The sequence below is a fragment of the Rhopilema esculentum genome, chromosome 6 (genome assembly GCF_057945365.1).
Source record: "Rhopilema esculentum isolate cy_ngs chromosome 6, ASM5794536v1, whole genome shotgun sequence".
NCBI classification, from domain to species: domain Eukaryota; kingdom Metazoa; phylum Cnidaria; class Scyphozoa; order Rhizostomeae; family Rhizostomatidae; genus Rhopilema; species Rhopilema esculentum.
In genome coordinates this window covers 10,966,020-11,189,564 of record NC_142820.1, presented here as the reverse complement: position 1 = coordinate 11,189,564, position 223,545 = coordinate 10,966,020, and the positions used below count along the sequence as shown (strand labels likewise).

Genomic DNA, 223,545 nt, shown 5'->3' with positions numbered 1-223,545 from the left:
AGTTCCACAATGCTGGAAGGAATCAGCTGTACCATTATCTTTCATATAAAACTGCTATAAAAAGAAAGCGTCTTTTTGTAATTTTTATAAATATTGCGCCACAAAGTGTGAAATAAAAATTCAATAAATTTGATATGGCTGAAGGCACTAACAATTTATTTGAAAGGTAAAAGTCACGTTGACTTCAAATAAGATGAATCCCTTTTGAAATTTTCATGTTCTGACCCTGCAATGAAAGGGAAGGAATTTTGTACTGTTACGGGTCCGTTTTTGAACGGGACAGTGAAAACGGGGACAGTGAAAACGGGGACAGTGAAAACGGGGACAGTGAAAACGGGGACAGTGAAAACGGGGACAGTGAAAACGGGGACAGTGAAAACGGGGACAGTGAAAACGGGGACAGTGAAAACGGGGACAGTGAAAACGGGGACAGTGAAAACGGGGACAGTGAAAACGGGGACAGTGAAAACGGGGACAGTGAAAACGGGGACAGTGAAAACGGGGACAGTGAAAACGGGGACAGTGAAAACGGGGACAGTGAAAACGGGGACAGTGAAAACGGGGACAGTGAAAACGGGGACAGTGAAAACGGGGACAGTGAAAACGGAACAGTGAAAACGGGGACAGTGAAAAAGGGGACAGTGAAAACGGGGACAGTGAAAACGGGGACAGTGAAAACGGGGACAGTGAAAACGGGGACAGTGAAAACGGGGACAGTGTAAACGGGGACAGTGAAAACGGGGACAGTGAAAACGGGGACAGTGAAAACGGGGACAGTGAAAACGGGGACAGTGAAAACGGGGACAGTGAAAACGGGGACAGTGAAAACGGGGACAGTGAAAACGGGGACAGTGAAAACGGGGACAGTGAAAACGGGGACAGTGAAAACGGGGACAGTGAAAACGGGGACAGTGAAAACGGGGACAGTGAAAACGGGGACAGTGAAAACGGGGACAGTGAAAACGGGGACAGTGAAAACGGGGACAGTAAAAACGGGGACAGTGAAAACGGGGACAGTGAAAACGGAACAGTGAAAACGGGGACAGTGAAAAAGGGGACAGTGAAAACGGGGACAGTGAAAACGGGGACAGTGAAAACGGGGACAGTGAAAACGGGGACAGTGAAAACGGGGACAGTGAAAACGGGGACAGTGAAAACGGGGACAGTGTAAACGGGGACAGTGAAAACGGGGACAGTGAAAACGGGGACAGTGAAAACGGGGACAGTGAAAACGGGGACAGTGAAAACGGGGACAGTGAAAACGGGGACAGTGTAAACGGGGACAGTGAAAACGGGGACAGTGAAAACGGGGACAGTGAAAACGGGGACAGTGAAAACGGGGACAGTGAAAACGGGGACATTGAAAACGGGGACAGTGAAAACGGGGACAGTGAAAACGGGACAGTAAAAAAGGGGTCTAAAAGGCCATAAGATGATCGTTTATTTCATCAGCAGCCTAATTTGAAAAATTTACCACGGAAAAATTTTACTGAAAGTAGCCAAAAAGGGTGAGGTTAAATACGTTACATGCTTTGAATTCATATATTACCAGTACCCTGTCATTGAAAAGAACCAAAAAAATAATTGGTAGGAAATTGAAGGAATAGTTCCTTTTTTTTGAAAAGTTGGTTTAATGGCAAGGAAATAATCATAGATGCTATGTAATCGAAAATGCATAAAGGAGTGTAAAGTATGCATAAAACTATTCACTACTCAACGAGACTTCAACAAGAGCATACGAAAACAACATGTCATTTACATTTCTTTTGTAACTGTCATAGAATATACCTAATGTCGACTTCAATACGTCTTTTGCAGGAACCATTGCAGAAGGCAATTAAAGTTTTAATGTAAAAAGAAGTAATGTCGAGACTTGTGAGAGCTTTAATTTTTTGAAAGCCACAATACAGTTATAAATTCAAAACTTGAAGAAAGCCTAACAGGAAAAACGCAAATTTCTTGCATCAATGTTAATGTTCTTTCTGTTAGCAATGACTTATCAAATATTTATTTGTTTGAAAGATCTGCCCAGAGAAGGAATGAATCCTAGATGTAAATCAAGAAGTTAGAGCCAGATTTAGCAAGCAGACAAGACGCTTGCTTGCACCCAGACCTCTTCCTTTTGGTTACTCTGTTGATCAATCCGTCTTGCATCTGTCATGCAATAATAACATCTTAAATAGGATAGCCTCTTTTGATCAAGGAAAATTACAGATACGCCGTACATGTCAATGCAAAAAAAATATTTATGCAAGAAGTGAACTTTGCATGAAAACAACTGTGTTCTTCGAGTGTCTAAATGGTGAATATTCTTTGTGTCTAACATTGCTTCTATGCTCAAGCAAATCATGAATCGAATCATATTACGTTAAAAATAATTTCAAGATGATGCTATAATGAACTTGAGCTGCAAGCTTAAGCTTTGCTGATGAATACAGCTCCTCTGAGAAAATCTCTCTTTTGCTTTTTTTCAAAAGATTTATTAGTAGGTAAATGAGAAGAGCTTTTGCAAAATCCTTCTCGAAGTAGATAAGGGTGTATTAAGAAGATTTCTTAGTAATATGTTTTTGCATCGCTCACAAAGACATCTTAAAATTACTTTACCATATGTATAAATCAATTGAATTGCGCCACAAGCATAGTTCTTGTAAATCTTCAATATTAAGGTATTTAAAAAAATCTTAAGTTCAATTAAACAAATAGTGTGTATAGCGCAATAATGGATGGCTCTATCACAGCTGAGTGCAGCAACGAAAATTTGTTAAGGATGACCCCGGAATAACTTTGATCAGAAGGAGCTCAGTGAGAGCTTTGCCACGTTTGCTTGCAAGTAATGGTTACTTTTGATGGACACTCTTTCAGTTTATAATAATGGGTCTAGAAAAGCCAAATTTTCTGTAAACATTAGGCACAAAGTTATTGGTGTCACATATATTAAAGTTACAACAGTCTCATAGAATCCTTGTTGGCTGATTTCAATGGTGTTTGATCTCAAATCCACTCTTTCTACGTTACCAACCCATTCTGTTGTACCTCTGCAAGCCTCAAGTACAATCTCTTTCAAAACTTTCAATTTCCTGTTGACACGCATGTGGTTGCCACCATCACAATGTGCACAACGCATCTTGAAAAAATGCGACTCATTTGGGATGGTATTTGTGCCTATATTGTCTAGTGTATTAAAATATTTTTAGAACGTGGCAAATTGATTCTTTTTCATTTTCCCTCAGTGTTATCGAAGGTCTATTCTTCTAAGCTAGCGCGTCTATAATGAGTCTATAAGGAGTCGAGAAGGAGTCTATTAGGAGTCTATAAGGTCCTAGAAAACATGGAAAACATTTAACACCTTATAGACTCCGTAGTTTTTCAATGTTTCCTTGTACAGCATGTTTATACTGAAAGATAAGCTAAAAATTCCGAAAAAGTAGTGATGAAAACATTTTTGTAAAAATATCGAAACTAAAATTCACTATTTTTGCAATGCAAGTTTACTTACTGTAAAATGGTTTATTGTTGATTTTTTTGACAATGACGCATGGCAAGGAACAGCAGAACGAATGTTGATTGAAAGAGCTGACGATGAAGCATGGCAGGAGGAAACGGGTGTCTCTGTGCAATCAAATGTTCCTAAATCCGTTTTTTATAAAAAAAAGTAGGGACAAGGCTCGAGGAATAGATGGAAAGACCAAAAGCTACGGTAGACTAAACAACTGTGGCGTCATAAGTTACTCTCAAATATCAGAGGAGTTGATTTTTCTAACGCATTTTACTAATTTTTGCAGTCAAGCTAATTGTTTCTCCTCGTCTTTAAATTTGTATCAATAATTCCCTACCCGTAGTAAATCTGACTCAACATGCCAATTAAGTAAATTCATTGTTCCTTCCCAATCGATCGATTTTGATATTCCGATTCAATTATCATAAAGGCAAATGCAATGTGTCTGTACAGTCGTGAATCGAACTAAATCTAACGATCACTGATGCATTTGCCTTGTTTCTGAATATGGAGCCTGCATATATCCATATGTAAGCCATCTTCAATCTTGCAATGAAACCTGGACAATAGGTTTTAGCAAGACGATAGTACGAATGGGGACGGAGAGAGTGTAATTTGCGTCAATAATGGGAACGTTTAAAACAGCCACCTGTGCGCACTCTGCAAAAACATTGCATTCAAGCACAAGTGATGCACACGCGAGGCACAAATGTCTCAGCTGTGAACAAAACTTTTTACATTTTTGCTTATACTTCCTAGAGCCACAGAGATTCTCTGGAGACCTTGGGGCAAAAACAAAAGATGGGGCCCCCCTGCAAGCACAGCGAGCAGAAAATTTTGCGACAACGCCCATTAGATTAGCTTTAAGTCGATCATTCGTTTAAAGTGTTTTACTTTTTTGGAATAATTTAGTAGTAATAATTTTAGGAATCATGATTTACACTATATTTCTGCTTGCAAAGCTTCCCTTTGTAAAGATCTGAGGCAAAGATGTTGACTTGAAATTATCTTTATCTCTCTCTTTCAACATATTAAAATTTACTGAAGAAAGTGGGATGTTTTGAGATTATTGAATTGGAAACGGACTTTGAAAAGTTTTTTCTCGAAAGCCATAGAGCAAGAAGGCTGATAGACCAAGTACTGATCTCCTTGCCAAAAACACCCAAACGTTCGCAACGAGGTCATCCACCTAATAAAAATGTTATTATGTGACTTGATCTCAAAAGTTTCGATTAAAACGTTTGTTTCCTGCCTTCAAAATCAAAGTTTGATTTTCACATCAGCAGTCATAAGCATGTTGAAAAATTATTCAATCTTGTGAAAGTAAATCTGCAAAAAATGAAGGAACAATTTGCATAACTTGTTTCTATAAGATTCTATAAGAAAGATATTTATTCTAAAGAGCTAAAGATATTAGCTGTGAGTTTTAAATACGTGTTAAAATAACTCAAACAGAATTAACAGTCGTCTTAGTTAGTTGAAAACTTTTTGTTTTTTCATTCCCAATTTTCATTATTGTCGAATCTTTTAGCCCTTTCAATGGTGTCTTTCCAAATTCATCATTACGAAAGCAGTCCACTTTCATGACATCAGTGACTTAAGTGCAGAAAAGAAACAGCTCCATACATGAAAACAAACACAAAATACAACAGTGGAAACAGGTATCTGCAAACTTTGTCAAGCAGGTGCACTTCATATTCCATGGTTCGATGCTTTGCGACGAGGAAATCTCTTGTCTTGTCAAGAATGCCAAAAATCCCTTTCTTACGCGAGGCCGGCTGTCCATCATCCTCGACGCCAATGTTATTTGCAGCAATTCTTCTTCTTTGCTTTTTCTGTTCAACAAAATCATATAAAAATTGATTTGGAAAGTTTATGATCAGTTTGCCAATGAAAAAGTCTAGCCATAAATGGTATTTTTTGGCTAAACATTTTTCAGCTGAAATTGAAAAAACTGTTCCAAATCAATTTGAAACATATTTTGCTCTATTTTAGATCACTTTCAAGACATTTAAGAACATCGAATAAATACAGACTAAAGTTGTTAGAATACAACAACTAAACTACTATTGATAGCATCATTTAATACTTTTAGACCTTGTGTGAAGAAATTGTACTTAAATGTCATACTTGTTGGGTTCTAGATTCAACAGTCCAAAGAAGATTGGAAGAAATATGTACATGTGATAACAATTCGTTTTTTCTATTTTTAAGGCCTTTTAATGGCCATTCTTGGGTAGAATAAATTGGAAGAGCATGCAAAAATACCCTCACCTTTGACCAGCTAATTGCGGTAACTCCAACGATGGCAAACTGAAAAATTACACCAAAGACGAAAAGCACAGAGATGTTCAGAAATGTCTCCAGGGCATGCGCTGTTCCATAGATATCCATATTTACTCTAACGTGAGCCACCATTTTAGTCAAGGTTAAGAAGGTAGTCACTGGCAGTGCGACTCTTGCAGGAGTAGCTTTGAAATGTATCCAAAACGATACGAAGCTTAAGAACACCAAGCAAATGATTGGAAAGTAATACTCCATTAAGTAAAACCGAATGTCTCTCTTCAAGTAGAAAACCACTTTAAGTTGGTCGAATATTCCTACAATATAAAATTATTAAATCAATATTGATAGTTGCTTGTCTTCATTTTTAACAAAATATCATTGTTCTTTTGCTTTACAAATCTTAAGGAATTTTAAAGCAAATCATTTCTGAAAATATAAGTTCATTAAAGAGTGTGAATCAGTAATTTTCAACTGATTTTTTCTACAGTCTTGAATATTCGTCCACCCTTTAGAGGAGTCGAGCCACTGATAGGGGCACCATTATTGTACTTCCTGCATTATTGTAATTCCACCTTGGTTAGCTTTTTACTTGATTATTGATCTGTTGTGGTACAGGATAGAAACATTGGGCTACTGATACAGATAAATCGTATTTATCGAATTTAGTTAAAACAACTTGCTAAAACGTGGCTGAAAGTCACTAAACCAAAACATTTATTGATTTCTCCTAATCAATTCAAAGAAATTTTAATCATAAGCTGGTATTTTGTTGCCTACCACTGATTCCATAGTCCATGCTAAACTTTAGAGCTTCGATTCTTTCTAGCAGAAATTTTGCCAAGCGGAAAGAATCACTGAGTGAAACACCTGAATTGTCTGTCGAGTTGAAGTATTCAAGTGTGACGCTATCCATGTTAAAAGACCCTGTGAATGCAAACAAGCGATAATTCAAGGCCTTGACTTAGTAAAATAGGACAAGAAATTCACAGAATTTGCTGTTCAATAAACTGGCTACTCGGATATAGTACCATTTACTCACAAGACTCAATTCGCAGGGAGCAGATTTGCTTGTCGAATGGGAACATTTTGAAATCCATTGGACAATAGACTGTAATGCTGACCCTAAAAAGAAAAGACAGATTTGAAGCAACAGTCGTTTTACCAATGCATTTGTACTGAGTAGAAAATTTTGTTAACGTTAGTTTTGCGGCAGACGATGACCCTACCTCGATAATGTCACCATACAGAAAAAACGGAGGAGGGAGGGGGGATATTCCAGGATTTAAAGAAACATTGATAAAGCGGGAGGGGGGGGTCTGGTAATTAACGAGGAGTTAGAAAGTCTTCAATAATACCGAAACTCTATATGGATAAAGATACAAAGTACAACGGAGGACATTCGTAAAAATCAAACAAAAAAAATGAAGTTATAACAAAAATAGTTTCTTCGATCAAAGCAAGGCCAATGACAACAAATATAGAGAGGGATTCTTAATAAAAGAGAAGTGGTCAGAAGTATAGACATGTTTTTAGGGATCTAAGAGTATTGGTAAAACCCCCTCTTATTCACTTTCAAAAATGTTACAGATGAAATAGCACACGCGAAAGAATAAAAATCTAACCTAGTTGTGTAGATGATATGGCCATCAGGATAAATCCAGGCTGATGTCTGCTGCCCTGGAAATGTATCTTGTTTAACTCCCTTTTCTCCGTCAAAAAATATGTCTGGTCTCCAAAAGAATTTGGTAGCGTCTCCTTGTAATGCTATAACATCATCGTCTGTTGTGTTACTAAACATTAGCCTTCTATCCAGCCATTTCATAATGACGTCCACCTCTATATATATATGCTAAAATAATTGAATTAGACACTGAAATAAATAAAAATCACAGAATCACGTAGAAAGGAAAATCAAATATTTTAAAAAATAATCAACTTCAACTAGCATCAACCCAAAATAGAAAAATTGCGATACATGATTGCACTGTCTCTCCACTCGTTTTACGAAGTCTTTGGCCCTATTTTGATGTTGGCATTGGTTAAGGGACAATAACGGCAGTATTCCAAGTTGGTTGTGTCTAACAAAGTGCTTCTGTTGCAAAGCATTATGAGCAAATACACAGCCATCGCTGAAATGTTTTTGAAGCTTCTCAAAATAGGTAGATGAATGGTTCATTAAAATTTCTACCGAAAGCACTAGGTTTAAACACAAGCTCGCCGATGGGAGGTCATTTGAAAATTTTTATGGGTCTTGTAAAGAACAGATAAAGATAAAGAGTTCACTCAAGAATTTATATCAGTTTTTTAAAATAGTCATGATTTTTTGAATGCTTAGAAAAAATTGGCCTATACCAATTAAGGCCATAACTGTAAAAAAGAGTATAACAGGCAAAAATATCAATTAATCTTTTTTTGGCTAAAAACGACAATTTCAGAAACTTATAAAAATGACATAATTGCAATGAAAGGAACCATGGCTAAAAAATACCCACTTCATTGATAAAGTTTAGAGGAACCATGTTCAAAATGTGAGTTGCCACTTTGACATTAACAGCTTCTCCTAGAAAGCAATTGTTATTATTGTTCAAATAGCGTTGAATAAAATTGTTTCCGGTAGTATGATTTTAGTTTAGATATCTTTAACGAAGGAAATTATATTACACATACTGTAGATTTTGATGAGGATAAACCAAATATTACTTTCACCGAACATCACTCTTTAGTCTTCCTTTGCATTTAGTGGAAGAAACTCGTAGGCGTTTCATAGGCTTGCAAACAGTGGAAGAAAATGGCCTTCTTAGGGCGGTGGGTTTCTCCAATTGGTCTTTCCTTTGATATTTTCAGTGGCAAAGTATCCCCAATCCACAAACCCCTCCTCCCATAACTGCTTGCATTTACTAACAACGTTAAATGTAACTTAACACATTTGCTGCTGCAGGTAGCCAGCGGAATGTAATACTTGTCTGTACAGGTCACAAGAAAAATGTAAAAATTCTCATGCCAGTTTTACTAACAACAAGCTGAGCTGGAGCACTGAGATTTCTCGTTATGATGAGAGTCGGGACAGGTAGGAAGCCTAAGCGAGAAATCCTTTGAAATTCCCATTTTATCAATCATTGGTTTTGACAATAACTTTCCAATCCACTATTATAAAATATTCGTTTGCTCACAATTTGTGCTCTGCAGGTACTATCAAAGCTTTGTAACACAACCATTCACAGATTTAGGTGTTTCACAAAAACTGTTGCAATCCACATCTTTAATCACAACTCTTTTACCTCATTTTCTAATAAAAAGCATTTTTTGCGAGACAGAGCTTAAAAATTGCTTTGAAAAAGCAAACCATTTGAAACATGCTGAAACCTTTCGTCTGACATTGTTTAGAGTATAAGACATCAAAAAACGTATATCGAAAACTCTCTTCTAGGAAAAAATAAACCAAACTTTGGAAAGGCCAATTTCGTTTCTGATTTAGCAAGTTTAAAAATGCTTAATGTTTTTAGAGTCATGTTTAAAATTCAGTCAAGCGTATTGTTCATTGTGCGAGGAAAGTTGAAATAAAAAAAACTTAAAAGTGACTTTGCATATATGATAACTAGGCGCTGCGATGTTGCAAATGAACTTTTCTTCTCTTCAATGTTCCTTTTGGATAAAGAGTCAAACCATGAAAGGTATGCATCTGATTATTCCATAAACAAAGTCACTTTTGTTAGTTATTTTTATTTCATTTCTCCTTTACCTCTGTTTCTTGGAGCCAAATTAAGTTTCTGTTTCTTGTAAGACTGCAATATTTCGGATATCCTTGTTGAATTTAATGCAGGTGATACGCCACTAAAACACAGAATATAAGATTAATAAAAATCTTATCTTCTTTTGATTTGATATTTACTATACTTTTGGGCATCATAAATGTCATTGTGACGGCTCAAAACATGGCACGACAAAATTTACAAGCCACAATACTGAACACTCCAGTGCTAAAAACCTTTTAAAAAATCCTATTTTTAAAGATTTGATGGAAATGATTATTTTCGACGACTAGGTACCTATATCTAGGCACCTATATCTGACATAGCTAGATAGATTGAGCAGACTAGGTGTTAGAATTCCTGTTATGTTTTTGTGTTTCTAAAAAGCACCTCTTTATGTTTTGGCATATGCGGGGGAAAAATAAAAAAGCTGGTACTTACAAGAGGTTGGTAACAGAATTAGTTTAAAAAACAAATTACCGGTTGGAAGTCAACGATGCTTATCTCGAGCTTATTTTCTTATAAAAAATGACTGCCTCTATTTTTTAGTAATCCTGTTGTGTTATGGCTACTTACTATACTTAATACTTAAACAATACTTAATAGTAACTATACTTAAACGAGAAACTTTAAACATCAAAAGAGCTGAATCCAAGAACCTGATAGATTGTGGAAGTAAAGTAGAGGAAAACATCAAGATATAAATGCACCATAAATGTTTCGTACATAAACTTCCTAAAAAAGTCCTTCTCTTGTCTATTATTGCTTCAACAATCATATTGTTTCATTATCAATGTATGTGCATCATTAAATAATACTCTTTTTTAATAGGAATTCTACCAAATTTTCCAGCCTTTATCTCCTTAAGGAATGTTCATTTTAACCCTGAGTATATTCTTATTTTTTTTTTTTCAATTCTGATATGGTTTCAGGGGAACATCACCATCTTTTGAATGAAAACCATGCTTTTTTAAAAATGAAATATGTCAGTTCTGCGATTCCTTATTTTGAACATCGCAAAACAGGCACCTGCTGAAAAATGAGACACCAATATACGAGCTGGAGCTGTTTAATATGCTTATAATATTCTTAAAAATTTGATGATTCTGAGCCTGAATATCTATAAAACAATATTATTACAAATGAAGAAGATTTTAATGTATCATACCAATTGTTGTCTACAATTTTGATTTTGAGAGAAATGATTTTAAACCCAAAACAGATTGTCTAGGCTGCGGTTTGTGAACAGGTAAAAATTACTCGAAGTTCGTGGCTTTTGCTTCTTAAATAATAATCGTATTTAAGGCTGTTCTTGAGCAAAATGTAGTAGAAAAAGTGCAAGAAAAGGCTCAATCAAGTAATTACAAAACAAATATGTTACTCACCTGATTATAAAGAGAGCCACCAGAGTTTGCACGATTCTTCCACCCATTACCGTCAATAAAACAGATTCTATATTGATTTTCAGCATGTATTCTTAATTAACTTTTCTTAACTTCATCACATGCAATTAACTTTCGTGGCATAAGTAATGTTCTTTTTTCGTGAATATTCTTCAAAAGCGTTTAGCCAGACTCTGCAGCAATGTAGTTCAGGTCAAAGCACCCTTTGTTGAGATTTGATTATAAAATCTTTAATAAGCCATGAGAATGACTTCCAGCATCCCATTGTTAACATTGAATTAAACACGAAGAGCTATTAACAGCAACTGGTGACCTAGAATTCACAGCTTCTGCATGACACTCGATGTGATTAAAATTCATCAACTTCTCAAACATACCAATGAAGCCCCAACCAGATAAATTTGATAAATATCATCAGGTGTTTGCATACTGCTTAAAGTGAAACAAGAAAAACATCTTCAGGTGAATGAGAACACGCAATTTACAGCCATGCTTTTACCTTTAACGAAATCAGTCGCAACAGGTTATTTGCTAAATAATGACTAACAACATTTCGCAATCTACACAACCGTTTATATTCGTTATACACAAAGCAATCACTTGTCGTATAAAGAGCTAAATAGCCAAATTAGGCACATGACAAAATTTAATTGCTTTTTAAGCTATAAATACTTTCAAGCTAAACTCACTGGTTTGCCTTGAAGAGAATCGCAAATTACGTCACAGCTCAAATATTCTTTGAATTCAAGTAAAGAAGGTTTTTGACCAATGTTATTATTTATGTTTGAAGAATATTATAAAAACAACTGTTAACAAGAATAATTCAGATTTATCGCAGGTGAAATCTAAACTGTTATGAAAACAAAAACATCACAAATCGCAAACTTCTAATTGGAGAGTATATAATAACAGAAGGTGCTTTAAAAGTTGAGTTTGAAGAATACAGAAGAAATGTAGATTGCATTTTTTTATAAGAAAATATGCTAGGGACTAGAACACAGCTTCTTAATTATTGACTTCCATGTTTAAAGTTTCTTGAAGGGCTTTTACAAAACTTAGCGTGATATAACATCAAACAGAACACCCTATAAGTTACAAAGCGTTCATCTATCTATCTATCCATTTCACTTAAATGGGAAATAGGTGCCTAATGGCAAAAATAATCACCTCCAACAGGCAAAAAATGATTCTTAACAAACTCTGCTAGAGCTTGTACATGACATTGGTTTTAGATTTTAGGCAGGTGAAGACTTTACTAAGTCTTGGTGGTGTTGCTTAAAAAATATACCTGCTTGTAAAAACACAATTGTTCACTTCTTATTGCAACGAAAAAAGGATTAGCTTATACCACAACCATAGAAAAAGAAATAGAAAATTACCATCCAATAGAATCATCTAACTAAAAAAATTACCTGTCCGTGAAAAGGCACTGCTTAACCCAATTTACGCTTTACTTACACTAATGAAATTTTCTACGTTCTGTCATAGAGTGATCAATGACCTAAAGGAAACGTTGTTCTATACACGCCGTCCTGTTCTATACAAACCAAACTGTTGATTTACAACAGGACAATTTTGTGTTTTTAAACTACACTTGTTACCAATCACTTGTAAATAGGAACAGAAGACAGAGGACAGTCCTCTTTCTCTTGTCCTAGACTTGTTTCTTTTCTAGATTTCTACTCCCTGATATCGTTGCCTGAAATCTAATGTGAGACAGAAATTTGACTTTCCGTTGTAGATTCTTTTTAAATGGAATATTGTAAATTTTTGAACTGAAAGTGTCCTTCATGTAAATTTAAAAGTATCAGAAAGAAGATTCAAATGAAAAGTTACTGAACACTATACTTGCACAAATAAAATACGATCACAATAACTTGCTATTTTCAAACTGATATCAGTATTATTGCTAGATCTATCAGCTGTTGCTGTTTCTAAACTTATGTTAGAATCATATCTAGTTCTTTGAGTTGTTTTAAGCAAATCATTTGCAAACATGTGTAGAAAAAAAGAAAATGTGTGCGTACGCAAGCAAATAGCCTAAATTAGCTCACTAGATTTGACAAATTAGATCTTAGTAACTGAATGCAGTACTTGGAAACGCATATCTTTTGTGACGTCAACTCAACAGTTAAACACATCAAAACAGCATACATTGATAAAAAATTTTGATTAACTACTCAAGTTTTGTTATATTTGTACAGAATTTGAAGATGTATGCATATTCTTATTTCTAAAATCTACATGTAATAGAGGCACTACATCTTTACATTCTTACTGCTTTTTTCTTATTGAATATGCAAGTTTGTTTAGCGATTTTATCAATCAACCTGGCATTTAAATTTATTTCTCTAATGTTTGTATCATAAAAAGATCTATCAGTTCATGGTAAATGTTTATTTATCATAAAATTGTTTTTTGATGTAAAGGTGTTTTTATACGCCTTTTTCTCTCCATTTGCAAACCTGCTAATATTTGAATTGTCAATGAATTGAGTTTGACTTGAGAAAGGGAGACTATCGGGAAGGTAAAAGGGATAAAATTCAAATAACAGAAAGTCGGCTCCTTGGCGTGAATCGAATAAATCGTATGATTACTTCGGTTATTCTTTGAACGCCTATTTCGCAACCCGCACTGCCTCTTTTTGATAAATTATGCATAGGCTACTGTTTTTCTACAACGAGTTGACAATGTCTAGTACACTGTGGCCCAATGTCTACAACGAGCTTGCTGTGGCCCTATTATTCCAAGGTGTCATGAAAAGATTGACCAATGTTCGATGTGGCGCCTTAGTGTGGTACCACGAATAATTTTTTGTTTCCTTTGATGATAATGATGATAAATTAATAGAAATTCTATCCGCTAGTTTTTTGGTGATAACTTATAAACTAAATCTGTTGAGAGAATAGCGGGGGAGGGGGGTTGATCTTTTGGCACTATTTGGTGATGTGATTCTGTACTTTTGCAAAAATTGGTCATTGGCGTTTACTAGTGATAAGAGGGCCGTACCAAATAAGGGGCATGACTTAGACAGGCATTATTTTGCTCCCCTCCCACAACTAAGTAGCGACTACCATCACCGTCTAGCTTGGCAACACCAAAATATACTAACGCCGTAGTGTTGTAATTTCATCATAAATCCAAAAGAGATGGATTTAGTTCCTTTTGAAAAATAACATTGAATTGCTTTCATTATAAGAAACTAGTACTAGAATGCAAAAAAATTAACAAACTTTAGAACTAAAGCTCAAGAAAAATGAAAATCTATAAAATTTCTATTTTGGAAAAAAGTCTCAGAAAGTTATTATTTTGTTGATTTTTCTAAAGATAGCAGTTTTGGATTTTGATCTGCATGGAATTTTTCGTGACAATCTGCGAACAAAAATTTCCAGCTGCTAAATCTAGTATGTTTTAGAACAAATTTTATGCTCTAGTAACCCATAATTTACCTTGTTATACTGTCCAGAGGCGGATTTACGGGGGGGGGGCAACTAGGGGCAGTTGCCCCTCCCTCAACGAGTTGAAACAAGTCTGGCGCCCCTTTTTGGAAATGGTGCGCCCCTTTTGAAGAATAAGAATCAGATGAAAAAATTTATTGGAGCGATAGGTTAATTTGTTTCAAGGATTACCTCAAAGTTATGTTGTTTATTCTGAAAAGGTATCTGAAATTGTTGTATACAGCGTACTCTCGTAACCAATATTTGAAAGTTTTTCAGCGCCCCCACTACCAACTGCCCCTCCTTCAAATTTGCTCTGGATCCACCCCTGTTGTTGTCATTTCAGATATTGCTGAAAATCTTTAAATAAAACTTGGGATCTGAGGGGCAATCATGTATATTTATTTGGTCTGGATTAGCTAACAAATCAGTTTTCACAAATTATCTAAAACATGTTGCTTTGATTTTTTTGCCAAACTCAGATCCACTTCTGTTTGCTCTATTAAGCCTGAAATACACAATCAGATTTTATCAGTTTTTTGACTGACAGTTTTCAGTTTTTCAAAATCCTCCGTAGCAGATGTCCTCTATACATGATCAGTTTAATTCATTCGTTGACAGCTCACTCTGTTTTGATATGGAGCTTGATCGTGAACGAACTGCAGTTCTTTTCGCTACAGCTTTGCTCGTCAAGAAAAGGCGCAAATACCAAAAAATAAAAAAAGATATCGTTTTCAAACTATTCGTATTTCGAATCGAAACTACTTTTGAGTCTGATGTCACATTGCATAACGTTTTCCCGTACTTCCACGCATATATAAATTCATCTGTGTTAGTAACTTTTCCACATTTTGAAATCAAGGCTGCTCTGAAAAAATTAGCATCTTGCGCTAGGGTATTAGAGTGGCGCCGGATTAAAACAATATAGTCTGCACCAATGAATAGAAATCCCAATCAGTTTTTAACTGAAAACTGTCAGTTAGAAACTGATAAAAACTGGTCGTATATTTCAGGCTTTAGAGATCTTCGTACACTTAACCTTTCTGCGTGTGCGATTTTGAGGAACATTGTACATCATAGATAAGAACAGGGTTTTAGTGTCTTTGCAGCGTTTCATCCGGCAAATTTAACTACTGTTTAATTTGTGAATCGAAATAAAACATTGATCACAGACAAAGTAGCCTGTGGGCAGACTCAGAAGACAAAGCGCCTCCTAAGCATTCTGATTGAGACTAATAGCTTGGGCGCCCTGTGATCCAGTCTTTGAAGGCCTGGGCTCTAATAAATATCGTCCTCTATCCCGAACGCTTCCATCATGGCGAACCCAATCAGCAAGAAAAGAAAGGTAAGACCCGTAGTTTCACCCTACTGAATGCTCTCATGCAATTAATACAAAGCTCGACAGATAATTTAAAGCTTTTTGATGCGAAATTTATCACGCTTTAAAGAAAATTAGAAGCAAGCTTAAAGATTATTGTGGATTGAAATCTGGTGTCCAAATCAGAGAAGCAGTGAATAGTTAAAGTTAAATGTTTTATTGGAAAAAGCCCCAATTTTTGTTCGATTTGAATTAGTATTTTTAATTCTCTTCAATAGCACAGTCTCTTTATTCCCTTAAAGAATGTCGAGAGTATAGGGCTAACTCTAAACCACTTTTCTAGTGTTAAATACTATTACAAATTCATGTTGGATATTCGAAAAAAATTATATGTATGCTATGTAAAACTCATTCGAAAACCTTTTTATCTTGTTTGTTTCAAAGTTGACACGCAAAGAGTTTAATGGCTTTTTCTAACTTAGTTTGTAGCTGATGGCGTTTTCAAAGCAGAATTGAATGAGTTCCTCAAAAGAGAGTTGGCAGAAGATGGATACAGTGGAGTTGAAGTTCGAGTCACTCCAATTAGAACAGAAATTATCATTCTAGCAACAAGGACACAAAGTGTGCTTGGAGAAAAAGGTCGAAGAATCAGAGAACTCACTTCGGTTGTCCAGAAAAGATTCAACTTTCAAGAGGGGACTGTTGAGGTATGTGTGAATACAGCTTAAGTGTATTTAGAATTTCCCTGTGCCAATCCACATCAATTTTCATGCCCACATAAAACTGCTTGCATTTCAATTATTAATTTTTAGTAAAACAGTTTTTAATATTAATAAGGTGACATATGTTCCAGAAACTTAATATTTTCAATTTGCAAAAATGCCATCATGTTCATAAGCCTCAACTTCTTCAACCAACTTGAATGTTTAAAAGTGAAATAAATTCAGGAATTTCGAGCTTTTCAAAACTTGAGTGAAATTGTATATATATATTTACAATGTTTTTGTACTTACTGCACTGGCATAGAATGCCTGTAAACCATATGCAAAATTCTATGCCAAATCATACTGCTATTTATTTTTTGCTATTGTTTGCAAGAAGTGTGTTCACCATATAAATATGGCAAATGCACCTCTTGAAACCATTGATGTAAATTATCTTCTCCTTGAGCAACTTGTGGCAAAACTGCACCTATGTAATTAAAAAGTATATATATATATATATATATATATATATGTATATAATACAATAATTGAATCCGACACTCAAAACCTTGGATTCAATTTGTCCTCATTGGTCAGACATTTTGCAAATTAAAAAAAATTGCTCTGTTTGTTGGCACATCACAGATTTGAAGGTGAAATGCAGAATATTTCAAGCCAAACTAGACACTTTGTCTGAAATTTTGCATTATTATCACCAATGTGGAAAACAAGATAGTTAGTCAACTATATACTGTATACTTGATTCCACTACCTTAATGTCAGTTTTAATCATTTTTTAAAATCATTTTCTGCTGAACTAGCATTCCAAGTTTAGATCTTTCTACAGAGCTGGTTTGGAGCCCCAAAAACTATTTCTATCTCTTGTACAGCTTATTTAAACTTCTCAAATTTCATTTAATGACAGTCTGTCCCCTATTCTGCTCAACCCTTTCTTCACAGGAGTGAAATTCATCCACTGTTGAGCTTTTTTGATGATTAAACTATTTAAACCAACCAGAGACAACTTTGATTCCAGAGCTTTTGAATCAAATGGCTGTGTTCCCATTGTAGTGAAGCTGTGACTAGAAAAATATGGCTCCCTATTTGGTCTCTGCGACAGATATGTCAACAGCAAAAGGAAATGCTTCCATTATGATCATTCAATTCCAGGAATTAAATCTTTTTGCCATTCCCGAATGCTTTTTGCACGCAGTTTCAAATTTTGTCCACTACCGCACCTAAGGCAGCCAAAGCAAGCATCGTAATCAGTTATCCGTTAAGGCGGGAAGACCTATTGTTCATCTTAGCCAATCATTGAGGGGACAGACTGCCTTTAAAGCTCACAGCAAAATAGACAGCAAAATTTATATTATGTACAATGTATGTTTGCTTGAGAATGAATCTTTTTCTTTGTTTTGTTGTAGCTTTATGCAGAGAAAGTTGCCACGCGTGGACTCTGTGCAATTGCCCAATGTGAATCTCTTCGATACAAGCTACTTGGTGGTCTTGCAGTTAGAAAGTAAGTTCTTTACCTTGAGAACATTTAAAAAGCATTATAATGCATGAAATATGAATTTGTAGGGATGGGGTAGTTTGAAGGCCAAAACAGGTTTTTTAGCAAATAATGCAAAGGTGAAAGTCATTGAAGATGTGATCAAGCTCCTCAAAGACAGATTGAAAGAGTTTCAAGAAGCAGTCTACAACCAGATGAGAGTATTCAATCCAAAAATTAGACAAATGAAGGCTTGCTTCAATGAGGACAAAGTTGTTCTCTAATGAAAAAGGTAAATTACATCAAAATAGGGATAAAAATGTCGATTTTGAAGAGCTTTAGAAAAAGATCTGAACATTCAAGTGGCCAGAATTTCCCAATGTTTTTTCTCTTGTTGAGGTCTTCATTGGATCCAGTTCAGCTGCTGAGACTGCGTTTAGCTAATTAGCTAAAATTTCGACCAACAAATGCTTTTCGATGAAACATAAAAAGAAGGAAAAAATATTGATTTTAAGTGAGAATGACAAGAACAGGACAACATATATAAATGTATTTTCTATATTTTTCTGAAGCAAACATTTTATTAAGGGCTTATTTTCCTCCCATTTCACTATATATATATATATATATACCGTAAAAGCTCTATTAACAGGCCTTGCCGTTTGTATTTTTATAGGCGAGCTGTGAATCGTTCCCCTCATTTGCTGAGGCGAGCTAAATCAGTAACACATAGAATGTACTTTAAAAAACAATCGACAATTGACTTAATAAGCCCCTTTAGTATCTGTCGGTTGCCTTAATGTAATTGCCTCAGTCAGGAGTGTGCTGTTTTACTTCTTTCAATTTGTATTTGCTTTAACCGTGACTTAGGCACCCCCTTTACTTTAAGTATTAAAAGAACAGACTTTTTCAGTTTCATGTAAAGCTGGCACAACACAAAAACAACCATTCTCTTGCAAAACAATCTTTTTGTTGTACAGAATTTGAAAAAAAATTTTAAAACAAGCTGAAGTTATACGTCTAGCACTCTTCAGAGAATAAAACGTCAGAACAAAGATGGAAAACTTTACGCAAAAATACCCAGTTTTGGATCGAAATAGGCCAATCAGAAAGCGCGAGCACATGACTGTTGAGGTTGTCCAATCAGTGCCGCTTTCCTATTGAAAATGTTACCAACGGAGTCCTAAGGTGAAAACGAACTCACTTATGTCTACACAAAAGCGGTTGGTCATGTTTATATAGTAGATAGATTCACAAACTGCTAGATGGAACGTTGATCAGGCTTTGCCAATAATGCCAAACATGTTGCCGTTATAGTTTTCACCCAATCTGGGTTTTTCAGTAAATGCCGCTGGATAGTGGAATTCCATGTTTTGGTTGTCGTTTTTGATCTGCAAGACAGAGTACCTTGTTCTCTTTGAGGCATGGTTTTGTTTCTATTGCTACAAATGTACCTTTCTGTTAACTATCGTTTTCCAAATAGATCGAAGTTTATGCCTATCATAACAAAAACCGCCCAACAAGCAAAAAGTTAATTGCAAAAAATGCAATGACGGGAGAAATTGCTGTTACAAAAATAAACCAATTAACCCTTGTGCGTTTTCATAATTCTCTGAATAGGAAATTTTAGGGGAGCGATTCTTCCTTCATGTTCTGTTTAGGAGAGCAATTCATAGCTCGCCTCAGGTTGCGAGGGGAGCGTGGAGGCGAGCGCGAGCTGTATTAAGCCAGGCCTGTATTAAGCCCCCATGGGGCTTTTTTATTTTTTTCAGTCCTAGAAGGGGGTCTAATTAGAGAGAGGGGGCTTATTAGAAAAAGGGGGCTTATTAAAAATTTGAAGTAAAAAAATGTTTTAAAAATGCCCTTGTCTATTTCTTTGTTATATATAAAAATGTCATACAAATTTTGTCAGAAAACTTCCCTAGCAGCTTCTAAATTCTAATTAATCTCTCACAAGGTCCTCATCTTCATCAGAATCACCAGGGTCAATTGATAACCCTGGGACATCTTCTAAACAAATTTCTACTGACCTCTAAGGCAACACAAGTTAATATTTACCTGGGCTGTACTAAATGCACACAGTTTTATTATCATGGCACTTGTCATGAGACCCACTAAATGGGCATGTTTTCCTCATTTGAGAACAAAGGCCTTTATTTTTTTCTGTCCAAGAAGAGGGGCTTAAAAGAGAGTGGATGCTTATTTTAAGGTTTTGCTAAATAAGGAGGGGCTTAATAGAGAGGGGGCTGAATAGAGCTTTTACAGTATATATATATATATGTGTACTTTGAGATAGGCACTTGACATATAAGTTGTATATTTATATATATACTTCTACTTATTTTGCATTTTTAGATATGTATATTTAAAAGCATTCTTTGTCTTCTAGAGCCTGCTATGGTGTTGTTAGGTTTATCATGGAGAGTGGGGCAAAAGGCTGTGAAGTAGTGGTTTCAGGCAAACTTAGAGGCCAAAGAGCCAAGTCAATGAAGTTCACAGATGGCTTCATGATCCACAGTGGTCACCCAATTGAAGAATACATTGATATGGCTGTGAGACACGTATATCTTCGCCAAGGTAGGAGGAAATCTCAATTTATGGCAGTCAGTCTGATTTTCTTCATTTTTATAATATATAATTTGCATGTGCTGAGCAAGCCTTTTTGTTTGAGGAAAGTGATCACTCGCGATCACATCAGCACTTATGCAAACCCAACCACCCGAGCATTTAATTGCTTGCCCAAAACAGCAAATTGTGAGGAATGAATGTCTCATCAATGCAGATTGCTAGTCATCTTTATTTAGTCAGCTTTTCAGCATGGGCCTTTGGCAAAGGCTTTCACATAAATACTGCAGCTCCTTAGAATGACGGATGCCTGACGAACTGATATTTCGCATACAACTTGCACCAAATCCTTGTTACATATTGCTTATGGGCGTGGACTTAAATAGTATAGCGTAAAATGTTATTGTTGCCCCATTTCAGGAATAAGGCCAGCTTCTTTGTGACCCCTTTACTTTTCTTGCTGAAGGTGCCAAATCTCAGAGTGTAGATTAGAAGAAATACAGCACAAATCTTGTTTAAACTGCAAGCCTTTTGTTTAAAAATTCAACTTGATTAGCCATTTGAAAATGGTATTTTAGAAACATGTGCATGCTAACACAGCTCTTCAAAATTATAATGTTGACCCAGTACCTGTGGACAAAAACTGTGAAACACATAGAAATAAAAAACATAAAACAAATTTTTGTTTTTTTGTCACCTTATTAGTTTCCAGTGCTTTGGTTAACAAACAAACGAATGATTACAAAAATAGGTTTTTTGGTTAAACACACTCCTCGGTGTGGGGAAGCGTGTACCACACATGTAAGTGCAATTGCACGCCTTTCCCAGGAATGCTTGGTGTAACTGAACTAGAACTGCTGTCAGTGTCTCGAGTTTGTGAATCTCAAACATAGAAATTTGTAGCTTCAAATGAAAAGCGAGGTCATTTAATGTACTTTATGAAAGTGAAGGAAAAAGTCATATATTTATTCTCTTTTTCCTAAAGAGAGACGGGTAGGGGATAAAAGTTGACAATGCTTGACACAAGAAATATTAATTTATGAAAGTATGTTGTTATTATATGTATAGTCAATCCGGGTAAAAAATACGCACATGTCTCTGCGGGGAAAAATTACGCACCACCTTTTCAGCCACGCCCAATCACTTATACCGTTTTGCTTGTGGTTCCCGTATAGCCTAGAGAAGGCCTGTCAATTTGACCTGCTTTTCCCTTTTGTAAGGATTCTTGATTTAGAATAAAGCGGAATTGAATGTTTACCTTGTAAATTGGCCCAATATAATGTTTTGTCGGAAATCATCGAACTTTCTTATTGTTGCCTCAGTAACTGTCAAGCCCACAAAGTCAAGTGTTCTCAGTTGTTCTAAGGGATTAACCTTTTGACCTATGATAATTACATTTGCTTGCTATCTTTTGTTTTGTCTACATGGCATGCGTATTTTTTGGACACACAATTTTTGAGCACATGGGGAAAAATTACGCACTCCTGATTTTGATTGATGTTGGTATGGGACCTATAGAGATATGTAAATATGAGTCACAGAGGCACAAATTATCATGAGATATTACATAAGCTTATATTAATCGGAGTTTACAATGTATTTTTGGCACTTAAGTCATAGCCTCGCTTTCATATGCCAAAGTTTTTAATAGCAGACATCCTCATGCTTTTCAACTTTAAAATCACTTAGAAGCTGTTCAAAACTATTGCTTAACATCGTTACATGGAAAATCAAGTATTATATGAATGTTCTTCATAAACAAGCCTCTAGGATTCATTCTTTTATGTGTGCGTATTTTTTCCCCACCTATCCGCATTTTTTACCCCATTTGATGGGGGAAAAATTTCGCATTAGTTTTCTTTAATTATAAGAAGGTTAATTGGATTAGCAAGACAACAAAGGTTTGGTTAACAAGGTATTACCATTCAAGTTCGAAAAATAAAAGAGTATTGACAAGATATCTTTTGAATATTTTTCTGGAGCAAACTTTGTGCAAAATGCGTATTTTTTCCCCCAACTGACTATACCTTATTATAGTTGGCTTTGGTGCGACAAGACTGTTCTAAGATGCAACATGGAATTTAATGCTTAATGCGATCATCAATCAACTGTTGCAGACATTTGTAAACGTGCATGTATAGTATATATACATAATTGATTGTCCATATATATTGATATTTATTGTCTTCAGCAGTTGGATTGCTATTCTTTTTCAAGGGGTACTTGGTATAAAAGTGAAGATCATGCTTCCATGGGATCCTCAAGGAAAGACAGGACCAAAGAAATCTCTGCCAGACCATGTTAGCATTGTAGAGCCCAAAGATGACTTCTTACCTACACAACCAACATCTGAGCAAAAGGGTGGAAAGCCAGAGGCTGAACAACAGCAAGTGAACCCAGTAATGTAAGTATTGTGGTTGATTTAGCTAACTGTAAGAAGTGGTAAAGAAATGCATTAGATTTCCTATCAAGGGTTTGACACCATCATGATTTGACTAAGCTATAGGGTACTTATTCAGAACTTGATAATAAAAATGCAAACTTGGTAAAGGCTTTTCAAGTTATTGCAATATGTTTTATAAAAGATTATTGTGCTGCATGCTGGCCGTAAGGGTGAAGATCAGTGAATAATTCTTCTATTATTTTGAAGTGAATGCATTTGGCCAAAAGGCCGCTGATAAAAAAACAAGTAATTGATTGTACAAAATGGATGTGTACATGAGCTGCAATGATAGAGATTGCATGCTTGGATCATGCAGATTTATTTGGTTGTGGTTGAATTTTTTTAGTATATTTATTATCCGGTACATCCCTAGTTTATATAATAGGAACAGTTTAAAATCCACACTTAACTTAGGCCATAAACTTATAGAGTTGCATTCATTATTTTTGTCAATTTTTCTTTTGGAAGCCAATGTATTTTCTTGGACCATTGATTTTTGAAAAAGTAGGACCTATCCTGATATTCTCCACCACATCTTGACTAGTAACATTGTGACCTTCTCGATTATTTTGCCTTTTAAAAAACCAGTTAATGTTGGTTAAATGGGTTTTTCATTCATTTCCAGGTAAAAAGACACACTGAATTGAAAAGACCATTATAATGAAATGAAAAGTATTTTGTGTTTTTTTTGTATTCTTTCTGACATTTTCTTGAACTGTAATGCAATCTTTGTAAAACGTTTTCTGTTTCTAGCTAAAGATGATGTAAGTTTTAAAGCTGGCTAAAGGAGCACTTTTTAATCTTAGACCCCATTAACACTAGTCCTGGGCAAATACTATCCAAGTGTAGTTTGTATTTATTGGCTGTATTTACATTGGACCTAGTCTTTTCGAACAAATTTTATCACTTTCAACTCAAGGGGGCTCCCAGCAGAATGAAGAGAGAAATAGCGTGACCTGGTTTCTGTTACTGTCTTATGTAATCATTTGCACATGCTGAACTGTTCCAGTCTGGACTAAAGCCAGAATTGGATAAAAATGGTTGGATCTAGAATTCAGTACAGTACAAAAATGATCTGGATAAATGAACTTCTTTGTGGAAATGTGTTAAGCAGAGCCAAAGCTTTTGGTAATGCAAAAAGGAAAATAATAGTTGTCTTGATCAGGGAATTTTGCTCGATTTTTTCTTGGCACCCTTATCCAGTTACGTAATTTTATAGGGAATAACTGAAGCAAATTTCTTCCTCAAGAATTAGGAGCAACTTAATAACCTCTTGATTGTACTGATTCCAGACAATGGTCAATTGACATTTCATGTGTTGAGAATCCTGTTGAACTCTGGGATGTTTCAATGGTGTTATCAGGAAAAAAGGCTCTAGTTTTATATCTAAAAGAGCTTTGTTGGTAAAAAATTCTGGCTAGTTGTTTATACCAAGTTATTTACTGGGTTTCTTGAACTTTCTGCCAAGACATCTTTCATCCCAAGAGGAGGAGAACCAAGAAACAAATACTAACAGGTTGAATAAAAATTGCTAGTCACTGCTTGATGATTTGAGAAAAGAAATGTAGAAACTTGTTGGTACTTTTTCTAGATAAAGTGAAGTTCAAAGAAGCACTTCAGACTAATTTGATAAGTTTTTGCAGAAAATACTGTAAGGTGGAAGACAAACTGTAGGCTAAAGCTGCCAGCATTCTTATCCATGAAAAAGAACTTACATGTAGAATGGGAAAAATATATATACGTATAATTGTATTGAGTTTAGCCTAGGGAACCTGTCCCATGGTCCAGAAAACCAACCTGTTATTGTTACTCTTCACAAACAATTGGAGCAAACACTGGGAATATAAGATATTTTGGGAAGCAGTAGAATTAGGTCATTTAAACAACAATTGTAGGAGTAGGAAGAAAGTCTTTCTATTATTTTGAAAGAAAACATCTTAAAACATTGTTTTATCATAGTTTATACAAAATATGGAAAGAAAGGGGAAATTAATTTTGGAAAAAATTTGACTTTCTTTACCAAAGAAGTCTATGTAGCAATGTACATACCAAATTAATTCAGTTCAGTTAAAGGCAGCCTAGGAGGACATCCTCATCCATCTCTTGGGTTCAATTTTGTCATTTATTTAGAAAAGTGAAGTGAGTTTGGAGAGGGTTTAAATGAGTCTGGGTGGATGTGTTTCTCTATTGTTAGTACAGGGAGCTCATATCGGTAAAATGGTGATTTCTGATAGTAAAAGAGTTTGGCCTCAAATTTCTATCTTCCCTAAACTCCCCTTGGACGCTGGCTTGCCACTGAGTTCAGTGTACATGCTGACTATACACATGCATCTCGTGTCTGAAAAAAGATTCCCTAACATCCAAAAATGCCCCAAACATGGAAACATCATCAATATATTACAAGTTTTAATTAAACAACTGCAAATAATTATCTAACAAAAACTTTTTATCCCCCCTGTCTTCATTTACTTTATTTATTTCAGCACAGCTACATTCATTTTACAATGAGGTATATGATTATTATGTGAATTTGGCTAAGCATTCTGATAGTCCAGCTACAAATGGTGTTCTCTGGCAAATTCCAATTCTTTCCAAATCTGAGCAATCAAATTCACAATCAAAAGGTCGTTTTGCACCTGGGCTTGGATTATTATCAGCAGTAATATGTTGAGTTGATAGTCCAAAAATTTCACCCATTATTTTTACCATCTGGTATTTTGTTAGCTTATCATCACTTCTCCAGTGCCAGATACCACTGAAAGTATCATCCTCCAGACGTCTCTCAGCAATTTGTCTACACACAGTGGCAATGTCCTTTACTGATGTAGGATACCGCCATTCATAGTTTGACACATTGGCTTCCTTTTTATTCTTAATCAGTTCAAAAAGACCTATGAAAAGAAAAATTAAATTTTTTACGTATGTTACTAAAATAATATCAGTTGTCTTATCTTGTTGGCAAATGTTTTTTAAAATAACTGGGTATATATTCAAAACTCTGAATTTAATGTGTGCTTCTTATTTTCCAGCAAGGTTTGCTTTGTAGGGACCATTCTCAATAGTTGTAGGCCATTTCAAAGTCATAACACTTTGTAATGGCCATTTACATAATCAAATCCTCCATTGTGCTATCAATTACATCAAGCATTGTCTTCCTTTTCACATAAATATAACCAATTTTAATTCCTATAGAGTTGCCATCTTTTTACCAACTCTCTGACATATAATAGGTGTGCATTATCTCAGAAGTGTGATGCCTGATGGGTCTTACTTAGAATATACTCTCAGCAGTTACAATAGACATGAAGTACTATAATACTAGCAGCAAATAAAAATTTGAACATTAAACTAGTTACAAAACTGATAAAGTACCTGTTACAGCACTTTCCTGAAGATATTCAATAGGACCATACAAAATGGGGACTCGTAAAACGCCACAGTTGGGTAGGTACTTCAGGGTTGCATTTTCACCTTCAAGTTTACTTTGGCCATACTTATTCAACGGATTGGGCTTGTCAGTGGGTTTATAAGGTGGACTTGTACCGTCGAAAACATAGTCAGTGCTTATATACAATGTGAAAGCACCTTCCTTGGTAGCGCACTCAGCAATGACTTGCGATGCTGTAACATTCAAAGAAGCAGTATCTTCCTCGTGTTTTTCAACAAAATCTGGTCTTCTTTCGGCTGCTGAATGAATAACAATGTTTGGCTTGAATTCATGAATAACAGATTCTACTTCACGATTACTTCTCAAGTCAACCCTGCGCAAGTCATTCCCGGTACGGGTAAAAGCTAGACCAAGCACTTCCCAAGAATCTTTCTTGGACTTGAACTCGTCAAATATCGCTCTACCGAGCAGGCCTGATGCACCAGTAATCAATACTCTTTTATTCATTTTTACTCACAATCACATCTGCAAGTAAAAACAACTCATCTCGACAAGGATATAGCCTCGTTTTGATTAACTCGTCCTTGAAAGAGTCGTTTTCCACTCCAGAATGGCGAATGAACTTGTCACGAAGGATAAAATAGACGTACTAACAGATCATGGCTCGTGCGAGATACACTTGTCGTATGGCAGTGTTACAAAGCTTTCAAAGAAAGAGGAAGTGGATGTTTTAGTTGTTTCAGCCTTTCCAAGTGAGTTTTCGTGGAAAACATACCTGTCATTTGTCAAGGCTTTGACAGTCAAGCTACTGTAAAGTATGTCCTGTCCTGCCGTAAAATTTTGTATCAATCCATAGGTTTGTATATAAAGTGGTAATTAAACCATAATCAAAAAATGCTTTTTGCCAATACTTTTTGTCACTTAATTCGTTTCAAAGCAAATGCAGAATCAAAACACAATGATCACAATAAACACACAATGAAGTGCAAAACAGCAGCATTACAACAACATCCTACTGTTTACAAAGGTTCACTGAAAAAATCAACTATCAAAACTTCAATCTATTGACAGTCAGATTACAACAACGAACATCTTTCAGTTTCAGATTTCAATATTTTGTAAATATTATGCCAGAATTGTGGCTAGAGCCTAGAGGGATAAGAGGGAACCTTTCTTTAAATTGCTGGCCCCTCTAGTTTAGGATCACTGGTGCAGACCTTGTGATAGAAAAAATTTTCTTGATTGTTTTCTAACGAAGGTGACAGGGAAAGATTTTCAGCCTATGTGTTGTCAGTATAGCTTTCGAAGTCAGAACAATTTTCTGCTCGCAAGGAGCCTTATTTTTCAGTTTTGCCACAGATACCCCATTTACACTGTTCCTTCCAAGTTTGGAACAGTGATAAAACTGTTGTGGTTCCCCCTTCCCTTTTCACTAGCACTGTGGAACCGAGATGATTTTGCTCTGCCATCCAGCACAGTTTTGACCCTGCTATGAAAGCAAACAAATTTTGTACCGTTGCGGTTCCGTTTTTAAACAGGACAGTGTAAACAGGGTCTGAAACTTTTTTGGCAGCCCTGATCTCAAGGGGATCACTCAGGAAATCCTCTTTGAATGAAAAGTTTGCACAGAAATCATGATATTTGGATGCAGCCTTAATTTTTCTGCACCAAATCAAATTAAGAATGTCTCAGTTCCATCTCACTTTAATTGAACAATTTTGAGAATGAATGTGCAATGGCCAGATATTGAATGATTAATATACTTTTCCTTATGAGATGGAATATAATGATTAATATACTTTTCCTTAATTGCAGTCACAAAGCCACGTGTGTGGTTTCTGCTTCTGTTTCTCTGTAAATTAGGATCACTGCAAATTAGCTTCTGTTGCTGGAAAAGCAACAGTGTTGTGCCAAAATCAACGATAGCATTGCTCTGTGTCAAAACTTTGTGCCAAAAAATTATCTTTGCCAGACTCTATGACAAAGATCTTAGCATAAATGACACTGGCATTTTTCACAAATAGACACAACCAGCAATTTTTGTCATTGCTAACAAACTATTAAAGCTCATACATGATATTTGAAGGGTGTAACTGATGAGACTTACCAGCAATAAATTTAAATTTGTAAATTTTTAAAAATAAGCTTTTCCAAATTTGGTTCCAATACTTTTGATGTTTTAAAATTGCTTTTATGGGTTCACAAAACTGGTTCAAATTGGCATATGATATTTTACTTTCACAGGGGGCCTTTTATGGTGAGGGGGGCCAAAAGCCATAATCTAAAGGCCATAGACTATTGCCAATTTATAGTTGCATTATATGTAATAAAATACACAAGAGGCATCTTATGCTGAAGTCACAATCTGCAGAAAGCCTATTGCAAAATCTGTAGGTCTTAAAGCTGCAAACCTATAAGTAGCCTTTTTCATGATGTTACAGGCTTTCATGGGAAAAATGTAACAAGATTGCTAACCATCACATGGCAGAAAATCTCCAGGCATGTGGTGGCCATAGGCATTTTTCATCAGCTTCAATAATGAATCCCCTTAGTAGTGTCATTGAGGGCTGAATTCAAATAGTATTAATGGTTTGTGGTTGGAAATGTCAACAGAAATCTTCTTCACAGCACTTTATGTTCTTCTTAAAATTCAGGGCAAAAAGTTGTTGTAGTCTTCTGTGTTTTTGATTTGTTTCCTGAAATTTCATAAAGCCATGAACAGGAAAATGTTACTATAACTACTAGTTACTAGAAACTAGTTACTAAAGTTACAGTGTCCCTCTTAGCCCACTTGACACACCACCAATGGCAGTATGCATAAAATTTTTGAATTAAAATTTGAGTTTTTTTCAGATTTGTTATTTATCTTATGATAAAAAGCAAACAACTACAACGCTAGGTAATACTTGTATCTTTTTTGCAGATAATTATGTTGAAACACCTTGGTCAGTTATTGGTGCTCTGAGAAGAGACCTTGGCATTTCAGTCCAAGATTTGGCAAATGACAAGGAAGAGGATCTGCGTACTATTTTTTCTTGCTGGTGGTCAAAAGAACTACCTGAGGATAAAAGCATTAGAAGAATACTGTGCTTTGAAGGATCCTATAAGCCTGGTGCAAGGTCTACAACTGTCATTGGTGAAATTTTTAGGTGCCTAGTTTCTTTATCAAAAGGAACTGAAATCAAAGTCATGATGCCTCTGATAAGTACAGGCCACCAAGTAAGATTTTATTCTCAGAATTTTCTTATCCTTTAAGATTTTATCCTTTTCTATTCCTTTAATATTTGATGTCCTCTGCTTTTTCAGTTGCATGCTAGACAAGCCCCTCAAAATCCAAATATCTATATTTCTCTTTGTTTTTTTCATATTTCTGCTGTTGAGATCTAACAATGATAGTGCAAATAATGAGATATCCAAAATTTGAAACAAGCTTAACTTCATCACACTATCCTTAACTTAACTCAACTTCCTAACCAGGAAGTTGGGAAATGATATGAGTCTCTAAAATGTGAAGAGGAGTGCAGAGCATCAAAAAAAAAATTTTTTGGGGCCCTGAAATGCTGTTAGCCTAAAGACCCTAGAGAAAAGCCTTTTTTATAAGCTTTGCTTTTAAGAGTACCCAAAGTATATTTCTTTATATCAATGATAGATGTTTTTGGACATGATATTTCTTATAGATGGACTAAGGTCAATTTAAGTGAAGGATATTAATATAGTGGTCTCTTAACATTTTCATAGTCACTATCCATGAGCTCTTGTGTAACGAATTATAAACATTATATCACAAGGCGTAGAAATCACGAGGTGTTGTCGTATTGAGTGGGAGGACCAGTACACTGCTTGATAAGCATAGCTTTTCAGTGTCCTAACACTACCTTTGGAAGTTAGGGAGTAAACAATACCATACATAATAAAATGTTTAAAGGCTGGGGTAAGATAATATTTTTAAAATTTTCTTGCAAGAGACTTGTAATTAGTAATTTTGTAATCAAACCGCAATCAATAGAGGTTTTTATACTTACAAAGATATGCACCTCTATTATACTGATACCAAGGGTCTTTTTACAGGGGTGTGAATATGAAACTATACTTTCTCTTATTGTGGAAGCTGCAATTCACTGGATGGAAATTGGTTTGCTTCTTCGTGTTTTGAAAATTGTTGTCTATGTTAAAGATATGAAGCAAATACAGAGCGACTTCCTTTTGAAAAAATTTAGATTACTTAAAGAACAATGGCTAAAAGAAAAAGAGAACAGAAATAAACTGAAAAAAGTAAGTACTGTTAGGTTTCTCCTATTTGTCACTTTTTCTCTGTAGCGTTTCTCTCCCTCTTTAAGATTCATTGACAAAAAGCAAATTCAAAGATATCTTATCAGGTTACCTAAGCAGGTATTCAATTTTTGTTAGCATTAATTTACATTCAAACAAATATCAAAATTATATTGTTTTGAAAGTTCCAAAACTTATCAAAGAGCATCCCTGCCATTCCATATCAAATTTTCCCAAAACAAACTATATTTTGGGAAGCATAGTCAATTTGGGGAGCGTAAAAGTGACCATAATAAATTTTCTTTTAATATTTCCAAGGAAGGAAAGTTTGGTAAGAAATTCTTACACATAAAATTTCAGTGGTGTATGTCATTTGGTTTCTTAGGTATCATCATCATCAGATACCATCTTCTATCAGAAGGTTGGCTACCATATGACCCTCCAACTATCCCAAAATCTGAGTTTTGGTTTGTTGTCATGGTCTTAGATAAAACTAAGGGGCTAATAGTTGAGATAGGCCCCCAGAACCACCTCTACAGTGGATCAGTGTGTATTTCAAGCAGTTCTGCTTAACTTGTAGGCCTTCCTATTGCCATAACTTTTCTTGCCATCTCCCTCCTGTCATCTTTCTTGACATCATCCTCAATATCATTGGGGTGTAATTTGCAAGAACTGATAAAATGTTAAACCTTTACTTTAAAGGCTCATCCTGTCAAATACGATGTTTATTTGTCATATTGCCCAAGTGATCAACAACTAGCTGCAGGTATAATTGGAAAACTAGAATCTTTATATGAAGATATATCAATTTATGCAGAAAGGCAGGAAATTAACCAAGACAAAACTTGGCAGGATCACATTTATGAGGTAAAGTTTTCTCTTAGCGATCATTGTGGTAACCAAAGTCATAAGCGAAAGAGTGTGCTATTTTACAAGAATGAACAGCTTTTAAGAATAGATAGCAGCTAGAGTTGTGTAGTTGGAAGAATTTATACTTAGATAATATATACTTCTCTCCATAATATAAAGAGGCTTCTCTCCATGAAAGACTGTTGTGGTCCCATTTGTGATGGAGTTGAAAGACTTAGAGGAGTTTTTTAGGTGCTGAAAGACTGTTGTGGTCCCATTTGTGATGGAGTTGAAAGACTTAGAGGAGCTTTTTGGTGCTGAAAGACTGTTGTGGTCCGTGTCTGATGTAATTGAAAGAATTTATACTTAGAAAAGCTTTTCAGATGCTGAAAACCACTGTGGTCCCATTCTGATGCATTTTGATATCAAGAAAGTTTTTTAAATATGATTGATAATTGTACCTAGCTCTAAAGCTGTTAAATGCTGCCACAAAATCCCATTTTAAACTGATTCATTAGATTCATTAGGTTACTGAATATAAATAATAATCATTTTTAGAAATATTATGGCTGTTCAATAAAATTAGTAGCTTAAAGTTTTCTGAAATGACGCTATTCATAATGCAACTTGATCGTGTCTTTACATATTTATTGTCTGCCATTTTTATTTTGTTTTTCTATATGACTACCTTTTCTTGCTTGACAGGTCATGGTTTCGTGTGCCCGAATAATCACAGTCTTGAATCCAAATTTTCTGACAGACGAAGCATGTTTGGAGCAATACAACATTGCACTTTGCTGTTCGAGGAACATGAAAAGAGACTATCTTGCTCCTTTATATGTTGAAACGGTCGACAAAATGCCAACTTACATGTCACTTATTCAGTATATAGATTGCAGGTAGATAACGACTTTTCAATATTTATTATAGCTTTTCCTTGTGCTACTTTCAAGCTCTTATTATATTTTATTAATCTTTAGAGAGGACAAATTTTAAATAAGTATTTATATTTTCAAATTTAAGTCGATATTTTTTATCTCATTGGTTAACAGTAAGGAACCTATTGGGGAGATTTTTCGATTGGCGAGATATGGTTGTGTATTTTCAAGCAGTTCTGCTTAACTTGTAGGCCTTTCTCAGATGACCTTTTGCGTAATGCCTGCTCGGTTGTCACTGATTGGTTGAAGCTGAATATCACAGCGCTGAGGCATTCGCACCCAGACAACAGTTACCAAAAGCCACAGCCCGTTTCACTAACCGGTGATCGTTATGACGTATTTATTTCGTATTCGCACAAAAACAGCGAGGCTGCTGCTCAGATTAAAAAGCACTTGTCTGTCCTGTATCCTGATTGGAAAATATTCATTGATGTATCCGATCTCAAGACGGGGGTAGTTTGGCAAACTAAGCTATACAACAGTATTGGTACGTATTTAAGAATCTGTGTTGCAGCATTGATTGCAGAGCAGAAACTTTTTCGTGCATACTTATCCTGCTTTGAAATCTGACTGAGATGGATCAACATACTATTGATATAAATTTGAGTTACATGAGATAGATTTGAGTAACACGAAATAAATTTGAGTAAAACATGAATTAAATTTTTAGCCACCCTTTACTTTGTACCTCTATTTTAAAAGCCTCTTATGAAATTCCACAATCAAGGAAACGTATTGGGAGTTTTTTATCTTTCTCATAATTAGTTTCAGCTTATTTTTGCATTCTTGAGGTTGGAATGGCTGCTCACTGGCCTATTATTTGTCGTATAGAAAGAGCTGTTAACGCTTTGGTTTCTAGAACAGGACCATTTTAAGTTTCTGGGCATATGCTGAATGCGATCATCAAGCAAATTTTCTGGCCCATATGACTCTGTAAATGTGCATCTGATTAATTTCATTTTTAGAGCGCTCAAAAGTCGTCGTTTGCTTGATCTCACCTTCATATGTTACATCGAAAGTGTGCCAAGAAGAGTACAACCTGGCAATGGCATTACACTGTGACCCTGCATATTCAACAACGCTCTTCCCTATCCTTGTCGAGCCTGTTCCAACTCTCCCAAGCTGGTGCTCTGATTATTCACCTCTAGACTTGACTCGAGACGACATATCAGAGTTCTTAGGTCGGGTCCAGCTGCTAAAAAGTGTGTGATATCTTTGGTTATACAGTTTTGCATTTCCTTTTTTTAGCTTTCTCAAGCGTATTCAAAAGGTCATCAAACATGTAATTATTGCCCATCTGACCCACATATATATTCAGTAGACGCAAATGCTATTATCTTTAAGGCCAGGTCCGCCGAGAAGGGGAGCAGGAGACAGATTGCCCCAGGCCCTGTGCTGAAAGAAGCCGCAAAAAATTATAACAAAGTTCCTTACGATAACAACAGTATCGATGACGTCATTACGGGCCCAATCTTTCTTTTGCCCTAGGCCCAAACAACTGTTAATTTAACGTATTTCTCTGAATTCCTTTGTTGTTTCTACAATATTACAAAATTTTATATCTTAGAGTACATATTGATCCTTTTTATTTCATGTTTTTATTTCCATTGCCTTCCGGATTGAGTTATCTTTGTACTATCGTTCTCTTACTCTTTCTATCTTTCTTTTTTGTGCTAAGACAATATCATACATATAACAAATAGAGTGAGCGGAGAAACCTGTGAAAATGCCTTGTAAACGCAGCCCCTCTTAGAATTAGGCCAACTCTGTAGTATTACTGGTAGTTTTTATCAATGTACAAACATTTGAAAAAATTTGTTCATAGGTTTTTATATAATTTTCTGCACTTTTATAGAACTGGACGGCCTAAGGAAGCCCAATCCTTTGCTTCTCTCCAAATTAACTGAAGACTGGAGGACTAAATTTGTTTTAAACGGATATCCCTACCTACCTAAATTGGCCAGCGGAGCAAAGAACGAAATTTGTCTGTCACCAGATTACGACAACACTACACCCTATATTGTTCTGTGCCATCATCATTCGGATAAATCAGCAGCAGATTTTCTAGCAAAAAGGCTGACAGTTTACCTCAAGAAACCAATTATCCAGAGACCTAAACAGTCAGAAGCATGCAATGCGCTCATTGACAAAGCTGATCTTGTTATTGTGATGTTATCAGCTGCTTTTGTCAGCAACCCAAAGCTGATTGAAGAGGCAAACATTGCTCTTTGCAGACAGCGTTGGTCTGACAGGCTTATTTTATTGCCAGTTCTGTTGGAACCTCTACCAGACTTTCCTGCTTATTCTAAATTGTTTCTTTGCTTTTTTTCTTTAACGGATTACATATGGCAAAACAATAAACTTTCCCTCAAAGATCGCTTGTCCTGGATGTGTACGCTAAATTCAGTGAAGGCAGTTTTTCTTGACAAGGTCGCTTTCTTTGCCAGTTCAATTGCATCAAATCATTCTGTAGCTGAAGGTCAATTTAAGACATTAATCAGTGTCCAAGAGCTTGGAAAGTCAATCAAACAAATGTCAGAAAGCAGTTCTTGTGATGAGTGGTCGTGTAACCCTTTGGTCTTTCAAGATGCCCAGTTACCGTCTACAACGGCGCATTCTGCGGAGAAGTTACCGACGGCATCGCATTCCTCTTGAAGGGTTCCAGATATTGGCATGAAGAGGCGACCAACTGAAAGCAACACGTTACTCAAGCAGTAGTTATACCCTTCCTTGTTTACAAATTCGGTGTGAACGGTTTATCGCAAATGTAAAGTCTTTTATCTTATTTATACTCGTTGCTGGGATTCTACGAATTAGGCCCTGTTTACACTACAACTTTTAATCTGGGTTAACGCTAACCTGGGTCGAAGCCAGGTTGAACCCACTTTCGTTTACACTACATTTACAACAAAGTATAGTGTAAACGCAAAGTTGGGTTGAACACAGGTTAGATTCGCCACGCATGCGCTTCGTTATGAAGGAAGCTTTCTGGTACATGAATTTAGCTGTCGCTGGATGGCTTCGTCCGCCCATATTTCGATTCACGACATGACTTCATCGTCGCCCCATAGTTTACCCCATTCAGCCCTTGTTTCATTCATTTTCAAGATATGCTGCTTTAAATTGAAGGACCTTTTTGCACGAGCGTTCCAAGGCGAATTTTGTTTTGACTTTGTCTTTGGCGCCTTTCATGGCTCAAAAGGCGCATGCGCTAATTAGATCGTTAACCTGGGTTCAACCCAGGTTTGCGTTTACACTGCATTTTGAAGTTCTTAACCTGGGGTTAACCTAGGCTCAACCCACCTCCAGAGTAGAATTGGCTTAACCCAGGTTCAACCCAGGTTAGCTGCGTTTACACTAAAAAATTTCTAACCCATATTAACGTTAACCCAGGTTCAACCCAGGTTAAAAGTTGTAGTGTAAACAGGGCTTTACTGAAAGGTTTGCTGTTCCAAATGAAGGACCGCAGCTTGAATATATTCGCAATCCTAAAGTGAATGGATTGGAAGCGATTCGAGGAGCAGAAATTTACTTGAGGCTTTAGGCTAATGGACATCCTTGTCGTTACATAACGGATCGATTACGCACAGTATAGTGACGTATTTGCAGGAGGTTTCGTGTTCACTTGATACCAGGGTCCTGACCCCTTGTTCTAACACACAAACGTATTGGGTCAGTCTCCTTCGCCGTGAAAATATCAACAGTGCAGACTAGGACCTTCTCTGCGTATTTTCAGAAGCTAGTAATTTTACTTACCAATTTTTTAATCATGATTCTCGTGCCTTACCATTCTTCGCGTATCTATTTTCAATTTCATACACTATAACTTTATCATGCAGATATGCAACGATTCATACTAAAATCTAAATGATCTTAATATTGATATTTGATATCACGTGCATTTTATTATGCTATTTTACTATTATGCTGTAATATACTAGAAAATCAATTCCCATTTTATCTTTTTAAGCTATGTTGAATCTAAGCTATATTTTGTCTTTTAAGTTTTTATAGATATGATAGAAATGATCTTAGAAATTCGATATAGAAATGATTTTTCAATTAGATCTTCTGTAATTTGAAATTGGGTTTTATATTACCTAAAATTTGAAATTGGGTACTAAGTCAGTAACTTACCTCAACTTACCTCAATGGTTTGATTTTAGCTAAATTTAATTAAATACTTGACTACTGTAACGTTATATATATTTATATATGGATCTGTTATTCTAAAATGGATCAATTCACTATTCTTTTTTACTGATCTATCCATGCTGTTTCTTTTACAATTCACAGCTTTTATTGAATACTAACCTTAAGATTTTGTATTTGTATTTGCTTCTACTTAGCATCCTAAGGTTCTTTCTAGGACAATGAGAAGCTTATGCTTATCGAGCAGTGTCCTGGTCCTTCCTCTTGATGTTACCACACCTCGTGATTTCTTTGCCTGGAATTACAGAGAGCTGGCGACTCTCCTCACTCTGGGTGAAAGTTTGATTATGCCAGGGACTCGAACCACGGATCCTTGGGATCGTAGTCAGCGCCTCTAGTAACTGAGCCATCCTCACACCTTAAGATTCAACCATTAGTCGGCAACAGTCAAAGAATGTACTCAAAACAGTGTTTTAAACGACACTAGAAATTAAGAAGATGCTTTGTTGGCTCAAAAGAACGCAAATTTTGCTTTTTAATTAGATAATGTATTTGAGAAATCTGGCAAAATATCAACAGTCTCAGATAATGTACCTGATTAAATGGAATTTATGCCTGCTGAATGAACAAATAAAAACAGCATTTGCAAAGGTCAACACGAATTGTTTTTGTAGTTACAGGTTTACTTTCTTGTGATTTTTATTTGACTGAATTTGTAGAGAGAGAAAGCATAATTTGTAACTAGAATAACGACTCTTAGCATGTTATCAACATCTTGGAATGAATCAGTGCATTTGAGGTTGATGACTGGAACTTAGAGAATAGTAGTGAATAGTGCGGCCTGTTGATACGAATGGAACAATTGTGTATATAATGAGTGGTTGATATATTCTGCCATCAGCAACCAAGTGCAAAAGTACCTGATAATACGGCCACATGTTATAAACATGAAATAACATCGTAAACATCAGAAGCCCCAGTCTGCTGCCAAATCGACGTTTGTGATTAACAGTTAAAGAATATGAAAAGTTATTTAGCAGCTGCAAAACTACTTTTGCTAGTTTTACTGAGGTAGGTGTGAAAAGCATTCTCAGTTGTTTCATTTATAGCTATATATTTCCATGGCAGACGTAATGTTGCTCTTGGCTGCAGCAAACGTTGTGTAACACTGAAACGTCAATCGGGCCATGCTTGAAGTGACTGTGGTATTTATGGCTAGATTGAATTACTCTTTCAGTAACATCCTTTCTTTGAGAAAAAAAAACGATATTTGTAGTTGTTAGCGTTCACCATTTTGTGAGAAAAGAGCTACTGTTGACAATTCATTCAACAATAAGCAAAGGTTTACTTTTACGGTTAAGCTAAACGCTTACTGTCTTTCGTCGTAGATTCATTGATCAGTCTGTTCAAACAAGATGCAAAAACACATTTGATAAACTCAAAAAAAAAAGATTTCTTGAGATTACAGGCTTATCAAATTAAAGAAAGAATGCAGTTTGCAAAATACGAATAACAATCATTAACATCAATCGTTAGCAAATGCAGATGTTTGAATGTGAACAAATGGAATTAAAGTGATGTAGAGATGAAAACTGATGAAATATGTAATTTTAAGTTGCTTCTTGTTTTCTGTCGTTTATCGTTAGGGAAAATATATCTTTCTAGAAACGACGGAGAATGTGCTTTGAACTCTACTCAAATGAAGAACATCTTGGATATCTACGATACAAAGAAAGGAGATTTGATACCACGGTCGACAAGTACGTGAAAAATTCTCAAAGCTGTAAATATGCAGCATCAAAATTATTCGTAGACAACTGTTTAACATTCTTTTTAAAATCAGCTATAAGATCGGCAGGTGGTACTATGTTTTCAAATTAATCGAATATGATAAAATTGCTGGTTTCTCGGTAGACATTCTGAAATTTACATTCTATTTGGGTACCATTTGGTCTCTCGCCATCAGCTTAAAATTAGTGTTGTTGAATTTCACATTACCCTTTCTTGGTATATTTATGCAATTTCCACAAGGGTGTGAAAAAAGACGAAAACGTTACAATTTTGAAAATGACAAAATATAAAATCATTGCTAATGACGATTGTATTTCCTATGGAATGATAGATCTGTTAAGATCCTCTTTATTTCCTCATCACTGTTATTTGATCATAAAATTTTACAGCAGTTCCTTTGTTAAGCTACAGCTATGTTATCAATTTGTAGATGGAACCTTCACCACCAGACTTGGATTTGAAATATTGAATATGGTGCCTCTGACTTTTATAAACGATGTAAGTTTAAACGGTCTCCTTTTTCTTTAAGACTTCTACTGTTATATTGATATAACGCACTGTTTACGCCTTATCAACTTGCATACATTCGTTGCGTTCATGTTCTGACAAATTGCTTAACGCATTCTTAGAGAGGCTTCTCCAGCATCTATCCTTTTTGTGTTGCCTACAGGGCAAAAAAGACACTTTAGCTATCTTATTATAAGAAATTCATTGACATAAAGAACATGTTTACTTCATGTCGTCTTGACCCACTAGGTTGCTACTGACGTCCCGGATTTGTGTGTTTTTATCGATTAAAAAAATTTCTGATTCTTGCTTAACGTGAAGCCTGTATAAGCACTTCAGCTGCAGGTATCTATTGCTAAAGATTTCTTTTAATTTTTTAACCAACCTGAATTCGATGCCCGAAGCAAATCATATTGCAATCCCATCCTAGCAGTAACCTTTCACTTTTGGTTTTTTTGGACTGTCTGAAAATATAATGCATTAGGCACACGCATAAAAATTTGTAAAAGATATAATTTCTACGATATATCTTTTCAATACTTGCGTTAGGTGCTATAAGCATGGGCTCACCCTAGAATTTATTTACATGAGATAATTCATTTTTCCTACCAGTGTTGGTTCGGCCCAGTTTAAAAGGTGCAGTGTAAAGAGGGCTAATGTTGTCAATTTTATAGCATACGATTGTGGTGTATTGTTTTAGGGGCTAATGAGTATCGGATTATAAAAATTGCATGCTGGGATATTATGTAACTGCAAAAGGTTTACGAAAAATCTTTAACGTAATCTGGAAGAATATTGACTTCGAAGTAAGAACAATGATCAACTATTTCTCTATGGCTATGCTGTTTTCTACGAGCCTATCCCTAAAGCTATCTATAGAGCTGAACAGATATTGAAAAGTAAGGAAGATAAAACGACGTCACGCAGAAAAATCTTCGTTGAACATCGTCTGACGGAATTTAGTACAACCATAGGATGTACTACCATACCTTGGATACCAGAGCCATATAAATTCGAGCGCAGAAATGGAATATGGGGGCAGAGAAGCTAGATGCTCCTCCGCTTGGCCTTCCATTTCTGCGCTCGAAATTCTGTGGCTCTTGAACCCAGGGTAGTGCTTCCAATATAACATTAATCTCGTCCAACATTCATTTTACCTAGAGCATTGAAAAACCGTGCTAAGCCTTCTTTTTTCAGCATCTCTATGTTGAGTTTGGTTTGATAGAAACTTGGATGGACAACAGACTTAAACTAACTAACGAAGATTCTGATGAGGTATTAATATTGCAAGGTGATGCGGTATCGGCAATATGGAAACCAGATATCTCCATTCTGAACGAGAAAGGAGTCAAGCATGATACATTCCCTGCGATACAGGAATCAGTGTCAATCTCTTTGCAAGGAATTGTTAATTATCATATCAGGTTATTTCTATGCACATTTTGAATATTTTACCCAAATATGGATTGGTTGTGTCAAATGAAAGTCCGAAAGGAAACTCTGAATTTTTCTTGACGTTGCCTGCCCTTTGAGTGATAGTATTTCATGGACCTCCCAGTGTTTTTTTGCTGATTTACGGACTTTTAGTTTCTAACATATGCCTAGCTCTCTTCTTTCTTATAAATCATATCAATATGTTACAAAATACAATATGTTTCATTTTATTAAGGAACTTTTCCTGTGCATGAAATAGCATCAGAAATAGCATCATGAAATAGCATGAAATAGCATCAGATACAATTTAAGATCCTTTAGAACATTTTTATTTTAATTTTAATATTTTATTTTTATTAAAATAGAGATCAATTTTAATTGATAACTTTAGGTTGCTTGCAAACGTTTATTTGAAAATCCCAGTAGTTTTTAGCTTTCTAAACATTTGTTTCTTTTTCTAAACAGCTTGAGAGTGACTCTATCCTGCAAAATGTCGATGGAAAGGTTTCCTTTTGATAAACAAGAGTGCCCATTGAACATTGAATCGTGTAAGTACACAGCAATGTACGAGAACGCCAAACATACACCTATCATTTCTATAAGAAACCTTCTATTAGAAGCTCATAATTTCAAATCTTTTCATCAACTTTTTCCCAATATCCTTTCTGGATCAAAAATAAGAAACGTTTGACGTTGTGTTATCAAACTTTCACATCGCCAGAAATTTTTTGCCAGAAATACACTCATTTTTGATAAGAAACAAAGGTCGATGTTGAGTACTCCAGTTTCTTAATGTTCCGAAAATGTCAATACTCACTGTTTTTTAAGAGTTTCTTAATTATGATGTCATGAATGATGTTATGAAAATGTTCGTGGCCTTTTTTTCACGTCGAGAGATTCGCTTCCGTTCTGACGTTTACTTATACGTGGGAAGTATATTTTTATCCCTTGTGACTTAATTTCTAGGCCATCAGGGCAATCGTGTTCTTTGATTTTACAAAATTTCGTTGTTCTCAGTTTTATCACGATTTAATAGTTTCTTAATTTTTTTGCTTCGAGGACTGAAGTTTTGTTAATTTTTTCTGACTGTCCAGTACTCGTTTCTTATAGCCAGTTTCTTATAAATAAAATGTGTAGTGAAGTCTCTCTACTCCCATTGCGCCAAAACTATTTTGACACAAACACAGAACGGATAATATCCTTTTGATAGTTAGGTTTTGTTAATACAGGTGCTATTTTGGGTTCCTTCAACAGATACTATGGTTTTCTTTACGTGTTGACTCAAAAATTGCTAAATGAAGCTTTATAGAGCGACTGGGGTTGAAAAATTAGGTAAATAAAGTTGTACGTAAGTTGTATGGCTAGCGAAGACCTTGTGCCTGTATTTATGTCACTAGTCAGGACCATAACTATGCTTCAAATTATGAATAATATACGGTATAATCATTGTTCAAATCAAATTCATTTTAATCTTTGTTACGATGATACGATAACACACGTCGGCAAATTTTCTTGAGTATATTGTGAATGCAGTTTTTCTCGTGACTTCTGCTCTTACTTTTTTTAAAATGATTGCAATCAAATTTGACCTTATATTTTTGCTCTAGATGGGTACACTATTAGCAGCTTGCGACTCGGCCTTATAAACACTACTAAAGACGCCTCTGTTACCATAAGCGACTCGTTCAAAATCTCAAAATTTATTCTGGATCGATATAAGGTGGAAGTAAAACAAATTGATTATGGAGTCAGTGGTTTGTATATCTTTATTTACAAATAAATTAGATTATCAAGAATCATAAATTTCACATTTTATAAACTTTCGAATTTATCAACTCCTCCCAAATGAAATGGACGCCCTTCTCCAAACTTTGAGGCAGGGCCCACGCCAGAGATTCTAAACTTGGTGGGAAGAAATGTAAAAAATATTTCTCTTACCCCCGTCGCAAGAAATTCTTCTGCTTACGCTCTTTTACTTGAGACTTTATGATTAGTTTAGTGTATTTGTTGTAGCCTGCAGGTTTATCTCATGAAAATCCGGGCTTATCTGAATCTTTGAGTATGCAAAAGTGGCCCGAGCCCACTGATCTTTATTGAGACTATCACTAACCCCTTTCCACAATAGACTCAAAAGCTAACTAGCGGTAACATAATTTTAGTTACTTCTACAACATATGCGTTTCTACATCAATATTTTTATTTTTGTTACATTTGATTTCTTTTGGTGCCCAAAAATTAAGAGAGCATACTGTCACTCTTTACGGGGAAGGATAGTGTTTTGACGGTGGGGGCACATTCGTAGAATACATGACTTCACGTATAACAATTTTACATTTTATAGAGCTCTAACTAGTGGTTGATTGCATTCAGGGTATTATTTTGAGCAAACATGAAAGCACGATAACCTTAAACATCAGTTTGACATCTTTTCTTAATAGTTTTCCTTCCGTTGAATTCAGCATGAAAGAATCATTTTAACACCTTTTTTATCTACCCTCTAGGCATATTCGACAAAGTGGTACTAACATTTTTTCTCAAGAGGGATACACGATACTACATCATGGAGTATTACTTTCCAATCATTTGCACTGTCTTTCTCAGTGGCGTTTCATTTTGGATTAACCACCGAGTGACACCTGCAAGAGTTGCCCTTCCTGTAACTACATTTCTCACGCTGACAAGCATGTTGCAACATGTCCGTTCGTCTGCCGAGCTTTATGGCACAGCCAACTGTCTCGAGATTTTCTTGAATGTTTCAAATATTTTTGTGATTGCAGTCATGATTCAGTTTATCTTTGTTGGATCAACCAGTCGAGGCAAAAGAGAGGTAATCCAGCAAATATCAACTTTTAGCATTCATACTTAAACAATTGTTGAAAGTTCTAAGCTACCTCACTGGTGCCAGCATGAGTTTATTTTGCCTTAAAATTTCTCTCTAGTTTACATGAAGCCGAGATTAAATCCTTTGTTATACAATTCCATAAAGAGACACAATAACAAAATGCTAAATACACTGCTGTATTTCAGTGGCGTACCCGAGGGGGGGGGGGGTAATAGGCCGGACCCCCCCCCCACTTTTCTAAAATATGGTCCTCGAGATTTGTCCAAAAACGATGTGAAACTCAATTGGGGGGGGGGGGGGTTTTGTATACTGTATGCTTGTATCAATAACAATTGTAAAATGCTTTGCTATTTACCGTAGCTAACATGAATAAAATAATGGGGGAAAATTTTGCAAAAATGGCGTTTCCCCGCATTTGCGAGTGTTTGAAGGGTGTGGTCCAAAAACAATTCTGGGGACTGCGACCCAGACCCCCCCCACTCATGCAGCCCTGGGTACGCCACTGCTGTATTTACAAAACAAGGGAGCAAAAGACCCGCATGCCTGTGAAGTCTTACGTTTTTGCGTAAGTCTTACGTAATTTCGTTGGTTTTTTCAAGTTTTACGGCGTTAGCTGAAAATCTCACGTTTTTTCTTCGTTTTCAAAATGCCTTTTAAACCTAAATTACAATTCAATATGCTTATTTTGAAAAATATGAAATACTTCGAACGTGTTACAGTCAAATTCACGAGAACGTTCTGGCTAACGAGTTAGTTAATTTTGTATATTCTGTCAAAGTTATGAAATTTGAAGCTGAAAGATCATTGTAATTTTGTAGACTGAAGTTTGGATTGGTAGTTCCTTCAATAAATCTTTGTAAACTTTACTGTTTTTCATTATGTAGTGTTCATAATTAGTCATTTGTTTTTGTTATTTACATTAAATTTTCATTCACAATTTGTTTTGAAACAAATGGAAAACGTATGAAAGGAAATACGGGTTCCTTATGATTTAATTACCATTTTATACGCAAAAAAGGTTCTGAACGCAAAATATTACGACAGGACACCACAGTAGATTGACAGGACTGTGAATAACCAGCGGTCCTGACATAAAATCAAAATCTACAACATTACATGCAACTGCCAAAAAAATAAACATGAGATAAAAACAAGATTTATTCGGGGGTAACTGCAATAGGCAGAGGCTGAGGGTGTGCCATCATGAAATTTTAAAACATACCCTAAAATTTATAAATATTCCAAAAACCCTACCCCAAAATTGAGATATAATATTAAATACATACCCTTAACTTTAATTCAAATTTGCAAAAATCCAACATTTCCTCAAGTAAATAAAAATATAATACATTTCTTATAAAAATGATACCCCAAAAATCAAGGTCTTCCAAAAATTCAACCCCAAAATTTGTGAGCGTGTTTCATTTTGCGAATTTTATTCTCTTCTTGAAAAATGGCACATCCTGTACCAGTGTTTGTGGCTTGTAATCGAGTGAGAAATAATTTTTGATCGAAATGAAAAGGACAGCCCCGAAATTATAGGTTTATATGTTTTTCAATGCCATAGTTGAGAGCTTCCCGTCACTAAAATTTTAAAATAGCAATAAATGTTTGGAAAGATAACAAAAGTGAAGGCAAAAAAGCTTATTTCTAATGAAGAAAAGTATTCAGGTTAGAAAGCTTCCACACAGTTTTCAGTTTCAAACCTTCATATGGATATGAACACAAGATTACATTCAAGGCACGTAAAAAAATTAGAAAACAAAAACTTTTTAACATCTACAGCATAGTAGCAATATTTGCGAATAATGTCAAGAGCCATGATTTCAAAATGTAAAACCACATCTTCTTTTCAGGTAGACAAAGGAGAAGGCTGTCCGGCAAGAAAAGAGACTTGCAATCATGCTTCAAAATGTTGCTCAGTTTTAGTCAGCACCTTTAGCAGAAAAAGACGTTTTTCAGTAAGCCAAAAGAAAACGATGCATAGCCAACCCAGAATACATCCCTTGGACAAAATTTTCAGATACCTTTTCCCGTTATCATATGTAACATTTATAATTATTTATTTCATTGTTTTCAATTTGCTATTGTAGATTGGAATGATTTGGCCTTGATGCTCCATAAAACAGCTTATTAAGAAGAAAATGATAATAAATTTTTTTCCTAGGGTACTTAAGGTCTCAAATTTTCTAGCCAGCAAATGAGTTTTGCAGTCAGCTGATTATGTGTTCTTGACAGTTTAGAAGGTCAACTTGCTTTAAAAGTAATAAAAATGTCTCAACTTTACACTTGAGGAAAGTTTTTATGAACTAGTAACAAAACGTTCCTTCAAAGCCACTAGACAGGCTACCCCCTGATAATTGTTGTACAGCTTCCAAAACTTGATTTAAGTAATTTTGGGGCCCTATATCTAATTTGGAGTGTATGGGTATCGTTCTCCGCACAATGTATTAAATATACAAATTATCGGCTTAATAAATTTGTATTTATTCTTAAACTGAATAATTTAATAAGGAGAATAACTGTTCAGGTATGTTGTCTTCAAGAGTCAGGAAAATATCACGGCCCCACGGCCTCTGGCAGGAGGAAGGCTGTAGAAACAAAAATAAATCGAGGAAAGTAACAAAATTTTTTTGGAAACTTGAGGAAATTGAAGAAATCGAATTTCCTTTTGTTTTTCAAAATACAGTCTGACTAACATAGAAACAATCGGATAATATTTATAAACCTCCTATTTTTTTCAATATGAGTGTGTTTGCAGACCTGTTTTACACTGCAAAACTAAGGCATTAACATTTAATAATTGATAAAGTTAAATTGTACTGTTAATTGATAAAAGCATGTAACTTTACATGTCTCAAGAAACAGGCAACAATTTCTTAAAACGTTTTGGAAAAGCAGAGTTGCAAGGAGAGAAGATCAAGACTAGTTGAATACTCCCAATCTACCGACCACGCCCTTTTTAAAAACTCATTAAAAACGAAGAAAGTTTTAAAGTTGACAACTTTTTTGGACTCCTGTTATATTTAGTTGATGTAGATCTAAAAATAAAATGGATTGTTGCCGGATGTAGGGTCAATTTTTGTTTTTGCACGCAGCTGCAGTGTACATTCAGAAATCTCTTCCGTGCTGAGAAGCGTCTTGAATGAACCGATAAAATTTGACCCGTTTACTAGAACATAAGAAATAAGGCGTGCGGCAGCATCTAGGCATTTCTGTTTCGTAGACCAGCCTGCATCAGATGCATTGCTTTCCCATAATTCGTCAGTGCATGAAAACAGAGACAAAAGTAACCGAAAGTAAGCTGGCTTCGATGGAAGTTTCTCTGTGTAGATAGGAAAGAAAAGCCAGGAGCTACACGAGCGTTGTCGGCACAGGGCGATGTTAAGTTCCTCTGAAAGCTCGGCTGATTTTGTATAAGCACGGGATAACAGGGGTACAATGATAGATGCTTCGTCTAGCACAGAGCTGCGAACCTTTGCTGGCTCAGGATGCGATATCTTCACATTTGGTAGATAATATCGGAGTCGATCGGACAGAAATTGAGCAAGGTCATTTTCAGCAGAATGGTAGGATAATGCAATGCTATTTGATCCACTCCCAGGAAGTATCTGTGTTGTTTTGAAATCAATCATATCCTGAAATTCCAGTCCTTTAAGATATTTCAAGCCAGATTGGTAATGATAGGTTCTCCAATTAGAAGTAACATCTTCTATAGAAGTTACTTTTGGCTTGTCAAGTTGGCCGTATTCTGAAAAAAAATGGTAGGTTTTGTAGAAAAAGAAAACGAATATTAAAGACTGTTTGGTGCTAAACTTGAATGAAATTTTCCAATCATTGAAATCTGTAAGGATAACAAATCACAAATCAAAGGCGCTTTTCAAGTGGCTGAAATTCTAAAGATTTGATTCAATTCGATTGCCAATGGTCTTCAAATCGCTTCTAAAACTATTGCCGATAGAAAATCTTCAAATTTTGAAATTTTCATCCTTTAATATTTTCGCTAACAGGCACACTAAATTCATGAAGCGTATAAGTTTCCAGAAAATGAAAAAGAAACCCCTGGAAAAATACAAAGAAATTCTAACATTTTTAGTCACATTGATTTTTACTGGCATGTCATGTTTAAACTATAAATAAAAAGTAATTTGGAGACACTTTGCACATGTGGGCGCTACTTGCCCCAGTTGGAACACTGAAAACATACCTGAAAACATTTAATAAATAGAGGTTGAAGGCTACTTGAATGCAACAAGCAACGGTTGGCCAATTTGTAATGCGAGAGCAATTTAACTAGTTGCGTAAAGCAAAACTGTTTACCGGTTAGCACTCAGTGCCGTAAAGGCAGAGCTGCACTCGTTCTGGCGTTTTGACGATTCTAAGATGCACCCCTAAATTTCAGACTTAATGCGATCGTCGGGCAACTTGTACACCCATATAAATCATTAATTTTTTTATCCTGTGAATAGAAATGTAAACTATCATTTTGTATGAAGGGTTCTTTCAAAAACTTACGTCGAAAAGCGTCCACTCGCTTAATCAACTGTGCAAGTGATCGATCAGAAATATCCCGGCAGTCAATAGGTGTATGTTCTCTGCACCACGAGGGCAAATCAGCAACCGTTTCAACGAGCAAAGGAAGAAGTTTAGTGTTATAGGAGAAATCGGAATGCATCGCAGATGCAAGGTTATACTCCTCTTGGCACACTTTTGACTTGACATATGTTTGCGAAATTAGAACGATGACGGTACGAGAAGACTCTATGGAGGTAACAAAGAAAAACATTTATGATAAACAATTAAAAGCTATTCTGAAAATAAGTAATAGATTAAGCAAAATAGATGAAATAAAACACATTGAAGATATATTCAAATTTTAAAACTTACAGACTTGTGCATCACTAATAATCCGTTTACAAATGAGGTGAAATCGTCATTAGATCTCTGAATTTTGTAATGCGATTGAAAAACACTAATAAACATCAGTTTTGTATCATAATCTTTGAAAAAAAGTTCTCAATCAGACACTTTTTAGTATGATAGGACTCAAAAGGACTTGGAATGAATAGACAATGCTTTCTAAAAAAATCAGAACAGGGTTCCATATCACATTTCTCTACTAATCCATTGAGGCCAAATAGTTCCCTTTTCTGCAAAAATTTACTTTTTCAGCTAATCATAAACACTATCACACTATCGTAATATATATTAACTTTCATTCATGCTAAATGCGTAATTCCCTTGCCATTATACTTTCCATTTCTAAATAGAGGAGTGCCCCATTCTCTTTGCACCCCATACTGTTGATTTATCTCTGCGCCTTTAGTTGAGGCAAAAATGCGCCGTCGGAACTGTGACTTGCCTCAAGGGACAAAGGCAAAAAAATGAAAGTTAGCAGACATTACAATTCAATACAATTGGCAGAACAGATAAATAATGGGATGATGGGAACCTACCAATGCTTTTATAAAGTTTCGCTTGCCAAGCTGTACCACTTTTGAGCTCTGCGACGTCGATAAATATATTCCAAGTTGGGTGAAGAGACAAAAGCTGGTCCTTTATTCTTTGAGCAGCATCGGTGTTCGCGTGAGAATATGATATGAAGATATCATAATTGGGGCAATCATTTGTCGACCCTATCGTCAAAGCTGATTGTGTCTCTGATACTAAGTGTTGGATTTCAGATTTATGAGTCTGTAGCCAGTTGATTACCGCCATGCATGCCTTGGAAATTTTTGCATCGTCTGATGGGCTATAAAGGCAACGATAACTATAAAGATTTGGAACGCAAATAAAGCCAAGATGTTATAACAGGCTTTCTCGAATTATCACAATGTAGCTTGACAATCAAATTCTAATCCTTCATATGAACTTAGAGAGACTAAAGAGATTTGTTTTGAAATCAGCAAATTCCAAGATTAGAAAAAGGTAAGTAAATTTTCTTAATGTTATAAACTTTAAATGAAATAAATGTTTGTACGCCAAACCAAGTTAGAAAAGTGTGTATAAAGAATGAAAGTGGTAAAAAGACTTGAAATTCCTTTTCGAATAGTAGAGTGTGAGATATTCATCATCTTAATTATATTAATCAGCTTAATCTGAACGTAAACAACATTCTATCATAGTACCTGCAGTCAATATATTGAATGAGACTCATATACGTCGGCAAATTATCGATTGTGTCAACGTAAAAAGGAGCGAGGTAATCCCTTTCCATGCTTCTGGTGCAGCAGAGAGCTATGTTGTATTGTTCCAAGCAATTTGAATCAGTGACGTAATTTTGGGTTAATACTGCGATAACTCGAGCACAAGCAGCCATTACCTACATGGATTAAGCAAAATATTCAATGTTTTACTTGGGTAAACAAGGTTAGGTTTATCCAGTTATAAGGAACAGTTATTTTCCTTCTCTTATCTTGGCATATCGAACTGAATAAAATCTGATCAGATAGAAGCAGATTAATGATGGCTGATTGATAAGCAAGGTAAATGCCCATCCTTTTGCCACAAACTAGAAAGATACATTATAAACTGGACCGAAAATGCCTGCCAAAAATAATTAGAGCACCCTGCAATTTGTGTTGTTCTATTTTTCACTTCCTTTTCCGAATACTACTTCCCCAACCTCTTCTCTCCAGAAAAATGCTGATAGAGAAAGACGTACGGCCTAATCTTCTTCTTTATCTAAACGCACACCAACATTGTTCCAAGGAGGAGAGGGGATGCTTGAGTTTTCCCTTGAAAACTGACATTAAACTTCCATGACTGATGGTAGGCATTGTAATTAATTCTCTTCTCAAGCATCAGAGAACCTCACGCCAAGTGCACAACAATGATCCCACTACAACCCTGGCTGATATTATGGTCAAATTAACGAATTTGGTTTTAAAAATCATGTGTGTTAACCACCTTCTATCAAAAGAAGAATGTTTGTAATTTTTCTGTGACAATTTTATAGCTTTCAATGCAATAAGGCCATTCTTTGTGTTCTGATTCGAGAAAATGCAAACGTATAGAAGGGTCATTCCATGTCAAAACACCCAGAATTTCTTAAAAGCTTTCCAACCATTTTGATAAACTTGGTGTTAATTGAATTTGACATAGCTTTATGGTCAGATGCAATAGAGTAAATATGAAAGGATAATTAGGGTGAAAAACTCACAGTTTTTCGGAAATTTCAGAAGGAGGAGGAGTTAGGGATGAATAGGATAGGGTTGCAAATATTCTTAAAATGGGTCTTACAAGCACAAAGGGGTAACAGGAATGGAATGACTGGATTTTGAGAGAATCAAGATGAGCAAAACAGGCTTAGACAGTTGGTGGACAGAGGTTTAGACAGAAAATAATGTACATTTGTGAACTTACATCATAAACTTCATCTTGCCAGGAAACATCTTCATTCACATGTTGTTGTTGGGAGAATATCTTTATGCTTGAGTGATTTTGCAAAAGTTTTTGTTGAACAAGATCAGCAACATCTTGATCTTTGGGACTATATGATAGATACACATCATAGTTGATAGGATGCTCCTGTTGAAGAACTTAGATTTCAGCAATTGATTAAAACTGATCATTTCTCAACAATTGCTGAATTATGCAATAACTTGTTAAATTTGAAAAAAATAGTCAATTACTTTTTTTACTAACATTGATACTAACTAATTTCACTAATTGTTAATTTTACTAACATTGAAAATTTGTTTTCAATTCCTCATCTTAAAACATAAAAGAGCTATAGATGCACTGGAAAAAAATTAAAATACCCCTTGTGTGCTACTACAAAATGGTGAGGTCATTTACATTGGCAAGCAAAAATGATTGCTTTGTCATTAAAAATGCAGACATATGAAAATAAGGAACTGGCTAGTCAAATTAGGAAACAGACATTATGTGCATATTTTGATATTTTTAATAAGGATTAAGAGAATGTTTCAGCACCTACAGGAACATCAAATAATCACATTGAGCCTCTTAACACGCTAATACAATTGAAATATAACAATCCATTGACACATGAATGAAATGAAGGACAATGCCATAAAATCACAACCTTTGGCTCTGCTTTCTCTTGCATAAATATCCTACTCCACTGCATTTTTAAATCTCTGAAATAACTAAGAAGAGGGTGCTGAGAAATTTCACTTTCATATCGAGCCAAAATAACAATCTTTAGTATCTTGAGGGGCAAACCGACTTGCATCCAGTGTATTGCAGCTTCCACCATCAGACGTAACATAGTCTCATGTGAATAATCCTTCAAATGATGAATAAATAAATATCAAGCTTGATTCCAGCAAAAGCTAGGAAACAATACATTTTATCAAAAAAAACTCTCCAAATTATCAGCTACTGTATAGTTTAATGAGTAAAACTTTAGTATGGATTTTTTTCAGTTTTGCCTTACCACATTTCTTTCTTAAACTCTACAGGTGAGGGTATCCTTAGTTTGTAACCAAAGTGTTTGCAATGAGGGGAAATGCTGGTACTGATGGAATTATAAGCACTTATTGATAGATATGAAAGCATAATCAAGATAGTGTACCTTATTTGATGAAGTGAGTAGTGGCGTCATGACTTTGATGTCATTATTCTTGCAAATAGATACCAAGGCTTTAAAGGCATCCTTTACAATTACAGGAGACCGCACTTGTCTTTTGAAACAACCTTCAAAGCATAGGATTCTTCCAAAACTGCAATCATCTGGCAAAGGCTTGGACCACCAACAAGAAAGCAAGCGTCTTAAGTCCTCTTCTTTATCCTTTGCAAGGTCCTCAACACTTATACCCAAATCAGTGTAGAGTGCACCAATTACGGAAGCAGGATTTGGTGCATAGATATCTGTATTTAGAGTGATAAGGGAAATTAAAATTTATTTCATAAAATCCTGATGACGAAGAAAGCAAAATTGCTGATGTAAATCTCACAAAGAAAATCTATATATCTGTGTATCAATTTATCTATATATCAGGCTGCATATGAAACCTGTAATTCAAACTCTAGTTACCTGCCGAATATTGTACAGAGATACTAGACCAGGCAGAGAATAGGGGAATGGTCAACCGAGAGCAAAATTTATGGGACCAAGTGCTTTTGGTCAATTGGAGGGTGCTGATTTCAAAATTGGATGTTATATTTGAACCCAATTATGAACATTATCATTAAACATATATTACCACCATGCATCTCACTATTGTGTTTTTCGTATGACCAATTAACATATCTTATTATACTAACCCTATATTATCTTGATATTCCTCCTTTTTATTTTATTTTTCATTCAAATTCTTCTTTTGAAATCGATCACCTACACCTATACACATCAAATCGGGCATATGACCTAGATAGCTCCTTGTGAGTTCTTTTCATATGTCCGACAGCAAATATACCAAACTTTGAACTATCTACTGTATGTAGTTTTTCTTTTTTGTAAAAAAAATTGTTATTTGTGGTTCAAGTATTAATAGAAATGTAGTAGTTAATTATTGCTGTGAATGAAATGTTTTGAGTTTATTGTGATTTTCGGGGCCCATCAGCCTCTTTCCATGTTTGAAGTATTGTTTTTGTGCATAATGAGGTAATTAATGAGAAAACCGTTTAAATGGAAATGAGTTATGAGCCATGATCTTAAAAGATATCTTAAAAAATGTGGCCAATGTCTTAAAAAATGTCATGTATGTCAATGTCTATGATATTATTATCCTGAATGATCAAAACATTCATAGCTCAACCATGGATAACAACGGTTTTACCATGGTTGGCAATGGTACTTCATGCATCTTTGACCATGGTCAACAACCATGGTTGAGCAATGGTTGCACTGGTAACAATATTTGAAAATTTTAAGACTGCTTTTAAAGCTCTAATTGTAAAATTCTACAAGCTTAAGACACTCTATCATTGTGCTGCTTAAAGGCAAAAAGAAATCAATTTATACACCTTTTCTGTCTTTATTGATAACCATGGTTTAAAAATGGTTAACCATTGTTCTTTGTAGCAAGATGAATTTCAAAATTATATGTTTTCTTGGTAAACAAAACTGGCTCTTCGCATTATAGAGTGTCTTGGAAATTAATATTTATGGAAATAATATTTGAAAACTGAATATTCAGTAGAAAAGGGTTTGGCGCTTTGCTATTGCAGTTTCGCACCTCTCAGTAACCATACATCATATCAATACTTTATACCAATCGATAGCTCTTAATAAGGCCATTAATATGGTATACAGTTTGATATAATTTGCCAAAGAGGAAGAGGAACGACATGCCTGGAAATGCAGAAACCATCAAAACATCGACCTTCTCTTTCTTCTCAAGCTTTGTAACACTCCCAAAACAAAGCTGTATTTCACATTCTCCATGACTCGTGTCAACTTCAAGTCTATCTACCACAGCTAATGACTTCAGCTGGCTCATTTTGGAGTTTGCAATGAAAAAACCCGTGGACAAACTGTTATTTTCATGACATACTGTAAGCGTTGGACCATAAAACAAGGGGTAACAACAGCAACAATGCTTCTCTCGAGGAGGATGATGATTGCTGTTTCGATGTTTACCAATGTTGGAGAGGAATGGGAAAGGAACGTCACTTCCGGCCACCAAGAGCCACAGATTATTGTGCCCCAGCTTACCGAAAGCAATAACCCGAAAAATGCATCTTTAATTTTCTTACTCGGGAATAAAATACAAATAAAAAATGAAGGGCAAAAGCTCCCTCAGAAAAACATGTCATAGACATCAGAAGGTCAGTCATGAGGCTACGTTCCCACATCATCAAGAGCGAGTTAGGTCGTTGGTACATCAGCGCAAATCGCGCAACCTACCATAAACCTCCAACAGAAAAGGGGTCACTAAGGGAAGTTACACAATAACCCTGACATTTGATTGATGATTGGGAAAGAATGGACAAGGAAAGCCTCTTTTCTTCACTAATAGCCTATGCGCCAGTTCTACCTAGTAGCATCAAAAAGTGCTAAACAGCATAAAAGATGCCTAAAGGTGTGAGAGCTTTTAACGATGCCGTAAAAGAAACTAAAATCTCAAAGCTATACCGGAATGAAATTTCCCTATAAAAATGAAATGAGGGAGGGAGGGCTGGGAAAATTCAACCAGCATGCTTGTATTGAGGCTTCACCAAGCAATGTAAGACCTTAAATACCCCTAAATTAACCAAGGGAATGAAAACGCTACGAGCCACACATCTTACCCTAGAATTACAAATCAAATCCTCGGGAGGAGGCCGAAAGACTCCTCGCATTGACCATAAACTAGTAGAGCGGATACAAAACTAACGTGAGAAATCATGCCACAAAACACCGTAAGAAATAGGAAACAAAAACAATCTCAAGCAAATTAGTTAAAGGTCAAAAGCCCCTCGTGAAACTAACTCTGATTAAATTTCATGTAACCATCATAAAATGAAGTACGGTGAAGCAATTTACAACACTGATAAGGAGTACAGGCTAGGGAAAAGGCTAGGGATACAGGGAAGCTTATCTTTCGTACTTCCGAAAAGCTTTTGACAGGGTTTGGCATACGGTACTTTGGGACATCATGGGAAAGTGAAGGAATAACATCGGTGAAGGGATAACATCCTTGATCCAGAAATTGTATGAAGGTTCAAGATCCAAGGTATTAGTGGGTGATAACTACAGTGAATGGTTTAAAACCAATCTTGGTGTAAGACAAGGTTATTTGCTATCACCAGCCTTGTTTAATCTGTTCTTGGAAAGAATTGTGACAGATGCACTGGATGATAATGAAGGAGGTGTCAAATGTGCCAGAGAATGGATATTAGACCTGCGGTTTGCAGATGGCAGTGATCTGATGGTGGAGAGTGGAAATGGTCTTAGAGAAATCACAGGCCAGAAGTTGCTGCAAAGAGACTTAGTATGGAGATCAGCACAGAGAAGAGCAAAGTGATGGTTTTTGGAAAAGAAGAAAACATTGATGGACAAGTTATGGATGTGAGAGTGGATGGAGTAAAGCTGGGCCAAGGAAGTTCGTAGGAAAATGGATGTACGTAATGCATTGTTTAGCTTTCGCAGTAGGGATATGATTGGTATTTCACATGTTAGTAAGAGATAACTTCAAATAAAGATAGTTTAATTACCAGCGGGTACCTATTTGCTTATGAGCACAGGGTAATTGCCTCCTTGCCCCCTTTCGGTGGGCCTGTGTACCCCTTTATAGGGTTTCTTTTTGTAACATCAAGGAAAGCTTTCAAAAGTATATTGAGGCAAAAATTCTGTTGAATGGATTTACATTAAGATAACAGAGGCAGGAAACAAAACATAGATCGTAGAAAAATAAAAAACACCAAACCAAGATAAATTATTTTATCTTGATCAAACTAACTGCTGTTTTTGAATCTATACAATGAAAGAAAAATCAGTTTCTTTTAAATAAATTTCCTTCGTAGCTCCATTTTGTTTTACATCAGTAACTGTGAATCCATCATTGGGGGAAACTAAGAATTCACCTTCGGATGGGTAGGCAGATAAACTTTCCACAGCCAGGGCAACGGTCACCTCTAGAATAAACATAGTCCCAGGCTTCTTCTTCAAAAAGCTCTCGGCCACCTTCTTATTCTTGGTAGTAGAAGTAAACTGCTGGAACATTATTTTTGAACCAATTTCTACTGCGAACTCCGCCGTGCATGCTCGATAAACTAGAAAAGGTGCATCATAAATGGCTGCTTTTGATGCCACAGCTTTATGCAAAAGTAACCATAAACCTTTGTATTGAAAGTTTTCCCAAACAAAAAAATTAGTAACTCCGCGACTGTCAATATTGAAATACCGATACAGGTCAGGCTTTTCCAAGGTATATGCGAATACAGCAATTTGACAATGAGCGGAAAGAAAGGCAGTTTTATCACCAGGCTTGATATGGCGTTTCTCCAGCTCATTTTTTGCCTTCTCCCAAGCTTCGTTTAATAGGTCGTTTTCGCGTCTATCACATTTTAACATCTGTACAGCCTCTTCCTCGGTCTTTTGTAAGACATTTCCAAAGCCTATTGCTTTGGAGAAAGCTTTCTTCTGCACTGTTGCAGCATCTTCAATTCTGATCGCATCTTTGCTGAATTCAACAAATCTGTCCTGTCGAATAGCCATCTAGCAAAAAGTTTCAGATTTATGGATTTGCAGTTGCTATAGAAAAATCTTACAAACAGGCATTTAGGACAATATTAAATAAAACAATTATATGAATGAACAAGAAGGCATGCTGGATATCTTTTTTCTGATGCTAAATGATTTTGATATGTTAAAGACATTGAGTCATGAAAAAGGCATTGTGCCTAGCACTGGCAACATCATTTTTTAATTACTTCATAACTATAAGCGAAATTTGTTGTCTGGAAGAAGTTACATCTTTCCGTATATTTTTTGTACAGAGACCCCCGTTTGCATATAAAGACCCCATCTAATGTTTTCAAATGTTCCTCCGGAATTTTATGGATAGTTAGTTTTGTACAATACAGCAAACTCCAAGGCAGAGAATATAAATTTCCTGTTCTGTTTCCCAGGTTTTTCTGCCAGAAGAACCTCAAAAGGGCCTAGACTGAATTTCCTTCTGGGAGCCTGACAAAGAAGACACAGCGATATACAGGATAAAAAAGCATTTAAATTCACCTTGAAACAGGTTTATGCAATATCATACAACTAATAAGAATATTTGTTTACCTTGTGGTTAAACTTTCTTGCTTGCTGAGAGCGGAAAATCGTTCTTTCACTCAAAAACAATGCTCGAAAGGCTTTCAACAAAACAACAACCAAATTGCGCTAATGAAAAACGGCAAAGTAATCAGAAGGGTTAATAAGAATGCAGGATTGTGAGTCTTGTCCTTTTTCCTAGATCTATTTTGAGTCAGATTTCCCCCTTTCGTAATGTGTTTTCGTCAACTCTTTTAGACGTTTATATTACTTTCAGACCTTGAAGTGTTTTAATAACAATAATAATCTACATTTATACAGGATAATATGCTTGGTCAGCTTGCTCAGAAGCTGCTATCAGTCAAGGTCCTGTTAAAATTAATGTTAAAAAGAAAATTATAATTACAAATTACAATATCAAAATTAAAAATATCTAAAAATTAGAAGTTAAAATTCACTGTCAAGCTGATCGTATTGGTAAAGCCTAAGATACCAATAATTTGTTAAATTTTTAATTTCGTAAAGCCTTAGACAGTGCTATCACTTCAGCGAGGAATGATTTGATTTTATTTGATTTAATTCAAATTCTGCTACAATACAACAACTTGTTATATACGTTATAATTAAATCAATTGTAGAACACAACAACAACAATAACGTTGTTCAAAACACAAGTCAAAGCAAAGTTCTTCAAGGAGGAGCCAAGACTTCAATTATCGAGTTTTGTAATACTACCAAAATTTAAGTGAATTTCACATGGCCCATGGTTCGTCTCGACTTGAATTTTCTCTTTGAGCAGCAAGGCAGCCATATTGCGCGCCTAGCTCGATAGCATTTAATGTGATCCCCTTCGACAGAAATCTCTAATAAAAAATATTTGTTTATCTTGTTCTGAAACTTTCTTGCTAACCGAAAGCGGAAAATCGTTCTTTCATTCAAAAACAATGCTCGAAAGACTTTCAGCAATGCAGGATTGCGAGTCTTGTCCTTTTTCCTAGATCAATTTCGAGTCAAATTTTCCCCTTTCATAACGTGTTTTCGCCAACTCTTTCAAAGTTTATATTACTTTTAGATTTTGAAATGTTTTAGTTTTGAAAAGCCTTAGAAAGTGCTATCACTTCAGCGAGGAATGATTTGATTTCATTTGATTTAATTCAAATTCTGCCACAATACAGCAACTTGTTACATAAGTTATAATAAATCAATTACAGAAAACAACAACAACAATAACGTTATTAAAAACACAAATCGAAGCAAAATTCTTCAAGGAGGAGGCAAAACTCTATAACTAAGGAGTGAAGGCATCCTTTTTGTTGCAGCGATCTATATATTCATCAATAAAATTGTGTCTCGTTGAATGGAAATGCTCTATGGACCAAACAACCAATTTTGCAAAGTTCAGTGATTTTCAAACAGTTTCTAGATTGTAAATTTTCAAACATTTTTTTAATTAAAAATTTATATGTAGATCTTATTTCAACTGGTAGATTGTTCATTCTAATTAATTTTTAAGTTTTTAAAGATAGGAAGAGTAGAATGTAAAATATAAGGTGTCTGTTTGAAATCGCTCTCTGTTAACCATTTGTAACACAGTTTCAAACATAAAATAGAGTTCAAAGTGATGACTTAACAAGGATCTATAATTTTTCAGAATTTACAGTATAGCCAGTGAAAAATCAATCGAATGTGCTACAAATTGGCTGAGATATGGCCAAGGGAGAACTTTAAGTTTAGAGTAATTTAATGGGGAAAGAATCCGTGCTCATTTGTCACATATCACCCAGTTTCGATCCTTCTAAACCCAACGTAAAAATCTATAAATAATTCTTCTTGGCCATTGTACACACTTAAAACGTACATGTAGAACGGTTGATGGCCTGGGCACGGTGGCCACTGGAATTTTTTGCTTGGAATTGCAGAAAAGATGGCTTATTTAAAAAGAATTTGGTTTTCTAGGCATAAATGAGAGAGAATTTTTGTTGCTAACAAATCTGATTTAATAGCTCAACATTAAAGTCTATTTTATCTGTAAACCCCGTTTTTGAAATGAAATGACAGAGACCTACATCGTTTTGGGAACGAGGCAGGCATTACCACAGATAAGTTGCGGGATGCCAGTGCAATTGGTTCCGTTGATGCAATTCGCCGAATGGTGTACCGAGTCAAGTAACTCGAAATATAAATCCATTCATTCTTTCTTTTCTATACAGTGGAGTCCAGCTGCGCAGATTCTTAAAAGAAAGGAAGAAGAACGAGGGAAAAGTTCGAAATAGCAAGAGTTCGATATACTGTAAGTTCGTTTATTTTGTAAAAGCGAGAAGTTCGACATAAGCGGGGTTCGTAGTAGCGGATTTAAACATCTGTTGCTTTCAGAATTTTTTCCATGAATAGGCATTATTCAAATAACGATAACTATTTTCAGAAATGTGTTTCATATCTAGAAGAATAAATACTGTAAATATTGAGAGAGAAATCTCTCATATCTGTTCTCTTATCGATAAATAGTTAAGAGCAAATGAATAATAATTTCATTAGAATAATAAACCAAGTTGAATATTTTTGAAATCGTTTTCAAATCACAGGTAGAACTCAATCCTCATTCTACACAAATATCTAGACAACAAGTACAACAACTAAAAAATAAGAGCAAAAGCTGGATGGTTTAAGGAATGTCAATGAAGCTTAAAATTTGTCCACCAGCCACAGTGCAAAATAAACCAGTTCTAGTTTAAAGGAGTATACGCAATAGAAATTAGATTACAAATAAACATTTCTATTCAGGGGAAGGAGCAGTCTACACTCTATTTTTATATAAGAATCAAATGATTTGTTGACAAAGATCAGTCTTGTTTTTCATGAATAATTCGAGGCTCCGGTGTTGTTCATGTTGCTTTTATTTTGCATCAATACTTCCACAACTACATTTCAAAAATTGTTTCTAAGAAAACCTAATAACAGTTTTACATGGTATTTTTAGTAGCACGGGTGATCAGCTGACCAAATATATCCTGTATTGTTAACAGTAGAGTAAATTTTCAAAAACACATCGTTTTTTCTTCTAATTTTTCATCTAAGGCTGGGTTTGTTCTCATGTTGGTCTAATTTTTGGCAAGTCGAGCCTCGGTGTTCATAAAAAGTATATTCTTATATAAAAATTTCTATATGAACATCTTTCTTCCAGTTTTACCACCGGTCTCGTGACTATGTCATGCTGGAAGGCAAAGAACGAACTTTGATCAAGCATGAAGTGCTAATCCTAATAACAATATATAGCTTCTATCTCAAAGGCAGAGTGACACACATCTACTGACAACTTGAGCCAAACGTAAGATACACGATCTTCTACGGATTAAGAAATATGATTCAATACTGTATCTGTTTCCAGCGATAGTTAGAATATAATGATTTAACAATGCACTCTAATATTGATATTGGCCATATAAATTCGCAAACGGGCGATTTACTGGTAAAATGGGCTCTACCATGTCTAGGTACAAAGCATTCTAACGTTTTTCTTACATCTAGTGACGAAATTCATCATGCTTCTTCTGAGGTCAATCCACAGCTACCACTTCTTGTCTTTCTCCGTTGCAAACATTCATTGAACTACACTGTTTACAACGAATAATACACACGTCGGTTATCTTCTAAATCGTTTATTCGTGAAAAATCGAGAATAAACTTTATTACGTTAAATTTGAGCGGGTATAGATTTCATGAGATTGGACATTTCAGGGAACATAAATTTATGCAAATTGGAAAACTACTATCTTTTGTGTGCGTTAATTAGCGCAGTGTGAAACACGTGATCTCACATTAATACTTACTCTCTTATCCTACCTTGAGATTCTCCAAGTATTACGGGATAATGCAGTATTAGTATTGTTAGTATAATGCAAAACTGTATTAGTATTTCAATAGATATTCAACTGGTAGGTTGAAACTTGCACTTCTTTCGCTGTCAAATTTCTTGTTATTTACATCGTCAGGAAAAAATGTGATAAAGCACACAACTTAACACGTTACTTAAATCACTACAATAGACTGCTGGCGATAAATACTTGTACCAAAAAGCAAAAAAAAACTAATAAACTAAAATGACAGTTCGGTTAATAAAATGGCCATAAACTTTCAAATTATCTGCCCAGTCTCCCTTAGGAGTGTCCTAGAAACTCCTTTGTCAACAAAAGGTGTTCCTCAATGGGAGCGTATCTTTTCTAATATAGGATCAAAGTCAGAGTCTTGCTTTAACTTTCAAAGAGTTAAAATGTGTATGCGTATTGAATAAAGCAACAAGACAAATATTCGTAGAATATTGATTATCACAATAAACAATTTAAAGCAAAATTACTCAAATCGACAAACCCTGTACTTTGAGAAGTCAGTTTAAACAATTTAGTAATATCCTTTTCTGTAGTTTACTTTGTAAGTTTGAAATCTCTGTGGTAAGTACTTTATAGGATTTGTTACAATTAGTTTGTTTATCTTTAGTAACATTACCTTGATCGAGCTTGATTTAAATAGAGTTGAACGCATAAGTCGGATATTTCATAACTCGGAAAAAATTTGGTATAGATGCTTTCAGTTTTAATACCAAAAGTCGGATTTAACAAGTCCAATGATTTACCGCATGGTAAAATTAGACTAGCATTGCAATCTGCAAACATTTTGGTATCCAACCCTGGACATAGGGGTCTCATAGAACAAAGAGCTCCCCATCATAAAAAATCGTTCAGGATCATGGACATGTTTGCTTGAATATCAAACTGAACTGAAATCAAGGCCCTTAAGTGGCATTTATCCACTACGAAATAGAGGTTACGCTTTGATATGCCAAGCATATTAAATACAAATGCCACTCATATTCTCTGAGCATTTTCAACATTCAACATTTCAGCATTTTCAAACCCATATGATTCTTTTTCGACATTCAGCGTGGAAAATTATCCTCAGACAAAATGTTGAATGGAGAAAAATCAAAATTTATTTACATCTTCTTTCTTTAATACGAGCTTTGCTCAATGCTACTTTGATATGCAAGATGTTCATCATCAAATGTTAGTGCATATTTTTAGCTCTGGCTAATTTTTTTACATTTTAATCAGCTGAAAACACTGATTAAAATTTTCAACAGAATTGATTAGCTATTATGCTACCGTATTTTATGCAACACCTTTAAAAGAAAACAACTAATGTTAAATATTTAACGTTATCAACGATTTATATGAGCCATATCTTATGTTTAAACAGATGTCTAGCTACAACTGTCATGTAAGATTAAACGCCATGCTCAGTAACAAATTTAACTGCCTCATTTCTGAAAACTAAAATCCTATTTAACATTTTTAATTCAACAGCTTTAAGATTGCAAAATGTTTTTAACAAAAGAATGATGGTCAAAATATGTATTAATGTAGCATTTACATGTTTGTGATGAATGTGCAAGCAAATAAATGGTTTTGTCATTAAACGAAAAAAAATTCTGCGCTATATATCAAACAGACTTTGGAAAAGTCAATTATCCTTTCTTTGTGGGGCTTATATAAAAGGCGGACCAAATTGAAAGAAAAGGAAGGAGGCATTAAAAAAGAGACATCAAGAAGGCAAATGTGCGCCGCAGTAGTAACTAAGTGTAACATGTACAAAAATCATTTTCACTAGGAAAAGGGAAGTGGAAATAGTGTGAAGCTGATAACTGATCCTGTAGATTCTTCAATCTTCTCTAATCCAATTCTTCACCATTTTCAAAGAGAAATACATAGATTTCCTGTGAGGAATTTTAGATGCATACTCTTTCGGTTCGTAAGACATTTGTACGGCTTCACGATACCTGGCTCAATGCTTATGACATAGAGCACAACTTGCTTTTCAGATGCTTGTCGCGTTGTTGTTTTAATAAACCTATATCTTTCTTACCTCTTTCATCTCCTTTGGGCTCATCTGGTTTCAATTCGCTTTCCGGCAAAGGTGCTCTGCAATCTAATGGGGCTGGGACCTCTTTTCGTACCTTTTGTACGTCTTCATTGGTGCTACCACTTTCGTCAGTAGAGAGGTCAGGAGCGTCTTCATTTTCAGAGGCTTGTTTCGGAAGTTTTGTTGGACTCTTTGGTGGGTCAGCAGCTGGTGAAATGCAGCTTATACCAGAGTTTGCAAGAGATGGTTTTATAGAGCTTGAATCTTGTTGCGGGAAATTCGGAAGCGTTTTCTCCTTTTGTGTATCATCGTCCTTGAGGGTGCTTGAAAACTCTTCTACGCTGTTTACATGACAGAGTTTTTTTGGCGTCAAAATTTCCTCTGAAACCATATGTCCAGCTCTTGCTTTATCGAAATAGAGAGGATTGTTACTCGCTGGATCAACCTGTCGGTTTGCTCTGAAAGTCAAAGTTGAGTCAAGAAGCTCCTCAGTGCTAAGAAGTGTTTTAAAAGAGCCTTGAAAAAGTACTGGGTGTGTAAGGATGAAGGCGATAAAACGAGCTGAAAAGTCTAAACAGAACTTATTTCCCGCATAGGCCACTTTAAAATCTTTTTCCGGGCGAAAAAGTCCAGGATTCTTCCATATTCTGTCATTACAAGAAACAACTGACCATATCAATCGAGAGTAGGCCGGAGTCAACGGAAGTGGTTCCAAACCTATAGGAAAGAGAACCAGTCTGTTGGAAAAACGTTGCCTGCAAAGAGCAGTGTTGAGTTCTTCTGAGAGTTCTGCAGATTTAACAAAGCATCCTGACATCAGTGGGACGATGATAGTTGCATCGTCAAGCAAGTTGTGTCGAACCTTAGATTTCTCTGGTATCGAGAGATTGACCCCAGGAAGGTAATGCTGCAAACGCTCTGCTAAAAACTCGCCATGTGACGCATCCAAATCGTGGTAGCACAACATAATATCAGTGCTATTTGACTGTCCAGTTCTCCACAACTCGCTTCCGGTAAAGTCGAATACATCTCGAGTATCTAGACCGTCAAAGAACTGCAATCCACGTAATGTATGCTCTATCCGCCAGTCTGATGTTATTTGCTCAACTGATGACATCCTGCGATCTTCTAAAAGATCAAGCTCTAAGAAAAATTTAAAAAAATATGTTTAAAGTCAGGAAATATATAATCTATTCATGTAGATATTTCAATGCAAAAGGGAGAACATCTAGAGGCTTTTTTGACACAAACCTTGACACGATTCGATAACTATATTGAATAGAAAACACAATACATATATATTCAGGTTTTTGTAACTTAGTTAGAACAAAAGAGATCGTTTGAATACATCTAATACCACATTTACTGTTCTAAAATAGATAATAACGCACAAAAAGTGGAATTGTGATGATACTCTTTCCATCAGGTACTCCACCGAACAGAATCTTACATGCAAAATAAAAATAGCAATAGTGCAGGGTGAGACTTCTTCATCTTAAAATGTGAAGCACAGTACGCTAAGTCTCTATGAATATAATGCTCCAAAGTAACCAGAGAGCAACAGTCCACATCATACAAACCAGACAACTAGTCTCTACCAAATGGCAAAATTTAAGAAAGGTTGAGCAGATAAAAAAGGGTGGCTCTGCCTACTTTCAAACAAGTGGAGCTTTTGGATTATCTCCATAAGTGCTCTGTCAGACATGTCTCTGCAGTCAATAGGGGTATAGTTGCTACACCATACTGGAAGTCGTTCAACTGGCTCCACTAGAATGGGAATCAATTTAGTGCTGTATGCCGGGTCTGAGTGCAATGCTGACGCAAGGTTGTATTCTTCTTGACAAACTTTTGACTGCAAGTATGGAGGAGCCAACAGCGTAATCACATAACGAGATGCCTCTAGAATCAAAAGAAAACATCCAAAGTAAGACAATACTGAGGCTAAAAAACATTTAATTGCCGAAAACCATTTCAAGATGTAATGTCAAACTAAAATAATGATAAAATACTAATGCATAACAAAAAACTGCAAAGAAGCGTTAGTTAAAACTCTATAGCCAATAAAATGATTTTGGAATGTACTTATTCAGCTATATTCAAAATAAAAATTGGTTACAATAAGGACGCCACCATTCATTGCCCTGAATATATGTTATTTGTGTGTGTATGGTATTATTTTTTCAGCATAACTCTCAGTGTAAATAAAGATTGTGATGTGAGAGGCGACTCAACAATCAAGGTTCTTTTGCCCCCCCCCCCAACCAAACAGTTCAAGTTAATTGTGTATTGTAAGTAATCTATGTATCTCAAATTTCATCGTCATAAATAAAACAGCGTTATTTCTAGCTTCCTCTAGTTTGAATATAGTCTTTGTCACAGATTGTATACTGCGAGAAAATAAGGTTTGTAGACAATTTGAGAAATTCGTATTAGCATGGACAATTTCTGTATTTGTTATATTCTGGGTTGCTTGCGACGCAGAGTGTAAACTGAAACAATACAAGAACGAAGAACAAACAAGGATATCAAGAATAATTTACTTTAGCAATATATACATCTTCTTCCATTTTCATATACCTACCAATACTTTTGAACAGTTTCACTTGCCAAGCAACGCCCGTTTGCAATTCTGCTATGTCAATGAATATGTTCCAGTCTGGATAAAACAGGGACAGATGCCGCTGAATTACATGGGCTACGTCTGAGTTTTGGTGGGAATAGGAGATAAAGACATCATATTCATTTCTTACAGAAGGTTTCGCCACTTTTAGAGTTTGGGTTTCTGATTCCAAATGTTTTATCTCTGCCAAATGCATTTGCAGCCAATCTGTGACGGACTTGCAAGCTTGCGAAATTTTATCGTAATCCGCAGGTCTGTGAAAGATAACAAGTATGCGATTTGAATATGCACTCATAAAGGAGTAGTTGAAGAGTTCACAGTTTACTAATGGCATATCACGTCATAAACTTGAGCACTGAAGACTTTATTAAAATGGCAACTGCGGAAACAAAGTAAATTTTGCAAATTGCAGCTAAACGTTCAAAAAATTGCATCAAAGTATAGAAAATATGTTCATGGCACACAACTGTTCCAAAATTTGCCTGCCGACAAATGTGCCTAATCTTAAAGATGTCCATTCTAAGCAACTCATGACCGGTCTTTCCCATTTAAATGTTTAATTTGATTTGCAGTCTAGTCGTGGCTTAGCCTTGACAGGATCTTTTCCCAAAAATGGCATAACATTGCAGCCATAACCTCACCTGCAGTCTACATATTGTATAAGACACATGTATGTTGGCATGTCATCAATTGAATCAGTGTAGAAGGGTGCTAAGTAATCTCTCTTCATATTTCTGGTGCAGCAAAGAGCAATGTTATATTGTTCTAGGCAGGCTTCATCATCTAAGAATCTTGGACTCAGTATTGTTATCACACGTGCACTTGCCACCATGACCTAAAATTGAAAATGATTTCTTCTTTTTTTTGGAAAAATAAATTTCATGGACATTGATAGCAATAGGTTTCTTGAAAATTCATTTAGGGTAAACAAATTTTTTCAAAACTCTTAACTCTTAAAAGCCTCTTATAACAGAAAAGTTATCTTCTCACAAAAATTATGTTCAAAATGTATTAATGAATCAAAATGTAGTAGCCTTCGAAATTTCAAAGGATTTTTATTCAATTCAGAGACTCTTATTTTTCACTCCTTTCTTAACAACTAAAAAAGCAAGAAATTTCTAAATACTTTCACAGATATTTTCATACTTCAAAGATTGTCAAGTATGCCAAACAATTTAAAAAGATCATCAATAAAATTTTGTAGGCTTTAAAACGCAAAAATTGCAGATCTCACAAGAAGTTTACAAAATGCTCTTTGAGCATTTTGTTATCTGGAAAAACATTAAAATAATCAAGAGATTGCAGCAATGTTTTGCCCCTCAAAGAGTGCAGCTTTCATCAAGTGTTAAACATTTTCCACATAAATAACAGTGAAAATTCTACCAATTTTGCAGGAAGACAAATTTTGTTTGCTAAGACAAAAGGTCTATTCTAAGGGAAATATGAAGCAATAAGTTGCAAAAATACACATGCAAAAAATTAGCAAAAACAAAGCAAAAATAAACACGGAAAGTTCAAATTTGCAAAGAGAACATTCTTCATTGATGACAAAAAATAACAATTGTTTTGACTTCTTACAATTTATTTTAGTTTAAAATCTGTAGAACAGAAACCGAAACCAAACCACACTGACCACTAACCCCAGATCCATCCACAGTATATGCAATATAATAGCAAGATACTTGCAAGGGGTTGATAGGGCCACGGCAAGGACACATTCTTTTCAAGGAGGCAAGGGGTCACAGCAACTCCAACAATGTAGAGAGTTAATGTATAATTTCTGTGGATACTATGAAATAATATTGGATTTAACTGTGATATCTATGTAAAGTAAAGCATTCTTACAAAAAAAGTGGATACTAGTCTGAAAAAGGCTTCTGGATGATTTACCCCTGGCCAAACATGTGGAAAAGTCAAAAATTTAATGGTGCAGTGTGTGGGTTTAGGTCAGTGTGTATGGACTTGGGAAGGTGAGTTTTGGTGTCTAAATATTGACAGTGTCAGTCTGACAGTTCAAGATCTTTGCTACCTAGCAAACTGGATTGCAAACTGGTATTTATAAAAAATTGGGTGTTGCAAAGCTAACTCTTACAATTTTCATTTGCTTCTGCCCCTACTATATACTTTGCTCATATATGCAACAAATATGTAAAAACAAATATGTAAGTTTCATGGTTGTTATAAAAATTTTTTTCACAATATTTATATTTAGATTACTTAAGAAAAATACTGTTCATATCTGGGAAACCTTTTTGTGTGAAATCTAACCAAATGCAATGCCAATATTCTTTTTTTAAACTTTTATTGACCTTTTTGAATAAAAGTATAGTTTTCACACAGCAATCACATAGTTTTCGATTGTACTTTTTGATTATACAAAGTATAACTTCCTTTGCATTGTATGGTGACATACAAGTGTCTCTGTCAAAAGTATTTTGATTATGTACCTTGTAAATTTCTTCTTGCCATGAAACATTTTGATTGAGAGTCTGATGCTTGGTAAAAATTCTAATGGAGTTGTTGGTTTCTTTAAGGCTTTCAGTAACTACATTTGCCAGTTGCTGGTCTGCATTGTTGTATGAAAGATAGACATCATACTCAATTGGGTGAACCTGTGTTGTAATAATGCAAAATAAATCCCTGCAACATTCTCTGAAACTTAATTGACAAATAGACTTTACATCACATGTAGGCTGTTTTCAAATAAAGTTACAAAAATTTTCAGCAATAAAAAAAGCCATTAGAATACTTGGAAAGATACACTCTATTTCTTAAGTTTGTAGACTTATTAAATGTTTTTGGATTGATATTGTCATTTAAAATAACAGTTGGATGAAATTAATAAAAAATACATCATAAATTAGCAAATTGCTAAACAACTTGGGTGGAACCTCTTTGCAGGCACTACCAAATTTATTACCAAGAGAAGCATCTGGTATCCAGAAAAGTTATCTTGATGATAGACTTTTCAATAAATTTTCTTTGTCATTCATATTTGAGATTTACATATTATTAAAATTTTCTGATATAAATCAATGTTATCTCAAAGCAACCAGGATTTCTTCATTCAAAATTATCATCATTGCATGGCTTAAGAGTGTATGGACAAATCAGATTCAGTTCAATGAAACAGCATATTGTAACATCAATACCTCTGGTTCTTCATTTTCTTTGGCCATAATTTCATCCCATTTAACTTTTAGTTCTCTGAAGTATGACAACAAGGGATGCTTGTCAACACCACCTAAATTTCTATCGTAGACAACAATTTTCAGAACTTTTAATGGCAAACCAATTTTCATCCAATGGACAGCAGCTTCAACAATTAGACGAAGCATCATTTGTTGGCTGTAACCCTTGAAAAGATAAATTTATGTAACATGCAGAGTTTGATAGAGTTTGATGCACAAACTGAATACTCTATCTGGATTTCGCCAGAAAGGCATGCGGTTGCTCACACCCAGCAGTTTCCTCGATAGGACAAACTTTTCTAAAAATTTTTCACCATATTATTTTGGTCTACTTACTCCCTGTGTTTTTATCGCTGTTTCTTGGGGAAAACATCATTGTCATCAGCAAAATATACATGCACTTTTTATAATGCTGAAAATGGAGACGACCTTTGTACACCTTTTCAAGGCTTTATGGTATTTCAGTGAAGAAATCCAATTGACAAGACTATAACATACATTTTTAAACAAAAAGACTATAACATACATATTTGTCCCTGAAAATTCAGGAGGACATTACGTGTGGTGAACAAGATTTTCATGTTTGATTGCCAGTTAAGCAAAAGTAGCAGATTTGCTGATTATGTGATAGAAAGTAGCAAGTTTGCTGATGTTGCTACCCCTACCCCCCAAACCCTCTAAAGACTTCGCTATGCTCTAAGTCTAGATTTTGGCAACAATAAATTTGATGAAAAATGACCCATAATTATCTCTCATGTATATACTTAATTGATTAGCAACATCTGGCCAGTGAAGTACATAAAATAGCTGTCATGCTTGATAACAGAGGGCCCTCAGGGGCATGGATTTACACACAAAAATGGGCATTACCACCAGATGAAATTGAGGCCTCAATATCTCTGCTAAGCATTCATCATTGAAGCTGATGAAAACTGCTTATGGAAAATGATCTTCTGTACTTGCAGTGCTGTGTTTTTGCTGATATATTAGATAAGCTCAGCTTATACCTGTTACGTCACATGCCACCACACAGCTTGATGTTATCAGATGTGCAGTGGTTAGCATGCTCGCTTTATTTTTCACACAAAAGCTTGTGTATAAACCATATTATCAAAGCTTTGATAATCCCATGTGAGAATTTATTTCCATAGATAATGTGTATGCTATGTTTCAAGCAGGGGAGCAGTAAACAGCTCTCCTAGTAACTTCCAGGGGACCTATTTGAAGATAAATAAGAATAGAAACAAGGGGAAAATTGACAAAGGGAGCTAATTATTTTCTTTTTAGAGCAATTTAGGAGAGCAATCTGTAGCTGACTTCCAGCATTAGAGAAGAGTCTTGGGGGGAGCAAGAGCTATGGCTCTCCTCAAATGGCCAGATTTGGCCTTCATGGAACTTATCAATTTTACATATTTTGTAAGGATATAGATGTTGATTATATTATTTTGTTCCTAATTTCGTTTAAGCACCCAAAAAAAACATAAGTCATAACCTAGCTAGTAGATAGTCAGCAAGACATTAATACTAGGGACATATAAAAAGGGTGTCAGCCTAAAACTGGCAAGAAGAGGGATATCATGGCTGCTTTTTCAGCACAGTAGTAGCCATGATCTTCCTCTTTTCAGCACAATGTATCAATTTCATACTACAAAATTCTAAGAGGATCCAATTTTTTATATCTTATGATAAATATTATACCTTTTTGCACACAATTGTAACATTAATTTGTGTAAAATGCAGAAAGCTCTGTTTACCTGATCTCCAGAAGCTAAAAGTGGCATGATGACTTTAATGTCCTTCTCCTTACACATTGAGATTAGACATCTGAAAACTTCACCTACAACCATTGGAGGTCTTGAGTTTTTCTTGAAACTACCCTCAAAGCAAAGTATCCTGCCATAGCTGTACTCCTTTGCCAGAGGTTTAGACCACCAGCATGAAAATAAGCATCTATGATCCTCTTCTTTGTCCTTAGATAGATTCCTCACACTTATCTTCAAGTCTCTTTGCAAAGCACCAATGACAGATGTTGGTGTGGGGGAATAGTCACCTACATTAGAATATCTTGTTTGAAAATTTAAGAAAAATAAAAAATATATTTTCAAATAAGCTCGTACATTTACCATAAAAAGGCTACAAGATAAATGAAACAGTTAGCTTGTTACATGCATTTGGAATTTTTAAGAAATTGGTGATTGCTGAGACATTGTGAATTATATGAAGGCACTTTGTGTTAAAATCTCCTTTTGCCAATGATGTTGCATGCAAATACAAGCTTTCTAAAAATAGGTGCAGTTTTAAAATTTTTTCATGAAGCATCATCTACCCTGAATTTGAGTAACTACCAAAAGTTGACTAACATTGCAGTCAGAAAAAAGGAGTTTGACAATTTGTAGATTTTAGAAAACATATTTAGTTTGTTTTGATATTACCACTAGATGGACAATTGGGCTGTTAGCAGTTGGCCAGAAGAAAGGTGAAAATTGTTTCTGGTAAATTTTTTTATAAAATTTGATGGGGGTCGGCATTCAATCAACAGTATATTACTACCTGTTCTGAACTCTATTTAAAAGCATTTCACAGTCCTAAACTTTTCTGTGAAATTCAGGGCAAATAATGCAATAGCTCATCTGAGCTCCTTTTATTTTTATTGAAAAGCTTTATATTTATAATTAATTTAATTATTATGTAGCCCATAATTCAAAGGTTGAATTTAATGAATTGAATTGGCTAGCCAGTATTTGCACATGCCATGCATTTCGTTGGCTTTGATTACTTAAAATCATATCACATTACAAAAACAAATCAAAGCTCTTTTTTATGCTGTCATCAATTATAAGATAATAACCAAAATTCTTTGAAATATTTGCCTAAGAAATTTTATGGATATCCTATCATCAGATAGCATTCAAAAAGTTTTTATCCCTTTTACTATGATTAAGAAGTCAAGTCACGTCAAGAAGTTAAGAGTATTTCACTCTGAGCTCTCAATTTTAAGCAATAACGAACAAAGTTACCTGGGAATGCAGAGACAACCAGTACGTCAACTTTATCTTTTTTATCGAGTTTTGTAATACTGCCAAAATTCAAGTGAATTTCACATGGTCCGTGGTTCGTCTCGACTTGAATTTTCTCTTTGAGCAGCAAGGCAGCCATATTGTACGCCTAGCTGGATAGTATTTAAAGTGCCTCCTTTGACTGATATTTCCAAACATTCGCATCTACCTCAAACAAGAAAAGCTCATACAACTCATGCCATCCGTACTTCCCCGCCACATGTAAACAGGGAACTTTATGTCGAAACCTTCGAGTCTAAACCTGACCGGGGGTTACACTCAAACCACGCTCAAACCATAGCTACAGACACAAAGGTGTTCTTGGCTTCTTGCAGATTTTTATCAAATTTCTGTTGTACCTGATAATTTTTGTAGATGAAAATACCATGAAATGTTACTACACTCTTTCTTTTTATAAGAACCAGGACAATTTTTGCAGGGCCTCGATGTTCTTAACTTTTGGATAATTTTAGGCTCAAATGTTCTTAAAATTGTTCTTATTTTAACAGTGATTTTTTTGCAAATATTTGAGAAGTTTCATACTGTACATAGTTTCTAAGACGTTTTACTGGGTAAAGTTTGAAAATAAATTGTTTTTATGTTTATAAATTGCATAGTTTTGTTCTGTTGACGTGACATAAATTTCAAAATGCGAATTGTTTTTTTGAAGTTTCTCATCTGAAGCTGAACATGTTCTAGCCTTGTTCTTAGAAAGTGTGTTCTTATAAAAAAGAGTGTATTGCACTTTTCTCAGAAAAGATTTCAGAACATAGAGTTGAGGGTCTAGAGGTTGATGTGTTGCTTCATCAAAAATTATTTTGTTGAGCCTCTTTCCTTAAAAACTCCCCCCCCCCTGAGCTTATACTGGATTATTTTATAATGCGAAGTTTTTCTCTTTGTACTTCGTAGACGAAAGTTTCCAAACTTACCAAAATAAGAATATTGCATGATGCAATTCTCGATAAATGATGTCACTCTTGACACTCTTGATTTGAGACCCCCGTAAATCTCAAGCAGCTCGTGATGAGGTCATTTGTTCGAAGAAATGTTTACTTAACATGAAGTACTTCACACATTTGCTGTCTCATCTTGGCAACGAGCCGACAAGTGTGTAATGTATTTTCGGTTATTGTTGATCAATCTAGTCTTTTCCTTTATTTGGTAAGTATAGAAAGTTATAAAGCTATTTATTTGCATGTGTTTAAAAGTTGTAACTAATTATCATGGTTAAATAGTGACAGAAAACATTTTTTTCATCCAAAGAACTAAACTAACAGGTTAAATGTCAATGTGAACTTTGTGCCCCGATTTTGGTAGTCACGATTTTACACAGAAGAGAAAGGCCTGTCAAATTTCTAAACGAAGAAGATATGTATATGCCCGTTTGTACAATCTTTTTTGTTTGCAACTTTATTGAATGGCAAGCTTTTATTGCTCGATATTTTACAACAGGGGTGGATAGGAGTTAGCTCACACTTGACAGGGTGCTATTTTTCCTCAAAGGCGCACAAACTTGGGGAGGGGTAGGGAGGGGGGCTTGACATTTTGAGGTCACTTTTTTACAGTTTTTGACGTGTGCTGTGTGGTGTATGCTGAAAAAATGACAGGAACCTGCTGTGCATTTGTGTGTTTTATTTGTAATTAATTCGATTGCATTATGATCATTGATCAGGGGTTATGATAAGGACAATAGCAGTATTCACGGATAAGCGCACATCTTTAGAAAGTGTGCACGCTGTTGATTTTTATTTAAAGTATTGACAGTCACTAGTTGCTTTTAGAAATGCGAGTAGTATTAACGTTGATTAAGTTTCGAAGAGCCTTTCAATTCATTTCATTTCATTTTTCATTCTTTATTCACGGTAACCCCGTCGGCAAAGTCCGCTTTTCAGGGGGCCGTGAAAAAAATTAACATCTTCAATCTACAAGTAAAACAATCTACAATCGAAAATAAATAATTTAATCACAATGCTTCAGTAAAGTTAAAATCAAAACATAATTATCAAACAAGCTTTAAAGTCGACGTCTAAAAGCATTTAAAAAGGACGCTTGCTTAACCTCAGAATCAAGGCAATTCCACACATGTACACCACGATATGAGAATGATTTTTGCCCATTACTAGTTTTAAAAAGAGGGATGCGTAAGTCAGTCTCAGAGTTTCTCAACTCGACAGTGCCCCGTGATGAGTTCTTTAAAGAAATATTTGAGAGATATGTTGGTGCAAGACTATTGAAGGATTTGTAAACGATCGTCGCTGTCTCTCGTTTTATGATTTCAGCGATATTAGGCCACCTTAATCTTTATGTAAAGGCATCAGCAGGTGCTTCATAGCTACTGTTTGTTACAACTCTGGCAGCGCGATTCTGTAACTTCTGCAGTGTAAGGCTTCTGGATTCCCCACAGCTCCCCCACACAGAGCAACAGTAGCGGAAATGCGGTTCAACGATACCATTATATATTTGGCTAAGAATTTCTTGGGGTAGTATTTTCTTAGCATACTTTAAAAACCCTATGGCACGAGAGACCTTAGCACGCAAGAATCTAGTGTGCTCATCCCAAACAAGATCTTGATCAAGCTGAATTCCCAAGTATTTAGGTTTCTCAACAATCTCAATCTGTGAGTCACCTATAGCAAAAGAGGTAAATTAGGTTATCTGTATAAGATGCTCTATAATACTACTGAATTAATTGCTCTTATAATACTACACTTGTATTGTATGTTACCAACTTAAAAGAAAGCTTGGTAAGACATCGCTGATTATTCCCTTCAGAACATGACCGAACATGTTTAAAGTTCAGGTGAAGTGAAGCCAAAAACTATGTATGGTAAGATTAGTGGCAGTAGTGGCTAACCTGGAAGGGTTTTGTGTCTGCAGTCCACTTATTGCTTTAGGCGAAAAGGAACTAGATGACACTTTCTGAAAAAGGAAACTTTTTCGTTTACTGTAAACAGGCCCACCGCTATATGGGCTGTGTCGTCGGGACTAAAGTCATATTTGGGGGGGGGGGGTTGCTTATTGTGGTGCTCCTTTATTCAGTACACTATCTAAATGAAATATAGTACAGTTTGACAATTATTTTGGGCTCCAGCCCCCAAGTCTCTAGTTTTTGACGGCCTTGATAGGGGGACATCTGGGATGTGAGACCCCCGTGAAGAAAGATTCTATTGTGAAAACGAGTCAAAAATTTCATCGTGACAAATTTTCGTCTCATTTGAAGTTTAGTGGAAGAAAATTTCATCAAAATGTTAGTCTGAATTTTGCCCTTGCAAAATTTTTTGTGGTTAACGTTAATGCCAAAAATTAACTCATTTCTACTTTTGCTATTGTTTTCGCAACATTTTGTGCAACAGCCTTGTTGTTTTGATAATATTCCTTTACGGTTTTACGGTTTGTGGCCCTCAGATCAACACACACAAGGAAAAAATAGGTGAGACATAGGATCTCCCCTAAAATCAGGAAACTACTATCGAATTTCGAATATTGGCATGGTTCTGTTCCATCCATGCAACTCGAATTTTTGCCAGAGTTGTAACCAGAGTGAATATTTAAGGGCACTGCCTGCCCCTCCTGGAAGAAGGCAGGAGGGGCAGCTGCCCCTGGTTACAACGGCATTTAGGTCATCTAAGTTTAACAAAATATATTATTTTATGGTTGTGTCGCCAGCTAATATTATAGCGTGGGTTATAGCTTTAACATTATAGCAATGCAAAGGGCAAATCGCGAATGTATATTAAAAACAGGAGAGATTCCAGGCATGAGTCTTGTGGAACTCCATTTTATCCGTTACGGAAACAATAATTCTTGAGGCAATTGACCACACTGTTGAATCTTTCCTAGGACTATTCGATTTTGACAGCGTCAAAAGGCTTGTTTCTAGGTCGGTTCACAAAGAAAATCCAACTTGTGAGATTATGTAATTTTTCATGTAAGTGTATGTGCGTATGCTACCACACCACTAAGCAACCCCAGCAAGCAATTACAATTACCCCGAAGTTATATGCCAAAGCGATTTATCGAAAGGCCTGTCGACGCATTGGTCGACGGGAGAGAGAACTGGACACCACTCTATTCCCAGGACTCGATCGTCTCAGCATAACGTACCAGTCTTCGCGGATTTAAGGAAATAGGTCACTTCAGTGTGCTTGAAATTTTCATGATAACTCCATAGATAGAATGACATGATTAAGTCTGTCATACTGTTTAATTAGTCAAACGGCACACATGAGCGTAGGGGCAAAGAGAAACAGGGCCCAATATTTGTGCCCCATTTCTTGAAACCCATTTTCAGTAAATGCAAAGGTCTGAACGAGTAGCAATTTGACTTTATTGTTAATCGGGCAAAAAGAAAAGTAACTTTTCGACAAGAAAATCCGAGTCTTGTAGATAATAAATTAAATTTTAAAAATCCACGTTGAGATCGGCATGGGTATCTCAAAACGACGAGACTTGGTCACGTGCTGTTTCCCTAAAGTATTATTCAGCCAATGATGTTTAATCAGTCGTCTTGTGCCTGATTTGCTTAGCCTCGAGGCAGTTGTTTTGCAAAGTGCAGCCAAACGGTCTCTGCACATTGTAAATAATTGATAGCGCTCGATCGTTTGAAAGGGAGGCCTGAAACCTGTTTTGTTTATGGCATTTATTCTTCATATTTCGTGCCTGATTGGTAAGAGTGTGTCGCTTTGCTTAGTAGTCTACAGTTGCGGCTTTTTCATTCAGTATTTCTCTACTTAGTCTACACTCCAAATATGTTAATGTTTAACTTAAACAAAGCTCAATAAATATTTCTTGAAAAAGTTCTAAAATATCAAAATATACACCCTTTTAGGAACTGAGAAGGAAGTTCAATCAACCTTTGGTTCAACGAAGATGAGTCAAGTGAGTAATTTCTAAATTCCTAGAAAGGCCAGTTCCTTATTAGATTTCGCATCTCGGAAAGATAAGAAAGGAAATCATACTTTATTTCTCTATGAATGAACATCATTTATTCCGCTTCTAAAGTTTGGTATCTTTGACGTTAAATTGCTAAAAAATTGGACAATACAACATGCAAATTCACAGTTTCATTGGGTATAAACATAACCGGAAAAATTTAATATAAATGAAAGCAGAAGCAGTCTAAAATACGACATGGAAGCCAGGATAGAAACTTGACGCTCTCCGTTTGAAAAGAAAGATAGTTTCGTACAGACTGGACTTGGCCTACAAAAAGTTGAGATCACGAGTGTACCCGGACGATTGATAATACTCGCTTGGCGTTGAGTTGTTTACATTTACATTCCACATTGTTAACCTTGTTTGGAAGGCCTATGGAAGAAACAAAAATATATCCTTATCTACTGTCGAATCAGGGACGTCACTAAGTTTTATGCTCTAGGGGGTGCTCATGTCCCATTTCTCGGCGAAGTGGGTGAGCCATTTTTTATTTGCTGACAAATCTGAAATTAGTCGAAGAAGCAATCCTACATGCCAAAAAATGATCGGTTTTTGCAATACAACTTTTTTCAAAGGTGTGTCACACCCCTACGCCACATCGTAGCGACGGCCTGCCTAGGAAATTTTGTACCATTAAATCTTTTGAAAAGAAATGGTGTCCTTAACTCAAAAGTTTGTAAGGTGCAGGTGAATGTCATACCACAAATATTTGAAGACTAGTAGGATTACATAATACTCAGGCAAATTGTATTCTTTTAAGACATCTGTAAAAGTGAGGTTTTCGACAAATTTTCTTTTCGCTCCCTGATAACGTGGTAGAAATGCCTTTGGGTGGATATGGCTACTAATGGGTCCTTTGAACATGTGAAGTTTTATTTGAAATATTTCGATAGGCTTGTTCAACGTTGTCAGTGCGCGGTTAAAATGTAGAAATAAGGAAAAATTGACCGAGTTTTGATCCGGGAACAAGAAGACAAATTCGGCAACATGCAAGCAACAACGAAGTATGGTATCAAATGGTCGTAATGCATAGTCTCTTTATTGCCTAAAGAAAAATGGGTTTAGGGGGTTGAGGCTATCTTTGAAATATTGTTAATGAAGAAATCATTGACTTTGTAGATACCTTACAGATCAGCAAACGACCTGTTTGCCAAAGTTGTGGAAAGAAACCCGGGTCAGCCAGAATTTCATCAAGCAGTCAAAGAAGTACTCGACTCAATATGGGATTTTTTGGTGGAAAATCCGAAGTATTTTGCGTATGGTCTCATAGAAAGATTTCTGGAGCCAGAGCGAGTAATTATCTTCCGTGTTCCGTGGGTAGATGACCAAGGAACTGTGCATTTGAATCGAGGATATCGGGTCCAGTTCAACTCCTCAATTGGACCATACAAGGGTGGTTTGAGATTTCACCCTACTGTCAACCTTAGCATCTTGAAGTTCCTTGGCTTCGAGCAGGTCCTGAAAAACAGTCTGACTCAATTACCATTGGGTGGAGGGAAAGGAGGTTCGGATTTTGATCCAAGGGGAAAGTCCGATGCAGAGGTGATGCGGTTTTGTCAGTCGTTCATGACAGAGCTAGTCAAGTACATCGGACCCGACACTGATGTCCCTGCTGGAGATATCAACGTCGGAGGGCGAGAAATAGGCTATTTGTTTGGACAGTACAAACGAATGAAAAATGAGTTTACTGGTGTGTTAACTGGCAAAGGTTTAGAGTGGGGAGGCAGCCTGTTGCGACCAGAGGCAACAGGATACGGGTGTGTTTACATGTTAGCAGAAATGCTGAAATACAGCGGCAAAAGCATCAATGAGAAGTCTGTCGCCATTTCAGGGTCAGGCAATGTGGCCGTTTTTGCAGCTGAAAAGGTTATCCAGTTGGGTGGAAAAGTCCTTACCCTTTCAGATTCTGGCGGCTCTGTACATGCTGCTGAAGGAATAAGTGCAGAATGCCTTGAAGAAATCAAAGACTTGAAGTTTACAAGGCGCGGGAGAATCGAGGAAATAGCGCGGCAGAAAGGCTGGGAATTCTACAAAGGCGAAAGACCGTGGAAGGTCAAGTGCGACATTGCGATGCCCTGTGCTACACAGAACGAATTGAGTAAACAGGATGCAGAGCAGTTGGTTAAGAACGGGTGCATTGCGGTTGTAGAAGGAGCCAATATGCCAACTGAAGCTGATGCTGTGCATCACCTTCAACAAAACAACGTGCTGTTTTCACCCGGCAAAGCGTCTAATGCCGGCGGAGTAGCGGTCAGCGGTCTCGAAATGAGTCAGAATAGCATGCGCCAATCCTGGTCAAAGGAAGAGGTTGATGAAAAGTTACATCGCATTATGGAAAAAATTCATGCCACTTGCATGGAATACGGCAAAATTGGGGACCGGGTTGATTATGTTAGGGGTGCCAATATTGGGGGATTTATCAAGGTTGCTAATGCAATGCTGAGTGAAGGGGTTGTGTAAGCTTAAGGTTCGACAGAGGGGGCTTGCTAATAATACCAAATAATAATGCCAAAGAATCAATCATCAATTTGTTAGTTCTATACTCTAGCTTAATGTTTGAAATTTTAGCCAATTGTATAAAGAAATTGAGTATTACATTACTTCTTCTGGCTGGTTACAGAAGTAAATTCATACAAGTAATTTCATTAATCGTATCCTGTATTTTTTCATTTATGAGATAAGAACTTGAAATTATATCATGTTATCCGAAATATTGACTCTTTTGTTCGCAGAATCTTTGTCGAGCAAGGGATACTATTAAGAAACAATTAGGACGCAATCAAAGCATTTTATAATTAAGTTCATTATTCCACCCCACTTTTTAAAAGCAAAACGATCGAACAAGTTGTGCAGTTTACCCTAGATTTTCTAAAAACAGCATTTACTTCAAGAAATGCTCAATAGTGACAGTATGTAAAAAAAATTCCATGTAAGAGTTCAAGCAGAATACTGCGAAGGAACATTTCAATACTGCGAAAGAAATTCTTGCTGAATCCCATATCTAGAGTTATCATCAAACTACTTGCTCTACTCAATTTGCTCTACTCTCTCACTTATAATAGACAATACTAAAATATCAGGCTGTTTATATTCTATTGGTCTAATCATATTTAAGAGATGTTCCAAACAGAACCAGTTGTAGTCCCTTCTTAGTAGTTTTTAAACGACGCTAAAAGTCCTGGACATCCAGAAAGGCCAACTAGATTCCGGATGATACTTTCTAATGCAGGCTGAAGCTACCAGCTGCCCGGTATGTATATTCACTTATAAACTGGAGCGTCCACATGGAACTCCCTGGCCCTTCTCAATTTTCCAAAAGTCTTGCTTTGAATCAAGATGGGCGATGTTATAGAAATACCTTCACACTTGTAATAAACTCGACAACAAGGCATCTCGTATCTTAATTCTTAATTCATCGCTTCCATGGTTTATTATGTGAGTGGTTCCGTGATGTATCTGAATAACTGCATCTGCATCAGGCTGCAAGGAAATAATCACAAGCTTTTGGTACCGCGAAAATTGAAGAAATAACGGAAAAGCGGAAACTAAGAATTCTAAAATTCTTTCCTTCCAAGAATTTAAAGGTCGGGTAAGAGGTAAACAGAAATCTATATCCAGATGCGGGTCAAAGAGGAAGAATGGTGTGTTTTATTGGTTTCTTATTCAAACATGCTTCCATGCTATGTTTCGGCTTATCCGTATTTTCTAGAAATTATCAACATCTATTTAAAGTGGTATAGCTGCTTACACGGGCAGTTGAAAATACAACGAGCTATATACGTGCAGTCTCACAATAACTTGAATTATACGGGCAGAAAGTTGTTTTGTGCAAGGAAAACTCTATAACACAAGGGAACAGTTTTATTTTCATTAGGTGTTCTTACTGTGTAACCCTTTCCTGTAAAAAACACAGCAAAACATTCTTCTTTTGAGACATTACACGAGAAAAAGGTACTGATGATATCAAATGTCACAAATGACTCAACAGATGACTACATCTTCCAAAAAGGTGTAAGCTTGCTAGACTTCCTTGTTGTAATGACGTTTACTTGGACAGACAGGAATGAAAATGTAAACAAAATTCTTACTAAATGTATGATATATCCACCATTCTCTTGTGTATCCCACTGGGCTCCAACAATGCCATTCTAGACGATGAACGCAAAATACTTGAGAAGGGATACTAGCTAACCTTTTCATACCTGGAAGGGCCATATGCATAAATAACAAGAAAAAGTTTGCACTGCAGGGATACCAACTATACGCGATGAAACAAGGCAGTGCCGCATGAACCGGAATTTCTTAGTTATTTTATGCAAAATTGTTCCAACACCTCTTCCCCGAAAAAGGAGCGCACTGACTCTTCAGTTGATGGGCGATTCGTTTGAAATACGTAATTCATTCAAATATCTGGCTTACATTAAAAACAAAGGTGAGCTCTGTCGCTAGCTTTTATCCAAATCGATCCCATTGTTTATAACAACAATATCTCTGGGTAAAAATACTTTCACTGATAATTCACCAAGTACTGCACAGAAGACTATGCTGATAAACGTTACCTCTTCCAATGCCGCGATTAACTGATCCACTGAAACATCACCAAACAGTCTGTTACCAGTGCTTGATCCATATCTACGGAATGATGACAATTTTTTAGCAACAAGATCGCACTTGCCATTGTTGGTTTTAAATCTAGTTATCTGTCATAATTGGCTTTCTAGTCAACTTAAAAATCAATTTGATTCGTAAAAGAAGTTCCAAGTCAAAAGAAAAATTTCCAAAGACACAAAATGGAAAGTTGCCAAACAAAAAAATGGAGCAAGTGAAGATACCTTGAAAGCTTAAACTAGAAGCAACAGAAAACATATATTTGCGTTACATACGATTTCTTGCTTGTATATGAATTCAGAGTCATCTTGTTATCACGTGTGACAAGAACTCCAGACAAAGAGGAAATGGCAACACCAGGCTCGACTTCTTTCGGAGACAGTTCAGAGCACAGCTGAAAAAGAGCAGTAACCCTTGAACAATTAATAACAAAACAATTCTCTAAAAAGTAAAGAAAAAAGACCTTTTCAAGAAAATATTATGAGGAACATCAAAAGTAGAAAAAATTCCATCCTCAAGCAGGCTGACTTGCAAGAAAAACACTCAAACGTTTGGTAGAGCAAATGCTACACAGAAAAAGGGAGCTCATCAAACATGAAAAACTGCAACGTATCTATAAAACAATTATTTTATACTATTCGAAAATACAATAATACTCTTGCTTTAAAATTGTATAATAGAATTTACAATAAGCGTGAATGACATACCTCACTAGACAATGCCACTGTTTCAAATTTTTTCGGCACTGCAAGACTGATTGTATCATATCTATCGTACGGAGTTAGTTTGCACTCCTTCAAGAAAAATAGTTTGCACACAGAACAAAGAGAATAGCAATGTTACCTCCAGTGAAATATAATACTTGCTATAGCATTTTATTAGCATAAAGTAATAAAACCACTCAAAGAAAACCTTCTCGAGAGTCAGTCAAACATTTTTCATTCACCAGACTCCACTGATGACAAAAAAAATTGTGTATTTGATTTCATCAAGTCAATACGAGCTAACGGAAATCCTAGCAAGAGTTACCATGACAGTTTGTATAGGCAGGCTTCTCTGTCAGTAGTTCTTATAAATTCAACTTACCATTTTGGAAGACAAATTTTAAGCTTTACATTATCGATACATTAAAAGATAAACTACAGCGAATTCACACGTGATTCCAAAAATTTATCAAGACGTAATCTCTTTTTGAAATATTTCTTGATATATAAGTTTTTTTAATACATAAAAGCGCCTGAAAAATTAACTTACCACGTTGATCGACAAATCAGTGCGGTGTGGTTGCAACGGAGGAGGTTTCAAATATTTTGCAGGAGCAATCATTTCCTTGGGCTTGAAAACAGAATCAAAATTAGTGAACAGTTAGGACATTATACAGTGCAAAAAAGAGCTTCTAAAGGTATTCATTGGTAAATGCAGGACAATATGTGCAAATAACTGAAAAGATGTTAGCAGAGTTTGCATTCCATCCACAAGAACTTCCAAATGAGAAGGAACACAATAAGGCTTTCAGATCTCTACGCCACTTTTTCAATAAATCCGTCTATAGGGTGAGATGGGTGTTGGAGAGTTACCTAGATAATTACAAAAAATATCTTTGAAAAAAAAGAAACTCAGGAGCTTTGAAGTACTTTATTTATATTTAGGTAGTTAACATATTAATTAAAAAACGTAAAGAGCTTTAGATGGAAGCTTACCGTGATGAATGCTACTTTAACCCTGAGATTTCTTACATAGAAGAACAAATTTATACATACCTTAAGGTCTTTGATCAATTTGTTGACTTGAGTGAAATTGAGTCGAGGGTCGATCGGACAATAGCAAGCCTGAAGACACGCAATTTTGCATTAGACAGAAATGAAATAATACGACCCAAATTAATTTAGGTGAAAAAGCAGAATAGCAAAAATATGCCCAGATTTCGAGTTAACGAAATGAGTTATATAGAAAGAGTGTTTCAATAAATACTGTTAGGGTAAAACACAGATTTGAAAAGACATACCCTCATAGCTAGCGGTTGAAATGGACTTAGGGCTTCTATGTATGGAAAATCTGGTTCTGAAAAGAAAATCATACAGATAGCAGAAAGATATATAACAGCACAAAATATAATAAGCTGCTTTCCGATTCAGCTTCAAAAATGAATTTGTTCGTGGAAAATTCATTCTCTCTATAACATGAACTTAAAAGGTAATCGTCAGATTTTTAAGGGGCATTAGCCACCTGTCAATCAAGTATAAGCCAATCAGCAAGCACCTGAGTGGTAGTCATTACATACCGATGAATATCACTGTGTTGTTTGATGATTTTCCCCACAAATTCATGAAATGAACAGCATCACCAAACCTCAATGAAGGATGACCAGTAAACACAATGCAAGGGGTTTTGAAAGCACTGCTAAATCCATCTAAGATGCAAAGATGTTATTATTAGATCATCGCATCAGTTTCAATGAGATAATCTTAATCCGTGCATTACCAGCTTTCTATATGTTGGATGTCTTAAAGCACTTTTCTATAAACAAAAATTGGAAATAGCAACAATTCAAACCAAAGAAAATGACAATATTTTGGTGGTACAAAACTTGAAAATGGCTGTGAAAAAAGCAAACATTTAGTAAACTAAAGCTTTTCGTCTGACACTCTTCAGACTTTAAAACGTCAGAACATAGATCGAAAACTCTACGCTAGGAAATATATAAAGAAAATGAATTAAAAATTAGGAAACACATCTTAAAATTTGACAACCATCTCTATCAAGATTAAATAGTGAATGATTATGAATAAAAAAAAGTTCCTAGTTACCAAGATAAAATAAGGTGATACAAAAATGCCACTGATGTTGTTTGATAATATCATTTATAATTATATATCACTTTTATAATTTATCATCACAATAATATAATTTCTTACAATAGGGCGGCAAACTAATGATTCTATAAAATTATGTGAAAGAAAATAAAAAGATTGGAAAAAAAGCAATAAACAAATAGCTTCATTTCGATTAATCAAAAAATCTACCTTGTAAAGATTTGAAATGCCTCAGTCTTCCGGTTTTTATGTGCTGAAAAGGAGGATAAAAATGATATCGTTAATAAATTAGAAAATAAAAACAATATCGTTAGCATTTCTGAATAACAGTAAGACTAGTAATGAGACTTTAAAATGAATTTTTATTGACAGAAAAAAATAATGGGAATCACAGAAAATTAAAGGTGCATAAATTACATCTAAAAGAACTATGAGGCAAACCACTTATAAGCTCGTGTCACAAATGGTGATGGGTTTCTGCCATGTGTCATCAATAACAACTGAGAAATGACGCTGAATAGCCGGTCAATCAAAGATAAAAATAGAGAACTCGGATTTTGGCAAATCAGAATCATCCTTGTCGATAGTGATAGCAAAAGAAAGGCTATCAAGACTTTCACAAACACTGTTCTTAAGCAATCAAAAACAATTCTTAGCCAAACAAACATTTATGTTATCTACTGCAGATCTTCGTAACATTTATGTTAACTATTAGGCATTCAAAGCAAACCTCAGCATGAGTGAACGGTGATTCCGGAAGATACACTTTCGACAGCTTACTCTGACATAACCTTAAACGAAAATCGTTATGCTACTAGATCACACAGAAGATGCTTACGATTTAATTCACAAAGCAGCACACAATTATTGGTTCATTCTGGGTTAAAACCAAGAAAGGGCACCTCACAGAGAACCACAATGGAATAAATTGACGGGGTAAGGACTAGCATGGAAATATTGTCTGCGTTTAGGGTACAAGCTCTTCTAGGCTTGTGGGTCTCCTCTGACAAAAGAGGCTCATTTGAGATTTTTAGATCACTGCTATTTTAAAAAACATTGCTTAGCAGTTAATTTGCAGATAAATTTTCCTGCGTAAAAATGCTCACGTTTAAACACGGGTTTTCAATAGCTAACAGTAGGCTTCATTTCATATAATGTTTTGCAAAATGGTAGTTGCATTCAGCATTTTGGAATGGTAAACGTAAAAACAGAGAAAATAACTTTCTTGTTTTGCCTTTTGTGTACTTCAGGGGTCTAACCTATAAAAATGGCAAACAAAGATGGCAGTACAGAGGGCTAGGTATGCATACTATAAAAGAAGTCTTTGACTGGGTACCAACCATTCAGCGTAAATATTGGCGTATGCTAAAGAACTGTCTGCCACTGGTGAAATGAAAAATATTGGAACAAATGACAAGCCAGAGCCATCGAGGAAGGATACCAAGTATTCAAACAGATCATAGATGACCCCCTGGAAGACAAGAGGAACACATTAAACATCTATTGAATAAAAGGGAAATAAGAAGAGCATTGGGTACTGAGATTCATTGCATAAGAAAATAAATCCACACTAGTAAAATGACCTTTTTAAGCTAGGTTCATTGATATTTAAAAAATGGTCCACTTTGCTGTGTTCATTCTGGGGTAAAACCAAGTGTTATATATCACCATTCTGGTGATATATTATTATAAATGATATCATCAAAGCAAAGTGGACCATTTTGGCAAAGTGGACCAAAGCAAAGTGGACCAATGCTTATAAGTTTCTCGTATTTAATTTGATATCCAAAGCGTCTTCTTTCTAATTTCTCAACTTCCAGCAGCATGCTTGACTAAAAATGTCTTTTCCGGCATCATACAAATTCAAAAACTAACTCGCAAGTCTAGAAGACCTATAGACTTTTAATGGAAAACTTACGGAAGGGTACGACGGAATCAATACATTTCCACCATTTTTGAGTGTAGCCGCTGTCATAAGAAAAGAATATATCGAATGAAGGGTAGCTGAAAAATGCATATGAGAAATTCAAAGCGAAGACAAAAAGCAAATAAATTGTTCTGAAGAAAAGGGTGATTATTGACCGTTCATTGGAGGGAATGATTTAACATTCTAAGTTGACTAACAGTCAAAAGCAGAGCTTGCCAATGAGCCTTTACACAAGACCAGGAAACAACTACTGCTTATTAGTAAAAGAAACACTATATTGGATGCATGCTTCTCTTTAAATACAGGACCCTCAATACTGATACAGTCAGGCCAATGAACAGAAAGAAATAGAAACTAAAACTCCAGAACCTGTCTGAACACGAAAAGAGTCAAACGTCTACATTTTCATCAGCTAAGTAACCACAGGTTCCATAAAAGATATACCGATAAAAGCAAAGACAAAATCTCCCTAAGGCAAAATGTGAATTTATTGAATAAATTCAAGCAGCTCTTTACTGATTAAAACAACGAAGGTATATGAATAAATAAAATACTTAGGTGGTTGCAGAATTCTCGTAACATTCCATCTGGATTAACAGTGGGGGCTTCAGTCAAGGAATTCATTATCATGATGTCACTAGATTTTAGTCCAGCTTGATCTAAAGGTTGCGGATGCGTCGAGAAAACAGATGAAGCTGAGACGTACGAAATCTGAAAGAAAAAGGCCTTGAATAAGGATCGAATGATAAATATTGATTAAGATTAAGACGAAATCCTCTGCCCAAAATAAGCATTTCCATAAATAGTGAACCCTTAGTAGCAATGGATCATGGAAATCCTTAGAAGTCCTAATCGACAATAACCTCTCATGGAAACACTACATCCAATGAAATGATGAGAAAGTTGCCAAGAGTCTTGGCATTATGGCTTAAATTAGACTTTGTGTATCAGAAAACACCCTGATTAATATATACAATGCTTTCATTTTACCCCAAGTATAGTTACTATGGTATAACTGACTGGGGAAGAGCCTACTTAAAGCATCAGGATCCGGTGCGAAGCAAGCTGAAGGCAGTGTGCGAAATTGCTATATACGCTGGTGGGAAGTTCAGTACTATAGATAGTAGATAAAGGATAAGAAAGACAACGATATATTGTTTAGGCTCCAATTCTAATTCCAATAAAGGACTGTATAATTCCGTAGATTCTAACTTAGGTTCCAAACTCGATCCGTTCAAATTTTGGCTTCTCTAATCACGTGTACATTAAATGACAACAACAGCAACAACTACTGTAGTACGCCATACCATACAATTTCTCACAGGCAGTGACACTCGTGGGATTCAAAAAACAAAACGTATCTAGATCTAGTGCAGCTTTTCCCAAGTCATATGGCCTACTAAATCTATATGACTATTACAAGCTGTTCATGTACGTGTCAGCAAAGAACGTAGACGAGCATTTTCAAAAGCTCTTACAATTGGGTAACTTTAGATCAATTAGGTGAATATTCTATTCACCTCATTGCTTCAGACACAATATTCAAAGGAGGCAAGAAATTGCAGGCCAATTAAATATTCAAAGGAGGCAAGCAGTTACAACCGTATGGCATGTTTTCAGCTGCCGTAGATATGATGTTTGTTAGCAAACATCTTTCATTTTTGATAGAATCATTTAAGTACTGTATCTTGTAATTATATTGAAACGTTGCAAGTGTATTTGGAGAATTCTGTTTAAAACAAACGGGGCCAGAGCAATGACTTGTAGACACTGTTAGCAAAACTACGATATAAATTACGTAACTTTATAGACATAAGTTTGTCAACCTCATTTTTTCAATTTTAATCAAAGAGAAACACCAGAAAGCCGCAGACATGACGTTTTTGCATCCAGCAACAAGAGTCCCGTTGAAAATGTCATTCACGTCAAAGGGCAAATATTCTGTGGTTTAATGACGAACGTATTTTACCGAATACGGGGGCAATGGTTAAATTTCTTTCACATTCATGAATAAGAATATTTTAAAATACCTGGATTATGCTAAATATTATTTATTTCAGATCAGCTTTAATAATTTTACAATTAAATCATTTCCGCTTCGAATACTAAGCTTTCACTGCCATAGGAGATGCGTTTTGTTGGACAATATACGAAATGAATCCAGAAAATAAACAATTTATAAGTGTTTTAAGCATCTTTAATAACGTCAAATGGCACCGAAATAATGTTAATCAGAGCAGAGAGAAATATCAGACGATTACTGAAAGGAATTATCCGTTAGATGAAAGATTGTGGCCTTTTTTGGTTCAAATCGAATCCACTTCATATTTCCTTAAATCCAATAAATATTTCAACACTAACCTTTCGAAAATTTGTTTGAAGTACCCAATTGCAACTTCCGATACAAAATCCTGAGCTGATAGGAGTGATTTCCAAAATTCCAAAAATATCCTTATGACAAGAAAAGTTGCATCAAATTGAATTACTTTTTAATCTGAACATGACTGTATTACATAGACAAGACACACACTGTTACACAAACATTGTCAAAAACAATACAGATAAATAAAAAAGAACAGGAAGAACAGGGGAAGCAGCAATATTAACAAAAATGAAAAGAGCAGCAACAACAACGAAGACTTCAACAACAACAAGAGCCCAACAACAACACAAAAAACAATAACAATACCAGCCATAGCAACATTCGACGGCAATAAAATCAGTATTCTAATAGAGAAGTAGACAAACAGTACAAAAATCCTTTTAATAAAAAAGGGATAAAGTTGAAGCCAAAATCAAAACCAAATACTGCTCAGGAGCAATATTCTTTGATTCAATCTAAGCTTTAAAAGTTTTTTTATTACAAAAGCATAATGGTCTTTTTGGCCGATTTGCATTATTCTCATAAATTTTATAATGCAGCAAATTGTTCAAGAGAGTCATCCAACATATCTCTTATACGAAAAATTGAACGAGAATAGTTGTGTTATGCACCTATCATATCGAAAAAAATGTTCAACTTCCATGTTTTCTTCAAGTTCTAAAAGTACACAAGAATCATCATTATGGCCACTCACTATTTTCTCACTGTAATCTAATGGGTGGATCTTTGTAATTGAAGATTTCACATCATGGATGCTGAAAAATGAAATCTTTGAATGTCATAAAAATGATTCATAAATGCCATTAAAGCTAAACACTGAGAGCTGCGAAACGCTTGCTAATAAACATTACATCAATTTTTCTGGCAACATATAATCACTTCAAAGAAAAATTTCTGGCACTTTTTTCTGTGTTTGATACCAAATGATCTTTTCATAACAAATTTCATAAAATAACCGATATTTATGATATGAAACAAAATATGATATTCATAAACTTAATAATGTTTTTAAATTAATACGCAACAAGTTTTGGCTTCGTTTAGTATTTATCCAAGGTGCTGTTGTGATAACTAAGATGCTGTGATGATGAAATTTTAGAAGAAACTGAATTTTAAAGAACAATTAAAAAGAAAAAGTTGAATGAAAAGGAAATCAAAATTCAGAAATATATTGTATAAGCATTGAAGTCATACTTGTACAATGCCTTCCAGGCTTCTGGGTTTGTAAGTTCACTAAAGGGGTGCGGTAGAAATCTACAGAAAAATAAAGATATTTTGTCATTTCAACAATTAAAACAGAAAGTTGTAGATAGATTGGAGATTCAGAGAGGGTAAAGTTGCTAGAAAGGCTTAGCAGCCTTGAGATTTGTCTCTAAAGCTTTCTTTGAAAAAACTCAATAAGGAAACGGACATTGGGCATGGAAACAGACAAAAAGCACCACATGATGGCGCCATACTGATCAGGCCTAAATACTCACTCCTATCTTGATTAACTGTATAATAATTGAAGCAAAATAAAAGGAAAAATAACTTAAAAATAAGATGTACTAAACTTTTAAAAAACTGCTTTCTTGTTGCAACATCATGTTACTTTTCATTAGTCCCCTTTATATGGTCCCTTGAATTCTAATTAATTCATTTTTCTACAAATCCTATTTCATTTCATTTATTTTTTACTTTCAGTACATCAGAGACCCTTTTGTGAATTCATTCTAAAAGATTTTTGAAAAAATGGATTACAAAGAATCAGATTTTTACCCTTCAAGTGCCTCGGCCATTAAATTCCTTGTTGAAATGACTTTTTAATCCAACTCAATGCGAAATAGGTAACAACAGAGTCGGAACGCAGCTATTTTGAACACATGTATGCTGCTCGTTAAAATAACAATGCAATATTTCACAATATATAGGTCTAAAGTTTTCTATATTACACAATAACAGAGACGCCATTATCTAAAAGAAATATTGAACAAAAACGCCCTACTTAATCACTGTTTAACAGCGGTGATTAAAAGGATATCGTCATTAGAACTATTCTTAGCTCTATTGTGGTAAGCTCTATGGGTAAGCCAGGCATTAAAAGCTGTGAAGAAACAATTCACTTTTCAAATTAAAATGTAAATGAGGTCGCTAAAAACGAGGGGGTGATATATAGAGTAGAGAAACCCAATCACTAAGTGAGAAGATATTTAATTTCTCCTCTTTTTTAACTAATTTACTAAATTAAAAAAGCCTGATTTACAGATTTACAAATGACCATGTACAAACAACACAGAAAAAGGTGCGCCTTCGACAGTCTGAAATTGCCAAAATTGCACGGCAACTTGTGTATATCAACGAAATATCACGCTTTCCCTCTTCTAGAAGATTGATCTAATTTTTTTATAATTTTTCAAATCTGTAAATATTTGTAGCAACTAATTAGCTTTGAAAAGCTAAGCTTCTTATTTAATCATCTGACTCAATAATGCAATTAATTGATTAATATTACACTATCAATACATTTGATAAAGTTCTATTGAACGGACGAAATAAAACCTTAAGAAGATTTTTTTTCTAAATATTTGATTCAATTCTGTTATTTGCTAAAAATATGTTTGAGCAAAAAATGCTAAAGATGCTTAAAAATGAAATTCGTCTCAAGGATGATTTTGAAGGCCACATATTTTCAGAGTTGCTTATTCAAGCCTTCGCGATAAGATGGGGCTGAAAACTTATTCTCAACATTCCTTGAAACTACGGGAGGACAGGAAAAATACAGAAGCTAGAAAAATGGCTTTGTTGCATAAGAGTCAAAAGAAAAATTTTCCTTCTTTCGATTATGGTCGCATATTATCATACACAGCCTTTGATGATACTAAAAAAAGCTACCGATTGAAACCCCCCGGAAGCCAGTGTTTATGGTCATTTGCTTCCATAATTCATCCAATAAGAGTACTATAGATAATATAAAGAGCACATTGTTGTCGGGAGGAACTTTTCAAGTGTTTGGGTTCCTAAGTTACATGAAAAAGAGCACATTCCACCCTTTAAATGACCCAATAACAGTAATCCACAAAATGAGATAAAACACAATTCGTGAAGTGAATCATTTGTTACCAGCGGAAATTAGATTAAGGACGGGAGCGCCGTTGACGAAGTTGACTACCCGAAGGAAGCAAAATCAACACTTATTTATGCACGGAAAATACAAATTGAGCTGTAATTTGCCAACTTCGACACTTGAATCGTCAAAGGTGATTGAACACTCTCGGTGCTGTTAATTCTCCTATGAGAGAAATGCTGGAAAACAGGGTCGCAATTAAAGCACCGCTCGGACAGCAAGAAAAAGTGAACCAACATAAACAATCAATTGGTTCGCCTCGACAATACTCAAAAAACGTATGCAGTCAAAAGATACTTGAGGAAAATAAAATTCCTTTAAAAGCACCAGCGGTTCATGTTCGACATATCAGCGATGGAAAACCTGATGTACCTCGAAAATTCTCTTTACCTACCAAACAACATTCTTTATTGGGAATTCCTGAAGAAAAGCGACGACACAGCTCTGTTGAGAAAAACTCTATTTTGTCCCAGTATGCAGATCATAAACACCATGTATCTTCGTCAAAGCCGCATAGAAAGAGTTTACCCGCAAAATTAGCGTCATTTGACATCGATGCAGCTGAAGTTTACATTCCAGAGGCATATTTGGAAGCAGCTAAAAGTCCAGGCAGTTTGAGAGAGGAACTGAAACAATTAGGAACAATTGACGAACATTATACAGATCACGAAGAAGCGACAGATTTATTTGATATCATTGAAGACTTTGGCAAATAAAGGCTAATGTCTGGAGAAAATGCTAGAGATTAAGTTATTCAGGATGTGCAAGTCTTGAAAATACGTACTAGATATTAGATAGTGATTATAGATAGTGAGCTAATGGCAATACGCACACCAATGCAGAGATTTTTGTTTACAGATACAAATCCGTTTTCGCAAGCCTCGCGATAGGATGCTAAATCAATCATGTCCCCTTTATGAAACCGTCTTATTGGATTTTGTTCAATTGACAATGAAAATTACAAGAAACAAAAAGGTTAGACAAGCATGCTGTAGGCATTGGAGAAAGAAAAGACAACTGATTCGTTTCATTAGCTATTGAGGCAGACTTTATTTTATACAGAATTGTATTGAGCGACAAAGATCTCGATTTAATCTTATTTTCCTCTAAAGAAAACCTTCACAGGAAAAAAATTTTTTTCCGGGATTTGCAAGTGCAGACGGAATTTCGAAACTTTTTCGAGGAAAACAAAGCTTTTCATTCCGCAAAACTCCCGGGAGTTCACGTCCTCGTCCTTGAAATTTTCCACTTTCTTTTACCATGTTTTCAAATGGCGAATGCAGGAATGAATTGTCTGCTAAAGATTCGAAATTTTCTCTCAGAGCATTCCCTTATAGCCCATGGCAGCCACTTTAGAAAAATTCAAGTTTATCTTTACAGCGGGCGTGCCAAAAAAGTTGCCAATTTTGTGTGGCAAATTTTATTTTCCGGTTCATTCCAGTCAAAAGTTTCTTTAGAGGAAAATACCATGCAAGTTTAAGTTCGATGATCTTGGAAGATTATCGAAAATGTTAGCATTAGAGAAGAATTTATCAGTGACACACATCAGAGACTCGAGAGAGAATTATTACCATAAAGTAGATGGAGGTTTTTCAATATTTAATATGTACCCTGTTCGAATCGCGGTACCCTTTACAGAGTTTTAAAAGAGCCACTAGTACCGCAAAATTTGAAAATAGCACAGAAAAGGGAAAATATAAAGCGGACACACTTTTGCGCTTTTCCGTGCTATTTTCAGAGTTTTGAATGTTTTTGTAATGTTAGATTGTAAGTTGAAATCGAATTTTTTCACTATTTTCCTTTCTAACAAAAATATCAGAAATGACTTTGATCTTGATACTGTTGCCTTCGATAAGGGAAGCCACGTGTAAACAGGGATCTTTTGTGTTTTCCTATGTGGTAATATCCTGCTCCCAGCAGTATGATTCTAAGTGCCAATATATATTATACATAGTGAGAAGCTTTCGTCACTAAAGTATGCAAATATCGTTGTGTGAAGTTTTACAACTCCTTCTATGAATGACCCTTAAAGACTCATTGCTAACAATGGGCCTTTGCGAGCGTGGCGACGGTCCAAACAATGGCAGTAATTGATTTTTGACAGTCTAAAAATGCATTATGGGATGCTTACGTAGCGCAATGGCTCATTGTTAGCAATGAGTCTTTAAGCTCAATTGAAAAAGCCTTTGAAGATGAGCGTACCTTCTGATCTGCTGGTTCTTCCACATTGTCGAGTTTGAGGAATAACCGTTTTCCTTGTAGGCTACCAGCTCTTCCATTAACAATCTATTTCGATTGGAAAAGATCAACACTATATAAGAATCAAAAGAAAGCAAGAAAGGAAATTGAAGAGCATTGTTTTTAGATATAACATTAATGGGTTCTACATCACAATTACATGATCAACTCCAATTCCAAAATTACAGTAAAAGAAACCAGGAACATTGCATTTACCACTAAATCTGCATAAAAGGCCACACTAGGAGTCTTACTGGCAACAGACATACCCCATAAAAATTCATTCAATTTTTCAAACAACTTTTAGCCTTTAATTTCTGAACTTTTGGCAAATAATTGCAAACTTAGACCAAGGCATATTGGGTCTTATCAATATGAAAGGGTCAATTCTTATTGAAAGGCTGGAAGTTTTCAAACTCACCATTTAAAACACTATAGTAAAAAGGGCAAATCCGAAATTTATCTGGACTTCATGTTCCTTTTGAAAAGCAATGAGTTCTATATTTTCCAATTAAAATCTTCTTTAATCAAAAAGGCATTCATTTACTAAAGTGAGCTTTATTGGAAAATAAATTAGGGGAGATGTTAGAGAAAAGTGAAGGGGTAAATAGAGTAATCAGAAAATTCAGAGTCTCTCTCTCTCTCTCTCTCTCTCTCTCTCTCTCTCTCTCTCTCTCTCTCTCTCTCTCTCTCTCTCTCTCTCTCTCTCTCTCTCTCTCTCTCTCTCTCTCTCTCTCTCTCTCTCTCTCTCTCTCTCTCTCTCTCTCTCTCTCTCTCTCTCTCTCTCTCTCTCTCCATCAAAATGCTTATTTTTGATTATGAAAAATATAAGTTAAACAGAGTGCATGGACCTGTCATTGCAGTTACATACCTGCCAATTTGAAGAGTTGGTTCTGTAGCATAAACTTTCCCTTTGAACTCAGAATACTGCAACAATTGAAAGAGAAAAATCACAACAAGACATGGGCACAGGTTTTTAATTAAAATTGACAAGATCTGTTTAAACTACCAATAAATGTAAAATTCTTACCTCTGTAATATATGGCAGTGCTAGTATGTTGTGGTAGTTTGAGATCAGAATTATATCCAAATCAGCAAAGTCTACCAAGCCTTGCTGAAGAAATAGGATTATTTAAGAAAAATCATCTTGAGGATCAAGCAGTTTAAAAAGAGGAACAACATTCAAAAGGCAATTTCCACAAGTCCTGGAAGGGGACATTATAACCCTAGTTAGTTAAGGTAATCTAAACAAGCTTTGGTGTAAACAGCTTTCTCTTTGGAAACACTACTTGTGAGACATTAAGTAGTCACTATGATTTGCAGATAACAGACATATTTGTTGTAAGTTAAAAAGAATGTTGACTACTAGGTACACTTCCTGTCCAAAATTTTTAAAATAGTTTTATGATCACACTGTCTTTACATTCTTGCTTCATTTTGACTTACAAAGTTGAATTCAAGTCATCTAATCATGAATTACCTATTTCTTACTCTTAAGTTTCTTCTAATCAAACTCAATTAATATAGTTGTGCATAATAAAAAATAGCATTCGACATTCTACTTCTTCTCTAAAAAGATCTGACGTACATTTCTGCATTCTTATAACAATAATTTAATGATGCAAAGTTTAAATAATACTAGTTAGCAAAAATAGGCATAAGAAAGCATGAATCACCTCTGGCAAAATGAATTCTGGCTCACTATCAATGAAAATGTGATTTGCAACTTCATACAAGTTCTAGAAGACACGATATAGAACATGTCAAGAAACATTTGGTAATATCTAGTTTTTTAAAGTGTGAAATATAAGTTTTCAATTTTAGCCATTCAGTTGGCTACAAATGTATATTATGTGGCCATTATAGGCATAGTGAAAAGATAAAGTACTGAATTTGAATATTACAAACATGAAAAATCATAATTTCAATTATTGTTATTTAAATGAAAAGTTTAAAGCCCTGCAGCACTGACAAGAAAGAATTTTTGGCACTTTCAAGCATTTAGTCTTTTGGCAAGATATTGGTGTATCCTCACTATTATCATTTACTGCATGCTGGTAAACAATATGAACCAGTCAATTTTGGAGCATTTGACAATATAAACATTATTAGTGAGTTCATTAAAAAGCCTCACCAGCTTGTCACTTTCCTTTACTTCTGATGAATAGCTCTTCCATAGCTTTAAATGTGGTTCATGGCAGCTTAGAAAAATATCAAAGTAAAGTATATTAATAATATTATAGCAAGATTCATTTTAACATGAATACTCTCTTAACAGATATAGGTAAGCCTTTCACCTACACACAGAGCCAGCTTTGGCCCTAAATGGCATTCAAGCTTCTTTAGATATAATTATAACCCTGAAAATTAAAATTCCTAATTTATATGTTAAAAAAACAGGAACAATAGAAAATACCATATAGTTAGTTGTAATGTAATCAAGGATAGAATAAAAGTATCAGATACTACTAAAAATACTAATTCCTATTGAAATACCTTGCTACTTGTTTGACAGGCAAAAAGTACTGCAATGATGACATGTCTAATGCACAATCTAACATCACTGAGACGTCTCTGAACTTCAAAACAAGGCAAGGCACATTTGCCTGTTGGCTCAGTATGTGCTAAAATACAAGAAATTTTGCATCAAAATGATGTAACACTCAAGTCAGATAACTGTTTTAGAGAAGATAACCTATTGATATCAAGGCATGACAGTCGTAAGTTGTATGGTTAAAACAACAAACATTATTTAAGATTGATTTTGAATCTAAAATTCTATCGGTATAGTTGTTTAGAAACTTTAAATTTTTTCTATAGTTTCTATAGAAACTTAATTAATAAAGCCATTACATTGTCATTGTTTCTTGATTGAGTGCTTTTCAAGAAGAAAATCTTTTACTAAAAAGGTAGATATCTGGCATTAAATTATTTCATCCAAACTCAAACTCAAACTCAAAATATTTTTTCAACATAAAATTGATTAATTACAATATACCGGTTAACATAATTATACTAAATATACAATATCCAAGTTAATATGGCTGAATAACAATGAATGGTCAACCGCAATATTTTATAGAACAGCAATCCCCTATGGGCTTTTGCCTTTTCTATGCCAAATCCCTTTTACTTGGCAAACAAAGTTAAATAAAGATTTTGCAAGTTACAGAACTGTTGTTTGGTGTGCCAGACAAAGTTGTTTTGTAGGGTGCGTTTTTGAACAAATCATAAATTTTCTTTTATTCCTTATTGGAAAATAGTTAAGATACCCACGAGCTTCATCTTTCGTGTCTCGATTTGTCTACAGTCATAACAGCATGGTTTATAAATCTAATTGCGAACTATCCTCTTGATTTCGCTCAGAAATTAGGCCATTTGCCCTCGTATTCGAATGGAGGCATGTTGGCGCCATAAATTCAAAGCAGTATGCTGAGTTTGTTGTAGCAACATGGCGGATAGATGCAGGTGGAACCTAACACTAATTTAAATCGATCTGAGCGTTTATCTCAATGTATGCATTGATGATGTAAGGATGGAGGACTCTGTTTTACTCATGCAACGCTTGCACGAATACATTCGAGATTCTGGATTGTATTTCCAGCTAAAAAAAGCAGCACAGGTTAAATTAGAATGATATATTGGTTAATATTTATGTCCATTTTCTAGATGATCTATATTCTTAGTTATAAGCAGCATTTTGGCGTGCTGTGTTGAATTCACCATAATTTGTTTTTATTTTTAATGTGAAAATAGTTTTCGTACAAATGTATAACTTGCATGTTTTTCAGGAGCATCCCCTACCAACAACAACAATTAGATTAGAAGCGATCTGTAACAGCAGGCTTATAATAGCCTACATTGCAGCATTTGTTATGTTATGTTACGTTATGTTATGTTATGTTATGTTATGTTACGTAATGTTATGTTATGTTACGTTATGTTACGTTATGTTATGTTATGTTACGTAATGTTATGTTATGTTATGTTATGCTATGTTATGTTATGTTATGTTATGTTATGTTATGTTATGTTATGTTATGTTATGTTATGTTATGTTATGTTATAACCTTGTTTCCCCAAACCGAATCTCCGATCGCAACAAACTTGCAGAATTCTATTTGGCCGTGTTGTGAATATTCATATTGTGTACCATTTAGGCCAAGCAAGTTTCTTCCATGACCTTTAGGTGGTATTTGCAATCATTTACATGTACACATGACACTTTCACATCAGGGATATTTTATCCACTATCGTGCACCAATAGATGTATATATAGCAAATACATTGGAGTATTTTTAATTTGCAAACCCCAGTTAAGTCTGATTGTCAAGTCATACAGGTTAAATTGGTTGTTGTCATCAGGGAGCCTTGTCTTTCGCTTTTGTGCCTATGACCTCTTAGACCCCTTGGTGGCATTTGTTGTCACTAAGTCTGTACAGTCTGCCATTTAGATTTAAAACTGGAGGAAACTCTCTAAATTATGGAAAGTTTGATTGATGGTATTTTCAGTGAACCTAATGTTAACCATACCATTGTCCATTATGTTATTTTCGAAGTGAGTCGTTTCAAGCATCTCATACATTTTATCCATAACACCCACTTGATAGCTTAAAGTCAAATCCTGATTCTGCTTCATCAAATATTTCCCAATGCATACTGACAATGTACATGCACATACCAGGATATCAGCTTTTCACTGATGTACTTGTAATGAAAATATCACAAAGATTGCAACCCTGTGCATAATTTGATGTAATCACTAACTTCAATATGTATCTCATCTTTGGTTTTAGACAACAAATAAAGTTGAGAAAATCCACCAGTTATTTTTGAGAATTTTCTAAAAACTATTTTTTGAATTGCAAAAAAGTTTAATGACCTTTGTCATGCATATTTTGTATTAAAACTTTTTCCTTCTTTTTGCTAGGATGAGCTGACCAAGTCAGCAAGCTCTTCAGATATGAAAAAGGATCTTATAAAAGTTTTGAAAAATTCAGGTAAGAAACATGTCTAGTTCAATCATATGTCATTTAATTAATTGCCTAAATATGGTCAATCATATGCCTAAATATGGTCAATTTTTCAATAAAGGCATTGAATTGGTTCTTCTGATACCATCTATAGAGGTTCTGCTTAGATATGAAAAACTCCACAGGAATAATATTCAAGTTTGTGCCCCATATACAATCCTTATTCATTATGAACAGCAAAGTTTTCTTTGTCTTTAAAAATCTTTTCATTCTTATACAATCAGTCAAGCAATTGACTATAACACTTAAACCCTAGTTTTCAGAATATTATTGAACGCTGTTTATTTTAGTTATTTCAAAGAAAGATTAATATATATCTTATAATATATTAATCTATAATATATTATATTAATAAATAATATTTTAGTATCTTATATAGATTAATTTAAGATAATTGAGAAACAGGATCAAATTATTTATGTTTTTTGCATCTCAAAAATTAGATATGTCATGAAACATATGTACCAACTGATATTGCATTTTGGATTATATTTTTTCTATTGCCTTAAATGTATAAAACTTATTATAGGATATGATGTCAAATTGCAGAATGAAGTATTCAGATTCCAAACACAGTAAGTACGGAAGAGCATATTAATACAAATTAGTGTTCTTTTGGACTACAGTACAGGACTAACTTTTGACTACAAGGCTGCCATAATAGTTTTTAAAGCACTGTATGCAGCAATGTTTTGGAACTAGCTATATGCAGACCTCATTAATCTGCGCAAGCAGCACTCGCAGGCAAAAAAGGTCATTCTCAAGAATTATGCAGGCACATTTCTGAATTGATTTTTATTTACCTTAATTGTATCTTTAAACTGTCCTGCTTTCTTTAAACATCTTTCTTGGTATTGAAATTGAACAGTCAAATAGAATATTAAAGGTAGTGGCTGCAAGTCTTTATTACCAAAATGAGAGAAGGTCTTTACTCTAAAGGCGCCATTTGATTCTCAAAAATCAAGTTGGCTGTTTGTCTCTTTTCCTATATTATCTCTTGGAGGAAGAGATCACTTGCAATTATTGTATCGCTTTTTCAGAGTATTATTTTATGACTTGTCAAACTCATTCGTGCATAGTAGGCTGAAGAAAGGACACTAAAGTCTTCAAGCTTTTAAGTCTGGTAGCTATCAATTTCTGATGAATTTGAGCAAAATTTCAAGGTAAACCTCCATAGAATTCATCAGAAGCAAAGAATTTCAACAATTTTTGACAACAAAAACAAGCCTTTGTTTCTTAAATTGTTAGAGAGAAAGCATTTTCATAATCAAATCTTACAAGCATGATAAACTCAAAGCTAAAAAATGAGTATCCTTATGAGATACTATGTGTAATAAGTAATTTCAACGAAAGTAATTGGGGATAGAGTCTTTCATGGCTATTTTTCATATCTTTGAAATAAGAAAAGACCAGTGTAATGTTGAAGTTCTCGCAACCTTTGCCAAGGAAGCAAAAGCAAAGTCCTAAAATTCATAAACCTTGAAAAAAGATATTCTAAACAAAACTGCTCCCTTTAAAGTAAAGCATTTAAAGTAAGCTTTAAAGTAAAGATATCAGAAACCCTTTGATGAAATTTTGAAGATGTTTCTATTTGATGAAATCAATAACAGGGATAGGGCTACTTGACAACCTAAAACAGCCCCTGGATAAAAACTGGATCATTCCCTTTCTTATGTACAAAGTATGATGCTAGCAGCATTTACTATGTCATCTGTCTAGTTTTACATGTAGTTACATGTAGTTCATGATGATATTGATCTGGTATGTTGGTGTAACAGCACTGAGCATAACAGGGAGGTTCTCAATTTATCAATATCTGACTATTAATTGCATCCTATTTCACATGCAGGCACAATGTTACTCGGCTATGGGCTCGCATGCACAAAATATTATTAATGAGCCCTGGCTACATGTGCAAAAAAACCAAAGTTAGATTTGTAGAAAGGCCAGAAGAAGATAGAGAGGTCATTTCCTAAAGCATTTTTCCTCAGAAATCAATTAATTCATTCACCAATAAATCATTTTACTTAAAAGCCCGGCAAATCTCAAGAAGTGTTCTGCTGAAGGAAACTGTGAAAAAGATCCATTGGATTATATGAGGAAGGCACAGGTTAGTTTGAATTAATATATTGAGTATATTTTTATTCGCACCAAAAACCAAGTGTTATGATATCCTTGCATTTACAAATCTTTGCTTTAGTTGAGACTTGTTTACACTATTAGATAAAATTTGCTTCACGTTTTTTCAGTGATTACAGATGATGAGAGAATATGATTCTCCTTTTTAGCATTTGAAAGCCATATAATAGTATTGTGTGGCATGTATTTGCATGTCAGATTAGAAGGTAAAAAATAATGATGAATGCTATGTTGGCTGTTTTGAAAAAATTTAGTTACTGGAAAAGATATTAAGCAGAGCTGGTACAACAGATCAGCATTCAATTTAGCGAATTGATGGGCAGCTTCTGCTACCATAACCTCTCATTGTCTGGTTGCAGAAAGAATGGAATGCAAATATTTTGATAGTACCTGGCCTTGACGATAAAAGTTAAAAAGTAGCACAAACATTTATTAGCAGTTTCACTTATTATTTGTATTTCAAAAATATTAAGTATTTCTTTTATATTTAGTAATTTTGTTTGTATTTATTAATCAAGTCTTTGATCATTGTTTTCTAGACCTCATGGGAAAAATGTATTACAAAAAGCATTAATAGCATGTGTACAGAATTAGTGCTTCCTCTTGCAAGAAAGGTTAGTTTGAATATGCAATGACAATAAGTTATTGTGGTAAAAAATGTCCAAGATTTTTTCTTGTCATTTCCATAGTGATGTCATCGAAAATACACCTAGTGTATAGCACTCAGTCATGAAACTCATCAAGAGTTTTTGCAGTCTCTTACTGACTCTATAGAAACTTTTCTTCAAAAAGGTATAGGATTCCACATCAGAGCATTACTAAATTTCTATAGAAGCGCTAGATAGCGTTACAATATTGATGCTTCTATAGGAACTTTATCAATTGAGTGATACACTTGTACAGCGATCTATAAATTAAGCTATCGCACGTCAGAATTGCTGTAACAAGCACGACTTGATACATTAAAATAGCATAGAAAAGAAAATTAGAATAAAAACCAAGAGCAAACGCTTTTGAAAATTATTGAAAATACCGTGAAAAAAACATTTTTTTACCCGCTTATTTTTAATTGATGCAATCTGTCAAAGATACACACGCTTCCCGTTGCATGACATTGTAGAAGTTTAGGACGTATTTCGTTTCTTTGGTTTTCTGAAAATTTATCAATATTCTTTCTCTGTTAACCTGAAATTTTCTTGAAAGTAATGCTTTAAGTGCCTATTGAGTGTTGTTGATTGAAGGGGATAAAAATATCTTAACTGTAACATTTTCGCTTGTACAGTAAATGATGAACATAAAGGTATATTAGGGGATTAGAACCAATAAAGTGTTTCGCTAATACGCCATTAGATAAACCGGATAACTATACCGGTCATGTGTTTATGTTTTTCTGATTGGTGATTTTGATCGGCAACTGGGTATATATTTTCCATCTTGTTTTTTCGGAACCCTGTTTTGACGTTTTATACTCTCAGGAGTGCCAGACGAAAAATCTTTAAGTTAGTGTGTTGCGAAATGTTTGCTTTTTTCAAAGTCATTTCCAAGTTCTGTACCGCCAAAAAATTATTCACATTTTTTCGAACGAAACATTTATGTTTTTTTCTAATCTATTTCACTTTAAGCAGAAATTTGCGTTCAAGAATGAAAACATCAATTTTTCAGAAAAGTCTATGTTTGACGAAGCTAGTGCCTACGGAATATTTTTATGGTCAAACATTTTCGCCTTTTAGAGATCAGTGAAGGACCAAGAAACATTTGCAACTGAATTCAATGCTCTCAGAATAGGGTCACACTATGACGAAGAAGGTAATTGATTTAGTCCTATTTCATGACTGAAATACAGCTAAGTGCTCGTTCAAAAATGACGCATTAATGTTGAAAGAACCATTGTCTGACCATTTACGTGCTATACCTGCAATTTCAACCATCTACCTACTATAAATGGGTTACGTAGGTTTTGAACCAGCCCTAATATACTAAAACTATGGCGATATTTTACGGTTTTATCGCCTATTTACTATCAATGACTGATTTCCTCTCACAAATCCACATTTATGATGCTTGCAGTTACTCATACCCCTGCTATACGTCACATTGCTTCTCTATTTCTCAAATCTTTTGAAATCACACTGGCTATTTGATTAAATATTATGACAATAGAGGCACGATATCGCCTTAATTGTTACATACCCTAATGGGTATTTAATCATATTCCACATAAACGTTGCCTTACTTTCTTAAGTGTAAAAATGTTTCTTCATTTTATAAATGCGAGAGGTCGGTCAGTGAATGGTTGTCGAGTGGTTAAAAATAAGAAGCGAATTATAGGCATCATTCTTCTTCTCACGTTATTTTCGATCCACAACTAAATCTCGGAGAAGATTCGAATAAAAAGCTCTTTAGTCACTGCATATCGAGAACAAAAGGTATTATCCTTTTGTCTGTTATTGCTAGAAATGTTTTAGTGGCTTGCATGCTTCCTATGTTATCTTTCTATCCAATCTCATCTATTATTTTAACAGGTTCGAAAAAACTTCGCCCTGTATATTCATCAGCAGACTTTTTCGAGGTCAGAAATTCTCATATTGATATGAAATTCATGAGCTTCTGTCTAGATTTATCTAATCTAAGATATTGATTTTCTTGGTAGCAAAATATGCAAATCTTATCTAATATGAGGACAAATTTTGACCATGAGAAAAGCTTAGGGCCCATTTTGATGTAGTAAATTGATTTAGAGTATCACAACGAACCCCTCAAATTTGGCTTGCAGACGAGATGTAACTTTTGAAAATTTAGATAGACTAAATCCACATTAGTACATTAATATTTCCTTTGTCATACACAAAAACGTTGTTCTAAGTTCCAACTCACGTTGTGCGACTGATTTGTCAAATATTTCGGTCCTTGCTGGTGTTTTGCCATGGAAAGTTGTACTGATCCCCCTTCTCCGTAGGCCTGGATATCAATGAAATTTGTTAAACTTTAAACATAATTGTTTAAACAGCTATATAAAGTTTTCGAATAGTTTGTCTCTTATAGTTCTTTTCATTTTCCCACAGGCTCTTATTACAGTGAAAAATGCAAACTACACGCCAATAAATAAATCGGGGTAGATAATTTCAACAGTTTTCCCGCGACTTTCTTGTATTCTACATGAGGTTTTAAATTGCAGCTCTGATTCATAACATTCTTTCATAATTGTTTGCTATATCAATTAGTCCTTTATTTAATGTTTTGATGAATTATTTACATGTACATTCATTGAAGGTCAATGGAAGAGGTGTTTCTTTTAATTTGATATTTTATAACGAATAAAATGAAGCTTTGAAAAGAAACAGGGACAGAAGTGCTTCGCAAAAAAGGACCAGTGGGTAAAATAGGGAGAGGGTCCCTGTCCCCCTTGAGCGCCCCCATTTTTCTGGAAAATTGCTTGTTGAAACCCAGTGTCAGCAAGATGAAATAAGAGAACTGATTCCTTTTTTTATCTTTTGTGTCAGTTATCGTCTTTTTAGGTATTCTTGACTCACTTTTCATGCTGTTATATTGAAATATGAAATTTTTTTAAGTTACTTGTTGTGGAGATCCCTTCTATGATTTTTGATGTTCCAGCAATAACCTGGAACAATGGCGGCTCATCAAACCCTCAATTAGCGTAAAAGACATTCACGAATTGGTGAGTATCGACTGTTCTTGTATTGTATTATGGATGCTGTTTTCTTGTTTAAAGGTTGTATTGACGCATACTGATGTCTACATTACGAGATGAGAAAACACAATTAATGGCATTTCTCTCAGCCAAATTGATCCTTTTCAAGTTAATTTTGTTTCATTTTTAAAAAAATGGGCTTTCGGTAATACTTAGAAAGAATTTTAAAAATGAATTTCATTCTAACGCAAGCGCTGGCTGTTCTTAGATATGATTTCTTCTTGATTTATTGCTGTGTACTTTTCCACAGAGAAAATTATTTTTGCAACTTGATAGACAGTACCCTCAGTGTGGAATTGATGACGTAACAAGCAGTAGCACAGGTATCGCCTCATTTTTGCTAATATTTACCAATCACAGCAAAGATCGATTCATATTGCACCTCAAGCATTAGCACTCTTATAAGAACACAATGTTCTGAGTATAAAACGGAGAAGTTGATTTTAAACATTTTAAACAGTCCAATTACTACCCTTATGTTAAATATAGCATCGAAGTTGCGTTTTGTTTTATTTGAAGTTTTCTATTATTGTCTAACGTATTTCTTATGTATTCAAAAAGGTTCCATCTGTAATTCTCTGGCTTATTATACAAGAAGGTTTAACCCATGTCTGCATTAACATTTATACATGTATCTTACCTATTACAGAATTGATTCGCCTGGCAATTTTCAACTTTTTTTGCCTTAATATTGCTGACTAAAATTTTAAAAAGCATCTAGTAACATCTAGTATATACCTTAGACGTAATGTTATAAAGACTTAACTTAAATGCTGGAATTTACAGCTAATTCTATCAAAAAAATTCGAGAGTTTGTATTTAATCTGGAAGAAAGTATTCTAGTTACGGTTAGATTATTTTGGATAACGGATACGTTAATTTTTCTTGCGATCTTTTGTGCCTATTTCACTTTCAGAAAGCTTTCTTCACGAATGGCAAAAATTAGGAGCAAAAGGTATGAAGTCAGTTTTGAAAATGCAATTGTTTTTGTGATAGTGAGTTAAATTTTCAAGCTAGGTATGGTGTCAATTCTCATTAAATCGTGTTCAAAGGGCTCTCTGCTTATGCGATGTATGTGTGACTTAGTTTTAATTCCAACTTAGTTTTAACTTCCAAGTTGGTATGAACATAACACTACCTTCGGAGCTCTTAATGACGCTGTTGTTTATGGGTGCACTTTATTATGTTTAAAAGCTTAAAAATATTTTTTAGAATTCAATTTTTAAATTGCTGTTAATTGAAACAAAGGGTTCTCTCTTTCCGATTGCTTTTTGAGATTATGCCCCCGTCAAAAAACCCTACCATTCCAAAATCTATCCCAATTCTAAATTATGTTACTTTCTAATGTATTTTAAGTACGAATGATTTTGTTAGAATTGCAGTTTGAAACTGAAACTGTGTAATTTCTATCTGTATTCTAGTAACTATATTATTTGTTATGCTTGCTTTGTCCTTTTTAATAATAGTTGTAAGGAAAGGACATAGCGCTGCTGCAAGGCAATATGCAAAACAGGGCTGCCCAACTGGTTTAAGAAAAAAGATTTGGATGTGCATTCTTGGGATGGAAATGGAAAACTTGGTATGTTTAGATATTTTTCTACGTCGAATAATATCTTGTCAGGGACTCATAGAGTGGGAAAGTGTTGACCTCAAAAATTCATTTTTCAAAACATTTTTGGATTTTGAACTTATAACATAAAAGAACACCATAAAATACCAATAAATGTCGGTTAAATCTGTTAAAGTTTACCTGAAGTGTGACCACACGAGTACGGGCTGTCCTCCATCAAACCACTATAATTTGGCCCTGGTTTTAAAGCTCATTAGCAAAGTCAGATCTAAGTGAATATGTACCAGATTGAACTAATTATGCATATTAAGAGGTATTGCATCGTTTTTTTATTCTTGTAGCAAATGTTGAAGAATTTTTAAAATTTTATTTATGACGTCATCATTTTGTCTCTCTATAGCAATATGCTAAAGTTTTCCCCTGATTCTAGAAATAAATTAACTTTTGGGTCTTCAATTTTTGTATGTTTTTATTTAAAGTTTTGTGACATGTTTAGCACTGTCTATCAACTATGCTATAACAACACTTCAAACCTTGTCAAATGCTATTTGATATAATCTTCAGCTAAATTTTCTTTCCGCAAACATTTTATTGTCCGGAACCCATTACTCAATAAGATACATGTACTTTAAGACATGTATTTCAACATTTCCTTTTTGCTTGTTTTTTTATCGTTTCCGCAAATAATGATTTGTTGGATTTTGAGGTTTCTTGTTCAATGAATTTCTTTTCTATTTTTCCAGATGTTTTTTCTCACTAATTCCTTTTTTCTACTATCCATAAGTCCCATAAAACCAGGTTATAAGCTTCTTTTGAGTTTGAAAGTACCTTAACTTTCGTTACCTTAGAAACTTTAACAGTCAAGACTTTGTAATTGCTAAGATAAGCAGTCGACTTAAATCGAAAATTCTATTTTTAATTAAAACACTATTTCTATACCAAATCTCTTGGTTTTCTCTCATCAAGCGAGAATTAGAGCCATTGCTTTCTGCGATTCAGAAACTAGAAAGTAATTAGCTCTAGGTGCATGTCTTACTGCGTATTAGTTGATGGATATGCCCTAAAATGCAGAACTCAGGGGAAAGGGTGGGGGAGGGTGGGGGTTGGCATGAGGGACACCATCAAGAAGTTATAGATGCTTCCTACATTACTTGGTGTTTTAGGTTGATGCGTGACATATGCATATAAAAAGTCTTAGTATGGATATAAAAAGTTTTATTCATAGCTGGCTGGAGTAATTTAATGATGACTGCCTGAGGCTGTCTCTTAAGCAAAGGTTTTCTGATTGGCATTGAAACCCATTTCAGTTATCTACTTCCACATTGTGTGCTTCAATGATTTTTTGCCAGACTGTGGCAGAAATCATTCACAGCCAACAGAGCAAGGCCGATACTGGCTGAAATTTACATCTTGGATAGTCCAAATCGTATGCTTGTAATAAACGCCAGAAGTAGTTCAGGGTCGCTTGAAGCAACCGCCCATAATTTTTCTACTCGTATCTGCCGTGCCAATACCAAAGGGAAAGTTGAATTCCAAAAGGGAAAGTTGAACCAAATTAAATTCTCTAGGCATCTCAGAAAGCTTAACGTAGTCACCAAATTGTGTTTCCAACGTTTTTCGTTAGATTAAATTTGTTTTTCATTTAATTGTGTTTCCAATGTTTTTCATCCCAGAAAGCTTTTTCCTAAGATCTGTATTTCCTTTCGCTGCTTATAGATGTTCAGATGTATTAGTTCTAGACAGTTTGCTGCAGTACAAGGACTAGACTTTGTTTTTTATGGAGAAATTTACACCTTAAACTTGTATCGTTATTGGCTAAACATTACAAAGAGCTACAAACATTTGGTTGCCATTCAATGAAAAACCAATTCTAATGAAGAGCCACCCTCATCTGTTATTCACTATTTACCTATTTTTATTATTTGGACATGTTTTCTCTGTTAATTCCGACAAAATATTCAAGAATTTTGGAGCCTGTACTTAGAATAATGCTTCTTTTTATCATTAATTTTACAGCCATTTTCGTCGATTGTTCATTTAATCATTTCATTTTTTTGCTGAATTTATCTTTCTTTTTAGGACATGTTGTACTACGAGCAGTTGAAGAACTTTGTATTCGAATACGATTTGCTCGTTGACAAGCTAATTATGAAAGTAAGTTTGCTCTTGAAGCCGGTTTCCTCTTGATTCTCTCTGGTCGCACGACTTGGCGAACGCGAATTAACAAAACAGTGAAATGGTGAACGCGACTAGTGTCTCAGAAGCTCAAATGAGTTGAAAAACTTAGCGAATGATCGCACTTTCGCAGCGAATGATTCGCGCGTAAGTGGTGAACGGCCTTTAAATGCCTCCTTGCATCGAATTCTGATTTTTTCCATCAACTGGAGATTTTTAACCAAGTTTAATGTTAGCCACGACCTTAAGAGATACAAGTACTCATTTGTTCAGCTTTCTGTAGCTATATGTTTTTTATTTCTGCCTTGATTAAAAAGATTGCGCGTAAATTACGACAAAGAACTTAATTTAGTTATTAAATTGATATTTATCCAACAGGAGGCCGTACAACCAGCGGTGGATATTTAGGATGGTTTCGTTTTGCTCAATTATGATCAACTCTTTGTTGATGTGAATAATGTTACATTTGTAACGTTGTTTTATCCGAATACAGCTGACAGAAATCGTGCATTGTTCTAGAATACTTTGTTGACCGAAAAAATTTAACATAAATTTACTTTTTCTAGCTCAGTCCTTTCCATCTTTAATTTTAGTGCTTATGTAGCATTTCCTTTTTCTTTCTGTGAGTGAAAGAGATGTGAAATTCACTTTTGTTTTATTATCATTTGCAGGATGTTAGGCTAACAACTACAAATGACGATTCTTTTTTCGTATTTGAAGACATCATTTATCAAGTTTGTATTCCTTCTTCCTTGCATAAATTCGCAAGCTTCTGAAACTTGCTGATTTTTCCAATACAGTTATACAATCACTAATGGAATTCTTAGCTAGTTTTGCTGAAGATTTTGCAACTATGTACTTTTTATTAAACACCAAACACCCCTCTCAGCGACAAGCCTCATTTCCAGTTTAGCAAGTTTTTATTGGATATTTGTCCATAATTCATTCTTGGCTCAGCTCTGCTGGATTTTGGTTTTGCATTTAATTGTTTTTCAATTTCTATTTTACAACATATTTGATTCTTGTTGTAGCTTTGCTTTGTTCCTGTTAGTTCCATTTTTCTTAACTCATTGCCCAGAATCTTCCAAACCCAGAATCCGGCGGAAAGCCTATTCAGTGTATCTTCCTTCTTACAAATAAGTATGCTATGATTCCTCTTCCCAGTGCTATCATCAAATTTTGTGGCAACAAAGGCTTTTGTAAAGCTTTCTGTTTGCAAAATCCTACGTATGAGTACTTCATCTCTTTTTGTAGGTTTTGTTGATATTCAGCCGTGATACATGGCTGCTTGAACGTTGTAACTACATCAACTCGTCTCCGCCCAAGTCATACGTAAGAGGTGAGAATAGCTTGTAGTTCTGCTAAATGTAGCCAGTGGTCTAAATCTTTTTGTGCGCTTGCAACCGGTGGCTAAAATGTTTCACAATGTTTGGAATTCTTTGAACGAATCAGAAATTTGAGAGTTATCGGAATTCCTAAGTTGTATTTCCATTGCGTATTTAATTTGTTGTTTATCCATCCTCCAGACAATGCCGTTAACGCTTCGAATGCTTTTTTAAGAAAGTTTTTAAGAAGACATAATTTGGGGGCTGCACTGAAGTTTCCTTTTCCTTTCACTGCACTTTTTCAAAAGCATTGACTATGTGACCACCTGGACTCTATGATATTGTTATATTCTGCTTGTTATTAATAACTGAAAATGTTTACTGAAAAAACTAATGTGCTTTTGCTTATATGAGAAATTGAGCTTGCCATTTTAATGATATGCAGGAAATTTTGGCATTCCTGAACTTCAAGTAAACTATCCTCCAAGTGGTATGTACGTTTTTATTCGAAAAACTTTTCCTTGTTCTTTTGTATCGTAACTAATCGCTAATGATCTTTTTAATGTGGGCCTGGCTGGTCGGTTTCTCATTGCTGCCATTTAGTTAGTATTTTTTATGCCTTATCGCGGTTCTCCTTTTATACTCAAGCGATATTTCATGGTTGTATTGAATTTGACAAAGTCGATAAGGTTTTGTCGATAGAGTTGGTATCTCACAGCTCGGTATAAATTCCTACATTTTCTTGGCCTTTTGCGCACTGGAATTAGGCTTGGTTTATAAATGGCAGCCACTTTATCAAGAAAAATAAAGAAAGAATACAACATAATCCCTGTAAAATCACAATCTACAGGTTGCAATGAATGTTGCAGGCTGCTTATAGAAATATGAACATCTAGACATATTCACTGGAGCTAATTGAACTCAAAATAGTACATTTCAATTACACATTTGAGAAAAAAATCGTGTGATAGTCATTTCAACTATGCCGGAAATGATGATTTTGGGAGAATTTTTCCTCCCCCTTCCGCTATAGATAGAAAGGCTGGATAGATTTGCAAAGGTGATTTGATAAAAGGCTGCTCAAGCCAGAAACTCCAAGAATTCATCTCACCTTCCATACAATTCAAAAAGTCATTTTCGAAACAATGATTTTCAAGATGGCCTGGTTAAAACTCACAAATCAAATTTATTAATTTTGAAAATATGTTATTCTCGAAACGAAAAAAACGAAAAAGGTATAAACAAAGTAGTGAAAATATTTTTTTCAAGTTTACAGCAAATGAAACTGATACACATGGCATACCTAATAGTTTGGAGTTGCAGAAGTAAAACTACATGTTTGATCTCTACAAGCCTGTTTCGTGAATAACTCACTTTTCAGAATATGTTGATTTGCTGAAATATTCCTCGTATAAATACAGATAGATGATGCATAAGATTTCTCTACATTCTGCTGAGATGCTCTGAATCTCTGTGATAAACTATTTCTGCCCCATACATGATCTTCGGTTGGATAGGCTTGAGTAAACAACAGTATTACAGAGGCTGCGAATGGCTAGCTGCGAATTTTTGCTTGTAGTGGAGCCATAAAGTGGAGAGATAAATGACCATCAATTCTAGATTGTGCGTAACACGCCTTTCTATAATCTTCAAGCTACGGCTATGCAATAGAAACTTAGCTTAGGCAGCATTTCATGCTGTTCGTTAAAGTTATTCCTGCTCGACTTTGCAACTTTTGTAACTGACTAAGCCCTGTAAAATGCATTTAGTAAGCATTTAACGTGTCTTTTACCATTTAGCTGTTAAGAAGATTGTCAGAAACGTCGATCTATTCTTTAATTGTTTTTTTGCGACGGATTATAGCAGTTTGAAAAAGTGTTTTTTAACGTTGCATTTATGATATGATAGGCGCATTTGCCTTCTTTGTAGGTGTCATTCCATTCCACGGGTTTGCTATGTATGGTAAGAAGAGTTTACGAGAATTCGATCTATAGAACTGGTTTCACATTCATCTTTCTTTCTTAGAACTGCCTTCAGTTCTTAGAACTGTCAGTTGTCCTTTGTCAAACCAAATGGCGAATGTTTTCCTCATTTTAACTTTCAATAGTTATTACCTCAAATATTCATTTCGAAAATAGGGATGGTATGCTTGTGTTTTCAAGCTATTTTTCACAAAGTCGCAATTCGAGATAATTGTCAAAAGATTATCTACAGACAAACTTGTCTGCCGATTCTGACTTCATAATAAACTACGTTTCAAAGTAATGTATAGATATCTTAAGAAAACTATTTCCTACAGTCTTTGAAAGGTTTGCCAGTTTCGTTCCCAGAATTCCCTATTTGTAAGAGCCTTTTTCGGCAGATTCTCATTTTGCAGAGATATTGGCATTATCTAAACCAAATTACAAGATGATAATTGTTTTGCAGTTTATTTTAAAGGCATGAATTCGCATCTGATTAGTTTTTTCGTCATACTAGCTGCACCATTATGCTACATCTATGAAGACCCAATGACATTATATTATGTTTTCAGAGAGCTGTACTTCAGGTATTTCCTAGTTGAAGAATATAGCATTTCTGTCAAAGTTAATACTACATCATGTATCCATCAATGACATTATGTCCCGTCAGTCTACCTGTCAGAGTTAACAATAGGTTTGGCAGTGCGTTTACGGTCGATGAAGCATTGAGGCTAGAGTTACACTAAACCGGATTGCTATCGGACCGGAGCAGAGCGGAGTAAATTTGACTCCGGATTGATATTTGGAGTAGCAGTTACACTACGATGCTCCGCTCGCTTATACGCTTGCATTCATCTGCATTTCCGGTACACAATGCAGTGTACTTTTGTGAACTCATACATAAAATGCACCAGATTAAATTATTTGGACATCTTTTCGAAGCTGTGTGCTGTTGTAAATCCGTTTTCAATAACTACTGTACAAAATGACGAAAACAACCCTGAAAACTGAGAGGGAAGTTTTGAGGTTCGTTGGACGGATAGCAAAATTGCGTTGCTATCTGATGTTTTTAAGTATGCGTTTCGCCCAAGGGCCACTTCAGTGAAACTTGGGAAGATGTGAAATCTAAATGTGAAAATGTTGGGCTTTATACAACAGCAACAAAATCTCGGAAATCACCATTGTTCACTAATGATCGAATTGCTTCAAGCAGAACAAAATATGAAAATTATTTGCTTCGAAGCGGAGTATATCGGATTCGTGCGATTTTATCGTGCTTAAATCCCTATCCGATATTAAGTTTCTCCGCTCCGATAGCAATCCCATATAGTGTAACTGGCACCTGAGAATTAGCCTTTCGTTGACGATAGAATACGCAGCAATATGTCTATTGTGTATTTCAGCCAACTGGAAATTTAAATGCCCAGCAAAATGAATTTAGACAGTGTGCCTTGATGTGATATAAATGGGCTTCCCCGTTCAGAGGACGGAGCTTCAGCTCAGTTAAAATTAATAACGTCATATTATGTCTTATTTTCAATAATTCTTTTATGAACAATGACGGGCTGTTCATCAGTCATTATTTCAACATTTTGCAACGGTTAGGTTGTTTTAGTTTGATTGCAAAATGTCGGTCTTTTAAAGTATCCTCGCAGTTTCGAAATAGTTTAAATGAATTAATTTTTTTGTCTAATTTTTCTAAAAAATTGCATACTTCAGATCGTTGGATTCAACGATGAAGATTCATATTCATTTAAAAAGTATATTTAAAGATTTAATTTTCAACATTAAATATGAAGTAGATAGGATGAAAGTTTTGTTTTTTCAAAGAATAGTTCAAACGTTCAAAAAATTATCTTTAATGATTTGACATGACACATCACAAGCATATTTCGCTGTATCATATTTAAGTTATTTCTTTACATTTTTATTTCAACTCAACCCGTTTTTGGTTATGAAGATAACCTTCTAGATGATCTTATACACGGTTGCGAAAGTGCCTAACTTGTCGATTATTGTTGATCTTCAATCCCCTAGGTATTTCTGCCGGTTACACGTTATCTCTTCAGACAGTCAGGTATGCTAGTAGATACCTTCATTGTTGTTTGTTTGTTACATAGTTAATTTCTGCATTTTTGTACATTAATAAATAATAGCCCGCTGGTATTCGTAAAATGAAGCATAATAAAGTAGAGTGAGGACACAGATATTTTGCAGCTCAACAAATGAGACTCATTTTCATTTGAATTTTGAATTTTTTTAACTGGCAAGCTTAACCTATTACTACATATAGTGCAATTTTTATAGAATGGACATTGAGTAGAACATTGCCACCCTCTGTTATGGTGCTGTGTTTGTTGTCTGGAGGCTACCTGTACAGAATAATAGAACAATGTAATGATTCGCTTCCTGCTTGAAGTATCCTTTATTTTACATTGTCCATTAATTTATGTTTACATGTATATGTGATGCCTTTTCAACTTTTCGACTGTTTTATTCTTCTCTTAAAAGCTATTTATTTTTTGAACTGTAATTGTTGCATCAGTGCTGGAAAACAATGCCACGTGTACAAAAGTTAACAATCTTCCAATGCGGTGACTAAACCTTCTTGACGGAACGAACATTCTAAAAAAATCTCTCGCCAGAAAACCTTATGCACAGGTTTTTATTCTTACAGGGAGTACTGGCTTTATGCTCATTGTTTGAGAATCTACTCCAGTCTCATGAACCATGGCTGTTTAAGCATATATTGGATATTGGTGGCCAGCCGTGAGTAGATTCAATTTCTTTAAAGCACATATTCAAACAGAGATTTTTCTTGTTTTCCTTGGTTTTTCCTATTTTGTATTTAATGCGCATATTTTGTTTTTAAGTTTTTCTTGCATCACGATATTGTGCCAAGCTACGTGCCTTCTCAGTTCATATTTTGTTACATGGCACGTTACTAACAAACTGTATTTTTTCAGGCTGCGGATAGTCTTCAACTGGATAATGTTTGCTTTCTCTGGATACCTAGCAACTGACCAGGTGAGTCGAGAAACCATTTCCTGCTTCCTTCTTTATTTTTAATCGGGCGTAACGGAGGCAAAACTACAATACTGTGATCCTCGGGGCTTATTTATTGTTGATATTTTTGGATGGGGGGCTATTCGAGGGTGGGCTTATAAGAGGGGAGCTTATAAAAATAAAGTAGCTATCAAGAAGACATTATTAAAAGATCTTGTATATTTGAGTAGGAATTTCTTTATTAGCATTTAATCAATTATTACCAAAAGTATGAATAATAATAATAATAAATCGAATATTTTAACAGAATAACCTAACAGTACAATTTTTGTGGTAGTTTGATAAAGCACCAAAGACAACCTCAAATGGCAATAATCAACAAGTCGGGGGGGGGGGGCAATTCGAGGTAGCAGTGGGAGCTTACTCGAGGGGAGGCGGCTTATTGACAATTTGTAGTTCTAGAGTGGGGGCTTATTCGAGGGGGGCTTTTTTGAGGAGCTGGCCATTTCAAGGATTTTCGGTATATTTAATTGTTCAGGTCTCCGCGTAAAATATTGATGCAATGATAAGATGGATCTAAAAAACAAGCTGTTGAGGCATTATATTGTTTGTTGGGGGATGATGTTGTTTGTTTTCACTGCTCTGCCATTGGAAGATACACTTGATCTATATTCAGATCTTTATGCGTTTAGCAAATTCCAGCTTCAACCTTTGCTCATACACTTTGAAGGCATTAAGTCACAGTAAACAGGTGCTCCATGCAGGGATTCTTTAAGTTTGGCGTAGTGACTATGATCTCATGTGAGTTTGTCTATCACTGTTTACAACTGACCGTTGACGTAACCGTTTCCAAGACCAGTACAAGGTAGCTTCATGTGATCTGTCTATTGTCCGCGAATAGTAATGCAACAGAAAAATCAAAACTGGACGTTTTTGGGTATACCCTCTTCTTTTATCATGGCCTAATGTTTTAAGAGTCTGCTTTTAGAAAGTAGGAGAGATTTAAGAATTACTCTTTTAGACTTTTTCTTTTAAAGAACGACACACTCCTTGTAATACTCTTTCCATGTCTGCTTGCAGTAATCATAGATCCAATTCTTTGTGTGATTGTGTATGGTTGGATCGAATAGCGACATAACTTTTCTATCTGCATATTCCTTCTTCTTTCTCTTCTTCATTTTATCTCATTCTTTTCAATCTTTGTTGACTTGAGTATCTGTGTGCTCTGGTAATTCCGTTCTAATATTTCTTCCCATCAAAAGCTTTGCAGGTGGACGAGTAGATCTATTGGCTCAAAAACCTGTAACAAATATTATTCTTGTATATCTTCGTCACCAGATATAGCCTTTGTAGCCGAAGTAAATTTTGATTTAAGAACGAGCCTACCTAGTAGACATCTTAATTTCCTGCGGTGCTCGTCACGTCACGTGACACTACCATGATACATACATCACTACATTACTGTTTTGTTTGCATCTTGCTAGTGCCTTGCAATCAAATGTGATAATGCAATCAAATACCAGGTGTTTGAAACTGACGTTAGCTCAAAATACTTAGAAAGCTTTATCTTATCATTCCTTATTGCAAATCCTTATCATAAATGAGATCGATGTATAATTGATACAACCAATCTAGGTAATAGGTTACCAGTATTTGCAGTTGAAAATGCAGCCGAAATTTGAATAATTTGTACATCTAAACAGAAAAAAGTTAATTTTATTTAGATTTGTTGAGGTTAACCCGAAGTTGCCAAATGTTTAGTTTTTGATGACTGTGGAAAGCGTTTTTTAAAGGTGTATTGTTTAGACCAAAACACCTTGTAGTCTTCCATCACTGCCTCAAAATAAAATGGTGCTACAAGCCTGTGTACGTGAAACGTAAGGCTTTTGACTTTTTAACAATGAAATAAGATATACTTTCTTATTCTCAGGTGTAATCCAAATACCTCCTTGGTCTCCATTATTCGCACAATAGTAATTTTGATTTAACTAGGCTAAAATATTGTACCCGTCGGTGCAACTTTTTTTCGTATTTGACTATCGAAATCATGTCAAAGTCAGTAATCGAATCTTCAGACGGCCTCAATTTTTCATTTCACCAAGCCTGCATCATTTCACCAAGCCTGCATCATTTCACCAAGGTTAAAATTGTAGGGATGTCTCTTCCTGTAAAGTCAAAATGTAGATTTGGTGCCAAAGCACCCTCATACATCATTATTTCTTGTCATTTATTTAATATCTGTTTGCCACTTTATGGCCTATATGATTTGTTCTTTTACTTGTAAATTTTGTTGTTATGTTGTGCTGTTATTTTGTCGTAACATTATAACAATAAGAGAGTATATATGATGTCGCATATATCCACGCCAGGGAGTTACACGCAAGCTTACATAACTATAAGTATGCGCGTTTCATTCATTTTTATGCTTTTAATAACTCACGAATAAAAGTCTTACACTATTCTGCTAAACTTGGTAAACAAAGAATTCAACTTTTGACCATAAAAACCAAAATACCGCATTTTCTTGATTTTTTCTGTTGCTTGCTGTTGAATAAAATATAACTTGCTCTTCTGGATTAAATATTCTGTGTCTTCACATCGTGCAAAAGGTTTTTTGTTTTTTACAGATAAAGTGATATTGAAAATTTCACTTTTTTCGAAGTAAAGATTCAATAAGGCAGCTAGTTTCTAATCGCTCTTTTTTATCGCATTATTCCTTTTCATTTCCATTTTGAGACTTGAAAGATTATCGCTCAGAAGTTTGCTGTTTTCTTCCTTTCCAGTATTTTCAAATATTTCAGGTACTAGACCACGTTTTTATGAATCTCGTTACTTATTGATGCAAGGAACCCCAGTGACTAATTGCTAACTCAAAGATGCTGTGATGTTTTTGCTTATTTCGCTCTTTCTTCCTTAAACATTAGTTATTCGCTGTGCTAAGAAAGAGTTGCATTGTGTCAAAGCTTTCTACGACCAATCCCTGTTAACAGTCTTTTGAGCTTGTTTTTCGGATTTCCAATTTTCTAGACTTTTTGTGCTTTGATTTTAAATCAGGTAATATGTGCAATTTTCTAGTTATGTGCTGCGAGAAATATTTGAAACAGGATGCAATTGTACACGTTCCCGGCGTGTCTAGGGTAAGCACCCATCTCTTCAATATCTTTGAGAAAGGGGTTCAATTTTTTCATATATCTAGGACATAGAAAATAGAAAAAAGGGTGTATAATGATGTGGGAATCTTAAAGTAGTTTCTAATTTTCTTTGTTTGCCCTTATTTCAACTAATCGATTTCAGGCAAAAGGGTTTAATTTTTATTTGGTTTCAAAGAAAAGGGGAATCAAATTGAAATCAAATATCAGAGATAAGGGTCAGTTTTCTAGACCCTCGGACACGGGCACTTACACTTGATAGTTTGAGATGACCCGCCAGTTACACGTTCCAGGACCATTGATTAAGAGTAAGATTCAAATTAAGTTTAAAAGCAAGTCACTTTTGCTATTAAGGCAACCTCAACTCATTCGATTTACTAACAAATGAAACGAACAGATATGGTATGTTCCCACTGTTGTTTTTCAATCGCTCTTCGTGGCAGTTTGAATGAATAGAACATTTTAACAAAGTTTGGGTACAATAGAAGAACTTGGTTGTATTAGACAAGCAAATGAATGGTACACTAGGAATATCGGGTTTTGCTTTGGCAAATCTGGTCGCATGAAGACGAGGTTGATAGAAAATCCGGTGGATAAAAGCAAAGGTTTTCATTTGTTAAATTGCTGTCCCATAACAAGTGGAGCGAGCGATCATTAATTGCTATGGAGCGGCTATCACCAGGATCAATTTTGCGAATTCATACAAGCAGTCCAGCCTCTTTCAACCATCAAAAGTGGAGATCTCCTTTAGAGTTTTCTTTAATGAAATGGAGGGGAAAATGCATCTCCCAGCCGCAAGTACCCAGCGTCCCAATTTCCCCCACCTTATCGTCATTACTAGTAATTATTTTGGCGCCAAATTCATACTCGAGGTGCTCTCGCCTAAATTGCCATTATCTCGCGCAATCTTTTGGTTTTTCATTCCAAAAGCCTGGTGTATTTTCTTTTGGAGGTCATTATCCCACCACCTGCTCAAAATGTGCTTCAAGAAACAATATTGTATTCGTTTTGACAGCAAAAATGACGGATAAATGGCAAGATTCAAGCTCAACTGTATTGATTCTGTTGACTTTGCACGGTAAATGTCTCGTTAACGTCTTATCGTTTGGTAGAAAGATCTGACATGACATTTATCAGGAGTTGTGATATAATTACAATCTTGCTGATGTGCAGAGGCAACATATCTGGTCGTGCAGCTCGCCAAACAGTGTATTCAGTCAGCAGATCTTTGTTAGGATCCTATTGAGTTTGAAGATAAAGAAAAGCGACATATTGTTGTTAGATTAATAATGCATGAATAGATTGGAGCTTATCTAATTGTTCCTTTGTTTCTAATCTAGTTTTGCAAAGATTCCAGATAATTTTCCACTGCGTGCTGTTTGGCTGTAGCTAGACAGTGCAAGGCAATGCATGTCACTGAAAAAATTGTTTCTTCTGCAGACCTTTGTTTATTTCTATAAAGTGCAAAACCGTAGAAACCTGCACATGAAAACCTTCTTTGAAAATCCTGTTGGCTGAAAAGTGATATTTTTGGTAATTTTGATAAGCCAATTGTTTACCTAAATATTAAAAACAGATCTTTTGAAAAGAATCAAGACCTTCAATCTCTGTTTTCTGAGATCGAACAAAAACTCCCAAAAAATGTTCGACAAGAGATTGTTTTGGGATTACTGGCGTTATTATGCGATTAGAGTGTTTACTTTGAAGTTATTGGGATTATTTGGAAATTACTCTGTGATTAAATGACACGATTATTTTGTAAACATTTGAAATGAAATGAATGTAAGAAGCTTAAACTAGGTGCCTTGTTTTGCCAACTATTTGCTAGTATTCCGATGATACTTAAACGTCTTTTCAACGGGGGGAGGGGGGAGGCGGGGGAATTAACAATTTTACTATAATGCTATCCAACAAGCATTGCATTTTCTCGGGGGAGGGGGGGGGGGGGAGGCGGGGGAATTAACAATTTTACTATAATGCTATCCAACAAGCATTGCATTTTCTCAGTTCTTGAAGTAGATATGTTAAACATGTGAAGGTAACTCCTGGCCGGCTGGTTGATTTTTGCAATTGTTCCACGTTCAGAACTGGATTTAGCGTGTGTTGTTTGTGGCAGCATGTATAATTATACACTTAACGTGTTTGCATGACGTAGGTGAGTTATTACTAATAACTGGTACCTACCGTATTGAATGATTTAACTGGCCAATTTCTTTCTGCAAATGAAGCCGCTGTGAAACTCAAAAAGCTGTATAATTTCTGTTGCCTTTTACGGAGAATATCCTATCCTGCTTCTGGGGTTCTCCTCCTCAGTATCTTAATACTCTATTTTTTATATCAGCGTTACCAAACTTTATCAATAATTACTTCAACGACACCGTGATCGATTCCCTGACGAGCTTCAGAAAAATGTTTTTGAGCGAGGATACATATTATCCCTGAATTCATGAGGCTCTGGTACCCAGTGTAATTACGATCGAGAATCATTTAAACTGCTATCCGTTCTCTTCATCAAAAATGCTACCTCCGTTTACTGGAAAATGATTCTAAAAAGAAGGACCCTCTTGCCTTTGTCGGCCCCCCTTTGCTGCCTCCTTCACTGTTGGTGAATCCTATTGGCAAATCCTTTATTTCAATTTGTTGTTGTAGCAATCTGCATCTCCCTAACAATTTTGTTTTGATGCCAATTGATTGATGCAGATCTTAATATTCAGTCAGTCAATTTAAAAGCCTTTTGATCTGTATTTTTCCTGCTGTTCATAGTTCCGAGTTGGCAATGTCAATTTTTTATCTTCATATTTACCAATAATGGACTAAAGAGCTGGAATCTTCATGTTCAAAACACACTGTGTCGAAAATTTCATGTTTCTTGGACAGACAGGTCATGAATTACGTCGTTTTCAAATTTAATCTTTATGTCTTTATGTTCAAAACGTATTATTTCGTGACTGGGCAGTCAAAACGACACGAAATTCCCCATTCAGGCAATATTTACCACGAGAATTTCAAATCTGAGGTCCATTATTGAAAAAGGTATGTAAATAGGGAGATAAAAAAATCAATGACGTCAACTCGGAACCGAATGCTATCTCACCTAGCCGATCAGCTAGTCAGATTTCGCTCATAATGTCATAAATAGTTGAACCTTGTCAAGGTCGAATAACACAAATCGAAACCTGTTGAAGTTGTAATACCTAAGCCCTATTTACATCGGCAGTAGTAGTTTTAAATACGATGTTTTCATGCTGCTCTAGAAACGAGCTGGAGATTGCTTGTGAGATTAATAATTATGTCGTTTAACGCGCGATACAACGTACACTTTGTACAAATATGACTGTGTTCTCCTGTGCATTTTTTATTCAGTGTTTAGAAAACAGATGTTTAGATTTACGTCACTATCCAATCTGCTTTGCATCGATAATCGGATAAACATTGTCAAACACTGTTTTTTGAATTGGCGTTAAATCGGCTTGTTATTCTATCGAAAACTTTTGCATACTCTCCAGAAGGTTGTTTTCAAGTCTTCAGTATCAACTTGCTCTTCATCATCCCCCCGTCGCAAACAAATCCAATGGCAGTAAAGTTCTTAAATTTAACATTATTGAAAAAATCTAATTGACTTCTGATCACCTATTCAAAACAAACGATGAAATACTTCTAAAATTGACTAAAATGACTCATATTTGGTACCAGTTTGATGCACCGTCGACTGATATTTTCACAATTTTTAGGTAATAATTTTTCAAGTTATGTTGTCCAGTATCCAATATTCTAATAACTGGTTTTATGACGTCATCTCTCAGAACTCTATGGTAGAGCCAATGAGGTGGGCAAAACAGAGCTAATAAAGGGGGCCTTATAACTCTGTGCAAAGTGATCTTTGTGTTTGTTTTATAGGAAAAGTTTTCCTAAACCACAATAAGTATACCACTTTGTATTTATTATACCACAATTACCTCATAATGTTTTATACCCGAATCTTGGCTTCTCCATTTAAGCATCTGCCTTCTGTTCTTTTTGGATCTAGGCCGTTCTCTATCGTATTTTTTGCTAAACAAACTTAAAAATTAGCAAACCTCTGTTTGAACATCTTGGCAGTATTTATACAATCCTCTTTACTTTTCCCATTTCTGTAAGAAATTATCGCGATATTCAAGATGCTTTTTCGGTTTTTCGACTAAGACTGGAGATGTTTACAGGTTATTCACTGGTATTTAAACTGCTGGCTTAAGAATCTTTGAAGAAAAACCATCAATGATGGACTGACAAAGGCAAACCGTTTTTTATCTGATTAAACTTCACTCTTATACTTTCATCTTCCCTTGATACATTTCTCTCTCCCTAAATTCGAATTTAAAATGACTTAAGCATCTCTTGATTCAAGCCTATGCATATTTCTGTTGAAAAAGAGCCGGAAAAGAATATATGTGCAGAATGTAGGTGCAGAATGTAGGTGCCTTCTTTTCAAATGCTGCCTAGCCTACAATGCCTGCCAAAAGTCTTGGAACACTGACATCAATTTCCAAGGTCAAAATCAATCATCCCCCTCTCCCCTACAGAAAAATGTTGGTTTACTATCAAGCGGGTTAGGATTTTGGGAAGCACTTTCTTTTGCGCTTCTTTTATGATATTTCTCTAAAATCATCAACATTGTTATAGGGGGAAGGGGGCGGAAGTAGCAATTTTTTTCATGAAAGGAATGAAAGATATCAAATGCAGCGTAAATTGCTAGGTGTTCCAAGTACTTTTGGCAGTCATTGTAGATTTACTGGCCGAAAATAAACGCGGCGTGAAACTTGTTTAGAATAGAGAAAAATACTTTTAGAATGAAAATCTGAATTTTCTTGATTAACGATGAACCCGTCGCCCTTTTTGGTTTCAAGTGTTTCCAATAGACAGAAAGGCTTCTTGGGGACTTCCTGTTTTCTTGGGGACTCTCTGCCCAAATATTAGTCTAGTTTTGACAAGCTTATGTCGGTGACAGTTATAATGTATAAGCTGCAAATTATTCACACAAGACCTACGCTCTAGCTATCGTTTGTAGAGAACCAATCACATGAGAACCTTGTTCGTTATATTGTTCTTGTCTAATCCACTTCATCCACCGAAGGCATCACATTTTATTTTAATATTTTGTTTATGTATTTGAAAATAAAAAAATCTTTGATTCTAGTATCGCGGTTTTTTTAGATTTATCCGCTTCAATTCTTCTGTAGGAACTTCGAAAGCGGAAGTAGTGATAGCCCCATTCCCAAACCTATAATGCTCTTTACAGCCCCTGCTTTCCTGCGCTGGTGCAAATATATACTAGGTTTTAAGGGCACATTTCGGAATAGAGGGAATATTGACGGGGGGGGGTTCGGGGGGAATCCACATGGCTCTATGATCGTTTTTTGAAGACCAATATCCAAAGAGGAAAGCGATTTCTGCAAAGAAATAAATGTTTATACGTCATTATTAAACCACAACGAGTTTTATAAATCCAAGACAATTTACTATGATCTTGTTCTACATTATCATTTAATACAATATTCAAACAACGACAACGGGAAAATACATTCATTAAACCCAACAACAATGTTACTGTGTTTCAAAAACATCGTTTTTAACAACAACGATTAAATGCCATCCGAACTCAAAAGCAAATACAAACGATATTTGAGCAAAGAACAAAATTTGTTACATACAACCGTCAAAATATAAAGACTGAAACTGTTTTCAAAAGAAAGTATTTTTGCTCTCATATTATTGAATATTCAAATATGGCTTGGTTTCCTATTTCGATTCAGGGGGGGGGGGTGATACCTAGACATCTTCATTGGTTTTTACATTTCTGTTGCAATCAAACTACCAAATATATACAATATTATCTACACAAAAGAATTTGAACAATTTAAGAACAATATAAATTGTATTTGTCCCTAGCGTGAAATTGTTGCTTGTTTTTAACAATTAGCTGATGAAAAGATGTTAGTTTTCTCACCTTGCAAGTGAAAAGGCCCTCATAATCGTAGCGAAATGTCCCTTCAAGGAAGACCCAATATTCATGTCAAAGGCATAAACTAACGGAAAAAATTATGTACAACATTTCGTTACTAATATTATTTCAGTTTTAATATGCACTCTTGAATGGGGCGGATATCATATCGCTATTGTTATTGTAGAGCCATTCCTCTACAGGCTGGCTGTTGAAGCCTTTACGATGCTTTTTGTATCTCCAAATACGATCACTTTTCAGTTTCAGACGGCCTTCCGCTAAGGCCTTTTCAAAATGGCTTAGCCTCAAGTCGCGAACCTCCTCGGTGTCTTCAGACACCTCTTCTAAATCCTCTAGCCTCTCAGTTCGCCGAGCATTAACTGGTAAACCAATAAAGTCAAGGTCAATGGCTTTCATTTTGTTTTTACCGCCAGCAATCACATCAGATAGACCTTCCAAATCTTTTTGTGAGAACGGGGTAAGAAACCTCACTTGTGAACGTCTTGCCTGTGATTTTGTCCTGGGTACTTTCAAGGGTTCACTATTACTTCGAGGTCGTCTTTCAAACAGTTCTTCGCCCTGATCGGGTTGGGGGCGATCATATCTGTGTGGGTTCTCACAACAACTATAGCTTCGTGTACGCTGCACTCTTTGGAAAGCACGTGCATCGGCCACGCATTTGGTCGGAATACTGGTAATCCTGTCGTCTACAAACCTCACTGTATCGTCCTCTTCGCCTTCATTTGCCTCCATTTCCACAAAATAGCTGCTACTGGCTACGACCAATTTAAAATATTCGAGCTGCCTTGTTCTGCAATCCCCTAGGTGATTTGCATGCGGACTGCCACTACGGTGTTTTCAAAACAGACTGCTATCAAAACAAGTCTCCCGTCTCTCAATGGATCGTACCAGACACGTGAACAAGCGAACACAAGCAAAGATCCTTTGCCAACTTGAAATACGATAAAAGGGCAGGTGGCAGTGACAACAATAGTGATTTTGTGTTATCATTAGCTTTCTTAAAGTCGTGCCCTAACGCGCCCGTTTTTCCAAATAAAAGTAATGTACCCCTAATTGATGAGAAGGGAGATGATTTGACTTGGGGATTTCAACTGCAATCGGTAAATAGCAACTTCAGATAAATGTTGAGCTATCTTTGAATGACCGTTACGCATGAATAAGTGATTAAACAGAGGGCAAAGAGAATTATGTTGTCGATATCAACCATGCATTGTCAAATAAATCAGCTCTAGCTTCTTAAGTTAGGTTACATTGTATTTTTAGCTTCAATGAATCTGTGTTCACTCTTTCACTGGGTCTGTTTATGCGTTACTGAAAACTTAATATGCGGGACTTTTAATCTTTTTAATGTTGAGAAACTATTTAAGATGAAAAATTTTAAAGCAGAAAATTATTTCTGATCTACAATTTTGGCTTCTCTGTTGGTGAATCGGAGACTTTTTCTAATATCAAATTAACATGAGAGGTTACAAAGGGCTCTCTTATTCTACCCGGCAAACATTTACCCACTCTGTAACCCCTTTAACTTTTTGCTGCTTCCCTCATCTCCCCCTCCCCCCAAGAAAACACAACTTTCACTGTTTTCACTTACTGGTTTGCAATGAATTCTAGGTTTATTGCCATTAATAGTTTGAGTCGTCGCTATGAGTCTCTGTGGTACCATGGTGCCACGCTTCTTTAACCGTTTTCATTTCTTATCATTAAACGATAATTAATGAAGGCAAAAGGAGATTTAGAAGCAAAAATGTGTGGTTTTGGATGATTCATCATTGAATCGATATTTTGCGAACCACAAACTACATCTAATGCAACAGTCTCGGTGGCATTTTACCGCCGTCGCGATGTCATGAATTATATTGTACCTCTCTCTGCTACACAACGCCAGAACTGTGTAAAACGCGAAGAGGAGGTTTAGAAATAATGTGGACTTTCATTAATTATAACCGTCCAGAGATCTAATCCGATAAAACGTACATCGATTTGAATGGTCAATGAATTCTTTAATAGACACAGTCCTGTTACGCTGTTGCTTATTACACCCTTGCAGCAAGGGTAGTCTTGAACACAGGCCAGGGAAGTCAATATTCCGAAAGCAGCACTCGGGACTAGTTGCCAGGGGCGAATTTAAGTAATAATGATTTGGGGGGGGGGGATTAGACACTAATTTTGTAAAATAGAAACTGGCTAATTTTGGCATTAAAAGGCGATGGCTTAGCCCCCTCGGCCCCCATCACTAATATTGTTTAACAACTATGGATTTATTGTCTATGGCACGTAGTCCCAGTCAACTTTCGTCATGGAGGTACTCTTAAATGGGATAAAGAGTCAAATCACAAATGAACCTTTCGATTGTTTATGTTGGGCTTTCCAATTATTTCTATTTTGAAAAACCTTCGTAAAATCTGGTTTTCACTTTACTATTATTCAAGCAAACAATAGTATAGTTTCAAGCATGTTTGACTAAAAATACAAATTCAAAGATACCTTTCTAAAAGGTTCCAAAGTTTAACATACTAATTTAATTAAAACATATAGGAAGAGATTATATTGTTGCGTAAGTCACCTGAAAGTAACTAAAATAGAGCTAAATAGAGCCAGGTGCCTTGTTTAGTTCATTCTTTATTACATCGACAGAAAATGCAATAGATCGATTGAAAATGCTTAGCAGCTAGTACGAATATCCCTAATGACTCGAGCTAGAAATTTAATACAGCATTCAGACGAGTTCGCAACGCCATGGCACAAATGGGGCGAGATTTGTAATTCCTCTGGTGCTCCAACAAGGTCCATTGTTAATCAAGAAAATTTAAATTCTCTTTCTAAAAGTACTTTTCTCTATTCTAAAGAAGTTTCACGGCAAAAATTTCAAGACCAAACAAGTTTATGCAAACTGCAAAATCGTTATGGAAGTATAGCTGAATAAGATTTTTTTTGAAGCGATAGACTCTTTTTAAGAACCAGTAAATTAAATTTCAGGCTGGCGTTTCTAAGCTTATTAAAAAATCCGAGTAATTGTTCTTAATATCTTCTTAAATAATCAGGATAAGCAGTTCAATTGCTAGCAAGTGCGCTGAATGGGTGTGCCCAGGCCTCATTTGCCAACAAAATGAGCAAAATGAGTCAAACATCCTTTGTTTGCCGACAAGTTTTAAAAATTAACCGAAAAAGCACTCCTAGATGGCAAAAAACTCCTCGTTTTTGAGATGCAAGATTTTAATGTTGTTTGATAACATTGTTCAAAATCAAACTTTACAGTCGCTCAGCTTCAGCTTGTTCCTAATTGTTCTTGAACTTTTGACCAAATTGAAGGCTTATGTTATTATAAATTGTTCTTATAAAAAAAGAGTGTATGTAGTCTACCCAATCGCTATTATATTACCCTTGAGATAAAGGATATAAGTCATGGGACATTTTTATTTGAATACCTTATTTTTGGTGTCGATACACTAGCTTTGTAATATGACGAGAATCTACAAATGTAAGCAAACAGAAACGCAAAAACTGATCGTTTTTGCGAACATCCACAAGGTCAAAAGCAAACAGAGACTTCATCTATCTTGTAAGAAAAAACAGTGTTGAACTAACATCGTAAGATGTAAAGCAGATTACATTTGAAAACGGGGGCTGCAAATGCTTTTATCAAAAACAATCTTGATGCGTTTTCTAACAAGAATTAGAAGATTTTTACCAAATGCAGCTAAATTTCGAAGCGGCAATTTTGCGTGGTTTAATCGTCGTCTGTAATTGACTGATGCAGTAATGACATCAAGCGCATTTATTGTCTAACTTTATTATCTTGGTGCGGAAATTGAAAAACAAAACATTATAGAATATCCGTAGTTATGCAACTCAACCCGGTCTGTAAAAAATGGATGAGATGTGACTAGGAATGAGCTGAAGTGTTACTTAAAGATTTCTTTGGTTCTGGCTTAATTTTCAAAAAATTACTGCAGTTCATTTTGGCGACATCTCAGCCAACTTCAAATATGTTCAGCTATTTCATAATAAATATATCCTGTCTAATCTTAAATCAAAGATTTTGAAAATTACTTTTGACTCCACTATTCTGCTACTTATCAGTTTAGTTTCAGTTCGTTCATTTAAAATTCCACTGCATACAAATGCAATTGAAATAATACAGTACGTGAAACTATCAAGTGACAGTAGATAAACAAAAAAATTTAAACTTATTAATCTCATCAGCTATAATATAGATTCCTGGCTGTCCAGTTTTATACAGCCTACTGGTTCATCTGCTCTGATAAGTGGTCAATGAATGCTCTGTGTATTTTTTTAACAAATTAATTGTTTTAAAGGCACAAATAAGTAGTTGGTACAGCATTGCAAAGTGGTTCCTAGATCTTTAGAAATACCAGTCAGAACTTAACCTGTGTCTCCCTTATTCATTTTAAGCAAGATGTTATTTACTTATCGTATCTACAACTAGCAGATTAACCTAACCATTCCATTGTTCCCTGCCGAAGAATCAAACATAAATCACCGAAGTTTGCCTGAAACCAGAATGCTCTCTTGGAACTTTCTTGGAAAGTTTGTTGATAAATCTTCAAAAATCAGTTTCTATTAAGAGCAAAGAGCTTTAATTTTGTCAGAGTGAGCTAGGGATCCAGTTAACATACGACTCTCACGAGGATTATCTGGCAGAGAAATAACGGGAATTGCACAAAATATTCTTCGTGAATATAAGCCGTCTCAGAGCGGTAGAGAAAATGTTAGACTTTCTCCAGGAGGGGGCCTCTTGTTTGGTGAGAAGACAGCTGGTGTTGGGGTTGGAGAAAGTGCTTGGAAAAAGACTATTTTCCTAGCAACGTAAATAAAGGACCGGGCTTAAGCAAACTAGCAGAAAGGAGACATAACAGTTGGCAAAGAAGCGAGAAGGAAACAATAATGAAAATATTGAACAACGAACATGTTTCATTAATTAACAAAAAATTACATTTGACATTTGACATTTTGGTCATAGAAAGTATTCAATTGATTGTACAGTTGGTGTTACATGAAAGAAAATTTAAAAACTTCTATAAAAAAGCCCAGAACTCCAAAATCTATCAAAACTCTATCAAGATGACGGTTTGAATGTCAAGAAATTTTTTCTTAGAGCGTAGACGTAGAGCAAAAATATACTTCTGTTATCTAAATTCAGCATTAGAGCTAAAGCGAATCTTTTGAGAGAAGTGTCATAGTGTACATTCTTGTAAAAATCCTTAAAAAACTCTTTCAACAATAGAGTTGTCAAGTGATGACGTCACAAAATAAATATTTTAATGCGTTTTCTATTATAAGAATTTTTAAAGTTTTTTCCCATTACCTGAAAGAGCATCATGAAATGTCTCTAAATCTGCAAAATCAGTTAAAGGTATTACGAATTGGCTGAAATATGTCCAGATGAGCACAAACTTCGGTCCCATCAGAGCGCTGTAATTTGGTCTCAGTTCATTACTCATACAGTAAAACCACGTATCAAAACAGTAGGCCCTATTTTTCGCGGCCAGTTCAGAAACAGCCTCGTTGAAGGAACAAATTCCATTATCAGCGCTGTTGGTTCTGCGGATTTTTTTTCGTTTACTGTTGGAAAGAGAAAGAAGTCGCAAGGTGCCAAATCAGGTGAATATGGCGAGTGGGTCATCAACTGAATTGAATTTTCGGACACAAAGTCGATGGTCAAAGCAGCTGTGTGAGCAGAAGCGTTGTCATGGTGCAAAAGTAGACCACTTTAGCCGGCCCTTGCACGTTTATTTCGCCAAACTTCTAGAACTTGTGGTATGCAGTAGTTAACATACCAATCCGCGTTTACTGTACGACGGTCTTCAAGTTGAATGGTTGCGACATGACCCGTCTTTGAGGAAAATGACGCAACCATCTTTTTGCCGACGCTTCTGGATCGCCGAAATTTTTGCGGCGGGTTTTCACCTGGAAAGATCCAAATTGAGGATTGACGCTTTGTTTCTGGAGATAGAGGAGGATCTGATCTTTCATCGCCTGTCACAATGTCATAAATCCGTTTCGACTTACCTTCATTAAATTTTTGCAGCATAAACTGGCACCAATTGACGCGCTGCTCTTTTTGCTCAACTTACAAGCAATGTGGCACCCAGAAGGCAGCCACATTCCGAACTTGCAGGTTTTCATGCAAAATTGTGTGCACTGCTGCTGATCCAATCTTTACGCTACCCTACATCATAGAATAAGTCGCCATCTTGCCTTGGCATTTTTTCCACAGCGGCAACTGTGCCTGGCACAACAGCAGTTGGGGGTCTCCTTGGGTTTGTCTCATCTTTAAGGCTCTCCCTCCCTCTCTTAAATTCTCCCTCTCTTCAAGGCGAATGATCTCCAAATGTCTGCAGATGTTGGGCTAGGCACTCTTATTGTTTCAGGCCCCTTTTAAAATCATATTAAATCACCACGCGAAAACCTTTAAAGCTCCATTTTTAACAAGTAAGAACATCTAAGGTGCTGAAATTCAAAACCATTCTATTTTTTTCCCGCGCTTGAAATTAACAAAAATTACAAAACAAAGGTGGAATAGATGGTACAAGCTATGAAAAAAATTTCAAACTCATATCTCAAGCGGGTACTGAATATCTCAATTATTTTGAAATGACTCTCGTAGCATGTCTGAAAACTAAGAGAAACGTAACTCAAAGATAAAGCTTCTCGACCCTTATGGGCATCTTCTTGTTTTCTTGATTGAATTTATTTTTATTCATGCCAAACTTAGTTATTTACAATAATTGTAATTATATGTATTTAAAATAGCATTTTCGGTCCCTTCCTATCAGGGGTGGATCCAGAGAAAATTTGAAGGAGGAGCAGTTGTTAGGGGGGGGGGTGCTGAAAAATTTTCGAAAATTGGTGACGAGTGTACGCTGTATACAACAATTTCAGACCCTAACTACTGACAGGAGGCTCTCTATTCACTTTGTAAGGGAATAATCACAATATTTGTTGTATACTTTGAGGTTTCTCCTTGAAATAAGTTAACCGATATGTCTCAGAAACTTAGTTGCTCCCTCCCCTTATATCGGCCGCTGCTTGCTATTGATTGAAGAACTTTTAGCGTTCTGTTTTTTAGTTTTTTTATTTTGTGTTTGTAGTGTTTTTAATCTACAGCTCACCAGATTGTTGCTTGCTGTTTACATACGATCGAGCTGAAACCGAAATGGCAGTGGCTACTCAAAGTTGTGGGAATGAAAAATATACTATTATTTATTATCTTTATCCAAATTAACCCACTCACGCAAACGCCTTTTGTTGTAATTTTATGAATCAAACTAGCGCTACCAGCAAAACTACAGAGCGTGAAGGCTGGTTGCATGAGCACAAAGTTATCCACCAGTTCATTGACTAATCAACATGAATGAATACCACCATGTTTGAAAACAAACTCAAGCCACGTTGTTCTAACAATTTCTATACGTAGTAGCATCAGCTGTTAGCTTTATTATTTTTATCAGATTATCAATTGCGCATGTGTTTCTGTTATAATTTTCCGAATTCGCGTCTTAATTATGATTAGAACAGTCGGAATTCATTTGAAATATGCGGATAATTTTGTGTCTAAAGCCTGACTACTACTCGTAGTAGATCACTCACATTTTTAACTTATTAGTAGATAGTTGTAGCTGGTCCCTGCAACGTATGCCATTGAGGAATGCCAGAATACAATATGGCACCAAATGCACTCCGGATTAAGTATATTTCGCAAACATTCAAGCCATCGTCTACTAGAAGTAGAAACAAGTAAATACATTATAATGAGTGATGTTTTGCTCTGGGTTTACAACCTTCGCCAAAGCCTTGGAATACTAACACCAGTTTTCAAGGTTTTCTATAAAACGATGTAGGTGATTAGGAAGTACGATTGTTCTTGTGACTTAGTGATTTGGTGAAAGAAGTGAAAATTTTTTAAATAAAACACAAATTGCCCGGTGTTCTGGGTAATTTTTGCAGACATTGAAGATGGTTCGTGATCATTTCTGAGGATCACAGCAATTCTCTCAACATTCAGACCTACAGGTACTCTGAAGCCTAATTTATCTGTTCGATAAAATGCAATTAACAGTGATAAACATACAGTGGGTTCCCGATATAACGAACCCTGAAGGGAGCCAGAAAATATTTCGTTATATCGGGAGTTCGTTACACCGGGAGAAAATGTTTTTTGGGCTTTTCGCCGTTCGTGCCTAAAAAACCTTTGGTGGGCTTCTTTAAGCTATCTCCAACTTCTGTGCGCATTTAACTCTAAGAAACTAATAAAACGGGGGATAAATGAAAAAATATTCCAGATGAAAAATTTAGGAAAAGTTCGCTATATCGGGGGGAAAGATTATAAATAAATAATAAATTATTTGTTTGAGGTTGGCGTAGCACAAGGCTAATTAATGCCAACCATAATTTATACAACAGCATGAATAGCTAAAACGAATAGATATCATAGAGTTGATGGTGACTCTGCCCCCCGCCCCCATTGAGCCGAGAGCTCCTGCCTCGCAAAAGCCACCCCCAGAGACCAGCCAGCCCCCGAACACCACCCAGCCTGCCTAAAAGCAGCAAAGACGCCGCCGCCCCGCAGAGTTCCAGCAATAGAAGAAACATAACTTATACCGCGACAGCTAAGACCACTCAGGACAACACCGCCCCACCGCCTCCTGACAGGCCGAGCGGCACCCGAGAGACAACCGACCCCCAAGGAGGGCGGCCCCCGCAATACGGCAGTCTGCAACCCACCATAGCGGACAGCAGAGGCACCCTAAATATAGCCTATATTTACAATATAACTCTTACATAATCTACAGTTGTATGTAAAATTCCAAGACTTAATATCCTTTTTAAAATGTTTTACAGAGCTCTCCAAAGAGAAGTCTCTCCAAAGATTTTGTCCTAGGAAGCTTGTATTTTCTAACTATAGGCTGTAGTCCTAGGTTTACTTGCACTTATGTTGTTCGTAACTCTTAAGTTATAATGCATTTCTCTCTCCATTTGTGAAGAAGGGACCTAAAATTTGGTTCGTAATAACGAGAGTTCGTTATATTCGAGGTTCGTTATACAGAGAGAATTTGTAAAGAGTTCGTTAGGCAGAATCCAAGGGACCAGACATTTAGTTCGTTATACCGGGAAGTTCGTTATATCCGGGGTTCGCTATATCGGGATTCCACTGAATTTTCTTTTTTTCTGTCCTTAAGAAATGTCTTCTTCGTCATTAGAGATCTTAGAAATGAATACATCAGTTGACTAATGAATAATTTTTTATATAAGAGTGATATTTCTTTAAATAGGTTTTTCCAACTTAAAGATGCTAAAAGGGATACCAATGACATTTTGTTTGAGAGCGTTACTGAAATCATCCAAAATAGTCGTCAACGTAGAAAAAGGTTGTTCGGCTTCTGCCCTCTTCTTTATGAGTAGTTGCATCTATGCTCTCTTCTTTTGCAATTGAAGAAAATTTTTGCTACCGATAAATTAGGGTCAAGAAGGAGGCAGAGTTTCTTTGTTTGATGTCGGTTATCAAATGGTAATCAAATGTGTATCTTTGTACTCTTTGTGTCTTATTGTACTCTCCATTTGACATACAATTAAAAATGTACAACAACATCGTCGCTATATTTTCGCTAGTTGCGTAGTGGATTGTCTTTTAATTTTGGTCACTAGCAATTTCACATAATTGAATTGATCCCTTTTGACAGCATTTAGTATTTCTGAATGTTGTAGATTACTAGCACGACTTTGTCTATGATACCTGTGCCGCATGGTATGCCTAAATTGCAGGTGCTACATTTTTGTGCTTTATTTGCCACCAGTGCAATTTGAGATGCCGTTACGTCCAATGCCTTTTCATATTCTCTTGTTGTAGGTGATAATTATTTTCAGCAATCTATTTGATCAACCTTTGTGCTCTACCAGGTGGAGATATGTATTTTGAGCTAATAAATGTATGTAAGAGATTCTTTACCCACAATCACACGATGAAAATGCAATTGGCTTGAAACTCTGAGTTGCATCTCAGAACCGTCCTTTTCTATACACTAAAGCTTTATAATGTGCTCAAAGAGTTTTTTTTGCCAATATCTTGTCAAGCAAATCATCATTTTTCAGATTAAGTCTATATTTACAAAATATAATGAGTTGCATTGTTATTCCAAGTGCAAGTAGTGCGATAAGATTCAAGTGAAGCAAGACAGTGTGCTTGCTCGTTGGTTATAAACCTCATTAGTTGTATGTAAGCGACAGATTCAGATAATCAACAGAATTTTAGCTTCAGAAAATTTTTTAGTCGTGTACTGGAATGGCCATTCCCTTTACATTTTGAGTCACATTTTAATGGGCAATTTTGCAATCAAACCATAAACATTTCTGTCACTGGCTTGTGCCATGGTCGCTTTGTTCTTTACGTTTTTCAACATTCATAGACAGATTTTATGACACAAAAAGCTACGTTTATCAAACAGGTCTCTGATCATTTCCTTTTATGCATCCGTAGCTTGTGATTCGAAGACCTCAAAATGAGGAGCCGTCTGCTTGCCTAACCGTTAATTGTAGTATTGCCAGTGTTTCAACACTCAGTTACTGTAAACCAGAGTCTGAACTTCGAATCTTACAACTGAGCTATTCTGACAGTGTAGGTCGCTGAGCTCTCCTGTCATTTTAGGCCACTTAGCATTCCTGCCCCTTTAGGCCACTTGACATTCCTCCCCTTTAGGCCATAGAGTGATAATACAAATTAGGCTGCCAGTCTGTCTACATTGCTTCTTCATTTCAATTAATTTCCCTTTTTTCAGACACTGCAACTGTGGGACAGAATCTTTGGATTCGATTCGTTAGAGTTATTGCCAGGTGATTTTTTACTTTTTTTTCATCAAAGCTCATCGTAGGCTAATATTCCTCCATATAATCTAAAATGAGCTAAACATTCCATTTTGCAAAAAAGTAAGTTCAAACAACTCTTTTTCAAGTGGACGAAATTATAAGTGAGTTCTTTGATGCAAGAGAGTAAGTTCTTCAAGATTTTTTTCCAAATGAAATAAATATTATGTTGCCATGATAAACTTTGCACCACAAACTTAAAATCTGCAAAAACTCGAAAATGTTCACTAGACCTCCTAACGTAAAGTTTTTTCGTTGGCATGGATACCGCTCTTTTCTCCCTACCGTGTCGGATTTAGTCAATTTTCATGGTGAAAAATCCCATCTCAAATCTATTTCAGTCCAGCAAGTTTTTTGATACTGCTAGACAGGTGTGGCGACAGGCGGTCGTTAGACTTTGCCTTTTTTGTCGTTAGCGCAGAAGTTCACTTTTTGTGTGTTTTTCTTATTAAAGTTAAAGTGCAATTGTGTTCAGACAGAAGCACTGATTTGAAGTGATTTGGAGTCACTGAGACATGATTAACCTTGAATTTTCTGTTTCGTTTTCTCGAATTTTTCTTCCCGTACTTTTAATTGCAATGATTTATGAACTGTTGCTATATATGACGCCTCGTCTGGGAACTGCAATATAATAAAGCCATTATAAGATGCTCTCGACTTTACAAAACATTTGCACAATATAATGAGTGCTTTAAATTGGTGTAGAATCTATTAGATTTGACATCAAAAATCTTGGTCTGCTGCAAACAATTTTTTACGGCTTCTCGTTTTTGTGTTATTACTGAGCACAAATTTTGCATAAAATGACAAATCTAATTTTTTTCTTTTAGACATTATTGTAATGAAGTCAACGCTAACCTTTTTCACAATTCTTTCTTACATGTAGTTTTCGAATGCAACGGTTTAAGGATAATCAGAATTTGAGATGATCCTAGATCATACAACTGTATTGAATGGCGTTTAATTTGCCACATCTCTAAAACACACCCCGAAATTGTTGAAAAGCTCATTTTCTGCTTTAATTCGACTTTTGCTCGATTTTTTTACTTTTTATGATCTTATCCTTTCCTATAAATCTTAATTACTTTTCTAAAATGGTCGTGTCTTGGTATTGATAGATTTTCCTGATATTGACAGAAAGTTTCTTCAGGTTAATTTTTCTTTATAATCTTTTATCAATGGTGTAGCTTCATGCTGATTTTGGCTTGCGTGCTTTGGATAAATTTTGTTGAAATAAGGTCAACATTTTTATTCCCTTATGCCTCAACAATCTTTGAAGACATTTTGTTGTCGTTGACTTAATCTTAGATTTATGGGAAAGACTTTTGATGAAGCTCGAGTAACTGTTTGATTTTAATTCAATTGTGTTTACTTACCATTCTGTCTCTCTGACATTTTTAGTTTCAGAAATATACAAGATATGTCTGACATACTATTGTCATTGACTTTGTGACGTCAATGCTGTCTGTGGCATCCTAATTCAAAACATATTTATAGATAGGTGCCTTTTTGTGATATCTTTAATGTCTCATTTTAGTTCTGGCTGTGGCTATTCTGTCCTATCGACGCGAAAACCTGTTGGCTGCTGATACAGTGCAGTCATTAGAGGTGGGTATCAGTACTTCTTTTTTGTTTAAAAAACATTTTAATGCTATGTGTACCCAATTCATACGAATACCTGCACTGTGACTAGTGTTTACTTTGCCTGACAAGCTACCCATTAAAGATACCTTGAACAGAGTACCTCAAAAGTGCGTTTTTCATAGATCCTTCCGAATTTTTTCAAAATATTGTAAATATACCAATGCAGAAATCTGTCTAAATGGAAAAATACACGACGACAAGAGAACTTGACGGCAAGAGATTAACCATTCGTGAATCTTTGATCAGGCAACACAGCGAATCGGGCAACAGAACAAATTTATCTTTTTATCCTCAGAAACATCTATCCGCACAGTGTTCTCTAACAACTGAACGACCGTTACGAAAAATGTTCTTTGCGAATATCCAGCTACTTTCTTGCGAAAAATCTTCGGGGTGGCCTACGAAAAGGGCTCGGATACCAAGGTTTACTGAAACATCGCGGAGATACGGAAACATAGCATACTAAAGTACTTTACACTCCGCAGAGTATAAGCATTTTATACTGACCAAAAATGTAAGCGAATCAAATGTAACTTGAAACAAAGAATCGTGCGTTGATTAGTTTCTTTTTTGGCCTATTAGCAACCGGATTAGGCGCGAAAGCAAACTTTTTCTGTCTTCATAAATCAAGATAGACTTTGTCAAGGCAACAGATTGACTTTCTTGCCCAATTATTCTAATGGTTCCAAGGAAAACAGTTTTGCGATCTTCGGACAAATGAGGTTGTACAAAGATTGTATTAGTGAATGGTTATGTTTGTGAGCCAAGCTGTCATGAGTGTCAACGTACGCCTGTCTCTGGGACAGTGTCTATGTCATTCTCTGGCTTGTCTTCCTTCTATCTTTCTAAGAAGTTCTACTTTCTTGGAATCGCTAAAAAGGTTTTATGAAATGTAGATCATGTTGCTTAATTATTCGTTTCTAAATGTTTATTTTACTGAAGTACCTCATTTCCTACCGCCTGAGGGATATTTTGTGTTTTTTGATTAGCCATGTTTCTATTGCTTCCATCTTTCCTTTACTCCATTCCATTGGCTAATGCGCATTTTTGCACCCGGAAATCAAGGCTACATAAACATATGATTTTTAAAGGCACGTTTATCTCCCGATCTTTATATTGCCTTTCTTTCAATATCTATTTTTTGTTTATCAATGTCCAAATCTATCTTAAAGTTTTTCATTTGATGTTAAGGGGAAGCAAAAATTTTAGCAGTTACTTTCTTATTAAGATTTCAATAAATTTTCATTGAGTTTAGAATCACTCCTTGGCAGATCAAACCGGTTTTTTTGGTTTAAACTTCTGCAGTTAGATGTGCAACGCCCCCTCAAAAAATGATACGATACGAATGCCATTTTAAATTGTGCCTAGTGATTACTCTTGCAGCATTTATTGACCTCTCAAGTATTCAGGGGATTTGTTATGATGCCTTTCTTAATCTGGGAAATTTGAATTGATTTGATTTGATTTGAAACCCCATTTTTATTGATTGCATCAGCATTGAAAGGCTATACGAAATTTGTGCAGTGGTTTCAACAAAAATGACTGTAACCTTATTTCTTCCTTTGGGGAATCGATCTACGTTGGCTTTCTCAATCGAATTAGAATTTACTTTGCAAGGATTTTTTATCGTTCGAAACTAAGCAAATTCAATACTGAACATATTGCAATTACTTTATTTATGTAATTAATATTTAAAGCTTTCTTGCCTGGTAAGCACTGTCTGTCTCGCCGTTGATTGTTCTCAGCGCGTGCTTTTCTGAATAGAACAAAGTGAATTGTTTGCTTTCTCATCATTGGGGCTTTAAAATCACACATTGTGAGGTGACTCTTCTAAAAATTTTGAAATGACTTTTGATAAATTTTTTATAAAAGGTTTTTTGAAATATCTTAGCACGTTTTATAACTGAAATATTCATGAGTGATAGAACTTTTCCATTGAATGTCTTCTGCCATTCAAAAGATAACATTCCTTGTATAGAAAACTTCTTAAAATTTATATCCTAAATTGTTATTCTGTAAGTTTCTAGTACGCTGAGAGTTTTTCAAGTTTCAAACTAGGTTTGTGTCAAACTTCAAGACTTTAAGCTGCCTTAATATACATGAAATACAAGGCCAGTCGTTGAATTGTTCGAAAAATTATAATTTCAAAATATAGGGATACCAAGTAGAGTTTTTGGGGCCTTTTCCTTTTGTAGGTTTTCTTATCAATAATCAAATGATTGCCTAGAGAAATGTTTTATTTTGCCTTCTTTCGACATTTTTCTTAAAAAACAAACTACAACGCAGAATTGCAGCATTCGGAATAAAGGTGTTGCCACACAAGCTTGTACATACAAATTTCGCCGTCTTTTCCATGCATTAATAAATATTGAAGCTTAAACATCATTTATGTCATTTGCCTTTAGATATTTCCCTTAGAACCACTATGCTGTTCATCTATCTGACTGCCCAATCTTTTTTTTTTCTATTTAAGAGAACTTATCACAGATTTGAGACATGTCTATCAATATCTACCCATCACTTAAAACTATTGTGTGCATATTTTGGCAAAGTTTACTTCGTGATGTCATTCTGTGATTTTGTATTCTGGTTTTAGTTTTCGATAAACTGCGGTTTCTATTGCACATTTCTGATCAGGGCAACTGTAGAACAGTGTTGTTTACATTGGTGCCGTGACCCGGGATACAGCATCAGCAATTAGTCATGGGCATTCTCTACCAGCGAATGGCTTTCCTGAAGGTAAAAAGGCGTTTCATGATGGCAAAAGGGCGCTGTTTTAAAACAATTATTTCCTTGAAAGATATACAGGAACAAAGCAATACGACGACGAGAATCCAATGTCACGAGATTAAATTTTCAAAGTAAATTAAATTCTAGATCTTAATTTGGCACCGCCAATGCTGTAGTATATATCGTCTCCTGTTTCAATTTCATTAACTTGCACTAGGAAAATTTCAAGACAATTTAGCCTGAACGTTTTAGAACAATTTAGCCTAAACGTTGAGTCTCGATAAACTGATCGTTTAAAGAACAGAGCGTATGTTATATTTGAGAAGGCTGTTTAAACAGCAAACATGAAAATAAGTGAGGAGGGGGTGAAATATCTTACGTTTGTTGGCTTTCATTATTTGGACAATACTGGAATCATCACTTAAAGGAAATTTCGAAGGAACTAGCAAATGTATATTGTTTATTCTTTGAAATAATACACCTTGATGATTCCAGAAAAGTGCTAATGCCCATAGTCACAAGAAGGAGGATAGCCGTTGCTATGAAGCTATATCAATACTCGTCAGTTTCTTCTTTTCTTCAATGTGAAATCGAGCTCTAGGGCCTCACTTACGACATCTAGTGGCCATATGCCAAGAACATTTCACAAACTACTACTTTTCCGAATTTGTACATCTCTGGCTATTCCGGTTTACTCCATCTCTGACTTCCCTTAACAATGTTTTGCATTTTGGCAGTTATTCCATTGGCCTTCGATTTCTTGCGAAATAGGGAAGCACGTGCACGACCCTTTTTGTAGAGTAAGAAGCTTATTATACCGGCTTTTTCATAATTTCCACCCTGTAGTACGCCATTAGCCTTTGGAAAATTGGTGCCGCTGATTCACACTGTTGCCAGGAAGATAGCTTATATATAAATACTTATACTAATATGGCACACCATATCATTTTCAATATTTTTAAGATTTGCCAGGTATTGCTTGTCAAAAATCTTGGAAAAAATTCAGTTTCCCCTTAGGGGCCTTTCTCTTTTGATTTACTTTTATGCTGGGTAACCTATGCTGCAAGTTTCGATTTCAGGATGAGATGAAAACTTTATACACAGACGCAATTTGATATTTTGAGGGGAAAAACCAGGCCTCAACTTAATCCTGTCCCTTACTTCTATTTTTAAACCAAGGTACTGGGCGCAATCCATTGAAAGAACATTCATCGTAATTTTGTTGCATACTTTACAGGTTGTATGCTGAATGACATTCAGAGCAAAAATCTACCCCTGAATGCTAGTTTCATAAAGGTGTACGTGAGCCTAATCTGAGTTTTCTAACAAATTTTGCCCCAATGGCGGAACCACAAGTTTTGCTTGCGACCAAATATCGAATTGCCTTCTTACTAGGAACGTACCAATAATTTTTTCTATTGCCTTCTGAGTAAGCAAGTTTTAGACAATTACTTTCTAGCCACTTTTCCTTCGCCCAGAGCTTTATCTTTCAAGAATCCTGTTGATACTTTGTTATAATTGATTATTAATTGCTTTCAAATACCAACTACGCACATGTGTTGAAATAAAAGCCTCTTTCAAGGAAGATTTTAGGATTTATCACGATTCACCATGCTTACCTGATTATTTTTGTGGAAAAAACATGTTTTGATCGACGTAACTGTTATGACATCTGCTATCTAAAATCAATTGCAGGCTGAGTGTCAGAATTTTTTCATTGTGCAGATAGAAATTCATTCATTCTTTTAAGAGCAAATCACCTTAAATATGTATGAAACAAGAAAGTATTTTAATGCAAGCGGTTTCTTCATACAGTTCTGGATAATGAAGTCAAATTCAAGCAAAGTATTCAAATCAGAAAGAAATTTTTTACCAATTCATTACTGAACTTACATGATCGAAGCTGCGCATAAAAATTGAATCAAAAAATTTAGTTTTTTAACATATGTGCCTGTCAATACGGTACTTGTACAACGGCTACCCTCTAAAGAAATTTTCAAATTTTTTAGTAGATGTAAAATTGATCTTAGATAAACCAAGGCAGCTAGATATAGAGTTTATCTTTCTGGTTAACATTTAAAAACACTTTGTGAAAGCTTTGTTTTTAATGTTATAAAATAAACAAAGTTTATGTCCAACTTAAGCCTTCCCCTTAACACTTAACACTTTTGCAATGTCTAAGGTTTGCATTCTTATAAGCTATGTTCTTTTACAAGAAGATGTTTGTCCGACTTGCAAATTGTGGACGGAAGATATCAAGAGTAACTTAAGAATACTTCTTTGTTTTATGGTCGTATTTGTGTTATATTTTGTCCAATGCTTTAAACTTTCGTTGATCGTATGACATATTCATCACCAACAGCCTCTGGAATTTTCAAATTTGTTTCGAGAACTCAAACTGTGACCAAAGGTACCTTACCCGAGTAAGAATGCAACAGACATTACGGCTTCCACCTGCAAATTTATGACTTCCCAGGAAAGACCTCTTGGCTATTCTCAATCTCTAGTAATTTGAGCTTCGTAATGTCGCTGCGAAGTCAAGTGCACTGCAAATTGATTTTTTTCGAAAAAATAAGAACACCGAATCTGGATTTGCCAATAAAAGAACAGCGTAAGAGCATGACCCGACGCAGTTGAAAAAATGGAAGAAAAAGTCTTGAAAATCTCCTTTCATGTTGGCAATACGGCAATACAGACCACTAAAATTGTTTTCTATTTCTATGCATATAAAATATTACAAAATATGTTACTTTCTACTATACTTAACCTAGTTTCTATACTACACCATATGGACGATATCAAGGGGAGGAAAAGATACTGGCTACCCCATGGCCAACAGGAAATGTTAAACTACATACAAGTACATTACTAATGATTAAAAACTAATGGCTACAATGCCAGATTCTGTTTGACATTAGATGCCCGGTCAGGATTTAAAAGCCACGAACGCGACTCGTTCCAAAGTTTATGGTGGTCAAACTGCCTGACATCTAATCTAAATCAGAATTTAGATAAAAGAAAATATATGAACATTTACATCAAGGGACTTAGTGCTTAGTGTTTAGGTTGCAAAAAATCTCAAACAAACCGACCAGTTTCGTAGATAAAACGTAAAGTCGACTCGAAATTAAAATTGTGATGCGCAGCTAATATTTAATTGTACTAGAAACAGCTTATTGTATGTACTTGTAGAAAAACCAATTTTGAAATAATAACAACATTAAGCACACTCGAGCTTTGAATAATTCATAAAATCGCTGATCCCCTGCAGATTTTGTCTGGTTCTTAAAAAGGAATGTATTTTACTTAAATTTCACGAAACACGATCAAAGATGAATTGGACTTTTTATATGCTATGTCAGATAATTTACTCATTGCAGTGTATTCTGACTGGCTGAATTTTTTTTCAGGCCGTTTTAGCTGATCTGAGCACCATAAAAGTGATTCCACTCATTGTGTCTTTCCTTGCTGGCAAGAAAGTTTAGCCGTTACATACATTTTGGAGAAGAAAGAAAATCTTACATTGAAGTTCAAGAAATTCTTTATCCATTTGAATTTATATAGATATTGGAATATCTGGTGGCATGTGTGGATCAGTAAGGATTTTAGAAAGTACACTCGTGTTTTTTATAAGAAACCGGCTATAAAAAACCGAGCCCTAATGCCCCGGCGATCAGTGTGATCTGACCAAACGGTTTCAACATTTGACTTAACATTCTACTGGACATTTCCAACATTTGACTGAACATTGTTAAGAACGGTAGGCAAACGGTCGCAAAATTGTTCAGTCGAGCTAATGTCAAGCGATCATTTTTGACCAAAATTAAAATTTCCTGAACACTTTTCAACAAAAGTTCAGTGACTGAACAGGGCAGCCAGTTTATTTCAAAAAGTATATATATGGCGCAAAAGTGACAATTGTTTTGCTTTGCGAGAAAGCTAAAATGAATCAAAAATTCAAGTCTTGATGAAGCTTGAGCATTGTTCTTAAATCATTCTTAAATTTTATCGATTTTGAGCCTTATTCTTAAAGAATTTAGCCTTGTAAAAGGGTGTGTAGATAAATTGAATGTAGAGCTCTTTGTCGCAGCAAATGGATCGCCGATCACATTACGGATAGAGAGGGGGCTAAAAGCTCAACATGTTAAAAGCCAAGGGCAAAATATTTCATTACATAGTTTCACGTGCGAAATGAATATATACATCACTCTTTCTTCTTTAAAAATTTAGCAAACTGATGTATATTAGTGGTCATCGTTAGTTTATATCCATTATTTTGTTTTCTCCATTCACTCCGATATAGTTTTTCTCTTCTATCATCATCATTGTCATTGTCATCATCATAACACAATTTGCTTCTTTCCGACTCTTTCCGACTCTTTCCGACTCTTTCCGACTCTTTCCGACTCTTTCCGTCTCTTTCCGTCTCTTTCCGACTCTTTCCGACTCTTTCCGACTCAGTTCTATGACTAATTTTTATTATATCTTTCAGCTCTACTTACGTCATACCCTCGTTCTCATTCCTTTTCGGTATTTAATTTTAATCATGATTTGGTTGTTTTCTTACATTTATCTCGCCGCTCAAGCTTATTTCTTGTTAGTCCCTTTTTCTGTTTTTCCTAGATATTGTTGGTTTATTTCTCAATGTGATTCCGCTTAGCTTTTACTTAAACAGTAAATTGTAATTAGAATTTCACTTGAGCAATGTTTATTGATGAATTTATGAAAACGTTGATATGAATTTTGTCCTTTTTTAAAGCGCTCCAACCTAACTGCCGTCACAAGCTAAAATGAATTCATTCCCTCTTTTATACTATACCACAAGTCAGTTGAATACCATTATAGCACTAAATCTGTCTTTAAATCGGGAAAACTTCAACCTAACTCCCGATGCCCAATACTTCTAACTTTTATTTTCGTCGTTGCAATTTTTATACAATTGTCCTAGTTTCTTTATACTTCTACCCCAATCAGGCCAACCTTCTTTATCAGGCCACAATGTTGTTGTTTGTACGCTACTCCATCTACTTAAAGTAACCAAATCGAATCATACTGTCTTGAGTCATGTAAATATCACACTTTTCAGGGTACGAAAATATCCTTATAGCTGAAAAATCCTCACTCAGGCACCACTCAGGCACACGGAGTGAAAACCTCACTCAGGCACCGCGCAGCCTTTCGGCTAGTAGGGGCCATAGCCCCCCACCCCCACTTTTTTGCAAGAATAGGTTGGAAATTTTAAGAAAGTTTACTCTAACGCAACTTTGGATGGTTTACTCTAATGGATCTCAAGTAGTAGCAGTTCGTTTTCACTAGGTACCCTATTTTGTTCTTTTTTCTTGGTGTCGAATCTTGTTAAATCAATTTTATAGTAATTGATATCTTCTCTGAATTGGACAGTTCATAAACTATAATTGAAAAGAAGCAAATATTTTCTAAAAGGGCATTTTCCGGCTTTCCAAAGGGCGTGGCCTAAAAAATTCTCGGTCACCCACATTTAGAATGGAGAGCGGCGCCTGACCACACTAGAAAGAATAAGAACGATGGAGAGTTACGTTTTACTAACAAATTTATCTAACATAAACTAACAACGAAAATAATTTCATTGTCAACAGAAAACCTTAAACTCAAAGATCGACAATGACGTAATTTGATCATCGTTAAAAACACCAGAAATAATCTATATAAAGAGTTAACACAACGAGAGGTAGAGGAAAAGGTTGGCAATCAATACAACAAGGTTTATAAACTATTTAATAAGAGGAAAATTAGTGAATATGAGAAAGCTCTTAACATGGAAAGAACTTTGCGCTTGCCCGTCCTAGGATACATTTAAGAGCACGTTTGAACAAAGAAACGAAAGAAACTCCAACAAAAAAGGTAAAATTGATGGTATAATGATGAAGGATGTAGATCTAGGAGATCAATTCGAATCAAAACCTAGAGTTTGTGGCAGTTTCGAAATTAACAAAAACAAAAATCAAGCTCTTAGCCTACAACCAGAATTCGATATACTTTTCAAAATAAATCCACTCACATTTAAGGCAGAAGAAGCGATTGCTTTTACGAAGTTAAGATGGAAACGAGAATTTGAAAAAGCAAACCCAAGATGATGAAAAAATGAAGAGAAAGTCGAAAAAAATCGGTTTTATGATTTAGAAGGAAATAGATTCGATTTTACACGAATACGACCGACTGACCTACCATATGCCTTCTCATGCAGAATAAGAGACTAAAAGACATCTAGATGAAAGATATCTACAATTATTGCCATATGAACAATTTTAAAATCTGCTTATGATACTGAAGATCTTTCTCGGTGGGTTAAAATGAATACTAAAAAAGAATTGATAGTATATATCTAAATCTGCATCTATCTCGTACTGCCTAGAAGAATTTTTCATGGTATCAGACCAAAGTGGAAAGTCAAAACTTATGATCGGTACATATATGACATCAACTTTTGATTGCGAAAATATATGCTAAGCAACCCAACAAAGCCCCAAAATTACTGGCTAGTAAACAGATAAGAATATTGAGGAACTGGCAGTAAACAATGATTTAAGAAATAGTAAAAGTAATGAGGTGACCCTTCTTGGGCACCAAATTGACAACAGATTGGAATTTGTTTCGCATATTGAGAGCATTTGTAAAAAAGGTTTCTATTTGTTATCTAATGCCGTCATTGATATACTTGTAATCTTCCCTAAAGCCTAGCCTACGCTTGCAATTTGTTTGTGCCGGTCCATTATTTTGGTCTCGATTTCATAACAAGCATTAGTTGAACAAGACGAAAAATTCGCTGTAACAATTTTTCATATGGGAAAGACATTCTCGGGCTAATGCGAAGGAGACAAATGAGTTGGGTGTGCTGCAGACCCTCTAATCAGACAAGATCTGTCGCATTTCAGGCCCCATTTTGGCAATTCTTTATCAATAAAGCAACAGTATTCGGGCAAAATCGATACTAAGCCCCCTAAATGTTTAGCACCCACAACAATCGTGTTTTCTGGTAATAACGGCATAGGAAATTATGAAAAGAAACAGATGAAGGTACTGGCAGACTTAATCATAATTCGAAGAAGAAAGCGAAGAAAAAAACGAAGAAGAAAACGAAGAAAAAAACGAAGAAAAAAACGAAGAAGAAGCAATTGCAATTTTCTTCTTTTAGTCGCCGGCGATGAAAATAATTATCTAGCATGCTAGATGTTTTTTGTCGCTAGCGACAAAAATCTTGTGTTGTTCTTCTCCGCAGACTAACGATTTTGGTCGCCAGCGACAAAAATCGCTAGGCGACTAAAATCGCTAGTGTGCGCTAGACTTTAATCCATGATTCGCCTGCCCTAAACTGGAGCATGCTAGCGCCTGTCAAATGAAATGGTACCATGGTTCACAATTTCTGCTGTGAACTTCACATAATATTGTATTTTGATTTCGTTTTTAACAGTGATTAAAAAGGTTTTCTCAGGATATGGGCAGCAAATAGAAACAGATTATATAGACTTATTTATATTATGTCATTTTAACTACTGCCTTTTTCGTATGGCTATTTTGAAACAGTAATAGTAATAGAAACAACTAGGAATGGTAAAAAGGGCCTCACGTCTAACCCTCCAAGATTACTCCTTTGACGAAATCTAAATATTCTACAATACGTATGCGTTTAATCAAGTCTTTAGGTATGAGGTGTTATAAATTTGCATAATTTGACCAGAAACTTTTTTTTCTCCAAAAAGGCAGTAACATGACACACGTATGAACAATAATTATAATCATAAATTATAATTCATACATTCTGAAAGTAAAAACCTCCAAGTTTGTTTTTCATCTCACTTGGTTTCTTGAGTCAAAAGATCTGGAAATCTCTTCAAAACGAAATTAAATCATCCAGAAATATAGATAAATTTAAAGATATTATCGAAAATTGGTCTCTTAGGAAATTAATGCTGTTTATAATCTTAACAAATAATATCCACAGTGCGATTCCTTAAACGGTTCATCTTGGCATTAATTATTCTTATAGCAGATAACTCTTGCTTTGGTGTAGCGAGAGAGAATTAAGCTGAGGAAAACCAAGCACATTTGAGGCTTTATTCAACAAAATTTCATCTCAACTCAAAAGTAACGTGAACAAGGTAACGTAAACAAAAGGGAGCAAACTCGAAATCACGCATGATAACGCATATTGTAATGAGACAAAGAATTGTTGAAGCTTAATTGTCTTTCACAAAGAATAGCTAAGGCTAAATAAGGATGATGATGATTATGAATGCTAGCATTGAAATTTGTCAAGAACCCCCCACTGTGCAAATCGTCATGGCCCTTCTTGGGTTTATTCAAACAGGAAAAAGAAAGAAGAAAATAAAAATTACACTCTCCAACTTTCGTGAAAAGGAATGTTATATCGTCTTTTGTTCTTTTCTTAAAGGCTGTAGCAGGGCTAGGCCAGGACCCTTTTAAATTTATCCAATTAATCAAAAAGGCTTTCTTAAGAGATTTAGCAGAATTGCCCTAGATTAACAAAATTTATCAAAAACGTGGGGAATTATGTAGAAGCAAAACAGTGTCACAACACAGCAACATTAATCCTTAATTTAGTTTCTTTCTAGTGTCCAAGAAATATCATAATTGTGGAAAAATGTCTGCATCTTGTTTTATATACAAAACTCCAAAGCAACGTACGGCCTTATTTTGGAAGTTACTACCAACTTCATTTCACGACATTGTTGAGCCTGGATAAGGCTTCTCCTTCACACTTTTAGTACAGATACAATTTAAGCATCATTTCATAAAAAGCTAGAATGTCTATTTCAGGAATGGCGGATACATTATCGTGTATTGTCAATGAAATTTACTCCAAAAGCAAATTTCACTTCTTAAAACGAAAGTACATATACACAAAAAGATTAAACACGAATGACCCATTAAAGTTTGCTTGTCTAAAAACATATCAATATATATATATAAAAAATACATATCAATATATATTTAAAGCATATATAATATTCTATCTATGATATAGTTTCGTCTAATTCCCAATCGTCAAACCCTTAACCTTCCCCTCCCCTGCCCTACCCTGGGAGCCAGAGCCACATAAATTTTAACGCGGAAATAGAAGATACGAGCATATTTCTGCGCTTGAAGTTTTGTGGCTCTGGTTCTCAGGATAACCCCCTCCGTCTCCCCCTTGCTACGATTCATCTATATGTAATAAAGTCAGTTCAATGTCAACCAAAGCTTCAGATTTAAGCAGTTAAGGTGCTTTCATGTATAACTCGGGTATATCATTTGCGCAGGTGAACGCAAACATCATCTTGAGTTCCATCTGTGCCCCTGCGGTTCTAGATTACGCTGCCATTTTCGTACCCGCTCTGGAAAAAATTGCATTCATATCACTCAAACGAATGGTAATTAATATGCTATAGTCTTTACTTTCAAGAAAAAGCAAAAACGACTTAAAATAGAGGTGGTTTTGTCCACTTTCTCAAATAAGTTCCAAGAGATCCAAGTTGTGAACTATTTCAGGATTCCAGCCCTTTGGAATTTTTTTACTTTGGGTTCAGCCATCCTCTGGATCTCTTTAATGTGGTTTTAAAGGGAGCAATAAAATGGCATTTTATTTTCTTATATTTGTCAATTTCAGATCAAAGCATACAAGAAATATTTTGCAAAAGATACGAGTCCCATTCTCATAACAATATTCCTATTTCGTAACTTGAGAAATTTCACGAAAAAATCAAAAGTTGGTATTTAAGATATCCCAAAGTAGTTCTCAACTCAAGCAGCGTACAAAAAGAGGACATTAGATCAATGAGAGATTCATAAAAAATCGGATTTTGTTCGGTAATTCACCTGCGGTTGTTGATGTTCTTTCGATCTGCTTCGAAGCAGAATTTTCAGGGGCTGACCAAATCCAGCGTTGCTAAAATACAACGAAGATTCTAAATTACATGCTTCCGATTGTCAACAACATTTTCTAAAGTAACAAGAACTAAGCCCCAGCGATAGCCCTAGAAGAAGAGGGCCTTCTCTATAAGTTCTTGAAAGGACACAATTTAAAAAAATGGCCTTTTCTAAAAAAGGACGTACCTTCCGTGATTCCGACATGCCTAGCCCCTATGGTTCAAATGCTATATGAAATTGGCTCTGGAATTTAAACCCCGCGACTTAACAGTATAATTATTCAGTTTTCCTTAACCCTGAACCTACAACTTCCCTTCAAAATGTAAATTTGCACATTAAGACATTGTTACCAGGGGCGGACTGGCTGGTCGGGCTATTCGGGCGATCGCCCGAAGGGCCGGTCGGTTAAAGGGCCGGTTGATAAAAGTGCAAAAAAATATTTTAGCTTAAAAAGTGAATGCGAGGCAAAAAAGTATACCCACGCGTTAATCTGTTTGCCTTGAATTTTCAGAGACTTTGTGGGAAAGAGTAAATATACACGCGAGTACTCCAAAACCATCAAAATTATGAATTCATTTTTGCACCGCAGCCCAAACACACTTCTTCAGGGAACATGTTATTGACATTTTGTTATATTTTCTCTTGACGGTATTTCCTTTTTGGCGACATATTATACTGTAACATCCCTGTTTCAATCCTGCTCCGATGTCTTTTCACTTAGCTTTTGCTTGAAGCTGGTCATGTTTTTCCCTAAGCACAAGCTATTGCTAAATGTAATAAATTTAAAAGTCCAAAAATTAGAGTTCACTAAGCGATTTGCTCTGTGATGTGAAGTAATGAAGAGGACATACGTAGAACAAGGGAAGAGCAAGAGGACTTCAATCAAAGGTGGTGCACAGACATTTTGTGAGGAAAAGCTGCGAGACTTAAAAAAGGATTCAGCTACGATACAAAGCTTTTTTTATCAAGCAAAACAGGGGTATGGTGCTACACGATAAAATTTCAACAGGGGTGCCCATGTTTTCATGTTTTCTTTTTGGGGTCAGAAATTGACAAATCGATATTTTTGGGCTGCTGAAAATCATTGTGGTTTTCCGGAGGAATAGAAAATTATTTTTCACAAGTTGAGTGTGAAGCTTTTCCACTTTAAATATATAAAGAACAGATTACGTGGTAATTTTTCGCAGCGTTTTTTATTTGCTATTTTTGTGGGCCGGTTTGATCAAAATTTGCCCGGGCCAAAAAAATTAGCCAGTCCGCCCCTGATTGTTACTTAATATTTAGGCGTAGAATCCTATCGATGTTTTACTTACAGCATCTGGATAGTTCTGCACTACTCTCATCCTTGGATGAGGCTTGTTCATTCGATTTTTCGATACTGGTGTTATCATTTTGTTTTTCATCGGTTCCCTGGGCAGAAATTCCTCTGAATATCTGGATTTGGCGAACTTGAATTTACTATAGTCCGCTGGTGGTGTATACTCTCTGAAAAAAATTTATTATTTCAGTCAAACAATATATTTTACAACGTTCTAAACAATCATGCTAATGAAGTAGATTGCACTCATCTTTTTTACGAAAAGCGAGTACCAGACAATCAGAAAAAATTAAGAAACAATTAAATTTTAAAAAAACCAGAACTCCAAAATTTCGTGAAAACCATCAATATGATTTGTTGGTATTTCAGAGACAGAAAATAAAAATATACTTCGCAACATAAGCAGCCTCTTGTCTGACTTTTTGCAAATGTAAACCCCTTCCTGACATGTTACTGTTTAAATTTTCCTTGCATTGAAATAAAATATAGGGCGCCAAATGATAAAATTTTTGAAATCGAAATTTTGCACAGTGTTTAGAAGCTTCAGTACTCAAATTCTACTTTGTTTCTTACAAAAATGAGTGTGGATAGGAAAGAGTTTCCTAGCCAAACGCCAGAGGGAGACATAGATCTTCGGTACCAGAATCCTACCCTCGGTACCAAAGCCTCATGAATCTAGGGATAAAGTATTGAAGACAGCTGCGCTCAAAAAAAATTTCTGTGACTTGTTTCTAACTATATTTCTGAGACTAACTAATGAAGATTCTGGCACCCAGGGTATAAAAGAATAAAAATGGCATCAACTTTTCTTGTGAAGCAAATTTTAACAAACAAGAATTGCAAAATCTGACATGCTTCGCCCCCTTCAAGTGTAACACTCTTCTCTAATTTATGAAAAATTGTCCTTCGAGCCGCCTGTCTTCGTTCCTACATACCGATGCCATCAACTGGTTAACTGAAATTCCAATTGACTGTTAGACAAATTAAAACCCAAACTTTGTTTGCTATCCTGCAAAATGTAATATTGCAAAACCCCCAAACAACTTGTGGGTAGAGATGCATATTCACGCTTTTCTATAAGAACACTTGGCTCCAGTTTCGCATGATTTCAGCCTAACGTGTCTCTTTTTTATGTTCGATAAAGTAATAAATGCTATTTTGCTTATCAATCTATGTCTTTCTGTTGTTGTTTTTATTTTTGGGCAAATCTCAGCTTGATCAGGGTTGTTCTTATAAAGCGTGCAGACCAGACGTCCCGCCATGATCACAAGGGTCGAAGAGCTACGTGACCATAGCAACGGTACGATGCCAACATGGCAGATTACGTAAACAATAGTGTTGGGTAACCTTTGATCACATACCTTTTGCATATTTCAGCAGGCCAATGGATATATTGAAAGTCGCGTGCATATTTTGTTTCGTATATTGACGGGAAAGTTGGGTAACGAGGGTAGGCTGATTTGTATAGTGAGTCCAAAGGCGTCATCCCAGATTGCGACACGATTTCACCTCGAATGAAATTGTTTCTACTCGTCACATTTCCGAAGTCTGAAATTAAAAAAATATAATTATCGCTTTGAAATTGTAAACGAGGTAATCAAGAAAACCCGTTTTACATTTATAGGCGAGATACCATTGTCCTGTTGAAAAGACAGCTGCTCTGATTTGATCAGTTAACCAGCCTCAAATAGACAAGATATACAAAAGCTTGAATCTAGAACAGTTCACAACATAATTTTGATTGTTTTCAAACATTATAGTTATGAATAACTTCAGGTTCATGCTATCATTTCAGCAATACTGGTTCTTCCTGGTGGTCTACATTCTCTTATTTAGGAAAATTCCAATTTTAGGGGCAATTTTAAGGGGTACCTAGAAACATGGAATGGACGCAGACTTCAACAAACGGATAGACATGTTACTAGGAATGCAACACAGAAGCTACTCCCTTTTAAGAAAAACAGTTAGGATGCTCACTTTCCTGCCCAGCAGAACTTCTTGTAGGTAGAGATCTAGACGACACAGTCTTTGTTGTTGATACACGGTCGTGCCTGCCCTCAATGTCCTTCATGTTTGAACTAATGTTTTGACACTTTGATGAGTCTAACTGTGTAGTAATAGACTTCAGTCCTCGATTGTTTTATGGTTGTTGCGTCTCTGTGAAGTCAAACAATCGTTGAAGCTACGCCGTTGCATAAAATGGTTGACCACAGACAAAAGATCAGAAACAAGAGGAATCTATTCTTCCGGGTTACTTGTCAATCGGTTTCAAAAGATAACGAGCTAGCACATTGTGTGTGTGAAACAAAAGCAGTTGCCATGGCAAGCTTTACAAAAGAACATCAGGCTGAATGTTTGGGTAATTTCCAAGCGACAAGTGTGCTCTAGAGATTGTAAGCAAATAATACACAGACTTGCTACTGAAGCTGAATTCCGCTCAAGTTATTAGATCATAAAATTAGCTGTTTCTTGCGAATATATCAGTTTTTGATAAAATCTTAGATATGCCTGACACAGGACATATCGAGCAAATTGGAAAGGAGACCCCCAGTAGGCCGCCATGGGGACTACAGACGCCAAAGTCGAAGATAGAAGGTATTATTGAGGCAATCCAGCTTCTTGTTTTTCTCTTATTAGTAATTACTACTTATATCTCATATATACCGCGATTCATGGTAATTGCAAGACTTTACCAACCATTCACATCAGTCTCTACTAAGATGAATGAACTGCACTTTAGTTGCTATGAACGTAGAATGAAGAAAGACAAGGACGACTGCTTTTCCCATGTTTTTGTATCCTTCAGAACACAGCCACAAAAAGTTTTACAAATCTCTATTCCGAGTGTGAGAATTTTTCTTTAACTATCCATCTGATATGATTAAATTTGCTGTTAATTAAAATTTGTTGCACATACGACGTGATGATAAGTTATATTACTGGATAAGTTTTCTTTTAGGGGAAGCGAATCGTTTGTCCTAGAACAGCCACCCCATAAATGTGTAAATAAGAAGAAACGCAGGATAGGCTGTCTGACGGGTTCTGTGAATCGTGATCATAACAACGACGAGAAACCAATGTTACTTATAAAAGAATTTCAAAATAAATTTAATTTTATAAATATATTTAAAGATAATTAAATTAATAATATTTCGCCTCGGCATACAGGGCGGGCCGTCGCTTCGCACTAGAAATCCAGGGCGGGTCGTCGCTTCGCCCTCCAAATTTTTGCGACCGTTGGAACAAAGGAGTACTTATAACAGTTAACTCGCGCTACTGGTACTGGTGTGTGTTCCTACTTCATTGAAGATATCTTTAGGAATGTCAACAATGTTATTCTTAGCATTGATGTACAAACGCCGTTTGTCTCAACCCCCATATATTTACTTGATAGGTTTATTGCTGGCCAAGTTTTAAATAAAGAAGTAACGGCAAATATAGCTGTGTGCAAAGGCTAATGTATTCAGACTTTTTGAGGTCTAATGTCGACAAAAAGATTCCTGCATTGAAATTCAGTTGTGTTCAATCTAAATACTCTCTTTTCAGATCGAAGAAATGCTGGATATATGTCAACATATGATCGAATGTTTCAAGGATGGAAAGGCTCTCCAGCCAAACCTATAAGGTGAAAAAGCTTGAAGGCATTCTTATTTCCAAGCATTCTTGCTCAACCAGGGTTGCCAACTTGGCTTTTTTTAAGCCAAATATGTCAATTTTGGCTCTTTTAAATGCTGTTTGGATTTGGAAAAATAGTTTGGCTTTTTGGCTTAATTTTGGCTTTTTTATGTCCAAGAAAACAATTTTCAATATTCTCAATATTTTCAATATTCTCAATATTTTCAATATTCTCAAAAACAATATTCTCAATTTTCCTATTTCCATAACTTGGGGAAACGGCTTTCAAGAGGTAGGAAACCTGCACCCCTCCACCTGAATATTTCTAATAGCAACAATACATTATTTCAAAAGCGTTGTTCAATCAACTTTCTTTGTAACAATAATATTTTTAAAACAATACAATGCAGTCTGCGCCCTGGCTAATTTTTTTTTGATTGAATTTACACGATACGGCCCTCGAGGCAATCCACCAAATTAAATGAATTTGGCTTCTTAGATATTTAATTGGCTTTTTTGGCTTTTTATTGGCTTTTTTGGAGCAGAACAAATTTGGCTTATTTTGGCATTTTTCTGACAACGATTTGGCTTAAAACTTACGCATGCGCCTGGCAACCCTGTGCTCAACCGCTGACTTTTCTCTTTTCAGTATCACAGAATCTCTATTCAGTGTCAGTATCATCAAGACTAATAGCATTCTTAAAATACCCCATTCTAACATTTCGGGGCAAATTTGAGTTGGGGTCTGACTCTTATCTTTTTCAGTACATCAAACTACGTATTTTCACCAAATTTTGCTCTCTTTCTTTAGTTACAGTGGAGTTATTAGGTATGTTCCTTTACTAGACTAGGTCTAAGTACCCCCATTCTAGAAATAGCATTTGGAGCAGTTTTGAGTTGGGATCTGACTCTTGTCTTTTTCAGCTCATCTGACTCTTGTCAAATGTCTCATTTAGAAATAAGTGAGGGGGAAGTCCCCCCCCCCACTCGCCCCCCCCCCTTGGCTCGGTCATTGGTTAGACTGGTTTACTAAAAGTACTATTTTCTTTATAAGACAAAGCACCGCTCCCCACTTAAATGAGGGAATGTGGGTCGACCGGACCAGCTATAGAGAGACATTCAGGACACCGCATTCTTACAGCCGCTACAATATCATACCTGCTTCAGTCAACAGACATCACAAACCACACCCATCAAGGCTGGTTTGGCCACTGGAACCAAATAAGGTGATGCTATTCCCTTTGTTGCTTTTCAATTTTGATCTAATCTAAATATATTGCAATTTATAACCGTTCTTTTCTATACAGCAATGCGTGTGCAGCAATCTAAATTTATCACAGCTGATGTCTACACTTCCTTAATCCATGAATGCAATGTTTTTGTACAATCTCGTTATAGACCAGAGGTGAGAGGGGGAGCATTATCACCTGAGCTGGCAATTAACCAGACTAACTTTTTCTGACTCAACTTTTTGCGTAGATTACGAATCCGGATGTTGCTTTGGCGTTTAGGGGGGCGTTTTCTAGATATAGGGGGTCAAAGCCCAAAAAAACACGCGATGTGACCTAATTTGACTGTATTTAATTATTGCACTTTAGGAAATGTTTAATTTTATTGAAAATTTGTTTCTTGATCAATGCTCTGTCAAATTTGGCTTTTTCTGGCATTGATGGGGGGGGGGCAGGCAATTACAGGGAAGGGGAATTTCACTATTACTGTATTCTTAAAACGTTTAGTTTAAATTCGCCTTCTCCTTCTGATTCGCTTTATTTTTCTTCGCTTGCAAACAATAGCTCCGCAATGTCCTCAGGATAGTATAGTAGGGCTCCGTGAACCAATCAATTAACAGATCATCTAACCAGCCGTGATTGGCTGGTTCTTTTTTGTTGATTATGCTTTGTAAAGCTTGTCTCTTTACTCTTGCTACAAAGTTTGCACGCTTGAAGTGTTTTTCGAGGCTGCTTTTACATGAGGGCAGCAGTGACCGACCAGTTACTTTGTTTTCCTTTTGAAAAGTCCACCAGAATATAGCATATCTTGCTTCATTCACTGACATCAATCGTTTCTCTCCATACAGTGTGCAAACAAACCTTTCTAAGCCGAGTAACAAATTACCACAAGTAATAATTTTTCTTGCCAAGCTCTGATAACATTTTTTGGAATTCTTCATCGCCTCCAAAAAGCGTTTCCAAAATGCAGGCTTTCCTTTCGCAAGAAGGATGAGATGTAGAAATTTCCCGAAAATGCATGCAGGCCAAGGAGCGCTTGCTTTCGCAATAAAGATAGCGCAAAAGCATTTAGACCCAGTAGTCTCCTGTATTTTCCTCTTCCGTACTACATAAAGAAATGCAAGTTTTTAGCCTCGTTGGCTAAAAGGATAACAAGAATATCAACATCTCCAGAGCGCACAATGCAAACTGTCTCCTGTCCATTATTCATCCGTAGGGCATGGTGAAGTAGGTAGCAGATTTTGGTATCTGCTTTCCCATGGTTTGTGTTTGACTTTCCCACCTGAGTTACACCTTTGCTCTCAATCTTAACAAAAGAATTTCTTCTTGCAAAGTATATTACTCGATCGTTGAGTTAAGACTACTTATTGTGGCGCTAGAAATTCTCTGACGGAGGGGCTTGACCTTCCGATAGGGGGGCTATGCAATTGGAGAGAAAGCATGGAATCCCAATTGCAAAAAGACGCACAATCATTAAGATTATGACAGGACATGAATATAACAGACAAGAAAGAAGAGCTACTTAGAGCGTGATTAATATTCTTTTGTGGGGAACTCGCCTTTATAACAAAATATCCCTAAAAAGACAAAATATATATGTTAAAAAAGTTCTTTGTAGGTCTTTTTCCATGATTTTTCTATATTCACAACGCTGTAAACTTTTCTGAGTAATAAAAAAAGACTTCATTTAATCATTAAACAGAATAGGAACCATGACACGAAAGTTAGTACCTGAGACGGCACCATGGTTGACGCAAAAGGTGGGGGAAATTTTCGAACTTTGATGCTTCCAGTTTGCTGGAAAATTCATTCATTCAAGACATTTTTACTACTTTACAATACAGTCTTATTCCTAAAATAAATATCCGCGGGTGGAACGCTATTTGACTGTTTTAATCGATTTTCTGGTAGTCATTCTCATCATTCGCGCAACCAACGCTGAAAAATTGTAATGTGGAGTTTAGCTCCCAGTGGTTTCAGTTTGCAAATTAACGGTTGAAATATTAACGTGCCGAGGAGCGAAGAGGAACAAATCGAAATGAAAATGAAAACAATCAAATATACCATCGACTATTATTGATTTTTTAACTAACGCCACCACCAAGTTTGCTGAGTAAAGTAAGTAACAAAAATGTCGAATCTGATGAGAACAGATTCAGAACTCTTGGGGGGAGGGGTGTTATCCATGTGTCTCAATGTGTGTGTGTGGGTTATTAGATCTCAAATGTTTTTTATGTCTTTTTAATGCTATCTCTTTATCTTTTGAAATTATGTCCCAGTGATTTAAAATTTTCCTTACATTGATAGTTCAACTGTCTCTTGGTATGCATCAAAGTATTCGATTTTTGCAATTTTTATGATTGTGTTTCAGATAATTCTATGTTGAAGATAAAAATAACTTACAGAAAGTTTTTCGATTCTTTACTCCGAAGATTTTTCAAGTTCTCACCGAAATTTCACCGATTATTTTCCAGATTAATTTTTGGCACCGGGTTTTTTGGTACTATGATTGATTTTAATGCAGTATGTAGTAGCATACACTTGGCTGTTTGGCCAGTTGTTGCAAGGGCAAGAGGATTAGTAAGAGCTTTGTCTATATCAACGGATCCCTTTTCTTTGAACGATGTTGAACAACAAGTTTTCAAAACTTCCTATATTTCAAGAACATACGTAATTTGAAACTATTATCACTGTCTTTTCGTTTTCGTAAGATTACTACATCACCAGATAATAACAAAAATTACCAATTTTTAAAGTGTGATAGCAGAAAACAGTCAAATTAGGTCAAATCGCGTGTTTTTGGGCTTTGACCCCCTATATCTAGAAAACGCCCCCCTAAATGCCAAAGCAACATCCGGATTCGTAATCTACACAAAAAGTTAAGTCAGAAAAAGTTAGTCTGGTTAATTGCCAGCTCAGGTGATAATGCTCCCCCTCTCACCTCTGGTCTATTAAGAGTGCTGAAAAAACACCTTCTTAAAAAACTTTAATATGATTTCAAATTGAAAGACATTCTTTAATGTAATAGTTTGCAATATCATTCTTTAATGTAAATGTAATGTAATAGTTCAAACATTACGAATATGACATTATGAATATGTCATATTCAAATATTATGAAACTACCAACAAAATTTGCATGCAATTTTTCTCTAATTTCAGTCATACATGATATGGAAACCAGATGCAGATTTAATACCAGCCCGGAAAGTCGGCACAGCACCTCCCTCTCTGACTCAGTTTAGCAAGCAAAGATGGATGAACACAACATACAGCGATTTTTTTCAAGGCCAGCAACAATTAGGTATTTCAATATAGCAGAGATAAAATCTATGGTTGACAACATGTTCGTAGCAGATGTTTAATGTTTACTGAGGCTTTGTATTGATCTTGCCCTGATATTATTGCTTAAGTGAAACAAAACTACACCAATAAGGTCTGACATTTTGCTGCTTCATTGTGATAAATTTGCCGAATGGACCTTAAAATCGATAAATTTTTTCTGACTGGGGCTGCAGCCACCAGTATGTCTCCGAATCCTAAGGTTGAGAATTTTTCAATGTCATGTATTTTTGCAGTTAAATGATCGATTACAGACATGTGACCTGCACAATCTTAATTCGTGCTTTAAAGGAAGCAATATGAAAATAAATTTCTGATCAACTTTGCAGAGGCTTTTAGTTTGAAATATTGTCCGCTGCTATTTAAGCTTGTTTCCATAAATATGTCAGAATAAAATCAGTTAGACTGAGCGCGCAAGACTATTTACATCTCTTACTACACCCTTACACTTCCCACTAGACTCATTTGGAAATGTTGTGCGAACCGCTGAAGCTGGAGGAAGACGTCCCACTACTGACTACGTTGGGAGCAGAACAGGTTCGAGACCTACAACTATGGATGCAGGTTTGCCTATCTTATGTACATTTGGTGTATTTGAGCCATAGATAACCCTGCACAATGTCGTCGGAAAGAATTTCTATTGGCGGGGGGGGGGGGGGGAGGCTGGTTACCTCTTGCTTCCAATGCAGTACACAATTATAAAGGAAATTTAGTACAGTTTGACCAAACTGGAGGTTTCCAGACCCAGCCCCATCCCAGACCCATCCCAGACCCATCCCCAGCCCAACCCCAAACCCATCCTCATCCTCACCCCAGACCCATCTCACCCCAGACCCATCCCTAGCCCGCCCATATTTCTATACACAAATTTTGGATCAAGATTTTTCTGTTCAAACATTGTTTTCTTTATTTTGAAAAAATGACATATTACTCAAGCAGGTTGGAAAATTTTTGGGTCTCGTTTTTTACCATATAAAAGCAGCTGACTTCCAATTCGAACTTGATTAGCCAAACTTCACGTGAAACGCCGTGGAAAGTCAGCAGCTGTAATTATCTTAATGATAGAAAATTAAAGTTTTAAACCTCCGTTTATGCTGCCAGTCGGGTGGTTTGATTCCCAAGTGTTCGCCTTCTTATTATTGCAGCATTCTTAGATGACGCTTGCAATGGTTATTTGTTCAGATGTTCACTATTGATTATTCAAATGATATCATATTTTCAGATAAGTCGAAATTAATCACGCATCTTTTTACATTAACTGAGATGCATAGCTTGAAACTAAAATTTTCCATAGTGTACACAGACCTTATGCAATGTGTATTTAAATTAAACTCTTGGCGTGTTTTTATTGTTTAAATAAAGCTTTTATGCACATTTATGTAGGAGATTTGGCCAATTGTTTTTCAAATAGATTTCTCAATTGCTCAGAGTTGTGGATATGTGGGAAGTAGAGAGAAGGCCAACTTGATTACATGCATTATTCGTGTGCTCACAGTTGTAAATTCGGTGGCAACAAAAAAAAATTATAATAAATTTATAATAAAAACTATACTTGCAACAGTAAATCAATTCAAAATATAGCCTGAGATCCAGACACCAAACTAAAAGTATTTGGAGTCTGAGGCTCAGATTATTCTAAATATCATTTCTAACTTTTTCATCACTACATTGAAGCATAGTTTTCTAGCCCTACGCATCGTCTAATTCTCTATTTGATTTCTTTTCAGGGCACCATCTGAATAAAACAATTTATCGGCACGATTTCAAGGGGGAGTTTGGAAGGCCTTCGACCATAGACAAACCCCCAGACCGTTCATGGGCAAACATACCATACTGATTTTTTATTTTTGGAGGGAATATACACTTTGATGGCATTTCTTTTTTAATGCGCATTAACGATGTAGAAATATTGAAATTCAGTAGAAAATATTGTAATTAAAGTATTTTACTTCCGGGCCAGCGCCACTGACCTTACACTGGAGGGGCCGTCTATGTAAAATAGGTTTCTTCTACCCCCTCTACCCCCATTGTGGCAAATCTTTTGTTTACGATGTTCTACTCTTGGACTTTAGTTCGATTTATTTGTTGTAGTCTTCATACTTATCCATATAAATGATTTGAGATGGTTTGAATCTTTTATTAGTGAAAAGTAAGGAGGATATGGCCCATTGCCCCCTGGCCCCTTGGTCTCCTAGCCTCTCTGCGTTGTGGGCCCTGACTTAAACGCGAAGTTGAAATCTTAAGGGGTAAGTATAGAATTTTTTGTCAAGAGGTTTTGCTTTTCATGTAATACATAAAGTTTCTTTGTCTTTTCCTTTTTCATTTGCACGCTTTATTTTCTAAATTCCAAACATTATCCCAAGTTGCACTTCATCTAATTTTCAAACAATTCATCTTTTATTTTTCTGATGCACCAATCGTTATGGAACAAATGTTGTCTAAGAAAAATCGCTGTTTAAGAAAAATTTCATACGCTGTTTCGTAATTGTTTTGAGTCGTTTTGCAAAGTCTATCCTCGATTCCGGAACATGTCTTTGATAAATGGTGTCGCCATGATCTAGATGAGGCCTGATATAAAGTCTATAACTTGACTTAAGACATTTGTACAAAAATGTCTAGAAATTTGACATGTGGGTGTGGAAAAGAATTATCGGGATATGAATGGGTTTGAGAAGAGCTGTAGTAAAGAAAGAAGATGGTATTGCCGAAAAAATAAAAAAGAGAAAGATGTCAAAAAACTCAAAATATAATCATTAGAGAAAGAGAACAGAAAGTGTAGTCATAGCGCCAGTAGGGGAAAATTGCAAATCAGGAATATTAGAAGGGAAGACAATAAACAGCCTGGATGGCGCACATGAGAGAATGGTCCGGAGGAATATCAATAGCTTGAAATAATGCATGGAAACTCTGTCTTGCTTTGACTTGAGAAAGAGACAATAAAATTACCCAACGATAGCCATAAACCAGCTGAATATATTGCTCTTTGGAAACGTTTTTAGAATACGGATATATATGATATATGCTTTTGGTGTATAGAACATAAAGGGTCCAAGTTACTGCTACTTGTTTCACGCTTATCGAGAGCATCAAACAACTTTCAAAACTACTTCCCTATGGGTTATTTTGTATACTTTGTTGCTATGTCCCTGGAGGTATCGGGAATTTCAATGCTCGTGGCTGTTAATTAGGGGCAAATTATCTTCTGAACTAAGGAAACTTATTTTAATGTAGGCATTTTGAAAAGTAAAAAAAATGACAATATTGTATTCCGTTCAGCCACAGTAGTGTTCAATGTTAAATGAAGTTGAAATATTAATGTTTTATTTGTCTAACTTTAGGTTTCATGTTCAATAACATGCGTGATATTTTCTTTAACTTTTGAAATACATAGCATGCTATCTACAAAATGCTCTGAAAAAACAATGCTATTCAACATTATTCGGTTTCTTGGTGTTGCTTGCTTAAAGGCATTGAGTCATGGTAAATAGGCCTTCTCTATAGGCGGTCATTTGATTTCGGCGTGATCGCTTTTGTTTCATGTGATATTTGCATCCGTTGTTTACAACTTGCTATTGATGAAAATTGCTTTGTCAATCAGTACGGAGTGAGTTCATGTGACCAGTTCCAGGTCAGCCAATAGCATCGCAGTCATGAAAATCATGACTCAGCGTATTTTGGCACTTAGGGTATACCCAATCCATTTTATCGTGACGATGCCTTTAAGCTATTTGTTCTTCTTCTGGCTACACAATAACCCGAAAGAAATTTTCAATTATACATAAATCAAAATTTCCGTAGGGAACAGTATTCTTTAGAGAGAGTCATAACAGTGAGTCAAAATGTCATGTTCTGCAATTTGGGTACATCCTTGGGATGTTACTGTCATGATATGGACATCATACTCTCAAATTTGCTTAACAGTATTTTATGTATTTCACCATCAATGATATAATCTTGACATAATCTAAAACCGTTTGATATAGAATCAGACATCTTTTCTCGCCCACAGGCAAAAACTGCATTCCAGTTAAATCTGATTCGGCAACTTCTGATTGATTTCTTGGTAATCAAGTGCCTTGATATTCATTTGTTATATCAACCATATTAGATCTTGGCTTTCCAATAAAACGGAAAAGAGCCCGCTTAATTCTTGCATCTCTAAAACTGTAAACAAACGGATTGAGCGTGGAATGCAGATGGAAGAGAAATATGCTGTAGAAATACAGCGTTGCGTAAACCGTTGTTTCGAAAGGAGTGCAGTCTCGGTCTGATACATATGTCCAAACGACCGATGGCCACTTCAAAAAGTACACGAATCCAATCAAACCAAACGGTACAAGTGATAATGTAAACATACAAACAATAATTGCCACAGTTTTCGTTGCCTTGGTTGGTGATCTGGTTTTGTTGATATCTCGCACAACTTTGGTCGTGATTTTAAGTATGCTGATGCAAACGAAGATTATTATCAAGAATTCTGTCAGTATCCCAAATAGTATGAGACAGTAAAAGACAACAAGACTGATACCTTTAAACCAGGCCATCAACGATAACGTAAGAGATGCCAGCCAAATGAATATGCAAACTATAATGAGACGTCTCCTTGTTATGATCTCTTCATGAGTGAAGGGAAACCGAATCTGAATGTACCTTGAGATAATAACAAATAATATACTAAAAACTGTAGCTGAGCACGTCACGCAGTTTAGATAAAATGTAACACGCTGTATGTTAAGAGACGTTTCATAATAGGTAGGATCATTGAGTAGTTCGAATATGTAGACAGTAATCAGCAATGGCTGGCTTACAGTGGCTGTAAGAAAATCTGCAATAGTCAAGCAAATGATGGAACGCTCCGTAAAGCTGACCTTATATGCAAGCAGAAAGAATACCATGCCGTTGATCAATGCTGAAACAAAGCTCGAGGGTATGTTTATTGCAACCAAAACTTCTTTTCCATAAAGACATTTTAAGTTTGGATAAGGCGTCCAAGTTTTGTAGGTTTGGTTCATTTTATTCAGCAGCTGCCTGTGATGTGTAATTTAAATTGATTGCATTAAACGACGCATTCGTAATGACATTGCTTTTCCTTTGCTCTCGACTTTGATATCTTCTATCGTTAGGATATGAATGATAAAGGCCCTGAAACAAAATCGAAACGTTATTAAACTTGCAATATAACAAAACCATAACGATGTTAGTGACGAAAATGTTTTATAAATCTGAAATCGATGACTATTGCTGCAGTGACAAACCAGGTCACTGCAAATTCTGCTTGAATTTGAATATCACCACTGTAAAACAGCTTGTAGTCTCTTGTAGCTTAAATTCCAAACAGTGTTTTTAATTTTTCGGGCCAGCTCTACACATCGTTGGCTTGCATGATTCTAATATCTGTGTTCGGTAAACTTTTTACCTAGAAACCGTGCTTTGACAATAAATCGTGTTCAGAAATGCCGGCTTGATTCATGAGATTCAGCTGTGTAAAGCAAGACCATGGAGATCTTGAAAATCAAATACAAATGCATTCATTTCATTTGCCTTGTATTTTACCAAAACTTGCATTTGCAGGAAAAATCTACTGCATTTATAAGCATAAGCAAATAATGGAATACACATCCTGCAGAGGAAAGCGCGGAAGAAAGGAGCTATATCGTACACCTGCTGGTACATTTAAGTTGCAAGGTAGGTGAACGTGGTGGCTACATTGACCAAGGCCTTAAATGAAGTGAAAGCTCTTGACTAAAAACACCTACACTGACGTCAATGATTTCTGAGATATTCTAAATTATTGAACTAAACCGAGGGACAAACTTTACTCCATGAAAATCTCACACACCTCTAATAGAAATTGTATTCTTTTATGTTAAAACTGGAAGTCCTTTTGTTTTCGTGCATATCCCGTAATGATATAAGAAAACCATGAAACTGCTTTTCTCTGTAGATTCTGCTTAATACTGATCCTTTGCTTACGGGGGATATGTAACGTACTCAATATTATTTGAGAAAGTAGTCAACGATCAACTTTTCGAATTTCTAACTGCAAACTATCTATTATCCAGAAACCAATTTGCCTATCGCAAGCTACATTTAACGATTACGTCGTTGTTGAATGCAACCAACGCTTGGTTTAAAAACATAGATGAGAAGAGAATTAATGTAAGTTTGTTCTTGGATCTTGGGTAAGCTTTTGACACCATCAACCATGATATATTGTTGACTAAGCTCGGAAAATATGGTACCATTCAAAATGAACTGCGTGGTTTACATCATATCTAACTGGTCGTGAAAGGTATTGCTGCCTAGGCGGATAAAACTCAAAGAAACAGGAGGTCACCTGCGGCATTCCATAAGGTTCATTTTTGGGGCCTCTACGAATGATTTTGAAAAGTCCCTAAGTCCCTATCAACATTCTACCCCAATGTGTATGCCAATGACACAAGCATTTCTCTAGCAGTGAAAATCCCCTGCAACTTTCAGAAGGCCTAAACAGGGAGCTAGAGGGGATCGTGGACTGGCGAGGTCAAAATAAACGTAGCAATGTGTGTTTCTTGGTAATGACAAACAAACAGATGAAATCTCTAATGAAAAATTGGTAAGATCGATACTGACAAAGGTGAAATTAAAAGGGTAAGCAAGACAAACTATTTAGGTCTGACAATTGATGAAAGTTTCTCCTAGAACCAGCAATATATAATAGTTAAGGGAAAACTGCAAGGTGGGTTTAATTCTATAGGAACACTCAGAGAAACACAACCACAATCACAATTGTTAAACCACCTGAGATATGGAAACTTGATGTGGGGCCATTTGCCTGAAAATGAAATTCTGCTCATTGCAGAAGATACAGGATATGGCATCTCTACCTCATTGAATGCGCTCCTATTAAGGGTCAGATACAATCCGCACGTCTAAGCGTTGAAAAAATTATCAGGTATGACCGAGCCATAACGGTACACAAGATTCTTAAGGAAATGCGCCCAGAGATTCTTAAGGGAAAGTTTACGAGGAGAAATCGCATCTCAAAATATCAAACTCGTAGAATAAATGATCTGCAAATACCTAAACCACTGTTTGAAATCTCAGAAAAAAGTTTGTCGTACAAAATAAGAGTAGTAAAACATTCTAAAAGTTCTTAAACCTTTAAATCGTCAATTTTCTAAAGAATTATCAAATAGTTAATCTTTAGGGAAAGTAAAAGCTTACCAGATGTTCTAGGCATAGAATTTGAGAAGCTCACTGCTAGCATTCATGATTTTTCGCAAATGTTCTATGTATGGTCTAATACTTCCGGCAAGTGAAATGTTACATAAGACACGATTGCGTTGTCATGAACGTGCAGTTAGCAAAAAGATACATGTTTGTTATGTAATTTAATAGCATTATCAGATACTTCAGTATGTAGAGCGTTTGCAGGTGGCGTGGCGTGTGAGTAAGGCAGTGAATATATACACTGGGAATGCCATTTAATACTCGTGTAATCTCTATTCTGTGGTTGATATCCCCAGTATTAAATTACATTTTTTGTAATATACACCTTCGCAGTAAACGACAATGTTATACTTTTCAGGTCGCATAATAGGTCATGTGGTAGGAGCCCTCGCGGCACTTACGGGAATACGCCAATCTCGAATAAAAAGTCAAGCGAAGAGTGAAAATGAAACTCTGGTTTATATCATGCAACCAGTGGCGTACCTAGGGCTGCAGCAGTGGGGGGGGGGGTCTGGGGCGAAGCCCTCAGAAATTTTTTGGACCACGCCCTTCAGACACTCACAAATGCGGGGGAACGCCCTTTTTGCAAAATTTCCCCCCATTATTTGATCTATGCTAGCTACGGTAAATAGCAAAGTATTTTACAATTGTTATTGACACAAGCATACAGTATACTACACCCCCCTATTCCCCCCCTTGGGTACGCCCCTGTATGCAACTTTGATATATAATGAGTTTGATTAAATGCTGTTAAGATCCGTCAAATGTATATTCTGCCTTTGCCCTAATGCATAAATTAGTTTAGCAGAAGACTAGCGATGCAGGAGCAGAATCTAAAATGGCGTTTAGCCTGTTTAATCCAAAAGCTTTATGTTAGCAGCAAAGATCACGCAATAAACCCTTGATCAGCCGTGAGCAGTTCAAATTTCTTATGTTAAGTTGTTGATAAAGCTAAATTTTAGCGAAATTAATTAAAAGTTAACGTGAAAAGGAGAAGGAGATTGGAATAGCTCCGTGTCTTTTTACAGCTGGCATCTGCGATATTTAATTCAAATTTAATAAACTTAGCAACAGCAATCCCTGGCGAAAGTCTAAAACTCATGCAGTCAATGACAAATTATGGAAAATGAAAGTTTTACGCCGCAGAATACGGAAATAAACCCCACAGCCCTGTATCTCCCAAAACAATGTCTGTTGAAACGCCAATGACTTAAACTAACCAACAAAACAACATTGAATTAATTTTGAGCTTCGAAACTGATACTATCACCATCTTTTCGAGAGCAAGAGGGGGTGCTACTGAAGTGTGCAAACACTAAGCGTAAATTGCCGTGTATAAGCGTAATAAACACTAAGCGTAAATACTGAAGTGTGCAAACATTTAAAGCGTAAGTTTTAAACTGTGGCAAACACTACCTCACAGTATAAGAGAGTCCCAATCATTGGCAACATTTAAAAAAGAATTAAGAGCACACCCTATAGAATGCGACTGTAGATTGTGTAAAAAATTTATTGCTGGGTTAGGTTTTATTTAGAACATTATACCTTAAACCTTTTTAATATTGTATCATATATTTTTATTTCATACTAACTCTTATTAGATAGTTGGCCTTAATTAGCTTCTTTATAGCTATCAACCGTTCATTTAGTACGCCAACTTTAAACAAATTATTTATTATTATTTATTATTATTATTGCCATGATTTACCGTAACCTTGCATTGTCTGAGTGTTTTTTTTTCAACATCTTTACCTGATTCGAATTCAGTGCTATGGGGGTGGGATTTTCAGTAGCGGGGATTCATGGGTGTCGAAAAAATTAGATACTTAGAATGGAGATTTCATAATTTAGCCGTTTTTGTAAATTCGGCGAAATAGTGATTATTGTTTACTTGTTTAGTTGATTTCTTCAATTTTTGCTCTGTTTCGCTTGGAATAGAACATCGGCAACCCAGCAGGCTTAGCAGTAAAAACGAAAATGAAAAAGAGAAAAATTGAGTAATGCAATTGCAATTCCAAGTGTCATACATGTCAAAGTGTCTCTGTGATAGAAGTTTTGAAATATCAATCACAAAGATCTTCTTGTTTTCGGTATGTTGGCGTGTTATAAATAATCAACAAGCTAAGACATGAGTAAGAAGTTGAGATAGTGTAGTATGAAAAACAGCTGTTTAGTTCGACTTTAAGAAACAGTTAAACTTTATATCTACAGATATAGAGTTTGCCGATAATGTTATCAATGAGATCATTACGTCATCAAGAACTGATTGTTTTTCAGTTTATTCATGTAACTCTTCTCCTCCGCAGTTGAATCTCTCTTGAAAATCCTCTTCTGTGAATGTCTGTTCCTTTTTATTACGTACCGATCAAACTCTTCTCCTCCGCAGTTGAATCTCTCTTGAAAATCCTCTTCTGTGAATGTCTGTTCCTTTTTATTACGTACCGATCAAACTCTTCTCCTCTGCAGTTGAATCTCTCTTGAAAATTCTCTTCTGTGAATGTCTGTTCCTTTTTATTACGTACCGATCAAACTCTTCTCCTCTGCAGTTGAATCTCTCTTGAAAATCCTCTTCTGTGAATGTCTGTTCCTTTTTATTACGTACCGATCAAACTCTTCTCCTCCGCAGTTGAATCTCTCTTGAAAATCCTCTTCTGTGAATGCCTGTTCCTTTTTATTACGTACCGATCAAACTCTTCTCCTCCGCAGTTGAATCTCTCTTGAAAATCCTCTTCTGTGAATGTCTGTTCCTTTTTATTACGTACCGATCAAACTCTTCTCCTCCGCAGTTGAATCTCTCTTCAAAACCCTCTTCTGTGAATGACTGTCTATTATTACGTACTGGAGTTAGTATCAAGGCAAATTCATTTGTAAATTCCTAGCTTTGATACAGCTTAAAAAAGATACTCGCTTGACAAAAAAGCAGGAATGAATGAAAGCAAGGTTGTTCCGCTTCTACAATTCTAATGTGATCTAGGAATTAAGTCTTGAATAGTACTTTAGTCTTCCTGGTCTACTCAAGGCAACTCGAGGCTAATGTCAAAAGGAAACACTTTTTCTAGGACCCTAGATCTCCGCACGTGGCCGCGCGCTCTAGTTTTGAAAGGGTTTTTATGAGTTCGGTTTTAGCCTGAAAATCAGGGACGTAAATTGGCAGATATTTTTGGAAGGGGTGGAGGGCTCAAAATTTCCGACTGACAAAGGTCAATTCTAATTTTGTATGAGGGCCTAAACTTTAATAGTTTTCTTACCAACAAAACCCTATAAATTGTCTCCTAAATAATTATTTGAGTTTCGAGATTTTGTAAACTTGGAAGATCGAGCATAGAGACTGTTATTTAATTAGTGCATCAAAACATACGTAGTCCAAAAATCAGGTGTTAATTTTTCTCCTTCTACGACTTGCCCATTGCTCCACTATCTTATCTAAATTTTCGTTGTCCAAAATGTCTTTCTCGCAAGTAAGAATCATGAGGTCATTTAGTCTTTCACAGGGGGGCGCCAAGAAATTCAAAGTAAGGGGGGGGGGAGCTCGAGTTGATAGAATTATTAGACAAAAGAATCATTTTTTGAAAAACGCACTAAAACGCTTTACAATATTTTATTCCTATTATTTTATGGGGCACTCATTATGCTAGCGGTACGTTTGAAGGGGCCGACAGGAGGTTGGCGGAGGCCTTGGGGATATTGGAAAGAAGTGGCTTCCCTGTGAGCGAAGCGAGCAGAAAACTTTCACGATCACGCTTTTTAGATTAGCTTAAAATACATTTCAGAATACTTATTACAGGTATTTTCTTGCAGTCATTTAGAACATTTTGTTATTTTTAAGGCATGCTCTTATTACGTTTGATTAATTCCAGTCTTAAAATTGAATTCATATCTATGCGTATAAAAATTATGTGTAGGAGAATAGTGGCAATAACTATCAGCATCAGAATTATGTTTTTTTATTGTTAAATCTGTCCTCATGACGGAGGTAAAACTTAGAGAAACTCATTGGATTATTGATAACATAACGCATTCAACATAAACAAATGTTAACATAAAAATATCTGCCATCTTGCTAATCGAACTAACTAAAACGTGGTGCGCGGTCAGAGAACTAGGCACCACTGAAAGGATAATGTTTCATACTGGTAAATGTTCATGTTCATACATAGGTGAATATAAGTCACATCTCAACATTTATTTGATTTTATCTTATTCTGAAGGTAGTTTTTAGGACATCGAAAGGGGGAAACTATTACCACCTCTCCCCTCTACAGACTTTGCTCTAGATGTGACCGGACCTCGTGATACGTACACCTGAAATTTCAGAGAGCTGGTGACTCTCGTAACACTAAATTAAATTATGGTTATAACAATTACTGTTTACCAGTCTGTCATAAAGTGATTCATGCCGAATTGGTAGTGCTATACACACTATTTGGTGTATGGAACAGGAGGGTTTTAAGCTGCTACTCCGAGTTTCATGCTTAATGCGAATGTCAGGCAACTGAAAATATGGTCCTGTCTGTGTTTCGAAAAACAAACCTTTGGAACTGAAGTCCGTGACCCTAACAACTGAGCCAGTATGACACCTGATGTTTCAGTAATCAAGACATTATTTATCTTTTGCCAATTTACATAGCAATTTTGCCGCCATCTTTAGAAAAATTCATTATTGAAGAAAGGAGGCACAAATTAGAAAAGTATTTCGTCTATCAAACTATATTCGTCAGCGAAATAAGATGATAGGTTAGTTAAAGCACAGGAAAAGTGTTATGTGCCGGACATAGGAGCTGGGATCATAATTTGTAAGAGAAAGTGATAATATCGGAAGGTTGGCGATGCTTTTTGCGAGTAAATTGGAATCTTAATAGAAGACGTTAGGTTATCATGCTTTGAATGGTCTTTGTAGTTGAAGTCACATTTTCATCGAAGTATTTATAAGCTATTTAACTTACATAGATTTTTTGATCTTTCCAAATTTTGTCTTTGATATTGTTGCATTAATTGCTTCACTCTACTGATTCGAAAAAGGTTTCAGAAGTGAACCGAATTTCTCAAGAAAAGGTCATATCGTTTTCGTACATCTTTAATTTTCTGTTTTATTCCACATACAATTGTTACGTGACTCTACGTTGCTCGTCTCTTACCTCCATTTCGAGCGACTCTACTCTAACTCTACTTTGGTGTTTCTATTTAGGTCTTTTATATGAAATTGCTCCAATTATCTAATAATACTGATTGATATGCTAATCTTCTTTACTTACGGTTTTTTACTGCGATTTAATCATGTGCCTGTGCATCATGCAGGATGTTGTGTGCATTTATAGTTCCTTAAACATGCGAATAACTAAATTTATACGTACTGATAATTTACTAATTTCCCACAACACATGTGTCCAGCACAGATATTTAGAATGTGCATAACAAAACATATATTAAAAGGTTTTGTTGCAGTTAAGAATTAATTGTTATTATGGGAAGAAGACAAAGACGAAGGTAAAGACAAGAATGAAGGCGAAGAAGAAAATGATGACGAAGACGAAAGCGAAGACGAAAACGCAGACGAAAACGCAGACGAAAACGCAGACGAAGACGAAAACGCAGACGAAAACGCAGACGAAGACGAAAACAGAGACGAAAACAAAGATAATGACGAAGGCAGAGATAATGACGAAGACAAAGATAACGGCGTAGATAGAAACGCACGACTTTCATCTATCATTTTAATTGATAAGTTTAAGTTTAGGAGAGTTCGATAAAAATGTCAGTTGATCTTTTGATAGAAAAGCTGTTGATCCTAGGTATCGCAGTTTATTCTGCTGAATGTTTATTGTCGATTCATCGAGAATGTTGCTGATACTTTTAAGTCAAAGCCTGTAAGTAATTACGAAATTTCTTTTCTTTTTTATAATCTATCCCTTCACATCAGATCATGCACGAAAACGATTCAACAGTCCAGCAGGATAAGAGAAACTTCATGAGTTTGTTAGAAGTAGGCCATTAAAAAATTCTGACTCATTACTTTGGTCATAGGATTCAGGTTCAAATTAGCCTCAAGTGTAAGGTAACTGCAATGGGGCACAGAAAAAGGCACCTCGAATTAAAGTTTGAGTGTTTGCCTATGTACGTATCTTTATTACGTTACATCTTTTCAGAATACCTGAAAATTGTCATGATCAGACTCTGAACCAGGCCTTTTGGTAATTCAATCAATATATATCTTGTTTTTTCTCTTGTGCAAATTGTTCAGTTAAGCCTTTTTTACCTAAGCTCCGTAAACTTTACGATTCTTGTCATTTACCGACCTGTTTATTCGGCAAATGTCGTTTCAGTTTCGATAAATGACGCCTTAATTGCATTGCAATTCATTATTGTTGCTGTAAGACAGCGCGATATTTGCTTTTTTTATTGATTAGTGCCCAGCGCGATTACAGATGGGTCAATTTTAGCAAAACGACCCGAACGGTAGCGACTTGTGTTTTCATTAAAATTTTCTCTTGGTAAAAGCGTTATAAGGATGAATAAATTTGGAACGAATTCAACTTTTACATCGCCGCTACCGCGGTAGAGTTACAGCACGGTCACAGCCACGGTAGAGTTGTCGTAAAAAAGTGTTTCCATAAAAAACTAAAGGCCCTCCAACACTGTCTTAGCACTGGCACAGTCGTGTCTCAACACTGGAACCGTCACTTATTACTATGTGAAAACCAGGCCTAATTGTCCAGGAAAGCCCGTTTAAATGAACCCATTATAAGCGTCGTCACTCCGGGTGTCGAGCATATTTGCAATAATCAAATTTACCGACACTAATTTGGGGTGGATAGTAAGTTTAAGATTTTATAAACACAGCCTATTCTAAGCTTATTCAATGTATAAAATGCTGTGTTAATAATACCAACAAGACCAGCTCTTTAAAAGATATGTGACTCAACCATAATTCAAAGATATAATCTGCAGTATGTCGATGATCTTTCTCAGTGGCAAATCTGTAAGTTGTTTGCGGGTTTGCTAGCCGGGCGTTTTCTTCTAAATTGAGTAATTCAACTTAGAACTGATATGACTAAGAAGATCTAATACATTAAACAAAATTTTTATGATACTCGAAATAAATGACTTTCTTAATCCTCAAAAAGACTCCAGCTGTTAAATGAAATGACATTCAAAGCTCTTATACTATCACAAGTTATCTTTTCGTTCTACTTGCTACCCAAAGATCAAAATATATATGTTTTTATACTTCTACAAATCAATTCAAGCTTCGTTCGAAGATTACTTCAAGCGAGTTACATTTTAAATCATAAATGTGAAAAAAAAAACAAAATAAAAGTCAAAATTAAAAGAAGAGAATTTTAGCTAAAGGTGAATATAGATAATTGCAAAAAAAAGAAATAAATAAAATTTGTGTATACTATTTTTACATTTAAGAAATGCTAAATTACCCTTTTTGAATTTCTAAGGCAACTGATGATCTCTTGGCTAATCAGTAAATCAAGGGTTTTTGTGTTTTTATCTTTTATTTGAAGAAAATTTTCAAGAGACAAAAGTTAGAATAGTCTTCCTTTCTATCTGGTCTAAGGGACATATAAGGAGGAAATAAACTTCATTTTTACCAGTATATATTTATTCAATTTGCAAAGCAGGCCATACTTTTCAGATTTTTTTGTGTTTCCATATCTACCAGATTTGAAATACAAGTAATGCGCACCAAGGCACAATTCAGCAAAATTGCCTCTAATCAGACAGTATAAAAATATCAAGATATTGCCTTAAATTTAAGCATTTCTGCTAGACGCATAGTCTTAAAAATCACGTAAGGTCTGTTAGCTTGTATAATGGGGCTAGCTAAACTGTTCCTCTTGGTTTTATTTTGCAGGGCTGTAGCAAAAAATGAATGGGGACAAAAGTGGAGGACTAGGGGCAAACTCTCCAGAAATTTCATTAGCAGACAAAGCCTTCTCAATGCTCAAAAATGCTTTTTCTAAAATGATATGATATTCAATATTATCCTCACAAATATTCGGGATAGTAAAAAAATAGAGGAGGCTGTGTCCCCCTATTCAGTAGGTGCGGCTGTTCTGTACTGCAGTAAAAGTAGATCTTTCGCTACCGGCGTGAATCTCTTGCTACATCGGGATTCTTTTATCTATGACAGGTGCAGGTGAAGGTAACATCTTTAGTTGGGAAACCAGACGAAGCCTTGAAGCCTTTCATCTATTATTGGTACATATATCGATAACTGCGTTGTAAAAGACTGACAGTTGATGTATGCGGGTCAGACTGTGTGGACATATGTTGGTATTCTCGATGAATTTACATTTTCTGTACTATAAACACGGCGGTTTCGATTACTTGGCAGAGATTTTCGTATGATCGTCTATTCTGAAAGATCGTTCATTATTTATCATTCACGATCTGAGATGAATCAGAGGGCAGAACAAGGAGATAGCTTTAGCTCTTGATCCAGGAGCCGAACAGAAGAATACATTTCCTGACACTGGATTACCGAGCAAGTTTAACGTAGTCATTTTAAGGAGATATTCGGTAGAAGCATGCATTCATTTTAAGGTACTTTTAATCGTTTTTTCTTCACATTTTTGTAGGGACTTACTTTTCATTTTCCAAGGTTTATAATCAAAACTTGCTATCTTTTCTTTTACAGAAACATTCTCATCAACTGTTTTTTATACCAAAATAGTTTATTTTACTTTTAACCAACAAATCAAAAGAATATTTTATTTTTCTATTCTGTGATAGCCCTGATAACATCGTGCCCTTTTGTTATAAACGTTCTTCATATAAGGAAAAATTTGGTTACAATACGCACAATTCTCATGATATACTTCCCCAAGTAGAATACATTTTTGCCCAAATTTCGAGCGCAAATAAACGGAGAGAATTTCAACTTTCTGAAGCAAAGATTTTTCTAATGCTTTTCCAGCAGAGTGCCTTTTTAACAAGAAAATTAGTACGCATGAATCTTAGAGAGTCAGACAGTCTCTTTGAGCAATATCACCAAGAACTTCTTGCGATAATGTGAGAAGTCATTTCGATATCTTTATATCTAGCCCGTCCTCTTCTCCCGCAGGTATAAAGTGTCACGTCAGGGTTTTGAAAAGAAGCAAGATGTCTTTTCGTTATTTAGTTGCTATTTTTTTGTCAACTCGTCAGGAGCAATATAGAAAGTTAATATTCTTTAGCCTGTGCATACTTAGTTCTCGCATTAACACCCTGGAATTACCCCCATCCTAAAAGTGAGCATCTTTAATTGTTATTATTGTAAAAGTGAACACAATTATTATTGTAAATGTTTCGTTTTTCAAAGCCCTTGTCAAAAACTTCTCTCCAAACCAAACCAGTTAGCCCTGCTTAGGGGGCTGGCTTATTTAAAGATCTACTGTATGGTAATCAATAATTCATAGGAACGTGATTTGCGATATTCAGCGTTCTAGTAAGTTTAATAACCTGTCAAGGTACATCTTAGATTGATGATTTTTGCACAATTTCAAACCAATTATCATGAAAATTTTTCTTGTTAAAGATTTAGATAATTTTTACATAACATGGATTCAGCTGCACTTGAAAGGATTCGAAGTGCAAGAGTTCAGCGAATCCAAAAATAACTTCGGCAAAATCTACTAGAGCATGCGCGATTAGCCTAGGAAAGAATGCCACGATTTTGTCATTTCAGAATATTTTTTTTGGTTGCAAAAAAGTTCAAATTCCATTTTTTACAAGAAAATGTTACTGCAGAAAAAATGCCATTTAGTCCTTACTCAGATAACATAATCTGTTATACAATAAAACTTTTTCAAATCTTTACCAGTTTCTTTTTTTTACCCATCATTCACAAATCAATGCCAGACTACCATTTTTTAAAAATGTTTGCACACTTCGGGCTAGGTGCCTCCTCGAGCCTTTAGAAAATGAACCCTATTTTGTGAAGAATGTATGGGAAGCCCCTTATTTTTAGAACATTGTGCCCCTTCTTACTTTTGCCTACTTAGCTTGAAATGCTTCTTACGTCTTTACTTGATATTGAGTATCCTTCGGCTGTATGTGTGTGTGTTTCTGTGTGTGTGTGTGTGTGTGTGGGGGGGGGGGGGGGGGGGGAGGGGGAGAGAGGGTGGAGGGAGGAGGTTTTTATGATGAGATTACTTGAAGTCTTGTTGAAATTGAAATTACTGTGTGTCAGTGTCGATTAGAGGCCCATGGCAAAAAAGTTTACGATGAAGATGTGAAGATATTCATTCTGTCAGTTCTCTAATCTAAGAAGGCGTTTGTGCTGAACGAGCCTCAATACAATGTTTTAGCAGGGCCTCTGACGAAGGGATGAGGGCGGGGGGGGGGGTGTAGGCCATGGTATTTTTTGCAAAACAATAAAGCTTGTTTAAAAATCTTTGCTATGATTGTTAAAATCTGAGAATGCCTTGCAAACTTCATGAATCTAGATCTGATCGTTTGTAGCCCGAAATAAGCAAAAAGATTTGAATCTTCCTGTCCTGAAAAGCGGTTTGTTGAGTTGAAATAATTATCACTTAGGAAAAAACAGTTATTTTGGTATGTTATTGCCATAAAATGCAAAGATAAAGTAAACTTTTATATCATTCAAAGATCTGAATATACTTGATAACAACTTGATTAAAACAAAAAACTATATCTTACAAAAGCATGAAAATGAAAGTTAATAACGTAACATATCTATTTTAAGTACATAGATAGAATTTTGTCGCAAATATGGAATTTATGCTGAAATAGATGGAAATTTTCATTGTATAGTCTGTATATGGTAGGCAAGTGGCCAAAAAATTGTCACTTCTGTGTTCTGTCATTTTAGAAGGAGCCTTTAAACTAGTTTGTTACAGAGAAATCAAATGTCGAATGCCATAATCAGATTTTCGAATTCGACTTTTTAAGAATCGAGCGTATTCTGCTCCATTTGAAAAATCGAAAGGTGAATGAATGACATTTTTTCTCGCCCACGCTGCTACGTCACCCGAATTGTCATGTTATGTATCATTTCAGTCTGTACAATCATTTTTAAAGAAAGCATGGAATTAGCGCTGCCAAAGTTCAGTCAAAACTTCAGAAACAGCATTATTCATTGCTGAATACTCATGTAGTTAAAGTAGTTTTTTTCCTTTGATGAAGCGCAACTCGTTTAACAGTGCGAAGTATGTTCAAAAAACAGGACGGTTTCTCAGCCATCCTTTTATCCATTTCGTACGGTTTCGCCTCTTATTTCGTCATCTTTTCACAAGCAGTGCTATAGCTATGACAGCTGAAGCAACCTGCTTCTTCATTTTGCATACAAAATTGAGATGTTTGACTGTTATTTATTCGACAAAACCTGATCGTGTAAAGGGGCTTTAAAGATACTTTTGCTATCATGTTACGATCTTTGCCATAGGCGTAAACTCAGGGAGGGGCTCTGGGACTTCAGCCCTTCCTAACGAAAACCGAGGGGGGGGGAGCTGAGCCCCCCTGGAAAATGTCGAAGTGCTTTACCAAATTTTAGATTAGTTTGTTATATTATTGGTTTAACGCATAAGATTTTATTGCATTAGATAATTGCGTTTGCAGCAAAATAAAGTATGAAATTATTGTGAACATAAGGTCAGATCCAACTCGAGGCCAATCATTCAGAGAGGCTGGAAGCATCAGGGGAAAGCAACGTGCGATCTTTGCTGACGTCATAATAGCTATAGACAAATTGACATCAGCAGCTGCCATTAGGAATTTTCATTAATTTTTTGAGCCCCCCCCCCCCCCTGAAAAAATGCAAGTCTACGCCCATGAGCCTTGCTACCAACAAAGTTGTAAAGAGCTTCGCTCATCTTCATCTAACAAACGGTTCAGAATAAACAGCCGGGGCTCTCCTTTTTCTTCTATCCTGTGCTAATCTATAAAACCGTCCCATATCTTTTCCACTAGCAATAGACTTTTCCCCTAATTACCTCATGTTGCAATGCATTCTGGTAATTGGAGTTAAACCCGCGAACATCTGTTTATGTTTTGTACAGCGATTGGAATTTTCGATTTTGAGCCTAAGATTATTCTTAAATTATTCTTGCCCAACACAAGGTGTAAATTCGCCTTAAGATCAAAGAAAAGTATCAAATCTTGTTTGATGTGTTGATCCATTATCAATTTCAACAAAAGAAAGCAGAACAACAGATGTTTTATTAAAATGCAAAATCTAATGATACAAATACGATCCAAAAGCATTATTTCAATCCCGTCTTGATAAAAGTTGAGCCTGGCATTATTCTTAAATCATACTTTAATTTTAGCAAGTTTTAGCCTCAATATCTATATATTCTTCTTTATTCTTATTGAAAAAGTGTGTAGATGGACAAAGTGGACAAGTGGAAATTTTATGATGACAATGTAGGAATACTTTTTTTATTCTTGTGGTTCACGATGTCATTATCCCTCTCTTCTATGGTAACCTGTGCTTTCTATGCTGTGTTATGAAAATCCTTTTTGTAAATGATGAGTCGTGACCATTTATTTCAGACTTTTGTTTTCTCAAAGAACTAGATATACTCAATAAGTTTCCCACTACTAACAAACAGACATAGTTTTGAAAGACAGGATAGTCCTTCTCGTATTTTTTTCAAAGACGTACATTCTTATGAATATCATTTATTTTGCACCAGCAAAAACATTTCTTATTTAGTCCTACTCTTGTAAATGTTTTATTCTATTGCTATGTCAATGAACTTCAAAGTCCATACCATTTTGAGGGGATTCTTTTGGCCTTGTTATTATATTATCTTCATATATGCCCTTCCCAGCCTATACAGCCACGTTGTTGTATATATCTAAGGATAAAGTCAAACGATATGGAGTTTTATTTACGTACCTTCGCTCTACCGAAGCTATGTTAAAAAATATCCTTAATATAATGTTCAGTGCAAATATTTCAATAAACATGCTGTTACGAATAAAATGGGTGATAAGTAATATAGTAATAATCATCCTTGCATTATTATAAAAAAGGAAGAGATTTTTGAATTTCAGGAAGAGGAGTTTGTTTTAGAAAAAGCCCTTGTGGCCATTGCAATTAAATTGGATTTGCAGGTGCCAAGATGCTGTGATACGGAAGTGTCAGAAAAGGAGCTCAAGATAGAAGCTCTTTGAGTTGTTCAGCCTAAAGCAGTTCTTTTCCGAGCGGTGATATAAGACTTTTATGATAACAAGCACATTTTACCGACCCAATTTTTGTTTGGCGAAGTACCGTGGATGAGAGCCTTTTATAATTAAAAGGTTTTTTTTATTCGCAGGGTGTGCCATCAAGACTTAATTACAAGACAACAACAGGACAAAAATAACAAGGAAGTCGCATGAGCTAGAGTTAAAATGTTCGCCAACAGCTCAAGGAACGCATTAGCGGACCAAAGTGATAAGAATTTCATGGCAACATGGTACAAAGTTTGCATCATTATTCTGATGATATTATCCTTGATTCTAAACCTTGCAGTGGTAGCCCAGTATTTCTACTTCAGAAAGAAATTTCATCGCAACGTCCTCTTCAAGCGGGGTCTTATATGTAGTCTAGCATGCAGTGACGCACTGCAGTCGTCACTTGGATTCTCTTTGCAACTCAGCTCGATGACGAATGGCTTTCGACCGGCCCTTTGCCAAGCTTCAGCTTTCATTGTCACTCTCTTTGCCTATGCGTCAATATCCACAATCGTCATATTGAACATCGAAAAATGCATACATATTTGCTTTCCATGGTTGAAAATAAAGATGTTGGCTTCACGCTCCACCTGTCAGGCGTTCTTCATCTGCTTTGCCTGGGGCTATGCAATTTTCTGGGCAATATTTCCATTGTTCAAATGGAACGACTACAGTTTGTTTGTTTTCAGTAGCTGCACTATCAACTGGGATACAGGTGATAAAATTCATAGAAACTTTGTCATCTGCATCATGGTATTCTGTTTCATTCTCCCGTTTGTTTTGTCCATCGTTTGCAATATCTTATGCAAGAGAACTCTGCAGCTGATGAAGCGCTACGCACGGGCGCATTTTGGTCCTCACTCTGCAGAGGTGATCCAGAATGCAAAAGCAGAGTCAAAAACAGCCCACATTACTTGGGTAATGGCCATGGCCACGCTGTTTGCTTGGACACCGTACTCGGTACTCTCTCTACTGAGATTTTGCAGTGCGAAATTCAACAGCGATGTTTACGAGACCCTTGGACAGATTAGTAGCATAATTGCAAAATCTTCATGTATGCTAAATCCAATTATCTATGCTTTTGAAGTCAAAGCCTTTCGGCAGGAATTGAGAACGATGCCATTTGAAATATACCGCTCGTTTGCTGGGAATGTTACACGGAACACCAAGGCAAGTGCAAATGCAAGTAACATTAGTGGCACCGAACTATAGGGAATGGAAGCAGTCATACGCCATAGTCAGAAAATGCAGATACTTTTACTTCATGTAATAAAGAGAAAAGAAAAGATTGGTTCAACCTGCTTATTATTAATTTTCTGTTTTTCTTAAATATTGTATAAAAGTTTTTATAGTTACAAGTGTTTGCATTTCGACAACTGAAATATATTGCGAGAAAATTACCGTTCGGTTCAGGGGCGGATCCAGAAAAGATTCGAAGGAGGGGCAGTTGGTAACGGGGGCGCTGAAAAATTTTCAGAAATTGATGACGAGTGTACGCTGTATTCACTTTGTAGGGAAATTGTTCACAATACACTCTTTTTTTTATAAGAACCAGTAAATTTAAATTCAGGCTCATTGTTCTTAATTTTTCCGAAAATCTGAGGCTGGATTGTTCTTAATTTGTTCTTAAATTTATAGGGTATAAGCAGTGCGATTTCTAGCTTTTCGTTCTGGGGAATTGTTCAGGCCTCTTTTGCCAACAAAGTGCGTAGAGACAAACTTAATTTGCCGCCATGTTTTAATATTCACCGAAAAAGCACCCACACATGGCTGAAAATCCTCGTTTTTGAGATAAAACGTTGTTCAAAATTTCATTTTACAGTAGCTCAGCCTCACAGTGTTCTTATAAAATTGTTCTTATAAAAAAAAGAGTGTAATTGTTGTGTACTTTCAGGAAATCCTTGAAGTAAATTAACCTAAAAGTCTTGGAAACTTTTTTACCTGATTCTCATTCTTCTAAAGAGGTGCACAATTTCCAAAAAAGGGGCGCCAGACTTTCTTCAACTCGGTGAGGGAGGGGCAACTGCCCCTAGATGCCCCCCTTAAATCCACCACTGGTTCGGTTTGATGCTATTGCTTCATAAACTTGAGGTCACAATGCATTTTGAATGATTGTGTCTTCTTACGTGAAGCAAGACAATTTTTATGTCGCTAGTTGCAAAAAGTAGAAGTTGCAGTTTTATTGTATTTAAATATAGACATGGAGCTCTGGATACAGCGAACAAAACTTTTTATCAATAAAATATTTTAGGGAGAAGTCTCAAGGCCTAGGCAATAGGCAATTGTCAGCTCTCGTAATTATTGCATTGAACTGACAGTACTAAAATCATGATAACGACTTTGAAAAAGCGAACATTATACAACATACTACAAGCTTTTTCGTCTGACACTCCTCAGAGTATAAAACGTTAGAATGAGGGTCCGAAAGCACAAGATGGAAAATATATCTCCAGTTATGGATCGAAGTTAGCCAATCAGAATAACACGAGCAGATGACCGGTATAAATGTCCAATTTAGAGGTATTTCATTATGATCTTTCAGGTTATGGGGTTCAAGTTCAAAAATTCTAAAAATAGATTTCTGTGACGTTGTCACTTTAGAACCCTCCTAAGTATCTTCTTAAGACCCCACACAGTAACTATCATATTCGGAAGTGTAATACGTGCCGATGTTCACAGCAGCAGGTAGGGTAATAATCAAAATGTTCTTTTAATATTTGATTTAGAACAGTACGAAATTATATGTTGTGATTCTCTACCCAAATAATGACACACACATGGTAAATGTCAATCGATTAGCTTTGTCCCCAATTAGCTTGTAAGCTAAATATTTTTTTGACACATTAATAAAGTTTTTGATTGCTTGATTGATTGATCGATTGATTGATTGATTGATTAATTGGTTGATTGATTGACTGATTGGTTGACTGATTGATTGATTGGTTGATTGGTTGATCGAAAAGTCACAGTGATCATGACTATGTATGTTGCAACACGAAATTTGTTAAAGGGCCTCTCCAGCCAAATTTTGCATTTGAATTTTATTGGTTAATCTAAAGGAGTTGAACCTGCTGATCATGAATTCGTTATTTGTTTTTCGATATTTTTTACAGTTTGTGAGATATAAGCTCTTGCATTTCGATAATTGAATTGAATTAACCGACAAAAATAATCGGTTTGGTGACACTGTGACGCAATTTTGACGTCACAGTGTATTTCGTTAGTCTCGCCTCAAACCGAATCGAACGAAGGCGATTCGCAAATTGAACACTGCAAGTGATGGTACTCTCAGTTCTGTTCCACCGGCTTTTAGTTTGGGCATTTCAGACACCAATCCAGAATCATTTAATTGTTCATCGTTTCTGGAGAACAACTGAAGTGTCAATTTCGATTAATTATACGCGAGGGAAGAGCTGGAACAGGAAGCTGAGTGGGCCTACACAGGTAATCAAAACAAAGTCGTGACACAGCATGGACACATTCCAACCCGCAAACTTAGAATGATTGTAAACATTGAATATTTTTCGATCCTAAAAAGCTCATGCTCTAGATTTAGATATCAACGTGTGACCATGACTCCTTCACGATTCGGTGGAAGATATACGAAATTCATGGCGAGCGAGAGCCGCACACTGTGACGTCAGAATGTCACCAAACTGATTCGGCTTTTGTGGTTTTTTTTTGGAAAGGTGCAACTTTAAAGCCTTATAACTTCTAAACTAATTGGAATTTTGCAAAAACAACGACTTTGCCATAATACACGCACCAGATGCTAACTTTTTAGTCAATAAAAAAAACAATTTTTTTGGATAGAGAGGCCCTTTAAGTAGTTGAAGTAAGGATTGTGATCAGCGGATATGTAAAATGAAATACTTATTTGTATTTGTATTTGTATTTGTTGCTACCTAGCATCCGAAGGTAGTTTTTAGGACACTGAGAAGCTTATGCTTATCGAGCAGTGTCCTGGTCCTTCCTCTCGATGTGACCACACCTCGTGATTCCTACGCCTGGAATTACAGAGAGCTGGCGACTCTCCCCACTCTGGGTGAAAGTTTGGTCATGCCAGGGACTCGAGCCACGGACCCTTGGTCTGTAATCAGCGCCTCTAACAACTGGACCATCCTCGCACCAATACCTATGGAATGGATACTAAACGGTTTTCACAAAGTGGTGATTTTTCTTTGATTCTACATCTCATACTTCATCCATGGTCCATCATTGAGATAGGGGCACCGCTAAAAATAGTGGTCCCAACAGTAATTATAGATTTTGGCACAATCTGGGTTATCGAAAATATGTTTTCAGATGGCAGAATCACTTTTTTGGACATACAAGATTGATGAAGCTGTTTTCTCTGAAGGGCAGTTTTCTTTTTTATGTTGTAAGAAGCATGTTGTTTTATCCTATCTTTCGATCTGTTGGATAAACTGGGCACTTGTTTAAAAGCTTCAATTTTTTTCGCTTGGGTAGGCAGAAATGACATCTGGATAGCCGCTGTCCAGAAAATGGCCTTCAGTTTATCCAAGTCAACGTTTTCAAATATTTTCATTTTTCGCCAAATATTTTTTAAAATGATGGCATTCATTTGAATCTTTTTCAACTCGACAAGGATATTTTATAGATTGAGACACTGAGTTTGAGGTCCTTCAATTATTTATGAAGTGATTTAGACGACAGCCGAACAAAAAAATCATGAAGATCAGGAACCGAAAATTGTGACGTAACAATTTTACGAAATCGACGCGTATTTGTTCGGCTTTTAAGTATTGTAACTTCCTGAATGTATGGAATTTTGCAATGTTTAAACATGGAAAATAATATTGATAAATAATTTTAAGCCAATAAAGATAAATAATGTTTTTGGCTGATAAGGCCTTTTGATTGAGTTGTCGTTTTCAATCACATATTATATTGCATATATTATAGGTTTGTTGTTCTTGGAGTTGACATCTCATATATTAGCTATTCTCTGCTATTTAATGTCTTGTTTAACAAAATGGCGTATGAATAATGTAATAACAAAATAGGAAGATGAAGAGATTGAAAAGCTTATTGACTGGTATGAGGTAATGGCTTGTTTATGTGATATTTTCGGCAAAAGCTACCAAATGCGAGATTCAAAGGCAAAGAAGGTAATTAGGAGTATTGCTCAAAAAGCTCCTCAAACATGGTATATGATAAATCATATACCATGTTCTATGAGATATTTGTACAGCCTGGTTTATGCTTCAGGGTTGATAGGTGACCAGCTCGCCTCTATGTTAAGTCTTTTTTCTAGGCCTTAATGTTAAAGTCACCCTCTCCACTTCCGCCCCCTCCCGTCCTTATTCTTCCGATACATTTTCTCACAAGCATGATTCAAACTCCTGAAACTGTTTTACCAAAGAAAAGCAACATAATCTCTAAAGGACATTCTCTCTTACTCCGCTTATTTTTATGTGTCTCGATTAATGACGATACAGCTGATGTTTGAGCAAGTTTCATAAGATACAAGGTAGAAAATGTTTCAAAAAATACAAGGGGGCTATGGTAGTAACTGTACTTCAAACCATACAAATAATAACTTGCTATTTCTTTGCTGAAAAAGAAAACAGTCTCAACTTTATTTACCTTTTTTATTTTAAAAAGAACTTTATTTACCCCCACAGCTTTTTTATTTCAAAAAGAAAATTTCTCAATACTTCAATAAGATATACACAAAGCTATAAACAGAGCAATTTGCATTGTATTCAAGTTAAATTAGGGTGAGATACAGAATAATTTCAGATACCGAGGTGCGAATTACTCTATGGAAATCTTGTATACCTTTGTTGAAAATCCTATTGTTTTTTCTGACATTCCTATTGTTTGATCTTTGTGATTTGGTGGAGATCTACACCACACCTTTTACCTATTTTGAGGAAATCTATGATATTTATAAGATTGATGTGCCCCTCCATTGAGACTATTTTCTACTGCAGCTAAGAGACTTTATCGACATTGTTCTTTGTTAATTACTTCAATGTATGACACTGTTGATCAAGTCATTGCAAAACGATCGCGGTCGGTAATCAATTTTCTGTTTCTTGCTGAGAACATCCTAGAGAAAAAATGGTATTACGCAATATTACATTACATAATCAATTTTAAAACCTATTTTGTCTTTAATAAAATCAATGATTCATTCCTGAAAGTCTTTTGAATAATTGAGTGGTAAATTCACGTTACATGGTCCATATTTGAATGAGGTCGCCAAAATGATGAGCTATAAGCATCGTAGCAAAGCTGATAAAATATTTGGCTTACATGGAATACATATATATTTTAAGCCAAAGATTGTTACTGATAATGCATTAGACACAAAGAATTCATAATCTTTTTAAAAGTGAATCACATAAGCAGGTGTGTTCACTTTAGTCTTGCCGTAGAAATAGGCGTAAACAAAGTGCCCTCCTCTTTGATCTATACAGATCCATAGGGTTGGAAGGTCCGTTATTATCATATAAATGGATGTTGAAATTACATGCAATTAGGCATTAAGACTTAACCAGTTTAGTCAATTAAAATATCGTCTACAATTAAATGCATCGTTATTGTGAAACAAGAATTTGGCAAGTCAAGTCTTCAGAAAAATGGATTGGACTAATATGGGCTCCTTTGCGAAAAATGCTCAAGGGCCGTTTGTTTTGCCTCGCCACCCCGGCTTGGCACCAATGCTACCTGCAGTGTCTAATTAGTCGTTTTCGTGTCAATTGTAGTAATTGATTGTTCCTTAGTGTATAAAGTGTCTTTTGGCTTGTACTAATATTGCACATATCCAGTATTCTAACTTTTAAGATTTAGCTTTGAAAAGAAATCAAAAGAAATGAAAGCAAAACTTGTTGTTTTTCTGGTATCATATCTCTATACCCAGGAACGCCACAGAATGATGACAGGGTTGGGATGGTTTTGTTGAGGCACTAGGTTTACCAGAATGGAGCCAATTCAAAGCACTTTTTAACATTTAAAACATTTTAAAACATGGCAATAGAATTTTTAAAAGAGAAGATAAGCGCTTGTGGCTGTTTTTGTTATTGCCATGTATGTCATTTTGTCAAGATTTCACCCCAAGACTTAATCCAACTTTGGTTTCTTTTTGCTTGTCGGTTACCACAAAGGGTAAGGGGAAATTTATATCTAGATGCGTATCGGAAGTGACGTGGACGGAATAATGGTGTGTTTGATTGGGTTCTCTTATGACCAATCAGTAACCACTAACCCTTCGCATAGTAGAAGAGCCTTTAAGTAGTAAAGTAAGTAAACTCACGCCTGCACGAGGCCATTTTCACTTTTGATATTTTCTCAGTTTCCATACTGCTTGACCTGATAGACATAAATAAGCATGATTAATAGTCATAAATTAGTATGATTAATTATTTCAAGTAAAGGGTTAGGGATAGGGTTTGGGTAAGGTTTAGGGTTTGGTCTAGGTTTAGGTTTAGGTTTAGGGTCAGGTTTAGGGTTAGGTTTAAGGTAAACTAATTACGTCACCAGGTCGAGCAGTATGGAAACTAGACTGCTCCTCTTTTCATTTCGTTTTGTGGATAATAAAGTATCATTTCGGCCGAAGCGGAAAAAGTGTTTACAAGATAGAAGACAATAGATTCAATTGCTTCATTTTGCCATGAAACAAAACCTCATGCCGGCATAAAAACCAAAATGAGATCATGCCGCCTTGAGATTCATATTGTAAATTCAACACTGGATATTCTCAATAGCCGAAATGAGACTCGTGCCGGCGTGACATTTCATTTCGGTTAAAGTTTTAAAGGCATCCTTTCATTGCAACTTATAGAGTTTATTTGTAAGCGTACAGTTATTCAACTGTGCTTCTTCTAAGCTCTATTGCAGCTGAAAAGTTCACCTGTGTAACATAACGTGATTCACCTGTGTAACATAACGTGGCAGTCTGTCCCCTATTGTGTTCAACTTTATTTTCATGGGGGTGAAATTCATGCACCGTTGAGCTTGATCGAGAATTAAACGATTTAAACCAATCAGAGACAACATTGATTCCAGAGTATTTGAATCAAATGGCCGTTGTAGTGAAGCTGTGGCTAGAAAAATTAATGCCTGCCTTCCACAGCTGCTTTCTCTCTTTTTGTAGTGTTTCTGAGAAAGTTTTCGTTACTAATAGAACTTGTTTAGACCCAAGCTTAGGGCATTGAAAAAGCAAAACTCCGTCAATTTGTGCTGACAGCAAGTTGTTCTGGATCAGGTTTCTTGATCTATTTTCTAAGTCAACATGTTACTCGTTGTATAGTTTGGACAATGACAGATTTCTTCGATTAAATTCCCTTATTCAATTTTATATTTTTCTTCCATAGTAAAGACATAGCAACCAAGCTAAAGATAAGGGCATATTTAAAGGATAGAGAACGATATAGTATATTTCTTTCCACTTTTGTCTCAATTTTGCCTCAATTTCTTTTACCGTGCCCCCCCCCCCCCCCCTGCCCCGCGACAATTGCATTTTCAAGACCATAGCGAAGTTGTACCTGTTAGGGACGCCGGAATAAGAAATAAGGCAATAAGAAATTTCTTTGCAAGTTTTGAAAAATGTCGTCATAAATAAGACAATACAATCAGGATTTCATATGAATCTCATGGATTTCCTAAAAAAGGCAGGCGTCAAGGGCTCTTCTATGAAAAATACACTTTAGTCCCCTTTGCCCCTCCTATCAAAAGGCGACAGGGCCGGTTGATCCCCCGCGCCCTTCCTCCAGCGTCCCTGGTACCACCAGTTATTTTTATCTTCTGTTTAATTCGTTTGCAAAAATAAAAGATTTCTCAATGGGGTTGGGAGGATTGCTTTAGTAAATTTGCTAAAAAAAGAGTGCTTTCCAGGGAATTTGAAGCATCAAAGTGCGAAAATTTTCTGCTTCGTTGTTTGCAACTCTGGCTTCGAGTCTGGTAGTAACTTTATCCTTTTCCCAACCCGATATATAGATTTGACAAAACTATGAGGAAAGTCCGTTTTTATCACATAAATGGAAGTTGCGAATTATATGCCACAGAGTTAGATAAATAGAATGTATTGCAGAGGTTGTGTCAGAAAGTAAGGAATTTTTGGTATTAATTTTTTAAACAGGTAAATTCATAGTCTGCATGTAAATTTCCTGTCCCAAACAATTTCTTTAATTTTGATACCCTATTCCAGAGTTTTGATGCAATTTATAATATCCGGCCCCATAATTTTAATCGAAAAAGTATACCCTTCCCTGATCCACAGCACAACCTGTCAAGTATGGGAGTTCCTCCGGTGGAATAGATACAAAACCATTGTGAAATATGATATCGATGATACTCTGTTCACGTCTCACAAACCACATTGTAACTCATCTTCTGTTGTGTCACGACAAAGTCTTTGCCGGGGAACAGATCTTGCGAAGAGACAGACATGTCGCCTCATAGCGTTTCCGTCAATGCAAAAAACATTTTGATTATAACTCTACTTTTGAGCTCCCTTGTTATTGGTGGTTTAATTGGATACGCAATAAAAACTCGCTCGACAGAAAAAGATAGAATTTACACATCAAGCAATGCTGAAGAAAAGGAGACTACGAGATTTCAGCAACACAGGGTATTGATCGATGAAATGGATGCAAAGAATATCGAAAAGGATACCAAGTATTTGTCAAATTCCCCTCGAATGTCAGGTTCGCCCAATGCAGACGTTATAGCTGATTATGTGGCCACCAAATGGCGTAATTTTGGTTTGGAGACTGTTAAAATTCATAAATACGACGTGCTTCTATCGTATCCAGAAAATCCTGCACAAATAACCTCAATCGCAGTTAATGGAACGGTCTTCAACTTCACAATCAGGAATCCTGCAACAGGTAGCAAAGCAAATGGTATTGTGTCCCCATTTCATGCTTATTCGCCCTCCGGAAATGTAAGTGGGTATCTTGTCTATGCAAATTATGGAACAGAACAAGACTTCAAGGAACTAAATGACAATGGAGTGAGTGTGACAGGAAAAATTGTCATAATGAGACACGGGTTTCCTTATCGGGGCCAACAAGTAGATTATGCGAGCTTAAATGGGGCGGTAGGGGTCATCTTATTCTCTGACCCTATGGAGATGAACCCAAATGGAAATGATGCTACGTACCCAAACGGATGGGAGTTACCCGAATCTGGTATTCAAATTGGAACAGTAATAGAAAGACCAGGCGACCCACTTACTAGAGGCTATCCTTCAAAGCAAGATTTCTACCGACTAAATGTCTCCAAGGCTTCACCACTCCCAAGTATTCCTTCACAACCGGTTGCATTTAAAGACGCCAAGGTTCTTCTGCAAACAATGGATGGAAAAGACGCATCAAAACATTTCCAAGGCGCTGGTGGATTTACATACAAGCTAAATTCTTCACTTTTAATTAGGATGAACATTCAAAATAAGCTGGAGGTGAAAACTCTGAGCGTTATATCTGGTGTGATTTATGGAAATGTTGAGCCAGATAGATATGTTTTGATTGGAAACCACCGTGACAGTTGGGCGTATGGCGCGTCAGATGCATCTGGTGCGCAAGCTACTCTCATGGAAATTGCGCGATGTTTGGGAAAAGCAAGGCTATCTGGTTGGCGAGCACGTAGAAGTATCATGTTTTTGAGCTGGGACGGGCACGAGCATGGGATGCATGGTTCCACAGAATGGGTAGAAGAGCACGCCTCTATGTTACAGGAACAAGCTGTGGCCTATTTGAATATAGATGTTGCTGTGGAAGGAAATTACACGATCGATTTAAGATCTACACCAGAACTTAATGATGTTCTCTTTGATGAAACAAAGACCCTAACTGAACCTGTATCGAAAATAAATTTGTACGAGGACTGGATTCGAAAAAGCCCAAGTCCATCTGAAAAAAATGAACCAAGAACAATTGTTCTTATTACTGGAAGTGACTATAAACCATTTTACCACACCATCGGTGTCTCATCCGTCGATTTAAAGTATACATATGCAAAGACAAGAGGAACAAAGTACCCATTTGGAAATCCAATCTACCATTCAACGTACGATACATTTGATTGGCTCAAAAAGTTTATAGATCCAGATTTCGGTTACCATCTTTTGATTGGAAAGTTGTGGATGAAAACAGCTTTGAATCTGGCTGATTCGACAATTCTGCGATTCAACCTCACCAGAGCGGCTAATGCAATTTACAATTATGCAGTTGCATTTAAAAATAGCCATGATGGTTATATTAGCCCACAAAACATATCATGTGACTTATTGGTTAATTCTGCATGGAACTTGACATTGGCAGCAAAAGATTTTGATGCTAGAGTCAAGAAGGTAAACAAAAATGAAGATATGAAAGTTCGAATGGTGAACGATCGCCTGCAGAATTTCCAAAGGCAGCTTATTCACCAGACTGGGACCATGGGAAGAGATGACTTAAAAAATGTAGTTTATTCAACAAGGTGGGATCTGGTGACCACTAGAACAAGATTTACTGCTATTTCTGAGGCTATCTTTAGAGCAGTGAATGGCATTGATAAGGACTGGGACCAAGTAAAGAGGCAATTGATGATTGCCACAAATCGTCTTCAAGCGGCCTCACAGTCGTATAAAACATCTCAAATCTGAATATATTGCAAAATGTTTTTTTCTGAAAGAACCCTTATTGAACAAGCCTGTTTGTGGAGAAGACGGAGCTCCGCTTAAGGTTACGGTAAACGTTTTTGACACGATATTTGGTTTTCTCTCCCTAAAAGCCAAACTATTAACGGCGTCAGATCAAAGATACTCGAGTATCTTTGGTCAGATTAAGCTATGCATCATTCGGTGCACAAGAATGTGGTGATTCCAACCATACCAAAATAATTCGCAAATATTGTAAAACAATGCTTTCCAAGAAATCGATTGCTTAAATTAGTGTACCACCTTCAAATGCTATTTTGTACCCTTGCATTTGAGATATCAAAATCTGATTTATATCAGCAAAAAGCGCAGATGCTAAGCTACCCAAATCTTTCTCAGATTTTTCAAATTCCTCCTCCTCTTGAAATTACACCCTGTCAAAAACTGGCAAACAATTCCCTCTCATAGCTGTATTTGGCTATAAAGGACAGACCAGAGGAAATACACAAATTTTGGGACACCATTTGCTTACCCGACATCTGTCCTGGCCGTGTGAAAATTTTTGAGCCATTCGAATGGTTCCTTGGGTACAAAATAACTTTTTCGTACCTGTATGTAGCGGAATTGTAAATCCGGAGAAAACGGGATTTTACTGATCGCACTTGCAAGGTACACTCGTGCATAGTGTAATCCGGGTCAAGTCACTTGAAGTTTTAAGATCAATACGCCTGTTTAAACAAACACAGCCGTACATGGGATACATGGGTGTGCCATGCGATATTGTAAATTAGACATGCGACCACAACCGCGAAGCAACGATAATCGGTTTAACAGGTCAAGGGATTTTAAGACCTCAACTAAAAGCTTTGATAAACAAATTATGGAAACCTCCGTTTCGATGGGATTTTTTCCATTTACAAAATTTCGGTTAGTTCGGCTACTTGAATGTGAAATAATCAAAAAATGGATGTTTTCGTCCAGAAAACGTTTACCGTAACCTTAAAAGACAACAGTATTGAAGTTAACGATGACAATTTTGAATATATGCATCTAGTGTATCAAAAAATGATTTACAATCGAGTCAACAGCAATTTATTTTATTATATGAAACAATGCTCCGTATGTTTATTTGAGATTGCTAATTAAAATCTGTAGTTAGTGTTGCATGTTTAATAAATCTTTAACAAGAAAGTTGATAAATCTCCCAAAATATTGACTTGGTGAAAGCAATACACTCAAATTTAGAAGAGAATGGGTGATTCTCAAAATTTCCCGCGTGAAATCAGGCTCTGTTGCTCTGTGAATTTCTGTTGCAAGTTGCTTTAAATTCCTTGTATGGATGGTAACCGTATTGTCTTAGAGCAGTAGTTGTTCAAAACTAGATGAAAATTCGTTATAGGCTATTTGAAATGCTCTTTCATGAAGGTTGTGAAAAAGTTTATTGTTTTCCTATTATAATACATCCATAACAAGGAACAGTAATTGAAGAATGTCAAAAAAATTGTTCATTAAAAGTTTTCTTTTATCTTTGTTTAAATAAGGTGCTATAATTACAAATGCATTTATCTTTTTTCCTGTTTCTTCACACATGATTTTGATATGGTAATCAAATGTGAATCAATACGAGGCCATCCCGCTTTGCCGAGCTGGTTCGCCTAAGCGGGATGAATTTCAATTGCGTTTATATGAGGCAGAATTCATCTCGGCAAAGCGGGGTGGCCTCATATTGATTCAACAGATAGACTCGAGTTGATATCAATTTTTGACAGGCTTGTTTTGTTTTTGATGAAAGAAGTTTTCAAGCACTATTCAATCACCACACAAAATGTCGAGAAACAAAACGATTATTGCTCTTTAGATTTTAAAGTTAACTGGATTATTTCCGATGATTTCCCACTTACATGGCTTGATGCTATTGTGGATTGCCTTGCAACAACACAGACAAGAGTTGATGATTGCAGTGGAGCAACGAAAAAGAAACCGTTTCCTACAGAAGACAAAAAATGCAATGAGGAGGTAAAGGAGAAAGCACAGAGATGTTTGGTTTAACCCTGGTCGAACTGAAGAATGGTGGATCGAAATGGTGAATGGAGAGGGAAGTGATGATGCTTGACATAAAATTTTTCGCCTTTCAAGGAATCGCTGACATGATGAACAGATGAAACAGTGAAACGGAGATCGATGCGAATTGCGAAAAGAAAATTTGATAAACAAATAAAATTTTGGCACGTAACCCAACACAACACAGTCACCCCGCGCTCGCGCAGAACATGCATTTTCATCTCAGTCAACCGGGCCAGCCCGCCTGACACTGTTTATATGAGCTCGCCTTACCGGGATCCCGCCTGCCCAACTCACAGATCCCGGCTGACCGAGCTGGCCCGCTGCTCATATAAACGCAACTTGATTGAGCAAAGGATGTTATTGTTTACTCAGATCTCGCCTAGGCGAGCCAGCTCGGTCAGGCAGGCTGGACTGCCTCATATAAACAGGCCCTTAGTAAGAGAGTTTTAAAGTTGTGTTTATTAACTTCTGTTGGTGCTTGAAAAAGACCTCAGTAAGGAGTAAGATTTGTTGTGTCGAAAATACATGTGAAAACGTCTATTTGTCGTCACTTCTCCGTCTTTCCTACGGAACGTATTACAATATAAACGTTTTAGATTTAGAATATTGGTTTATTCAAAAAACTAAAGATAAGTAGTTTTGAAAGATTAGTAGCAGTTACAGATTTGTATTTTATAGACGAAACTCATATTAGAAAAAATATGTAATATACAATAAGGCTGTGTTTTGGACAGTTCTTAGAACATTGAAATATGTAACAAGATTAGAGATCAAGAAACAGCTAGAAACAGTTGATTTGCCTTTTAAGGATCAATCAATAACTCTGTTTTCTTTTGGCCAGGTTTGATATGTTCTGGTAAGATTTATACATAATCAGTGGCAGCTGTAGTTAGGCCAAATTACACTGAAAATATCCCTGAAAACAATGTAAAACGCTTTTGGTCCATTCAAAAGAGGTCCAGTCAAAACTTAGCCACACCCTTAGCCACACCCTATTTGGCCCCGAAAATCTGCGTTTTACGCTGTTTTGTGCAGTGATGAAAATTCCTTAAATTAATGCCTGCCTTCCACAGCTGGTTTCTCTCTTTTTGTAGTGTTTCTGAGAAAGTTTTCGTTACTAATAGAACTTGTTTAGACCCAAGCTTAGGCCATTGAAAAAGCAAAACTCCGTCAATTTGTGCTGACAGCAAGTTATTCTGGATCAGGTTTCTTGATCTATTTTCTAAGTCAAGCTGTTACTCGTTGTATAATTTGGACAATGACAGATTCTTCGATTAAATTCCCTTATTCAATTTTATATTTGTCTTCTATAGTAAAGACATAGCAACCAAGCTAAAGATAAGGGCATATTCCAAGGATAGAGAATGATATAGTATATTTCTTTTCACTTTTGCCTCAATTTCTTTTACCGTGCAAAAATAAAAGATTTTTCAATGGGGTTGGGAGGATTGCTTTAGTAAATTTGCTAAAAAAAGAGTGCTTTTTCCAGGGAATTTGAAGTGTAACGGGTTGGCTTTCGTATTTAATCAATTTTAGTAATTTCCCCTTTGCGTGTTATAGTCACATGTTCTGTCAAGTCATGTTGTGTTAGTGAACAACGCCTTTTTATGGCAATGTGCTTGTCTTTCAACATGTAGTGTGACGCTCGTATTGTCTTGTTAATTAGCTTCCGTTTATGTTATTAGGTTATTAGTGTGTGTTGATCAGTTAGTCTTACTGTTTTGACCATAGAGATAACATCAAGTAACGAGTATCTCTTGTGTGCTATCTACATCGCTCCACTAACCAGCTTGGTTATTCACTGGTTCTTCAACGTCATGACAAGAAACCTTATCGTTACAGAAACATCAAAGTGCGAACATTTTCTGCTTCTTTGGTTGCAACTCTGGCTCCGACTCCGGTAGTAACTTTATCCTTTGCCCATCCCGATATACAGATTTGACAAAACTATTAGGAAAGTCCATTTTTATCACATAAATGGAAGTTGCGAACACAGAGTTAGATAAATAGAATGTATTGCAGAGGTTGTGTCAGAAAGTAAGGAATTTTTGGTAGTAATTTTTTAATCAGGTAAATTCGTAGTCTGCATGTAAATTACCTGTCCCAAACAATTTCTTTAATTTTGATACCCTATTCCATAATTTTAATTGAAAAAGTATACCCTACCCTGATCCACAGCACAACCTGTCAAGTATGGGGGTTCCTCCGGTGGAATAGATACAGAACCATTGTGAAATATGATATCGATGATACTCTGTTTACGTCTCACAAACCATATTGTAACTCATCTTATGTTGTGTCACAACAAAGTCTTTGCCGGGGAACAGATCTAGCGAAGAGACAGACATGTCGCTTCATAGCGTTTCCGTCAATGGAAAATACATTTTGATTACAGCTCTGTTTTTGAGCTCCCTTGTCATTAGTGGTTTAATTGGATACGCAATAAAAACTCGCTCGACAGAAAAAGATAGAATTTACACATCAAGCAATGCTGAAGAAAAGGAGACTACGAGATTTCAGCAACACAAGGAAGTGATCGATGAAATGGATGCAAAGAATATCGAAAAGGATACCAAGTATTTGTCAAATTCCCCTCGAATGTCAGGTTCGCGCAATGCAGACGTAATAGCTGATTATGTGGCTACCAAATGGCGTAATTTTGGTTTGGAGACTGTTAAAATTCATAAATACGACGTGCTTCTATCGTATCCAGAAAATCCTGCACAAATAACCTCAATCGCAGTTAATGGAACGGTCTTCAACTTCACAATCAGGAATCCTGCAACAGGTAGCAAAGCAAATGGTATTGTGTCCCCATTTCATGCTTATTCGCCCTCCGGAAATGTAAGTGGGTATCTTGTCTATGCAAATTATGGAACAGAACAAGACTTCAAGGAACTAAATGACAATGGAGTGAGTGTGACAGGAAAAATTGTCATAATGAGACACGGGTTTCCTTATCGGGGCCAACAAGTAGATTATGCGAGCTTAAATGGGGCGGTAGGGGTCATCTTATTCTCTGACCCTATGGAGATGAACCCAAATGGAAATGATGCTACGTACCCAAACGGATGGGAGTTACCCGAATCTGGTATTCAAATTGGAACAGTACTAGAAACAACAGGCGACCCACTTACTAGAGGCTATCCTTCAAAGCAAGATTTCTACCGACTAAATGTCTCCAAGGCTTCACCACTCCCAAGTATTCCTTCACAACCGGTTGCATTTAAAGACGCCAAGGTTCTTCTGCAAGCAATGGATGGAAAAGACGCATCAAAACACTTCCAAGGCGCTGGTGGATTTACATACAAGCTAAATTCTTCACTTTTAATTAGGATGAACATTCAAAATAAGCTGGAGGTGAAAACTCTGAGCGTTATATCTGGTGTGATTTATGGAAATGTTGAGCCAGATAGATATGTTTTGATTGGAAGCCACCGTGACAGTTGGGCGTATGGCGCGTCAGACGCATCTGGTGCGCAAGCTACTCTCATGGAAATTGCGCGATGTTTGGGAAAAGCAAGGCTATCTGGTTGGCGACCACGTAGAAGTATCATGTTTTTGAGCTGGGACGGGCACGAGCATGGGATGCATGGTTCCACAGAATGGGTAGAAGAGCACGCCTCTATGTTACAGGAACAAGCTGTGGCCTATTTGAATATAGATGTTGCTGTGGAAGGAAATTACACGATCGATTTAAGATCTACACCAGAACTTAATGATGTTCTCTTTGATGAAACAAAGACCCTTACTGAACCTGTATCGAAAATAAATTTGTACGAGGACTGGATTCGAAAAAGCCCAAGTCCATCTGAAAAAAATGAACCAAGAACAATTGTTCTTATTACTGGAAGTGACTATAAACCATTTTACCACACCATCGGTGTCTCATCTGTCGATTTAAAGTATACATATGAAAAGACAAGAGGAACAAGGTATCCACTTGGAAATCCAATGTACCATTCAACGTTCGATACATTTGATTGGCTCAAAAAGTTTATAGATCCAGATTTCGGTTACCATCTTTTGATTGGAAAGTTGTGGATGAAAACAACTTTGAATCTGGCTGATTCGACGATTCTGCGATTCAACCTCACCAGAGCGGCTAATGCAATTTACAATTATGCAGTTGCATTTAAAAATCGCCATGATGGTTATATTAGACCACAAAACATATCATGTGACTTATTGGTTAATTCTGCATGGAACTTGACATTGGCAGCTAAGGACTTTGATGCAAGAGTCAAGAAGGTAAAGAAAAATGAAGATATGAAAGTTCGAATGGTGAACGATCGCCTGCAGAATTTCCAAAGACAGCTTATCCACCAGACTGGGACCATGGGAAGGGATGACCTAAAAAATGTTGTTTATTCAACAAGGTGGGATCTGTTGACAACTGGAACAAAATTTACAGCTATTTCTGAGGCTATCTTCAGAGCAGTGAATGGCATTGATAAGGACTGGGACCAAGTAAAGAGGCAATTGATGATTGCCACAAATCGTCTTCAAGCGGCCTCACAGTCGTATAAAACATCCCAAATCTGACTATATTGTAAAAGTCTTTTTTTGAAAGAACCCTTATTGAACAAGCCCGTATGTGGAAAAGACTGAGCTCCGTTTAAGGTTACGGTAAACGTTTTTGACACGATATTTGGTTTTCTCTCTCTAAAAGCCAAACTATTAACGGAATAAGATTAAGCTATACACCATTCAAAGCACAAGAATGTGGTAATTCCAACCATAACAAAATAATTGTCAAATATTGTAAAACGATGCTTTCCAGGAAATTGATTGCTTAAATGAGTGTACCACCTTCAAAAGCTATTTTGTACCCTTGCATTTGAGGTATCAAAATCTGATTTATATCAGCAGAAAGCGCAGATCCTAAGCTACCCAAGTATGTCTCAGATTTTTCGAATTCTTCCTCCTCTTGAAACTACACCCTGTCAAAAATTGGCAAACAATTCCCTCTCATAGCTGTATTTGGCTATTAAAGACAGACCAGAGGAAATACAAAAATTTTGAGACACTATTTGCTTACCCGACATCTGTCCTTGCCGTGTGCAAATTTTTGAGCAATTCGAATGGTTCCTTGGGTACAAAATAGCTTTTTCGTACCTTTATGTAGCGGAATTGTAAGTCCGGAGAAAACGGGATTTTACTGATCGCACTTGCAAGGTACACTCGTGCATAGTGTAATGCGGGTCAAGTCACTTGAAGCTTTAAGATCAATAAGCCTGTTTAAATAAACACAGCCGTACATGGGATAGATGGATGTGCCATGCGAAATTGTAAATTAGACATGCAACCACAACCGCAAAGCAACGATAATCGGTGTAACAGGCCAAGGGATTTTAAGATCTCAACTAAAAATTTTGATAAAAAAATTATGGAAACCTTCGTTTCCATGGGATTTTTTCCATTTTCGAAATTTCGGTTAATTTCATTGTGTGCCTTGAAAGTATGGCTACTTGAGTGTGAAATAATCGAAAATGGATGTTTTCTTCCAGAAAACGTTTACCGTAACCTTAAAAAAACAACAGTATTGAAGTTACCGATAACAATTTTGAATATGTGCGTCTAGTGTATCAAAATAATGATTTACAATCGAGTCAACAGCAATTTAATTTATTGTATGAAACAATGTCCCGAATGTCTATTTTAGATTGCTAATTAAAATCTATAGTTAGTGTTGGATGTTTGATAAATCTTTAACAAGAATGTTGATAAATCTCCCAATATATTGACTTGGCAAAAGCAATACACTCAAATTTAGAAGAGAATGGGTGATTCTCAATCAGGCTCTGTTGCTCTGTTAATTTCTGTTGCAAGTTGCTTTAAATTCCTTGTATGGATGGTAACCGTATTGTTTTTGAGCAGTAGTTGTTCAAAACTAGATGAAAATTCGTTATAGGCTATTTGAAATGCTCTTTCATGAAGGTTGTGATAAATTTTATTGTTTTCCTATTATAATACATCCATAACAAGGAACAATAGTTGAAGAATGTCAAAAAAATTGTTCATTGAAAGTTATCTTTTATCTTTGTTTAAATAAAGTGCTATAATTACAAATGCATTCTCTTTTTTCCTGCTTCTTTACACATAATTTTGATATGGTAATCAAATGTTAATTGGTTATCTATTGTTGCGTCCAACAATTTCACTTTGTCTTCTTCTTTTACTATTTGCCTGTTTGCACAAATGCTACACTTTTCAACATCGTTTGATATTGCTGAAATCATCATAAGTTTGCATTTGTCTCCACTGAACTGCATAGCATTGTCTATAAAACATATAAACCATTGGTTTATGACATTCATTTCTTGACCTAGTTTAGCTGATATGTCTTCCTTATAAGTACCTTCAAACCATATGGTATTATCATCAGCATAGTTGCATAGTTTGCTGTGATCTAGGTTTATGAACATGTCGTTAATGGAAATGTTTAGAAGAAGGGGACCAAGGACAGAGCCTTGGGGAACACCTATCTTTTCCTTTCTTTCGCTAAAGTTAGCATTAATTTTTACCAGTTGAAATCACCTTTGCAGGTAGTCTTGGATTAATAATAACGCATCTCTACTAAGTCCATAAGCTTCAAATTTTGCTAGTAAGATTTTATGTGAGAAACACTCAAGTGATTTGGAGAGATTCATAAGGACAGTGCCCACAATTTTCTTACTACACTTCCTCCACGAAAGTACCTGGACAGTTCGAAGATCGATTTCGCTTTCAGACAAAACAAATTTAGGCTGGCGAACACGACTTTTTAACTTAGTGATAATAATTTTTTGAGAAACCCTTCCAAAATAAAGCGCTACAATCCTTACGCAATCAACCTATTTTTAATTATTTATTATTCATTTTATTTAAATTCTTTATACACAAAATCCCCTGATGTCTGTCCGTTTATTTAACTGATGTCAAATAAATGGAGAACAGCAAAGTTAGTTGACTTTGACTCAGTTAAAATGGGCCCACAAAACATAGTAATTTTTTACAAACTGATTCTCGAGACACAAATATTTTCGAATTTATTTTCTATAAACTATAAACTGATTTTCATTGATGAAGAAAACGGTGAAGAATATTATCTTTTAGCTTCTGTTTTTCTTTCTTTACTGGAAAACAGCATAAAGCGTTTGGAGCCCTTTTAGAATACACGTCTAGCAGCTTCATTTAGAACACATTCTAGTTGCATTTTCCTTGAAAAATGTTTGAAAAATGCAGTTTGGTAGGTTTCCTTCCAACAAGATAAAATTTTAAAAGTTCATGGCCCCCAAAAATAGGAACCGGTTTTAAAATGACCAAATTCACTGATATAGAGCTAATTGTTTTTAACTGCCATTAAAGGTGAACTGACACGCAAAAATAACTTGACCTCAAATGAAGGCATATCGAGCATAAATACCTGATACATTATTATTTTTTAAATATTCAACACAGTTTTCGAGTTATTGAGCGTCAAAGTTAGCCACCGAGCATTTTCCGAGCACGGACGAGTTCGCCCGAGCCTTCCGCATAATCGTGACGTCACAAACACCATGTTCACATCACTTGATCAACACGACAGTCTGAAAGGGCATACTTTTATGACTTTTCGGATGAGCACCGATACATTAATTGAGTAGGTTTTGGCTCCATTTCGACAACCTAATTGGAAAACAGATTATGACTCCTTTACAAACCTTTCATAATAAGATTTGCAAGAATATCGTATTATCCAACGCGTTTGAGGCCCTTCCTCCGTCTTGGAGGACTCAGTGTGTGGTGGGCCAACATATCGTATAATGGTAGCGATAAATACATCGACAGGATTTTCATTTTCTGGAAACTTAAGTAAAATACTTTTATTTTGTTAAATACGGCTGCTGTTAGACTGCCATCACCACCCCCCCCCCCCCCCCAAAGTGTAGTAGGATTAATACTTTGTTTATCACTCTATTGTTGTAATTGCACATGCGCACTGTAAATAGTATAAAAGTCTTGTTGTTGTAATTAAGAGGAGAGTTGTTGAGTTGCAGAAGAATGATTATCTTGTAATGATATTTGCGTGTTGATATTATGGTGAAAATTACAAAGTTGAGTTTCCCTTAGTGTGAAACTAAATAAAACATAAAGCTCTACCACAGTTTGGTGTAGGACCCGGTTTGTGCTAATAAATAGCCGACCGTTGATCTCGTTTTTTTTTAATGTCTCAAGCGTCGCCGGAAGAAGTTCTTGGTTTGATTAATGGCTTGGCAGGTGTTGTAAAAACCAACCAAATTCTTCAAAATGAAGCCAGCAAAGCAACAGCCGATCAACTGTCTGTTTTGGCGAAAGCCGTTGCTGATTTGTCGCAGACCGTTGCTGCCTTGAAGCCACCGTCTTCTTCAACTGCGTTGCGACTGCCTAATTTAAGTTTGCCAAGTTTTACCGGCAAGGAAGACTTGGATCGTTTTGCTGAGCAGCTGACAGCGGTGCTACAATCATCTGGTGTTCCTCCATTTCAATGGTTGCCCTATTTAAAGCAGCAAGTGGCAAAAGATGCCCGTGCTTACGACATAATTTGCAGTCAGGAATCGAAGAGTTCTTGCCCTTCGCTTGATGCTAGTGCCGATGACCATCGTCAATGGTTTGAAGTTTGTCTCAGAGTTTTGTTGGACCAGCGCGGAGTTCCAAGAGATCAGCGTATCCGCCAGCTTCTGTCCACGTATTATACCATGGCACAGGGACAAGCAGAAACAGTGGCTGACTTTGCCCATCGTTTTCAGGAAACGCAGCATGCCTTAGAAAAGCTGGTTCCAGGCATTCACCGTCCGGCTGCTGGAGATGATCTCGAACTGATGCATGCTTTTGCTATCAAACTAAAAACGGAGATTTCGACAGAACTTCTTAGCAGAGATTTCGCTTTTCCGTCTCTTGCCGCCCTCATCGAAGCAGCAAAAAGGTATGAACTTCGGGTTCCTCTTGTAGTGGAATTACAGAAAAATTTTGTTGAATGGCAGCCTGAAGCACATTTTTCAGCTCCTCAGAAGACAAATACTAATGTTGCTGAAAAACTTTGTCGTAATTTTAATAAATTTGATAAGGTTCATTGCGAGCTTCCAAATGGTTTATGCTCAAAAGGATTTATTCACCGTTGCACTGTTTGTCGCAGATTTAATTGCAAGGCTAAGTTTCACAGCAACCGTAAATCTGATTCTCCAGCTCAGAATAAGAGTTATCGTTTTAATAGTTCACGGAGAAGTCGTTATAATAACTTGCCTAATCACCACGTAGCTAATGTTGCTACTACTTCTTCTGATTCACGTCAGAATGTCGAAGAACCTCCACGTTCCACTTCCGCCACACCCGCCTCTTCACAGCAAGATCATCTTTTTGGGTTACCAGCCATAGCTTCCCCGCCCTCTGCCTTAGTAGTTTCTGGGGTTGATCTTGCTGCTAAAACCATTTTGTGGACCAGAGTTATCTCTGCAGGCGTTTCCCTCCCGCTTCCCATAGATAGTGGTTGCTCAGTCTCCTTAGTGAGTCAAGCCCATGCGGACACTGTGGCGAAGGACTGTCCTCATCTTAAGTTTAACAAACTTGAGCAGCCTTTTAGCATTTCTGTCGCTAACCCTTCTGCTAGCTTGCAAGCAGTTGGTGTTATGCAGGTTCCTATAATTTGGGAAAATGGACGTTCCTCGACATTCTCAATGCTGGTGGTACCTAATTTAGCATGGCCTATTTTGTTCGGAAACAACCATTTAATTGCCACAGAGGCCTGTATGTTTCCAAGCCAGCATCGTGTCTTTTTTAACCATAGTAGCATGCAGTTTAATGTTAAGTGTGAGTCCTCTAACCCATTACAGGCATTTCCTAATTTGGGGTTCTCTTCACGCTCCCATGGTTCTTCCGCCCAACTCACATGCTTGCTTACTGCTATGCCTTCACCTTCACGTTCTTACGAACCGCCTATTCTTAGGACAGGGTTTAATTTAATCCCAGTATGCCTTCTTCTTACTGCCTCTTTACTTGGCACTGCATTATTTACTCAGCCTTTATGGTTAGAAGGTTCTTGCCTAGCCTCTGGTATATCTATTTTAAGTGGGCCTATTTCATTTTCACGTATCCCCATTTTAATGGACTTAGATTCGCCATTACCCACTTTCACGCCTTCTGCTAACGCTACAGGATTTTGGCAACATTCACCAGTTCCCACGCTAGCTGTCTCTCCTGAGACGACTGCCTCTTCTGAGACTAACGATTTGCCGTCTCCAGAGTTTCCTTATTACGCAAATGTTATTGTCCATTCTACAAGGGATAATTTTTGTGTGCCCTTCAATTCATTTTTAGGCTTTGTTCGCGCACAAACAACAGGAGACAAAACCTTATTTGAGGACGCTATTACCTTTACGACCGAGAGTGTCACTAATGACCTATTAACGTCTTTTCAATGCAACACGTCAGCTTGTCATTATGTCAATTGTCCTACTGAGACTTTCCCTCCTGTTAATGAGTTTACTTGCGTTTCTTCTGCGTCATGCGAACATCACACATCGAGTGACGCAAAGCTTCGTCGTGATGCCCCATCCCCTGAACTTATCTCCTTAGATCTGCCAGCAACACCTTTACCTGCTGATCATTATGCTCGTCATCTTGTTTCTCGTATAAAAGATGCTCATTCTCAGTTCAAATCTATTAAAGCTGATTTACGTCGCCATCAGCGCGAAATCTATGATGCTGACTCTCGTCATATTTCCATTCCCGAAGGAAAAATAGTTTACATGCGCAAAGATCTTTCATCTAAAGACATTGGTCAATCCACCCGCTTTTTGCGTCGTTTTGATGGCCCTTTTATTGTCATTGGTCATCCTTATAATCGTTCTGATTTACTCAATCTGCGCCCTTTTCATTCTGGTCAACCTCTGCCACGACCTGTCAACATAGAAAAACTAGTAGCCGTGCCTGATCCAGAACGCCATGATTTGCGTTTACCTGAAGACGCACTAGTTGAATCTGAAACTTCTTCATCATCAGGTTCTCACGTTCCCATCGATCCTGATCTAGCCACCATTGCATACGAATTTGGTAAATACTTATCCTCTCTACCTTCCAAATCTGCCATTTCTTCTCAAGCTTGTAAGCATGTGTACACCCATTACCCTTCCGCTAGGGAAATCCTTGCTCGACATGGTCGCTTACGTGGGTTAGTTAACTCGTGCCCCTACCTCCAACTAGATGGTGCTTTACATGGTGGTACATACATTATTTCTGTAAATATGGAGTTATTCTCTAAGATATCGTAATCCATTTAACTTAGTGTGTATCCTTACCTTATTTATGATCTTTTTATCTAATTATTCTAACTCTTTAAAAAAAAAATTGCATTTTTTTTATTTAGAAAGGGGTGACTGTAGTAGGATTAATACTTTGTTTATCACTCTATTGTTGTAATTGCACATGCGCACTGTAAATAGTATAAAAGTCTTGTTGTTGTAATTAAGAGGAGAGTTGTTGAGTTGCAGAAGAATGATTATCTTGTAATGATATTTGCGTGTTGATATTATGGTGAAAATTACAAAGTTGAGTTTCCCTTAGTGTGAAACTAAATAAAACATAAAGCTCTACCACAAAAGTTAATCTCGGTCTTTGATCCAGGTTAACTTCAATATTCGCAGTAAAGATTTCGAATTTAAGTCACTCTTTTTTGGCATATTTTTTATTCAGCCACATGAAAGATTTTCAGGGGTTAAGAACCTGGTACGATCGAATCGCTATTTGCAGGAAAACATCTTAGTAAAATTTTCAACTCCCAGGCCGCTGCATCATCAAATCATCAAAAGCAACCAGTGCCTGACAGACCAATTACTCCCAAATTTTCAGGGTTTGACCCCCTGTTTCTCGGAAACGCTCCCTCAAACACTTGATCAACATTCAAATTTATAATCTTCCCCCAAAACTACATCAGAAAAAGTTGGTGTGGTAAATTGTCCGCTCGGGTGACAATAGCCCCCTCCAGCCTCTGGACTATAAGAGCAGGTTGTTCTAGCGTTCCTGTCTATTGGTTTGGGGGAAGCAGGAATAGAAAATGTAGCATTTGGGTAGAATAAAAATGTGAAAACAAGACTTAAGCTTTGATTCGCTAACCGAGACTAAAGCTTGCGGGAGTTCAAAGTAACAGAGTAAGCAGCACAGCCACAACAACATTGTTTCAATTTGCCCGCCAATCGCCTACGAGGCTGATTAATAAGGGATGCGGATCAGTGATTCTAAGTAAAATAAGTGTTAGCAACATACAGAATGTTTCTGTTCCGATTTCGATACCAAACAGTGTTTTCTTAGCAAGCGCAATGAAAAATTACATTTTAAAGAAATGGATGTGGGAAAATGCTTCGCCCAGTTCCTTTTTGCGGGAAAACTGTCGCGGGAATACGGTGGGGCGTTTGATGTTAATATGAAAGCGCCAAGCAAGGAAGACTTTCTGTATGTCTTGGAGCTGTGGTTTGATGTATTGTGCACTAAAGACAGTATTGATGACGTGAAAAAATGCATGGAAACTTCAATAGATGTTTTCTTCGAATGGAAAATAGAAATTTTAAAAGCAACATCAAAGATTTTTTTGAAGTATGACTTATCATTTGAGGCATTGGAGCTCTTCAAAATTATTGTTGAATGTACACCATCAAGTGATAATGAATTTCTTGATTTGCAAGAGGATTACGAGCAGATTATCAACACTTGTATTCCTCGGTGGCATTACAGAATGCTAAATGATGCCAAAAGAAATGCATCTTATTTCGAAGCATTGAGAAAATCTATCACGAAGAAAGGCTGTAATGATGTACTAGATATTGGGGCTGGCTCTGGTATCTTGAGGTATGTAGGCAGATTTTAGGTCACATGATTTGGTTTATTTGTCAAATTCATCAATATTATAATTCTTCTTTCGAATACTATTTTATATTATCATATTACTTTATGTTATTGTTGTGATTCCCTCCTTTAATTGACCTAAACGCTTCACAAGCTAAAAGTAAAGTAATATAAAAAGGCAAGTAATTTGTAGACATGAAATTAGAATTCTCATATAAGAAAACATTTTTGAAAATTAGCTATCTTTTAAAAAGTTTCTTCAAAGTTATTTTCAGTTTTTTGATATGCAGAACCTAACTTTAATCATTTTATCAAACTTTACATATAAGAGTCCCCATGCCAGAATTCTCCATATCCCATTAGCCAATCAGAATTCAGGAATTTGACAGCAAACATGCCTTGCAGCTAGATTTAGGCCTATATTGGATGTTTTACCATTACCGGCATAAAAACCGAATGCTGTGTAGCGCTGCATCAAAGATGGCAAACAGAAATATGCATTTGCAACTCCATCGTCACAAATCTAAGAATACTTCTTGTAGGAAGAGTAGTAGGCTAAGAATATATCATTTTTTGCACTGTCTTTCATCTTTTTTAAAGTATAAACGTTGCTGTTATGAGCAATCTTTGCTGAGTGGAAAGTAGTGAAAATACCTTTCATAACAGTCTAATCCTCAAATTTCCAACTTGTACAAAAATAGATTGTCAAAAAGCCATCCCCCCCCCCCCCAACAGGACATCTGTAAGTATAGGAATTGGCAAGTTTGTGGGCAATCAAGAAAGTAATGCACATAGCTCTCCTCTCCTGGTCTGTATTTTAATATATTTTAACTGTATTTTATGGTGTGATCAAGTAGTCCATAGGAAAAGCTACCTCAGCCAATCTAAAGGTTACTGTCTGCAGATTTCCTCTTCTTCTTCTACTTTTGTCATCTTTTTCATTAGATCAGTCAATGCCTGCCTGGCCAATGTTGACTCTATTGTGCCATATACCACAGTTCACTCCAATTTCATTTCTATTGCTCGAGTGACTATTTGTGCACAGATTTGTGGTGTTATGGTGCTTGTCTCCAGAATGGGATATCAGCTAATATTATTGGTAAAAAGAGGTTTTGGTATTCATCAATCCTTTACTGTGGAGACAACAAATCCTATCAAAATCTTCCATACACTGCAAATAACATGAAAACAAAGACAAGTTGGTTAATCTCTTTTTGATTTTTTCAGCCTATTTGCTGCCTCTTGTGGCTCAAAAAGTGTACTAGCCTTTGAGGTTTCCCCATTCCTGTTTCAAATTGCAAGTGATGTTATATCAGCCAGTCCATTCTATGACCGGATTATGTTGTTAAACAAAATGTCAACTGACCACACTTTCAGTGCAGATGTGAAAAGGTAAATACTTACTTTCAAAGTTTTGTATTCCTATTTCTTTTTGTATTTTTACATAACTGCACTGTGACTACCATCAGTATTGGTGTCTCAGATAAATAATGAAATTCAATTAGAGATAAACAAACATACCCTTTGAAATCATTTTGTGATATTAGTGAAGTTTGCTTTGTGTAATATTTTTCAGTTGTTCATCTTGACAAATTCATCTTTTCTCTGGCCACTTTTTTACTTCAATCTTTCTTTTCCCTCTGCTTTCTTTCTTTGCTTTCTTTACGCTTTGTTGTTACTGTCAGATTTGCTTGTCAAAACTTCAACACTAGAACTTGAGCAGTTCATTTGTTGAAGACCTCAACCAGTCTCTATTTATTGTGATGTGTGTTGTTAACATGTGATATATGTGTGAAAGTGATATGTGCTGATAACATAAAAACCAAGTGTTGTTAACAAAACACCTTTATTTTTGTTCATAACAACCTTATAGTTTCATCTGATTCATAATCTTCAAGGCCTGACCTTGCTGTAATGGAAATTTTTGATGCTGGTTTATTTGGAGAGGGTGTTATTCCGACATTGAAGCATGCATTGACAGAACTGCTGGCTGTACCATCAAACAAGGTTTGAATGACAATTTGAATGGCATCACAAAGCTTACCTGTTTTGACAATTTATTATCTAAAATAACTGCTATGAATGAGCTTGAATTATTTATCACATTTTGATCATGATATTTCATAGACCTAAAGCTTACCATTAGTAATGGCAAGTGAGGTATGATTTTGATCAGCAAGAGGATTTGACAATTTTCAAACTTAAGTACATATCTTTTTCTTAGACAGATATACTGGAGGGAGCTATAATCAGCTTCTATCAAATTAGACATAAGTATTACAAGGCACTGATATAAGCTGATGTCAAATTAGGCAGAAATATTTTAACATTAATTTTGCACTAGAGTGGTTTGAATTGTTTCCCTTTTTTCAGGTATCTGTTTTCAATATTTATTTTCTTAGCAGAAAACAGAGTCAACTAACCCAATAGTGATTCCTAAAAGTGCAAAAGTTTTTGCAACACTTATTGAAAGTTCAGAGATAAGAAAACATTCCAGGTAGGAATTTCATGAAAATGACAATTATCATTAAATGCAAGATAAGTAACTAATGTATTTTGTGTGGTTTAATAGGAAATACCTTTGTGTGAAGATCTGGTTGGCAGCAACAGCGCCTTATTTTGATATAGTATGTACCTCTTGTATGTAACTTTTGCATTTCTCCTTTAAGGTTTTGCACAAACTGACAAAATTGATTCTTATGGCCAAGTTATTGTTTGTACAGGCTGCAATAGACATGATATCATCTCAGTTATAATACGTAGCATTCACATTCAAAATATCAATGGTAGCAAGAAAAACCTTTTTTGTTTTGTAAAAAATGCAAAAAATAAAAAAAACAATTTTACTGAGATATATCTGTTTTGTAACAAACCAACCAGTATTTTAATTAATATTCTTTAATTTTGCATTTCAACTGCATCAAAGCCACATTCGCTTGATGACAGGGAAAAAACAAAATATTTTCATTCCTTCTAGATTTGTCAATTCCATTATATTTTATCATTACCATGCTGTAAGCTTCATAATATTCAGTGTATTATTATAAAAAGATCAGAGTCCTGAAAGGAATTTCCCTTCCAACAACCAATAAGTCAATACTTTCCAAACCTTCCTCAGTAAAGCAATAATAATTTTATTGTCACAGTTTGGAATCTTTTTTGTCACAAATAACAAGATTTTTTGTCACAGCTTGAGATCTTTTGATCTCAATGGCCTTGACATTGCTACCGCTATTTTTAGGATACTGAATGAAACCTAACATCAATTTCTTTGCTCATTGATCTGTGCTTGCCCAATTTGCTTATCTGCCTCTTTATCAAAACTGTGAAAAGTTTTGTGCTTTCTACCTTATCTACAAACCTTTAGCAGATGGTGTCCTCTTCTCCAGTTAATTACCTACATCTCTTTTATCAAAATATACACCCTTACTTTAAAAGGTGGGAAAGGCTTGTGTTGCTTGCATATATTCCACCAGATGATCTCAGCATTAAGATTTGCTTTTGTGCTGGTATTAGATGAACAATGCGAACAAAATTTCATTACTGCACTAAAGCTCGACAGCATCCAGAAGTATTTAGCAACTGAAATTTTAATATATCAATTTTCAGATCTGAGAAATCAATTCTTGGTATAAAACTGAGTTCAGTTACACTGCTAGGAAGAAGAGATCCCGAAGATGCAACAGAACAACCTTATACAACTGAAAATTTGAAATATTTAAAAAATGGATACAGATGTTTAAGCAAGCCAATAGAGTTGTTGGAAATCAATTTTAGCAATCTAGAAGTAAGTAGAGTTTTTGTGTCCTTTTGTTTTTATTCACATTGATAATTCTGGTGATTTATGCTTTTAAGTATGCACATGCAAAGTCATGTGTATCCATGATTGTGTTATAATTTGATTTTCTTACTCTTCACTATAACGTTTAACTGCTGTTGATTGTGTTAAAATTTGCCATCATATGAATGGGTTGTATAAGTATTAATAAAGGATATAACTCTTGAAGAAATGTTACAGTCTACAAAAAGAGATGTGTTGGTTAAGTACCTTTGTATAGTTTTTACTGATTTTGTGAATGCGCAAAACTGAATGAGCCAAAAAGTGATTGCAAGAGTTTATAGTTTTCTGCCTTGATGTTTGTTTATCATATTAGCTTACCTTGACCTGTATGCTTTTTGAGTGTATTTATTTTCTATTTCGCATTGGCAGCAGTTACATATATTGTTTTACATATTTGATATTGATAATCTGCAGATCTTTCAGACCAAGTAACTGTTTATACCAGAGACATAAATTGATGGATATTGTTGGAAGGTTGAAGGGTGTGAAATCTCTGACTGACAATGAGCCAATTGTAACTTTGTACTTGAGCCTTTACTTACAGAGCCTTTGCAATTCATTCTGTCATTTCCTTTCTGAATTGGCAGAAATCTGGGAAATCTTATCATTAGTGTTATGTTTTATTATTCTCTAACGTATTCAAGCATTAGAACTACAGCTTACACCTTTTGATTACTTTCAAATTTTTCAACTTATTCCAAGTATTTCAAAAGTTAGGGGTGTGTTTAACAACCCCCTCCCCCCACATATCCTGCCCCTAGCTTTTACATGCCTGATTGATACAGACTTCTTCGCTTTCAATAAGCAATTTCTTTGGAATTTTGACAGTGCTAAAGCTGACGCTGATACTGTTGCTTTATTAAGTTATTGGTCTATCTTATATAAAGGACAGGCTGCCTGGGTAATTTCTAAGTACCTAAAGTGTTTGAAAAGATGTACAAACATGTTTGCCATTGTTATGTGCATTGTCTTTTCTTTTGGATCGACTCTAGGCCTCTTTGTGAAAGCATATGAGGCTCTCAACTTTTTTCCACAGGCTGTTGTTTGCAAAAACTCATAAAATGCAAATATACCAGTAACCTAATTAACAGTTGCCAGCTGAGGAAGCTCACACCTAGATACTATGGAGACCACTTGTAGTCTTATTTTATGCCTGGACATGTATATTTTCGACATCATAATGTAATTTAGCAAAGACATTTGTCCTTGGTTTCGTTTGATATCAGCTGATATCATTCCCTTTCTATGCTTCCATCTTATTTGATATCAGCTGACATCTGTGCCTTCCAGTATTTCTGTCTAGCTTGATATGAGCTGATATCAGTGCCTTCCTATACTTTTGTTTAATCTGATATAAGCTGATTTCAGTGCCTTCAAATCCTCCGTCTAATTTGATATCAGTGTCTTGATGGCTGATCTCAGTGCCTTCCAATACGTCAGTATAATTTCATATCATCTAGTATCAGTGCCTTACAATATTTGTCGTATTTTATATAAGCTGTTATCAGTGCCTTCCAATATATTTGTCTAAACTGATACCAGCTGATATCAGCGATTTCTAATATTTCTGTCAGCATAGCGGTCAAATCTTTGATTGGCTGAGAGCTCTGTTCGCTACCATGTTCAAAGCCAATCAGCACCATGATTTTCACAACAAAATCGCTTCGCAGCTAGAATTAGGCCCATTTTCGCCATTTCAGCGTGTTTTTACCACATTGTCTGCAAAAAACATTGCACGCCTCTACAAAGCAAATTTCCACTTTATTTTTTGTCCAGTTCATCATCATGCGTTGCTATTTAACCTATATTGGCGCCACTGTTCGATCGCAAAGAATAATATAAAAAAACACCTCGCAAATGAACGATAAATTTCGTGTCGAGATTCAGGTAAATTACGTTTTTACCTCTCCCCACCCAAAACGCTTTAGAATTTCACATTTAGACAAAATCAATTTTATACTTACCTTAAATCTAGGAATGGTTCAAAATCCCGTCAAAGATGCAATCACTGTTCAGCCTTAGATTCGTGGTGATCGCCAATGTAATTATAACAACGGCACGAAGGCTTTCATATTAACCCTCGAAATCAATAGATGTATCTTTGTCCTCTGGAATCAAAATTGATTTCATAAAAGTGAAAAAATTTCAGCAATAGCCCAAAGTAATTTCAATCATGATTGTCCAAAGACAATTGACCATTATTACTAATTTTATGTGATGAAAATGGCGTATACACTCACGCGGTAAGACTGGGATCTAATAAAATTTGAAAACGGCGGGAAAATTTCGAGGGGGCGTTTTCGTCAATTTTTGCGCTGATATGAGCTGATATTTGCGTTTTCGTCATGATTGAAATTACTTTGGGCTATTGCTGAAATTTTTTCACTTTTATGAAATCAATTTTGATTCCAGAGGACAAAGATACATCTATTGATTTCGAGGGTTAATATGAAAGCCTTCGTGCCGTTGTTATAATTACATTGGCGATCACCACGAATCTAAGGCTGAACAGTGAGTGCATCTTTGACGGGATTATGAACCATTCCTAGATTTAAGGTAAGTATAAAATTGATTTTGTCTAAATGTGAAATTTTAAAGCGTTTTGGGTGGGGAGAGGTAAAAACGTAATTTACCTGAATCTCGACACGAAATTTATCGTTCATTTGCGAGGTGTTTTTTTATATTATTCTTTGCGATCGAACAGTGGCGCCAATATAGGTTAAATAGCAACGCATGATGATGAACTGGACAAAAAATAAAGTGGAAATTTGCTTTGTAGAGGCGTGCAATGTTTTTTGTAGACAATGTGGTAAAAACATGCTGAAATGGCGAAAATGGGCCTAATTCTAGCTGCGAAGCGATTTTGTTGTGAAAATCCTGTGTGCTGATTGGCTTAGAATATGGTAGCGAACAGAGCTATCAGCCAATCAAAGATTTGACCGCTATGCTATTTCTGTCTAGTTTAATATCAGCTGATACCAGTGCCTTCCTATACTTTTGTCTAATTTCATATCAGCTAATATCAGTGCCTTTCAATATTTGTCTACATCAGTGCCTTCCAATACATTTGTTTAAACAGATACCAGCCGATATCAGCGATTTCCAATATTTCTGTCTAGTTTAATATCAGCTGATACCAGTGCCTTCCTATACTTTTGTCTAATTTGATATCAACCGCTATCAGTGCCTTCCTAAACCTATCTACGGTATAAGCTTTTAGAGCCATGTAACAGAGAGAGTCAGATAGCCTATAGTATTTTCTGTTAAGGTGTCTCAGTGACCTCTTTCTTAATCTCTTTACTTAATCTGTACTTTTTGTGGCGCTTGATCAGTTTGGTTGTCCTCTTCTTAAGTATTATGTGAGCGCAAGCGCCTGGAAAAATTGCCTTTTTTCGCCCAGGAAATCACCAAACTTACAGAGTATGTTCGCATAATAAACATCCCGGTTATCGATAACGGTACTTTAGATGCTGTTGCAGTCTGGTTCGAGTTGCATCTTGATGACGAAATCAGCATAAGTTCATCACCGAGCGAAGAGTCTTGTTGGGAGCAGGCGATTTTCAACATCCATCATGAGAATAATTTTGAAATGAAGGACTACAATATCCTGAGTGGTAAGTTAAAAAATTTATTGTCATTTTATCTTATAAGCTATATCATTTTATATGTAATGTATATCATTGAAATGAAGCTCTTCTGTTTATCTGAAAATGCTTCTTAAAAAACGTCTTGGTCTGGTGAAGTGACAGCAGGCAAAATTACCCTGTAATCGATTCTACATAGGGCTATACCAAAAGATTTGTAGGGTTTGAATGAAAGTGATAGCGGATTGACACAGTAATAGTTCTTTCTAAGATAGTTGTCTACACAGGTAGGTTTTGAAAGAAAGAAAATAGAGTCCTTGATTGACGAATACAATACTTTTTACATTTATCGCAAAATCTCATTCAACCTTGGTATTTGGTGACGTCGTTAAATACTCATTAGTCTATAAGCTATCTAAACCGCTATACCAGTCCTTTCTTGAGCTATAACCTACTGCTCACTTTCATGATCCATCGCTGCGTCTTCATCAGCAAATCTCAATTAATTTTTGTGTCAATAAAGTCACAGAAGATTTTTCACGTAAAACTCTATCTGTAAAATTTATCTCAGAACAAAATGTAATCGTTACAAATCATATATGTTTGTATTTAAAATGCTTGCCATAAGTCTTGGTACAGCATAACACAAAATTTTCAAAAATGCCAACAGAATTCTCCTCCCTTATTTTAACTTTTTTAGAGCTTATGTGCTGTCCGATTAATTCTTGTTTTGAGAAACGTTTCAACTAGCTTGGTTTTGGTAACATTTTATTGGAAACTGTTTATTTTCAGCAGCATAATTGCAGCTACAGGACATCCTAAGGGGGACTTCAATACAATCGTTGTGTCATGTGAACGCTTTTGTACAAAATATTATGTATTCCTGAGACGTGATTGTGCTAACCGTTCATTTTTAGGTTCATCCATTGAGGTGATGTGCTGTTGTAGTGATCAATATTTGCAAATTATCACCAGGAAAATCCACGGTCCTTGTTGCAGCAAAAAGCAGAGTGCGCCTTTGTTGATAAAGTACACCGATGCATTTCCTAGAATGACGTTGACTGAACTTTCAGGAAATCATGCCTTTTTCCCTGAGGATAACCATAGTAAATTGTCTCTTACAGAAGAAAGTATAAATGGCGGGAAAACAAATGTGCCAAATTCACCGCTAACAAAACGGTGTACTGAAGGATTTCAGCATTTAGATAAAAACGGTAAAACTGAAAACAATAGAGCAAAACTTGAGACTTCAGCTACCAATTTCAATATAAATTCAAAACTATGTCACCAGGCAATTACTAACTGCACTTGTCAAATTTTGCAACTGTCGTCCCAGCATTTTCAAGAAAGCGCGATTCTACATGATACTGACAGGTTAATGGCACGTATTCCAGTGAACAGGAGGAGGGTATCCAGGATAAACGATTTAAACTATTGCCAGACCTATCGAAATGCTATATCTGATGCAATCAGTTATAAGATCAATGAACTTGATACCACTGTAAATGTGTTATTTTTATTTGAGGACGTGTCTTTGTTGCCGTTCTTTGTACCAAAATCAGGTAAAAGTGTTTTCTTTTATATGAGAGCCCTCTTTTCATTCAAACGAATAATCTAAAAATTCTTGCAATTTCAAAAATCATCTCCAGTTTTCTCATAAAGATTTCTGGTAATCTTGCAATCCACAAATTGCAACTTTTGCTTACTTTATATTTTCCCTACTTGACTTGCGGTTCATTTGTCTTTCTAACTGAAAGAAGTGGTGTCGTTCTGTTTTCATTTAGCAGAGGATCATTTAGCAGAGGAGAGGGGGTCAGAAAGTGACTGTTATTAAGAATATGACACTTTTGTATTGCAACAGGTTTTTGTCTATTTCCCCCTGTATTACCTTCTTGTGTTGTTTTGCAGAGAAAATACAGTTAGACGTGGTCGTTTCGAATCAAGAAGCGGAAGTATTTTTGGTAAAAATAGCAGAAGAGAATGGTATACAACTAGATCGGATGAAGTTTTTGAGATCATCTTTACCAGAAGGTGAATACTTTGAGAACTGGAATTTTTTACTATTTCCAACGAATGATCTGTAATTTTAGTGGTTAATTCTTAAGAAAATTATAAAGGAATTTAACACAAAAGGCTTTAGAAAATGGCTTTTTGCAGGTTAAGAATGATTTTAGAATCCTATTCTGATGTTTCTTTCTCTAAGTAGTGTCATACAGAAAGTTTAAGTCAAGATGTCAAATAATGTTTGCTTTTTTCAAAACTATTTTTAAGCTTTATACCATCACAAAACTTTTCACAATCATTTCTGTCGCCATCATCGAAATTATGCCTTCCCTATCTTTGACTTTTGATTGAACGACGAAATAGCATATTGCTAACACGAATACCAACTGAGGTCTACTATACGTGCGTGGCAAACATTTATTTGAAAGGCAGTACAAACCATTTACCTTCTATTTATAGCTTTCCTCATTTATACGTTTCTGCCCAATATTTCAAGAATCTCAAATTTAATTTGATTCAAACCAATGCTAAAATCGAACATTTCTTGTAGTTGTCATGGGAGGCAAGAAATATGACATCATTGTCACTGAGATAATCGAGGAAAGTGGGCTCATCTACCAACGCTACTTCGACGACATTATCATGGCAAGGTACTGTTTCATAAATTTCACGCTATTTTTTAAGACAGAAGATTTTAAATACAAAGCCAGAACTATGCAAATCACTCTCTTAGATTGAGAACGATCAGAACAGAGTTCTTGAGTGATGACGTGAAGCAATTTATTTTTGGATTTTTTTAATTTGGATCCCATATCCTGAATGATCGTCATGAAGTACCTCTAAATTTACAAAATCAGTTTAATGTGTTGCAAATTGACTGAGTTATGGCCACATGAGCACAGGCTTTTTCCCCAACAAACATTTGTAATTTGGTCTCTGTTCATATCTTCATTAGTAGCGCCAAAATAATGGTAAACCGGTAGCAAACTCCATTACCCTTTCATTTACCTGATTTTGTATTTAACTGATTTTGAAGTAGTTCATTGTGTTCTTTTAGGTTATGTGGTCAAAATTTAGAAATTCTGAGAAAAATACATTTTTCTTGTGACGCCACACTTAAGATCTCAGTAGCAATGAAGAGTTTTTCGAATAATTTTGTCTACCTGTGTGAACTACGGACACACTTTGATGTATGGACCAGGATGGTTCTAAGCTGCAACTTCGAATTTCATGCCCAATAAGAAGATTCACGATTAGTTGCAGCTCAGAGTTACACCGTAGTCTGATTTGTTGAATTTTTTCAATTTTTCGTAAAACTATAATTGGTTGGAAAAGTTAACTACAGCAACTGTTTTATATTTATAATGAAGTATGTTATGTGTGTTTACTTAGTTTAATCTTCGAATAATCAAACAGACCCCAACGTATCACGCATAAACCAGCTGTAGGTGTCTACATTATCACTAATTTCGTAGCCATTACTGACCAGCCAAAGGACTGGGAGCGAGTCTGAGGGTAGTACGTCACAGTGCAACAGGGTTCGGCAAGAGATATTGCGTTGTATTCACTCTGAAACAATGCTAAATCTGATGGATTGTAATAATCTTGTATTTTACCAAGCTTGCGTGTTAGATGGAGAAATATCTCTTTATAGACTTTCCTTTGTTTAAAGTTACGATACAAGTTTCCTTTTCATAAATATGGTGAATACTGTAATGATTCAAATATTTTAACCTTATTAGGCCATCTGCATGGTTGGTATTTTTCTGAAGCAAAGCTATGTTCCAGGTTTCTTAATATAAAAAGTGTTAGACCTGTCTAAGCTTTACGTCGTTGCAGACTTTGATGCAGGACAGTAAGTAATGCAAAAATTATGAAGAATGGAACGTCTGGAATTGAATCAAAATGCTTCGAAGATTGTTGCGGTGCTTGGTGATGAAATTTTAAACATGAAATGAAAACTGTTTTTCCGCTTTCTGTTGAAGAAGGCTTCCAGTTTTCTCAACTCTTTTATCGCCTTTCTTCTTTGTAGAATATTTCTTCTAAAGACGAACGGTGTATTAATTCCAGAAAGGCTCCATGTGCACGGCTGTTTAGTGCATTCATCGGCCATTGACAATGACAATTTTCTAAGTAGCACAGACGTGACAATAGGATTCGATATTGGAAAGCATATGGAAGAATACCAGGTAAGACATTAATAATGTCCATACAGTTAAGCCCGGTTCAAATGTAGGCAACATTTCATTCGACACAACCTATATCCTCAATTCAACCTATATCCTCAATTCAACCTACATCCTCATTTTCAGACGAGTTCAAAAATAAATTTTTTATTGCCTCTTATGGCTGCATTGAATATTTATTTTGCGGCTCTTTGCTGTCTAACAAAATATGAGCAAATAATCTTCCTCTCAGGACTCGATTTGAATATTGAATCTGAAAAACTGCCAACGTTTGCTTTTTCTTCTTATTTTTGCTTGCGTTGCAACATTGATATTAACTGTACTGTCTCTCTCTGCTGCTAAACCCGTCAGCAAAAATATTTTGATTGAACTTTCCTATGACATCTTAGTTATATTTTGGAAAAAGCTAGCCATAATCAAAAAGTGCGGATTCTATCGACAAGTATGCTTTTTAATTCCAAGGGTAAAGGTGAAATATTTTCAAAGCTCAGTCAAGCAAATATAAAAAAATCTTTTTGTGATATAGAATTTAAAATTTTTGTGAAATAAATGGTTTTTTAAAAAGCAAACATTTTGAGTCATACTGAAGCTTTTCGTCTGACACTCTTCAGAGTATAAACCATCAGAACATAGATCGAAAAATCTGCATACCCAGTTGTGGATCGAGATAGGCCAATCAGAAAAGCGAGCACATGACTGTTGAGGTTGCCCAATCAGTGCCGAAAATGTTATCAATGGAGTCCTTAGGTGAAAACGAACTCCTTCTTTCTACACAAAAGCGGTTTCTCATGTTCATGTAGATAGATTCCAAAACTGCTAGATCTTGATTGGGCTTTGATTTGAATCGACGGGAGCATGTATTCTGCACTCATAACCAGTACACAATTCTATTTCAAAGCCTTTTACAAAAAAATGATCTTTTCTATAGCGATTTTAACATTTTCAAGAAGAATAAAAGCAAAAAGGATATCCATCCCAACAAAACTTGAAGTATCGCCTGATGTTTTATCAGAGATCGGTTCAAGAGCTTGGGTGTCATGTTTAATCGCTCTTTTTGGCTGATGAAGTAGGCTTATATTTGCGCAATCAGCATGTTGCTCGGAATCATGTTATTTGACCTTGTTTTAATCAAACAATTGTGATTACTTCGTGTGAGAACTTTTCGAAGTTTTGATTACTTCAATGGCAATCAATCCTAAACTGCCTGCTGCCTCGAAGAGAATGAAGCTCTCAATGACATTTTAGTATTTACATTTTGCACTTTTTGCTATATGTAGGCTATTTGCTTTTTCTGCCCACTGCTTTGAAAAACAACTTTAAGTACCCAGTCAACATCTCTTTGAATTCTAGTTTTCACTTTTTATCGTGTTTTGAGATGTACTACATTTATCTATGAGTTTGATAAAGCACAGCGTTTTCGAATGAACTATTTTTTTAAAGATCTTAACGATTTGCATTGCAAAGATACTATTTTTGAATCAGTATTTGGCAACTTTGTTGAAAAAAAATTACTTTCGTCTTCATCATGTCTCAAGTTCTCAAAGATATTTTCCCTAATAGCAGCCTCGCTTATGTGCTGCATTTTTGTTGGACGTGGCTATTTTATTGCGTAAAATGTTCAGTAAATGCATTCTGTTTACCTTTAAAGGTTTCGACACATCCAGATGTAAATATGACAGATCTAGTTCACAAGAGACTTACAGATGAATTCGACATGTTTTTTGTTGATCTGACGTCAGGAAAAACTGATGACGTAAGTTCTTGATTTTCATGGATAAGAGTGATTTTCAAAATGACGTTCGAGTTTCGAGAGTGACGTATGAGAGAGCCGTTTAAACGCGTTTGCAAGATATGTTACGGCTTATTCATTAAATTAACCGACGGCGCCGCGAAGCTTTAGTCAGTAATCTTTTTGAGTCTAATTAAATTGATTGATACGTACTGTATCAGAAGCATCCAATTAAATATTTACGCTGCGTGTGGTACTTCATCCAGAATAACGATAATATAGTTAGCAAAAAAATTTAGTACGAGAATGAAAATATAATAGTTTGATTGTTAAAATTTTTAACCGTCAAACTATTATATTTTCATTCTCGTACTAAATTTATTTGCTAACTTTATTATCATGTATCAGAAGAGTTTTTAACGAAACATCCTGCGTATTCATTTAGAATCCCTTAAGTTGATTTCATTTAGTTAAATTGCTAAAAGCATTTGCAAAATTGCTAAAAGCAATTCCTGTTTGTTAAATTCTTGCGCAAGATTTACGAAAAACTCTCTATATAAATCATTGTTGGAAGAGTATAACGTAATCCTTTTTAATTTGATATTTTCAGGAAATAAATCTCCTCAAGGCCCCGCTAAAAGCTGAAACGAAGGAGACAGCAGTGGCCAATGGATGTCTTTCTGCAGCTGCTTACTGGTTTACGATCTGTCTTTATAAGGAACATTCATTATCAACAAAGCCGTGTTCAGAGGTACGTATACCTTGTGTGAACGTATACCGTTCTTTTTTTATTTTTCTTCAATTTGTTTCCTGTTAAATCATTGTACTTGTTTTTATTTTGGATAGAGATTTTTTAGCCCTATCTTCACTGGCTTTATTTCTCTCTCGTCTAGATCAAGTTTTTATACTTTAGTTATATCTTCAATCAAAACTTTTGCCCTGATCATAATCTTGGTAATTTTCCGATGTTCGTTGGAATGCTCGGTAAGTTTGGCCAGTGCTCAAAGATGTTTGCTCTTGCATATTCACGATCGTAATAATCTAGTTTGTGCCGTATTTTGATGCTTCCTTTTGATGCTAATTTATGCATTACTTATTTTTTATTGGTAGACCCATTGGCACCAATCATTTGCAATCGTGAAAGATAAGAAACCGATTAAAGTTGGAAATGAAATTACATTCCAGATTCTAATTAATAGAGGTAACATCCACATGAATAACCTAAAGATAGAATAATAAAACTGGTTATTATTTGTTTTCTCCATCGCGTCCTTTTCAAGACATTACATTCCGCTTTGGTGAGTCTTCTCAAAGTAAGAATTCGTGAAAGCTATTTGCTGTTGATAATCGAGTAATTATCTCACTAATGTATAAGACATGTTGTACAAAATTGATTTTCAATGGAAAGTATGTTCCTTGTCTCTAACTCTAAATGGTGTATCAAACGACATAAGTGTGAACAAAAGTGTGTCAAAGTAAAATTTAATGGCAGTAACATGTTGAGATCTTTGCTCTGTGCTTAAAAATGCGCTAAACGAACAAATGCCCCTAACAAGAAAAAACGTCAGAGCAAAGGACTGACATTTTGTGACACAAGCACTAACAAGGACTGAAGACTGAAGACGGACTGAAGAAAACAACACGACTTTCAATAAGCAAAAAAGCAGGTGTGTTTAACTTCTACGGGAAACTAAACGCAATTTTTACCGAAATCTTGGACTTAAAAATCTCGGTGACAGCCGGGAGTTTTGGAAAGGTGAAAAACCTGTTTTCGTGGTGTAGTTCAGACGTCTTCTGCTGGAACATGACAAAGTTATAACTGATGATAAGGCTGTTGCTGAAATTTTTACCATTACTTTGTTAACATTACGATCTCTTTTGATAAAGCTGATTTTTCTAAAGCTGATTTGAATTTGTTGTCAACTGATAGTATTGACGATTCAAATGATATTCGGGTGATCAAATTCAATTTAAATCCATTCGTTCAAAGAAAAAACGACTTTTGTGTGACCAGTTAGTGCAATTTGCCATGAATGTTTTGTCGTCTCTGCTTTGCGCCTTCAGAAAAGGCTATTTCACAAAGCATACTTTCTTAAGACTTTGAAAACCTGTAAAATGACCTTGGATAGAAGAGGCTATGCAGGTGCTTTATTGATAGATCTCTCCGAAGATTTTGACTGCAAAGACCACGAATTATTAATAGCGATAATTTCATGTCAATGGATTTAGCAAATATGCCCTTTTTCATAGCTTTTTTTCGCAAAGGAGACAGCGAGTGAAAATAATGGTTCGTTTAGCGCATGGAAAAAGTTCAAAAAAGAGTTCCACAAGGGTCTATTTTAGGATCTCTCCTATTTAACATAATTTTGAATGATATGTTTCTCCTGGTGAATAGAACCGAAAAATTGCAACTAAGCGGAAGATACAAAAATTCACATACGCGACTCTAAGGTCTAAAATTTGCCATTCATTCATCAACTTGGTATCGTGAAAATTACTTGAAACAGAATGTGGAAAAGTTTCATCTTATGACATTTGATGTGAAAAATTTCTAAATGAAATTACATATTGGAGAGGCTGTAATAGGAAGAGTGATTCAGAAACATTGCTTTGAATAAACGCTAGATACAAAACTTAGCTTTAAACTCATATGCAATCGCTTTGCTAAAAAGCAAGCCAAAAACTGCGTATTTTATCTCGAATTTCGATTTTTATGAAACTAGAATATAGAAAAGATGATGAAAACTTTTGTAATGTCACAGTTGAGCTACTGTTCTTTGATTTTACGTTCCGCTTCAGAAATATAGACAAAAAATTAAACAGGATACAGGAAAGGGCCCTTAGAGTATGGACAAAGAAATCAACAAAAATTAAGACTCCAGTCTTTTTGGGAGTTTTCCAAAAAACACTGGAAGCAAGATTTGTAAAATGTTTATATAAGAGATAGTGTTTTTATAATATTCGTTTATTTCTTTTATATTTTAAATGCGCTTTGTACATACTTGGCCATGCTTTTGGTCTAGCCATTGTGAATACCCAACTTTAATCATAGAAGGAATTATAATAATAATGATTTTATCACTGTCAAAAATTGAAATTCAAAGCTACAAACGCAAGATTCTTTGCTGGCCGTAGCAGAAATAGACATGACGTCATCATACTACGCGTACCGTGGCATACTTCAAACTCAGTATAGTGTCGCCTGGAGCCCTCTGTGCCCTAATGGTAATTGTATCCTGTTTTCTTTACAACAGACTATTGAGTGGGCACCACCACCCACTAACCGCCATGGTAAGAAGTATACAGACAAAATAGCAAACAAGTGAAACGGACAAAATGTACCTTGCCACAAAAGCATGTACAAAAAGCATAAACAGAGCTCGTACAAAAGCTTGCAAAAGCACTTACCCTATGAAACTAAGGTTAAGCAGGTTATTTTTAAACACCTGGACAGGTCAGATACATTTGGTATTAAGAAGAAGGACGGAGATTTGATCTGGAAGGGTTCATCGAGGGCATAAGACGTATTCTATATTTTTAAATCATTTTGTTTTCTTTGTATGAAATCTACACTGTGAATTCAAATACGTAAAATAAAGTTGTAAATATTACCATGTTGGGTTTTGCGTTCAAAACATAATTGTAATTTAAATTGTCCCGCTTCGACACACAAGTGGCAGCTGATAGAAGTGTTCATGACGTCAGATTCATTTATTATTCCTTTTAAACACTTCCAGACCATCATAATTGATGTCTAAAGTTTAATGTTAGAGCATACAATAGTTGGAGCCAGTTTTGTTTCAAGTTGACAAAACTTATTTCATGCGTTTTACAATGCTGCAGGTTTGAATTGCAAATAGAAATTTACGTTTTTGAAGCTTACATTATCGTGATATGGGTTTCAAGTTCTCACAGAAATTATTTGCCAGATTCAAGGCTTGCTAGCTTGACATATTTTCCCGTGCTCTTACTGCTAATTATGTTTCAAAGAGGTCTTTATACTTAAAACTGAGGGATGTTTCTGCCAATTATGTCTAATTTCTGGGAAAATATTGTAAGAGTTTACTTTGCCTTTTGCAGTTTCCTTCCTTGAATGGAGACATTGAAGGATAAGGTATGGAATGAAAATGTCTCCAAAAGATCCAGCTCACTGCCTGACAAAGCTTTCATCGTTAGGATAACAATAACGAGTCATAAAAATCTTCTGGCAAGCACATTCCCGCAGCCATTTGCAATTCCTATAAGAGGCTAAGCTTGCCTTGTATTCCATATCACATTAGCAAGTAAAAGGCTCGTTGTAAACTTCACCATGTGATGACAATGAATTTTTTACTAGCGAGGAATCGGTAATTCAGGTATTCAGTATTAGGTTGAGCTGGTTCTTCAGGCGAGTGATTTGGTCAACTGTGTGTTTCAAAAAAAAAAAATTTGCAAGGTCAACCTACATTTTCTAAATGTTTTGGTTTTCCGATGAAAGGAATCTGCCTAAAATAGTTAGCAACATATAGCCTTTGTGTAATTTTTCAATTCTCACATAGGTTAAATGATGTTTTGCCAAGCACCTGTGACACGTCATTAATTTTAAACGATCAGTCTTTTTGGCCTGAGTATTGAATTGAAAAATGTATGGAAGGAAATATTTTATCGTCACTTATCATGTCGTCAGGTCTCGTGTTTGTTGAGAATTGGGTTGCTGAGGAAATAGGAGGCATTTTTATATCCCTGTGCGTTGTTCAAATTGGCAAAGAGCACAGTATTTTAAAAGATCCTTTGTGAAGACTTCCGAAGATCCTTTGTTAATAGTGGAATAACGTGACTTTATGTAATGATTGATAAGAAATTTATGATTTATAATATAGATAAAGGTTCTTTTTTATTGGATGAAATTCGAGAAAACTGCTTGTTGAATTATTTATATCCTCATGCAAGTTTTATCTCCTGCAAAATGGGAGGTAAATGTTAGATACTAAAAGAAAACAGATGGCATTGTGCAGAGTTTTTCATACGGCCTTGCTTACAATTGTAAAGGAAGATACGACATGCGCAAATGGAATATTCTGTCAGGGTCTTAAAAATTTCCTTT

General features: G+C 35.8%; 17 protein-coding genes, 1 long non-coding RNA gene and 1 other non-coding gene across 23 annotated transcripts; 10 read left to right on the top strand and 9 right to left on the bottom strand.

Annotated features, from left to right (window-relative positions):
- Positions 1-4,846: 4,846 nt before the first annotated feature.
- Positions 4,847-11,610, bottom strand: LOC135686627 (glycine receptor subunit alpha-3). The gene is made up of 8 exons (XM_065202894.2): positions 10,917-11,610; positions 9,522-9,613; positions 8,275-8,342; positions 7,405-7,631; positions 6,822-6,904; positions 6,560-6,706; positions 5,771-6,096; positions 4,847-5,331 (listed from the first exon to the last, which is right to left on the bottom strand). Exons 1-8 carry the CDS (start codon positions 11,000-11,002, stop codon positions 5,086-5,088), a joined length of 1,275 nt encoding a protein of 424 aa, XP_065058966.2. The 5' UTR covers positions 11,003-11,610; the 3' UTR covers positions 4,847-5,085.
- Positions 11,611-15,573: 3,963 nt separating this feature from the next.
- On the top strand, positions 15,574-23,568 carry LOC135686391 (small ribosomal subunit protein uS3). Its single transcript, XM_065202615.2, has 6 exons — positions 15,574-15,716; positions 16,172-16,396; positions 17,818-17,912; positions 20,275-20,462; positions 22,668-22,854; positions 23,519-23,568. Exons 1-6 carry the CDS (start codon positions 15,687-15,689, stop codon positions 23,520-23,522), a joined length of 729 nt encoding a protein of 242 aa, XP_065058687.1. The 5' UTR covers positions 15,574-15,686; the 3' UTR covers positions 23,523-23,568.
- Positions 23,569-24,515: 947 nt separating this feature from the next.
- Positions 24,516-26,870, bottom strand: LOC135686390 (methionine adenosyltransferase 2 subunit beta). Its single transcript, XM_065202614.2, has 2 exons — positions 26,266-26,870; positions 24,516-25,784 (listed from the first exon to the last, which is right to left on the bottom strand). The coding sequence occupies exons 1-2, from the start codon at positions 26,786-26,788 to the stop codon at positions 25,414-25,416; spliced, it is 894 nt and encodes a 297-aa protein (XP_065058686.2). The 5' UTR covers positions 26,789-26,870; the 3' UTR covers positions 24,516-25,413.
- Positions 26,871-26,891: 21 nt separating this feature from the next.
- On the top strand, positions 26,892-36,576 carry LOC135686384 (uncharacterized). The gene is made up of 8 exons (XM_065202604.2): positions 26,892-27,033; positions 29,205-29,500; positions 30,350-30,553; positions 31,253-31,417; positions 32,105-32,298; positions 32,529-32,824; positions 33,303-33,539; positions 34,193-36,576. Exons 1-8 carry the CDS (start codon positions 26,892-26,894, stop codon positions 34,990-34,992), a joined length of 2,334 nt encoding a protein of 777 aa, XP_065058676.2. The 3' UTR covers positions 34,993-36,576.
- A 146-nt stretch (positions 36,577-36,722) lies between these two features.
- On the top strand, positions 36,723-46,674 carry LOC148960134 (gamma-aminobutyric acid receptor subunit beta-like). The gene is made up of 8 exons (XM_089109006.1): positions 36,723-37,560; positions 38,155-38,249; positions 38,711-38,778; positions 39,985-40,211; positions 40,687-40,769; positions 41,829-41,975; positions 42,723-43,048; positions 44,920-46,674. The coding sequence occupies exons 1-8, from the start codon at positions 37,511-37,513 to the stop codon at positions 45,154-45,156; spliced, it is 1,233 nt and encodes a 410-aa protein (XP_088965132.1). The 5' UTR covers positions 36,723-37,510; the 3' UTR covers positions 45,157-46,674.
- On the bottom strand, positions 45,993-53,620 carry LOC135686385 (uncharacterized). The gene is made up of 8 exons (XM_065202605.2): positions 53,328-53,620; positions 51,606-51,901; positions 51,114-51,317; positions 50,429-50,593; positions 49,192-49,385; positions 48,520-48,815; positions 47,579-47,824; positions 45,993-46,814 (listed from the first exon to the last, which is right to left on the bottom strand). Exons 1-8 carry the CDS (start codon positions 53,473-53,475, stop codon positions 46,105-46,107), a joined length of 2,259 nt encoding a protein of 752 aa, XP_065058677.2. The 5' UTR covers positions 53,476-53,620; the 3' UTR covers positions 45,993-46,104.
- A 122-nt stretch (positions 53,621-53,742) lies between these two features.
- LOC135686308 (NAD(P)(+)--arginine ADP-ribosyltransferase 2-like) lies at positions 53,743-58,699 on the bottom strand. Its single transcript, XM_089109007.1, has 2 exons — positions 56,745-58,699; positions 53,743-56,174 (listed from the first exon to the last, which is right to left on the bottom strand). The coding sequence occupies exon 2, from the start codon at positions 56,172-56,174 to the stop codon at positions 55,431-55,433; it is 744 nt and encodes a 247-aa protein (XP_088965133.1). The 5' UTR covers positions 56,745-58,699; the 3' UTR covers positions 53,743-55,430.
- A 164-nt stretch (positions 58,700-58,863) lies between these two features.
- LOC135686388 (uncharacterized) lies at positions 58,864-79,140 on the top strand. Of its 2 annotated transcripts, none has more exons than XM_065202610.2 (3): positions 58,864-59,004; positions 76,323-76,372; positions 77,549-79,140. In XM_065202610.2, the coding sequence occupies exons 2-3, from the start codon at positions 76,364-76,366 to the stop codon at positions 78,887-78,889; spliced, it is 1,350 nt and encodes a 449-aa protein (XP_065058682.2). In that variant the 5' UTR covers positions 58,864-59,004; positions 76,323-76,363; the 3' UTR covers positions 78,890-79,140. The 2 variants fall into 2 exon arrangements, with proteins under 2 accessions (XP_065058682.2, XP_065058681.2); XM_065202609.2 differs by lacking the exon at positions 58,864-59,004 and adding an exon at positions 72,547-72,655.
- Positions 59,144-71,759, bottom strand: LOC135686383 (uncharacterized). 2 transcript variants are annotated; one of them, XM_065202603.2, is made up of 9 exons: positions 71,456-71,758; positions 70,193-70,488; positions 68,400-68,603; positions 67,695-67,859; positions 65,889-66,082; positions 65,209-65,501; positions 64,281-64,526; positions 62,631-63,770; positions 59,144-60,325 (listed from the first exon to the last, which is right to left on the bottom strand). In XM_065202603.2, exons 1-9 carry the CDS (start codon positions 71,592-71,594, stop codon positions 60,321-60,323), a joined length of 2,682 nt encoding a protein of 893 aa, XP_065058675.2. In that variant the 5' UTR covers positions 71,595-71,758; the 3' UTR covers positions 59,144-60,320. The 2 variants fall into 2 exon arrangements, with proteins under 2 accessions (XP_065058675.2, XP_065058674.2); XM_065202602.2 differs by having other exon boundaries at positions 59,144-63,770; positions 71,456-71,759.
- LOC135686386 (integrator complex subunit 9 homolog) lies at positions 77,956-96,893 on the bottom strand. Its single transcript, XM_065202606.2, has 24 exons — positions 96,778-96,893; positions 95,998-96,125; positions 95,636-95,702; positions 95,178-95,240; positions 94,532-94,615; positions 94,373-94,428; positions 93,466-93,549; positions 89,355-89,414; positions 88,855-88,915; positions 88,139-88,228; positions 86,332-86,488; positions 85,769-85,818; positions 85,191-85,321; positions 84,581-84,641; positions 84,061-84,103; positions 83,319-83,447; positions 83,043-83,098; positions 82,798-82,866; positions 82,292-82,372; positions 81,745-81,831; positions 81,313-81,431; positions 80,989-81,061; positions 80,518-80,577; positions 77,956-79,909 (listed from the first exon to the last, which is right to left on the bottom strand). Exons 1-24 carry the CDS (start codon positions 96,784-96,786, stop codon positions 79,790-79,792), a joined length of 1,938 nt encoding a protein of 645 aa, XP_065058678.2. The 5' UTR covers positions 96,787-96,893; the 3' UTR covers positions 77,956-79,789.
- Positions 96,894-96,913: 20 nt separating this feature from the next.
- Positions 96,914-143,888, top strand: LOC135686387 (TBC1 domain family member 19). Its single transcript, XM_065202607.2, has 24 exons — positions 96,914-97,123; positions 98,432-98,501; positions 99,064-99,109; positions 100,569-100,644; positions 101,213-101,287; positions 102,404-102,479; positions 103,196-103,242; positions 103,736-103,785; positions 104,286-104,349; positions 104,633-104,705; positions 105,299-105,337; positions 105,849-105,961; positions 108,032-108,106; positions 108,799-108,861; positions 109,382-109,466; positions 109,898-109,942; positions 111,382-111,414; positions 111,931-112,000; positions 113,451-113,490; positions 114,091-114,182; positions 114,380-114,440; positions 134,360-134,414; positions 135,982-136,052; positions 142,229-143,888. Exons 1-24 carry the CDS (start codon positions 97,037-97,039, stop codon positions 142,301-142,303), a joined length of 1,581 nt encoding a protein of 526 aa, XP_065058679.1. The 5' UTR covers positions 96,914-97,036; the 3' UTR covers positions 142,304-143,888.
- A 3,736-nt stretch (positions 143,889-147,624) lies between these two features.
- Positions 147,625-152,275, bottom strand: LOC135686393 (uncharacterized). Its single transcript, XM_065202617.2, has 5 exons — positions 152,017-152,275; positions 151,401-151,587; positions 150,035-150,206; positions 148,671-148,740; positions 147,625-148,189 (listed from the first exon to the last, which is right to left on the bottom strand). Exons 1-5 carry the CDS (start codon positions 152,108-152,110, stop codon positions 148,128-148,130), a joined length of 585 nt encoding a protein of 194 aa, XP_065058689.1. The 5' UTR covers positions 152,111-152,275; the 3' UTR covers positions 147,625-148,127.
- Positions 152,276-152,391: 116 nt separating this feature from the next.
- LOC135686392 (uncharacterized) lies at positions 152,392-160,709 on the top strand. The gene is made up of 6 exons (XM_065202616.2): positions 152,392-152,634; positions 153,586-153,664; positions 154,709-154,880; positions 158,045-158,186; positions 158,684-158,788; positions 159,952-160,709. Exons 1-6 carry the CDS (start codon positions 152,544-152,546, stop codon positions 160,059-160,061), a joined length of 699 nt encoding a protein of 232 aa, XP_065058688.1. The 5' UTR covers positions 152,392-152,543; the 3' UTR covers positions 160,062-160,709.
- Positions 160,710-161,177: 468 nt separating this feature from the next.
- On the bottom strand, positions 161,178-165,850 carry LOC135686389 (uncharacterized). The gene is made up of 2 exons (XR_016143824.1): positions 165,431-165,850; positions 161,178-163,366 (listed from the first exon to the last, which is right to left on the bottom strand). It is a non-coding gene; the product is annotated as an uncharacterized LOC135686389 (transcript).
- A 12,414-nt stretch (positions 165,851-178,264) lies between these two features.
- LOC135686305 (opsin-VA-like) lies at positions 178,265-181,476 on the top strand. Its single transcript, XM_089108970.1, has one exon. The coding sequence runs from the start codon at positions 178,787-178,789 to the stop codon at positions 179,819-179,821; it is 1,035 nt and encodes a 344-aa protein (XP_088965096.1). The 5' UTR covers positions 178,265-178,786; the 3' UTR covers positions 179,822-181,476.
- Positions 181,477-187,931: 6,455 nt separating this feature from the next.
- Positions 187,932-190,235, top strand: LOC135686028 (N-acetylated-alpha-linked acidic dipeptidase 2-like). The gene has a single exon (XM_065202174.2). The coding sequence runs from the start codon at positions 188,028-188,030 to the stop codon at positions 190,224-190,226; it is 2,199 nt and encodes a 732-aa protein (XP_065058246.2). The 5' UTR covers positions 187,932-188,027; the 3' UTR covers positions 190,227-190,235.
- A 4,078-nt stretch (positions 190,236-194,313) lies between these two features.
- LOC135686304 (N-acetylated-alpha-linked acidic dipeptidase 2-like) lies at positions 194,314-196,842 on the top strand. Its single transcript, XM_089108922.1, has one exon. The coding sequence runs from the start codon at positions 194,631-194,633 to the stop codon at positions 196,827-196,829; it is 2,199 nt and encodes a 732-aa protein (XP_088965048.1). The 5' UTR covers positions 194,314-194,630; the 3' UTR covers positions 196,830-196,842.
- Positions 196,843-204,618: 7,776 nt separating this feature from the next.
- On the top strand, positions 204,619-219,863 carry LOC135686026 (protein arginine N-methyltransferase 9). Of its 3 annotated transcripts, none has more exons than XM_089108812.1 (13): positions 204,619-205,121; positions 206,346-206,510; positions 207,017-207,125; positions 207,524-207,615; positions 208,728-208,905; positions 212,360-212,573; positions 213,461-214,105; positions 214,452-214,574; positions 215,098-215,197; positions 216,580-216,736; positions 218,382-218,486; positions 219,073-219,213; positions 219,573-219,863. In XM_089108812.1, the coding sequence occupies exons 1-13, from the start codon at positions 204,619-204,621 to the stop codon at positions 219,696-219,698; spliced, it is 2,658 nt and encodes an 885-aa protein (XP_088964938.1). In that variant the 3' UTR covers positions 219,699-219,863. The 3 variants fall into 3 exon arrangements, with proteins under 3 accessions (XP_088964938.1, XP_065058244.2, XP_088964939.1); XM_065202172.2 differs by having other exon boundaries at positions 207,521-207,615; XM_089108813.1 differs by lacking the exon at positions 212,360-212,573 and having other exon boundaries at positions 207,521-207,615; positions 214,069-214,105.
- Positions 205,120-212,364, bottom strand: LOC148960133 (uncharacterized). The gene is made up of 4 exons (XR_016143815.1): positions 210,924-212,364; positions 207,698-207,842; positions 206,640-206,832; positions 205,120-206,251 (listed from the first exon to the last, which is right to left on the bottom strand). It is a non-coding gene; the product is annotated as an uncharacterized LOC148960133 (long non-coding RNA).
- Positions 219,864-223,545: the final 3,682 nt, after the last annotated feature.

Excerpts from the sequence above, each read along its gene's own strand:
- LOC135686304 (XM_089108922.1), top strand. The coding sequence starts at position 194,631 with ATGTCGCTTCATAGCGTTTCCGTCAATGGAAAATACATTTTGATTACA.
- LOC135686308 (XM_089109007.1), bottom strand. The coding sequence starts at position 56,174 with ATGGCTATTCGACAGGACAGATTTGTTGAATTCAGCAAAGATGCGATC.
- LOC135686392 (XM_065202616.2), top strand. The coding sequence starts at position 152,544 with ATGCCTGACACAGGACATATCGAGCAAATTGGAAAGGAGACCCCCAGT. Across the intron at positions 154,881-158,044 it reads GGCCACTGGAACCAAATAAG|TCATACATGATATGGAAACC; the intron begins GTGATGCTATTC and ends CTCTAATTTCAG. Across the intron at positions 158,187-158,683 it reads TCAAGGCCAGCAACAATTAG|ACTCATTTGGAAATGTTGTG; the intron begins GTATTTCAATAT and ends ACTTCCCACTAG.
- LOC135686387 (XM_065202607.2), top strand. The coding sequence starts at position 97,037 with ATGGAGGACTCTGTTTTACTCATGCAACGCTTGCACGAATACATTCGA. Across the intron at positions 101,288-102,403 it reads TGCTTCCTCTTGCAAGAAAG|AGATCAGTGAAGGACCAAGA; the intron begins GTTAGTTTGAAT and ends TTCGCCTTTTAG. Across the intron at positions 103,243-103,735 it reads CATCAGCAGACTTTTTCGAG|GCTCTTATTACAGTGAAAAA; the intron begins GTCAGAAATTCT and ends ATTTTCCCACAG.
- LOC135686305 (XM_089108970.1), top strand. The coding sequence starts at position 178,787 with ATGTTCGCCAACAGCTCAAGGAACGCATTAGCGGACCAAAGTGATAAG.
- LOC135686391 (XM_065202615.2), top strand. The coding sequence starts at position 15,687 with ATGGCGAACCCAATCAGCAAGAAAAGAAAG. Across the intron at positions 15,717-16,171 it reads CAATCAGCAAGAAAAGAAAG|TTTGTAGCTGATGGCGTTTT; the intron begins GTAAGACCCGTA and ends TTTCTAACTTAG. Across the intron at positions 20,463-22,667 it reads ACACGTATATCTTCGCCAAG|GGGTACTTGGTATAAAAGTG; the intron begins GTAGGAGGAAAT and ends TTCTTTTTCAAG.
- LOC148960134 (XM_089109006.1), top strand. The coding sequence starts at position 37,511 with ATGAAAAGTTATTTAGCAGCTGCAAAACTACTTTTGCTAGTTTTACTG. Across the intron at positions 37,561-38,154 it reads CTTTTGCTAGTTTTACTGAG|AAACGACGGAGAATGTGCTT; the intron begins GTAGGTGTGAAA and ends ATATCTTTCTAG. Across the intron at positions 43,049-44,919 it reads CCAGTCGAGGCAAAAGAGAG|GTAGACAAAGGAGAAGGCTG; the intron begins GTAATCCAGCAA and ends TCTTCTTTTCAG.
- LOC135686026 (XM_065202172.2), top strand. The coding sequence starts at position 204,619 with ATGGATGTGGGAAAATGCTTCGCCCAGTTCCTTTTTGCGGGAAAACTG. Across the intron at positions 206,511-207,016 it reads TTCAGTGCAGATGTGAAAAG|GCCTGACCTTGCTGTAATGG; the intron begins GTAAATACTTAC and ends ATAATCTTCAAG. Across the intron at positions 219,214-219,572 it reads CAACAAAGCCGTGTTCAGAG|ACCCATTGGCACCAATCATT; the intron begins GTACGTATACCT and ends TTTTATTGGTAG.
- LOC135686384 (XM_065202604.2), top strand. The coding sequence starts at position 26,892 with ATGGCGAATGAACTTGTCACGAAGGATAAAATAGACGTACTAACAGAT. Across the intron at positions 29,501-30,349 it reads TGATAAGTACAGGCCACCAA|GGGTGTGAATATGAAACTAT; the intron begins GTAAGATTTTAT and ends GTCTTTTTACAG. Across the intron at positions 33,540-34,192 it reads TCGGGTCCAGCTGCTAAAAA|AACTGGACGGCCTAAGGAAG; the intron begins GTGTGTGATATC and ends GCACTTTTATAG.
- LOC135686028 (XM_065202174.2), top strand. The coding sequence starts at position 188,028 with ATGTCGCCTCATAGCGTTTCCGTCAATGCAAAAAACATTTTGATTATA.
- LOC135686383 (XM_065202602.2), bottom strand. The coding sequence starts at position 71,594 with ATGGCTGCCTTGCTGCTCAAAGAGAAAATTCAAGTCGAGACGAACCAC. Across the intron at positions 70,489-71,455 it reads GGTTGTCTCTGCATTCCCAG|GTGACTATTCCCCCACACCA; the intron begins GTAACTTTGTTC and ends ATTCTAATGTAG. Across the intron at positions 64,527-65,208 it reads GAAACTGTTCAAAAGTATTG|AGGCATCTCGTTATGTGATT; the intron begins GTAGGTATATGA and ends TTTTGATTCTAG.
- LOC135686627 (XM_065202894.2), bottom strand. The coding sequence starts at position 11,002 with ATGCTGAAAATCAATATAGAATCTGTTTTATTGACGGTAATGGGTGGA. Across the intron at positions 6,097-6,559 it reads CATGGACTATGGAATCAGTG|GAATATTCGACCAACTTAAA; the intron begins GTAGGCAACAAA and ends TTTATATTGTAG. Across the intron at positions 5,332-5,770 it reads CCGCAATTAGCTGGTCAAAG|AAAAAGCAAAGAAGAAGAAT; the intron begins GTGAGGGTATTT and ends TTTGTTGAACAG.
- LOC135686386 (XM_065202606.2), bottom strand. Across the intron at positions 86,489-88,138 it reads TTCAAACAAATTTTCGAAAG|ATTTCGTACGTCTCAGCTTC; the intron begins GTTAGTGTTGAA and ends TTTTTCTTTCAG. Across the intron at positions 81,062-81,312 it reads TCATATACAAGCAAGAAATC|ATATGGATCAAGCACTGGTA; the intron begins GTATGTAACGCA and ends ATCATTCCGTAG.
- LOC135686385 (XM_065202605.2), bottom strand. The coding sequence starts at position 53,475 with ATGAGCCAGCTGAAGTCATTAGCTGTGGTAGATAGACTTGAAGTTGAC. Across the intron at positions 50,594-51,113 it reads AAGAGAAAGCAGAGCCAAAG|GAGCATCCTATCAACTATGA; the intron begins GTTGTGATTTTA and ends GTTCTTCAACAG. Across the intron at positions 47,825-48,519 it reads GAAACTTTATAAAAGCATTG|AGTCTTCTCGTACCGTCATC; the intron begins GTAGGTTCCCAT and ends TTACCTCCATAG.
- LOC135686393 (XM_065202617.2), bottom strand. The coding sequence starts at position 152,110 with ATGAAGGACATTGAGGGCAGGCACGACCGTGTATCAACAACAAAGACT. Across the intron at positions 150,207-151,400 it reads CCTGCTGAAATATGCAAAAG|AGAGTATACACCACCAGCGG; the intron begins GTATGTGATCAA and ends AATTTTTTTCAG. Across the intron at positions 148,741-150,034 it reads TGCAGAACTATCCAGATGCT|CAACGCTGGATTTGGTCAGC; the intron begins GTAAGTAAAACA and ends GTTGTATTTTAG.
- LOC135686390 (XM_065202614.2), bottom strand. The coding sequence starts at position 26,788 with ATGAATAAAAGAGTATTGATTACTGGTGCATCAGGCCTGCTCGGTAGA. Across the intron at positions 25,785-26,265 it reads TCAGGAAAGTGCTGTAACAG|GTCTTTTTGAACTGATTAAG; the intron begins GTACTTTATCAG and ends TTCTTTTCATAG.